At 33.5% G+C, this 243793-nt stretch overlaps 3 protein-coding genes and 1 pseudogene across 28 annotated transcripts; 1 reads left to right on the forward strand and 3 right to left on the reverse strand.

Annotated features, from left to right (window-relative positions):
* Positions 1–8086: 8086 nt before the first annotated feature.
* Positions 8087–51314, reverse strand: MACIR (macrophage immunometabolism regulator). Of its 5 annotated transcripts, XM_023495735.2 has the most exons (4): positions 50192–50294; positions 47714–47791; positions 40552–40641; positions 8087–10612 (listed from the first exon to the last, which is right to left on the reverse strand). In XM_023495735.2, exon 4 carries the CDS (start codon positions 10587–10589, stop codon positions 9966–9968), a length of 624 nt encoding a protein of 207 aa, XP_023351503.1. In that variant the 5' UTR covers positions 10590–10612; positions 40552–40641; positions 47714–47791; positions 50192–50294; the 3' UTR covers positions 8087–9965. The 5 variants fall into 5 exon arrangements, with proteins under 5 accessions (XP_023351503.1, XP_031824634.1, XP_031824649.1 ...); XM_031968774.1 differs by lacking the exons at positions 47714–47791; positions 50192–50294 and adding an exon at positions 51226–51314; XM_031968789.1 differs by lacking the exons at positions 47714–47791; positions 50192–50294 and adding an exon at positions 50303–50801.
* A 45981-nt stretch (positions 51315–97295) lies between these two features.
* On the reverse strand, positions 97296–197230 carry PPIP5K2 (diphosphoinositol pentakisphosphate kinase 2). Of its 18 annotated transcripts, XM_031968803.1 has the most exons (34): positions 197021–197083; positions 185262–185510; positions 184666–184732; positions 177639–178041; positions 176273–176468; positions 170588–170678; positions 167385–167470; positions 165265–165419; positions 164814–164915; positions 158306–158467; positions 156359–156480; positions 152520–152621; positions 148726–148812; positions 148028–148103; positions 147818–147927; positions 145175–145260; positions 143409–143534; positions 143136–143257; positions 142642–142824; positions 142053–142194; positions 138424–138647; positions 134099–134226; positions 131885–131999; positions 124593–124700; positions 124381–124497; positions 114484–114651; positions 112948–113064; positions 112020–112193; positions 110686–110752; positions 108938–109057; positions 107988–108050; positions 104545–104682; positions 102438–102560; positions 97296–99047 (listed from the first exon to the last, which is right to left on the reverse strand). In XM_031968803.1, the coding sequence occupies exons 4-34, from the start codon at positions 177786–177788 to the stop codon at positions 98965–98967; spliced, it is 3843 nt and encodes a 1280-aa protein (XP_031824663.1). In that variant the 5' UTR covers positions 177789–178041; positions 184666–184732; positions 185262–185510; positions 197021–197083; the 3' UTR covers positions 97296–98964. The 18 variants fall into 18 exon arrangements, 15 of the variants coding, with proteins under 15 accessions (XP_031824663.1, XP_031824666.1, XP_031824665.1 ...); XM_031968806.1 differs by lacking the exon at positions 184666–184732; XM_031968805.1 differs by lacking the exon at positions 185262–185510 and having other exon boundaries at positions 197021–197081.
* A 184-nt stretch (positions 197231–197414) lies between these two features.
* Positions 197415–236009, forward strand: GIN1 (gypsy retrotransposon integrase 1). Of its 5 annotated transcripts, none has more exons than XM_031968844.1 (8): positions 197415–197544; positions 210212–210357; positions 212831–213024; positions 227069–227374; positions 230128–230319; positions 230431–230610; positions 230798–231086; positions 235409–236009. In XM_031968844.1, the coding sequence occupies exons 2-8, from the start codon at positions 210219–210221 to the stop codon at positions 235699–235701; spliced, it is 1593 nt and encodes a 530-aa protein (XP_031824704.1). In that variant the 5' UTR covers positions 197415–197544; positions 210212–210218; the 3' UTR covers positions 235702–236009. The 5 variants fall into 5 exon arrangements, with proteins under 5 accessions (XP_031824704.1, XP_031824694.1, XP_031824720.1 ...); XM_031968834.1 differs by lacking the exon at positions 197415–197544 and adding an exon at positions 197602–197645; XM_031968860.1 differs by lacking the exon at positions 197415–197544 and adding an exon at positions 197663–198016.
* On the reverse strand, positions 220981–221109 carry LOC111719599 (annotated as a pseudogene).
* Positions 236010–243793: the final 7784 nt, after the last annotated feature.

The raw sequence follows: 243793 nt of genomic DNA on the forward strand, positions 1-243793 counted from the left end.
TGCTTAGTGGTCTCAATTCTTAGCTATTACTGAATAGCTCATTATGCTGACCACCTAGAACCAAAAAATCTTGACTTCTGTACTCCAAAGGGCAATTTTCTACCACAAAAATATCTAAGAATAAGATAGAAATCTGTCCAGGTTGGTGTAAGTATCAGAATTGATAGGATGTTTCCCAGTAGAAACCTCCACTCCCATGACCTACATCTTCACTCAACCTCACCACTGAAACTGCTTTCTACCATATCTTAATTGCTAAGTCAAATGTTCATCTTTCAGTTTTCATTCTATTTGTCATACTTGCATGTTTTAGCAGCATTATACACTTATTTTTATTAAATTGAACTGAATGACACTTGAGAATTTTCCAATTATGAATTAAAATTTTTAAGTTCTCTTTGAACATAACTATACATTTAATCTATATAAACTAATAAATGCAAATTCATTTTCCTAAGTAACTCCAACTCAAACAAGGCTTCATTTTCAAACAATTTTATGTCTTTATCAATCAATCAGTACCACTTATTAATCAAGGCACTTATTACAGATTTATTCTGTGCCAGGAACCATGCTGGATGCTGGAGACATAAAGACAAAAATGCCCTGCTGGAGTTTACATTCTATTGGAGGAATAATATGCACAAAAACAAACATGTATAAATATGCCTTTCTCAATACTGTTATTCCCTTTTCTTGGCATTTTAAATCATTACCTTGGCTGCAGTCTGTTAGTTTTGCAATGAAAGTGTGTATTCCCTTTCCAAGGTAAACTACCCAAATTTCTAAAGTTATAAAAATTTCAAATATGCTTGCTATCTTTTCTGAATTCAAAAATGGAAGAAACACTTCTTTGATATCATTTCCTGAAGCTTATTTATAGTTTCATTTGATATCTTTAGTATCTGTTCCTTTCTTGTACATCTTTTGACTAAGTAGTTTGCAGACTGATTGGGTATGGCATAAAATAGACATGATGGCCAAAGATGCATCCTCTTATCATAAAGATATTTTGCAGAGACCAGTTAAAGAGGGAGTCCCTATAGATGGTGAAGCCTTCCAATGCTTCTGTGTATGACACTATGCTAGTTGCATCATGTCCTGTAACACTGAACAAGATCAATAACCATTCAAGGTCATCCATACAAGAAAAACTAAGTGAATGAAGAATACCATTCTCCAGATATACCCACCAGATATAGAGCTCTCCCACCAATAGATGAAGAAAACAGGAACTAAAAGGATGTCCAGGAAGAGGACAAGGAGGAAGAGGAGAGAGCAGCAGCAGAGGGAGAAGAGAGAGAAAAGGGAAAAAGGAGTTTCACAGCTAGGTAGCACAATGAATAGACCATGCTAGGCCTGAAGTTAGAAAAATCTTGAATTTAAATCCAGCCTCAGGTACTTACTAACTATGTGATTCTGGGCAAGCCACTTAACCTTTATATATTTGTTTCCTCATCTATAAAATGGAGATAACATCACTTTCTTCTCAAGATGACTGTGGGGATAAATAGGATAATATTTGGGAAGCACTTTGTCCTTAGAGTTATATAAGTGCTAGCCATTAATACTATTAAACAGCCAACCTTTCAAGTTCACTCCACAAATCTAACCAGTGGCCAAGTCTTAATTCTACCTTAACAACATCTCTCAAATACCCTCCCCATCTCTCCACTCACATTTGTCACATCACTTGACTCATATCATTCCTCATTTGCTCTATCACAATAGCTTCCTAATTCTTATCCTTGTCTCCAGAACTAATCCTTCCTAATCCATTCTTCACATGGCTGCCAAATTTATATTCCTAAAGCATAGGTCTGACCACATCACTTCTGTGTTCAAGGTGTTCCTGGATATTAGACCATGTTTTACCTTTATATCCCATCCAGCTATCCACACAGGTCACCTTCCCATCTGCCTGCCTCATCTTCTACCTAACCCACTTTCCAACTCTCTTTCCCTGGCCATCACTACTTGACAATATATGCCGTCTTCCCTATTAGAATATAAGTTCCTCTTATCACTAGCACTTAGCACTTATCACCAGGGATAAAGAATAATGTTTTTCATGAATGAACAAAGTCCAGAATTCGACACAGGGAGAGCAGACTGAATTACCGTTGGAAAACTGCAAGCTCCTTTAATGACTGCATATCACAGGAAGAAATGACCACAATAAAGAGATCACAAATCCATATAAGGATTCGAGTATGCAAATATAAGCAACATAAAATGGAAAGGAAAGGAAAGGGGAATGAGAGACTAGGGAGGAGGGATAGAAAACACAACTTTCCTGTTTTAATATGAGTTTTTTGAGTAGCAAAACTATGAAATAGTTTGAATCATATCTGTGAATAATCCAAATTTTTCAAAAAAGAAAACCACAGATAGAATAAACCTGTGTTAAACATAACAAAACTAAGGAAAAAATAAGACTCTCAAAGATATGAGAAAGTGACAAAAATCTATTAATGAATCCAATTTTTAGCTCTAGAAGGTAAGAAATTTCTCTCAATACAATTCTTCAGTTTTGAAGGGAAATTTTTTTTAAGCAATACAAGTTTATTTTATGTACAAGTTATACCCCATGTATCATATATAAAAATTCCTTTTCCTAACCTCCCAATAAATACTGGAAAAATAAATTTAAAATGAACCTCTCGCTAATATATATAACACACATATTTATAATATATAGTATACATATATTTGTAATTTATATATAGAGAGGCATATATACACCTATATATGCACACACACACGCGTGTATAAAAATAAAACCTTACAATTGTCCTCTTTTCTTATGAAATTTCTAATTTTGTTCTAATTTTTCCATATGTGAACCTGAATTCTTGCAGCTTTTCAACTGAGTTCATGTAACCTCTTTGCTGTTACATACATCACAGTATGTCCAACACAGAAACAAGTAGGGATTGATATATTGTCTGAGTAATGTTTGCCCTTGCTTCTACCAATAGTATTGTATTAATCCTCTTTAAGTTCAATTTTGTTGTTGTTGTTGTTAAGCCTGGGATCATTCCTCTCTTCTTTTGCCAAGTTTCCTAACTAGTTTCTCCCAAGAATTTGAGAAAGCAGAGTTGGAAGGGATCTCAGAGGTCATAGAATTCAATATATATGCCATAGTATCTCGGTACAGACTCATGACCCTAAAAAAGGAGGGAAGGAGGGAGGGAAAAAAGGAGGGAGGAAAAAAGGGAAAGGAGGGAGGGAAAGAATGGAAGAAGGAAAGAAAAACCAGTACACTTTGATGTGCATCCAGACAATATCAGTTTTTTCTCTGGAGGCAGTTAGCATATTTCATCATGAGTTTTTTGAGACTGTCTTGGATCATTATATTATTGAGAATAGCTAAGTCATTCACAGTTCTTCACCATACATTATTGCTATTTCTGTGTATAATGTTCTAGCTCTGCTCACTTTACTTGGATTAGGTTATCTAAGTCTTTCCAGGCTTGTTTTTCTGAAATCATCTTGCTTGTCATTTCTTATAGCACAATAGTGTTCCATCACAATCATATACCACAATTTGTTCATCCATTCCCAATTCATGGGCATCCCCTCAATTTCCAATTTTTAAAAATTTAATCCAATCTCATTTAATGTTTAAATCTATATATTGGTACAAGGTAAGTAAAGCTTCTGAAATATTTTTAAATTCCACAGAAGTCTCATTAAGATAGGTATTATTATTATTACCTTCATTCGCAGATGAGGAAATTAATGTGAAGAGATTAAATGACTTGCTCAATTAGGATCTGAGGAAGGACTGGAACTCAGGTCTTCTTGACCAAGTCCAGCACATTCTATCATCATACGACTTAGCTGTCTGCAGTCATGTAAGATATGATCACAAGGAAAAATAAGCTTGCCATATCTTTGGACTTCACACAGAGTACCTATATTCAAGTTGCACTTCTCTAATCTAAAATCTTCTCCTCCCCTAAAGTTTTGTAATGCTTACTTATCTGGCAATGTTTACATATTATCACATATAATTGTTTATATATTCCTTATCTCAATTATTTTCACAAGTTTTCTTTTAAGGTAGGTAAAGTGTCATAAGTATGTTTGCACCTGAAGTACTTTGAATAATTTAGACTCTGTAAACACTCAATAAGTTTGATAATGATGGTTCTGACAAACTTGATTAACCCCATATTAGCCATTTGGCTATAAGAAGAGGGCTGTATGACTGCCCATTACTGTCACTTTTAAAGTTGTCTAACAGCTAAGCTTGGCATAAATTTTTCAAACCATATTTTAGTTATTTGCAGGTCAACTGCTCTAAGACACCAAAAATCCAATTTAGCCCTACTCAGCCAAACCTGAGAGTTTCTTATCTTTTTTTTTTTTTAAATAAAGAAATTTCCTAATGATTACAGGTTGCCCAAAAATTGAGTGATCTACCTCTGCCTCCAGAAGCAATAAGTTCCCTATGGAAGATCTTCAAAGGTTGGAATTGCCCAGATATTGTAGGGAATACTTACTTAAATTTACCATGTACCAGAACTGTGCTAAATGCTTTACAAATATTATCTCATTTGAATCTCACAACAATCCTGTGAGGTAGATAATAGAGTTGGATTAGATGGCCTCAGGCTTCTTCCAACCAAATTTCAATGATTCTTTCCCTAGTAGAAGCATAACACCACATAGGGAGACTCAAAGACTTCCCCAAAAATGTTGCCATATGAAAGTCTTACATTAGAAGTACATTACAAGTCTTACATTACAAAGGATTATTTTACTGGTGAATCAGGTTAAAAGTAAGAGCTATTGACCCAAATTATGCTCGCCCCCTCCTCCCCACATTGGCACTCTGAAGGTGCCCTTTCTCATCTCTCAAATGTAACTTAAAAAACAAGATTGCTACTAGTTTCCATAAAGGCAACTGTATCAAAGATCTTTCAGGGGAAAAAAACCTTAACAACATTGGTAACTTGAAATTTTTCACTTGATTTTGTGTCTTTTTTTTTTTTTTATAGTAATTGCTTCCAATTTTCTGATTAGTTAGTTTTTCTTTGTACTACTCCATCAAATGAACTTCAAACAATCTCCGAATCAGGTGGGACAAAAATCAGTTTTCAGACTTTTCTATTAAAAGCATCAAATTATACCTTACTTTGTCATTTCCATTGGGTTAAATATGTATTTAATGTCTGGTATCTAGTCAGGACAGAGAAGAATCCTAGGATCTCCTACCACTCAAGATTTAGAATTAAATTAAATTTCTTGATAAATTTTCTGAAATTTTCTAATTAGAACAAAAATCCTTTAGTTTTTCTCTAGAGTACAATATTTAAAGTACATTAGATATAAAACTTGAAAGTTTCATTAGGTATTGATAGCCTCCAATTCTGCTTTTATGATTGAGTGTATTACATTTCTCAAACACTATCCATCATTGATTTTCATTTGCCAATGTCAAGCTGTTTTCTTTGAAAAACATTTTACTTAATATTTATCCTCCTCAGCTACAGGAATTATAAAGCAATATATTTATCCACCTATTTTTTTCAACCAATTTACATAGTAGCATCATATTTTTATATTTTCCTCATTATAATCTCCTATCATCTGAATACATACCACTTTTAATCATATGGTCACATCCCCCACTTTGATATCTCCTTTTACAAGTCTTAACAGATTAAACAAGTACCACACATTTATGGAGACAGGCTTTGGATTCAAGAATTAACAGAACCAATAAGAAAAAGACCAGAAACATGACCAAAACCTGGTTCTCAGTTATTTGTATCTACTCTATTTTAGGTTGTCTTCTGATTATGTATAGCTCTGGATGTACAAGAGTTGAGACCAGCGAAGGAACAGAAGTCAAGAGATGAAATTTAATTGGGGCAAGGGCAGAGATGCCCTAATTATCTCTGAAACATTCTTCCACTATATTACACAATATTCATGACCCTATCATAGAGATAGGTAACATGATAGGACTGCACCTATTATTTCACTGGTATAAGGAAATTCACTCCACCTACCAATTTATAATCTGGGAAAACAATTTAAAAGATCAAAAGATTAAGTGACTTGCCCTATGATTACATAGCACTTTTTTCTGGCTTCCAAGCTAACTCAAGATTCACTTGAGACAAAGAAAAAGTCAAAAAAGAAAAAATCATAGGAGAAAAATTAAAGGGAACATGACAGCAAGAAAGAGAGTTGAAAAATAATTGTTACTTTTAAATAATGAAAGATGATTTAATAAATAGTTGAAAATTTTTAACTGTGTTTGTGATCCAAAAATAAAATTTCTTGATCAGACTAATAAAGCAGATATTATAACATTTCCCATATTACCACCCTTTTTGGCTTTTCCACTGAGCTTTCAAAAATACATCTCTAGAGCGCATACAAAATGATTGGCTAAGATGATAAAAAAATTTTTTTAAAAAGGACATTGATAGAGGATTGAAGAGGATAAGGGAAAACTAATACATTACAGGTGGAATTGTGAATAGAGAACGATTTGGAACTATACCACTGCTAGGTCTGTATCCCAAAAAGATTTTTTTTTTTTAAGTGGGGGAAGGAAGAAAAAAAGCTGTCTGTACAAAAATAATTATAGTGGCTCTCTTTGCAGTGGGGTAAAGAATTGGAAATTGAGGGAATGCCATCAATTAGGAAATATCTGAAAAAATTGTGGCATATAATTATCACAGAGTATTATTACTATGAGCAATGACAAGCAGGATGATTTCAGAAAAACCTGGGAAGAGTTATAAAAACTTATACAAAGCGAAGTAAGCAAAACAAGAACATTGTACAAAGAAACAGCAAAATTACATGGTAAAGAATTCTGAGTGACTTAGTTGTTCTAGGACTTATAATAAAAAATGCTATCCACATTCAGAGAAAGAATTGATATTGTCTGAATACAGACTGAAGCATATTATTTTTCACTTCCTTCCTACTCTTCTTATGCAAAATGATTAACATGGAAATGTTTTATATGATTACATCTATATAACCTATATCAAAATGTTTACTGTTTCAAGGAAGGAAAAGAAAGAAAGATGGGATTTAGAATTCAAAACTTTAAAAAATGTTAAAAATAATTTTTATTTGTAATTGAAGAAAAAAAATTTTTTTAATTTTAAATTAGATCTTTAGAGCCCATTGTCAAAAAGGAATTTATCTTGTTGTTTTCAAGACCCTTTTATACTATTAAAAATTACTGAGGACCTCCTAAAGAGCTTTTTTATGTGAGTTATAGTGATATGTACTGTATTAGAAAATAAAATATCTTGGTATTATTATGAAAATGCTTTTGACTTCAAAGATCCCTTTCCTGAAAGGATATAAAGAACTTCTGATGAGCAAACTACACACTTTTCAATTCACAGAAGCAGCAAGAGTGTTGCCTAGGACTCTGAGGTTAAATGGCCTGCATAAGGTTACAAAGCTAGTGTGTCTCAAAGTAATATTAGAACCCAAGTGCTTCTAACTGCAAGACTCATGCTCTATCTACTATGTCTCAATGCCTTTGTCTTCCAGGAAGGGACCATTATTATTATTCATTATCTCTACTTGAAATGAAAAATATCATGAATTATAACTACTTATAATGAATAATAATAAACACTAAAATATTTAGACATGAATAATAATAATTACTATTAAAACATTTGGAAAGCATCACAAGAATAGTAACTACATAAATATAAAGAATTCTGATTTTAGATTTAGAAGAAATGAGACAAGAAAGTAATTGAGGGAAATCAACATTTTGTAGATGCCATTACATACACACACACACACTACACATTTTAGACATGTATTTATGTGCACATAAATATATATTTTAGTGAAATATAATGATAGATTAAAATAATAGCAAATAGAGTTAGATGGGGAAGTAGAGATACCAACAAGCTTTACATAGATGAGATTTTGCTCTTTAATAGATGTAATGTATACTGAAACTAATTTTTTTAAACAAAGTTGGGCATCAAAAATTAAAATTTCTTTGTGATATAATCTCTAAGAGTATGCTTGATCTATTTCTAATAATTCACATTTAAAATACTACACAACAATGCATGTTTGCATTACCCTTTTATTTCATAACCAGAAACAATACAGTTCCATAGGGTAAATCATTAATAAATAATGGTTGTTTAATCATTAAACATAAAACCCCACCTCTCTTTGGCATCTGACAGTATTCTATTTCTTGTCAAACTAATGACGGTATAGATATATAGTTTATCTTGGAGATTATTCTTTAATGCAATAAGTTTAAAAAAGGTGCAATTTACTTGAAAATGTACAAAAGCTGAAAATATTTCCAGCAAAACAACTCTGATCAAATCAGCAGGATGTAGGCAAACTATTTCAAAGCTCTTTACTGTAGCTAACTACAGCGGAGGTATAATAAAAATGAGTGAAAAACATTCCTAGTGTATATTTTATAGCACATGCTCAACTCCAGAGCTTACTACTCAGTCTGGTTAAAAAATGGCTGCAATTGCACCAGGAATGAGCAATTCATCAATTAAAAGATGTCCCTATTTCATAAACAAAGTTCCTAACCATGAAATCATTCACCAGCCTTCCAAAATAAAATGTTAAATGCTGCCAGAAATGCCACTTCAGTAATAAATTGCACCTTTAAGAGACTGCCCCCCTCCCGCAAAAAAATAAAATAAAATAGGAACTTTTACAAAACAAGGTTAAGTTACATACATTTTCAAAATATATTCAAGCCCAGTTTGAATAGTATTTGTTATTAATGTTTGGACATTATTTCTTCAGCCACAAATTGAACCAGTGCATTTGACATAAATTATTAGCTAATCCAGGATTAACCCATTAAGACTGCAGAAGCATTTTATGCCTTCAAACTAATCTTATAAGCTAGGTTTTCAATAAAAATGTCTGTGCTATGCACAGCTAAAACTGAAATTATTTTAATGCCATGCTGAAATATATCACTTCAATATTAATTTAAATATTCAGTATTAGAAATCATGACTTCATTTCTAAAAGTTTCACTCTTTTAAGAATCAGATGCAGTCAGTATCATAACTATAATCCACAATCAAAAACAAAAACAAAAAACCAAACCAAATCTTGTACCTCATAATGTTTCAGGTGAATTTCAATTCTGAATTTAGAAGTAAAAAGAAATTATTCAACTTTTGAAACCTCATACCGTAAACTTCCTGGAGAAGTCTACCCTCATAAATGGTAAAATAAATATCTTGTATCTCAAATTTAATTTTATTAAGATATACTTTAAAGAAATATTTTACAACAATAGGGAAGATCAATAAATTTCCAAGAGGAAATTTCTAAAAATTGTTCAATAACATTATTGAAGCAAGTGAACAAAGATTTTCTTGTCCATCTGAAATGTTATTTTTTCCAGTGCAAAATCAGTTATAAAACATTAAACTGAATTTTTAAAAATAAAAAATGGTCCAATACAGCAATAGTCAGGTTCTCAATTTCAAAAACATATCATTACCATACATATATCTATATATCATAATAAAATACAGAAAGAAATTAAGAAGTTATTGAGTACTTATCTGATATAAATTTCCAGTATGTCATACCAAGTTAACAACAACTAGGCAGATTCCATCTCCAAGCTGCATGTCAAATCATCATAAAGACTTTATGTTTATCTATTGAAGTCTGTTTTTGCTACCTATAGTTATGCCTACCAATCAAAGTCATTCTGATTTTCCTAGAGATCATTTGTTCTAGAATAACTTTCCTCCCAAACACCTGTAAATTTTGCTTCCATTTTCAAAATTTTATTCAAATTTTGTTGTTATAGTTGTTGTTGTTGTTGTTGTTCCAAGAACACTTAGCTGATTAACCTCCTATGATGCTGGAGATTCATTTCTAGGATTTTTGCAGCCAAGTGAAACCAACCCAGAATTGGCTTACCCTCCCATAAAAGCAATTCATGTGTTGTTTCTAGCAAACATACGGTCCCCTCGGAGGGTCAGATGCTGAAGTTGATACTGCAGTACTTCAGTGTCAGCAGGTTCCTTGATGTTCATTTTATCTAGATTGAGGTAGTCCAGTGACTTTGAATGAGCCCTTTTACCTTTGAGAAGACAAAGAGGTAAAGGGCCATGAAGAGCCTTGTAAGGTTCAAAAGGTAAAGCCTTAGTGCACTTATCTCCTGAGCTGGGCATTCGTCTTCGCCTCCTTCCATTAACAGCAGGAATTTCATATGGCTGGTAGTACCTACTTCTGGTTTTGTATAAACGAGAGGAACGTGCAAGTCCTGTTTCAAGCTGTTTGGAACGCAAGGTAGGCATGGATTCCCCCTTATTCTCTTCACTTCCTGAGCACTTTTGGGCTAACTTTAAGAGCTCCTCACCAGTTGTGAAGCCAACCAAGTAGTTAGAATCCATATGAAGGATCTGATAACCTGACACGGTCCGTCTCATTGGTGAGCAGGGAGTGCTAGAGCACCGAGGCTTTTCTGTTTCAGCTTTTCCTGGGGAACTCACCTCCGACACGGGTAAAGGAAGGGTAGATAGGGTAGTTCTGGAGTCTCCATTAATGTCTACTTCCATTTTAAGTACCAGCCTGCACAGCCCTATAAATAAAACAGACATAGATTAGAAAATAGAGCATTGAAAAATTTTAGCTAAGCTGGATCATTTTGAGAAACCTGAAATAACACTTGACAGAAACACAATCAATACTCCTGTGACAGATTTCATCCTTCATTTTGTAAAATATCTCAGATCAGGTATAAAGTTGCTACTACATTTCTGCCTTCAAGAACTTATCAATCAAGTGAAACTAAGTTCTGAAGTGCTTCTAAAATATTTAGTTCTGAAGTACAACAAAGAAGAAAATATATATTTTTACCAATTCACAGAAAGTAAAGTTGTTAGGGCAGCATTCAACATCCAGGAAATTATTATTAATAGTTAACATTTCTACCACTCAAGTACTAAAAATAGCTAACATTTATATAAAACTATGTGCCAGACACTGTACTAAATGTTTTAATTATTATCCCATTTGATCCTTATAACAACCTGGGAAGTAGGTGCTATTATTCCCCTCATTTTGCAGATGAATATATTGATGCAAATAAAGGTGAAGTGATTTGTTCAGGATCACACAGACTGAATCCAAATTCCAAGCCTGGTGCTCTATTCACTGCATTATCTAACTTTCCCAAACTAAGACATAACCAAACAAAATTTCAGAAAGATATCAAACTGCATTCCTTGAAAACATGCAATTTCAGATTCTCAAGAACCTGATTTTTTTAAAGAATGTTTTATGGTGCTCTGTCTTAACAGCACAACTATTTCTGGAGGTAAAACTTTACCATCCCTTCAGATTAAAAACTCTTTTTTTTAAATAAAGAGAAAAGTTACACATAAACAAAATGGCCACATCTAAACATGTATGAACAACATACTGCCCCAAAAGCCCCTCTATCACCCCCGTTGTAAGGAGAAAGAAATGTTGTTTTATTATGGTCTCCTGAACCATCACTGGTTTTTTAATTACGTAGAATTCAGCTTTCTTTTTATACATCTGTTTAAAATATAGATCCAGCTATTGACATCAACCATCATTTCCGGTTAGTTATTTATTTGGCAAGAATAGTCCATCTATGTCCAAAAAGGATCTGAGGCAGATAATTTCTAATTGTGCTTATGAGGAGAAAAATAATTAATTACCATCTCTTTAATCTTTAAATTTAGTTCTACAACACTTAATCCCTTCCCTAACCACAAAACACATAAATCTACAAATCTCCTTTTTCTATATCCTCAATGAGTTATACAAATACTTTTGTATTTTAATATTATGTTAAAGTATTTATTATGTACTTGTTTGCAAAGAATAAACTGACAGTACACATAATAAATATGTTCTTGAATTACTGAAGTTCATTGTAGAAAATGATACTTGAGCTACATCAAGGTAGAAATGAAAAGGGAAAGACTGGGAAATGCACAGAAATCTGAAATAAAGTATCTTATGTGAGAGACAGAAAGAAAGCCAGTTTGCTTGATTCAAAGAGTGTTGGAAGGTAAGTAATGTCTAATGTGCCTGGAAAGACAGGCTGAAGACAGGTTATTCAGGCTTTTAAAAGACAAACAGAGGAATTTCTATTTTATCCTAGAGGAACTGGAAACCACAAGGTCAGATCTGAGCTTAAGAAAAATTTCTTAAGCAGCTGTGTGTAAGATGGACTGAGATACTTGAGATAAGGTGACCAATTAGGGAACTGTTACAATATAACATAAAAGATGATGTTAAAGATAACATAAAAGATGATGAAGAGCTGAACTAAAGTGATAGTTTTATGACCGGACAGGAAAAAGTCACATGTAAGAAATGGATATATGGGGATAATAATATAATATAAATAATATAATATAATGGATAAATGAATATATAAATAAATATATAAATGGATATATGAATTTGAGACTAACATTTACAGCATAAATTTTCTCTGATCTTCAATATTCAACTATCCTTCTAGAAATCATGGGTTTATGGATTCAGGACTGCAAACACTTTAGAGAAGAGAACATTAAGCCCAACTAGGTGATCTGCTATTTGCCTTTGTTAAATCATTTTACCTCAATGGGCCTCATTTCCCTTATTTGTAGAATAAGAACATCTTCCAAATATAATCCTCTATCCATTATACTATACTATAGCAATTTGTGAAGTACAAATTTACCACAGAAACTTCATCTGGGGAAATTGCCAAACAAATTATGGCATACAAATAAATATATTATGCTGAAAGAAATATTATATTCAGAGAAACATAGGGATATTTGTGTGAAGTGAGCATAACCAGGAGAACAATTTACACAATGATCAAAAAAACGTAAAGGAAAACAACTCTAAAAGACTTTGGAAATCTGATCAATGACCAGCTATGACTGGTCTGATGATGAAGATTGATGCTAAAACAGGCTTCCCATTTCTTTGCAGAGAGGTAACAGACTTGAGATTCAGACTTGATAATTTATTTTTGCTTGACAGTACATATTTGCTAAAGGGCGGGTGAAAAAGTGATAATGCCCATAAAAGTAGTAAGGGGAGCATCAATGCAACAGTTTCTAAAACAAATAGAGGGAATATCAGAAGGAGACACAGGCAAGCAAAGAAGTTCTGTTACTGCCATATTACAAAGCAAAGTATATAACACAAATTTAGTTTCATATACAATCCCTTTTCATTCCTATATACTGAAATAATCTAAGTAATAAAAATAAATGAAAAGAAACTTATGCTTTTAGGTATTCTGAAGAATTTTTTTCATAAATTTCTCAACTATGTTTCAGTAATTTCCTCATTAATCTTGTTCCTAAATAAGAATATCAAATACACTAAATTCCTATCTATATCAATAATTCAAATTTGAAAGTAAAGATGATCAGAATTCTTCTTTCCTATACATTTTTTTTATTTCTTTATAGGAGGGAAAGCAATAGGTATCAGGTTAGTACAGATTTATACCAATTTTCTACTATTATTATATCTAAAATCTGATACAATTATAACTAGTATTTATAAAAAATAACAACTTCTGACCAAGATAGACTGTCATCTGAACAAGAGATTCAAACAACATCCTGAATAATTTTAGCATGTTCTATGATATATTAAATCTTTGAAAATTTATATTTACTGTATATGACAATTCCCAGTTACCCAGATTCTCATTTAACCAGAATGTACCATTTAACAACATTCTGAATAGAACCACACTTATTTGGTACTCCTCAGTTTTAAAATACACATTTTAACACAATTTTGAAGATAATGAATGTGTTATTATCCTCATTTTGTAGAGGAAGAAGCAGAAGCAAAAGTGATTTGTCCAAGATCACACAGTGTATATATGGTGTACCTTAAGCCTCAAATTCATGTCTTCTAACTCTAAATCTAACATTACTATTGAAGGTAAACAGAACTCTATGTCAATTTTTTTTTAAAGCAGCATCCACCTGTTTCTAATGGCATTTTACTGGTATATCACTGGTATAGTGTGGATAATATAATATGCTGGTATATAAACTTGAAGATGCCTGGTTCTATTGAATCCATTAATTATCACCAAAGTTTTATGAACTAAAACACATTAGAAAATGATGTTTTCACCATTACATTGAATTCCCAATCCCTATATTTATGCCCACATGCATTTTTGATTTCCTTCACAAGCTAATTGTACAATATTTCAGAGTCTGATTCTTTTTGTACAGCAAAATAACGTTTTGCTCATGTATACTTATTGTGTATCTAATTTATATTTTAATGTACTTAACATCTACTGGTCATCCTGCCATCTGGGGGAGGGGGTCGGGGGGTAAGAGGTGAAAAATTGAAACAAGAGGTTTGGCAATTGTTAATGCTGTAAAGTTACCCATGCATATATCCTGTAAATAAAAGGCTATTAAAAAAAAAAGAAAGAAAGAAAGAAAATGATGTTTTCCTTGTCCTCACCCAGGGAAGAATTTCATTGAAACTGTCCTTGCTAAATTGCAAATCTATTAAAAGATCATAAATTCAGACTTTGCCCATTCAGAATTTCAAGATTTAGACAATGTAAAATGTTATTTTATTTTTGCATTTTCTATAAGGGAATTTAATTTAAAAGCTTCCCTGACCTATTTTTGGGAAAACAAAATTCTAACTATAATTATTTGTCCATTTAGGCAAATATTTTTGCTAAGTTAATTTCTGTACATAGTCTATAATTTAACAGTCCTGCTTGTGTCTCAGCTAAAGCCCTATCTTCTACAAGAAGTATTTTCAGATTCCCCTTAATTCTTGTGCTTTCCCTCTGTTAATGATGTCCAAATTATCCTTTACATCACTTGTTTATACATAATTGTCTTCATGATTACTTTTCCATTAGATTGTGACCTCTTTGGGAGCAAGAGCTATGTTTGTATCCCTAGTGTTTAGCACCATGTCTAGCACATAGCAGACATTTAATGAATACTGACCAACAGAATGATATTCTGACTGAAAGATCAAAAATTATTAATAACAAGAAATTGATATTTCTAGTCATATGAAAAGGTGCTCCAAATCGCTACTGATCAGAGAAATGCAAAGGAAAACAACTCTGAGATACCACTACACACCTGTCAGATTGGCTAAGAAGAGAGGAAAAGATAATGATGAATGTTGGAGGGGATGTGGGAAAACAGGGACACTAATACATTATTGGTGGAATTATGAATGGATCCAACCATTCTGCAGAGCAGTTTGGAACTATGCCCAAAAAGTTATCAAACTGTGCATACCCTTTGATCCAGCAGTGTTACTACTGGGCTTATATCCCAAAGAAATCTTAAAGGAGGGAAAGGGACCCACATGGGCAAAAATGTGGCAACCCTCTTTGTAGTGAGTGGCAAGAAACTGGAAACTGAGTGGATGCCCATCAATTGAGGAATGGCTGAATAAATTATGGTACATGAATATTATGGAATATTATTGTTCTGTGAGAAATGATCAACAGGATGATTTCAGAAAGGTCTGGAGAGACTTATATAAACTGATGCTGAATGAAATGAGCAGAACCAGGAAATCATTATACATGGCAACAACAAGACTACACGATGATCAATTCTAATGGATGTGGCTCTCTTCAACAATGAGAAGATTAAGACCAGTTCCAATTATTTGTAATGAAGAGAGCCATTTACACCCAGAGAGAGGACTGTGGGAACTGAGTATGGACCACAACATAGCATCACTCTGTTGTTGTTTGCTTGCAGTTTTGTATTCCTTCTCAGGTTTTTTTTTTCTTTCTGAATCTGATTTTTCTTGTGCAGCAAGATAACTGTATGGATATGTATACATATATTGGATTTAACATATATTTTAACATGTAATGGATTACCTGACATCTAGAGGAGGGGATGGGGGGAAGGAAGGGAAAATTTGGAACAGAAGATTTTTCAAGGGTCAGTATTGAAAAATTAACCCAAGCATATGTTTTGTAAATAAAAAGCTATAATAATAAATTAAACGATCAATTTAAAAAAATAACAAGAAGCTGAAAAAGATAAGTAGGAAGACAGTTAAAAAAAAAAAACCACCTAGCTACCATAAATAAGTTATTAGGCCTGAATAAACTGTATCCCAAGGTTTTTAAAATAAAAAAGTTTATGAATGTGAAAAGTTATGGAGAATGGGAGGGGTGACTCAGCATTAAAGAAACAGGAATTCAATTTAAAAGATTTTCATTTTCATTTCATCATTTTCAAAAGGAAATGATAACTGCTAAGAGGTAATGTGATTTTATCAAGAATAAATCACTCCAAGCTAACTCTAATTTCCCCTTTTTGACAGATTTACTAAACAGGTAGATCAGGGGAATACTGTAGACAATGTAAAATGCTTTTCTGAAATCTCACATTAAGTATCTCATTTTATTCATGAAAATAAGATGGAGAGACATGGGCTATATGGCCAATTAGGGAGAATCAGAAATAGTTATAAGATCAGATCCAATGTCAATCCAAAGGTTTTTCTAGTGAAGTGTCCTAGAACTCTATATTTGGCCTTATGTTATTTATTTACTATTTTTATCAATGACTTGGATGAAAGCATAAATGTCATGCTTATCAAAAGTGCAAATAACACAAAGCTAAGAGGAAAAGAGACAACCAGGATACTTCTACTATCTACAACATAGTACTAAAGAGATGATTACACAATTTTATGAATACTATAAATTAGAGATAAGTTGAAATTAAAAAGAGAAAAACATTAAGTCTAAAATGTATGTTCAAAAAAATCAGCCTTATAAGTACAAAATGGGAAGAAGGGGGCATATTTAGACAATAATTCCTATGGAAAAGACCAGGGAGTTTTAGTAAACTACTGTATGTATATAATGAGTCAAATGTAACATAAGTCAACATTATAACATGATAGCCAAAGGGAAAAAAATGTGATTCATTCTACATTAAAAGTAACATGTCCACAATGGGAAAATTATTATCCTATTCTGTCTCTGTTGGAACACATATGGTGTGTTAGGTTCAATTAAGTACCATGTTTTAGGAAGAACATGGATATGATTCAGAAGATGACAATTAGGATGGAATTTAAGGAAAATAAAGAGACTGAACTATATAAGGATTAGTTAAGGAATGAAGCTTTAGAGGAACGTGACAGATATCTCCAAGTATCTGAAAACATCACATAAAAGATGCATTAGAACAAGAGGTAGAAGCTGCGGAACGAAGGATTCTGTTTTAACAAAGGCAATCTTCATAACAATTAGTACTTGAAAATAACAGGCTGCTAGTAAAGTTGTCTCTCCTACTCATCCCTCCTCCTGCTTCCCTAAGAAATTTCTAAGGCTGAATGCTCTTTGCATGAATGATATAGAGGTTTGTCCTATTCAATATAAGTTTGACTAGAAAGATATTTCATTGCAGGCTAATTCACCCCAAATAGTAAATTTGTATTGTAGAAACAAGAATTTGCAATTAAAGAAGGTAAGTTAAGAGACATGACTTACAGGCTACTGAAGACAGTTCTCATGTGACCATGATTCTGAGTTAAGATGCATTCTCTTCAAATTAAAACTAGTTTTAATCTTTTAAACTTCCTCAAATAACTTCTTAAGAATTGGAGCACATACAATAAAAGCAAATGTTAACTGAACTGGACATTTTTCACATCCATAATAAAATTTCAAGTTGAACTATTTTACCATATTATTTATATACTTGCATATTCCGGTTTCCATTTTTAAAGTCCTAAGTGGAACTGAGAAGAAAGTAAATTTTAAAAATAAGTAGTTTTTGAGTAATGGCTACTGTCTTAGGTGATGTGAAACAATGAAGTATAAAATTCAGTTTATACTTTCAAGGAAGTAAAAATCTACTTGAGGAAACAAAACAAATATATAATAAGTTAAATATAAATAGAAAACTTAAATAACAGTTCACAACAACACGTGTCACAAGGCAATATATAATTAACTACAAATTGAATGGTTTAAACAATGAATGTTTGGGAGTTCAGGGGAGGAAGAGATCACTTCAGGATGATGTGGGTATTTATGGAGAAAAGATTATGGAGAAATAGATTTTAAGCTGGGTAGAAGTCAAGTAGGTGTAATGGGGGAGAACACCTAGGACAAAGGCAAATATGCAAAAGTAAAAATGTAGAAAAATACAAGGAGTTTGGGGGGAAATAAATCAATCATTTTGACTGAAATGTGTGTTTCAGGTAGAAGAATAAATGGAAATTATATTGAAAAGCTAAGCAGACATGAACATGAAGAGCCTTGAATGTCAAGTTAAGAAATCCAGACTTTATCTAATTGTCATAGGGAACTACCAAAGGTTTTATGGACAGGAAAGAGACATGATAAGAATGGTTTAAAATTTGAGGAAGATTAACCTGGTAGCAACATGTAGTCGGAACTAAAGGAAAAGACAATGTAAGCAGAGAACCCAGTTAAGAATATATTAAAAGTCATAAAGGCATAAATCAATAAGGTACTTATGGTAGGGAAATGAAAAAAAATTTCTATAGGACTTGATAACTGGATTAAGATGAGAGCAATAGACAAAGATGACTTTACAGTTCTGAGTCAAGTACACCTAAGGACATTTAAATGGAAATACCCAGCAGACACTGATTTGATTGAGCTCCCTCCAAGAGAGAAGAATATATAATACACAATGGACCTGAGAAATGATGCATGAATTTGGAACACTTGTTCTTCCTTTTTCTCCAGTGGTTTCTCCGTGACAAAGATTTAGACCATTACGACGACTCTGGCACAGAATGGTAGGCAACTGCCAATAGCTTTGGCTTCCACACAGAATCAAGATGCCAATCACATCATCAGGATCCTTTTATATCTTCTGTACTGTCACTGCATTAAATGGACACTGAACTAAGTCCCAAATCAAAGAAGAGAAAAATTAAAGAAAATATTGGGGCTAGACTACAGGAGATGTGGGTATTTATGTAGAAAAGATTATAGAAAATTTGGAAATTTCAGAGTTCCTTTAATGGTTCCAAACTTCTCCCTGATATGAATGCCACTGTTTTAATACCACTGGGGTAGGATGTGGCTGCAATTTATAGAGAACAATAGATTTTGAAGAATTAGGAGTGAAACTATGAGTAAATAGTGTGGCACATGGTGCTTGTAAATAGGCTTTAACAATTACCAAGTAGAGTATGCTAAAGAACTCCATAGTAAGGAGGTTGCCAAAAAATCTGTGCTTACAAACAAAAATTAGTTTGTCAGGAACAAAAAGAATAGTGATGAATGTACATAAACTACATGTACCTTAAGGCCATCCTTTTTTTTTTTTTTTAATTTAATAGCCTTTTATTTACAGGATTTATACATGGATAACTTTACAGCATTAACAATTGCCAAACCTCTTGTTCCAATTTTTCACCTCTTACCCCCCCCCACCCCCTCCCCTAGATGGCAGGATGACCAGTAGATGTTAAATATATTAGAATATAACTTAGATACACAATAAGTATACATGACCAAAACATTATTTTGCTGTACAAAAAGAATCAGACTCTGAATTATTGTACAATTAGCTTGTGAAGGAAATCAAAAATGCAGGTGTGCATAAATATAGGGATTGGGGATTTAATGTAATGGTTTTTAGTCATCTCCCAGAGTTATTTTTCTGGGCATAGCTAGCTCAGTTCATTACTGCTCCATTAGAAATGATTTGGTTGATCTCAGTTGGAGGATGGCCTGATCCATCAGAACTGGTCATCATCTAGTATTGTTGTTGAAGTATATAATGATCCCCTGGTCCTGCTCGTTTCACTCAGCATCAGTTCGTAAGTCTCTCCAGGCCTTCTGAAATCATCCTGTTGGTCATTTCTTACAGAACAGTAATATTCCATAATTTTCATATACCACAATTTATTCAGCCATTCTCCAACTGATGGACATCCATTCAGTTTCCAGTTTCTAGCCACTACAAAAAGGGCTGCCGCAAACATTCGTGCACATACAGGTCCCTTTCCCTTCTTTATAATCTCTTTGGGATATAATCCCAGTAGTAACAATGCTGGATAAGGCCATCCTTAATGAGAGTATCAGTAGAGAAAGGACAGATTTTTGCAAATATTATTCTGTAAGAGTCCACATCTTTATCACATAATTGATTACAAGATATAGAAAATACAAGATTCTGCTGTGCTTATTATTTGTTAACTATTAAAGAAAATTTGAGCAAAATGTTGCCTTAGAGGCCCTCTTCCAACAAGAGGTATGCATTTATCATGTATACATGAGTGGCTCCTTATTACTTGCAAAGCATCCCTCAAATCCAATATCTTGTTTCTACTCATCCAACCAATATGTCAGCTCAGGTCCTCACCAGCTCTTGTCTAGAATATGTCAATAGCTTCTTAATTGTTATCTGTGCCTCAAATCTCTCAGCACTTTAATACATTTTCCACACTACTGGCAAAGTGATTTTTTTTGGCTTAAGTTTAGAACTGACTTTGTCACTCACCCTTCTCAATAAACACCAGTGTCTCCCTCACAAATCAATAAATATATCTGATTACCTTTAAATGGTCTTCCTAACCTAGACACAACCTATCTTTACAGCTTTACAGGATATGACAGCCTTCTAGCATCTTTCATGCAATCCGACAAAATTGGTCTTTACTCTGTTCCTCTTATCCAGCACTCTAACACTGTGCCTTTGTACTAGCCATTTCCTATGACCTCAATATATCTTTTCCTACCTTCATTTCAGAACATCCTTCTCTTCCCTCTAGATGAAGCTCAAGCATCTCCTTCTACATGAAGACTTTTCTGGTCCCCCAAATGTCATATTTACTCTATATATATTCAGATATGTCATTGTTGTCTTGCCCATTAGAATAGAAGATCCTTGGGAGTATGAAAGTGGCCTTTGCTCTAATAGTTTGGCAATATGGTTGCTCACAAAACAGTTGATTGGGGATGAGAGTGAAATAGCCTTAGCAGTAATAGGTTTGCTCTGTTCTATTAAAAAAAATAATTTATTTCTTTTGTGGGATGTTCTTGGATGCTCACCATGTCAAGGGCCTTACAATTCTTTTCTCAAAGAATGTATTTGTAATATAAAGGCATGAAGTTTCTTTGTAATTTTAGTGATCCCTCCAGTATGCCAACCTCCCTTCCTCCTAATACCATCCATACCTTCAGGATGATTTCCTCATGCAACAACTACTCTAGGTTCAAAGTACTTCATAAGTCCACAATCCTAAAAGTACAGCTCCAGAGTTCCCAAAGAGAAGTAAATTACATTTACTCCAGTCAATCCTCACACAATTAATTCAAAGCAAAGGCATTTAAAGAAATGGCATTACAAAAAAGAGTGAAGACAAAGAATTTCCTCTCTAAAAATCCTGGGTGTACTTTCTTCAATTACATGCAAAAAGAAATATTATTCCTATTTAGCAATAACAAAATCAAGAAGGAAATACTCGAAAGGGAAATTTCATTCAAAAATAACAACCTTGCATGGGAGTCAGTTCATCCCCCCCAAAAAAAGAAAGAAAGAAAGCTCAAACAAATAAAAATATAAGGCATTCTTTAAAAAAAAATTAATTACAGAATAGTCACTGAACATTAATGTGAGTTATAGAGACTACTAAAGGAAAATTTTATAGAGCTAGGGGAAAAAAAGAATAACAAAATTAACTGGCATAAACAAAAGTTTTCAATCTTAAAAGAAATGATGAAAAAATGTAATAATGAAGGGAGACTAAACAGACTTCAAACTACATTACAAAGTCTTCATCATCAAAACCATTTGTATTAAATTTAAAAGAGAAAAGAAGATCTACAAAACAGAATAAATAAGGGTAATAAAAATAAGAAAGCTCAATGATTCAGTGTTCAACAAACTTACAAACAGAATAATTCTCTACTTGAACAAAAATTGTGAGAAAAATTTATCAAAAATTTATCAGAAATTAACTTTAGACCAATAGCTTACATCACATATCACAATAAGTTCAAAATGCATAAACCAACTACCTATAAAAGGTCACACCACTAAAAAAGTAGAAGAGAACCCAAATTAGGTACTTTTCACAGCTGCCAAAAGTGGCAAAGGGAATATCAGAAAAAAGAAAACATAATTTTAATTACATGAAATTTTAAAATTCTTACAGCTAAAATTTTAAAAAGTAAAACACTAATGGGAGGGGAATCTTTGTATAAAGTATTTCTGATATCCAATATATAGGTATAAATGACACAGATATATTAAGATCAAGAACTATTCTCTATTTCATAAGTTGTCAAAGAACAAGTTTTCCAAAAAAATTATAACGTATTCACAATCAAATATGCTCCAAATCATGAATAATAAAAGAAATACAAACCAAAACAACTCAGACCAAACATCTAACAAATTGGCAAAGCTGACAACACCCAGAAATAGTTAATGTTGGAGATACTTCAAAAAGACAATTACTAATATAATATTAATGAAGCTAGGAAATATCCCAAGTGGTCTGGAAAATAATTTAGAATGAGGTTAAGAAAACAGCAAAAATGTCCATATCCTTTAATACAAAGATCTCAATTATAGGCACCAGTCCCAGAATGATCAAAGACAGAAAAGAAATGTCTTCAGTATCTTTATGGCCACACTATATGAGGTAGAAAAGAACTGGGAATAAGTTAGATGCCCATCAATTAGGGAATAGCTAGACAAATGGCAGTATATGACTATAATGTAATCTTCCTTATTGTGTGAGAAATGAAGCATGGGAAGATTTAAATGAATTGATGTAGAGTGAAATAAGCAAGATCAAGAAAACAATACACATAATGATACCAGTAATGTCAATGGAAAGGAAAAAGAAAATTTGAATGCTTTATAATTTTGACCAAGTTTGGTCCTAGAAAACGTTAAGAAAATGAACGTCTCTCTCTTCTTTTCAGGCAAGACTATGTAACACTGTGTATATTATGAGATAATGTTGGTATGTTGGTTTTGCCCCAATTTTTCTCCTTTTTATACTTTGTTATGAGTAATAACACAATTGGGCAAGGGAAGGCAATGTAAAAACAAAATGTGGCACAAAAAAGGTTATGAAATAGCCTTTTTGTTCTTAGAAATCACTAACATTAATGTAGGAGATAATTATCATCAGTAAGAAACCTGGATAGAGTTCTTGTTACATGTTAAATTAAATATAAACTATTCTCTTGAATTATCTTAAAATGGGCTGCATATTGCTGCATATGTAATATTGATTAAGAGATCATGTTTTCTTCAACTAAAGAGAAAAGGAGGCTTACTTTATATATATATATCCTTCCCTATTCCCACTTTCAGAAACAGAAAAAACTAAAAAGAATTCCTACATTTCCCAGGGCTTGCCTTGATAAGTTACTTATAGTTGAGCTAATGTAAATCCAATAAAAACTGATGGTTAGAGATTTATTTTACAAGAAATCATACAATTACCAAGTCCTACTTTGATGCTTCATCATGACGTGGTAAATGATTCTGAGTTCTTGAACTCTTGAAGGCTCTGCCAGGAGTGCATAAAATGTGGCAGTTTTTACCATATCAGAAATGCTTTGAGTATGGTCCCAGAAACAGACCATGTCTATTTTCCAAGGATCAACTTAGCTAACTAAAAAACAGTATGTCCCCAGGAAGCTGGACACATCATAATGAATTTAATTGATCAATCAACAAGAAACACTTCACACAATCTTCAATCCTGCATGGCCCCTTTCCAATTCAGGAGCAAGAAAAGAGACAGAAAGTACTAATAATCACAGTTTTTAGATCATCAAAAAAACTTAAATTTAAGTAATTGCATTTTAAAAATTAGATCCTTGTCCACTAACAAATATAACAAACAAAATATATTGCTTGAGGGAACTAAATCGTGTCAACCTATAGTAATTCCCATTATAAATAAGATAAATAGAAATTGCAGTTAAATGGAAAGATGTTCTTAGAGGCAAAGAAAAGAGCTGAGAAAATGGATTTTACCATACACCCAAAGGTAACAAAAACAAAAACATTATATTAGGAAGATACTTGGTTATTACATATTGTATTAAGAAAGAAGGGTGTTTGCTAAAAAAGCTACCTGGGAAAAAAAAGTGGAAGTTACGCATCAAAATCAATTGCTAAAGATGAAGTACTAGAGAAACTCCCCAAAGAATTTAAAGAGACTTTTCAAATTTAATCAATATATATTCAGATACTTGGTGACACAAAGGTGTCACCTTTATATAAAGGTGAGGAAAAGTGAGGATGGGGAAAATATATGAGAAATCATGATTCAGAAAAAGGAATAAAAAGAGGTCCAAGTCCTATAGATTACACAGAAGACTCACACCTACCATATTAGCATGAATACTTTGTTTTAAAAAAAAATTCAGAGGTGCTAGAAATGATGAGCACCAAATAAACACTGCAAAAAAACCAAAGTAAGTTATATTTTTAACAGACAGGAAAAGACTTGCTACTGATGTAGGAGTTATTCTAGGGTTACTGGTTTCTGTACAGACAACTGACTTAGAGAACATAAGTAGTAAAATACAAAAAAAATTTATTTATATGTGTGTGTGTATTAATAAAAAAATATGATGCATAAAATTTAATCCTGAACTATTTAAACAAATAATTGGCATTCAAAACTGGAAAATGGACAATGAAGTGACATCAATAATAATTATAATAATCTTATCTACAAATTTAGCCAATGTAAATTAATTGCCACAACAAAGATACCAAAAAAGCTAGAAAAGAACATTAGTCAGCAAACATCAAAATACTTGCCAAAATGAGAAAGATAGCTGCCAATGGCAACACTAGGTCACAATACACAATATAAACTCATTTGTATAATCTTACAGAAGGAAAATGACAGACATTTATGAACAAAATCTTTTTGTAAAAAAAAAAAAAAAAAAAAAAAAAAACAAAGGAGAATAAGACTAGTTTAAAGAAACATTGACAAGGTATCCAATTTAGCAAACAAAGTCATTCAAAGGGCACTTAAGAATGAAAATGTACGGAGGGCAACAAACAAGAAAAAAGGAAAAGATTGGTAAAAAATCATTATAACTGCTTTCTCCATCAAGAAAAATGAAATCATTACACTGGAACCCTAATGTCACAGTAAGCACTATACTTATAGATGAAGTAGATACAGCACAAAAGAGAATCAAGACAGGAAAAGTAGACAGATTGAGAGGCTAATATACAAGGTATCTGAAGAAGGAAAAGATATCAAAGATGTGAGGGGGAAAAAATATCAGATCTTATTAACACAGAGAAAAGGTGACCAAAGAAATATCAGTAATAACCAACTTACATGCCTTCAAGCTAATCTATACAAAATCTTTATAGGAATTATTCATGTCAGTTGAGAATAGCTTTTATGAAGGGAACAAGTTAACAATGGACTACACCTTTATTATCTCACAATTAAATGAAAGACAATTATGCAAGATTCCATGAAAGAGATAACAAAAATAGCCCTTTTCAACAACCCTAGCATCATAAACATCCAACAAGGCCTAAATCAGGGAGAGATATGTTCATCAAAGATGTTCCCAACTGTGATGGAGGATATCAGCTCAGTATTCCAGCTAAAGAAGAATTGATAGTGAAGTCTTGCAGATGATCTAGTTTGTGGATAATACTGTCCTTATTGCACCAAACCCCAGAATAGTGCTTGACCTCCTGGAAGAAATCTATAATCTATCAAGGATTTCATCACTTACAAAGAAAAGATCAAGAGAAGGAATATCTATTTCCCAGAGCATATTCATCAGAATATATATCTGGAAAACACAATAAAATTATATAATAAGATAATAAAAAGGATGAACAAGAAGAGGAAAGCAAGATGTACTACTTTCAAGTTACTGGAAAAGATCCTAGTTTCCCATGAAAGAATGTAAATAAAAATGCTTTATTTTTGCATAATTTTAGATGGGAAAAAGCTTTGAAGTGAAACAAGGAATGTATGTCTATTTCCTTATACTCTTTTTTTTTTTAATAAGTACCAAAAATGGCTTCTAATTCATCATAGTCCTTAAATTCCTAGGTCTGATCTATATCTATCTCCATGATATTGACCCAGTCACAAATTCATAAAGCTTCAATCTAAATATCCTCCTACTACAGCACAGCCTGAACTTGGGCAGATAGGGAAAGTCCTCTGGTAGATCCAGATTAAATGACAACTAACTTTGATCTTTGACCTCAGGGCCTCAGGAGATTCCCTCCTAAATATAAGATCAAAACCTCACCTTCAGATTACTGGCTATTGTGAATTTCAAAGACATGAGTCCTAAGTATTAAGGTGACCAACAGGAATCAATACAAGGCCCTAAACCAGAAACAATTAGGATAGGGTGAACGTGACCTAAACTGGAAGTGCTCTAAAGTGTACTAGCAGCTGCACTCCTGACTATTTGAGACCAGGCCAATTTTAATGCAACCTAAAACTTTATCCCAATAAATGTGACTTTAGATATGTAAAGTTTATTTTTGAGTTTACATGTGGCAGCCAGGTAGTACAGTGAATAATTCATAGTCAGGAAGACCTGAAATCAAGCCTTACCTTAGACATTAATTATCAGTCACTTTTCTTCATCTGTAAAATGGGAATTATATAAGAACCCATCTCACATAAGATACATATTTCTTGCAAACTAAAATTCTTTATAGCTGCTAGTTATTATTAGTATCATTATTTAGCTTTCTTGTACAGCCATCAACTTACATAAAAGTCAATTATAGATTACCTGTTACTAAAATAAGGAAGATTAATAACAAGCTCTACTTGTAGAACCCAACTCAAAAATTTGCCTAAATTTTTAATTTTCTGAGTAAATTTTGAGTAATATTCTGAATGTTGTTAAAAATATGGATACTTTTAAGTACCACCAGAATCTATGGATAGGATACATAACAATAATCTAAAAAAAAAAGAGCTCCTCTTCCATTTTTTTTCAAGCACTAAATTCTGCTGTCAATTGTACATATAAATTTAATACATCGTTGTTAAAAACTTTAATTAAGACATAGATCTAGCTACCATCCCACCTCTTTACACCCCACTCCCCAAAATGGGAGAAATTATACAAACAGGAAAAGGGAATTCCATTTTTTAATAGTTTTTAATATGATCTCATCAAAGAAAGAAACAATGCCTTATGTCATGTTTAAACAAAAAGTCAAGGAAGAAGAACATTGGGAGTAATTTAAGTTATGTAAAAGCTGAAAATGCCAATAAAACTTTATTTTTAATAAATAAAATAATTTTTAAAATTTAAAGTAAGCCCCTCTATTCCTATTGCACCCCAGATTTTATCAGGTCAAAGAAGCTGCTTATCCTGGAAAGTCACATTAGCATTACTCTCCACCTGCTATGTAATATGTGTGTGTGTGTGCGCCCATGCACAAAATGGCTACAAATAGCTGAAGAAAGAAAGAAAGATGCAAAGGAGAAACAGAAAGATATACTCAACTGAATGCAGAATTTCAAAGAATAACAAGGAGAGAGAAGGTTTTCTTACAGGAACAAAGGGAAGAAATAGAAGAAAACAGTGAGATGAGAAAGACAAGGGATCTCTTCAAGAAAATTAGATATGTCAAGGGAAACTTTCATGCAAAAATGAACATGATAAAGGATAAAAATGGTAGAGATTTAATAGAAGCAAAAGAGATTAAGAGGTGGAAAGAATATACAGAAAAACTATACAAGAAAGATCTTAATGTCAGCAGCAACCATGAGGATATGGTAACTGATCTAGAACCAAACATCCTGGAGAATGAATGAGGTCAAGAGGATTTAGAAAGCATTACTAACAATAAAGTTAGAAGAGATGATAGAATTCCAACTAAACTCCTTAAAACCCTAAAAAGTGATGCTGTTAAAGTGCTGCACTTAATATGCCAGCAAATTTGGAAAACATAACAATGATCACTAGATTGGAAAAGATCAATTTATGTCCCAATACTAAAGAAGGGGCATGCTGAGATATATTCAAATTATGGAACAATTAACACTCATTTCACATGCCAGCAATTATGCTTAAGACTCTACAAGCTAGGTTTCAGCAGTGGGTGAACCAAGAATTACCAGAAAAGCAGGCTGGTTTCAAAGCGGCAAAGGAACTAGAGACCAAATTGCTAACATTCATTAGACTATGGAGAAACCAAGGGAGTTCCAGAAAAATATCTACTTCTGCTTCACTGACTACTCTACAGCCTTTGACCATGTGGATCATAACAAAATCTGGCAAATCATCAAAGAAATGGGAGCAACAAATCATTTTACTTGTCCTCTAGAAATCTGTATGTAAGCCAAGAAGCAACAGTTAGAATCAAACATAGAACAACTAATTGGTTTAAGATTGGAAAAGGAGTATGACAAAGTTATATTGTCACTTTATTTGTTTGTTTATGTTTTGTTTTGTTTTGTTTTTCTGAGTTAATTGGGATTAAGTAACTTGCCCAGGGTCACACAGTTAGGAAATATTAAATGTCTGAGATCACATTTGAACTCAGGTCCTCCTGACCAACTATAGAGCTGGTGCTCTATAAACTATACCACCTAGCTTTCCCTGTCATCGTATTTATTTAACTAATATGCAGAATACATCTTGAGGAACGTCAGGCTGAATGAAATCAAAACCTAGAATTATAAAGTTGTCAGGAGATATAACAACAATCTCACATATGCAGAGGATAACATTCTGATGACAGAATATGATGAATTAAGAAGCCTCTTGATAAGGGTAAAAGAAGAGAGTGAAAAAGCTGGTCAGAAACATCAAAAAAACTAAGATCCTAAGATCTAGTCCCTTCATTTCCTGGCAAATAGAGGAAGAAGAAAAGAAAGCAGTGTCAGATTTTATATTCTTAAGCTCAAAGATCACTGCAGATTGTCATCTACAGTCATGAAATTGGAAAAAAAAAAAAAACTTGCTTCTTGGAAGGAAATCTGTGGCAAATTTGGACAATATACTAAAAAGCAGAGCTATCACCTTACTGAGAAAGTTCCATACAGTTAAAACTATAGTTTTTCCAGTAGCAATGCATGGTTGTGAGAATTGTAAGGAACTGTAAGGAAAGCTGAATGCCACAAAATTGATGTTTTGTAATTGTTGTATTACAGAAGACTCTGAAAGACCCTTTGACAATAAAGAGATTGAATCATTCAACATTTAAAGAAAAGAATTTGGGGTATCCACAGGAAGGTCAAACACTGAAGCGGAAGCTTAGATACTTTCACCATATGATGAAAAGATGGAATTCATTGAAAAAGACCCTAATGTTGGGAAAGATTGAAGGCAAAAGGGAAAGAGAAAGTGAGATAGATAGATAGATAATATCATGAAAATAATAAACATGAATTTGGACAGACTTTGAGAGAGAGTAAAAGACAAAAGGGCCTGATGTGCTATGTCCATGGGATCAGAGTCAAATATGAATGAACAACTCAACAACTATAAAGAATGAGACACAAACGAACAACTCAACAATTATCCACACATATAAGTGTGTATACAAACACACACACACACAAATTCTCGGTTCCTCCTAGAACCTTCATTTAAGTAAGGTGTACCAGAGGCCAGACAAGTCTCATTTTTCTCCAGACTTGACAATGAACTTTTTCTGGACCCTAGTTTCCATCATCAACCTTCCCAACATTTCAGTTTTCTTTTAAATATTACCTTTCCCCATTAGGAGGCAAGCACCTTTAGGTCAGGGTCTCTCTTTACTTCTGTTTGTATTTACTTAGTGCTTAGCACAGTGCCTGGCACATAACAAGCCTTTTATAAAGGTCTGTTGAGCATATGAATAAACATTTTCATTCAGATTTTGGCATCTCTATGTAAAACAACTTAAATTGTTCCAATTATAGCAATTATAAATTGTAGAACCATATGTGTTAGGCCCAGCACAATCAAGAGGCAATGATCAGGATGTGTGTGGAATGAATACACCTTAATGCATAGTCACAAATGCTCATGTGTCCTATGTTTGTGACACAAACAGCAATACTTTGAAAATATACCCTGCATGCATGATGAAAATGGAAATATGTTTCGAAGAATTGCATGTTCAACCTATATTGGATAGTTTGCTGTATTGGGGGGGAAAGGGAGGAGGGAGAGAATTTGAAAGACAAGATGTTGCAAAAGTAAATGTTGAAAACTTTCTTTGCATGTATTTGGAAAAATAAATTACTATTTGAATTTTTTTTAAAAAGAAAGAAAACTGCTTCAATGAGATCTAAAAATCATCCATATGTTTAACACCTATTACAAGACATTTCTTGATAGGCACAAATAAACCACCTTTTCCCATCATACATGTTAATGAATTTAACTCCAGAATTTTTTTTTAAATTGTTTCATGTCCATTGACATGTTTTTGCCCCCAAAGTAAAAATATATCAAGTAGACAGAACATAAAAAAGCATGGTATGAGTTTAGAATAAGGAATAACTGAGAACAAGTCATTAAGATGTCATCAAATGCCCTTTAAAACAAAATTAATGTTTCCCATGAATTAATATGTTAAATAGGTATCAATCATATGTCTTCCCTTCTCAATGGGTTGGAGAGAGGCAGGGAAGAGGGAAATTGAAAATCTAACATTAAAAAAAAATAAATAAATCTATTTAAAGGAAGCATTTAGCCTAGAATCAGTTTGCTCAGGCCCTAGGGATTACAGGACTGAATGGTCAGGCTAGAAAGAGATAATCAAGGGATAATCAAGCCCAGAAAAGGTGAAGTGATTTACTCAAGGTTACCTAGGTAATTAGTGGTAGAAATAGAAATAGAACTTAGGTTTATTAACTCTGAGGCAGCTAGGTGCCTTGGAAGAGAGAATGCTGGGCCTCGAGTCAGGAAGGCTCATCTTTCTTAGTTCAAATCTGATCTTTTTAATGTGTGACCCTAGACAAATCACATAACCCTATATGCCTGTTTCCTCATTTATAAAGTAAGCTGGAGAAAGAAATGATAAACCACTCTAATATCTTTACTGAGAAAACCCTAAAATGTGATCATAAAGAGTCAGATATGCTTGAAAATAATTAAACAACTGCTAAATTCTAGATTAAGATTTTTCGATTTTTCTGTGGTAACTTGTCCCTCAAAGAGCAATTAAAATTGATCCCTTCAAGTATTGAAACATTTTTTATTTTAAGCATTTATAGAAATATATCTAAAATGGATTATGCACCTCCCTCTCTTCTTAAGTAGAGCATAATGCACAACTTAACATTCTGCCAACTTGATGTTTTCCTTATGAATAACAGTTCCAATACTGACCCTAATATCAGGGAGATGATGCCATGACATGAAAATGAATTGAATTTAAGTGAGGGAGGACAATGCAGGATCATCTCCCTCACTTCTTCCTCCAGAATCCTCTGAGACCAGTGGCCAGGTACAGATACACGATAACTGGAGATGGCCTTGGATACAATAGGAGACCTTGGTCTTTTTATGTTATGGTCTTTAACAGGTCTTAGTTTGACACTGAAGCCACACCCATTCAGTGATAAAGTCTAGGTAGCAATTGCAGCAAAGAATGGCCTCTTTCACCTCTCGGGGTTTTCTGGCTACATTTCTTTCTTAGGGCATGTCTAAAACACATCACACTGAGTCTCCCACTGATTGACCCAGGGCAAGTCCCCAATTGATCATAGTTGGGAATCTAATATATTCAGAGTGAGTGTAAATAGAAAACACTTCCGTTTTGGCCAGAAACCTTGAGGATCTTTCAAGACAGATTTTACAAGCATTTAGTAAACACCTATTGTACAACAAGCAGCATCATGCTAGAGGATGGATGCTGAAGATTATATAAAGATAAGAAACGAAACAACCCCTACTCTCAAGGATCTTATATCCTAACAGAGGAGGCATACAGAAAGTAAATAAAAGATAATTAGGGAGGAATGGAAGTAACAGCAGATGATGTCAAGATTCTTGTAGAAGGTTGTGCTTAAACTGTATCTTAAAGGAAGTAAAAGATCCTTTGAGTCAGAAGTTAGGAGATGGCTTGCAAGCAAGAAGAATGATCTATGTGAAGGAATGGAGATGACCCATGAGGAACTGGGAGAGAAGGCAAGTTTGGTCACACAGTTGAGTGCAGAAAAGGAGTGTGTAGAAAGACAAATTTATGTAATCAGAAAATACTGAATTTGGAATCAGAACACTTATGTTTGAATCATAGTTGTACTACTATCTTTATAACTTTCAGCAAGAATCTCTTTGCCATAGTTTATCAAATAAGAGGATGTACTAGATGACTACTAAGTTCCTCCAATTCTAAAATCTATGACCCTATGATCCTATTTGATTTTAGAAGCAACTGGGAGCATCGAAATTTACTGAATCAGGAAGTTACAGTCAGATATGCACCTAAGAAAAATATTTCGGCAACAGCGGTGCAGAGGATGAATATGAGTGGTGAAAGAATTGTGGCAGGAGGCCAATTAGGAGACCATTGTAATGATGGATAAAATGTTAAGAGGAAGCATGGGACAGGTGTTCTAGGGAATGGGAACAGCAAGATCTAACAACTGATTGGCTATATGAGGGGAGTAATTAAGGACAGCAGTGACTCATGAACCAGGCAGAATAGAAGAATGGGTAGGGCTTTTGACAGAAAAAAAGACACGATTTGGAAGAAAAGACAAGTTCCATTTTACACTTTTAAAGTTTGTGATGTTTCCAGCATACTCCTTGTGAAATGCTCAATAAACAGCTGGTAATGTGATGCCAGGGTTAAGGGGAGAGATTGGGGCTGAACACATATATCTTAGAAACACATGCAGAAGAAAACAAACCAGATCACCAAGAGAAAGAAACAAAGGGTACAAAGAGATCATGGGATTGCAGATTTAGAACTAGAAAGGACTTTCCAAATCATTAACACTAACCCTCTCATTTTTTTCCATTTTTAATTTGTGGGATAAAACAAGCATTTCCATAACATAGTGTTTTTTTTAAAAAGTTTACTGCATATGAAACTGCAAATCTTCTATGTACAAACCATTGTTCCTTTAAAATATATAATAAAGCTATCATATAATTTTTTTCATTTGATTTTCCTTCCTTCCCTTCCTCTCCCCCACAGAGATGGTTATCATTAGACACAAATAGAGTGTGTGTGTGTGTGTGCATACATGTGCGTGTGTAAAATTATTCTACTCAGACTTCTATTTATCAGCTTTTTCTTTGGATACAAAGAATGCTTTCTTCATACATCCTTACTATATACAATGTTCCCTTGACTCTGCTCATTTCACTCTTTTTTTTATGCAAGTCTTTCCATGTTTTTCCAAGATCACAGAGCTTATCATTTCTTAAAGCATAGTATTCCATCACAATTATATACCACAACTTGTCATTCTCCAATTTTGGGGCATCCCTGCAATTTCCATTTTTTGCCACCACAAAGAGAGCTGCTGTAAATATTTTAGAATACATAGATTCTTTTACTTTTTACTTAGTCATCTTTAGAAATAGACATAGCAATGGTATTGCTGAGTCAAAAGATATAGACAGTTTAATAACTCTTTGGGCATAATTCCAGACTGTTTTCCAAAATTGGAAGATCAGTTCACAATTCTACTAACAATGGATTAGTAGTGTCCCAATTTTTCCACATCTCCTCCCTTATTTGTCACTTTTTCATTCAATCATTTTGACCAATCTGGTAGATGTTACCTCCAGGTTGTTTTAAGTTATATTTTTCTAATCAGTAATGATTTAGAGAATTTTTTGATGACTACAAATTGTTTTGATTTCTTCATTGGAAAATGCCTGTTGATATGCTTCCACCATTTACCAATTAGGGAAAGGCATATTCTTATAGATTTGAAAAGTCTGTAAGTGAGATGAGACTTTTTTCTGAGAAGCTATCAAATTCTTTCCCCAATTTTCTGCTTTCTTTCTGATCTTGGATCCTAATTACTAACCCTGCCTTTTTTGCATTACTTGACACATAATAAATTCTACTCCAACTCTCCATTTTAACTCTCATTCTTAAATGTATTTCTTGTAAACAACATATTGTTGGATTCTGATATTTAATCCATTCTGCTATTTCTGTTTTATAGGTGAATTTATTCCATTCTCATTCAAAGTTATAATGACTATTTGTAAATTTCCCTCAATCTCACCCTCTAACTTCTCCCCTTATCCTAAAAGTGCTTACCCTGTCCCCAGTTTTCTTACTTCTCTACAAGTTCAGGAGACTTCCACACCCCCTCCAGATATGCACAGTTTTTCCTCTTCAACCCAGATGAGAATAAGATTCCAACATTACCAGCCCTCCATCCCCACCTGCTCTCTATACTAGTTCTTCATTTCATGCCCCATTTTTATGAGAGAATTGAGCCTTTTTACCTTTTCCTACCCAATTTTATTGTTTAGAATCAATCCATATTACACAATTCAACTCTAACCTTTCTTTCAAACTATCTTAGTAATGATGGCAGTTTAAAATAACATTCATAAAATGAGTGGATGCCCATCAGTTGGAGAATGGCTGAATAAATTGTGGTATATGAATATTATGGAATTTTATTGTTCTGTAAGAAATGACCAACAGGAAGATTTCAGAAAGGCCTGGAGAGTCTTACATGAGCTGATGCTGAGTGAAACAAGCAGGGCCAAGAGATCATTATATACTTCAACAACAATACTATATGATGACCAATTCTGATGGACTTGGCCATCCTCAGCCGAGCATTTCAGAGTCTGATTCTTTTTGTACAGCAAAATAACGGTTTGGTCATGTATACTTATTGTGTATCTAATTTATATTTTAATATATTTAACATCTACTGGTCATCCTGCCATCTGGGGGAGGGGGTGAGGGTTAGGCATATTTGAACTCAGGTCTTCCTGACCCTAAGTCCAGTGCTCTGTTTCACTATACCACCCAAAATAGAAGAAAGCCCAAGACAAAGCATAGGAGAATGTCTATATTTAGAGGGTAGGATATGGATGATGAACCAAGAAGGGAAAAGTGAAAAGAGTGGTCAATGAACTAGGAGGGAGTAATGTCTCACAAAAACTCAGAGAGAAAGAGAGTATTCTACAAGAAGAGGATGAGTCAACAATGTCAACCAAGCAGGTGGCTTAAGAAAGTGAGGACTCCAAAACTTCATTTAAAAAAGTTCAGCTCAAACATTTCCTTATTTCCTTATTTCCTATTCAACTTTGAGACTTCTTGAATTAGTCACCCACTGATTTTTTCTTCTTTTCGTGTTGTCTTGCTCTATTAGGTTATAAACTTCTTATGGCAAGGACTGGGTTTTTTTGTTTGTTTGTTTGTTTAAAGCATTTCTATCCCCAGCATTTGACACAGTCCCTGGCACATAGCAGGTATGCAACAAACATTGAATGACTAACAGAACTGAGAATAGACCATCAGATTTGGCAGTTAAAAGATAACTTTGGAAAAAATAGTTTCAGGTGATTGATGAGGTAGGAACCCAAACTGGGTTGAAGAATAAGAGAAAAAGGAAATGAAGACAGCAATGGTAAACAAATCACATGTTATTCCCTTCATGCTATCCCAGCCCACCACCTGCTAGTGTGAATCCTCTATGGGCTAAGAAATCAAACTTGTTGGAAGTGGTAATGAAGAAAGAAAAGGAGGTCTCTGAACCAAGACCTGAGGGGTTTCACCTGCAAAACAAATAAAAGGCTTTACAGCAGCTAAGTAGGTTATTCAAAAGCCTTTTTAACTTCTATATTTATAGGATTATGAAATTTAAGCCTAAAAGGGATCATCCACGTTATCCAGTCTCAATCCCTTCACTTTGTAGATGATAAAAATGAAACCCATGAGATGAGACAACAACCTAAGAAAGTCCAGGGTTGTACAGATATTAAGCAGCAGAACCAGGACAGAAACCCAGGTTCCCTAAATTCCTTCTGAGTGAGTTTTGGTCCATGTCTTATGGCAGCACTGCACCTGTTACTGATCAGTCTATAGGCAAACCAAACCTCATCTCCACATCATAACAAGCTTCTTCTCATCTAGCCATTACATCAGGATACCAAAGCCTAGCCAGCATGGCCATCTGCCTTCTGCTTTGCCATCCATCTCTCACTTACAAAAGTAGAGTCCCTCAGAAATTATGAGTCCTCCAGAAATTATGGAGGTAGGTTTACACAGCATCACTTCCACCACAAGAAATGAATCCACTAAGCTTTTAGTCTTGCAAGAGGCAGAGTTTCCCTGGCTTAATCAGAAAGTACATTTAATCTCAAATAAACCTTTATTCTATCAGCACAAGAAGACCAGGCAAGGAGGCCATCTTGCCAGTACTATACCTCCCACCCCCCATCACATACACACACACTTTCTACTTCTTACTCAGAAAAAAATAAAATAAAATGTGCCCTTACTACTATAAAGGACATGATAATCTAATGCCCTGTGGCTTCACTTTAAATCCTTGTGATTCTAGACTTCAGGCTTCTAAAACAAGTTCTTTTCCCTCAATCACATTCCACACTCCCTCATCTATGACCATGGTGGCCTCAGCCCTCTAAAGTTCCTAACCAAGACAGCTCTCAACTTTCATTATTCTTATGGAACCTTCATTCTATTTTTAACTAACATATTAGACTTCTTCCTCTCACATTCCTTCTATCTCCTACTAATCACAGAAACCTAGCTTCCTGAAGATATCACAGCCCAAGTTCCCTTTTCTGAAACAGGTGTACTTTCTCTCATATCCTGATGCTGGGGTCAAGAGGAGGAATGGGAACACTTCCAGGTTCAGGTCTTAGGTTCTTAGAGTTATTATTTATCAAAACATGTTAAGTCATTTCTCATCAGTCTTCCTTAATCTGAATTCCTTCCCACTGTTAATTATCTCTAATTTATCCTATATGTAACTTGTTTGTACCTAAGTGTTTGCATGTTATCTCTTCCATTAAACTATGAAATCCTGGAGAATACAGATTGTCTTTTGTCCTTTCTATTTCTAGTACTTACACATTATTTGGTATATAGTAGATGCTTAATAAATGCTTGCTGACTAAATGACAGACTATCCTTACGCATTAACAGACTCTAATTTGCTTGTTCTCAATACAGAATCCACACAAAGATTCTTGCTTTCCAGGTCTCTCAATCCCTACAATCTGCAGTAGTATTTGACACTTATTTACTTCACTCCATTTCAGCTATACTGAGATGGCCAAACTCTTGATTTCATTATCACCCAGAGATGCTCTATCTCTATAAGCAAAACTCTGAAATCTTTAGTCAATATCCTATCTTTTCAGTTCTCACACCATCAAATCTTGACCTTTAGTAATCAGTTCAATTGCATGTTCTTTGATCCTTGACTCTCTTGATCCATTATCCCATCACTGGTCATACCTATTCAACCCAATCTTTACACTATTCGAAATCATCTACCTTCTCTTCCCTGTTCAAATACTATTAAATCCTTCTAGGGAGTCACAATGCCATTTTGACTTAAGGCCACTATAAAAATTAATCTGAAACCTCACCGCTGCATGCTAATCCACTGATGTCCCCACAGATCTTCTCTTCTCAACAACTTATACTACCACCTCCAAAAGGACCTTATCTCATACTTTACTAAAATAATTTGAGGTTATACATCCTGACCTCATTCTCTTTCCCAGTTCCATACTTCAAATTACCTCAGTTTCATCCCCTAGTCCTTTCCATCTTTATTCCAATCTCAGAGGATGAAATAGTCCTTACCTTCCACAAAACTAACTCTTTAATGGTGCCCTTGCTTCCTTTCCCATTCATACCCTTTAGCAAACTGCCCTCATTCAACCATTCTTTCTCTCTCCCCAATTTTCTACTCCATTTATCTACTAGTTCCTTCCTTGCTACCTTCAAAGATGCCAAGATCTCCCGCATTTTTAAGGAACCTTAACTTGATCCAAGCATTTCATCAACCTATCATATTCTATCTTACCTGCCTTTTACAGCCAAACTTCTAGAAACTGTCCTCTATACTTTTTGCCTTCACTTTCCCATATTTCACTCACTTTGAAATATAGTTTCTATTTCCACCACTTTTTTTATATTACTGTCTCCCAAGATCAGTTATGATCTCTTTATTGCTATTTTTTTAAAAAAGGAAAAGGAAAAGGAAAGGAAAGGAGGCAAGAGAAGAGATGTGCTTTTTCCTTGTTTTCCTCCATAATTGTCCTCGTTTCCTATATATTTAATAACATTAATCAGCCTTTCCCTTTTGGGATTTTCTCTCTTTTCTCGGTTTTAATAAAACTGAACTGTCATGATTCTCTTTCATCCTGTCTGGTCCTTCAAGGTGTCCACTGGAAGATTATAATGCATCTCCCATCCTTATGTATATCACAGAGTTCTGTTTTGGAGCCTTCTCTTTCTATATGATGAGATTATCATTTCCCATGGATTCCACTATAATCCCCATGCAGATGGCTCCCAAAACAATCTACCTAGCCCTCACCCCCCTTTTAAACTCCAAATCCCCATCTCCAACTACTTAAAGACACATCTATCCAGGTATTCCACAGGTATCTCAAACTCATTATTTTCAAAAGAGAAGTCACCTTTCCCTTATCCTCCTAACATCAAGTGCTTCTAGTCACCTCAGGTTTATAACCTGGGAGTTTTCTTTGATTCTTCAATCTCGCTCATCTTCCAAATTCAATCAGTTCTCAAGTTTTGTCGATTGTATCTCTTTAACAACTCTTGCACTCACACCCTTCTCTGTACTCATACAACACCCACCTTATTTCAGAACCTCAACACTTTTCATCCACACTATAATGACTTAACTGTTCTCCCATTCTGGGGAGTCCCCTGTTCAATCTATTCTCCATAGCACTATCAAATTGATATCCCTAAAGCAAATATCTGACTGTCACTCTCCTGATCATTTCAGTTCCCTATTGCCTTTAAGATAAAATATAAACTCTTCTATCTGGCACTTAAAATCCATTACATTAAGGCTCCAGGTTATCTTTCCAGATTGATTGTACATTGTTCCCTTCACAAATACATTTTCCCCAACCAAAGCAGTCTTAATGTGCCCCCTACATTACATTCCATCTCTTATCTATGTGTCTTTGCATAGATCTCTCCTCAATTCCTAAAATGTTTTCCCTCCTTATTTCTACTTTTTTGGAACTCCTGTCTTTCTTCCAGCCACAGACCAAGTGCTACCTCTTTTGAGACCACAGGCTTTTAGCAACATTACCCTTCCCAGTCTTAATTCTCCCCCACCCCACCCCCCGCTTAAAAATGACCCTTTTTGTATATGCTTTGTATTAACTTCTGTGTGATCTTCTTGTTTCACCTCCATTACTTTAGAATGTAAATTACTTTAGCACAAAAAACAAACTAACTTTTTTATTTGTATCTCCCAAAACTAGCACACTACCTGGTACATAGAAGGCACTCAACAAATACTTATTGATATTGAGTTTCAGAAACCCGAAATTCACAGAAGTCTGGTTTGGGAATTGGATGGAAAAAGTAGGTATTCCAATATAATGTCACAAATACCAAAGTCAATCAAGGAAGATTTAATAAGGATGCTTTCCATTTGCAATTGCTTTCTTGTCCTTTTTTAAAATGAAATTTTACTCCTTTATCTTCTTGATACTTTATGAAAAATTATGTTAAGCTATATCTGTCTTAAGTAGCTTTTATATCTTGTTCCTCTTTATCATTCTGCTGCTAAATAATTGGGCAGTGTTTTTTTACTAAGCTGCTCTGCTCAAGGATTATGACAACAACTCTAAGTGGTTCTAAACAGTGACCTGCAAAATTCAGGTCAAGAGAAATACTTCAATAAACAGTATGATATAATGTAAAGAGACTAATAATTCTGCACAGGTTCACTTTAGTTGTGTTCATATAGACACACTAACAACATGATGGAAAGAGTACAGGAATGTATTATATTTTTAATGTTTTAAATCATGATGAAAGGGACTTCTAAATCCTAATACATGTATAAGTGACTGAGAATGATGACCCTTTTAGTCATCTATTTACCTTGGGATTTTATTTAATCTTTCGACATGTCATTATTTAAAATTAGTATTTCCACAAAACTATTTCACAAAACTTTGACTGGGAAACTAATGGGTAATTTTTTTTTTATCCCCTTGAAAAAGGTTTAAGCTCAAAAACAGCCACAATATCATTAATTGCTGTACTCTGAAATATGGTTCCACAAGACACTAGCTACTTTAAAGACACAAAAATAGTACACATCAAAATTACAGAGTGAAAAAATTTAAAGCAAACTAGTTACAATATTATAATTATAAGCATTTAATACATTAAAAAACTCCAGAATACTGTATTATGGCATATCTGCAATAGTGTCACATTTTAGTTTTATTTTTAATTATGATATCTCAGAATATATGATAGAACTATGTTTTTGCTCAAGCACTTAAAAGGTAAAAATATGACTCACCAGACTAAATCCCAGCAGATGTCACGGTACAGTTTCCAGTGAGTCCCAAGGGAGCACAGGCATACTAATTTTCTTTCTATTCTCCAGATCCTGAACATAAAATATAAAAATAAACCGTTAATTTAAACTCCCCAAAAATTCTAAGTTACAATTTGCAAAGCCACACACAATCTGTAAATGTAAAACAAAATAACAGGACTATAACATATCAAGAGAGGGTACAAATTATAGAGGTTTTAGCATCCAAGTCATTCAATTACAAAAGTTTTGAGTTCGTTGAACTAAAGGAAAACACAAAAGTTTTAAAGTGCTAGTTTTTGTGCACTATTTAAAAAAAAATCCTGGTGGAGATTCAGAAAGGCTAACTAGTCTAAATAAAAGGATAAGAGTTCAAATCTGGAGATTAATTGCTGGCTATAATATCCTGATCCTTCTGTGAATTCATACAATTATCTTTTCTGTATCTCTCCCCCTTACCAGTGAAATGTAAGCAATTATAATGCCCTTCAGGAGATTATTATGAGGAATAAACAATGATTGTCAAACACTTGGGAAATAAGGAGAAAAGTTTTAATTTTTTAAAACAATAAGAGCACTGGCTGTTTTCTACCATCTCTACATATAAGTGTGTGTGTGTGTGTGTGTGTGTGTGTGTGTGTGTAGATAGGTAGGTGGGTAGTATCATCTCTTAGAACAATTTAAGATTCAGCAAAACTCCCCAAAGTGCATTTCTACCCACATATGATTTCATTGTTATGTTTTTAAGGAACAAGGAAAAGGAGAAAAAAAAACAATTATATCTTTGGACTTGGATATGATAGGATTGAGGAAAGAGAGAAATTAAGGACGACTCTAAGTTTATAAACCACTGTGGCTGCGAGGATGATGGTACTCTAAATAAAAATTGAAAAGCATGGAGGATGGGTTTGTGGGAAAGGTAATGAGTTGTATGGACATATTGAGTTTCAAGTGTTTGTTGAACATTCTGAGGGAAATTTAATTTTTCTTAACAATAATAGCTTTTTATTTTTCAAAATACATGCAAAGATAAGTTTTAAACATTCACCCCTGCAAAATCTTGTGTTTTTTTCCTTGCCCCCCCCCCACTTCCCCCTTCCCTTGACAGCAAGCAATCCAATACAGATTAAACATGGGCAATTCTTCGAAACAGAGCAAATTTAATTTTAATATAATCACACACACCATCTATTTATTCATCCCTAACCATCAGTCTTAAACCTCCAACTGCTTAACTTAAATCTCAATCTGGATGTCCCATAGACATCTCAAATTCAAGTCCAAAACAGAATTCATTGTCTCCCCCACAAATATATCATCTCTTCTTCCTAACTTTCTAATTAGTATTGAGAGAGACCATAATCTTTAGTCACTTAGGTTCAAATACTATGTGTCATTCTCATATTGTACTTTGCTATACTTATACTATAGTCTGCCAAGTCCTATTGATTGATTCTATAATGGCAGCTAGGTGACACAGTGGATAGAATAGGCTTAGAGTCATCTTCATAAAGTCATATCTGGCCTGAGACACTTACTGTCTAAGTAACCATAGGCAAATCACTTATTCCTTTTTGTCTCAATTCCTCAACTCAACTGATATCTTTACAATATCATTCATAGATGTCCCCTTCTTTCCATTTATATAGTCACCACCATGGCCCTCATGATCTCACACCTATACTACTGCAGTAGGCTGCTGCTTGATTTCCCTGCCTAGAGTCTATCAAACATTCAGCTGCCAAAATTAACTTTCTAAAACATAGATCTGATCATATCACCCCAACACAATAAACTCCAGTGCTCCGTTTAGTGATAAGATACAATATAAAGGCTGATTATTTTTTTTAACATCTCCCAAATTCCCAGCCCCTGCATAGCTTCACAATTTGACTCCCTCTTATTTCTCCAGTCTTTTTACAATTTGAATACCTTCCTCACCTCCCTGTTGTTCACAGAATACTCCATCTCTCAACTTATAGCCTTTCTCCATGCCTGGAAATGCTCTCCCTCCTTGTCTTTACTTCCTTCAACCCACAGCTTAAATATTCCTTTCTTCAAGAGGCCTTTTCCAATCCCCTTTTCTAATCCCTCCCCTCTGAAATGACTCCCAATTAAACTGCATATATTTTCTATTTACATAGTAGTTTTCTTGTGGTTTCCTCCATTAGAACTTAAGTTTCTTGAGAGCAGGGACAGCATTTTTACCTTTCTTGGTAATGTCAGCAGTTAACACAGTGTCTAGCCATAATAGGCACTCATATTGTTGCTCTGACTTGACTTTAGCAACAATCAGTGGCACTTAGGCACTTCATATCATGAGACCTAACATAAGAGATATAAACACAATAATATAACAGACAGGAGGGAGAGAAGAAGAAACAGAAGGAGGGAGGGAGAGAGAAAGGGAAGAAAGGAAGGAAGGAGAGAGGCAGGGAGGGAGAGAGAGATAAGGAGCACCAGATATTCTTAATTGTTTCCTTGTATGTGGACCAAGAAGCAACAGTTAGACTGGCTAAAGGTTGGAAAAGTATGACAAGGTTATTATATTACCACTTTATTTATAACTTATGTGCAAAGTCCATCATGAGAAATGCCAAAGTTAGAATAAAGATTGTCACGAGAAATATCAAGAATCTCAGATAAGCAAAAGATATCACTATGATGGCAGAAAGTGAAGAGGAATTAAGAAGCCTCTTGAAGGTGAAAGAGGAGAGTAGAAAAGCTGGTTTGAGGTTTAGCATCAAAAAAACTAAAGTCCTGGCAACTGGTCCCATTACTTCCTGGCAAACAGAGGGAGAAGTGCAAGCAATATCAGATTTTATATTCTTGGGCTCAAAGATCACTGTAAACAGTGACTTCAGTAATGAGATTAAAAGGTACTTGCTCCTCAGAAGGTAAACTATGGCATATATGAACTAAAAAGCAGAGACATAATCTTACTGACAAAAGTCCATATAGTCAACCACAGAATCAACACTTTGGAATCATAGTGCTGAAGAAGACTGAAAGACACTGATAGCAAGGAAATTGAATCAGCTAATACTTAAAGAAATTAATTCAGGCTATCAAAAGTTCAAATACTGAAGCTGAAGCTTAGATACTTTGACCATATAATAAGATAGTATTTATTGGAAAAGATCTTGATGTTGGGAAAGATTGAAGACAAAAGAAAAAAGGGATAGCAAAAGATGAGATGGATAAATAATATCATGAAAACAATAAACATGAACTTGGACAGACTTTGAGAGATAATGAACGACAAAAGGGTCTGACATGCTATGTCCATGGAATCATAAAGAGCTGGATAGAACTAAACAACAATGATTAAGAGAAGTTAAATATTAAAACTAAACTATTAAAATTAAAATATTTTTAAAAATATATATATATATATATAAGAAGGAAAGCTCATTCTATCTAGTTGGAAGAAAAAAAGGTCAGTGAAAGTTTTATGGAGATGACATTTAAGTAGATCCCAAAGAATGATCTGGGCTTCATTCAATAGGTAGAGATGGCAGCCAAGGGCTGTCATGGCCCCTGTATCACAGAAGTAGAAAAGGGCAAAGTATGCTTGACAAGTGGCATTTTGTTTACAGCATATGCACAAAGTAATGTCATTTACTCTCTTATGTTTCCTCATGTGCAAAGTAAAAAAAAAGGTTGCACCAGTTGGGCTCTGACTTATAGCCTTTTGATACTGTGACTTTGAAACCCCCACTACTTTACAAAATCAGAATATTCTATTTGCTTCCTGGCTTCCTCCAACACTTAATTCAAATCCTTCTTTTTCCAAGTGGCTTTTAATGCCAAGCCCTCCGTACAGCAGGACCAACATACTTCCTCAACCTCATCTCTCTGTCTCCTCTCCTATACTTTATGGGTCATCAAGATTTTTACTTAGAAGACTCTCCCTGACTACAATTTTCAATCACTAAAATCCTTTGCATCCTAGAATGCCCAGCTCTTCCATGTAGATGACACTTAGCTATTTCCTGCCCAACCACCTGTGAGGTTAGCCTCTTCAGAACTCTAACAGTAATCTGTACCTATCTTAAAATTCTAATTAGTGAAAACATTTATCTTTTCTAGTAGACTATAATAAGTTCCTTGAGGGCAAGAATAAAGTCTTGTTTATCCTGATTACTGTTCACATCTAACACACTGGCATATACATAAAAGCTGCATAATAAGTACTGAATGACTCTTAATTTTATAACAGAAACTTCTCCGTATTAAATCACAAATATTCATGAATGGAGAGATCATAAGCCCTTTGGATATATAGAGACTAGATAAACAGATATGTACACACAAACAACATATATATGCATGCATACATACATGCATACATATACATATATGTTTTTGTAAGTATGCCTTGTTTTATGCAATAGTCGTTTTTAACAAAATATCAGATTCAGGGAGCTCCATATTTTGAAAGTGCTCCATTTTTTTCTTCTAAGTATGGAAGTATATAGAATACTAGTCATTAGTTGGAAAGACTGAATTCAAATCTGGCCTCTGAAATTTACTTGCTATGGTAGTAAATAACTAGACCCTTGCCTGTCTCAGTTTCTTCATCTGTAAAATGAGGATTAAAAACAACGCCTAGTTCACAGGGTTGTTATAAGGATCAAATGAAATAATATCTATAAAACATTTTGCAAACCTTAAAACACTAAGTAAATCTAGCTATTATTAGCATTCTAAAATGGTATTTATCTATATAATATCTAAGGTTCCTCCTATCTCTGGAAAAAAGAAGGCATTATTCAGAATTCTTTTATAAAGAGAATACATATTCTGAAATGGTCAAATGGAAAAGTATTTGTTCCTGCTATATTCCAGTAACTGTGCTAAGCATCTGAGATCAAGCGCAAAGAACAAAACTTTATTTTCTTTTTTCAAGAAGCTTACATTCTATATGTATAGGAGAGCTGTGGTATAATGACTTTTTCCTAGTATTTAAATTTAAGTAATAATCATAAAATTTAGTGACTGTTTCTTGAACTTAGATTTCCAAATATCAAGTCATCTTATCATTGAACACAATTATGATACATCATGGTATTAAATCAACCAAATGAAACACAAATATTTAATTAATGGGTCTCATATTACCTTAGTATATACTTTGCATATTTCTGCAGATTACAAACTCCTGGAAAGAGGGGAGCACATCATAAATGTATTTGTACTAATTATCACTTTATTCCAAATTATAGCATAAATCAAAAACCAAATTAGGAAAAAGAAAAATCAAGAAACTCTAATCACTATGCTGCTCTAGAAGTTCCATGTAGTCCTTAACCCAATTCCCTGTTCAGTCTTATAAGTATGATCTATATAATTTGTGTATTTCTAGGATTAGAATTTTAAATTGTGATTACAAAACAGATTACAAAGTTGTATCTATTACTAAAAAAAAAATTACTAAAAAATTTAATTATTTTGAACTATCAGAAGCTTATTTTATCAATATTAAGAAGACTACTCAAAATAGTGAAGAGTATTCAAAATAGTTAAAAAGACTATAATAAAATATTTAATATTCAACTCATTTCTTGACCTATTATCATAATTTGAGGAAGGGAAGAAGACAAGGGGGGAGGCCCTATAAACCAAAGATATATGGCAACAGAAGGAATGGTCAGTAATTTCATGGTAAATAAACCATAGTAACAGATTATACCTATTGTTCACTCACCCAGATTAAAATAGAACACAGCATCAAAGAGAACACAACAAGGTGAAACCAAGGGAGCACTCTATATTTTGTCGCCATCTTTTTTTCATTTATGATATGACTCATTATTCTGTGTAACTGAATGCTGAGTAATATGTCATTACACAGCTATTTTTAAAAAGATCACATTTCACATTACTGAAAATACCACAGGAGAGTACAAGAATGAACATTCTCCAAGAGTGACTTTCTAAAAGTAGGTAAAGGTAAATAGATAAAGGTACACCATAAAGTCTTGATCAGAGATGGCATGATGGACAGATAAGACGGGAAAACCCAAGTTCAGATTGAGCCACAGACACTAACTAGTTGTGTGACCCTGGGCAAGACAGAATCTAAACTATAAAATGGTGATAATAATAGTACCTGCTTTCCAGGTTGCTGTACAGATCAAGTGAGACAATTTCTTTAAAGTACCTGACACTGAGTAGGCATTTTATAAATACTGATTTCCTTCCTTCCTGTTAATAACTACTGAAAGTGAATGTGATAAAAACAAGTAAAGTATGTTATATTAACAAGTAAAAAACATCTGACATCAAAAAAAGAAAATTTCATGATTATAGGATCATAGACAGAATTGGGAGGAAACCCTAAAGTTATCTAGTCCAAGCCCCTCATTTTTCAGATGAATAAACTAAGGTACAATGTGACTTGACCAAAATAACACAAGTAGTAAGTGGAAGAGTCATAATTTGATTCCAGGCCTCCTGACTTCAAATCCAACACCTTTTCTTTCCACTAATTCCCATTTCAAAGACTCTTGAACAATAAAGCTTTTATAATCACCACTCTTAACTTAGAAATTAACATTTATGACCCCAAAATAGATACTTAAGATGACCTGGAGTTGGGGGTAGAAACAGTACCTTAGGCATTAGGTAAAATAATGCAAAAAGAAAAAAGAAAGAAAAGACATAGCAAGAGAGGCAGATAAGATTTAATGCTTAGAACTATAAGAAATCATGCATAAACCATGTGGAAGCAGACATAAAACACTGTGACATTATCCTGGAAACTGCTAAGAATGGAAAATTCTAAAGATGGTGAAAAGCAACCAGACTCCTGAAAAAGGAATTTATCAACAACAGCACAGAAGGCAAAGGGGGTGGAACTGAAAAGGCAAACAAAGCCCATTAAGAAACAGGGGGGAAGTCTATAAAGACATACCTAAAGCTAGTCAAGGTACAAGCTCCCTAAGAAGATGCTATAGATATTACCCTGAAGAGAAGCCACATATATGTAGGTGAATAAAGCTAGTCAAGGTACAAGCTCCCTAAGAAGATGCTATAGATATTACCCTGAAGAGAAGCCACATATATGTAGGTGAAGATATAAAAGACAAAATTCAGACATCAATCCCTCCAAGATCATAGGATTACAAATATTACCTACCTCCTAAGGGCTTCCTAAGATCCAGGGTGTTAAATTGTGTTTTAAGACACAGAAGTTCAGGACCACCACCACCATCACCTCCCCATCCAAAAAAAAAAAAAAAAAAAAGATTATAGTACAGAGCCATTTAAAATTACAAACAGGAGAAAAAGTAAAAAGCATTCACTAAGAAATCAATAAGGATACATTAACAGAAAAGAGTACTCAAAATAGGCAAATACCCAACTCAACACACATGCCCTCAAAAGGATAAGATAATGAATTCTGTTACTATTTAAAGATTTATGAAAAGACAGAGTTTTTTAAAGTATAGAAACTGTGAGGCTAAGACACAAATTATAATTTAAGATCCAAAAAAATCTTTATTTCTTTTCATAAAAATTGATATTAGTATTTGTGAAGACTCAGAAGGCCTATGAGGTTAGTCAATATTTAAAAGTGAATTAAAGATGAATTCTAAAATAAGTGTAAAATAAATTCTAACGTTTTAAGTATTCTAAGATAGCTCTAAACAAGTTCTAAAATCAGTTCAGACTAATGAAAATTTTTATCAACTTGGAAAGCAAGTGAAAAATGGATCAAAATATCACCAACTAAGGTAATATTGTTGACAAAAACATTTGGCTCATTTTTTTTAAAATAACACACAAATGTCTTCATATATACATGGGTTGTTACTTTCAAATCACTATGCTCTATCAAATATAGCATGTTTCTAAGCCCAAAACATTAAACTTTTTAAACTTTAAAGATAAGCATTCAGTTTAATTAGAATAAAACTTTTCTGAAAATAATTTTGCATTCCATAAAAAATTAACTTCAAAACTCCTACTACTCAATCCATATTTAATGAGGCAAGACTAATTTATTATTCTAATACTATGTGAATGTCTATTATTAAGAAAATGCATTTTTAATCATTTTAATGAGTCTGGTATTCAATTATTTTGATACTTTGAACAAATAATACTTTGATATCAAACTAAGAAAGTTATTTGACATCAAGCTTCTTAAAATGATTTAAAGGGCAACATTGTTTCATTCAATATTTTTCAATGCTGCTGAAACTACAAACTAGGTTACCAATGTTGCTTTTAGTATTGATGAAATCATCCTTGTTTAGAAAAAGAAATTTAGTTCTGCTACAAACATGACTGACAATAATTGGAAATACAGGTCTATCTGAAGTTTTGTTTGTTTGGCAACAAATCTGTTCTGAAGGACAACTAATTATCAAACAAAATGTTATACTGATTATCAAATAAAAAGAACAGAGTCTGCTACACTTTAAAAAAAAAATCTGCTCAAGATTTTCCTCACTAGTGTTTTGCTGTCATTTTAGTTTACAGCATATAAATCAAAAAGGAAAAAAATTGCTTCAAATTGTGTATATAAGTAAAAGAGCTTAATTACAGTAGCTACACTAAATTCCCGCGTCTGAAAATGAAAAATAAGTCACAAACCAGCATGCATAAAAATACTAGATAAAACGTACTTTCATTTAAGAAAACAAATACCTACATATTTTTACTCTTGGGTTTTTATATCCCTAAAATATTTGTTCTTCCCATCTAATCTTAACAAATGAAAACTACCTCAGTTCACATTTAATTTTGTTTTCTTCAAAAGATATTTTAACATGTTCAGTTTCATAAAATACTGTGAAACCTAAAATATGCTACATCCAGTCTACTTTCATAACCACAACCCCAAAATTAATCCAGTATAATGTTTTTTTTAGGGGGCAGGGGGATTGCTAACAATACATAAATCGGTAAAAATAATAATAATAATAATAATAATAATGAGAATAAACTTCTGGAATAGGAAGTGTCCTCTCTTCAGTCTATCTCTGAGCTTTATAGGCAAATTCTAAAACAACAGACATCAACAAATCCCACAGCATATGGCAGGTCGATATGTGTGTGTGCCTGTGTATATGCTCGAGTGTGTGTATGGGGGAGGAGGGGAAAGAATGTAAAACTTAGGCTTGCTGCAGTGCCACGAATGCTTGGCAGGCTGTCCTTTCGACTAAGATAAAATAGCTTCAATAGGTGCTGTTATAAATGCCATCTCAGGGATTCTTCCTTCTTCCTCGCAAATGACTGAAAAGTTACCAGCCCCTATCCTTCCTTATGTACCTTTAACCACTCCTCAGTGGCACATTAAAAAGAAAGGGTGAAAAAAGCATTAAGTCATCGAGGCTGAAAGAGAATACTGGGGCTTCGCGCAAGCTGGGATGGGAAAGATTCTGGAAAATGTTGGCTGAGGAGAGGGCAGGGAGAGCCTTAGAGGGGGATTCCCTCGCCGACCTGCTACCCTGTCTGTCTCTGTCTGTCTCTCCCGCCCTCCATCCCGACGGGGATATTTAGGTTCTATCACCAGAGAGTTCCACAGCTGCAACAATAGCGACAGTAACATACGCGGTCCACGTCCCTTCGGCCTTCCGCCGTCTCTTCCAAGTCCTTTTTTCCTCACCTTCCAAGGTAAGTCCAGAAGGGACAGGGAGAGATGCCAGCCTCTCTCTGGCACTTTCACTTCTGGCTCGAGGGCGCTCCCACCCACAATCACCCACACACACACACACACCCCGGCAGGCGGAGGTTAAGGAAGCAGGTCACGGCCCATCCCGTCCTCCTCCCCGCGCCCAAACAGGGCAAGAGGGCCGGATGGCAGGAGCTCCGTCCCCGTGACGCCCAGATTTGCCGCGGAAGACGGTGAGGAGAGGAAAAGGGAGAGGGGAGGGGCAGGGCAAGATAAGGACAGGGAGACACCCACACACAAGTCACTATCTGTCACCCTTCCCCTCCCCCAGACTCTCCAGGGCAGGGACCAAGTGCAACCCGGGGGTAGCTGGGAAACGGAGCAGGAGGCAGCGCGGTCCCCCGGAAACACACTCTGCACACCCGGACACACCGGCGTGTGTGCGTGACCGTAAAAAGTGTGGCTGCACGCCTTTGCACGGCCCAAGACGTACACAAGCACAAACGCGTAGACCTCAAACGAGAGTGCCCAGGATTGGTAACGGTTCAAAAGCACCACTGCACACTCCCGGAGAACACACCCGGGCACATATACACACACACACACATTCTCTCTCACACACACCCCTCCAGCCCCACCCCAAGGCCGCCCATACTGTAATCTCCCCCTTACCGGAACAGCCCTGCCCTTATCCCCGCAGAACCAGGTCCCTATCCCCCGCGCGCCCACCCCGGAGCGGGCATAGGCTCTCTGGCCCCACCCCCAGACGCTGGCGCGCTCCCTGGCCGAAGCCGGTTCTCAGCCTCCCCGCGGGAGCAGGAGCGGCAGCGGCCCAGGATCCCTCCAAGCTGCAGTCCCGGGGACGCCGGGCCCAGGCCAGCCGCCGCCCAGGAGCGAGCGTCTGCGCTCGCGGGGGGAGATGCGCCGGAATCGCGGGGGCGCAGAGGGTCCCAGCACTGAGGCGAGCGTACCGCCTTTTTTGCAGTACAAAAGGCAGCTCCGAGCGCCATGATCTCTCCGTCCCCTACCTGGGTCCTGGAGCGCCACCGCCAGCAGCGCCCGCCTGGGGAGAGCAGGGCCTGGCCGGGGAAGCCGGGAGCTGGTACAGAAGTCCGAGCAGCGTGGCGAGCCTCCCCGGAGGAGCGGAGCCAAGCGGCAGCACCCGCCGCGACAGCGGCAGCAGTCCCGGGCTTGTCTCCGCCTCCTCCTCCGGCTGCGGAGGCACTGCCAGTCAGAGCCCAGAGCTCCGCCTTCTCGGGCCCAAAACAGAAGCGGGGTGGGGCCACCCAGCAGGGAAAGAGCGGGAGCCCGAGGAAGGGTGGAGCGCGAGGAAGGGTGGCACCCCCTGCCTGGTCCCAAACTGCGACTCCAGCCGCCTCATCCTCAGAGCCGCTGCCCCAAAGATAAACACTCTCCGTGCTCCTATCTCACCTTCCAGTTTTCCTCACTGTCAAGAATTCAAAGTTGGAAGGCACCTTAAAGCATCATACAGTACCAGACCCTCCTCCTACGGGCAACATGAGGAAACTGAGCTCAGAATGAAGGGATTAGTCCAAGGTGACGTCAAATCAACAAGCACTTATTAAGCGCCTCCAGTTTGCCAGACTTTGTGCTAAACACCGGGAATGTGCAGAAAGGCAAAAGATAAACCCTGCACTTAAGGAGCTCACTATTTGAAGGAAATAACAACATGCAGAAAGCAATATGGACAAATCAAGAAGAAATAAGCAAGAAAGGGAAAATAATAGCATTCAAGGAGATAGAAAATATGTTTTCCCTTAAAAAGTGGGGTTTTATTCGGGTCTTGAAGGAACCTAGAAAAACCAGGAGACAGAGGTGGGGAGGGAGAAAATTCTAGAAATGAGGGAGGAGAAACTGGTAGTACCTGGTTGATTGGAATGTGAACTTCTTGAGGACAGGGACCAAGAAATCCATGAAAGAAGAAAAAAAAAACAATAGCACCCCTTTCCATTGACAATGGTGAAATGACAGGGTGTAAAAGGTGTTAAGCATGGTTTTTATATGTTATCAAAATAAAATAACCACTACATAAGCTTTTTTCCCCATTAGTTTGTGTAAGAATTTGCCTTCTTACAAGAAATCACTATTTGACAAAAAATGTGAAAACTGGACAACAGTTTGACAGAAACTCTGTGTAGACCAACATCCCACACCATATTCTGAAGTAAAATCAAAATGGCACATAAAGAGTGATTATCATAAGTATGGAGTACTTTACCTGTCAGATCTATAACTAAGAAGGATTTATGATCAAAAGAGATAGAGAATATTGTTGTCATTTACGTCTAACTCTTTATGACCCCATTTGGGGATTTCTTGGCAAAAATAGTGGAGTAGTTTACCATTTCCTTTTCCAGTTTATTTTACAGATAAGGAAATTGAGGCACATATTCCCCAGGGTCACACAGCTAGGAAATATCTGAGTCTAGATTTGAATTTAGAAAGATGAATCTTCCTGACTCAGTACCGGGCACTCTGTTGACTGTACCACCTACCTGCCTTGAAGGCAATGTGGGATATAAAATGGACAATTATGATTCCTTAAATGTAAAAGTTTTTTGGAGGGGAAATGTAGGAAATCAAGAAGCTGGGGGAAAGATTTTACAGCAAGTCTCTCTGATAAAAGCCTCATTTCTCAAATATATAAAAAACTGAATCAAACTTATAAGAATGGGAGTCAATTGATAAATAGTCAAAGGATATGAACAGTTTTCAGAAAAAGAAATCAAAACTATCTATGGTCATTAAAAATGTCCTGAATCATTGTTGATTAGAGAAATGCAAATTAAAACAACTCTAAGGTAAAGTCTAAACTCACACCTATCAAATTAGCTAATAGTATAGAATAATAATAGAATAGAAAAGAAAAATAGCAAATGTTGGGGTGCATGTGGAAATAATGGGGCACCAATTCACTATCAGTGGAGTTGCAAAATGGTCCAACCATTCTAGAGAACAATTTGGAACTATGTCCAAAGGACTATAAATTGTATGTATTCTTTGGCCCAACAATATTACTACTGAGTCTGTACCCCAGAGAGATCACAGGAAAAAGATCTACATGTACAAAAAATACTCATAGAAGCTTTTTATGATGGCAAAAAAATTGGAAGTTGAAAAAATGCCCATCAAATGGGGAATGGCTAACCATGTTGTAGTATAAAATTGTGATGGAGTTGGGAATTCAAAAATATTTTTTTAAGAGTGTTAACATTTTTTGTATACATTTAATTGAGAAAAAATAAAATAAAAATAACTTTATAAAAGGAATATGTTCCTTTAAAATTATGAAAAGATGAATGTCATGGGAGCAAAGACAGAGACAACAAAATGTAGTCAAATCCCTTTCAGGTATAAATACCATATTTAGAAGGGATTCTGAAGCTTTTTATTAATTCAGTTGTATATGAAAAGACCAGCAGAGAAAATGAACTTGTGCAAGGTATAAAGTGTCTCAGTATTTTTGTCCTCCCAAATTTTTTTCAATAAGACCCAGTGGGAATCAAGAAAATATAACTGGATTATTACTAATGATTGCACTAAATCTCTCCCTGAGAAAATCCAGCTTTGAACTAGGAAATATTTACACAGAAGAGGAAGGCCCCCTTCTTAAAAGATAATCAATTTCAAAACAGAGGTACTGAGTAAACAGGATTAGACAGGCATCAGCTAGGCTAAAGACCTCTACTCTTTCCAAAAGTCATTTAACTAATACCCCAAATGAAAGAATACAAAGAACATCCAGCTCAACCTATAGCTAGAGATATTGGAGGCTGGAGATTGCACTGGTTCATCAAAGAACAAGTCCAGGAAGTCCAACTGGTTGAGCTGTCTGGCAGAAATGCAGCACTCTATGAATAACCAACCCAGCTCAGCTACTGCCCCACCATGCCAGAAGGCCAATGGCATTCTATGCCAATGGCATATCAACTTATTCAGCTTAGATGCCACAGCCTGTGGGAAGATGGCTATCTTTTCTATCTAAAGCAGATCAGTTGTTATATCACCAATACCAATACCACATACCACAGTGATCCTGAGGATTCTCTAAAGGGAGAAATGACATTTGAGGTCTTCTTCTTGAATTCTGATGTCATACACCTTGCCCAAAGTGTACAACAAGAATTTATTAAGCACTTATATGCCAGTAACTATGCTAAGTGCTGATGATACAATAGAAAGAAAGGCAAAAAAACTTTCATCAAGAAGCTCACATTCCAATTGTGATTGTAATTCCAATGTAATTGAAGGGAGGAGAGAAAAAAGAACAGACAAAGATCAAAAGTACAAAGGTAGTAAGATATATATGTGTGTGTACATATGTGTGTGTCACACACACACACCTGTGGACAAAGTGTACAACATTGGGAGAGGGAAGCAAACGACTGGGTATAAACAAGATAAATACAGGGCAATCTGAGAGGTTAAGCACTAGTATTGAAGAGGACAAAGAAAAGTCTTTTCCAGAATATTGGATTTGAGTAAACCCTTGAAGAAAGCTGGGGAAAGCATGAAACAAAGACATCTCAGGTATAGGAAATGGCCAGTGAAAAGGTATTGGGTCAGTATGTGTAATGTTAAGGCCAAGGAACAGCAAGGAGTCCAGTGTTGCTGGATAATAAAAAGCAGAGAGAGGGAAATTAGGAAGGAGTCAGATTGTGAAGGGATTTAAAAGTCAAATAGAGGATTTTATATTTGATCTTCGAGGTAATAGGAAGCCACTGGAGTCTATTAAGAGCAGTGAAGAGATGACATAGTCAAACCTAAACTTTATAAAATTCACTTTTGGTGACTGACTAGAGAATGCCTGAAAGGGGAGGAAACTTGCAACAGGGAGACCAATCAACAAACTCATATAATAGTCCAAGTGTAAGGTGATGAAAGCATGGATTAGAGTGGTGGCTATGTCAGAGGAAAGAAGGGGAAATATTTAAGAAATATCATGAAGGTAGAATCAATAGAATAGCAATAGATTGTCTATGTGGAATCAGTGGGAATGAAGAGTCAACCATAAATTCCAACCTTTGGTGACAGGAAAAATGGTAGACTTTCAATAATAATAGACAGGATTAGAAGAGAAAAGAGTTTGAGAGAAACATAATAAATTCAGTTTTTGACATGTTAATTTTCAGATGTTTACAGGATATCTAGTTCAAGATAGAAAATAAACAATTAGAAAGGTAGGAGTGAAGAGCAAAATAGAAGTAGTTGTTTAATTCTCCCTACTCTTGACTCACTTCTCAATCCTTTGCAATCTGACTTCAGATCTCTTCATTTCATACTAAAACTGCCCTCTTCAAAGTTACTAATAATATTTAAATTGCTAAATCTGCCTATTTTTTTCCCTAATCTTTATCCTTCTTGATCCCTCTGCAGCATTTGACATTGTGGACTACATTCTTTCCTCTAAATTTTCATTACATTGCTCTTTTTGGTTCTATTTCTGTGGTTCCATATTGGTCAGTTTTACTATCACACAGTCAACTAGTATTTATTAAGCACTTACTATATGCCAGGTGCTCTATTAAACTCTAAGGCTACAAAGGAAGACAAAAAAACTGAATCACCATCAATTTCTAGACCATCATCAATCATTCCATAAAAACTTATTAAGTGCTCACTTATGCTTTAGGAACCGTGCAGAAACATAGAACTCCATGATTATGGTGTACCCCAAATAATGGTGTACATAAATGGTGTACTCTATTATATTCTTTTTTTTACATTCCTTTACTTATTGACTTCTTCAGCAATCAAAGATTTAATTATTATTCGCCAAGGTTCACTGGAAACTCTTTACTCTCCTTAAGCTATATAACCAATCATTTGCCAAGTCTTGCTCATTCTATCTTAACAATATCCCTTATATCTGTTATCTTTTCCCCACAGACCTTCATCACCTCTTGCCTGAACTTTTCAATAGCCTTGTCATTGGTCTTAGCCTTGTTATTCCATTCTCCTTCATCCTCCATATTGTTGACAAAGTGATTTTCATATAGTACACATCACTCTCCCACTCAACTTTAATATTAACTTAATGCTCTATTGCTTCAAGGAATGTAAATTCCTCTGTTTGACATTTAAAGTTCTTTATAATCTATTCCCAATTTATCTAAACTTATCATTCATTATTCCTGCTCTTGAATTCTACAATCTATGCAAATTAGTATTTTGTTCTCCATACACAACACTCCATCTCCTAGCTCCATGTGTTTACACTGGGCTGTACTCCATGCATGAAATCTACTCTTTCCTTAAATCACATTCTACAATGCTCTATTTCAGAACTAAGCTCAAGGACCATCTTTTACATCAAATCTTTATTATCTTCTGCTAATACTAAAATTATCTTCTATTTATCTAACAGAAATAGTGGCAGGCTTTTAATAAATAGTGTGTAGGGTAGGTGAAAACTTGATGGAATTAGTAACAAACAGTCAATGTAATGTGAGCAGCGCATTTTCTTCCCAGTTCTCCTTTAGTACCGAGGTTTTCTATTTGGTAAATTCCCCTTTAAATATACCAAAGGAAGAATAAAAGGAAATGACAGACGTCAGAGTCCACTGCCTCAAAAGTCCATCTCCCACTCACTTGCAACACCTTCCTCCATAGGGATTTCTAGTTCCCATTTTATGTGTAACTGTTGTACCAGTTATGAATCATTCTAACATTGGTGAGCTATAAAACATATATCTATAAAATCTCTTTTGTTGCTGTAAGCCCCCAACTGCAAAAATCCTTGTAATTAAAAAAATCTCTCTCTCTCTCTCTCTCTCTCTCTCTCTCTCTCTCAAAATATACATCTATATGTATATGTAATATGAATGTATAATCTACTACTATTACTATTCATCTCTGTAGAGGGCTGCAGATAATGAGGGAACTCTGAGTGAGGCATAAGACCCTTCCAGGGTTCCTCAAACTTTTTAAATAGAGGGCCAGTTCACTGTCCCTCAGACTGTTGGAGGGCCGGACTATAGTAAAAACAAAAACTCTGTTTTGTGGGCCTTTAAATAAAGAAACTTTATAGCCCTGGGTGAGGGGGATAATCGTCCTCAACTGCTGCATCTGGCCCATGGGCCGTAGTTTGAGGACCCCTGCTTCAGACCAAGGAAACCTGCTAATTGATTAAAAGTGACTAGTATATTAACTCCAGGTTGCCTATTTCATTGGACTTGTATTCTACAGAGTTCACTATATTCAGAAAGCCACAAGTTTTGTCCAGGTTCTTTAACATGTCTTTGCTATAGATTTCCAGTCATTAGGGTTAAAATTTCATACACCAAATTCTCTAATAACATGTAGAACCATAAAGAGTGCAACCTTTTTCAGATCTTTGCTCATTTCCAGATTAAAAGGAGTATATCTTCTCCTGGCTTGACCTGAAGAGTCAAACTCTTCAATCACAGGATATGCATCTATTCTGTTTTTTTTTTTTTTTAATTCTCTCCCATATTTTTTCCCTTTTGCTCTGATTTTTCTCTCCCACATGATTCATAAAGCAATGTGTGTTAAAAATAAATAATCCCCCACAAATGATAGAATACATGTGCACTCCAGAAACACTGACATATACAAACATACACTTAATATATACCCTCTATACACATGCCACAGACACTTCTTACACATACACCATAAATACAGACATAAGATAAAATGAGGAGCCAAACCAGATATTTTTAGCAGATTTCCTCTGGGCTGAGGGGTCTTATATCTCACTCAGAGTTCCCCCACTATCTGCAGCCCTCTTCTTCTCTCATGACCTACGTTTAACCTCCAATGACATACACAAAAATCAGCCCTGCGGTGAACATAAAAATTATTTTAGTAAAACTAATGCCTTTCAAAACAAATAGGAAAACAGAAAGCAAGCCAACTTTCAAAGAAAAAGAGGCTCAGAATTCTAGAATGATGCAAGAATCAGAATGATGCAAGGGATAGGAGAGCTGGACATCACCAGTTCCCTTATTAGCAAGTGGAATGTCTCCAGATAGTGTACATCTACTCTTTATGGCTTCTGCATAGCTCAGCTATAATCTTTCTCTTAGCATTTTTTTGGCATTCTCTCTCCTGCCAGTTTTGCTTGTGGTTTTAGTGCCTGCCTTTGGCCGCCTATTTTGGCAGCAGTTTCAGTTCCAGCTCACTGTGGCAGTGGCAGAGTAGGGTGACCTATTCTCTCTCACAGCCTATCTCTTGCTGACTATTACACCATATGATACAGCTGCCTCTTAAGAGAATTCTGTTCTCCTTCCTGTTCTCCCTTAGGAATGAATGGATCTAACCTATCAATAAAACTTAATAAGATTCTACAGAGATTCAAGAAAATAAACAACAGGAATTCCTTTCTGCCAGTGGATAACAATAACCAGCATCTTATTACATACATATGTGAGTGTATGTATACGTATATATGTATGTTTATCTATATGTAACACATATTATAAATACATAAAAACTTCTATAGTGCATTTTATTTGTCTTTGTTCCCCCAGCATGTAGCATAGTACCTGGAACACAGTAGACACTTAGTGCACTATTGATGACTGATTGATTAGTTTTGTAAGATAATTCATGAAGAGGAAGCTATCATGAGAACAGGGGGGAAAAATCACAGTTGTTATTATTCCAAAAAAGATGAATAAAAAATCAATAAATGCCAATCCATCTGCTTACTTTCTCAGTTTTATAATATACTCTGGAAAGAGAGCTATGTACATATCCAGATTATCTTTTATATAAGATAGAACCAGATAAAATTCAGCTAAAAAGGAAATGTTCTTTTGCAAAACTCAAAGACATCACCAAAATACTTTTCTAAGCCTATGATCTCCTATATAACTCCCATATATTGAGACAGACCTACTCAAAACAAAAACAACAAAACCAAATAAAAATATTTTAATGGAATCCCCACGTGGCATGGCATAGATCATGGTCAATAAGCCTATAGATCCTATAGGCTTAAGAAAATTGGCATATGAGCCAATATGATTGGCTTTACTTTTATGATATGGCTTTACAATATAATGGGTAATTTTTAGCAGTGACAGTTGCAAAACCTTTTGTTCCAATTTTTCCCCTCCTTCCCCCCACCCCCTCGCCCAGATGGCAAGTAGACAAATACATGTTAAATATGTTAAAGTATATGTTAAATATAATATATGTATACATGTCCATACAGTTATTTTGCTGCACAAGAGAAATTGGACTTTGAAATAGTGTACAAGTAACCTGTGAAGGAAATTAAAAATGCAGGTGGATAAAAATAGAGGGATTGGGAATTCTATGTAGTGGTTCACACTCATTTCCCTGAGTTCCTTCACTGTGGTTATAGCTGGTTCAATTCATTACTGCTCTATTGGAATTGATTTGGTTCATCTCATTACTGAAGATGGCCAAGTCCATTAGACTTGATCATCATATAGTATTGTTGTTGAAGTATATAATGATCTCCTGGTCCTGCTCGTTTCACTCAGTCTCTCCAGGCCTTTCTGAAATCATCCTGCTGGTCATTTCTTACAGAACAATAATATTCCATAACATTCATATACCACAATTTATTCAGCCATTCTTCAATTGATGGGCATCCACTCAGTTTCCAGTTTCTGGCCACTGCAAAGAGGGCTCCACAAACATTCTTGAACATACAGGTCCCTTTCCCTTCTTTAGTATCTCTTTGGACTATAATCCCAGTAGAAACAATGCTGGATCAAAGGGTATGCACAGTTTGATAACTTTTTGAGCATAGTTCCAAATCGCTCTCCAGAATGGCTGGATGTATTCACAATTCCACCAACAATGTATCAGTGTCCCAGTTTTCCCACCTTGCCTCCAACATTCTGCCTTATCTTTCCCTGTCATTCAAGCCAATCTGACAGGTGTGTAGTGGTATCTCAGTGTTGTCTTAATTTGCATTTCTCTGATTAATAGTGACTTGGAGCACCTTTTCATATGGCTAGATATAGTTTCAATTTCTTCATCTGAAAATTGCCTGTTCATATCCTTTGACCATTTATCAATTGGAGAATGGCTTGATTTCTTATAAATTAGAGTCAATTCTCTCTATATTTTGGAAATGAGGCCTTTATCAGAACCTTTGACTGTAAAAATGTTTCCCCAGTTTATTGCTTCCCTTCTAATCTTGTCTGCATTAGTTCTGTTTGTACAAAACTTTTCAATTTGATATAATCAAAATTTTCTATTTTATGATCAATAATGATTTCTAATTCTTCTTTGGTCATAAATTCTTTCCTCCTCCACAGGTCTGAGAGATAAACCATCCTATGTTCTTCTAATTTATTTATAATCTCATTCTTTATGCCCAGGTCATGAACCCATTTTGACCTTATCTTGGTGTATGGTGTCAAGTGTGGGTCAATGCCTAGTTTCTCCCATACTAATTTCCAGTTTTCCCAGCAATTTTTGTCAAACAGTAAATTCTTATCCCAAAATCTGGGGTCTTTGGGTTTGTCAAACACTAGATTATTAAAGTTATTGACTATTTTGTCCTTTAAACCTAATCTATTCCACTGATCAACTAGTTTATTTCTTTTGGCTTACTTTCTTAGGCCTATGGGAAAGCTTACTGACCACCAAGGGAGTGTGATAGTTTGCCTACCTACCAGGTACAAAGTAAAAATAGAGGGCATATTTTATAGTTGGGAGTACTGGTTAAGAAGCCTAGTCCTTACATACTTAGCTGTTTGACTTCAGACAAAACACTTAACCTTTTCCAGGCCTTGGGATCATCATCTGTAAAATACATAATTTGACTTAATTTCTAAGACGAAAAGCTCTAAAATCTATAATCCTATGATACAGTGACCTTTTAAAGGTTTCCCTGATGAATCCATAGGAAATTTTTTTTAGTGAATCTCCCCTAAGTTCCACTACATAAGTCTCATGACTTCAAATGATTGGGCAAGAAAGAAACTTTTGCTTGAAAGTTTTAATTTAGAGTTGATATATTGCTCAGAATTCAGAATTATTTAATTCAATAAAATTTATTGACTACTATGTGCAAGCAGAGTGATAATTATGATAAAAAAGTATTCAGAATGTTCATCTCATTGAGCCAGAAATCCCATTCTACTTCATGTAGGTCAAATAATGACAGAGAGGTTATAACATACATACACATATACATATGTATATGTATTTGTTTATGTGCTTGTATGTATATATATATATCCCAATACAATCATAATAACTTAGTAGTAATAGTAGTAGCAACAGCAGCAGCAACAAAGAAATAGAAACAAAATAAGGGTGAAGAGAAAAGGAAGAGAGTAAGTACTTAAATAGCACTTTTCATGTGCCATACACTGTGCTGTGTTAAGATGGCTTAACAAATATTCTCTTAATTGAACCTCACAATAATGCTGAGAGGTAGGTGCATTATTATCCCTATTTTAAAATTGAGAAAACTGAATTTAAGAATTTAAGTGATTTGCTCAGTCACACAGCTTAAGGAAAGTTTTGATTTCAGGTTTTTCTGACTCCAGATCTAGAGCTATACCACTGCCCCATCAAATGCCTATTGAGGGATCCAGACAAAACAATAGAGTTTTGTTTTTTTTTTTTTTTAAATAAAATTTTTCTTGAGACAATTAAATTTTTTTAAATCTATGGATTTATATATCTTGATCATATTCTGCTACTCCACTACTACCACACCTGTTCCTATGTTCTATATTTATATTATATAGACAAACAACTTTTGTAGCTATATAGTGAATATAACATAGTAAAGTCATGGGGAAAAAAAATTTCTGTGCTATTACATAAGTGCTCCACTGATGAGCACTTATGAAAACATAGGTTTTCTAAAATTGCCTGTGTTGAACAGCCAGGCTGAATTTGACTTTTGCCTTTCTTGCTTAAATAGCTACTTTGCAAGCTCAGGACATTTCTCACTTTGTTCCTCTCTCCAGTTCCCAATACAATCTCATCTCTAAAAGTCTCAGTTTCAAGGGGTAAATGCCCACATCTGTAACTCTTTTCTATGCACCCTACACTCAATACAATGGTAAATAGTCCCTCTCAAAGGCAAAATAAATGAAAAGGGAGCTTGCCTTCCCTTCCTTCTAATTCATGGTTTCTGGGGGGAGTGTCTCCAATATAGTCCACATTTTTCCAGTGAGGAAGGGAAGAAAAACATGGTGATAATCATCAGTGCTCTTTGTTCCTTCTTCTTTTGCACATACTACTGTCTCCTTGGGTCCTGGGATAAGTGATAATTTAGGGTAGATAAGAGGACATAACATGAGCACTTGTTATGTGTAAAATAGAGATAATTATATCTGCCTTACTTCACAGGGCTGTTGTGAAGGAAGAGCTTTATAAACCTTAAAGTGCTATATAAATGTAAGCTATTTTTATCTCTAATGGATACCACCCTCTCCCCACACTGACACTGCCTTTTCTGTGTGCTCCACACCCAAATCTGGCAGCCCTATATTAGTATACACTTGGCAAGCTTAGAATGTTTGTATTGCTACCTTTTGCTAAAAGGATATATGTAATGCCTAATGTAAAATTATGTTGTAATGGAAAGAGCCCAGCGTTTAGAATCAGAAAGTTTGAGTTCAAGTCTCCATCTAATTACTAGATGTATATGACATTGGCCAAGCAGTTTTTCTACTTCTCCATTTGTAAAACGAGGGGGGTTGTACTGGATCCTTTCCAAATTTAAAAGGAGATTGTTGCAATATGCTAGGCATAAAAAGATAAAAGACCCAAATTTTGCCAGTAGAAATGGGAAGCAAAAGAGAATTTTCAAACATCATAAAGGAGGAACTGAATCAACAAGACTTTATAATTGTCTGTATGTGGTGAGTGAGGAGGAAACAAATTAAAAATAGCTTCCTAAATTGGACGATGGACATGTGATATCTAGGATGTTGGGGAAGTTTAGAAAGGAAACTAACTTGAAAGGGTGGGTCACATTACAATAGATTCCATTTTTAACATAAAATTTAGATGCAAGCAAGATTTTAACAGTAAAATTGAATCAGATTCTATTTATTACATGCCCAGATGGATTTTTATTTTTTTAGAATTATAAGAGAGTATTTCTTAGTAGACTAGAGTTCTGGGTTTAGAGTCAGAAAGACCTGAAATAAGCCTCTAACATAGCAAGTGTTAAATATCCAAGTCTCAATTTACTCATCTAAAAAATGGGAATAATTCTGCCTATAGAACCAATCTCACAGAGTTGTTATAAATTTCAAATAAAATAATATATATTCAAATAAATAGCTTTGTGAACTTTAAAGTGCTATATAAATTTCAGTTATTACTGTTCTCATCTTTTGCAATGGAATTCAGATAGAAACAATTTTGGGACAAAGTACATTTCTACTGTTATTGAATATTCAAAAGATTATTCCACCAATAGAAGAAATAACTGATTTCTATAATTGAATAAAAGCACGAGTACACAAGTTCATTTTCTTATGAGTTCACAAAAAAAAAAAAACCACCAACTTGTATGGTTATAGTAGCAGAGAGGATGACAGGAATGATTTTTTTTTTTTTTAATTTTTGTATCCCCAGAGCCTGACATGTAATAGATACTTAATAAACAGCTATAGATTAATGATGATTAATCTAGTGCTTTTGTGATTTTGATTTCTTCTACTTAATTCTTTACATATTGAAAACAGTTCCACACAGCTTAAAGGTTATGAATATTTAGTATGAAAAATATATTTTAAATGTCTTTAAGTTTTTATGTATAAGTACTTTTATTTGGGTGATTGTGAACAATTAATTCTGACAATTGTGACAATCTAATTCTGGTATAGTTTGTTTTGAGTTATCCAGTATATTTTGAAGTGGGTATTTATAGTGTAGGAATTTGTAATGTCAGATCATAAAGAGAAAATTTTTCGTGTATAATTCTAGCTTCCAGATCACATTTTGTATAGTACTTAGCAGATATTAAATTTTTGGTTCCTGAAGTAACATGAAGTAACATTTTTACCATTTCTTTTCTAATCTTCATAATCACTAAATCAGAACTTTAAAAAAGTATTCCTTTTTAATTTCCAATGGAAAGTCAGTCCTGAATTGCCATCACAAATAATCCCTTCCATTTCCATAAACAAATTTGCACTATTCAATTATTTGTTTCTTTATGGTTGTTGTAGTCACTGAATTCATGATGATATTGCTAGATTTTTTGATTCTTCTCTATGTTATAGGCTTTATCCAAAAGTAGACAACTTTTGCTTAGACTCAACAAATTTAAGGGCAAGAATCTGTTATCAGCTTTTAATATGTTCTATGATAGGGTGTCTGTTCTAAAAGCATCTGTAGGCTGCTGATCTATTTAATCAGATATTCTAAGAATTTAAATTAATCTTTTTGCTCTTCCTTTTATCAAGGAAACATTCATCTTTCTATGTTGTCTTAGAGTCATTGACCCAGTGTTTCAATAATAGTGTTCAGTCACTTGTATCTTTTGGCATTATTAGCATTAAGAGAAAATAGTTTTCTATCTGAATTCTCAAATATAATAGTAGGATGATATCTGAACTTGTTTTTGATCTCACACCCTTGTCAGTAAAAAGTTTTAGAGAACAGCACAAGTATATACTTATACTATTATTCTGATTATGTACCTTGCGAAGTTTACAAAAAATAGAGATTTTTAAAGGATGAAAGGTAGAATAATATTTAATCCTAGAGTTGATAAGGAGTGACTAGAGTTTATTAAGTATGGGACTGATGTGGTCAGACTTATGCTTTATGAAAATCACTTTGATAGTTAATTAGAAAATGGGTGAGTATAAGGAGAGCATTAAGGTATCAAGACCAGCTAGGATGTACTGCAGAACAGGTGAGGAGTGATGAAGGCCTGAACTAGGGTAGTGGGAGGCAGCTAGATGGTGCAGTGGATAGAGTATCAGCTCTGGAATCAGAAGGAGCTAAGTTCAAATCCGAATTTAGATTCATAATACTAACTAGCTGTGGGCAAGTCACTTAACCCCAATTACTTCATGCATACACACACACACACACACACACACACACACACACCAAAAAAAAAAAAAAATTCTGAACTAGGTCTTGTGATAGAGAAGATAAAAAAGATGTGAAAGGAAGAACCTATCCCATTTAGCAATTGTCTATATGTATATGGATGAGGAAAAATAAGGAGTCAGAGATGATACTGAGGTTGTAAAAAAAAAAAAAAACATATAACTAGAAGGATGATGATGTTATCCTTAACAGTAATAGAAAAGTTTGGAAAACAGATAGTTTGGTTTGTGTCTTGGTAGGAAGATAGTTAATCCACAATCCGTAATCTATCATATACTTCCCTGAGGAAGCAATACCCAAATCAAAAGAAGAGAAGTTGGGAATTTGCATAGGTTAAGGAGGGGAAGTAGTGGAAAAATGAGCAAGGGTAAGACTAAGTATGCCCCCACAATTCCCTTTTGAACTAGGGTAATATGTGGCCTGCCTTCCCAAAGTCCAAATGGTTGATTACATACCCTTTGGGATTAGGCCACAGCACCCAGAAGGTAACACCCTACTCCCAGTTTGGATTCCACTACTCTAATGTTCTCACTATACTTGGGTCTATTTTGTAAATCTGTAGCACATAGTCACATATGCCCAACAGAGTCAAAGCTATGTGATAATAAACAATGGAAGTATAACTGTTATAATACTTTTGACAAACTTGTCTTATAATTATCTAGTGTATAAACTGATCTTTATAATTCCACTGGGACTTTGGGGACATATCACTTATTCTCCTTAGCCAATATATTTTTTTCTTCTAAATATTTATACTTTATTTTTCTTTAATTCTTTAGTTCTTTAGTGTTAAAAGATGTGAATTCTTACTTTCCCTTCACCACTATTTCTTAGCTTCTTCTTTCAATACTGTTAAAATGCCACTTCTTCCAAGAAGACTTTTTGGTTCCCTTCCCCTTGAGCCTTCCCCTATTCTGGTTCTATCATGTAACTAAGTATTCATCTATGTAACTGAGGAAAAAGGCTCGAATATTTTCATGAGTTTCCTCATTAGTAGGAAAACTGATTTTATGATGCATACCAGAATTTTAAGAAAGACATTTTTCTTTCCTTCCTTCCTTCTTTCCTTCCTTCCTTCCTTCCTTCCTTCCTTCCTTCCTTCCTTCCTTCCTTCCTTCCTTCCTTCCTTCCTTCCTTCCTTCCTTCTTTCCTTCCTTCCTTCTTTGCTTCCTTCTTTCCTTCCTTCCTTCTTTCCTTCTTTGCTTCCTTCTTTCCTTCCTTCCTTCCTTCCTTTCTTCCTTCTAGCCTTACTTTTTTCTTTCTAGATTTCAAGAGGACAAAGTCATACTCTCTTCAGGTTAAGTCTGGGGACAGGGAGAAAGGGTTTTTGGAAAGCATATAGGTAGAACAAAGCCAGCTCCTTGACATGTATCTGATCTCCAGCTTGCTTCCCTGAAGACTTCAGAAAATATTCTGTTGGATGTAATCTGGTCTCTCTTTCTTGGTCAAACTGAGGTAACTCATTCCCAGTAAGAAACTTCATTCATTCTGTATATTGTCTAATGTATTTTGATCTATATCACTTCTCTGATTTCTATTTGTTATCTGATATTCTTTTGTGTAATTAGAATTTGGTGGGAAGCAGTCAGCTATGGATTTCTCTTCCTCTTTAAAGGATAGCAACAAGAAGAATGTCTTGAAACTAAAGGGAGGAAATATCTTTCCTAAACTAGCAATATTTAAATGGATCAACTAGATAAAATTCTTTCTTTTTAAACCCTTCTTTGCAAGCTATAAGACACTTCTATAGGCAACTAGATGGCATAGTGCAGCGTTCTATACTTGGAGTCAAGGTTGTTGGCCAGTTAGGTAGTACAGTAGACAGAGTTTCTGGTCTGAAGTCAGACTCTTTCTGAATTGGAATCTTGCCTGAGATACTTCTGAGTTATGTGACCCTGAACAAGTCATTTAACCCTGTTTGCCTCAGTTCCTCATCTGAAAAATGAACCAGAGAAGGAAATGGTAAACAACTCCAGAATCTTTGCCAAGAAAACCCAAAATAGAGTCAGACACACAGAGTCAGACATAACTTAAACATCAACAACAAAAAAACAAGGTTATTGTAAAGATAAAATAAGATACTTGTAAAGTGCCATGCATATCTTAAAGCATTATATAAATACTAGCTATTAATATTATTATATTATACAATGTATTAGATATGAAAATATTAATTGCAGATACTGATTAAAGTCTCCTTAATTAAATTATTAAAAATTGTCATATTATTTGTCCAGATATATTAAGTCTCAGTTAGTAATCTAGATTAATTCTTTCTTTGTCTTTTCTTTATCATTTGTAATAAATACTCTTTCTAAAAGGCACTATACTTTCCAGCTCCTCACAGATCCTTCACAAAATTCCCTATAAGATTTTTTATAACATCACAATTAAAATAGTTGCTACAAAGAAGAAATGTTTTTTCTCACTTCCTATGTTCTTATTGCACATATTCCTCATAGAACCTCATGTATCACACATAAGATTCCTATTAAGAAATCTAGGTAAAATACTGAGAAGGAATACAAATCCATAACTATTACTCACAAACATGCAAGTATTTGGTTCCTCTATCCTTCAGTCTCATAGGAAAGCAAGAGTTAGTACTGTGGACATATGGTAGAATGCATGTCCCAGTTGAGAGTCCAAAACTGTATGTTTCTGTCCCTATTTCTGATTGCTGTTGCTGGACAAATTTAGAGGGAACAAGTGGGAGGAGGGCCTTAGAGCCTTTAATCAGCAAGCAGCTGGACTGAAACTCCCCTTATCAACCACAACTGCATTATGATTAAGATATTTTGCTAAATGATTATGATTAGAAGAGTCTTAAAGATCTTGCTTGATTGAAGCCTGGCTTATACTAGTTTCTGGGTACATAGAAATATTCCAGTACATAAATGGGCCAATTAGTCATCAAATGTGGACTCACTTCTGTCAAATAGGAACTAGCAATAGGCTAATCCTTTCAACTCCATATAGAGAAGCACTTCATTTTCAAACATTTGTCAATTATCTTCAAGCTGCCAACAAAAAAACTAGTTTTTTTAAAAAATTCTAAGAGATAGCCATATTCTCTATATTCTGTGAACTAGATATTCAAAAATAAGATTTACTATAGTTATATGGTTATAACTTTTAAAATTGTTGTCTTGTTATAATTGATTTGTTAATTTTTGCTGTCAATTTTTTTTTAAAAAGATGCTTTTAAAATTTCAGTCTACATACACCTGTCTCCTTTTCACAATCACTTGAGATATTAGTGTTATTTATTATATTTTGTTATTAAGCCTAATTATAGTTTGAATTAGTAAATGATTTTTCAATCAACTCAAAATTTTCAATTTTACTTCAAATTTTAGTAGTTCATTTATTTTCTTATGTCACTTAAGTATGCTTAAGATTAAAGTTTTGGGAATTTGGTGTTTGTGTGTGTGTGTGTGTGTGTGTGTGTTATTGCCCTGCACTCTAAGGTAATACATTGTTTTATAACTTGGAAGTAAAGGTACCTTTGAGAAAAAGCAGCATGAATCACTCATCCGTAAGCTGTGAAATGATTGAAGTTTTGATACTGCTATTGTACTTGTGCATAAAGCAATAATCATGTCTTCATTTCATTCATGTAATTTCATGGTTTGCCTACTTTAGTGGTCTGTGCCATCTCCTGACACATTTCCAACAGGTAGGAAGTTAGTATTTCTGAGTTGTTCCCATGCAAAGTTATAGTTCTTATAGAACCAGACCATGAAGAAACACACCCTTTATTACATTGTTCTCTAGGCCAACTTTTCATAATTATAGATTAAAGTAGCACCAGCTGGCAACCCTATCCTACTCTTTCTATTTCTTTGATTCATAGGAACAATTTCATTACATTGGCCAGTGTGTAAACCAATCAGTGGTATCAGTAGAGCCCAAATTTCAAATATTTTAGAGCTCCTGCATGACTTTGCAGCTTTTATTGTAATCTCAGAGCATGAAAAATCCCTCCTGTACAGTATTCTGTCTGATATTCCCATACTTTTTAATTGTCCCTCCCTCCACCATGTTATAGTCAATGTGTTGGAATGTGAAAGTATTAGGAAGTATATAGGAGTGTTTAAAGTAGAAGGTATATAGGAGTGTTTAAAGTCCCTCTAGCCCAATCACATATATGTGTATGTTTATATATGTATATATGTATGTATGTGTGTTTGTGTATGTATAAAATGTACATAGATATGGTTGTGATGAGGTTGTGATGCTGACAGGGCCAGAATTACTATCTGAAAGACTAGCTACTCCTGGAGGCAAAATGGAAAAAGTACTAACAAGATCATTTCAGCCTTTTGTTCTTAAGTGGGCCTTTTATTTTTATTACAGTTCCATCCCAGGTAGTATTTTCTGTTAAATCTAGTTACTGTATCCAATCAGAAAGTCAAATTGTTATGTCAAATCCCAGTTATAATTTCCCTATAAAAGATCTTGTTCATACTGTATGTAGATCTTCCCTAACTTGTCTATGAATTTAGTCAGCCAGTCAATGGTGTACTCCTTATAGCTAACACCTTTTTAGGGCTAGCTTGCCAGTCAATGACATACCCCCTCAAGGTGTCTTTCCCCTAGTTATAGCTAACTCTATTTGGGGGTTATTCTGCTTGCTAAACATTATAATAATTAATGTCTATTAGGTCCCTAACTCCTTTTTAGGGTTAGCCCTATAATTTCCCCACTTATCACCCTTTAATAGCTTCCTCCTGGTTAATTGTGATTTCCACTAGAGAACTTTTCTTTCCCCTTATTAATTGCTAAAACCCCATCTCCTTGCTAACTTCTCTTGGAACTTAGCCTACTCTTAGACATATAATGACGTTTTGCCCTTTGATTTGGAGTATGTCTAAACGTAGAAATTCTTTTGAGATAACTCCTGACCCAATCTCAATATACTTTTGGGTATCACCCCATATTCCATCATTTCAGTGGGTAATTCCATCATTTTTGTGAGCAATCTATAGAATTATATTTCCATATAGGGACAAAGATTCAAGGCCCTGTCAGCTGATTTAGTTCAGCTGACTTAATTAGTTGTATAAAACAAGATACTGAGGCATGGAACTGATAAATTGATAAAATAAAAAAATGAGAAGTGGGTGAAAGTTAATTACAAGCACTGAGTGTGCATGCTTAATGAGTTTATTAATATGAACTTTTCTCCAGAAAAGTTACATCAATTTTAAACATGGGCTTGTATGATGAGGGAGGAACATTTCAAGAAGGAACATGCAATGGAGACCAAAAAAATTGTTAATTTTTTATCTACAGCTAATGAGTCTATTGGGGAGGTACTTTATGCTCTGGGGACAAGAAATAAAAAGCTCATTCTTATATCTATTAGGGCAGATCTTCTCAAGATCTGCCTCTTGGATGATTGCTCCTTTCTTGTAAGAACCATAAATAAACAAACTTACTTCATATACTTCTGAGTTCTTTTTTATCTTTGCAGCCAATTTCTAACAATTTTGGTGGCCTGGTATAGGGAGACTGGTTATATCCTGTAACCTCAACATTTGTACATGTGGATATGTAACCTCATTAATGTGCGCATTTCCCTAAACAATTGGAAAAATATTTTTTGTTCGTGGCTAGGCCGAGCTAATATAATAAAAATGACAGTTCTGCCTAAATTAGTCTATTTGTTCAGTGCCATGCCAAACTGTCAAAACATTATTTTATAGAACTAGAAAAAATAATAACAAAATTCATCTAGAAAAACAAAAGGTCAAGAATATCAAGGGAATAATTGAAAATATAAAATACAAAGGATGGTGGTTAAGCAATACCAAACCTAAAATTATATTATAAAGCAGCAGTCATCAAAACCCTTTATTACTAGTTAAGAAACAGAGTAGTGGATCAGGGGAATGGATTAGATATACATGACATAATAATCAAGGCTTATAGCAATCTAGTATTTGATATATTCCCAAACTCTAGCTTCTAGAATAAAAACCACTATGTGACAAAAATTGCTGGGAAAAGTGGAAAATAATATGTCAGAAAATTGGCACAGACCTACATCTCACACACCATACCAAAATAAAGTCAAAATGGAAATATGATTTGGGCATAAAGGATATTACCACAAACAAATTAGAAGAACAAGGGATAATTTATCTATCAGATCTTTGATGAAGGGAGGAATTTATGACTAAAGAAGAATTAGATAACATTATGAAAGACAAAAAAAAGGATAACTTTGATTACATTAAATTAAAATTTTTTTTACACAAACAAAACCAACGAACAGAAACAAGATTAAAAGGGAAGTAAAAAGCTGGAAAAAAATCTTTGCAGACAATATTTCTGAAAAGGTCTCATTTCTAAAATATATAAAGAACTGTGTCAAATTTGTAAGAATCCAAGTAATTTCCCAACTGATAAATGGCCAAAGGATATGAAGAGAAAATTTTCATATGAAGAAATTAAAGTCATTTGCAATTATATGAAAAAATGCTCTAAATCACTATTGATTAAAGAAATGCAAAATGTGAGGAACCACCTCACAACTTTCAGATTGGTTAAGATGACAGGAAAAGATAATGATAAAGGTTGGAGGGGATGTGGCAAACCTGGTACAGTAATGCATTGTTGGTGGAATTGTGAAATGATCCAACCATTCTGGAGAGCAATTTGGAACTATGCCCAAAAAGCTATAAAACTCTGCATACCCTTTGACCCAGTAGTGCCATTACTGGATCTGTATCTCAAGAAAACTAAATAAGGGGAGAGGACTCACATGTGCACAAATGTTTGTAGCACCTCTTTTTGTGGTAGCAAAGAATTGGAAAATGAATAGATGCTCCTCAATTGGGAAATGGCTGAACAAGTGTGAATTTCTTAAATATTTACCCAATATTCTGATATCATTCTACTGGGGATATATGCTTTTGATTATCAATTTGTGGCTATTAGAATTATTTTTTGAATTTATTTTGATTATGACAAATCATTATGCCTAATAATTCTTTATTTTGAACTTAAATACCAAAAAGGAGCATTTCTACATGCACATCAGAAGTCAAACATAAGAGGATCCCATAAAATTTCATTTTATATTGCTTTAAAAAAAACCCATAAAAAAAGAAGAGGATTCTAGGAAGAGAGGAGGGTAGCTCAGAAAATTCCAAATTCTAGAGATTTCCCCCACAAACAACACAAAATTGTACCTCAGGATGAATGTAGAATTTAAAAATATATAGGAATTGGGGTGGAATAGTCCTCCTGGGACAATTGGAGAAGAAGATCTAAAAAAGACACCAGGACAGAGCTTTGATCCAGGAGAAGTATAAAAGCATTTCATGTAGTTCCACTAAAATAGCAAATGATGAACCCTAGGGTAAATTGTGTTGGGAGGTAGCCTCAGTCCTAGCCACAGGAATTTTTACCTCCTAGACAGTGTGGGGCTTCTGAGTAAGGAAGATTGAGAGAACCTCTGCTGATAAGGAACACTAGGCCTAGCTATGCTGCCCACATGTGCACTGAATGAGAAGGAACTAGAATATATTCTGCTAGAGGAGAGAACTGAAGAAGGACCTGGGCCAGAGGTACCATTTCCCCCACCCAGCAATGACAGACCCAATTCTGGGAATCCAAAATATACATCCTGTGAAGGAGGTGTTGGAGGCATAAATTTTGGATAAGATCAGTGAGAGAATTTGCTTTGCTTGACTTTGTATATTTGTAATAGATTTTTTCTTTTTCTTTTTTGTCCAGGTGTGTGTGTGTATGTGTGTGTGTGTGTGTGTGTGTGTGTGTGTGTGTGTGTGTGTGGAAAAATCACAACTTTTTGCTTGCTTCAGTTTTCTCATCAAGAGTAATAATGTACCTATTTCCCAGGTTTTTTTGAGGACCAAATGAGATGATGATTGTAGAAAACTTAGCAGTCAGTCTGAGGACACCGGATGCAAAAAAAATCTTCTACAAATTTTAAAAAAAGTGACCAGGCAAAGGAACAAAAATTTAACTATAGAAAGTTATTATGGGAATAGGGAAGCCTGGAGTTCATCTTCAGAGGAGGATACTGAAGTAAAAAAAAAAAAAAATCCTTTCTTACCTTAAAGAGAAAATGTTTTATGTTCACTGGCCCAAAAGAATTCACAGAAGAAAAAGATTTTTAAATGAGAAAGATTGAGAAAAAACTAAAATAAAATTTAAAAATTAAAAACAATTCAAGAAAAACAAGATTATGAAAATAAAGTCAACCAACTACAAAAGGAAATCTAGAATCTTAAGGAAGAAAATAACTCCTTCAAAACTAGAAGAGTTCAAAGGGAAGCTAGTGAAGTTATGAGACTAAGCAATACTAAAAGGAAATAGAAAGAATGAAAAAAATAGAAGAGACTGAGACATCGCATAAGAAAAACAATATATCTGGAGAAATGATCAAGAAGAGAAAACAAAGATTAGTAGAATTAACTGAAAGCTACAATCAAAAATAGAATAATTCAAGAAAATTATTCTAAAGTGTTAGAACAAGAAGAAGTAGAAATAGAAAAAAAAATCATTAATTACCACCTAAAAGAGATCCTATGAGGAAAGCCTATAGGAATATTATAGCCAAATGCTGAAACTCCCAGATCAAGGAGAAAATATTATGAGCAACAAGAAAAAACTATTTAAATATTGCAGAGCCACAATTAGAAATGCGTAAGACCTAGGAGAGACTACAGTAAAAGATTTCAAGTCTTGGGACATTAAATATTGAAAAACAAAAAACTAGGATTGCAGTCAAAAATGTCATATCCAGCCAAGTTAAGCATAATCTTGAATGAAAAAAAATTAATGAATTGCCAGACATTCAGGATTTTCATGCATAAAGACCTGACCTTAATAGAAAATATGACCAAAAAGATACAAGAGATATATGAGGTAAACATCAAAGAGTAGTTACAAGGGACTCAATAAGGACAAATCATTGAGGTTTTATACATGGAAATGTAAAGCATATGTAGTAAAATTGTCATTATTGCTTGAGTAGTTCTAAAGAAAGATTGGACAGGGCTGATCATGATGTGATTCTAAAAAGCAAAGCTGTGTAAGAAAGGGTAAGAAGAATAATTAGGTTATACAAATGAGACGTAAGGGCAAGGAACTGACACAGGAATTAGACTGGAATCCTATTGACATCAGCAATTGATTCAAGAGGGAACAGCACCTATATATCTAGAAGAATATAAAATATTTTAAATTTATAAAGAAATAAAAAGGGGAGGGAATGTGATAAGGAGAAAGGGTCTGTGGATAAACAGGAATGTGATAAAGGAAGAGAGGGAAAGGACCGAGGAGGGATCTTTGGAGATTTAAGTAATGGCAAAGTCATGGGTAGAAGTAAAGCAGAGTAGTCAGTAGGGAATAAGGAATACACATAATTTTTTAAGGAATACACATAATAAGAAATAAGAACATAATAAGAACAATAGTAATGAACAGGAATAGAATTTATTAGAAAAAAAGCAAGGGTAGTATCACTGATCTAAACAAACAAAGCTAAAATAGACTTAATTAAAAGAGAAAAATGGGCAACTATATGTCATATTAAACAATATTGTTTTAGATTATTTAAAATAAAATTAATATAAAGTTGGAATATTTCTGTGGCACAGGAAATGATGAGTTGGCATGATTTAGAAAAATATGGGAAGATCTGAATCTATCAGAGAAAGAGAGAATAAACAAATATAATATGGCTTTACATAGATGTATATGAATGCACATGTACATATATATGCATATATATGCACATATATGTGCATGTATTATAGATATCTATGTGTAAATGTGTGTGTGTATAATATAGGTAACATTTATTATATATACATTCCATTAATTGTGGCCTTATGGGAAGAATGAAAGGAGAATAAAAAATAAAGTAAAAAGTGCACAGCAGAAAACAAAACGTATAAGGAAGTCCCTGTCTGGGATTGCTATATCTTGAACCAAAGAACTCATTTCCCTTCTAACTCACTCTGTGTTTTATTCCATCTCCATACTAGCCTTGCCCCAGTGCAGTTAGCTTCCTTTCACTTCACCTTATTCTTGCTTCCCTACTCCCTTTAATGTTTTTTAAAAATTAAATTTATCTTTTGTTGTATTTTAAGTTCTGAAGTGTCGTCCTTCTTCTCTCCTCATTCTGCATTAAAAAGGCTACCATTTAACATATATGTATGCATAGTATATGTGTATATATGTGTATATGAATGTGTATATGTATATATGTGTATTGTGTAAACCATCCTATGCAAAGCTCTATTTTCCTATTTATCAGTTCTTTCTCTGGAAGTGGAAAGCATCTTCCTTCATGGGCCTTTTGTAGATAACTTGAATATTTATAATAATTATGAACATATATATATGAATATAGTTATTCTTTGAACAATAGTGCTGTTATTGTGTACAAAGTTCTCTTGGGTCTGCTCATTTCACTCTTCATTATTTCATTCATGTCTTTCTTTTTTTTTTCTAAAATAAACCTGCTCATCATTTTTTACAGCACAGTTGTATTCCATCACAATTATATACCAAAAAACTTGTTTACTTATTCTCCAATTGGTAAATTGATGGGCATCCCCTTAATTTCAAAGAAAATAGTTCTTTTCTATCACAAAAAAAGCTGCTATAAATATTTTAGAATATTTAGGTTCTTTTCTTTTTTTTGGATCATGATATCTCAAAGTTGTTTTAATTTGCATTTCTCTGATCAATAATGTTTTAGAACATTTTTTTTTGTATGACTATATAAAACTTTGGCTTCTTTATTCAAAAACTGCCTGTTCATATCCTTTGACATTAATCAATTGGAGAATGACATATATTTTTTTGTTGTTGTTGTTTTGTTTTGTTGAGGCAATTGGGGTTATGTGATTTGCCCAGGATCACACAGCTAGGAAGTGTTAGGTGTCTAAGATTAGATTTGAACTCGGGTTCTCCTGATTTCAGGACTGGTACTCTATTCATTGTACCAAATAGCTGCCCTGAATGATTCATATTCTTACAAATTTGACAAAGTTCTCTAGATATTTGAAATAGGAGACTTTTATCTGAGAAAGTCTGTGTTCCTTCTAATCTTGGCCACATTTTTACAAAACCTTTTTTAAACTAAATGTAATCAAAATTATCCATTTTACATCTTACAGTTCTTTTTATCTCTTAGTTTTCATGAATCCTTTTCCTATCTTTAAGTACAATGGATATTATGTTGCATGTTTTTTTCTAATTTACTTATGATATCCTTTTTTATTTCTAGGTCATGTATCCATTTTGAGTTTATCTTTGTAAATGATGAAACAAATCATCCTATCCTTAGTCTCCACCAGATTGTTTTCTAGTTTCTCTATGATTTTTTGCCAAACAGTAAATTCTTTTCCTAAAAGCTTAAATCTTTATCTTTGCTAAATATAAGGTTACTAAAATCATTTATTATTATTTATTGCATGTCTACTCTGTCCCACTGATCCACCTTTCTATTTATTAGTCAGTACCAGATAGTTTTGATAATTAACACTTTACAATACATTTTAACATTTGGTATTGCTAAATCTCCTTTCTTTTGCATTTTTACAAAGTATGTCCTTAGATATTCTTAACCTTTTCTTCTTCCAAATCAATTTTGTCATAACTTTCTCTAAGTCAATAAAATATTTTTTTGATAACTTAATTGGGAATGGCATTGGAAAAAGTAGATTGGGTAAAATTATTATTTTTATTATATTGGCTCTGCTCACTTATGAACAATTAATATTTCTCCAATTATTTAAATATGACCTTGTATAAAATGTGTTTTATAATTATGTTTGTGTAATTCTTGGGTTTGTTTTGTCAGTAATACTCCCAGATATTTTATGCTGTCTAAAGTTGTAGTGTTCTCTTCTTTTCTAAAGATATAATCATTCTCTGGGAGCAGATTTCTTGGGGGGGCTTCTAGAGGCACCTTTAGGTTCAGTTCAAAGTAATAATCACGTCAAATGCAGCCAAAAGCTAAAGTTCAGATCGTTTATTGTCTCTTCCAAAATAGCCTGGTTAGTTTTCTTAGAGGCCCATCTCCCTCCTTGGTTCCAAGAGCTCTTGCAGCTTGTCCTTTGTCTCTTCCAGCTTCAGCTTCAGCCTCCAGCTCCCTTTGAATCTCCAGTTCTGAATCTTCTCCTGACTGAATTCTGGCTCTGTCAGTCTCCCGAACTGACTTACTTCTGACTGAGGCTCTAAGAGCTTCTTATCTATGATCTCTTAAAGGTGTGAACCCAAAGGTTGACTTCTCCTCTGAGAGAGTGGGATTGTGGGAGGTATAACTTGTGAATCTCCTGAACTTGTGAGCTCTAATGTGTGAACTCTCAAAGGTATAAACTTAAGTACATAAGCATTGTTTCTATCAATTACAGTAAGTTAACACTTTGTAAGGATTCTAACATAGTTATTTTATTATTATACTCTTATTATCTATTCTTGCGGGGTTTTGTTGGTGATATGTAGAAATGCTGATAATTTATGTGGGTTTATTTTATATCTCACTACTTTGCTAAAACTATTGTTTCAACTTACTTCTTAGTTGAATATCTAGGATTTTCCAAATTATCTCATATATTATCTGCAAAAAAGAGAGTTTTATTATCTCATTATCCATTTTGATTCTTTCAATTTCTGTTTCTTCTCTTAGTGCTATTTTTAGCATTTCTTATACACTATTAAAAATATCAATGATAATGGGTATCCTTGTTTCACTCCTCAACTTTTTGGAAAGACTATTAACTTGCCTTCATTACAAATAATGCTTTCTGATACTTTAACATTTTAAGGAAAAATCTCTTTATATTTATATTTTAAAGTATTTTTGATAGAAAGAGTATTGAATTTTATCAAAAGTCTTTTCTATATCCATTAATATAATCATATGATTTTTGTTATTTTGTTATTGTTATTATATAAACTATTCCTACCTCTAATGTTTTCTCTTGTTAGAATATTTGCTACTCAAGAAAAGAGACAATCCTGCTTTGTTTTTTGTTTAGACTTAATCAAGTGTTAAAGACAGAGATTAAACTTAAAAGTGTATGGGAATATATTCTCTCATTCCTCACCTCCCAGCCCTATTGTTAAACATTGATTAGCATACCCCTATAATGCTTCATAAACATTGCTTTAGTTCAGCAAGAACAGGTAGAAGATGATGAAGTCATCATCAGACTGGTGATTTCAAGATGATGATGATGATGATGATGATGATATCATAATAAGTATCAATTGTGTTTTTATAGAGTTAAATAATCATTTAAATAAGTAATTAGGTTTTTTTGCACATCAATTATTTCATCACATAATCTTTTCATTAATTCATTAAGGGAAATTATTTCATTTATTAATGACTATTAATGAGATTAATCTACTCAATTAATTTTTGTTTTCCTTATATTAATTAAACTTTGATTTTTTATTTTAATCTTTTTTTATGCAAAGTTATTCCCTTAACATATATGACATGAGCCTATTGGTGACTACATTATTGCTCCTGCTAGACAGTAAATTATATGCTATATGTATTCCAGATTTGATATTTTATCTGAATTTAAAGTAAAATCTGTTTTGTTTTATTTTTAAGGATTAGCTCAGTTTTCCCATGTGTAAAATGACTGTGTGATTTATAATACCTCTTACAATTCTATGATCAAAACCATAGTCATCTTTTGAGAAGTCTACTTTTAGAATCTTATTTCATTGTGTAAAGTCAAAATCCTTAAACTGGGTCATGACAGTATTAAAATAGTTTTGTTTTGTAGTGCTTGTAGATTCTCATTCTTTTGGGGGAATAGCTACTGCTAGATCTTCATATCTTCCTTTGTTCAACGTTCTTTATCATTCTGGGAATGTACCTATATTTTCTGTCCCAGAAACAGCAGGAATTTTTTAGTTTGTTGTTTGATCAAGACCTAATTCTTCAGCTACCTAACGTTTAATGGCATTAATTTCAGTTTCAGTAAAGCAGATTTCTTTTCACATTGGCTTACCTCTGAAGTAGCTAGGAATTACAGTGGATAGAATGCTGATTCTTAAGACAAGTAGACTTAAATTCAAATACAGCTTCAAATACTTGCTAGCTGCAAGCCTTTGTCAACTTATTTAACTTGTACCTGCTTCAGCTCCTTCATCTATAAAACAGTGATAAGTACTGCCACCCCAGGCAGTCATGAGGCTCAAATAAGATAGTATTTGTAAAGTGCTAACTATTATTACCATGCCTACATACTTTTCTTGGTTTAATCTTGATATCAGTCTGAAATATTTGATATTAAAATGATAATTTATTTTTGCCCATAGGAGCACCATGACATAGTTTGGAATCAGAAAGACCCAGTATCAAATCTTGCTTCTTAGACGCCAGCTAATTATTTAAAAGGTAGCAGTGGATAGAGTGCTGGGCCTGTACTCAGTAAGACATGAGTTCAATGTGACTTTAGAAACTTACTAGCTATGTGACATTAGGCAAAATACTTAACTGTTGTTTGTCTCAGTTTCCTCAACTATAAAATGAGGATAATAAAAGCACCTACCTTGAAGGGTTGTTGTGAAAAGCAAATGAGATATTTGTAAATCACTTAGCACAGAGTGCCTGACATAGTGGGTTCTATATAAATCCTTATTCCCTTCTCTTCTATTAGCTGAGCAAATTACTGAGCTTCCCCCCACCCTCAAGTAACCCACCAGAACTCAGCTAACTAAATTATAGTCAGACCAGAGTCACAGTTCCTTTCAGTATATTTTTGCCTAGAGAATGTCATCTTTTTTTAAAAAATTGAATGGGACTTCAGTTTTGTAACATATTGGATTCTTATTAAAAGAATATTTTCATATTCTTTAGGAATGACCCAATTTTTCAGCAAAAAAGTAACTAAAACTAATCAGATTTTTTTTTTATTGGATCTATGATTTCAGTAGCATGAGACCTATTAAGGGAACTTCTATCAATGAAAGTTGACACTTGGAATTTATCACATTAGAAAGCTGTCAGAAGAATGAAAGTTTAAACAACAGTATTTCCCCCCCCCCAAAAAAAAATTACATGTAAGGATATTCATTTCTGTAAGATTTGGAGTTCCAAATTTTTTCTTCCTCCCCTCTTCTCAAGACAGCAAGCAATCTGATATAGGTAAAACTTGTACAATCCTAGAAGACAATTCTTGCTTTCTCCTATCATTTGTTCTATAATTCTCATAAATTTATTATTTGATATATCCTGTTTTTTACATTATCTTTATTTCCAAATATATATCTTCCCATCTTCTCTGCAAAAAAATCATCCCTTGAAGCAAAAATGAAAAAAAAAATAATGAAAAGGGAGGTGGGGAAGGTTTGTTTAGCAAAATCAACCAACATATCAGTTGAGTCTGATATTCTAAATAGAGTTTTATACTCATAGTCTTCCTCCTTTGCAAAAGGAAGTTATATATTCTCATATCTTCACAGACACACTTGGTAATTATAATTGCATAGTGTTCAACTAGGGATTTTATTTTTAGTTTTTAAATTTTTTTTTATTTTACAATCTAATAATCATTATGTATATTGTTTTCCTTGCCCTGATTATTATATACTGCTTCTTTTCATATATGTTTTCATGCTTCTGTGTATTTTCCATATTCATCATTTCCATCACATTCATGTGCTTTAATTTATTTGGTTGCTCAATCAAGAGAACACATACCTTATTTCTAGTCCTTTTCTACCACAAAATGATCTGCTAAAAATATTTTGGTATGTATAAGAATTTGCTTTCTCTATCTGATGTCCTTGGAGTACATACCTGGCAGTGAAAAATCTCAGGCAAAAGGGTAGAGAAATTTTAGTCAGTTGCTTATTAAAACTAAATCACTTTCCAAAATATTTGAATCAATTTGTAGTAGTGTGTCTTATTTTCTGTAAGTACTCCAATATTGTCTATTCTTATTATTCCTATTTTTTTGCCTATTTGCTAACTATGAGGTAAAACCTCAGTCGTCAGTGAGTTAACTAACATTTATTTAATGTCTACTATGTGCCAAGCATTGTGCTTGAGTGCTGGAGAAACAAAGAAAGGCAATTGTTCTCAGTGTACTTACAATCAAATAGGGGAGAAAATATACATACTGCTATGCATGAACAAGGTATATACAGAATGAATTGGAGGAAGACAATAGGGGAAGGCACTAAGATTAAGAATGACTGGGGGAAATTTCTTGCGAAAGGTAAGAATTTAGCTGAAACTTTAATTAACTTAAATTTCTTTAATCATTAGTGATTTGGAGACATCTTTCATTAAGTAATTTTCTTTTGAAACTTATACAATGTCATAGATTTTTCCCCCCCTGGAGAGTCAGTTGTTAAACATTTACCAGTACATACTTGGCTCTATCTAGTCTATGGGGATGTCTGGGTTTTATGACCTTCAAGATGGAGGACTAAACATTTTCCATGGTCTCCTCCTCCAACTTTTTTTTTCCAGTTCTATGGAGATTCTGACTCCAGAATTTATAAATTTGCCCTAATCATGACAGGTAGCTGGATTGCCAAAGTCCTTTAAGAATCATAAGCTTGGTAGGGGACATATCCCTGTAGCACCAAAGCTCTGAACTGTCTGTGGTGGGCCAAAGAACATAGGATACAGACATAGGATACCAGGATATGGCATTGTGTGTGTGTGTGTTAAAGATAGTACTGTAGCTCAATCCACTAAGCCTGAGGAAAGGAAATGGGATGCCCGAGAAGTTAAGGTGCTTGGGCCTTGAGCCCAAGTGGAAGTTAGGGACTTGGAACTGTGCCTTATAGAAATCAAGCCAAATTATTTTCCTCAGAGTCTGAAGTGGTACATGAAGTTAAAGAGAAGTAGATTTTGCTAGTATGTTTGTAAATTTGTAATTATATTTTCTCAGGTAACTACTTCTATGTAAAAGTTGATCTGATTGTTAGGATGGCTGGGATGCCCGTGATTCACCTCTGTGGGAGATAATTTTCTCAAACATTCATTCCCTTTGAGAAAGAAAGTTTGATGCAAAATTAACCATTAGCCCTAGTACATAATAATATGAAGTATTTAAAGATGTGTTTAGGTGCTTGAATGTTTACAGAGTACATTTTTTTTCAATCATTCTATAAAATAGTACAAATATTATAGGAAAAAAGTTTAGAAAAGATGAATGACATGAACATGGTTGCACAGATACTAAGCGTGAATTAAAAGCTGTCAGTATTTATTAAGTGTCTATGAGGTACCAGGAACTGTGGTTTACCCTAAGGAGAAAGAAGATTGTAAATAGCCTGTCCTCTGAAGAATTCAGTGTAATTGGGAGACAACTTGCAAACAATTATGTACAAACAAAATGTATACAGGATAAATTGGAGATAATCAACAAAAGGAAGGCATTAAAGGAGATTGAAAAAGTCTTCTTGTAGAAGCTTTTAAGTAAAGAAGTGAGAGAGAGAGAGAGAGAGAGAGAGAGAGAGAGAGAGAGAGAGAGAGAATTCAAAGTTTGAGGGATAACCTGTAAAAATGCTCTAAATCAAGAAATAAGAGTCTTCTATCCAGAAGGTTTTTCAAGTGAATTCTACCAAATATTCAGAAAACCATTCCAATGTATAAAAATTGTTTCCAAAACTAGGAAAAGAACAAATCATATAAATGCCTTCCATGGTGCAAATACCATCTTGATATCCTAAAACAGCAAGAGACAAAGCAAACTGTTTATAGACTAAAATATGTAAAGAATATTGAGGCAAAAATATTAAACAAAACATTAGAACATAAAATAAAACCACAAAAATCATGTTTTCAATATACAACCAACAAAATCCATAAGAGAAATTGCATTCAAAAGAACTACAGAATATATAAAATATTTGAAAGTCTACCTACCAAGACATATAGAAACCATATAAATCTAACTATAAAATACTCTTTACAGAAATAAAAATGTAAGTAATTGGAGAAAGAATATTTGTGCTTGATCATGATAATAATAAAAATGACAATATTATCTAAATTATTTAATCATCAAAACTTGAGTCTGGTTTTAAAAAGCAAAGAGATCAACCAGTAGAGTTGATTAGATACCCAATATACAGAAGAAAATAAACAGGGGAGCAATTTTCCAAAAGTTTAAAGATCCTAGTTTCTGGGGTCATTAATACTAATAATTATAGTAATAATAACTAACAACTAATAAATAACTAAAAAATAAAAAATTCTGGGGAAATTGTAAAGTGGTCAGAAAAAATCTAGGTATAAATCAACATTTTCCATTGTATACTAAGATAAATATACCAAATAGACATAACTTGGACATTAGAAATAATAAACATCTTAGAAAAGCAAGAGAAAAAATTACCTTTCAGATTTCTACCTAAGGTAAAAGATCATTACCAAATTTAAGAGGATTACAGAAGATAATATAGACAATTTTGATAATATAAAATTTAAAAGTTTGGCAAAACAAAATTAATGTAGTTAAAATTACCTGTTGAGAAACAGGTAACTAAAGGATCTTTTGCAGAATGTTATTCTGATAAAGATTTCATATCTCACACATATAAGGAACTCAATCAAATATCTTGAAATGACAGCCCTTCATTAATAGATAATGATCAGAGGATATGAAGAGACAATTCCCAAAGAAAAAAATATTCAAATTAATTACAAACATAAAAAAGCTCCACATCACAAATAATTTTAAAAAAAGATATATTAAACAATCTTAGAGCTCCAGCTAAGGCATATCAAATTGACAAAGACAAAAAAGAAAAACTATAAGTCATATAATTATAAATAAAAACAAGTTTTAAAATTATAATTGACAGATGTTGGAGCTATAAATTTCTCCAACTTTTCTGGAAAGCAAATTGGAACTATACCTTTAAAAGGATTTAAACTGAGCATATCTTTTGACCTAGTAATGTCATTAGTTTTTTTTTTTTTTTTTTTTTAGGGTCTCCCTATCTTGCTTAGTGACCACTTATGGTCATTATTACACTACTAATCAATGTTTCCAATCTGTGTCAATTTGTCCCTCCTTAATCAACCTGATTGATGCTAGACTGAATGTGCCCATTGCAGGTCAGAATTTCTTAGCTCAAACAGAATCCTCCATCTTTTGCTTGTTGGAATGCAAGATAAGTAAGTTTAGGGGACTATATTACTTGCCAGCAATATCACTAGTAAGCTTATACCCCCAAAGAGATTTTTTAAAAGGGGATAAAATCTATCCATAAAAAATATTTATACTAGTTTTATTTGTTATATAAAACTGGAAATTTAGAAGATGCTTATCAGGAAATGGCTAAACAAGTTGTGGTATGTATATAGATGTAATTGAATATTATCATACCATCAGAAATAGATTCTGAGAAACCTGGAAAGATGTCTATACACTAATGCAAAATGAAGTGATCAGAAATAAGAGAACTATAAAATAATAACATTATAAAGAAAAATCAATTCCCGAAAGACTTAAGAAATTTAATAAATAAAATTACCAACCACAACTCCAAAGAATAAATGATGAATCATGCTATTTATCACTTGAGAGAAATGATGGTTTCAAAGTGCAGAATGAGACACACATTTCTAGCCAACATGGCCAATATGAGAACTTGTTTTATTTAACTATGTATGTTTGTACAATAATTTTCTTTGTTCTTTTTTAATTTAGAGTGGGAATTCAGGGCTAATAACATTACTGTCACACAAAGAAAGAAAAAAGAAAAAAATAGAGGTGATCAAACATTTAAGAAAATGCACCAAAATTAACAGAAGGAAGTTTTGAAGCAAACACAGATGATCAGGACAGCTTTGAAAGTGACATTGAATTTATTATATTTTTTAAAAGAAAAGTAAATTATAACTAAAAAATTCATAACTGCATGGATAATTCTCATCTGATCTACTTTACATATGATAATCCTCATTTTATTTGGTATTTGCTAATCAAGAAAATCAGTATGAGATCTAGTTGGTCCACTTCCATTGCAAATTATTTGTACATCTAAGTACAAATTTGTACATTATATTGTACAACCTTTATTCAGTCTTGAGCAAGAGTTATGCAAATCACAGCTCACTATATCTCTATTCAACCTGGATATTATCAACTCATGAATCACCATAATAAATCCTTTTCATTTATGGTTATAGAATGTACCTTAGAAATACATTTGAATTGAAATAAAAATAGTTTATGTAAATATTTTTTGTTTTTTTCTAGGCATGGGAAATTTGCTTAATGTTTTATCTGAAAAGTATTGGTTATCAGTTTTCAATTCTCTTTACATTTTAGAATCAGTGTTGAAGAATGAAGAGTACTTTATCTAGTTAGCATACCAGAATTATGCTTTTCCTAAAAATACTACTAGTAAGGAAATTCAACTCAATTTAGCAAATATTTCTTTGTACCTATTATGTACAAGGTATTGTGCTAAGCCTTAGGGACATGAAAGTAAAGATCATGGTCCTAGTTTTGGCTCTAGATAGATTGTAATTAAGGGAAAAACAGTTCTAGACAATTATGAGTCAAAAGAATCTAAACATCAACTTCTGCTGGATGTGGAAGAATCAGGAGAGATTTCATTGGAGGTGGCACCTGAACTTGGCCTTGAAGAGCAACTAGGATTTGGCAGATAGTAATGTGAAAGGAATATATATTGTAAGGCATGGAGACTGTATGGGGAGCATATAAGAATGATATCAAATAATTATAAATTCAAGAAACTTCAGTTCACCATAGTCCATTTTGTTAGGACAAATCTGTACAGGTTTCATACAAAGAAATAGAGAGAAAGACTAGAAAAGTAAATTGGCGCCAAATTCTGGAGAGTCTAGAATGTCAGCATAGGGCGTTTGTGCTTTGTCCAAGAGGCAGTGGGAAAGTCATGGTTTGTGAGCAGAATTAAAACTATTTATTAGGAAGATTATTTTGCTGTGAAAGAAATAAAAGAAAGATTGAAAGAAAGAACACTAGCCAGAGGCTACAGTAGGCAGGCATGTCAAGGCATAATAGTAGTTACAAATTGTGACAGGAGGGGATAGATGAAGCAATTATTTATTTCAACAAGGCTCAAAACAGGCATGACCTCCATAAAAGCCTTTCCTAATCCCTATTCTTGTCCTTAAATTGTTAATGTCCTAATCGCAAATTATTCTGTATTTATTTATATGTGTACAGGTTATATCCTGCCCAATATAAAATAAGATCCTTAAAGGATAAGAATTGTTTTGTTTTTTCTTATCTCTGTTGTATAGCATAAGGCATATAGTAGATTCTTTGAAATCTGTTTATTTAAACTAAAATATCGATAAGACCTATTAATTATTGATTCATTCAGATAGGGCTATGATACAAATTCAATGTATTCAATATGCTCAATATATTCAATATGATACAAATTCAATATATTTTAGTAGGGACATTTTCTTTCTAGCAACATAACAAAAGCATTAATTACATCATTTTGTCATATAAAGTTTCAGCTAGGTCTTTAGGGAATATTTCATCTCGAGAAATATATAGAACTGAAAACCCTGTGACTCTGCTATGGATTACACTTGTACTTCTGATTGAAAGACAGAAACACGGAGTTTAAAAACTACATTTTCCCTAAAGAATTTTAGCCCTGTCTCTCCATCTTTAAAAATACATATATATATCACTAAGTATGTTGTCTGTCAATGCTAATTAAAGTATCATGAGAAAATGGAAACAATTCAAAAGGCTCTGGCAGATTGAAAAATGGCCAAATTATGGAGAAATGAGATATTAGCTATGCCTGTATCTTCCACCATATTTCTTTTCCCTACACTACACACCTTTTACATTTTAGGTCAAGGGGAAGAGAAGAAGCATTTATATAGATCCTACTAATTGCCAGTCACTGAACTAAATGCTTTTATTTATTTATTCATTCATTTATCTATCATCTATCTATCTATTTATTCATCTATCTTTTTGTTGCTGAGGCAATTGGGGTTAAGTGAAAGTAAAGCTAACAGGGTCCAAGGAAAGAGATAAGAAATAAATGTTTAAATTTTATCAGCTGGCTGTATTTGAGGTGATTATTACTCTGAACTGAAACTAAGGCTGCCTCCAGAAAACCTCCCCAAGAAACCTGCTCCCAAAGAACCATTATATTTTTAAAAAAGAAGACAGAAACGTCCCAAGGCTTGCTAGGAACAATGGGATTTGTAATCTGAAGAAAGTAGCATTCTTCACTTCTCCATCCCTTCTCTCCTCTTTTAGTATTTGAACATTGAATGACTGAGATAGACTGGATTACACTTCTCCTGGGAAACTTGAAATTCAGTTGATAGCAAAGCAGGGCAGTGGAGTTGGGAAGCAGAATGTTGGCAAGAGACCCATGGACTATTGTGGCAACTAGAATTGTGAAGTATCAACTGAAGTTAATAAGCAGTTTGTTTTGGTCTCTCACTTCTTTTTGGAATTTCTTCTAACTGTATTGACTTGGAAGTTTGAGTGTCTACATGAGGAAATATTTAGGAAGGTTTCTATCTATTTCTAAATCTCTAAATCTAAATTTCTAAACCTACCTCCAAATGCTTGTTCATTACTGTCTGCTTGTAATTTGTTTCCTTACTATGTTCTGTACTTCTTATATTGATTTTGTTCTCTTTCCACATAAATTTATTCTAAGAAATGTGTATTTCCAACATTATACATACTTTGTATACAGAAAATAATCAGGAAAAGCTTTCACTATTTGAGTATGGAAAATTTCCTTTCTAGCTCAGTGGCTAGGTGCCACCTAGAGGTAAGATAAATTATTTTATGTAGACACTAATTCCATAAACTTTATAACAGATAAAGTTATAACTTTAAGCTAAACATAGAGTTGCTTTTCTGCCTCTAAGAGTGATAAACCTATTTGTAATACAAGTATAGATAAATAAATTCCCAACACCAAGGACAGGAAAAAAGAATGGTACCTTGGTTCCTTAGACAAAACAATATCCATTCAAACAAGGAGGGTAAGAAAGAACCCTGTTGTCCATTTGACTAGTTCCAGTTGGGTCTCCTGGGGGGCATCTCTAATCACAGAGATTGTTTGTTCTTACTTCTTAAAGAGGACCATGGTATCAGGGAAGTGATGCCATGATATACAAGTGAATTGGATGTAAGTGAGGGACGGCTGTGCAAGGTCACCAGTCTACTTTCTCCTCCGGAGCCCTCTGATACAATGGCCAGATATAGATCAGGACAGCTAAAATAGTCCCAGATTCAGTGGGAGACCTTGGCCTTTTTAAGTTGAGATTTAGCAGATCCCAATTTAAGTAAGAATTGTTTGGCCCCTAATTGATTCAGAGTGAATTTGTAAAGAGCAATTCTTTTGATTTTGACCAGAAACCCTAAGAGTCTTTCCCTCTCAGTTTGATTTTTTTTGACTAGGTAAAAGAGGCCATTCTTCCTCATTTCTTAACCTACCCCAACCCAAGATCTCTTGGACATCATTTCTTGGACATGCTATTTCTTGATCATATTTTTTGGCCCTTGAATCAAGTTCTATCAACCAATGGGATTCTGTATTGTTTGAATACAGCCCCTTTAAAGTGTTCAAGTATCAAATCTGGCATCAAACCTTATAAAATTAAGGCCCTGGAAGAAGGGGGCATTTCAGATCTTGAGTAAGATCCATTTCATTAAAGGAGACGATGGATACTATAATAAAATGCCATTGGCTTACAGCTCTTTCTCAATGTTTTTTCTTCTGGATTGGGGAATTATAATCCTCACAGTCACATGTCACAAGGAAGCTCCCACTAACTCAGTGAATTTCAGAAATAATAAACGTTCTTTAGACATTCTGCAACTAGAAACAGATGTGAATGTATTCTAGGTCTTTGAGAATTGTTTCCTGGAAATGATAAACATTATAAATTGTAGTTTGTTCAATTTACAAAATTTTATATTTTGTTCTGGTAAGCTCACATTGTCTCTAAACTCTGTTCATTGGGAGATTGCATAAGAACTATGATGAAATAAGATGTTTGGGAATCTTTACATAGTACTTGTTCAGTTGTTTTAGTTATGTCAAACTTTGGCAAAGATACTGAAGTAGTTTGCCATTTTCTTCTCCAGCTTATTTTATAGGATGAGGCAACTCATCAACTGAGGCAACCAGAGTTAAGTGATATGTCCATGGTCACAAAGCTAGTAAGTGTCTGAGGCCAGAGTTGAACTCAGGAAGAGGAGCCTTCTTTACTCCAGGCCTAGTGCACTATCTAGCTGCCCAGGACATAGCATTTAGGAAGCAACTAAGAGTGGAAGGCACTGAGGAAAATACTTCATATAATAAGATTTGACCATCTTCAGGATCCTGAAGAACTTTTCAGAATTGGACAAGTAGATAATTTTACCAAGTGCTCAGTTATTTACTGCCATCAAAGACGGCTGCATGAAATTAAAAAAAGAAATACCTTCCTCACTCAGTTTGGGACTATGAACTATAACTTTCTCTCTGGGACTTTCATAGTAGACACTTAATCAATGCTTGTTGACTTAACATTTAGTGAGGGGTAAATGGGGGTTCTAAAAGAGTTGGCTTTGAGGATCCTCTTCTACTTTTAACAAAAAAGCTGCCTCTTCACACATGGCAGCTCTAGCATATGTAAAGGATTAAATAAGTCTCTGATCTTCTATTCTGTTTTTTTTGTTTTGTTTTGTTTTGTTTTTTTGTTATTATCGTTCTTATTGTTCTCTTATTTCTCTGAGTCTGAGTAATGTCCAGCATGAGATGAGCAGTTTTTGGAGTTGAGTGCTTGTTCAAGTCTAGGGGAACAAAAGCAGCATTTTTTCTAGGTCAGTGTTAGGTCCCAGCATGAGAGGGCACTGGCAGCATCTACTGCAGCACTCTACCCCAACAGAGGTGTAGTGGTAGGTATTGGGACACAGGCAAGGACATTGTACCTAATTGAATTAATGGTTTATAATTACTAAATATCCTATACATGCTATTGATAAGTCATTTTCCTTTTGTTAACTGTTGGATCAACTATAGGGAATAGAGTGTGTTCAGGGAAGACTAGTATCTCTGGTGGGAGGAGTCTTTTCCACCTCTGATGTCTATCTGATTGACAATTCTCACCTGTGGCTCTAAGAAGCTGCAGTCTGGACAGTGGCTGTTTTGGCAGATGAGCTAAACCAGATCAACAGCAAGTGAGCGCCACAAACCAATCAATAAGTTAGGGGGGTGTCTAGCCCAAGCCTGCGAAGAATGGGCAGATGAGAACAATTTGTTTCAATAGCTACGAAAGTGCAGGTGCAGGGGAGTCCTTAGAGCTTGTTTAGACATCAAAGACACCAAGGTCATCCAGTGCATCCTGAGCCATTACCAGTCATCTTGACTTTTGTCTTGCCACTGGACTTCAATTACTTTGATCAATTACATCTCCCTTAAATGAAAATGTTATGCAAAAAACATCACTAATGCTATTTTTCCATTTTTACCTACCCCAAAGTCCTGTGGTGACAGGGACATGATGAAACAACAGGTGTGGATACACTAGGACTGTATTCACAACCCTGCACACAGGTGGCCAGGACCATTGGGTCATCTTCACACTGAATTGAAGCAGCAGTAGGATTTAGGTGCCCCATAGGTGTCTGAGCAATATTTTGTAAGGACCACACCACTCATCTCCTAGCATGAGGGAAGGAATTAGAAAAGGCGCTTTAAAAATTATCTGCTTCATCCTACCCTGGCTCACTTGCTGCATCAGGCAGGGATTCTCTCTCTCACACACACACACACACAGACACACAAAATGTACAAAAATTTCTGCAAAGATGATTCCATTCACCATTAGTGCATGGAATGTGGGCATGTTTATGTACTACATGAAATATAGTTGATCTGAAAGATGAACTGCTTTTGTGTAAGAAAACTCAGCTGGCACTGCATCCAAACAGCAATTCTTAGTAAAACAAAACTGGCAAATAAAGACCAGCTTACTAAAGCCAGAACCAGATACACATTTTTCTGGAGGAGTTGCAGCGAAGAGTTCCTCTGGTAGGTTTTGCAATCAAAATCAATCTAGTTTATAAGCTTGTGTGTCTACTAAAAGGAGTGAATGGACAGATTCATGACAATGCTGCATCTTGCAAGACAGTGCCATGTCACAATCACCAGGGTGTATGCTCTCACTATGACAAAACCTGATCAAGTCAAAGAAAAATTTTATGAAGACCTGGAGACTCTTATCATGAATGTACCAAAAGAAGACAAGCTTATAATTCTGGGTGAATTTAAAACCAGAGTAGGCAAAGATTATCCAATATGACAAAGAGTCTTTGGGAGGAATGGTGTTGGAAACAACAGCAATGGTTACTTACTACTGAAGACTTGTGCATTTCATTACCTTTTATATCCAAAATTGTCTTCCATTTACCTAAACACACAAAACTACATGAATGCACCCTCACAGCAAACATTGGCATTTAACACACTGTCACTGTGAGGCAAAAAGGACACGAAAGTGATGGAGACAGTGTGTGGGGCAAAGTGCTGGAACAATCACAGAAATCCTCTCTAAGCTAATCATTTGTTTTCAACAAGAGTGGTGGCCCTAAGGCAAGATGACTACCAGAAGATTTATTAGCAACAGATTAAAGCCTTTCTCCAAATATGAGTAGTGCATTTCTAAATTGGAGGGAAAACTGAGCAATGGTTGGCAATAATGGAGCAAAAAGAATGGGTGGAATTCAGAGACTATCAGCACCAAATTTGCTCATCTGGGCCAGAACACTCTCAAACATCAAGATTGGTTTGACAAAATGATGGCAAAATTCAGAAGCTGCAAAACAAAAAATGAGAGCTCCACAGGGTTTACCAGTAGGATAGCTCCTCCAAATCTAAGAAGGCAGCATTTAACTTCAAAATTAATGTGCAAATGTCTCTACAGGGTCTTTATCCCAAAGAGACCATAAAAAAGGGGACAGAACCTACAAATACAAAAATGTTTCCAGCTGCTCTTTTTTGTACTGGCTTGAAACTGGAAAATGAGTGGATGTCTATTAGTTGTGGAATGGCTAAATAAGTTATAGAATAAGAATGTAATGGAATATTATTGTTCTATAAGAAATGACCAGCAGGATGATCTTCAGAAAGGCTGGAAAGACTTGCATGATTTGAAGTTAAGTCAAGTGAGTAGAACCAAGAGAACATTGTACACAGCAACAAGAAGATTATATGATGAGCAACTATGATGAATTTGTCTCTTTTCAACAATGAAATGATTCAGGTCATTTCCAATAGACTTGTGATGGAGAGAGCCATCTGCGTCCAAAAGAGGAAGAGGGGGACTAAATGTGGATCACAACATAGTATTTTCACCTTTTTTGTTGTTTGCTTTTTTTTCCCCATTTTTTTCCCTTTTTGATCTGATTTTTTTTTGTGCAGCATAATAAATGTGTTAATATGTTTAGAAGAATTGCACATGTTTAACCTATATTGAATTACTTGCTATCTAGGGGAGGAGGATGAGGGGAAGAGAGGGAGAAAAATTCACAGTTTTGCAAAGGTGAATGTTGAAACCTATCTTTGCATGTATTTTGAAAATAAAAAGCTATTAACTTAATTTCTTCATCTGAAAATTGCCTGTTCATATCCTTTGACCACTTATCAATTGGAGAATGGCTTGAATTCTTAATAAGATCTTTCTCAGAACCCTTGAATGTAAATTTTTTTTTCCCAGTTAACTGCTTCCTTTCTAATCTTGTCTGCATTGGTTTTGTTTGTACAAAAACTTTTTAAGTTAATATAATCAAAATTATCCATTTTGTATTCAATAATATATTCCAGTTCTTCTTTGGCCACAAATTCCTTCCTTCCCCACAGATGAGAGATTAACTATCCTTTATTATTTTAATTTGCTTATAATGTTATCATGTCTAAATCATGAATCCATTTCAACTTTATTTTGGTATAGAGTGTTAAATGTGGGTCAATGCCTAGTTTCTGCCATACTAATTTCCAATTTTCCCAATAGTTTTTGTTAAATAGCGAGTTCTTATTCCAAAAGCTGGGGTCTTCGGGTTTGACAAATCATTTTAAAATTAAGTTCAAATTTTACAAATAAGGCTGCAGGAAATTAGGGAAAGAATAAATGAAGACAGAATTAAACAAGAACTAAAAAAAAAATAGGAAAAATTTAAGTATATTATAATATATTAAAAAATTTAAGTATAATAGAGGGTATTCAAATTACAAAATAGCAAATTAAAATGAGCATGTGCTTTATGAAAGTATAAATCACCAAATTTTGGGGGAAGGAGGGAACAGCAGAACATGCAAGTTGAGAACAAATAAAATTTTATTTATGAAATAAAAACAAAATATAAACGAAATTCTTATCAATTGTCAGCTTTCAAAATCAAAATGGTGCTCTGGAATCTTTACTAAATGATACTTTAGATTAGATTAAGAAAAAGCAAAATAAATTAATTTGATTTTTGAATGATTTTTTTAATATAGAGAAAAAGCTATGAGCCCTTCAGAGAAGTACAATCTCCATTAGATATTTTTAATAGTGCAATTCCTGCTAATTCTGTATGAAGTCAAAATTATTTTAATAAAAATAGAAACTTTAAATCAAGAAATTAAATTATAAATAAAATGATCTAATTGGAATCATTGTCATACATACATATATATGATACAAATGTATATACATATGTATATGTAAGTAGGTATTAAAGCATGAGAACATTGATGATACTGGGCCCTGAAATTTTAAATCTAGTCAGTTAGTAAGTAGCCTTTGTGGAAGCTGAGATTTTAAAACTGAACTATATTTCATTTAGGTGAATTCAAAGTTAAATTAGTATAATAAAGATTTCTATTAACTTACAACCATAAGGAAATTAGCTCCTCTTTTAGTGAACAAATATAAATTGAAACAAGGAAATCTACAGTTTTGGAAACTTATCAAAACTTTGTAAAAAGAGGCAATTAGAACTCAGGATCATTCACAATGAACAACTACCAAAATGGAAGTTTCCTTTGAGAAAATTGTTCAATGTTTCCTTTAGAATAAATAATTTTTAAAAAGAAAGAAAAAGAGTAATAACTTCCTTTAGTAAGAGAAGTTGCAGAGACTTTCAGGTAGCAATATTTGTGATACTGATGCAGGTATGGTCCCTTTAAGAACTGATTATTCCTTTCTTTCTGATTCCCATCCCCTCCTAGTTGATGGATCATCAATCCAGTACCTTTTGATTTACAAATCCGGGTCCCTTTGAATTCCAATAGAAGATCTGGGCCTGTCCCAGCCCCACCCGGATCTGAGCCAACTTGGGACTCCACCCACAGGTCCCTTTAGCTAAATCTCTCATTATAAAAGAGTTAAGCTGGAATCCTCTCTTTGCCTAGGTTCCAAACATGCCAGCCTTATGTCTGGCATGCCAGGGCCCTCTGTCCACGGGAATCCTGTTTCCAGTGGAATCCTTCACCTGTTTCCTTAACTATACTTTACCATTACTTCCAAACCCCATAATAAACCTCTTTTATCAATCTAGCTTTTTGGGCCTGTAAATTCTTTTATAGGGAACTCTTGTGCCGCCACTAGACCTCATTTAACTCTGTATCCTTGTGCCTAATCCAAAGGAGCTGCAGGAGAGCTCTATTTGACTCCCTGTACCCCCAACCTGCCAGTAGACCTCAATTAAAGCCTAATTTCATTTAGGTCCCCCATCTAGACCTCATCAATACTCCTGTGCCTTAGTTGGGTCTTTGGTCATTCAGATCATTGCCAAGTGGATTTATCATGAAAACATGGATATTATGCTTTTCCAGCATAAAAGAGGTTTAACTTTGAGGAGATAATTTGATTTCTTCTCCAATGTCATTCTGCTTACTGAAATCTGTGACATCCTACAATGAGGAACCTGTGCTGAGTTGTTTTGGGCTGTAGCCAATTCTAACTGCTCCAAAATTCTTAAATAACTTGGTATGAACTATGCATTTGCAACCTCTCAGGAACAAAATAGGATGACAGAATTGCAGTTAGTTGTTTTCGTTTAATAAAACTGTGTAAAGTAAATTTCAGCAGAGTAAAAACAAAAATCAAGTCTGCATGATTAGAAATTAAAGATTAGAGGAATCAGAAAAAGAACTTTTGGTCCTGTTGGAAAAGATTTAGGAATTTTTAAAGCAATGCTCTCATGATTAATAGTTACTGTGTATTTCCCTTCCCAATCAATAGTGTTCAACTTTCTAAAGGGGTAACATTTTGAAAGGGTAGACGATCTGTTTGGCCTAAGAGAACAGAACCAGAAGTTAACTTGCAGAGATGAGTTTAAGATCAATTGTAAGGAAACACTTCCTAACAAAGGAAGCTATCCTTATGGACTTCAAACTGGATCTAAAGGCCTGGGGGGTGGGGGGGGGGGGGGGGGGGGGGGGGGGGGGGGGGGGGGGGGGGGGAGAGAAAGTGAGGCATGTGATCCTGCACAGCTCTCCCTAATTTAAATTCAATTCATTTTCAAATCAGGATACCACCTCCTAGATACATGGTCCTCTTTGAAAAAGGACAAACAACAATCCATAAGCAATTGCAGGTCTTAAGTAAAGTTGTTATAATCATGTCAGGTATAATAGGGAATTTCTTTTTGAGTATAGATTGGATTAAATGGCCACTGTGAGCCCTTCAAATTCTAAAATTCTCATGCTAAACTATTCTTTGCAGTTTGGGAGATCAGTTAAACTATAATTAAAACCCTAGAATATCAGAGCAGAAAGGGATTTCAAGAGAGTATTTAGTCCTCACTTTGCAAATGAAGAACCTGAGGTTATTTATTGTAGGAGTAAAAATTAGATTAAGATTGCAGCTAATACTGGGTGACTAGGTAGCCACTGTCCAGCTGCAATCATACTGTTGTTTCAGTTGTGTCTGACTCTTCATGACTCCATTTGGGATATTTTTGACAAAAGTACTAAGTGATTTGCCATTTCCTTCTCCAACTCATTTTATAGATGAGTTAACTGAGGCAGAGTCAGGTGTCTCAGTTAGGGACACAGAGGTAATATTTGGGATTTGAGCTCAGGAAGATTAGTACTCCCGACTACATGCCTGGTGCTCCATCCATTAGGCCACCTAACTTCCTGGAAGCTGTGATTACACAATTCTCTTAATTTCACTGAGCTCAATTTCCTCATCTGTAAATTGACTAGGTAGGACTAAATGATTTCTTAATGGTCCTTTTAGCCCTAAAAAAATGAGAGAAAATGTGGCTTGTAGATTTTCTGGTAGTATTTGAAGAAAACCAAGAAATAAAAACTTGAAAAATAAAATATAGGGACCATAAAAAAAAGTCAAATATCTACAAACAACTAGGACATTTTGAAGAAAAATTTTATGCTTGATTTTAGAGCTAAGATTCTTCTGAATAAGCCCTTCTAGGCCTAAAAGGTCCATAAATTTAAGGCCAGAAGAGAACTAGTCCAATCTTCTCATTTTATAGATAAGAAAAGATCCAAAGTTCTGATCATGGTCAATGAAGCTAGTGCTCACTAATTGCAAACTCAGTGCTCTTTCTGTATCACAGCCCTTAGAACTAATTACAAAATCTACCTATAGAAATGATGTATATTTTATTTTAGATTAGTATAAAAGATCTGGTTGGCTGGTAAGCACATTAAAATTTTATTACTTGTAGTAATACCTAGTAGAATAATTTACCAGTGTTTTTCTTCATCTATTTTGTGGCAAGAAATATACTCTGATATGTGTACAATGGTATGTATGGTGGTAAAATATATGATTTAGTCCTTATTTTAAAATTCCAAGATTTTTAACATTATTTATAAATGAAAGGAATTGTAAAGTTAAAAGTAATGGAGCAATAAATATACAATGTTATTCTTTCCCTTAAATTGGAGTTTAAGTTTTAGACTTTAGAGCTGAAAGTTAAAAAAAAAAAAGTGGAGAAGCTGTAACACCACCCAAGATTTAAGTAATACTCAGATACTAGCCACCAAAATTGCCATTTTTATTAAGCTCAGCAACTATTTTAAAATGAAGATTTTAATGGAATGATAAGCACATTTAAAATACAGGAAATTTAACAAATACATTCAAATGCTTATTACATTATACATTTACATTCATGTGAAATGTATGAAGTCATATCTGTGTATCCTTTGTATTTGGTACCTTTACATAACCAGCACTTACTATGCCTATTTTCTAAATACCATCTTATATATGATCATTTGATAATTAGTACAGTTTCCCTTCTGAGATAGAATAAATTCTGTCCATACTCAAAAAAATTTAGTTATCCTTAAATGTTTATTTTAAGTTAATGTTCTACCAAGAGAAGTTATTTAATTTGTTAATACATGGATTTCTTGGTATCAGGCTGTCTTGTTTGGTTTATGGTCTTAAGTGGCTCATAATAAATGAGGCTACAAAAAGAATGAGTGGTTGATAATTCTATCATGTCATAGATGAAATCACAACACACAATGATCTCAGATAATTATGCTAAAGTCTGATAATTTTAAAATGTTAAGTTTGTCATTTTACAATGAGATGACTTAAAAAAAAATTACAGAAATGGTGAAAGTGGTACAAACATTACTAACCTAAGACATTTGTTAGGTTTTTAAGTCTGAACAGTTCTAACATCCAATTATTCTAATGACATTGCTCGATTTGAGGACAAAATTCCTTAACTTGAAAAGAATCATCATTATCATTTAAGAATAAGTATATTTTATTTAAAATATTTACTATTGCAAAATTTGTAAAGTTACTCTTGAAAAAAATTTAACCCAAAGAAATGCTTTCTTCCCAATACATGAAAACAAGCAAGTTTCTGTTGAACAAAAGCACTCCTTATAAGAAAATATATGTATAAGAAATTTTTCTACAATGTAATTTTTATATTTTTTGTATAAGGGCATATTAATTCCAATTACGCAAATTTAATTCTCAAATAATGTTGAATTTAAACTTAACTGCATACACATTAAAAAAAAAAGAACGAAAGCATGGACAGAAGAAATTTCCCCCTTCAGTAATACTCAAGATGTCTAAATATTGCAGCATTAAATGATCACTTTAACAGCAACCTCAATAATATAAAATATAACTTAAATGATCAATGAGATCTTTCTGGAAATGTATTTAAATAAACAATCTTCTCAGGCTGCCGTTTCAACCTAAAAAAGGTTTTCAACACCAATTTGTAATCCTCTGAAAATAGAGGACTGCATAATGGCAATAATATCATATTGTAGAATGACATTATCAGAGTCACTACAATATATACCAGTGGAGCTTTTTCCACCACTTTTCTTTCGCCAGCACAGGTACACAGTAAACATCAGACACTCAAAAAAAAAAAAAAAAAAAAAATTGTATAGCTTTTTTAATATACAAAATTACAACTGACCAAACATCCAGGACACCTCTCTCTTAATTATTTAAAGACAGTAACTAAAGACCCTTTTACTTGAATATATGCAAAGTGTACAGCAGCTCTGAAAACACTTAAATGGATACATGGTGTACAACAAGAAACTTAAAATGATTGGGTTTCAGAAGTAAAGGTTCATTGTGTTTTTCCCACCCCCAATAAGTTTAATTTTTTTCTGGGGGGAGAAAGAGGGCACCTGGTTCCAGTTTCAAAAAGATTTCATTCTTTCTTCTCAGATGTTTTTTTATCTTCAGTTGTATCTTCTGTTTTGTTATCTGGAGTCTTTCTAGATGCACTAATGTCTACATAGAAAAAAAAAGGTAATTGTATAGTTTTTTTTTTTTTTAACAAGATTCTAAGTCACAACAGTATTTTTTAGCAAAAAAAAGAAAAGAAAAAGCCTATATATATAAAACATAAATATTTATATAAAAATAAAAAATAAATATTTTAAATATATATATTTAAATGAAAGCAGAAATACATGTTGGAATAAATTTGGAAATATTTAGGTAATACTATTTACATTTTACTTCTTTGTGGTCATCATTATAGTGCTTAAAACTTAAGATATCAGGGCACACAACAATATAATTGAATTCATAAAATAACATAATAATAGGAAGAACTCTAATTCATAAAATTCAAGAAGCATTAATTAACAATCTTATATGTACTACATATCAGAAACAATGATAAAAACAAACCCTGCAACTCAAGGAAGTTGCTACTTTAAAAGAAAGGAAGAGAACAATGTGTACACAGATAAAATGCAAAATGTATATTAAAAAGTAATTCTAATTTGGATTGAGTGTATCAATAATAACTGAAGATGGTAAACGGAAATCAGTAAATAGCTTTTGCAGATCATAGGATCAACTAACTTTAAGGCCAATATGATTTTTTGGATTCTTGATTATGGAAATCTAAGATTAATTAGTCCCACAGATACAGACCATAAGAGCATCATAGTGTAAAGGCAAAAGCAGTTGGTCAAAGTATTTTTTGTCACTAGGCCATCTATAAAAAACAAGGATGTCATCATACTTCATAATAAAACATTTCTTTTTGATTAAGATAGAACCACGTACAGGGAAAAGTTAAAGGGTACAAAAGAAAAATGTCTTCATGGTTAGGATCACAGAATGAGTTCATTTTAGATTTCTAGTGTATTATGGAAAAAGTTAAGAACCACACCATATATATATATATATATATATTTGTATGTTGAACAAAGCAGCTAACTCAGCTATAGTCTGGGTAGAAAAACTTTTACAGTAAGCATGTATTTGTGGCAAAAATTTAGCAGTCTTTCCTTTTGCTATGTGGCTTTCACTGGGAAGGTATTGTCCTAGAGTAAAGATAATCTGTTACTTCAAAGTTTACAATCAATTTGCCCTGATTCTCAGATAGCATTTGCTTCTTTTAGACAAAAATATTAAACACATCTTTTACAATAATCCAAGTCCAACTTTATATCTTTTACTAGATCAGCATTCTTAAACTACACTCAACAGAATTCTGATGTTCTGTGAATTAGGGTTTCCTAGAAATTTTTGATCTAGTGTTATATTTTCCTCTAAAATATTAAGTGAAAACCAGTATAGCATGGTGGATAGTGGGCTACCCTGAATGCAAGAAGTTCCTAGGTTTAAATCCTGTCTGTGACAAATAGTTAAGTCATGTAACACTTCAATGTCCCTAGAAACTTTCAAATCATAATTATGGAAGAATTGCATATCTACCTATCTATCATCCATCCATCTACTTGGTACCTACCTATAACTATGCAGTTCTATTGACGTGGTATACTGTTGTAATATGATCTGATCAGATCATATTGGGGTAATATTTAAGTGTTAAGAAAGGCACTGATAAACTGGACAAAAGAGAGGATGAAGGACCTGGGATCATACAATATGAGGATTAGTCTGGGTAAATTTAGATCACAGAAGAGACAGTTTATGGAGGGAATATGGAACTATGGAGCTATAATAATAACTATTAAGCATCAAAAAGGCTGTCGCAAAAAAAAAAAAAGGGATTATACTTGTTCTATTTGTTCCCAGAGAGCAGAGATACAAAGGTAGAAGTTGTAGAGAGACAAATTTAGACCTGAAAGTAAAAAACTTCTTAATAATTAAATTTAGAAGTCTATAAGAGAAATGGGTTTCTTTAGATGGTAATAGGTAGGTTTCCTTTCACTGGAGATCTTAAGTAAAAGCTAAATGATCCCTTATTATACACCAGATAGGAGATCAATATTTATCAGTTATATTATTCAGGTATTTCAGGTATTAATTGGACTCTAAGGCCTAATAAGATCTCTTCAAACTCTGAAGTTCTGTGGTCTTTGGATATGAGAGGGAAAAGTAAAAGTAAATACCTCAAGACCATAAAATCTTGGTAAATAGAATATAACCAACAATCCTGAGTTTTTAGCAAGGTCCATTACAATCTGTGGGAAGATAGAAATGAAAAACAAAACAAAACAAACAAAACAACCCACTTGTCCTTGAAGGATTTATGTAATAAATCTTTGAATTTGGATTTTATTAGATAGGAAATGGATAGACACAAGGTTTTTGCTTGGGGAAGTAGCATGATCTGAATAATGGTTTAGGAAGTTTAATCTGATTACAGTATATAAGTTGGATAAGAAATGGGAATTATTTCACAACAGTCCTGGCAGAAGATAATAAAAAACTAATTCTGAATGGTGATAGGAACAGGAAGTGAAGGGCTAATTTAAGAGAAATGTTGGGAAAGGGATGTCATAGTGGTCAAAGAGAGTTTCTATGTCTTGAGTCAAGAACAAAGACAGCCTGCAGGACTTGGTTTGAAGTGGGGAAGGTGATATTTGGTTTTAGAGACTGTTAAATTTGAGGTGACAATAAGGTACCGAAATGTCAAGGAGAAAGAAATAAAAGAATGCATCTCAAGAAAGAAGTTAGCATTAGAGACAGAATAGAAATATGACAGAGAGCTCATCTATATTTCCACAGCTTTAAACAGAGAAAATTTATAGAATAATAGAAGACCACCAATAAAACCAAGGGAATACCCACATTTAGGAGATTAAAGATGGAAGAACTGACAAAAGACAAGTGCAATGGAATAAAGCAGTAGAAAAAAATATAGGTTCACAGAAATAAAAGGATAAAGTTTTGAGAAGAATGGTCTGCAATACTGAATGGAAAGAACTCAAGGAAAATGAGTAGTAATAAAAGGCCACTGACTTTATTGATATTTGCCTATTACATCATGACAGCAATGTTTCTAACTTTGGAAAGTATAACAGTATAAACAATGCAGAACTTAATTATTTCCAGATGATAAAAGATGGGTTCCCAGGCTGATTGTTTAAGCTGGTTTGGAAGGAAAGGAAAAGTTTTGTTCTGTAAAAAAGGGTTTTTTTTTTTTGTCCCAGCATGAATTTCCATGGAAAAAGACTGGGAAAGGCAAAAAAAAAAAAAAAAGGTCAAAGTAGCAGCAAATAAAGAAACAACACAAATAGACAAATAATAACTTTTTGGTTTAGGTTCACTATTATAAATTGATAAGCTATGAGAATTATGCTACAAATAAGCTTTATATTTTAGGACACTAATTTAAAAATAGAATGCGCATAAAATTAAAATTTTATTTTTGTCATTTATTTATAAAAAACAAAAAAAGAAGTACACACATACCTTCTTTGTTTCCTTTAGAAGACTTTATGGTGTAAGATGGCGTTGGGAGGATCTTTGTAGGTGTGTAGGTATTTAAAGATATTTTTCTTCTTGGAGGTGGAGTTGAATCACAAAGCTGAGAACCTGGAAGTAAAAAAACATATTTTAAAAATTAACTTTAAAATTTTTTACCTTTGCATTTTGGGAAACTTTACTTTCCATATTCAATGACTTACTTATGTATATACATTCTAACAATTAAACTAATTCTAAGCTCTATTAAACAAATAAATGTGTCATAATGGAAATTTTAAATAAAAATTCATTCTTTTATAAATAACAAGTATTTTAATTCATAATCTGTAGGGGGAAAATTCCTAATAATTTTTTTCCATTTCTTTTTAGAAACTGAGATGTTGAACCTTAGTTTTAAGACCTGAGTTCTTCAAACCTTAAGAAGTATTTATAACTGTTGATTTTTCTTTTAAAACATTATGCTCTCTCTAGATTCATTTCAATCAATAATTTCCTCTTATAAACCATAAATGTGCAGAGAAGAGTTAAATCTATGCTTATTCACACACTGGTAGGAATTATTTTAATAAAATCATCATTGAATCCCTAAGATTGCTTTCTGATCTCAATTTTTAGCCGAAATCAGCCTTGTTGGGGGAATAAGGAGCTGTGATATAGGGGTAGAACAGGTTGAAGAAAAGGTTATTTAGAAACAGTCCAGGTACTCTGTAAATGAGTTATGAAAATTATGTATAATGGATAGAGTACCAAAGGTAAACTATATCTACTGCAATTTTACCTGGGATACTATTGATGGCAGTCACTCAGCATGGCACCAAAAATTAATTTGTGCCCTGACTATGATATTCATGTTCTATATTGCCAATTTACATCTTAGATGAATATAGTTTTCATTGGCAACAAAACTTACTAGAAAAAAAGCTAAGGAACAAAAATTTTTATAAAAGAATACAATCTTAATGTGTACCACTTCCTTGACCATATTTCTTCACTTTCTCTATCTCCGATTATCTCTTGGCTATTCACATATTTCATCTCTTAAATGGGGAAAAAAAAAGGATACCGAATCATTAAAGATCTGACATTTTATTTCTATTTTATTTCCTTAGTAAAATGCACACAGTTTTTCTTTAGCCTTATTATTAATATTCTGAGATTCTATTTTAATATAATTTTCTTGATTAAGGCTTAAGTAAACAGCTAAATTGGAACTAGTAAAACACTTTTAATTTAACTTAACCAGTTAGCTTTTTCATTAACACTTAGTATGTGTATGTGTGTATGAAAGAGTAGTATACTATCTAAATGAAAAAATATACACAAAAGGTATTTCAATTGTAATAACATTTTATTCCTGTTTACTTTAAAGAGAGATGTACTCCCAAGTTAGATTTATAAAATAAACTGGGATGAGTCAAGTTGCTATCTTTCTACCCTTTTCTTCCTCTATAAATATTATTTCATAGGATTAAAGATTTAGAATTAGGAGTGTTTAGAGGTCATTTAGTCTATCTTCCTTCATGAAAGAATTATTCTATCTACAAAAAGGTTCAATATCTTGTCCAAAGTCAGATGGAGTTAATTTGTTTTAATTAAGGTCAGATCCATTAATATCAGAGCAATAAAAAATCTACCTAGACCGATACCTTTTCCACTAAACTTATGTTTTAATGCTGAAAGATCAAGTACAAACATTTCCATAGTGCTGCTGCTGCTAAGAATAGCATCTCATACTCCTTCTCTTGTTTATTTAAAGAAATATATGACTTAACTAATCTCTTTTCTTATATAACCTAAGCTTTTGGGCATGATGTTTCCAGATACCTCCATCCACTTGTTTGATTTTCCCAAAATGGTATATTTCCCAATATGCTACATATGCTCAGTAGAAAGAAAAATATTTTGAAGTTTTTTTAATTGTGGGAAAATAAATATGTCCTTAAGAGTGGCTATCAAAATGAAAAGGCTTATTTTATACCACTATGAAAATCTTTTTTTTTTATAAAATGATTTAGTATCTCAGTTTATTTTCAGATTATCTTCTATTTTTAACCCAATTTTAATTAATAGTGATAATAACAAATTTTCATACAAGAAGGAGTTGTCATTCTTCTTTCATTTGATGGAAATGCAATGGAAGCAAGAAAGTCATCCACCTGCTTTAAAGATAAGGCGTTGTGAAGAGTTTCTAGAGGGCAGATAGATGGCACCATGGAATATAATTCAAAGCCTGAAATAGAAAAACAAAAAATATTGATGGATGCAAGAGAAATCATGAGTGAGAAGGAAAAAAGACTGCTGCATAGAAACAAAAGGAATTTACATTTTAAATGTAAACATATGAGATCTCTGAAGTCATGACATCAGATGCTATGCAGGATGGAGTTAGAATAAAATGTGTCAAAGATTCTATTTTATATGTAATTTCAAAGTACAGCATTCACAGGATCCTTTATATATTGATTTTCATTCTACATTTTGATAAATTTGTAAAATGGAGGGAAAAAAATTAAACTAAAGGAGAGGAAGAAAGACTTCATCTGAGATACAAATTTCATTTTATACCCCCTTTCCAGCTGAAATGCACAGATGAGTCACTTAAATTCAAACTATTTTGTGTTCCTGATAATAGCAGTTAGGAGTACAAACTGATTTAGGAACAGTTAGGAGTAAAAACTCATGGAGAACAATTTAGCCAGGTATGCTATGGTCAAAAATACCCTCTTAAATTGTAATACTCCACACCAATATTGTTAATATTCATTCACTTACAGAAGATTTAAATTCAAGAACACAATTTTCACCTACCTTATAGAATTAATGAAATCATTTCTGTCACTATAAATTATCATCAGTTGTACCCAAATTTAACATAAAATACAATTACATTCTCATTTAGTAGCATATGCACAAAATTACAAATAGTTGGTCAAATCAGTATGCAGATAATTATTAATGCTATCCATAAAAAACCAAAACATTTTAAAAACACCAGGCATATTTCTTACTATGTTATATTTCCAAAATTGCCACTTAAAGTTTATCCAACTGAATGACTTTTAAAACTGCTTCCATATTGTCATACAACAAATTTTTTCCTGTGTCGAATACATTTTATTATATAAAAGAACCCTCCCTTCTCTTCAAAGACAACAGTTTGCCTTACTTAAAAAATAGTAAGAAATGAAATATGTAATCTCTAATTAAAAAGCAACTGTCTGGTAACACAAACACTATTTACTACTAGATACAACAGTTATGTTTTGCTTTAGTAAAGTTTTGAACTAATCTAAGCTTATTACATTTTGACCAAAGAAATATGAGTTGAATTTAGTTCAGAAATTCCATGGCTGTTATTCAAGTAGCTCTATTTAGAACCAATATGTACTTAAGTACTTAAGTACATAAGCAGTATAAAACAGTATAGCAGTTTGATCTTCATGTGCAAAACAAGATAGCATATCAAAACATCCCAACCATCTTTATCACAACACTACGTAAAAACTTCCACTCTAAACATTTAAGTATATTGATATGGCACAAATATTACTACTTGAAAAATACAAAGATTCATGCAAGCAAGCGCAAACCCTTTCTTTGCATTAAAAATGTTCATCACAACTTCACAAACTTGTTTTTTTTTTTTTAAATTACATTTACCTATCATATTTTATAAAAAGTAAATGCTAATATATTCAGGATGCTTTTTATTCAGCTTTCCTTTCTCTTTCCATTTTTTTAATGGACAACGAAAGGGTTAATGAAAAATTTAAAAACCACCCTGCTATCATATTTAGAAGCTACAAAACCATACCCCTGAAGCCTTGTAATTCCAGAGAAAATAGACCACAACCTATAGAGGTGTGTATTCTGCACTGAGGCCGAGAAAATAAGATAAAGCACTGCCAGAAGATACTTGTTTCATCATGTTCTTGAACTAAATATGAAGGGAGGAATAAGTCCATGAAATGAGTTAAAGGAGAAAACATGAAAGTTAAAGGAGATAAATGTGATAAGAGAGTCAAATAAAATCCACAAGACAGATACATGACAGAAAAAAAATCTGAAAAGAGCAGGAAATCTTGAACACCCAAAAGCTAAACTTATAGGAGTTCAAAGGAATGCATATTAACACGCATTAGATCATGAATGGTGGGAAACTTATTTAGGTTAAGAATTTTTAAGAAGTCTAATATGGGAGATTACAATGATTTTTGACCTCCATTTGCTTCAAGAACACTATACTAAGTCCAGTCTACAGAGGTTTTCCTGGGCACACATACACACACATACTTCTCTAGTCTTGCTGTAGAGCAAGAATTAAAAAACAAACAAAACTATCTTAACCTTGTGAAGTCTCAGAACTCTGCATCTTGTTTTTCTGTTAATTCTTTTAAAAAGCTCATCTACAGGAATCTTCTTCGGGAGTTGAAGTTGTGTCAAATAAGGCACTATTTCTCCAAAAACTGGTATTTAAACAGCTACAATGGAGGAAAAATGTGAAATTTTAAAGCCAAATTTTCATATGTTGAGTTTAACTTCTTATTCCGCCATCAAAGGCCTTCAAGTAATGGCACTACATCATTTACAAAGGAATTTGAGGACTATAAAGAAAAAAAACAAAAACAAAAACTTGTATCCAAATCCACCCATTTGATTCAGCCACCTGTGAGCCTTGATTTCCAGTGGAAAAAAGAAAAGTTCTAGATCAAAATCCCTCCATTTTGAGGCATTTTGGCTCAGCCTTAAAAAAAATTTTTGCTTTAAGAGGGAATAAGGCTTTTTAGTTTATTTAAAAATTTTACTTTTATCAAGAGACCCCCCCTCTAAGCTTCAACTGTTACAAAGTAGTGGTGTACAAAAGGATGTTGCTATTCAAAAGCAGCCCAGCACATACCACATTAATTCCAGCAAGATGAAGGAATTCTGGGTGACACGGGGATGTGACTGTGAAAGCCCTACCCCAAGGATGCATAACATCACATAGTGATAAAGTCTGAATTTCCTAGTTGCCTGAACTTCACCACAGACAGAAAATGGTGAATTTTGTACACTTATAATCTGATATATATATATAATATTTGATTAAATATATCAATGGAAATATCTTTGTCACCAGAAAAAAGGATCAGGGAAAAGGTATTTTAAAGGACATTAAAACTATTAAGAATTAAGAATAATTAAGTATAATTAACTCAAGATTATTAAAAAAAGATATAGTTGGATTATTTAGTACTGGAAATAGAAAAGGAATTTCCAGTGTGGACTTAGAATTAAATTGATCTTCAACATTGGCAACTGGAATTAATTTTTGTTTTAAAATTTCCCAAATGATATTATCTTTATGTAAATTAAAAGTGAGGAAGGGAGCTACACAGTATTGTTTTTAGATATATAACAAGTTAGAACTGTGTGCTGGTTGGAGTTAAAGGACAGATGAATGATACTGTAGAACCCACATTTGAAAATAAAATTTAAAAAAAAAAAATGGATGAAGCAAGGGAATATCTTTTAAAATAAAAAAAAAAAACGTACCATTGGTTGGGTGTCGAGCAAATGAGATAGAAAACCTTTTAACAGCAGAACCACGTGTGGCGTCTAAGAAAGAGAAAAACAGGTACCTGAAATTCACAACAGCTACCAAAAGAGGGACATTTAAAAAAAAAGAGGGACAAAAGATGAGAAGGTTAGAATCAAGTGACATGCAGAAGGGATCATGAAAGAGGGATATAGGCCAAAATACTGGTTAAAAGAATTAAACTGGTTTGCTAAAAACTGCAAGGCATTTAATGAAGTGTATGAAAGAAGGAGAAGCAAGATGAGCAGGTGATTTTGGTATATACAAAATTGTACTGCCTAAAGTAAATTTTTGTGGAGTGTAAGAACAAGTGTTTAATGTAGCTAATTAAACCCGAGGATTAAAAACTCTATGTGCCCCTTTGAGCTTCCAACTCCTTACATTACAAAAAGAACAAGCCTCTATGCACTTCAAAGACCCTCTAAAAATGTATACACATATAAAAAAAAGCAAGAAGTTTTCTAATGAGGAATAAAAGAATTTTCAACCAATGCTGTCAATATTTTAAAACATTAACAGCTTGACACTTCTTTTTATTTCTTATACATATTTTTACCACAATTTTGTTCAAAATCAATAAGAATTTAAAGGGTGGGGGGAAAGAAGCTTCAGTTACCATAGAAAAATTTCTCTTCCTTACACCATTTTCCTCTTACAAAAAGAAATACATAAAAACTTATATGTCAACAAACTCCAAGATACATTAAATATAAACCTGAAGTCAGTAACTACAATATACTCTGTCAAACCCGGATCCAAGCTGTGCATAGTGAAGAGAGTTTGAGCTCATACAATTAGGCAGAGAGGGTCACTGGCCTAAGGCTTGTCACTGAGGAATACTGTGTGCTCATGGGTGTGTGCGTGGGTGCACATTTATATCTGTGCGTGCGTGCGTGTCTGCACATACCATCTATGCAGCCAGAAGAGGTCAGCTTTTTACGATGAGTACGAGCATAATCCTGTAGGTTAGGTGCACTTGAAGAACCCCCGAGCACTGAGGTGCTAAACAGGCTCGCACAGTGAGACCCTGATGGGAGTTAGAGAAAATACATACAGCAACCGGTGTTCTTCCATTCATATTGGGGTGCATGCAACATGCAATTAACATGGCTCAGGTTCACGATATGCTTGTAATGGCTTCGTGGAATAATTATTTTAATTTACTGTTTCTAGATATCACTATCCTTTAACACACATACAATAAGAAGTTAATAAGGGGACTTAAACCTGCCTTTCCAGGCAAAAATGGTTTATATTTGGTTTTATACAAAACCTAAAACATATTTTTTTTTAAATTAAGAAATTAACAGCCTAGGTTACTATAGAAATTTTTTTTTTCAAATCAATATTTTGAACAATTCTCAAAAACTTTTTATTTGTGTTATGATCAAGTTTCTATTAGTAAATTATATAGTACAGCATTTTATAAAGTGATAGGTCTTATTCTATAAAAGGTACTTCAGACTATGAGAGAAACAACTAAATATTTTCTCTAAATCTCTAGATAAAATTCCACTTATTTTTATTAAACTATAAAATCAAGGCTAAACTAATAGTTGTAGAGATAAAGAGTTACTTTTGTGATTTTATTATACGTGTGTTAAGAATACTGATAAAATCATTTGGGATTTCTACTATTAAATAAATAAGCCCTTTGTAAAAAAAAAAAAAAAAAAAATCACCTAATAATACACATTACTAGCATATATGATGAATCACAGCCAGAATACATTGTGCCTGGTTTGTGGCAAATCTTTGTACCCAAGCAAATCCTTCACCACTGCATCTACCAGTTTCCACCAGTGCTATCATGTTGCATCAATTAAGAAAAAGAAGATGATATAAATTTCTAGCAAGCTACTGTGTGAAAATTAAAATCTGTCATCATTTGAATTTATTTGAATAGAAAGATAGAAACATAAAATTACTACAAATATGTAGATATAATACAACAGTTCAGACCCTTTATACAGAGAGCGCAGTACAGATACACTTGAACTTACATGAATTTTATCTTATCTTAAAGCTACATAGGTAAAAACTCATTATAGCAAACACCATATCACTTCATATAGTTTATCAACCATATGAATTTAAAAAGCTAGTGTTTACAATTTTATCACACAGAATAAGGATTTTTCCATTGTTACTTAGCATGTATATAAGAAAATTATTTAGTGATAATGTTTTACAGATGAACAAAAAGGTTTGAACTTTGTAACCATCAAGTTTTCTTAGAAGTTGAAAAAAAAATCCAGGTATCAAAAGTTAATTTTTTTCTAAAGAGGCTTTATGTAAAGTAGAGGAGAAAATTTTAGTTTCAGAATACCATCTAAATCCAACTGGATGCTATCTTTCAATGGTCTAAATAGTGGGCTATTAGTTGTGGCAATTCAATTTATATTGTTTAATCTATAGGAATTATAAGAAAATGAATTATTTATCCTCAGTCACTTTATCAAAATGTGGTTTGTAAATTTGTGTTAGCAAAATACTGAGTAATTCATTATTCTTGAATGAATATGTACAAAAGTATAATAAAGTAAGCATAGCATTTGGTCATGCTTTCACAACTTAAAAAAAATTTACATGTGTGCAAAACAGTGTATATTATTAGGTTTATTAAAGGAATAACATTTCCAGCAACCAACATACCTACTGCATTCTGCTTCTGGTCCACAGTCCTTGGTTTTCTCATAAAATTAGTATTTTCTGAAACAACCTGGATAAGTAAAGCAAATAAATGAGGCAAGATAGAACTATGAAAAAGTCAAATGTCCATTATACTTGATACAGCAGCCTGTTCCAGACAGACAAGGGTTAATAAGCATGATAAATATTAGTAGAAATACATAAAACATGAAAGATCATGCAAGATCCCCTTCTGAAGGGAGTCCATTTCACATGAGATCCTTGCAATGAGGTGGTGCGAAGCAGGCATTCAGAATGAGGGCATGTATGAACCAAGACAGATGAAAAGAAATCATTTATAGATAATATAATTATTTTTTTGGTTTGTTTAAAAAGAAACCAAATGCCCACTCTTAACAGCTCCTGTACTGGAAAGGGGTGGGAGGAAAACAACAACAAAAAAGGGGAAAGACAATCCCAATTTGAGGTCACCATACAGTTACTGTTCCATGCATGGGCTTTATCAGAGTAACCTTTACATAGACACAGCCTTAATGGATACCATAATCCCTTTTTTTAATAATTAACTTCAAATTCCAAATGGAAATTGCTAAAATTCTTGGAGCAGTCATAAATAATAGCACATCTTCCATTGTAAAAAACAAAAACAAAAGCCTCCACAATATTTTGAATTTCAACAACCAAAAAACCCATCTGGATTTACTTTATGTAACACCAAAAATACTGTTGAGGTATCCAATTTTTTTCTTACTTGGGGATGGGGGAAGGTTCAAAATATTGTACAATTCAATGGAAGTAGTACTATTAATAATAATAATAATAAAAACCCTCTAATATTCCTTGTTAGAAACCTCCATATAAAGGAGTTTGTGAGGGAGAGAATGATTAATGCTAGAATTTGTCTCCTGCATAGTTAATTTTGGGTCACTGAGAATCTGTTATACATAAAACTCTTAATTCCCCAAATTCTAAATAGCATCTTTTTTTTTCAATTATGGGAAAAAATTAAATTTACCTACCACCAAATTAAGTATTTTTAAAAGTCTTAAAGGACAACTAAGCCATGATTCATTAGTCAAGCTAAAATTCCAAATATTTAGCATTTTAAAATAAAGCAAATCTTGGAAATTTAAAATAGACAAAATGCTGTGAAACAACACAGTTGTTTTCTTTCCCTCAAAAGTTCTTAGAAATCACAAGCATTTAAAAATGTGCAAATCAAATTCAAACAGAAGAATTTTATTTCAATAGAAAACACAAGGGATTAGATGTCCTCAAAGACAGTTATTTGTTGCTCTGAATGCGTAAAAATGTTTAATGAAGTAAAGTTTAGAAACCTGTTGCCATGAGCCAAAAATACTGGATGTGAATGCCAGTGATTGAGGGGAGACAGGGGAAGAGGTGATTTGTTCCCCTGATCTGCGTCTTCGACGCCCAGTACCCACACCACTGGTATAATGCAGCCAGGTACCAGTACCCTCTGGGCTAGACACACTCAGGGGGCTCTCTTCCTGGAAGTGAGAAAGGGGGCAAAACAAAACAAAAGAAAAAAAAAACAGCAAAGCATGCACAGTTAGATACAATAGAGTCAAATGATCAGAAAGAAAAAAAAATACAGTTTGTCTATACTTTTTCATTCATTTTTCTAAAACTATTAAACAGTAACTATGACATCAAAGTATTTCAGTTTTTAATTTGATAGCTCAACAGAAATATGACCATTAATTCATCTTTTTAGGTCTAATATTTTTACAATTTTTGATAAAGAACTATCAAATACATACAAAGTTCTAATTGAGCAAAAAAAGTAGAAATCATTTATTTCATACATATTATACTGCTTAATAGTTTTCCCCTCCCTCTCCAAACAGGATAAAACTTCCCAATTTCTATTTAGTAGATTGTTTTTACAATTTAAATTTCCATTTATTTTTATTCAAGAGGCTTTGTGCTCTACAGGATGGATTTTTCAACCCAAAGCCCTAATGAACTGCTAAGGAGTGAAGTGATTTCAAAATATGAAAAGTATTGTCTGCCAAACGTTAAGAAAAAGAAAAAGGAAAAAAAAGAAGAAAAAAAAGGGGTCTTAACAGAATAAAATGGAACAAAACTGCACTTGTTTATACTTTCAAGCTATCTACTTTTCTACCCCCTCCAAAGACTAGTTTGACGAGTTCAGTAGGTAAAACATGCAGCAAACATTCCCATTTTACATGTTTGCATGTTCAGGTTTCAGACAGTGAGGACAGAGTAAAATCTACTTGCACCAAATGAAGAGAATAGTCTGTTTCTCTGAGTGTCTTTAGGAAGTACAAACTTCTGATTTCCATGGAGGTGGTGGGCGCTGGAAAAAGTCTTCACTGTTTTACTTGAATAGTCTACCTTATGGAAGTAAAAGTTTAGCATGGCATAGAAATATCTCTTGAAAACAACTATTTAAGCATTTTATAGAACATAAGGTTTACAAATGTGCTTTCCAAATTTTGAAAAATTAACTAGGGCAGTGATTTTGTCAAAGACTTTTTGCAAATATAGATCAGACACAAAATGAATTTTCATCGATGCATTTGCTATAGTAGTATTCTGAACTATTTAGAGTACAGAGGAGGTTTTACTATGGTCTTAAATGTGTTAAAGAATATGAACAATGGAAAGCTACTCTGCTCAACATATCAAAATCACTGCCCCCACACAAAAAATATAGTTAGGCTATATTACCATATGTTACTTCCCAAGTATTTTGAAATGAAGTAGCCTTATCCAGTCTAAACTTCTTATTTCTTAATTAAATATAATAGCACAAATAAAAAAACATGGTCAAGGAAATAATATCTGGCATATATTTCCTTAAAACTTCCATTACCAAAATAGATTCATTGATCAGAAAAGAAACGAGTATAGATACATGTCAAATTCAAAGGCTAATGGAAATACTGTTTTGAGCATCATTTAAAATGAAATTGAATATATTTTCTCCCCAGCTATTACTACCCACAATTTATATATTGATTATTCTAATTCCTATATTTTTTTAAAAATTTAATAGAAGAATTTCTTCATAGCCTTGAACTTTTATCAAAAAATTACCAACATCACTACTTATATTATACTTATGCAAATATTCCATAACAAAGTAATTTTCTTGTACAGGTATATAAACATGTCATAAGTATTATAATGATCCTCAAAACAACTTAACTCTTTTCAAATATTCCAAAATACCTTTACTACTGGGTATAAGGAAGTTACTAAGATATCTATTAATCTTAAACATCAATTACTTCAATTTAATTGAGTTAGGAAAATTCATAAAAGTTGAAGCTTTGTATTCATTAAGGCAAGCTATTAATTTGGTTTTCCTTACCTTAAACTGCTATCATTCAAATTAGTTGCTGCTGAAGCAATTTTACTAATTCCTTCCCAAACCCAACCTAAAACCCCACCTGTTTCATCAAGTTTAAAAAACAAACAAACAAAAAAAAAAAACCTTATACCACAGTAGTCTCCAGTGATAATGAAGAGAGACAGAAAATTTGGAAGGTCTTAGCAAAGATTTATCTTGGTAGCTTTAAATATATTCTGTTATAAAACTCAAAACATAAAGTTCAGAGACCTAAATTTTATAAATGCCTCCATTATTTTTATTTTTACTGATTTCTTTAAAAAATAGACAGTTTTCATCCAGAAGTTCCACTAAGTCCCCAAGTCAAGTAAACTTAAGCTGTATTTTCTTTTCTATTTTTTTTTTAAACTAAAGTTAAGTTTCTTTTAGGGAAAACATGCTGTAACATGTATACTTACTTCACCTGCCTTCCTAGCTCGTGGAAGAGAAGATTTTTTGTGTATGTGAATTGGATCTGATACCATGGGTTTGAAAATCACTACAGCTCTATCAGGTTCATCCCTTTTACATCTATGTGCCTCATCATCACATTCACATTTTCTGGAGAGTTTCCTTTTGTCTTCATTCTGCAGGTGGAGAGTATTATAAATTTTTTAAATACTTAAAACATTTTTATTTCTAGTGGCAAAAACCATACAAACCACACATAAAATAGATACATTCAATTCAACAAATATTATTTAAGACATGTGCCCAACACTGGAAAATATGAAGCAATACAGAAGATTATTTTCTGAACTTAAAAAACATTTTGAGAAGAGATCAGACTCAAACATATGGAATAATCAAAGACATTATAAAATATTATGCGATAAATGCTTATTTAAGTGCCAAAATGAACAATGGAAAAGACAGACTATAAAAATGAAAATAAGTGTAGAACAAGTAAGGGAATAAATAAAACATTTATATAGTACCTTCATGCCATGTATAGTGCTAAGCATTTTAAAAATTCATTTGATCCTCACAACAATTCTGGGAAGTAGGTATTATTATCCTCATTTTACAACTGAGGAGACTAAGGCGAACAGAAGTTAAGTGACTTGTCCAGAATCACTCAGCTAGGCAGTATCTAAGGTTTGGATTTAAACTGAGATCTTGCAGACCCAGTGTTCTATCCACTGTGCCACCAGCTGCCTTGAAGAACAGAATGAGATGATTTAAAGTTATCAATTTATCTTCTTCCTGTAGGATTTTTTTTTGGAAGGGTGAACTTCAGTAATTATAAAAATTTTTCACAGCTAAAGGACCCCACAAACCAATGAAATCATGAATATAGTGAAATATTAAATTAGTAGAATGTGTACCTAACACTCATTTTTCATGTCTGTGTATTACAGTTTTAGACAATAAACTGGCATTCCTTCACAGTTCTTATTTGTGTTATTACAATTACTTAAGAAATGAGAAGTTTAGAATGGCTAGGACTACTTCATTTCAGGTAAGTACAAAGAGTTTCTGATTTCCATGTCCCTGGTTGTTCACAATATTTACTGGTTCTTAGCACTGAAGACTGTGAACATTATTTTATTATTAAATAATTGAGCAATTACTTTTAAGAATTACTTTTATGTCATGTTAAATATTTAATTCTCTAAGGTATGCAAGAGAATTTTGAAATTTTCCATCACCCATTATTTTTGTGGAAATCAGCAAGATTTTTCTCTACTTTCCTCATCCCCCAAATCAGAGCAGCTAATAAAAGTTCCTGACTTTTCTTGGTGATAACTTATATTATTAGGAATAATAATAGAGGAGAAGGCAACAAAAGGAAATTTCATCTTGGATCTTATTCTTGATAACAAGGAGGAACTGGTAGCTGGGATTAAATTATGGAAATTCTGAGATGAAGTGACTACCATTAGGACTTGGAAGAATGACAGGTAGAATTCCATAGAATTAAATGCTTCAGAGGAAATCAATTGAGGAGGAATGGGAGACTCCTGAGAGGAAGAAAATTGGAATTTTCCTAGAAAAAATCAGTGTGGGCTACACAGGGAATTCACTATTGAAATTAGATTTTTAAAAGAAACAGAGAAGATGGAATTAAGTCAAAGTAATACAGAATGAATCAAAAATTTTAGTTCCATTTTTATATATTAACAGTTTAGAAGAGCACTAAGACTTTTTTTTGGTGGTGGTGGGGAACATCTGTATAAAATGTGGTATGTGCCTATAAGAATTCTATCGTACAATATTATTTTAAGAACAATTTTGAGCAGCTAAGTCATTAGTTAATGACAAATTAACTACAAAGGACATGTGAAGGAAGATGCATCCAGAGAAAGAACTGAAATAGAAGTATATATAAAATGATTTTTCAAGAGGGATGGAGTAGGAAAGAAAAAAAAAAGAAAAATACAATAATTTTATTTCATATTTAAAAGGAAAAGTTGTTCATAACAGATTTGCATTTTCATGTGTAATCATCTTTTTTATTACGTACTATTTTAGGGAAATGCTTGTTTTATTCAATACATTAAAAATAAAATAAAATAAATTTTTAAGAAGAGGTATTGGGGGAAAAAAGGAGGCTTAACAATGGATAGGGAGTTTGCTGCAAATGGATTGAGGTATAAGCAACAACAACAACAAAAAAATGTGCTAAGTCAGCCACTTTTACAAAGTATAGCAATCTCTGTCTAGCCAGATATCCTTATGAATGGTCTTTTAGACATGGGGAAAAAAGATAAGGCAGCATAAATCTCAACTTCTCATTAGATGTGTACCCATCTAAATACTTTTACCTTTACATGGAAGTTGATTACTCCTGTTTATAAATGCAGAGTAAAGTTTGAAATCTGTGCTGGCACTTCAACTACTAGATGCTTTCATGTAGTAATAATGATCTGATTTCCTGAGCTTGCCTGATTAACTAGAAATATATGAAACAGGGTTTTTTCTTAAAAATCTGGTAACCCGATTTCAGAAAGGCCTGGAGAGACTTACACGAACTGATGCTAAGTGAAATGAGCAGGACCAGGAGATCATTATATACTTCAACAACAATACTAGATGATGACCAGTCCTGATGGATCAGGCCATCCTCAGCAACGAGATCAACCAAATCATTTCTAATGGAGCAGTAATGAACTGAACTAGCTATACCCAGAAAAAGAACTCTGGGAGATGACTAAAAACCACTACATTGAATTCCCAGTCCCTATATTTATGCACACCTGCATCTTTGATTTCCTTCACAAGCTAATTGTACAATAATTCAGAGTCTGATTCTTTTTGTACAGCAAAATAATGTTGTGGTCATGTATACTTATTGTGTATCTAAGTTATATTTTAATATATTTAACATCTACTGGTCATCCTGCCATTTAGGGGAGGGGGTGGGGGGGGTGGGGTAAGAGGTGAAAAATTGGAACAAGAGGTTTGGCAATTGTTAATGCTGTAAAGTTACCCATGTATATATATCCTGTAAATTAAAGGCTATTAAAAAAAAAAAAAAAAAAAAAAAAAAAAAATCTGGTAACCCATGAAGGAATCACTCATTGATGTAACTATCATTGGGTGAGCCCATCATTAGACTGCAATTGTCAATCAAACTTTTGTCTAATGGCCAGAATGGACTTTAAAGTAGACTCTCTCAGCAGTCAGCTATAAAGCAGTTGGAGAATTAAATTCCTCACACTTAGGAAGGATTAAGAGAAACAGGACCTAAACCTAAAATTGATTCTCTCTTATTTGTGTATGAAGATACAAGGAGTCACATGAAGAAAAGGGGCAGTGGTGAGTAGCTGGTCTTGCCCAACACTAGGTCACCAAGGGATAGAAAGGCAAGAAATGCTGATATCATTATAGATTTGGGACAGAGTAAGCCTCCTGCTGATTTCTGATTAGGAAGGAAAATCTGCCACTTCAAATGGGAATGCTGCAAACTCCAAAGGTAAACCTCAGAACAAACTACACTGTACACAGATAATTGTGGAAAACAAATCTGACCAGATGAATATGAGACTTTTGATTTGCATCAGCTGCAAAAACTAAAAAACAAACTAAGAACTAAATTAGAAGATCTAGACAATAGGCAAAATAGATTTTTGGTAATGCTGGAAGAGACTTTCATTCCCTCTGAGACTGTCCTTTATGTCCATATAATTTGTATTTCTCGGAAACAAAGATCATGGCACTCTTAAGAAGCACTTTAGTAAGAAAAAAAAAATTAGAAGAGAAGTGATCTAGGACTTGAAAAGGAGATTTAGAAAACCAAAGAGGAGTTTAGGTAGTGTTTTCACTGTAAAAAGAAGGAGCACTTTAAGAGTTTGCAGGAAATTGGAAAAGAACAAGGTCTCTGGCAGAGATAGACCATCTTTCAGATTATCAATAAGGGGCCCCCAAGAATTAGCAGCCATGTGGATTACCACTTCCCTTTGTTCTTGCCCACCAACTTACCACTGATTGTATTTTGTTTTGAAATCTGGAATCTGTTTGCACTGAGTGTGAATAAGAGATTTGAAAATAAAGATTTGGGGCAGGTAGATGGTGCAGTGAATAGAGTACCACCCCTGAAGTCAGGAGGACCTGAGTTCAAATCTGATCTCACACACTTAACAATTCCTAGCTGTGTGACCCAGGGCAAGTCACTTAACCTCAACTACCTCAGGAAAAAAAAAAAGAAAGAAAATAAAGATTTTGGGGTTTAGGAAGGTTTGAGGGAAGTTTTAGTCTTGTTGAGACTTTTGATATGAATAAGAAATTATAATATGGGAAATATAGTGATATATTTGCAATATGGAATTATTTAAGGACTGCATACCAAAAATCTATTTTTAAAGGACTATAAGAAGCGTATATTTTAGTTTAGTGTAGACCTGAGAACTGCTATCGATGGGTATCTATCCCTGGGAAAAAGTTGAGGGAATGACCTTGGCAGAGCTGAAAACAGAATCATCATTCATTTTCCCCATCTCTTTATAACAGGAACGTTTCCTACCTAATTAATCTTAAGCCTAGTTATGCTATTCTGTAAACAGTGTGGAACTTGGTGGATGAATAGCTATTCAAATCTTAACTATGATTCTTATCTGAACTCAAGTGGTACTAAGGTCGCTTTATCTTATACTTTTGTCATTCTGTGCCCTTAGGCTTATTTAGGCTTGGAGAAACAGTCTTGAGGATGCTGTTAAAAACATGTCTCTCCTCTTTTAAACAGCAAATTTCTCTAACCATGGCTGGTAAAAATAATTGGTTTTTAATATAACAAATGTTGTTGTGACATTCCAGCACCTCTGAATTGCTATGATGGGATGCAAGTAAAAGATACTTCATTGTGTGGCTTATTTTGATTTTCTTCCCACACCTCTGCTGTTTATAAGGTTAGCTCCATAAGGTCTGAAGTGATTTTCACCACATGAACTAGTTTTTGGAAGGTCAATATGTTAACCTAAATGATGCTATGTCATAGCACTAGCAGGCCTTAGCAGTATTAATCCATAAATTACCAAAAACCTGAAGATGGTTGAGGAAATACCTTCACAAAACCTGCCCTGATTATTGCCTAGATGGTTAAGAGATGCGTAAGTGTTTGCCAGACTCTTGAAAATCATGGATGCTGCCAAGGAAATTGACATCCTAAGGCTATATTGAATTTCTTTATTCACCCTATTGTAATATTGTTTGTTTTATTAGTTCTGTAAGTGTTATGAGGCTGATTTCTATTCTGCAAGCTGCTTATAATTTCTGCTTGGACTGATACCGATTTGTGAATTGTTTAAAAAATTGAGACCATCATTAGACTCAAGTGAGGTATGTGAGAGTCTTTGGACCTTTGTTGAGCCTGTAAAAAGGATTCCTTGTCCTTGGTCATACACAGGAACTATATGCCAGAAACATATGGGAACTGAGGCGCTTGTACTGCAAGTTTGCCAGTCATGGTTTGTCCCCAATATTTATGCAGAAGCCCATCATGTGATCTCTAGTTACATTTCTTATAAACAATTTTAATTCAGAAAACTGTGACCAAAGGGTAGAGAAAGTAGGTTGCTATTACCATTTGAATACCTATAGACTGACTTTATTGAATTACCAAAGTTTATGATCTATATATATGATTTGGTATGCAAAGACCAACTGACCCATTAGGTAGAGGTTTTTTTCAGTGATATATACCACAGCATACCTAGTAGCAAGGACATACATAGATCAAGAACAAAATATTAAGATTTAGTCTGCTATTACTATTGTGATAAGAGCCATATTTTACTGCAGAAATAACCAAGCAGGGGGTGGAGGGTGGGAGGGAAAAATCAGAACAGAAGTGAGTGCAAGGGATAATGTTGTAAAAAAAAAATTACCCTGGCATGGATTCTGTCAATAAAAAGTTACTATAATAAAATAAATAAAAATAAAAATAAAAATAAAAAAAAAGAAAGAAAGAAATAACCAAGCAGCTCTCTAAGTGTTTTGGGATAATTCTGTGTTTATATACCTCTTACCATCCATAATTATCAGGGAGGAGTAGCCAGACAGAAAAAGTTAAGACCTTTTGGGGAAAACTATGCCAAGAAAACAGTTGAAATGGCCTTAATTCCCTTTCACAGATCTGGAAGGAGCCAGCTTTATCAGAAACTATCTCTCAAAGAGATGCATCCATTCAAGCCAGGTAATTATGTGTGGCTCCTCTAATTCTGAAAGATACTTAATATCCAGCTGTCTTGGAATGAAACTGAGCAGATCCTGCTGAGCAGTCACACTGCCACCAAGGCTGTCAAGTGGATGATCTGTCATGATTTGACCTCAGCTCAGCAGAGCATGCAACCTGAACAATCCTTGGCCCGTTAGGTTAAAAAAGGAGAACTCCACTACTAATCAGTGGTTATTGGCCACCTACTTATTTAATTTAACCTTCTAATTAGAACCTTATCCCTCAACTGTAATCTATCATGCATTTGTTTTTTACATTTTCTGCCCTGCTTTGCACACTTGGGATTGGGGAAATAGACACCAAAATACCAGTCAGTCACACCTTTAATTCAACTAATCATTGGATAGGTACCCATAATCCTTTAAACTTGGAGAAAGAGATACCCATGGTGGGACTGGGGCAGGATGGCCAGGACTTGTATGACTATTTGTTTGCTAAAATACGGGAAACTATAAGCACAAAGCTACTGTACTACTATAGAGTGGAAGCAGAATTCCTCAACATCCTTTATATTAGACTGGAAGAAAATTAATAACATCTCCACATGGTCACCCTTCTAATGACTATACTATACTCTAAGGCTGCCCCTTCTGTAGTATGAATAGATAGGACAAATGGCCAGATAAGAAGGCAGACAGGATGTAATGATACCATATGCCCACATAGGAACATGATGATCCCAAGAACCAGGGATATGTAAATAATGTTTTATTCCCATGGAACAAAGCCTACAAGGCTTTTAGCACAGCCCCTTTAGGATTTCTTTTTTCTTTTTTTCTGTGCAGTAATAAAGCATACAATTGGCTTCCCCCAACTTGATAGGAATACTGAGGGACAGGCTTGTTTCTTTCTGGCCACTGGGCTACATCTGCCCTAACTAGAAACACACACAAGCATGCATGCAGGCATCCAGGTATCAGCATTTATCCCCTTTAACAGGAGAACATGAGTGTACCTATACAGGGCCACATGCAGCCTAGGCCTCCTAAAAAGAATGAACAGAATTTCGCAGGTCTTTGTCAGAGATCATAAGTGCTGTGGGGAACTAAGTGCTGTGGCTCACACAATCAGAGCTGTGCCCTTACAAAACAGGCTATCAGTAGTCTTTCTCCAGGCAAAAAGGGAAGTGGTATTCTTGGCTTCTTGACAACTTTGACGGCATTCATTCCTACTTGGACTCAAAATTCAGAGGACCTGAAATAAGATCCAGGTAGATAGGAGGGAGTATAGTCTCCCTGAGAGAAGCTAACATTGTGGTTAATCAATTTTTCATGGCAGAAATATTTGTTTGCATGTTTTCTATTAGTCTTTATATGGATCCTTTGCTATGTTTGTTTACAGTGTCTCCCTTGATGTAAGGAACTAATGCCAAGATCTACCCCCAAATTACAAGCAGCCAAGATTAAGAGATGTTGTTGAAGATATAAGAGCAATATAGAACTGATATTTGGTGCTACGCTTTGAGTATGGTTAGCACCAAAGGGTGAATATACAAAGTCAGTCACTTGTGCATTCTGAGTGATCTCATGTTTAAAATTTTTAGACTCTGAGTACTGTCCAGCCAGTCTGCAGGAGATGGCAGTCCAGTAACACTCTAGCACCTCTGCATGTAGACAGGGAGGAGACGCTGAGGTGATACAAATCTCATCTGATGTGTTCTAATCATCATACTTTGCCTTCATATGGAAATTCTTTAATTCTGTCTATAAAAGCAGCCTGTAGTTTGAAATCTCTGCCAACAATACTCTGCTTGCTGCCTTGGTGTGCTGATATATTCCTTTGTCTTATTTCCAGATCTTGCCTTACTGACAAAACTAAAGCCTGAAAAGGATTTTCTTTTAACAAAAGAAAGAAAAAAAAAACTTACTCAGGTATTTTCCCAGCAAAAAAGGATAACTTTTATACTGTGAATGACAGAACAAGAATGACCAACAGGATAAGCAAGGATACCTAATGAATTAAATGAATTACAAAAGAGTCTGCAGAGTATGGGCAAGTGAAATTGACTTCAACTCATGGGAAATTTTTAGAACTGATGCTGATGGTTGCTGGAACATCTAAATAAGGAAATAATCATAATGAAAAATCAGCTTGGCTTTGTCAAGAAAAGGTCATGCCATGGAGGAAGTAGGGGAGCGGGGGGCAGGAAAAGAGTGGATGGGATGATTAATCTCAGGGATGAAAGGAGTATGAATATGTTTTACATATGTAGATTTTTAGCAAAGGTTTTCATATAGTATCTATACTAATGTTAAGAAGAGAAATGAAATAGATGATAATATATTCAGATGAACCAGAATTTGTTGGATGGAAACAGTCAAAAGAATAAATACAGCAGGAGGTCCCCAGTGAACAATCTATGCTTAGTCCTGTTCTCTTTGATTTGGATAAGGCATAGATGGCATTCTCATCAACCAAGCAAAGGACATGAAGTTGAAAAGGACAGCTTAAATATTGGAGTCAAACTCTTTTTCATAAGCTAACAATATCGATTGAATCTAAAAAGAAATTTAATAGAGCACAGGCCCTGGAATCAGGAGGACCTGAGTTCAAATCCAGACCTCAGACACTTAACACTTACTAGCTGTGTGATCCTGGGCAAGTCACTTAACTCCAATTGCCTCACAAAAAATAAAAGAAAAAAGAGAAATTGAGTTAAAGAATGGTGGGGGGGAGGGGAGAGAATGAACCACGTAGGGATAGATAAGCCTTAATGGCTCAAAATGCCTATGGCAGAGATTTAAAAAAAAAAAAAAATCTTTCAAATTCTCCAAGAAATAAATAGGAATAACGCTTGATAGGGGCAATATTTCAAGCCTTGAAAGACCTAAATTAATCCTTCTAAAGTCATCAAAGTAACATGTGATACACTATTTAGAATACAGGATACTGCTTTCAAAACTCATTTTCAGAATTTTCCATACTCAAGAATAATTTCATTGTATTTAAATAATTTATTTTTATTCATTGATCTTCATTTAGTGGTCAAAATCAAATATTTAAGTTTCTTTTGTTTGTCCAGGTCTATCATTTTATTAGCACAGGGAGGAAAACTTCCTTTAGTTAATGTAATTTTAAACATTAATCATTTCTTGTTTATTTAAAATTCTGAAAAATTATCCAACAACTATAAACTGGCAATGACTATCCTACAACTGGTAATTTTATGCAAGGCCATGAATTCTGGAAAACCTGGGATTATAGTCTACCTGTGACACATTCTGATTTAATGATTCCTCTGAGGCATCTAACTCTTTTGCCCCCAGGTTACATTTTTTGAGACTATCTTTTGATATGCATAGCATGGGAGAAAGAATATATAAATCCTACTAAGCTAAACCATCCTATTGATCAGATTAAAAATCTACAGTTTTCAATTCTGTGAAATATTCAATGACAAGTTTTCAAAATACATGGGATAGCAGACCAAATTTTTTTTTAAACAAACTGTATATCAACTATAAACCTAGTACATCAAGGAAAAATATTGAATAGATGTTGAATCTTAGAAAGTGTTTTTACTCTTCATAAAGTGTGCCAGCTCAAACCAAACTTTTAAAAGTAATTTATAAAAATTAAGAATAGATTTGGAACAACTATAATAAAATCTTGTACATGTAAAGGATTTCAAAATACTTACCTCTCTTGAAGCAGGTCTATAACCATATCCAGATGGTAAATTTTTATCTTCTTCACAGCCTTTGGCTCCTGGGCTAAAGTGCAATTCAACATGAAAACGTTCTTCAGAAGACAGATCCTGAGAAAGGTGAGAAAACATTCTCTCTCAAAATGAAGGATTCAGGGTTATTTATTTTTGAAAAGATACAGAATAAAATAATCAAATTAAGTTACCTTGTTTGGATCCTCATAGAGCATGATAACAATTTGAGTCATGTAATTGAGTTCATTGACAACATTTAGATAATCCATAGCACGCTTCCACTGATCATCTTTTGATTCCTAAATAGAAGTTATATGTTATAACACTTCTAGCTTATTACAAGTTTTAAAAAGTCATTTTATTTTTCTGTATTCTTTTCTTAATTCTATGAGATCAAATGGAGAGAACATGAATTATCATTATAAAAGCCCACAATTTTTTAGTATAACTCACTATAATGTCACAAACAATAGATATATAACCTTATTTAAGTTTATGTAAAATATGAAAATCATCATAGTTTAGTGTATAGAACATTGGACTTTGGATCTGAAAGACAATGCTGTCTCTGACATTTACTACTAGTAGGACAATGGGCAATTCACCTCTATATGCTTTAGCCCTTTTCTAGGATTCATCTAAATCTTAAACTAATTTGTATTGGGATCTGAGAGTTCCTCTGCCATTAAAAATGACATTTTTTTTTGCATACTGATGTCCATAAAACATACATGTAATATTAAACAGGTCAATTAAACAAATATATATATATATAAAACATATGAAAAATTATCCAACAGCTATAACAATTGCTACCACAATTAGTAATCTTATGTATTAGGACACACCCACAGCCACACAACATAAATATATATATATATAAATAATCTTTTTTAAAAAAAGGTAATATGCTAATTATGTAAGATCTAAAGACAGAGAAGGTCCTATTATGACTGAAAAATATCACATCATCTAATGTAGTACTATACACCCCAAATACAAGTAAGTGCTGAGCTTTTTTGGGGAAGAAGGCTCTAAATTCATCCTTTTGAGGAATGCAAAGTATATAAATTCTTCCTACCTAAGGCAGATTAACAACTCATTTACATTTTATCATCTTAAAAAGTTTTCTAGGGTAGAGAGAAGATAGTGGAGAGTAGACAGGGCTTTGTCTGAGACCTTCCTAGCTTCCTTCAAGATCAACAATAGATCAAGTCTCTGAACAGATTCTGGAGTGACAGAACCCACTAACATTTGGAATGTAATAATTATCCAGCATAAGATAAGGACTTCAAGAAAGGTCTGTCTCAATTGGGCAGGGGGAAGTATAGTCCAGTTGGTGTGGTACAAGGAGACCCAGAGCAGATTGGCCCAGAGCAGGGAAGTTAGTTAAAAATATAGTAGCACTGGCTACTCTGTCCTGATGTTCAGAAGGTGCAGGCAGTTTGAAACCTCTGTTGCTTTGTACAGGAAGCTTGGGACAATCTTCCCTGTGCCCTAGGAGGAGATCTCATCCTTTATATATTAAAGGATTCTATTAAAAATAATAGAAAGCTACTGCAGTGACAGGGAAGTACAGAATAATCCCAGAAGATACCACAAAATACCTCCATGTAAAGTCACAAAGGGATATATGAACTGGTCTCAAGCTCAAAAGGCTCTTCTGGAAAACTTCAAAAAGAATCTTAAAATAAAGTTAGAAGAAAAATCGGGGAAAGAAATTAGAACTTTGCAGAAGAATTTGGAAAAGGAAACAGAAACTGACTGAAGAAAACAACTCCTTAAAAAATGCATTTGGTAAAATGGAAAAAGAAAACATATTGAAGAAAAAAAATTCTTAAAAAATAGATGTGGCAAAACGGAAAAAGACAGCAACTTCTTTAAAAATCAAATTGGTAAAATCCAGTGAACAAAACAACTTTAAAAGTACAACTAGCCAAATGCAAAAGGAGGTAAAATAACTAAAGAAAACAATTCACTAAAAATTAGAATTGGACAAGTAGAAGTGAATGACTCAATGAGACATCAAGAATCAAACAAAACCAAAATTAAAAAAAAAAAAAAAAAAGAAAAGGAAAAAAATAGAAGAAAATACAAAATACCTCATTGGAAAAACAATTGATCTGGAAAACAGATCCAAGAGGGACAAGCTAAGAATTATGAACTACCTGAAAGCCATGATGAAAAAAAAAAAAAAGAGCTTGGACAACATCTTTCAATAAATCATCAAGGAAAATTGCCCCGATATCCTAGAACCAGAGGGCAAAATAATCATTGAAAGAACCCACGTGAGACCTTAAAATGATAACTCCAAGGAATATTATAGCTAAATCCAAAATTAACAGACCAAGGAGAAAAGATCTAGCAATCAGAAAGAACCAATTCAAATATCAAAGAATATGATATTCCAGAAGGCAAAGGAGTTTGGATTGCCACGAAGAATCAACCACTCAGCAAAACTAAATATTATCTTTTAGGGAAAAATATGGACATTCAAGGAAATAAGGGATTTTCAATCATTTTTGTTGAAAAAAACCAGAGATGAATAGAGAATTTCTTTCTTTCTTTCTTTTTTTTTTTTTTTTTTTAAATTTTAATAGCCTTTTATTTACAGGTTATATGTATGGGTAACTTTACAGCATTGACAATTGCCAAACCTCTTGTTCCAATTTTTCCCCTCCTTCCCCTCACCTCCCCCAGATGGCAGGATGACCAGTAGATGTTAAATATATTAAAATATAAATTAGATACACAATAAGTGCTGTACAAAAAGAATCGGACTCTGAAATATTGTACAATTAGCCTGTGAAGGACATCAAAAATGCAGGTGGGCAAAAATATAGGGATTAGGAATTCAATGTAATGGTTTTTAGTCATCTCCCAGAGTTTTTTCGCTGAGTGTAACTGGTTCAGTTCATTACTGCTCCATTAGAACTGATTTGGTTCATCTCATTGCTGAGGATGGCCAGTTCCATCAGAATTAGTTATCATATAGTATTGTTGTTGAAGTATATAATGATCTCCTGGCCCTACTCGTATGAATAGAGAATTTCATCTTCAAATATAAGACTCAAGAGAAGCATTAAGAAAGTAAAAAGGGAAGAAAAAAATGTTTTTTAAGGGTTAAAATGTTTACATCCCTACATAAGAAGTTGATATGTGTAACTCTTGAGAACTGTATCTTAGTCACGGTTATACTTAGAGGGTGTAGGTAAAAATTGACTTTAATATGACAATATAAAAAAGAAAGGGGTAAAAAAGGTATTGTACTGAGAGAAGAGGAAAGGGGAGGTAAAAATAGAGTAAATAACATCATAGGAAGAGGCACAAAAGACATTTCAGTTGAGGGAAAGAACAAAAAGGGGATGAACATTGTTTGAACCTTAATTTCACTGGATTTGGCTCAAAGAGAGAATATTAGACATAATTTGTTTGGTATAGAGATTTGTGTCACCCTATAGGGGGAAAGGGAGAGGAAATGGGATGGATAACAGAAAGGCAGGCAGAAGTAGAATGGAAAAGAGTAAGAAGGGGGAGGAGCTGAAAAAAGGGAAAGGAGACTGAGGGAGGTAGTGGTAAGAAGCAAAACACTGGTAAGGCAGCAAAGAGGAAAAGGAAAGAGAAAAGCATAACATGAAAAAAATAAGATGGAGAGAAATAGAGAATTAGCAATTTTAACTGTGAATGTGAAAGAGATGAACTTTTCCATATAATGGAAGTGGAAAGCAGAACTGGGTTAAAAGACAGAATCCTACACTATATTGTTTACAAGAAACACATATGAAGCAAAGAGATTCATACAGAATAAAGATAAAAGGCTGGAGCAGAATCTATTATGCTTCAGCTGAAGTTAAAAAAAAAAAAAACAAGGACAGCAATTCTGAGCTCAAATCAAGCAAAAGCAAAAGCAAAAGCAAAAATAGATCTAACTAAAAGACATAAGGAAGGAAACTACATCTTGCTAAAGGATATCATAGATAATGAAGTAATAGCAATTCTAAACACATATGCACCAAGTGGCATAGCACCTAAATTCCTAGTGGAGAAGTTACATGAGTTGCAAGAAGAAACAGACAGCAAAACTGTACTAGTGTGGGAATCTCAACTTTCCTCTATCAGAATTAGATAAATCTAAACACAAAATTAACAAGAAATTAGTTAAGGAGTTGAACAGCATTTAAGAAAAATTAGGTATGACAGACCTTTGGAGAAAATTGAATAGAGTCAGAAAAGAATAAACTTTTTTTTTCTCATCAGTACATGGAAACTACACAAAAACTGATCATGTATTATTAAGGCATAAAAATCTCACAATCAAATGCAGAATAATAAAAATAGCAAATACATCCTTTTCAGATCAAGATGCAATAGAAATTACATGCAATTAATTAGAAATTCAATAATCTAATCCTAAAGAATGAGTGAATGAAACAACAAACCATAGAACAATTGATAATTTCATCCAAGAGCCAACATACCACAATTTATGGGACTGCCAAAGCAATTCTTAGGGGAAATTTTATATCTCTAGATGCTTACACAAATAAAATAAAAAGAAGATCAGTGAATTGGGCATACAACTAAAAAAGCTAGAAAAAAAAATTAAAGCCCCAATTAAATACTAAATTTGAAATTCTTAAAGGAAAAGGAGAGATTAATAAAATCGAGAGGAAACTAATAAACAAAACTAAGAGTTGATTTTATGAAAAACCCAACAAAATAAAAATAAAGCTTTGGTTAGTATGATTAGAAAAAGGAAACAAGAAAACCAAATTACTATCATCAGAAATGAAAAGGATGAACTTACCACCAATGAAGAAGAAATTAAAGCAATAATTAGGAACTTTTTTGCCCAATTGTATGCTAATAAATCTAATAATTTAAGTGAAATAGATAAATACTTACAAAAATAGAGAATGCCCAGATTAACAAATGAGGAAATAAATTACTTAAATAGTCCCATTAAAAAAAAATTGAAAAAGCTATTAATGAACTTCCTAAAAAAAAATCTCCAGGGCCATATATAATGTTCTTATTAGTTTTCTGGAGGTCTTGGGACCAGTCTTCTTTCCACAGATTAATCACTACAAGAATAGCCAGGGATAAAGTCCAAATCCTTTATTATCTCCTTAGAAGTCTTGTCTCCTTGCCTGGGGATTTGGCTAGCATTCTTGAGGCCCTTCACAGGCCTTGTTCTCAGTAGGGGGGGGAGGGGAGGGGAGCGGAGCAGGAGAACAGGCCAGCCACCAGATGGAATGAATCTCTCTAAGTCTGAGGGCTTGTGCTTCAGCATCCAGCCACCATGAAGGTGGGATGATGGAATGAATCTGTCTCTCAGTCCTTGCTGGCTGTTATATATTCTATTATAATTACATTATCATAGGTGTGAATCTTGTAGAACTATATTAAGTACATGTACAGAACTAGAGAACTATTAATCACTATGCTAAACTAGATAACCATTGTCTTTATCAATTCCACTGATTTAGCACCTTGTAAGAATCCTTGTTTTAAGTACAGAGTTCTGGCGCATAACAGCTGATACCTAAACCAGGGAGGGTCAAAACTGAGAAAGAAAACATAGATCAATTTTCCTAATTAATATTGATGCAAAAATCTTTTTTTTTTTTTTTTTTTTTTGACTAAGGCAGTTGGGGTTAAGTGACTTGCCCAGGGTCACACTGCTAGGAAATGTTAAGTGATTTGAACTCAAATCCTCCTCACTTCAGGGCTGGAGCTCTATCCACTGTGCCACCCAGCTCCCTCAATGCAAAAATCTTAAAATAAAATATAACAAAGAGATTACAGCCGCTTATCTCCAGGTTAATACACTATGACCAAGTAGGGTTTCTACCAGGAATACAAGGCTGGTTCAATATCAAGAAAACTATCAACATAATTGACCATATCAATAACCAAACTAATAGAAATTGTATGATTTTATCAACTGATACAGAAAAAAGCATTGGACAAAATATAACACCTATTCCTATTAAAAACACCATAGGAATAATTGAAATTTTCCTTAAAATAATAAGTAGTATCTATCTAAAATCATCAGCAAGCATTATATGTAATGGAGATAAACTAGAAGCATTCCCAATAAGATTAGGCATGAAACAAGTTTGCCCACTATCATTATGACTATTCAATATTGTACTAGAAATGTTAGCTTTAGCAATAAAAAAAAAAAAAGAAATTAAAGGAATAAAGAGTAAGTAATGAGGAACAAAATTAAAGAATCCTAGAGTATCCACTAATTTCCTTAATTTAAAAGAAGTTAAATCAAAGTGATTTAGCTATGGTGATATTGTTGTTAGAGCTAAAATTTGAATATATATATATGTATGTTCTTATAATCCTCATAATCCAGTACTTTTTCTGTGATGCCATACTGTTAATGAACTCATATATATGTAAAAATTTTGTATATAGGAATAAGTATCAGTTCTATTATTTTATTCCTTTAGGGAATTTCTAGATGACATTCTATTAATTCAGGTTAACCTTTCCTCTACAATACATTTTTCTAGTGGGTTAGATCAGGATTCCTTAAACTTTTTCCACTCATGATTCCTTTTCACCCAAGAAATTTTTGCATAACACTAAGATATCTATATAAAAATAAAAAGTTACTGATAACAAATCATAATTTTGCAATCCCCATATTAAATTACAAGATCCCTTATGGGATCATGAATCATAATTTAAGAAGCTTGGGACTAGAGCACTTAAGAAGGATGACTTCCCCAGAGTCACAGCTAATTTGTAGGATTTGAACTCAAATTTTCTTGGTTTCAAGACCACCTCTTCAGACACTATACCATGATTCACGATCAATTATACATATGTACAGATTTGTGCATATACATATAAAGAAAATATATAATGTAACTTATACATGTATATTTTTATAAAATTATTTGGAAAAAAAAAAAAAAAAACTTCTGCTATAAGCTTATTTTGGAGCTTTGGAAGAATTTTGTTTTCTTAGTCCAAAGTATGATATACTATGTGTCTCATTTTCAAGAAAATCTAAAATAGTATCATAGATTTAGAGCTGGAAGGAATCTTTGAGATCATTAAGTTTAATTCTTTTATTTTGCCAATGAGGATACTAAAGTTCAAAGAGGTTAAAATAATTCCCCCAAGATCCCATTGGTAGCAAATGCAAAGTTGATATTTAAAATCCATGGTTATAAAAACAGAAAAATTAGGCATTATTTATTCATTTTCTAAAAGGATTAATTAGTTTCCCCCCTAAAATTCTGACATTTTATCTATCTTCTCTGTTTTTAGGAGATTATAGGTAAATTTTAGGTGGGAAAGAATGAGAGTGATTCAGCAGATGGGAGATATTCCAGGGGTCAGCACATGAAAAATATCCTTCACTGGTTCACATATCAAAATAAACTGATTTAACATCAAGTTCCGAGCATTACTTTTGTAAAACAGAATGAAACGTACTAGTAATTAAACTTACATCACATAAGGCACCATAACGAAGGATAGATAGTAGAGAATGTACATGACTTTCACTGGTGAAATATAATCTAGTACGAACATGACGTTCAGGGGACATGACACCTCTGGAATACCTACAGTAAGAAGCAGACAGTGTTTTAAAGTTTTAAAGACATAATCTATTTTATAAAAGACAAAAACAGGATTTTATGAGAAATATTATTTTAAAAAATATTACAAAAGCCATGATAACTGACATCATACCAATCATAGTTATATGACTTTGTCAAAGATATTTTTTGTAGCCCAAATCTTCATTCTAGGAAGCAAGAATCAAAACCGAATCTAATCACAAATGGAGTAGAATGCAATTTTAAAAGTATTATTATTTTACTTTGATATGTTAGAAAAGAGCTAAGTAGGATTATCACCAGTTAAGGTTTATCAGACAATTGCTAGGGTTCATGAAATAAAAGTGCTTTGACCCCAAAGGAAAACCCCAGACACATATTGTTTATGGGAAGCTGGGTGTTGTTGTTTGGCTTTCATTCTCAATGAGGACCATGATATCAGTGAGGTGATGCCATGACACGCAAATGATTGGACCTGTCCTCAACAGGTCTCAGATGACTGAAACTGCACCCATTCAGTGATTACAGCTAGGTGGCAACAGAGATAAAGAATCTTCTCTTAGCTGAAATTTGATACTCTCCAATTTCTAGGTTTTCATGATATTCTGTACGTAGTTCTCCTCCTACCCATCATACCATTCCATCTCAAGTCTTTTTTGCTCTATCTTTATTTAGGTTACACAGGCTAACTATGTAGATTGTACCCTTGTTCAGTCTCTACAATGACCCTTTTCTTCCTTTATGGTAATTCACTTATTTATCTTATGAGCTCCCATGAATTCAGTTATTATGTATTTGTCCAACCTTAACCTCTCCACCTATATTGCTTCTTCTCTCCTCTATTTCTGCTATTGTTCTGGTGCAGGCTCTTATTAGCTCATACCTGGATAGTGTCCCTGCCTCAAGTCTCTTCCCACTCATTCTTCAATCACTTGTCAAACTGAGTTTCCTGGAGTGCAAATATGATCATATCACTTCACTCTATTTAATGAATTTTAATGACTCCCTGGTTTCCATTAACTGTCCCTCTTGCACCCCAATTCATGTCTGGAATCTCTCTGGTTTCCTTCAACCATCAGCTAAAAGTCCATGTTCTGAAAGAAACTTTTCCCAATCTCTTTTAAAGTTAGTGTTTTCTCTGTGTTGATTATCCCCACTTTATTCTGTATATATTTTTTCTACATGTATTCTGTACATTTTATTTCTTGTATTATTTAAAACAAGGTTTTTTGTTTTGTTTTGTTTTTAGCTGCTGAAGCAATTGAGGTTAAGTGGCTTGCCCAGGGTCACACAGCTAGGAAGTATTAGGTGCCTGAGGTCAAATTTGAACTCAGGTCCTCTTGATTTCAGGGCTGGTGCTCCATGCACTGCGCAACATTTACCTGTCCACAAATAATATTTTTTAAAGACAAAAGGAAGAGAAAAAATCAGCACAACCAAACAATACATCAAAAAACTCAAAAAAAAAAGTGTAATCAATAATACCTTCCACAAAAGGGTGACTTGAGGGTATCCCCTCATATCTCTTATTTTGTATATATATTTTGTTTGTAGATAGTTGTACATTCTCTTAACCACCAGACTATAAACTCCTTGACTCTTCATATCTCTACTGCTTATCACAGTGCCTGAGAGGTACTAAGTACTTAAGGCTAGATGGCAATTAAGATAAAGAATCTTCTCTTAGCTGAAATTTGATACTCTTTAATTTCTAGGTTTTCATGACATTATTCTGTACCCAGTTCTCTTCTTACCCATCACACTACTCCATCTCAAGTCTTTTTTGCTCTATCTTTATTCAATAGGTACTAGTTCTATTATTTTGCCAAAGTTCTTCAGGAGTGAGCCAAAAAATAATTTTAGTTGACTATGTAATGCTTTACAATTTAGTACTTCTTAATCCTCCAATATAGCAAATAACAGTTTATTTTATATATTGTAGTAATTCTGGAAACTTTAGATCGGGATAGTTTCTATATGAATTATTCAGATATTTTTACATTTATCCTAGTAGTTAAATTAGAGTTAATGAGGTTTGTACATAACACACACACACACACACACACACACACACACACACAAACTTTAAAAATATCCCTTACAGAGGATGGAGCTTATTTACAGTGTCATCATCTTGTGTTCTCTGAAGATCTGATCGGATTTTCTTAACTAGAGGAGTACAATAGCCTTTGGCAATCTCCAGTTTTTCAACTTTAGATATGCCATATTCCTGAAGAGAAAGATAACAGTAATAGAAATATGAGGTTTCAAACATCACTAAGAAAAATATTGATGACAAAAAATATATATTATAAGGAAGATTAATTGTTAATGGATGGGTATGACCATTCCTAATTTAAATTTATGTACCTATAAATATTGTCTAAATTATTTAGTATAATTTCTATTTAACAAAATATAAATAACATTTATGCATAAACATTGACTTTAAAGAATATTAAAAGTATCATGCAACTTGACAGCATTTTTTAAATTGATCTATGGGAACTAGGAGAAATAAAATGGTGAATCAACGATGATCATCCATGCATCTTCATTTAAATGTACAATTTGTTTCATTTCATATTACTTTTTTCTACAAGTACCTGTTTCCTAAATTTAAATGCAAACCTAAATATTGTTTCTTTAAACAAAGTCATATAAGCAAGATAAATAATCTAAAACTGCATGGAAAATTTTTTTCAAGAACCTTCTTAACATAAACGTAATTAATTCTGCCATTTGTTTATTCAAATTCTAAAAAATGTCTCCAATCTAAGCATTTTAATTTTTAAAAATGTTAAATTCTTGTACTTGAGAAGATCAAAGCAGTATAGAGATTAGAAGGTAAAATAACATTCAAAAAGATCAATACTGTCAGGATTATTTGAGAAGACAAAATTAATAGAAAGCATATTGATAGGAAAGGCAGCATATGAGTTAAGCGTGGAAGAAAGCTAGGGATTCTAAAAGGCAATCAGTAGCAAGGGGGAAGGGTAAATCAGGCACAGCTTGAACAAAAGCAGATAGGAAACATAATACCAAATTCAAGAAGCAGCATACAGGAGCAGTATACAGGACAATCTGGTCGGACTGTATGATTATGTGAATTGATGTGATATAAACCTTGTAAGATAAATTGGATCCAGGCCATGAAAGGCTTTAAAGTCAAGGAATTATATTTTATCTTGGAGACAGAAAGAATCACTGAAATTTCTTGAGCAGGGAAACCATTTAGGTTTTAGTGAGACTATCTTGATAGTTGAATGAAAGAAGGATAGAAGAAGGAGAAAAGCTGGAGGCATAATTGGGAAACTATTTCAATAGCTTAGGCATGAGAACCTGAACCAGAATTATGGCCATATGGATGGAGAGAAGAGACTCCATTTAGTGAATGAAAAGATAAAAATATCATGAGTCAATTATCCTAGTGGTATTTTTGTCCATCTTACAAATTTATTAAGTATGTGCTTTGTTGTGAAGATAAAATTAACAAAATTTAGCAACTGATCTGATGAGGGATTGAGAAAGAGAATTGGAGATGATGAAGGTTTTTAAAGAAGGGTTGCCTAGAAAATTGGTGGTACTTCTGGCAAAGAGGGGTTGCTTAAAGAAATAATATATCAAAATCTATTTTAGACACGGTGAAGTCAAATAAATAGTTTGCTTAAGTCATACTGGGGCTTTGTAAAGAGCCTGAGGGTAGGTAAACAGAAATGGGAATCATCTGAATAGATGCAATAATTGAACCAATGGCATTTTTTCAAATCTCTCTCCACCTTCTCTCCACCACTTGATAACATAGGTAGTGGTGGGGTTTTTTTTGTGCTTCTTTGTTGAAGAGGACCATGATATCAGGAAGGTGATGCCATGACATGTAAATAAACTGGATTTAAGTGAAGGAGGGCTGTGCAAGGTTACCTAATCACTTTCCCCTTCAGTCATCTGGACCCAATGTAAGATATAGATTTTTAACTGGAAATTCTTTTTCTGAACACTCTTTCGGATGGTTTTATGATACTGTCCTCTTTCTGTTTAGTTCTATCTGCCTAATGATTTTGTGTTCTCCTTTATGAAATATTCATTTGTGTAGATCCTCCACAGCTCTATCCTAGGTACCTCTTCTCTCTATAACATTTCTTTTGTGGATCTCATTAGTTGCCATTGATCTATGATGTGAGGTTCAGTACCAAAAGTTGAGGTTTTGGTCATGTGAAGAATTCACAATGGCCATTTTCTCTGGCAAAAGGTAGATTTATTTAGGGGAATAGATTACAGATAAAATAAAGGGATACAATTAGACACTGGGAATGGTTAATATGAAACAGAGTTGGGAGAGCATATGAAAGACATGTTTCTTAGTGAAACTTACATTAACTCCTTAGAAAGGAACTTAGCCCATGTCCTTCTTTTATTAATGGCTAAAACTCCATTCTGGAAGTTAGCTTACTCTTTGTCTCTTGATTTGGAGAAGGTCTAAGGTGATAAATGCTTTTGAGGCACTTGCAACATTGGCCAAAACCCCAATATATATTTTTGGATCCAACCCCTACTCCCCAACATTTGCTAGCCTATATAGGGAAAGTCTTAGAACTTCAATATATGTTTTTGCACCACATCATTAAGTTAACATTATGCCATCCTTCAGGATCAGTGGTTCTATTTTCTGTCCCCTTTCACAATTTTCCTTTTGAGACCCAAAAGATTAAGGGAGAGTATGTTTAGACAAAAAAGCAGGCCAAAAGAGGAAAAGCAATGGTTGGCTTTGAGTGGGAAAAGATACAAAGACTTGAAACAAAGAAAGTTATCACCAAGTAAATAGCCAAAAACATTTTTCATTTGCATTACAGATTTGCAGGAATCAAAAGCAAACAAAGGTGGAAAGTATATTCTCCCTTTTGACTTTCTAAGATGTAAAGTTTAGGTTTCCTAGGAAAATGTGCAAGACCATAATTTGTAAAGTTAATTTAGAATTTGAAACAGAAAGATGTAATCAGGTAAGAGAATACAGACATAATAAAATTATTCCATCTGTCCCAAAACAGAGTGTAGACAGATGAATAATTTGATGGAATACTCAAAATTAATTCAAAAAATGTTTAAAAATTTAATAAGAATGTTATTAAGGAGTGGACCAATGTGAATCTGTGTACTGGTATAGTCACACTTCTAATATTAAAACGAGATGACAAAAATTAAGTTTTAACAAGGAAGCTCAAAAAAAGTTAAAATTACTACACCATGACCACAAAGCTGCTGATTTTAGCATGCTGATGTCAGTCAAGATTTGCACTATTAATGCAGGTTTCAGTTACATGAGGTTACGTGAGTTACAAGAACACACACATATATCTGAATTCTTCTTTAATAAGAATCTTTTGTTACTGTGTTGTGAGAAATAGCAAAAAGAATGGATTCAGAAAAACATGGGAAAACCTAGGCAAACCCAAAAGAACAATTCTTTGCAAGATGTAAAAATGTTGATGAAGGCAAATAACCAACTATAATTCTAAAAAGCACTGATAAAGCATGCTATCCACTTCCTGATAAAATGGTGATGGACATGAAAATGGATAGATGCCCATCAATTGGGGAATGGCCAAATAAGTTGTGGTATGTGAACATAATGGAAGATTATTGTTCTATTAAAAAAAAAAAAAAAAGGCCGATTTTAAAAAGACCTGGAAAGATTTCCATGAATTAATGCCGAGTGAAACAAGAAGAATCAGGAAAACATTGTACATAGCAATAGCAAGACTGTGTTATGATCAACTGTGACAGACTTGGTTCTTCTCAGCAGTTCAGTGAACCAAGGCAATCCCAATAAACTTTAGATGAAAAAAGAGAGAAATTTTGAAACTGAATGTAAATCTACACATGCTTATGTTCACTTTTTTTCTTGTTTTGTTCCTGTGGATTTTTTTCTTTTGTTCTGAGTTTTCTCTCCCAACAAGATTCATAAGGAAATATGTAAATTTTTAAAAATTTACATATATAACAAAAAAGGTTTATTTTTATATGTAACTGGGGAAAATATATATATTTTTAAAGACACTCCTTTGTTTAACAAAATAAATAGGCACTGGGCACAAAGTAGAAACTTGGCTAATTGAGTGCTGTAATATAGAGCTCATTAATCACTATGCTTACTAATTTTGTATTACTTCTCTTCTAAAAATAACTTTTTTTTTTTTTTACTTATTCATGCTATTTATATAACAAAACAAAAACATTTAGAATTAAAGTAAAAGCTGTCACATAGTTATTATTTTCAAGGTATAGCTAAAATCTTATAGTATCTTCATCATTTTAACAATTATGGTACTGAATATAGAAACATTTAATTAAACTGAAAAAACCTATCTAATAAAATGCCACCCATTAATCAATCATTGCAAAAAAGTGATTGTTATATTTTAGTACTTACCTGAGGGATAACAATATCTGCTAATGCCTTTGAAAGCCTATACAAATCCATTGTATTTTCTAATTTTAAGGAGCCATTATGCTGTACATCATATTTTATACAATCATATATGTCAGGAATTTTACTGATGTCATATTTGTCATTCTTTGTTTTAAAGTCCTTTTCCAACTTGGACCATCGACGTAGCATTAGTTCTAATGTTTCACTATGATAAAGTTGAATGTCTAAAACAAGAAAATAAATTATCAAACAATATTTCAATAATGCAAAGTTTGGACTTCAGAGACCATTCACTAACCATACATTAGGCAGTACAGTAGATATTAAAGCTGGAGTATGTCAGACTTGAGGTCAAATTTGGCCCTAATTACTTAGAAGCTATGTAATTCAGCATTTATTTAAAACTTATACAATGTAGAAAAAGAAGAGAAAGAAAGAAAAATTGTCATGTGCACAGCAAAACATAAAAAGAGGATTCAAAATATATAAAAAATTTCCATTTTAGGAAAATGTATACAAGAACACACACAACATAATAATAGAACACATTCTGTCCATCTTTTCTTAGCTTCATTGTATGTTTTCTTTTGTTCTCTGCTGTGTTAAGTCTATTGTACATATGCAACATTTTTACTCTATTCTTTTTTTTTCCCTTCCCCTCCATCCCCAAGCAGGCTACAGTTAAGCACATACATATACACACACAGAGACACAGACATAGGTATCTATAATCATATAGAAATACATTCATTTACATCTATGTAAGGTTACATCACACTTATATGTCGTATTTCTCAGAAGATGAATAACATCATTCTTATGTCCAAGTCTTTCCATACTTTTTAAATTCACCAACTCAACATTTCCCATACTACAGCAATATTCAAACTTATACTATTTAGACTAAAACAATATTAATATGGCTGACATATTATGTAGATTTCTCTCTTTTGGTTGAATTTTTTAAGTTAGACTTTGTCTGAGATCAATGATTACTACTCCTAAGTGTTTTTTCTAATAAATTCTACTCCTGATCATTATTACTGCATTTGTGTATCTTGTTTTGTATTTCTGCTTATTCTAATTTTTTCCTATCCACTAGCTTGCCTTGTTATTACTTAACCTCACCCACCACTCAGGATCCTTCCCTTATCCTCTCCACTCACTCTACCTCCCCTCCCTCTTTTATAATTAATCTATATACCTTATTTCAGTCCTGTTAATCTACACATCCTTCTAAATCTTATCTTATTCCCTCCTCCTCTTATTTCTTCATAAATTTGGGATCTTCAGACCAATATATGTATATGTGTATGTATGTATTACTCCCTCTTTAACCCATTTCTTCAGAACTACCAGCCCTCTTAGCCTAATTTCTCTACATCAGTTCTTGCTTTCATTCCTCATTCATGTAACATAATTACTATTTTTAGTTTTTCCAAAACAACTTTGCTTTTTAGAATCAAATCATATTGAGCTCTCTACCCCAATCTTTCTTCTGAAATGCCCAATTATTAATGACAATCTTAGACATACAGTTTACACTTCCATGTATAAAATGTAAACAGGTGTATTCCATGATTTCCTTGAAATTAGTCTTTGACGTTACACCTGATATTTCTCTTGGATCTTTTATATCAAATTTTCTATTAAGTTCAGGTTTTTCTTGGAAGAAAATCCTGAAAGTTTAGCAATTCATATTTTTAAATATCCTTTCTTTTTTTTTTTTTTTTTTTTCATTCGGGATTAGATTTAATGTTGCTGTATAGTATTTTCAGCTGCAACCCTAGTAATTTTGATCTTCGATACATATCATTCCAAAATCTTTGGTCTTTTTTTTTTGTAGCCACTGACAGGTCTTGTTTGATTCTAATTGTGGCTCCAGTGTATTTGAATTTTGTTGTTGTTTGTAAAATTTCCTCTTTGATCTGGGGGCTTAAAAATTTAACAATGGTGTTCCTATAGATTTTCGTTGTAGGATCTCTTTCAAATCATACTGATGACTGGTGGATTTTTTTCTATTTTTACTTTCCCTTCCTGATCTAATCTTTCAGAACAATTTTCTTTAATTATTTCTTCTATGACAGTAATAAGATTTATTTTTGGTCACAGGCATTCAGGTAGTCCAATTATTCTTATTTTTTTTCTTCTTGATCTGTTTTTTTTCTTATGAGATGTCTCATTCTCTTCTATTTTTTAATTCTTTATATTTTATTATTTATTGTTCTTTTATAACTTCACTGACTTCCCCTTGCCCAATTCTAATTTTCAAAAAAGTCATTTTCTTCTTTAAGATTCAAGATTTCCTTTTCTAGTTTGCTGATCTATCTTTTCACAATCTTATTTTTAAAAAAATCCTCAATTTCTCTTATTTGATTTTTAAGGTTTTTTTGTTTTATTTTTTTTTTTTTTTCAGTTCTTCTATGAATTCTTTTGGGGGTAGGTATTATTTACCATTATTCTTTGGTGTAGGAGAGGCTTTTTTTTTTTTTTTTAAACTTTAGAGTCTTATCTCAGAAGATTCCCCATTTCCATAAAAACTTTCTATAGCAGGATTTCTTCTGCTTTGACTGCCTCCTTCTTCTCTTTTTAAATATGAGCTTGTTAGTGCAATCACCTCTACTCCTGGGTTGCAGGATTGGTGCCTCTGGTCTCTGTTACTCCTACAATTTTCTCCTCTGGCCTAGCACCTGAAACCAAATATCCTGCCCTCCTGACAAGAATTCCTGCTCCACCACTTCTGCATTCACCAGGTGCCGGTTCCTTCTTGCTCAGAGCCATGTCTCAGCAGCACAGCTGGGCCTAGCATTACTTATCAGCAGAGATTCTCTCAATGTTCCCCGCTTTCCCACAGTCTGGGAAGTAAAACTTAATGTGGCTGAAGCTGAAAGTTATCTCTCAACTCAGCTAATCCCAGGTTTACTACTTACTGTTTTATCGGAGCTAGTTAGAAGGTGTTTACACTTCACGTTGGCCAAACTTTCAACTTGGTATCTTTCCTTGAATGTTCTCTGACTGTCCCAGGAGAACCACTGTTCTGCTGTAACTTTGTTTTTAACTACTTTAAGTACACTCTGAGGCTCAGTTCTTTGTTTTGTTTATGGAGGAAATTTGGAGAGGCTGGAATTTTCTGATCTACTTCTCCATCTTCTCGAATCCTCCTAATCTCTCATTGTTTTTCATGAAAAATTAAGGGCCAGAGAGAGCACACAAATTATAAATACAGGTCACAATTAAAATATGTATCTTTTGACCACAGTGCTCTTATATAGTTGTACCATGCTGTTCTTTCCTAATATTATTTATGATAAAACTAAGATCAAATGAAGTTATTTGCCCATGGACAAATAGTTAGGTGACGGAGTTATGATGGGACTAGCAGCTAAATTTTTTAGTTTTCAGTCAAGTATTCTTAAAAAAAAAAAATCAAACTCAATTTGGCTGTATTTCTTGTTACATAAATTTTATGATACACAATGCAATTTGTTTTAGAAGGATTGCAAACGTGTAAATTATTAAAGTTAAGTATGTCTGTTGCACCAAATTAATATAGGCATATAAAAGTTATATGATAGATACATGTTTTAAGTCCAAAGACCAATACAAAAATTTTGAAACACATCTTTTACCTGACGACTTGGGATCTTCCATTCTTTGTCTGATTTGAGAAGTCAAACTTTGAATCAAAGAGTAAACTTTATCACAAGTCTTCACAGGATTTTTAATTAATTGCATTGATTTGATAACAGAAATGCTCCCAGATGGATTAAGCTGCAGAAAGACATTGTTTTTATAGTTAGTCGTGCCTAAATAAGCATTTGCTAAAAAAAAAAAAAAACATGCAAAAAATTATCAACACAACTGACAAAAATTCATATGATAAAGATTAAATAAAGGTATATGAAGTATACTAAACTTCCACAGCCATACTAATCTCTGATGTTGAATTAAAAGTACAGCAACATGGATAGAATGTCTATATAAAAATTACAGAGGAAGGAGTCAATGACGGCACTTCCTCAACTCAGTTTCTAAGGCTTTAAATACAATTCATTCCATTTTATCCACACCTATTCAATTTCTAACATTTTTATCTTTTAGAAAGCATCTTTTCCAGTTACCCATTCTTGAATCTTCCCAGTTTATAATAATCTTGATCAATGGAATGCACTAAAATGGGGGGAAGGGAAAAGGAAGAAACACATCACAATGTCTCACCTTTTCATAGTCTTCAGGAGTAAAATCTCTATCTTTTTGAAGTATTTCATGAAGTCTTGCTTTCACACGATGCTGGCAACTACTTAGGGAATCACTATCACTATCCAAAAGTCCATTCATATTTGCACTTTTTACCATCTGGACAAGAATGGGGGTAAGCTCACCTTCTAAAGCCAAAAGTCCCTAAACATAGTAAATCAAACACAGACATAAAAATAATATACAAAGGAATAGAAAGAGCAATAACATTTATTTTCATCTTCTAAATTATTTCTGTGAAATAAAAACTAAATACTTTATAGAGGAGACGATTCGGTTATTAAAAAAATTGATCACCACCTAAGTTTTCTGGTTTAAAGTTTTGAGTATTGACAATTCTAAGATATTCACATGAATACTCATTTAATATATGTATATATATATCAGGTCAAAGACATTTAAAATATTCACTGTTTTAGGCAGGAAATAATTTTTTTGAAAAAAATTCATGATACCTTTGCAAAAGCTGCTGCAGTCATTTGGACTCGTCCCTCATCAGAAGCATAAATTTTGAGGTCATGTCGGTACGTACTGTGTAATCTAAGTAAACCACAACCAGGAAACCCTGCATAGTCACCTAAAAACAGATTTCAATCATTTCAGTTACATTTTTTCCTAATAATTTTTGTAGTTTTGTAAACATAATTTTAACCACTATTAATGAATTTAAAGAAAAGATAATAAATAGTCTTTAAAAGAAAAGATCATGAAAATACTTTGATAACTACCTTGTCCTCCAGGATACATACACCTGAAAGCTCTTCCAAGTTCTTCTGCTTGGACCCTTCCTGCAGGAGTTAATTCTCCTCCCCATTTCAGAACCAAAAGTAAAGATGGCTCTTCTCTTCGATTGTCTTAAAAATACCAAGAAACATATATATTTATATATGTGTGTGTGTGTGCATATATATGCATATATTTTTTAAAAATTGGATTCAAATTGTTTTCTTAGCCAAACTCCTTCATGGATACACAGATTCCAAGGTCTATTATCTACCTATTGTTCTATAATGGAATTCCTTCCTGGAAAGGGCAGGACCTTTCTATAATAAATGATGTGATATTCTAGCAACAAATTATTTGTAAAGTTCTAAGATAGTAGATTAAGAAAAAAGTCTAACGATTAATGAACCTAATGAAACAAGAAAATACATATGATATACCCCCCAATCCTACATTCTGGGTTAGTTAACACACACAAAATTTCAATTCTCATAAAGAAATGACCTTTTAAAAATTGAGTAAAAAAATACTACACTTCAAAGTTACAATCACCTTGGAATATTATATACCTATTCCAATAATGTTGACATTACTCAAAACATTTTCTGTATGTGTTTTTGAAGTTTATAAGCCATTAAAGAAAACAGGTGGTTTTTTTTTTTTAAGTACATTTCATTTTTTGACCAAAAGGAGTTATTATACCTGCTTACTAACCTCTTATTTATTAGACATGGCAGCATCTGACCCTTAGGTATTTCTGCAAATCAAATGCCCCCAAACCAAAGAGCTTTCAGCAATAGACAAGACTCTCCCTTTCACACAGAACTTTGGAATTTAAAACAACATGTTGTTTTTACAAACAATCCTATGAAAAAGATAGAATGTGCCTAACATCTGGAATAATGGAAATGCTTTTAGACTATAATTTATTGCTTCCAAAGGAGAACATTCTTTTGAGTCTCTAAGTTTTAGCACATATGCAGAAATATCTGTTGCAACAACTCATGCATATGTTCCTAATCACATCAATCTGTTCTTTCTGACATTTCATCTTGTGTATTCAATTTTCTCATTCCTCTGTTAAAAGAGGTGACATATCTTTTTTGAGGGAGAAAGAAGTAGAATTTCTATAGTTATTGATAGAATTAAAGGGAGTTGGGGGGTGAAGGTCTTGGTACACAATCAACCAGAAATGTCAGAGGATAAATGACCTTTAGTTCATAAAATGACTAAAAGTGGCAAAAAGGCAATCCACCTTATGTGTGTGTGCATTCATCTTTAGGATAGCATCCTTTTAGTTACTAACGCTGAAGTCATTCACAAGACTTTCCTAAGGTAAGCAATGTTGACTAATCTTGTATAAATATTTAGATCCTCTACATATAAAATTTTACTTATGTACATATAACATAATGTGTATTTTATATGTATATATGTAAATAAAACTATATACAATCTATGTACATACATACACATGTACAACTGTACAGGTTTTTAAAGGGTAACTAGGGTTTTCAAGGCCTATGATTTTACTGATGATCAGGTATGGAAACACTATCCTCCCATGAAGTTAGAGAACTTCCCTATTACTTGTAGTTCTTAGAGCATTGTCTAGCGCATTATTAAATTAAGAAACTTGCCTGTGGTCACAGAGTTAGTATGCATCAGAGGCAGAACTTGAACCTAGGTGTTCCTAATTCCATAGCTAGTGTGTTAGCCACTCTGATGAGCTGCCTCGAGACAAAAATGCTATATATTAATAATGTCATACCTTCTTCCTCACTAGAGGTTTTTGGACAACCATGAGGGAGATATGTCAACTGGACCTTACGATTTATTCCAGAAAAATGGCCATACCTGAAAAATGAAAAGAGCGTATTTAGATATAGCTGTTGGAAAGCCTAAAATACACATATACAACTTTGATATACCTCAATGTTATAAAAATTAAAAAATGATCAATAATAACTGAACTGGCAAAATTGCTAGGATGTAGACTTAACCCTACCACTGTCCTCTCTCCAAGCAAATGAACAAAAAAAATTATGAAACCAGTTTGCTTAAAGCCACTACAAATTTGTGCTCACCAAATGAATCCTCTCAGCTACAAGACAATTCTTGCCTTCTTAATCTTCTTAAGATTACTGTCTTCTAATCTTTTTAAGATTACTGAATGTATTACGTTCTCTGTATACTTATTAGATAAAAGGTCTTTGAAAAAAGATTTATACATTTCATTCTTTGTATTCCCATCATGCTGAAAGAGGTTTTGCATGTGATAGCCATTTTAAAAAATGTTTGTTGGATAAGAAAGTAAAAAAGAAACTATGAAGCTGGACTCCTGTCACAGTTAAATACTGTCACATTCTGTGACAATCAAGGCTGAATACAGTGCTTAGGATACTACGTACTTACTTAAACAAAACGCTAAAGGTCATTAGATCAAATAAAGATCAATAAGTTGAATGTGATTAATAGTGATTTTTATCTTACAACAGCACAAAAAGTAAACCAGAAAATCTGAATGTAATAACAAAGTGGGTTCTGATCAGCAAAACTAGAAAAGGCTAACTTCCCAGCATGATCAGAAAACAGCCTTGAAATGATGAGGAGTAGCAGTGAACTCATAACAGCACTCAGATTAGGCCACCTCAAGACCAAAGATTTGGAGGTCATTAATATTCTGTCTTGAGATACCAGAGAAGGTGCTGAAGAATCAGTGCTTTAAAGCTCTAAGATCTAAAAGGGTTGACATCTGGGAGGTGGAGGTAATTTCAGGAATCTAAGGGAGTCAGTTCCAGACAAGGCAGGGTTATTAACCCACCTGAAAACATAAAAAGGAGATGAACCTGCCCCTGGCACAAAATTCCAATTCAAGAATTCAGCTCTAGCTAGAGATGAATAAAGCAAAGTAAATACCAAGCAGAATGAAAATTATAGAATATCAGAGATTCCCCACAATAGATGGAAAATAACTCCATAACAATTACAAGTAGAGACTCAAAGGGAAAATAATGTATTTTCCACAAGGACTACAATGAATTTGTAGATGAAAGAAAAAATGAAATGAAATGACCTTATATCATTAAAAAGCATATCAAAATGAAGATTTAATGAACGATTTTATGCTTTAATTTATTCAGTATTTGAGTTAAGTAAAGTCTTTCTGCTAACTGTATTGGATTGATCAACTCAGGAAATTCATGGTGTAATGTAAAGAATTTGGAGTCAGAGGATTTGGGTTTGAATCTAGGCTCTGTCACTTACTACACTAACCTTAAACAAATAACTTCTTTCTGGACCTCAGTTTCTTTTTCAGTACAATGATGTGTTTGGACTAGCTGACTTTTCAAAGTCCTTCCAGCTCTGTGCATCTCCTTTGATCCAGCAGTGTTTCTACTAGGATTATATCCCAAAAAGATTCTTAAGAAGGGAAAGGGACCTGTATGTGCAAGAATGTTTGTGGCAGCCCTTTTAGTAGTGGCTAGAAACTAGAAACTGAATGGATACCTATCAATTGGAAAATGGCTGAATAAATTATGGTATAATGAATGCTATGGAATATTATCGTTCTGTAAGAAATGACCAATAGGAAGATTTCAGAAAGGCTTGGAGAGACTTACATGAACTGATGTTAAGTGAAATGGGCAGAACCAGGAAATCATTATACACAGCAACAAGACTATAAGGTGATCAATTCTGAAGGACGTGGCTCTCTTCAACAATGAGATGATTCAAATTAGTTCCACTTGTGCAGTGATGAAGAGAGCCATCAATACCCAGAGAGAGAACCATGGGAACATAATATGGAACACAACATAGCATTCTCACTCTCTCTGTTATTATTTGCTTGCATTTTATTTCCTTTCTCAGTTTTTCTTTTTCTTCCTTCTTGATCTGATTTTTCTTGTGCAACAAGATAACTGTTTAAATATGTATACATATATTGGATCTAACATGTATTTCAACATATTTAACATGTTTTGGACTACTTGCCAGCTAGGGGAGGGGTGATGGTAAAGAGGGGAAAATTTGGAACAAAAGATTATGCAAGGGTCAATGTTAGAAAAATTACCTATGCATATGCTTTGTAAATAAAAAGCTTTAATATACAAAAAAAAGGTCCCCCTAGCTTTATGCCTTTGATTCAGTGAATTTAATAATCATATTCTCTATTCCATAACAAAAAGCTCACAGATCAGTTCCTATATCAATTTCTTATAGAAACTAAGACTACTAATGAAGAAGTATTTGTATTGCAACGCACCAATATTTTTTTCAACAGGAAAACTATTTTCTCATCACACACACACACACACACACACACACACACGGATAGGCTTGAGAAAAATTCTCTGAAACGCGTAGGGACTGCTAAAAAGCTTATAGCCTAGTTCTATCTAAAGATACTTACATCTCCAATACAGTTTTCAATTGTTCAAGTTTTGATTTACTTTCTTCAATTTCAGAATCATTATTTTGTCCCAGTTCTATTAAAAGTTGTCGAGCAATATCCAACACTTCCTACAAAATAAATTAAGACACATGAATATTGATTTACGTAGCAGTTGTCATACACATTAGAAGACCAGAAAAAAAAAAAAAAAAGGTCAAAACAACTTGCCTGTAACTGTTTTGGCTTTTTCAGTTTTAATTTCCCAGTTTTATATCCATCACAGTTTTCAAAAAGATCAAAAAATCTTAAGAGAAGGCAAAGAATATTATTAGTTGAAAAACAACTCTTTTTATTTGATAAAATGTATGCCCCCTTTAACACTTATCAAATTAATATTCAAGAAAATACTTTTAAATTATTCTTCCATGATGGAAATCAAATGTTTTATAATATGGAATATACAGACAATCCCTAAATAGTCTCTATTCTGAGGTTATTACATTAAAAAAAAAAAAAAAAAAAAAAAAAAAAAGACTGTTTAACAATTCTACTTGGATGCTCAGGTTTTCATATTTTATCTCCCAGAACAAATTGCAGAAACTTCTACATCTGCTTTATTCTATTTTGCAGAACACTGAAGACAATAAGAAAGAAAGGAGTAAGTGCAACAGTATTGCAAACAACAACAACAAAGCTAAGGAAAGATTATTTCTTAATCACTTGTGAATATTTTCCTTTTTTCACCTCCACTTTTCTGGTAAAGACACAGTTTTAAATAGATGTTTTTACAGATTAGAAAGTTTTAAAAATAAACTGTAAAAATCTGTAGGAAGGAAAAATCAAATCAACAAAGCAAACTAAATAAGACCTAAATATTAATTATTCTCTTAAAGAGTCCTGAGTCTGGAAAATTAGTTACAACTTACTTTTGGTGTCTCACTTCCATTTTCATTTTCTGCTTTGGTGTTCGATCCCCATGACGTATAACTGCTATAACACACCGAAGTTCCATCCTGAAAGAGAAAAATTTGTACTGTTTCATGAATCTAAAATTTACAAAATTTTAGGTTTAAACAAGTTGTAGACATATATTTAAAGCTATCAAATGTTAAAGTCAGAGATGATCCCTAACAAATTTGAAAAAAATATTACTTAACAATGAGACATTAAGTTATATGAGTACTTCTATACTCCTAATGAAGTGATTTCTCAAGAAGAGGATGAACTTCACTTGTATTTTGAAGTATAAAAAAAAAGAAAATCAGGATACAAGAAGACCCTGGATCACAATGAAATTTATTAAATGAAGTTACAATGTATAAGGACAAAGAAAAGTTACATTTGAGAGCTTGCAATTTTACCTGAGTAATAATAAAAAAGTTGAAAAAGTTTTTCAAATGGCTTAAGCCAAATTTTAAAAATCGGATTGTTGTTCTAGTCTGAGCCTGCTATAATTTCACAGCCAATATACTCAACACATTCATGCCCAATACACTCTACTACAACATAAACAAATACATACTATTAGAGCCCACATAGGCTGTGCTAGTACAGCAAGTCTTGGAAGTCACTGAATTAGCAGAAATAATAGCTGCTTCTAGAGTTTTCAGGCCACAGATAGGGGATTCACCAACTAGTTGGAAGGAGTTAGGGTCATAGTCCTGGGGAGTAGTTCCAGGATGAAGAAAAGCACTAGCATACCAGAGCTTGAAGCCTTAGTAGAAGGACCCTCAGGGCAGTTCCAGGGCAGAAATGAGTGTTTGTGATTACTCACAGACCAAGAGAGGCCAAGAGAGTAGTAAAAACATTTCTCCTTAATATCATATCACCTTGGAAGAACTGAGAACTTACAGATCCCTAGAATTATCCCTGAAAATAGCTGTACAAAACCTCTGAAACTTGAGATAGTGTACCCTCTAACCTAGAAGAAAGCCCTACCTTAACAAACAAAGCAAAGAGTTCAAAATTAAGAAATAGGCTGGGAAAATAAGCAAACAACAGAAAAAAGTTTGACCATAAAAAGATACTATGGTGACAGGGAAGATAAAAACACAAACTCAGAAGATCACAAAGCCAAGCATCCTACATCCAAAACTGCCCAGAAAAATATGAATGGATCACAGACCATGAAAGAGTTCAAAAAGAATTTTGAAAATCATATCAGAGTAGAGGAAAAAATTGGGAAGAAAAATGAGAGTGATGAAAGAAAATCAATAGCTTAGTAAAGGAGACACCAAAAAATACAGAAGAGAATAGCACCTTAAAAAACAGAGTACTCCAAATGGTAAAGAAGGTATAAAAAGCCAATGAGAAGAAGAATGTCTTAAAAATTAGAATTGACCACGGGAAAAGAGGTTAAAAAAAAAATCACCAAAGAAAAAAACTCCTTAAAAAAGTAGAATATGCTAGCTGTGTGACCCTAGGCAAGTCACTTAACCCCAATTACCTCAGTGGGGAGAAAAGTAGAATTGGCCAAATAGAAAGAGTTGCAAAAGCTCACTGAAGAAAATGATTCTTTAAAAATTAGAACTAAGCAAATAGAAGTTAAGGACTTTATATGAAATCAATAAAACAAGATCAAAAGATTGAAAGCATAGAAGACAAAGGGAAATATTTCACTGGAAAAACAACTGACTTCAAAAATCAATCCAGGAGAGATAGTTTACAAGTTGTTGGACTACTGAAAGCCATGATAAAAAAAAAAAAAAAAAAAAAAAAAAGTCTAGACATCATCTTTCAAGAAATTATCAAGGAAAACTGTCTTGATAGATTAGAGCCAGAAGGTAAAGCAAATTGAAAGAATCCACCAATCACCTCCTGAAAAAAATACTATAATGAAAACTCCCTAGAATATAACAGTCTAATTCCAGAGCTCCCAAGTAAGGGAGAAAATATTGTAAGCAGCCAGAAAGAAACAATTTAAGTACCATAGAGCCACAGTCAGGATAGCATAAGATTTAGCATCTTCTACACTAAAGACAGAGATGGCTTGGAATATGATATTCTGGAGGGCAAAGGAGCTAGAATTACAAATAAGAATCACCTACTCCAGTAAAATAGTTTAATGCTTCAGGGGAAAAATAGACATTTAATGAAATAAAGGATCTTCAAGCATTCTTGAAAAAACCAGACCTGAATAGAATATATGACTTTCAAATTCAAGATTTAAGAAAAGCATAAAAAGGTAAACAGAAAAAGGAAATCATAAGAGACTTAATAATACTCCTACATGGAGATGATATTTGTAACTCATAAGAACTTTCTAAGTCTAAGAGCAGTTAGAAGGAATATATAAAGATAGAGGGGGATAGATATTAATTGGATATGAAGGAATAATTATTTTAAAAATGGAATTAAAGGGTAAGAGAGGAAAGTACCGAGAGGAAGGGAATGGGAAGGATAGAACAGGGCAAATTATCTCACATAAAAGAAGCAAGAAAAAGCTTTTCTAGTGGAACAGAAGAGGGGAGTTGAGGGGAACTGAATGAATAGAGGAAGGCGTTAAGGGAGGTGGATTACAGCTTAGCAAAAATAATTGTGAAAAAACATTGAATCAAGTTTCTTTGATAAAGGCCTCATTTCTCAAATATATAGAAAATGGAGTCAAATTTATAAAGAGCCATTTCCCAACTGTTAAGTGATCAAAAGATAGATGAAATAATCAAAGCCATCTTTATGGATAAAAAAAAAAAAAAAAACAAAAAACTAATTCACTACTGATTGGAGAAATGCAAATTCAAACAATTCTGAGATATTACCTCATACCTATTAGATTGGCTAAAAAGATAGAAAAGGAAAACAACAAATGTTGGAGGGGATATGGGAAAAATAAGACATTAATGCATCTTTGGTGGAGTTGTACACTGATTCAATCACTCTATAGAGTGGTTGGAACTATTTGGAATAATTCAAACTTGGAACAATTCTAATTTGGAATTTTGACCTATATCCAAAGGACTATAAAATCATGCATGCCCTTGGACTAATAGGTCCATATCTCAACAAAGATAAAAAACAAAAAGGAAAAGGACCTATATGTACAAAAATATTTATAGGAGCTCTTTTCTGGGGACAAAGAATTGGAAACAGAGGAGTTGGCCTTCAAATGGGAAATTAGCTGAATTTTGGTATGTGATTATTATGGAATATTATGATGCTATAAGAAATGATTAGCAGAAAATTCTCAGAAAAACCTGAAAACTTACTGCTGTAAAGAGAAGTGCGCTGTGCACAAAGTAACAGCAATATTGTAAGATGATCAACTGTGAGAGACTTAGTTAGCTCTTTTCAGCAATATAATGATCCAAAACAATTCTGAAGGGCTTTTGATGAAAAATGTTACCTGACCCCAAAGAACGAACTGATAATGTCTGAATACAGATTGAAGCATACTTTTTTTTTAAACTTTATTTTTCTTGAGGGTGTTTTTTTTCCTTATGTTTTCTTCTACAACATGACTAATATGGAAAAGTTTCTTATAATCACACATGTATAACCTTTCCTGCCTTCTCCAAGGTGGGGAAGGGTAATGGGGAGGGAAAAAGGGAGAGAATTTGGAATTTTTAGAAGAATGTTAAAAGTTGTAATGGAAAAAATAAAATATTAAATCATTTTTTTTTTTTTTTTAAATCAGAGGGTAACTACTGCTTTTAACTTTAAATACTTCATTTTCGCTGTGACAGTTCAAACAAATGCTGAGGAGATATAAATGAAAACTTACATAGTCCCAGATGTTGTGGGTACAATTGGGATATCTTCAGCTTCTAATGGTATTGACCAGGGGATCTGAAACTGTGGAGCAAGCTCTCGCATTATAATGTTGCTTAAAAAAAAAAAAAAAAAAAAAAAAAACAGACAAAATAAGACAATATATTTAGATCTCAAAATTGGATTTAGAACAGTATAAAAATATCAAGATTCTAAAGATTCTCATGAGGATGCCACTTACGGAAAGTCTTCAAAATTTGAGAAATTGGCTCCACAAAATCTTGTTTCTTAGATACATAATTTAAAAACTAACAATTTAAAATGTCTACTGAAAATCCAGGGAGATTTCTGAAAGGCAGTTGGAGATATGAGAATGGAGAAACCACTACATCTAAGCTACCAAGAACTTACACTTGCTATACTGTATAAACATTTGATATGTTATAAGGAGGTTTGTGGGACTGGGGTAGAAGGAAGTAAGAGAATGCCTTTTTTATCTTTGCATTTTATATTGCATGTGCTTACTCATTTGCAAAATAAATGTTTATAAAATCAATAGATATTTAATTAAAATTATCTGATTCTTTGTCATGACTTTTTGTGACTACATATTTTTGAGCACTAGCAAATACTTGAAAATTATATTTTATAAATATGATAAGATTCAACAGCTTGATATCAAAGATGAACTTAACTAATTTTATCTGTTGTGATTAAATACATATTTAACCTATAAATAAGAAGCAGCATGGATAGAAGACTGGCCTAAGAGCCAGGAAGAAAGGGTTCAAGTTCTAGCTCTGAAATCCACTGCTTATATAACTATGGGTAAGTCACAATCTCTCAGGCATCCAAATCATTATTGCATTAGTGAGAGGGCATTTTCCATTAATTAGTTAATTTGACAAGCATTTATAAGATGTCTATTTTCCTTTCAGTCACCCTACTGAGTGTTTTTGTTGTTGTTCACTTTGAAATCAATTGTGATACACAGGCGAACGGCAAAAGATTGCCCAGCATGTCAGTATATCATAGCATATGTACATCAAAGAAGGCATCAAGCTCTATGAACAAAGAATTGCAATAACTCAAAAAGAAAAAACAAAACAAAACATGAGATGTGAGATGTTCAAATTTAAATTAAGTTCAAAATTAAATTAATTTCAAATTTCTATTTTTCCACTTCATGTTCATATAAACTCTTTGTGCCTACCTATGGTAAGAGACTTCTGAGTTTGTATTGGTCTGAACAATCACAGTCAGACACATTGTACCTTGACTTCAACAATGTGATGTCACTCTGGTCCTCTTTAAGCATGAAGGATAATAATCAAATAACCAAAGAGTGTTAGGAATTTAAAGTTGAAAATGAAACTGCTATCTTCAAGTAGCCTATATTCTAGTGGGGTAGGGAGTGGAGCTTAAGGAGAAAGGCAAAAGAGCCAGAAAGAGTAGAGCAAAACATAAAGATGGACAAGAAAATATACCCAAAGTAATTTTTGAAGGGAAGGTCCTAGTAACTAGAAGAATTAGGTCAGGCTTCATAAAGAAGTTGACCTTTGAGATCTTGAAGGAAGGTATTCTATGAAGCAAAGGGGGAAAGAGCACTCCCGTTTCAGATAAGGAGACTTTAGGACTGATTATCAAGATCATCTTCAGAAAGATAACTGAACTTATGAAGGCTCACTAAATGAGATCATTAAGTGAGAGAGTATAAACCAAAAAGGGAATATACAAGGCAAATTTTCGGAAGATACTCAATTAGTGAGAATTATATGGCTCTAAAGTATCACTTAAGAAAAATGAAGAATGGTCAGGATAACTAAGAATAGTGTCACATAAAAAACAGAGAGAACTTAGGAGAAAAAAAATGTCCAATAACGTCAAATGCTATGGACTTTAAGGACTGAAAAAGTGTCATTCTATCTGTAGAGAGATTAACTCATTCAGTTAAATGACGTCAAAAGCTAAATTTAAGAGAGTTTAAAAGACTAATAAGAGTGAAGTACAGACAGTTGTTTTGAAGGAGTTTAGTTGAGAAGAAAAGAAATGGCAACAGCCAGTCCAGATGGGAAGTGATGAACACTTGAATTAAGGTGTTAATCAGGCGTAGAAATATGGGTGAACAGAAAAGATATGGAGCTGGAATCAACAAAATATGGCAACTGATTAAATGTCTCAGAAGGAGAAGGGAAGAACAGTTAATATTGCAAGGCAGCTAAACTGGATCTAGTAGGAACAATATTTGTCAGTGTCCCTGCAGAAGGCTAAAATTTTGGGTTTTTTCCCCTAAAAGGTAAGGAAACTTTCTGAGAACTGACTGGTCCATAAGGTTATAGTCAATGGTGTAGCAACCTAATTACCTAAGGATACTGAAAAGAGTAACATGTAAGGACTCTGTAATTTTTATAGTTGATTCTAGAGCCAAGAGAATCACTATACCCCTAAGCTTCTGAGAAGATAGCTCCCTCTATGGAGATGAGGGGGGTTGCATATACCTGAACCCAATGCTGTAACATTTTCATATTGTTAAACAAATCTTTTATTAACTAATAAATGTTCCATGGGATACAGTAAATGACATAGTGGATAAGAGTATAGGAGCTGGGCTCAAAAGACTCCTGAGTTCAAATCCTGCTTGAGACATTGAATAGCTGTGTGACCATAAGCAAATTACTTAATCCTGCAATTTGTCTCATCTGTAAAATGAGCCGGAGAATAAAATAACAAACCACTCCTATATCTTCATCAAGAAAATCCCAATGGGGTCATGAAAAGTTGACTACAAATAAAAAACAACTAAATAATAATTAAGTTCCCTGAATCTCCAAGTCTCAAACTTAAACTACTATCCTAGCTTGGAAGTAGGTCAAATTAATAGAAAAGATGATAGTGCCTAAGACAGAAATAAGGAATTCAGTAGAGGTGACGAAGGATTAAGGGAAAAGATAAGATTTGTTTTGGATATGCTGAGTTTAAGATACTTAAGGGACAGTCCAGTGGGGAAGTCTAATAGGCAGCTGGTAATGCACTGGAGTGGCATTCAGGAGAGAAATGAAAGTTGGATATGGTTATCTGAAATTCATTTGAACAGATCAGAGCTGAATCCATGGAAGTTGATGAGATTATAAAGAAAAAACAGAAGTGGATCCAGGACAGAGCTAAGGTAAGCTTTAGGTGGTATTAAAAGAATCATAGTTTAAAAAAAAAAAAAAAAAAAGAATCATAGTTTACAGGATTTAAGTGATATTCTTTCTGTAAATATAAGTGGCAAGATAAGAATGAGAAATACCAGTCAAACAGGTAGAAAACATCAAGAAGGAACAGTGACATGAAAACTGAGGGAAGAATAAGTCATCCTTAGAAAGGAGAAGTCAATAATGTTAAATGTTCTGGAGAGGTCAAGAAGAATGGGGGGGGAGGGGGGAAACGTTGCATATTTTAAAAAATAGGTAATTGGTGATTTGGGAGAGAGCAGTTTTAATTTGAGTGGTAAGAATAGCCAGAATGCAAAGTGTTGAGAAGTTCCTAGCAGAGTGTTCTTCATGTGGTAGATACTTAAATTTTATTTAATTGAATAAAAGATTTTAAAGAATCAAATAAAATGAAATGTATTTCAGATTAAATCTATGCTACGTAACTGAAATTTCATTATTAAAGAAGCCCTTCTAAATCTGGTAGTATCTCAAGAGTAATTATTATGAAGATTAATTTTAATTGTAAAGCATGCCAAAAGCCATTCTTCTTGTCCAAGTTTTCTAGTTCTTACCTAACTGAATAAATGGTAGTATATTGTAATATTAGCTATGTTTGAGGGGGGAAGGGATGAATGAAAATACAACACAATCTTACCCAAGTATTTTTGCACAGTCATCATAATATTTCATAGAATTCTTCACAAAACTGAAGCCATTGACATCACAGACATAGGATTGTCCATTGGCACGTAACAAATCAAAGCCACAAACCGTTTGCTATTAAAATTAAATTTAAAACTGAGCTCAAATGTTACAATTCTAATAATAAACAGAAACATTTTCATTAATAGTAGTCTACCTTCATTTCTGTAAGTACAAAGTCTTGTGACAATATAACAAGTAGTGAATGCTCAATGTACATAATAAAATTAGCTACTTGACATTTCAGGGGAAAAATTCTTATTTGTAATTTAGATAAGCTGAAGTGGTATTATCCATGACTGACTTTTTTACTCTTTGATAATTCTTGTACACTAATGGATACAGAACAATGAACCTTAAAGCTATTTTGAGCTAGCAAAGTCCACCAAAAAAAGTTACTTAAGAAATATTTTAAAAATTTTAGTGAAAGTTTTCTGCCTTTTTTTTGGACATAATGGAGCTCTTTTTGACCAAAGTCAAAAATCACGAGCTTTTAATCATTATCTAAAAAGATGGAATTTTCAGAGTAACAAATCTGAGAATGAGAAATGTTTTATGGAATCTCAAAGCTGGAAGAGGCTTCAAAAGCTACTACAACACCTCACTACCTACTAAATCCTTCCATTCCTCTTTAAATGGGGTTAAATCACTATCAAATGTTTTATGTTAAACTGCAAAATTATCTTTTAGTGTTTTCTAGTTTAGTAGGTAGGGATAAGCAGAAAAAATCTAATATACTTGTCTTACATGAAAGCCCCTTAAAACACTTGAAGGTGGCTAATCATGTTTTTCCCCCATTTCATTCCATCATTTCTTCTTTAGAATAGATATTCTCAAATCCTTTAACCAATCTTCAAATGAAATGATCCTCTAGATCTTTCAACAACCTGGCTGCCTGCTGGTCAATGACATAAAGAGTTAATGGAATTTTAAAATTAGGAGAGACAAGTCTAAACTGTAGCTGAAGATGACTACCCAATTAGAGGTCTATCCAGGTTTTGCTTAGACCTCCAAGGAGGAGAAACTCACTATCTTTTCAGGCAGCTTGTTCAACTATAAAAATTTCTAATTGTGAGGATGTTTTGTTTTTGTTTTTTTTCCTGTATCATCCCTAACTCTGCCTTTTTGAAAATTCTGCTTATTGCTCAAGGTTCTGCCCTTTGAAGCTAAATAGAATTACAATCTCTCTTCCAGATGGCAGTTCTTAAAATATTTGAAGACAGCTATAAGGTTGCCCTTGAGTCTGATCTTCCATAAGCTAAATACCCTCAGTCTCTTCATTGAATCTTCATATGGCTCTCAAGAATTCCATCCAAGCAGAAATTAACACTGGATGTGATCATATGTCATAATAACCTCTGAACAACTGAAGTAGATAGAAAAGCATGAGTTCATTCTGAGGGGAAGAATTTCCTGCTCTTCTACATTACAGGCTCAAGTTTCATCTAAGTTTGGCATACTTTTAATCAGTTTTTTTTTTTAATAAAAAAAAACCAGGCATATTTATATAACACTACTATAGTTTGTCCTCAGCAAAACAAATGTAACATTGTTACTGGAATGACAAAATGAAAATTTTCAAATCCTTATAATTAGGCTAATTTATTGCTTGGCAAATAAAGGTTTTAGCTCAAATCCTACTTGAAGCACCATAAATACTGAATAAGAGGGATCCAAATTAATAAGTTTTCAATGAAAAATAGAAGAGGTAAAGAAATTGGCAACATTCCAAAGAGCTTTTGAAATAATAACAATCATACTAACCAAAGGTGAAGCATATATTTTCCAATGTGTTATCATTTATAACTCCAAATACTCATTCCCAATTAAAAATTATTACAGCAAAATACTTCACAAACTGAAGTTCTATATATTTTTAAAATCCTTTATTTCATTTTACCTTAAATGCAAGGCAGACTTTCCAAGCAATTAATTTCTCTCTAGCATTAAGGATAACAGGATATCTGACTTCCTTTCCTTCACTATCCCGTTCTACTTTGCCATCAAGTGCAGGGGATTTCCGTGCTTCAGCATGAGCATAATCTGGACCTACTGTGTATACCTTTAGAAAATATTAAGAAAGTCAGTGGATAGCAAATGTATGGAAACAAACAATAGAACAGCTGTTCTTATACAACAGACATGTTTTTGAAAAATTATATGTGAATCAAATTTTATTATAAATGAATCAGGGAAGCCATAGTAATAGTAAAAGAAGTAAAATATTAAGTAACTTTAATTACAATCTCTGGATTACACACCAAGACTTCCTAAATAAACATACAAATGGCTAAATATACAAATGTAAGGACAGAAATCCAGATTTTCTCTCTTTTCCCTCCTATTTTCCCTTCTGATAGGTTAGTCTTTGGGAGAAGAGGAAATTAACTTGCACATTTTTCTTCCTCTCTTCATTCCACTCATGGCTAATCAGCCAAGTGGAGAAAAATTCCTATATCGCTATCCAATAACCTAACCTCAAACCTGGAATATCCTTTGCTAGGTTTTTTCTTTCTTTCTTTTTTTTTAATAAACTAAATTCTTTACTCTAAGTTCTTATGGAAAATACTGACAGGATCTATGGACTCCTGGGTTTCGCATGCTGCTTCTGACTTTAACTATCTATGTGACTAGGAATAAATCTTTTACCTTTGTGACCCTCAATTATTCTACATGAAAAAAGGAAATTATAGGATTACATAATTTCAAATATGTAAGGGACTCCCTTGGTCATCAATTTCAATTGCTATAACATACCCAATAAATCATGATGTTTTTACACAAAGATCTCAAGAGAGAGGTCACTCAGTACATCTGGAGGCAGCTCGATTTATGGATAGCTTTAATTGTTGAGTTTTTTTTTTTTTTTTAAACATTAAGCCCAAATCTGCTTTTTTTGCTTACCATGTCTATATTTGCCCTAAAGAGTCACTCAGAATAAGTTCAATTCCTCTTCCACATGAGAGCCTTTAAAGTATTTGAAGACAGTTGTCATGTTCTATTCCCACAGATAGGATTTCTACATCTTTCAGTTGGTTCATCAAATGGCATGAACTCAAAAGTCATTATTTTACTATTTGGCAGTAACACAAAATACTGGGAAAATGTATGGATCAGGAAATTTGTTGATTGTGTCTAAAGTCAAGTTACCTCAGTTTATTGTTAACTATAAAAAACAGTGCCTTGCAGAAATATGACAATTCATTGTATTAGAAATATAGTTTAAAAATATGAATTCTTTGATTTTCTTGTGCAAATTTCATTGTGAAGCTGATATAACTTTTTAAAACTCTTTAGAAATATAAAAGACTAATAGCTTGAAGTTGATTAGGTTTGAGATTTAATTTTAATTAAGAACTAGAAATTATGAAAGAGAAAGATTCAATCACCACCCATTATACCACACTGCCTAACTTTTTAGCTGCAAGTGAAATGAAGCAAGTAGCTGTGATCATCCATCTTTTCAAGATGGTTTGTAAGGAGACTAAAGGATTTAGCCTGGAGAAAGAAGACCACACCCTCTCAGCATTTAGCCCAACTCTAGGGAGTTTTTCTGTCTGGACGGAAAATCAGTTATCTAGAATGTCTTACTTCAGCACACTTTAATTAACCTGATGATAACAGGAGTGAATTCCAACTGGGAATACTTTATGTGTATATACTAGTATTAGTAATGTAAAATTAGATACATATTGACACTGTGAAACTTTGTAACACTGAAGTAAATAGGAAAACAAATTGTAATTTAGATACTGTTAGGTTATAAATTCAGTTGTTAAAGAGTTGTCTAAAAGTTATTAACTATCTTTGTTAAGAGTATTTTATTTCATTCAGATTATAATAGGAGGAAAAATAGGGGCAGCTAGGTAGCACAGTGAATACAGCACCAGCCCTGAAGTCAGGAGGACTTGATTTCAAATGTGGTCTCAGACACTTAACACTGCCTAGCTGTGTGACCCTGGGCAAGTCACTTAACTGTAATTGCCTCAGGCAAAAAAAAAAAAAATTAAAGAGAGGGGGATATTCTTTGATGTTTTATCTGATAAGAGGTTTGACAAGGTATAAGTAAAATAATGTTTAAATCTGAGGACTACAAGGGTAAAATAAAAAGAGCTATCCATGCCTAGTTAGAATGAGAAAGTTTACAGATCAGCTTATATTTAGGGAGTAAAGTCCATTTAAATCTTTTATAATGATTTTCTGTCTAAGGTAATGTGGAGATATATTCAACTGAATCAAGGTCACCTGATTAAAAATGGGTTCTGTTTCATGTTTCAAATGCATAATTGTCCAACTAGTCAGTAATTCATTGAGGAAATTGTATGTCTCAGTGAATCAAAGGGAGGGAATAAGATAAATTAATTTTTAAAACTATACAATTTGTTTATTAATAATAATATGTAATATTCCCTTCTCTGTGAAAAGGTTAGTTTGCTAAAGAATGCTAGAAGCATTCCATTTCTGCTAAAGGTATCTGGCCAGGATCTCCCCAACTGGGAAAACAGATTTCTGTTTAGAGTATAAACAGAATTTAGTCTGTGTGAGTTCTTTACCTAGCAGAAAGAACTCCTATACTTGTTTCTCTTCATTTGTGTTTAGGACTCATAAAAGAGAAAGTAAACCAGAAGAGTTCTGTGAAGATTGCGTATTTTAAAATCAGCCGGAGTCAGAAATTCAGGTTAGGGGAAAATCGTCAGTCTTTATTCTCAGTGAAGAAAGATCAGAGGTGGAAGAGAATGGGCAATAGCAATGTGTGTAGCTGAGTCAAGAAGCTAGCTAGACCAGCAGCCACACGACCAACAGCTAAGAGTATGGAACCCAGGCCAATCTCTCCCAGCTTCTATTCCTGTCTCTCTCTCTGCCTCCACCCACCAAAATCGTCATTTCCTATACACAACACATCAGGACTTGCACAGAGTGGGCAGGGACCATTCTTTATCCAATCATGTATATTAATAGAGTATAGCCCAATTACTATTTAGCCTCACTTGCTTGGGACCTCAGTGCATCAACTCAAGCTTCAGCCCATTACAGAGTTCTTCACCCTCTTCATCAGGGTGCCCATATTGATAAAGGAAACTCAAAATTCATGACCAGGAGATAAATAATTTTGATTACACTAAATTAAAAAAGTTTTGCACAAAGACATATAACTAAGATTAGAAGGAAAGCAGAAAGCGGGGGGAAAATTTTTATAGCAAGTATTTCTGATAAAGGCCTCCTTAAGTCATTCCCCAAATGACAAATGGTCAAAGGATATAAACAGGCAGTTTTCAGATAAAGAAATTAAAGCTACCTATAGTCATATGAAAAAATGCTCTAAATCACTATTGATTAGAGAAATGCAAATTAAAACAATTCTGAAGAACCACTTCATACCTATTCAAATTGGCTAATATGACAAAAGTAAATTGATAAATGTTGGAAATGATTCAGGAAAACTGGAACACTAATACACTATTGGTGAAGTTGTGAACTGGTCCAACCACTTTGGAGAATAATTTGGACCTATACCCAAAGGGAAATAAAACTATGCACACTCTATGATCCAGCAATACATCTTCTAGATCTGTACCCAAAAAATATCATAAAAAATGGGAAAAAACCCAACATGTAAAAAATGTTTATAGCAGCTCTTTTTGTACTAGCAATGAAGTAGAAATCAAAGGGATACCCATCAACTGGGGAATGGCTGCACAAACTATGGCATATGAACGTAATGGAATACTACTGGGCTAGAAGAAATGAAGAACAGGTAGACTTTTAAAAAACCTGGAAAGACTTACATGAGTTGATGCTGAGTGAAGTGAGCAGAATCAGGAGAACACTGTATACAATAATAACAGCAACATTATATTGATGATCAAGTTTGATAGAATTTACTCTTCTCAGTGATAAAGGAACTAAGACAATTCTAAAATACTCATGATGGAAAATGCTATTCCCATCAAGAGAAAAGAACTATGGAATTTGAATGCAGATTTTCACTTTTTTTTTTCCTTTCTTGTGTTTTTCCTGTTTGTTCTGATTCTTCTTTTTCAACATGACTAATGTGGAAATATGTTTATTGATTGTACATGGAAAATCTATAACAGATTGCTTGCTGTTTTAGGAAGGGGGGAGGGAGAAAAAATGGAAATCAAAATCTCATGAAAGTAAATGTCAAAAACTAATAAATATTATTATGAAACAAACAAAAAAATTCAAAAACTCTCAGCTGACCTTCCTCCCTCAATGATGTGCTAATTGAGTGGGACCAGATGCTTCCAATCCACCTGCTTATTAAATGTCCACTAATCAAGGTTTGGTTCACTTGTCAGGGGAGTTCCCTATCAGAAGGTACACACCCAAAATTTAAGATGATTCTGTTCCCCTTAGCATTTCTGGTTACTGAAACCACTGGATCAGCAATTTATTAATGGCTAGCTCAGCTAATAAATTAATTATTAATACCTGGAAATTCTGTCTCTACACATGGTATCCTTAGCTAATGATGTAGTTCTTTAATGTCTATAAACATTCTTATTTTTTAAAACATGCCTATCCTCAAGACCAACCTCTTAATATGACTATTTCTGATAGCTAATATCTTATGTCTTGTTTCCTTCATAATCAAACTTGAAAAAGCTGTCAATATAAACCTAGTACCTATACTTCTCCCATTCTTCTAAATTGTTTACACTCTAGCTTCCAAATCCATCAATTAACTGAAATTATTCTCTTCAAAGTTACCAGTGATCTCTTAATGGTAAATAAGGAGCTTTAATTAAAGAGCTACAATTAAGAGATCTTAGTGGGATCTTCTTGATCTTCATTCTTCCTGACCTCTCTATGCCATTTAGTATCACAGAACTCCTTCTAGAAAATCCCCTTCTTTTTAGGATTTTGTTTTTACAACTGTTTGTTTGTTTTTTCCCCTCAATCCCCTTTACTGAATTTTCATTCAGATCATGTTCACTTACTTTGGGTATCCTTTAATGGTTTGTCCTGGATCTTCTCTTCTCTCTCTACATTGTTTTGATGATGGCTTCAATTTTCATCCCTATGTTAATGACTGACAGATTTATAAATCAAGTCCTACTCTCCTAAGCTATAGTCTTGAATCATGCATTGCTTCTTAGACATTTTGAGCTGGATATCCTATAGACACCACAAACTCAATATGTCTTCCCAGGCCTAGAATGCTCTTACTCTTCTTATCTTCTAATTTCCCTCAAGAGTCACAGCTCAAATGCCATCTTCTGTAGGAGGCCTTTTCCTGATCCCAATACTTTACACAAAAGATGTACTTATAGAGTCTCCAAGCTGAAAATACGAATTCATTTTCTTCAAAGAAACATTGTCATACAGATTAGTTGTCTTTTATCCATTAGCATAGTATTATATCAGTTACAGTACAAGTTTTTGTGGATTACACCAATAACTAATATACTAATAACACTGTTTCCATGTTGATATATTTGATATATTCCATTGTTGATATATATCATAATTAAGATACCAGGAATAAGCAAACCCTTAACTTGTTCTAAGGGAAAATGTATTTTCATGTAGAAAAGTGAGAAATCTCTACATGAAAATTCCTTTTTAAAAAACAAATTGTCAGAGACTACTATTTGTTTCAAAAAAAATAATTATTTGATTTAGAAAGACACTTAAAACAAACATTTAAAATATAATTTAATTTCAATTCAATTTACCTTATCAGGTAAAATTAAGGGCTCCTAAAATTTGTTTTGATATTAGATTTAATATATGTAATTAAGTTTTCATGATGTAAAAGATGTAAAATGTGAAAGTTTATATCATCTGTTTACTTTTAAAATCCCACAACAACATTACCCATCTGAAAGGGTAGTGATGAATACAAGATATAAAATAAGATACACATTTTTGGATATGGCAAATGTATGAATTTGTTTTGCTTCACTTGTCTATTTCACTTATCACACAAGCAGTGTGGTGAATGTTTTTTAAATTGGAGGAGAAGATAGTTAAAAGGAAGGATTAAAGTTCTTTAAAGCATTTTTTTAAAAAATTGTACTAAAAAGAACTGAAGGAAATTCAGAAAGAAACAAATAAGCCAAACAATTATTTGTAACATGCTGAATTTATAATATACTTTAAAAACATGCTAAATAGAAATTTGTATTTCTCCTTTTTCTGCTCTACTTTTTATATAAAATTTTTTTCTATTCAATTAAATTCAGAATTCTTAGAAAAAGCTAGAACATTGAAAAATATACTTTGTAAACATATTTAATCCTTAAGAAACATGTTAGATTAATGTAACTGAATGTTCACATATTTCCTATAGTGGCTAATTTATGAGATTACAGACTAAATCCTAAAGTACTTAGATACATCAAAGTACAATATTAACCCATCTTTCTATCTTTCATTCTTACCTTGACATCAGTGCCATCTGTAGGCATGAACTCCTCATAAATGTATGAGCCTGTTTTTCTCACGCTGCTTTCTGGAGAGTAAACACTACTTCTGCTTCCAATCTAAAACAAAAAATTTCTATGAACTACACATATTTCTGAAAGAGTGCTTTCCATTTTTCCTAGTGCAATGTTCTTTTTCTTCCTACAATTCTTTTAAAAAGCTTTTTCAAGTATCAATATTTGGCAGATAAAAGTAATTTAATTTAATAAATTTAAATATTACCCAAGTTTTATAAGAATAATTTATTAAGCTATTAATTGTATGAGTTTCTAAAAGAACTAATCTTATTAAAAGTTTGTCTTACAATTTTATTTCATAGCATAGAATTCCAATGGACCACTTTAAAAATACATGATAGTTTTGAATCTAAACTCAAAAAACATTTGTCAACTATAATATCAATCTTACCTTCCTAAAGAGCCTTTGGCTTCCCCCTCCAGCAGATGTTGGATAATAAATGTAAACATTGTGATCCTCAGCACTGAGGGGTTTTTCTACAAATGGCTTTTGGAAAACTTCTCCATTTACTTCTACATGATCTTCCCCTTCAATTAGATTGCATTCTGTAATATCAATGACAAAATAAGGATACTTTACATTTTAATATGATATTTTTACACACATGACTTCATTTAATACTCAGAACCATTCGGGGAGGTCAAATAATCAATGATGCTCATTTTATAGAAAAGGAAAATGAAACTCAAAGAAATTATGTGACTTGCCTAAGGTCACCAAGAGAATAGATAAAATAGAGATAATATTAAAACCTCAGATGAATCCAAATGCAGTGCTCTTCAGCATATTACTTATTAATAACACACATGTGGGCTTACCAAAAAATAATAACAACAACAACAAAAAAAAACCTTACCTGTATAGATTCCACAGAACTGAAATTGAGTTATTCAAAGTTTTCAAATTGACATAATAAAATATTGAATTGCTAGACTTAACAACAGGTCATGAGCAAAATAGCAGGTTATGTACATATTAGAGAACATTATAAATTTAAAATGGAGTAGCCACTGGTGGTCTAGAAAAGAAGCAGTTATTGATTTGCTCTTTTCAGCTAAAGTTAGTTTTGCGTGCAGAAATATATAATACATCTTAATGATGCAATAGTGTCATCAGAAAATATGACTTTTTTTGTCCAAATAGATTTGGATACAGTTGTTCTGAATAAGAATAGAGAACATCTGGCCCATGAAATCATTTGTGAAGGCAACCATAGATGATGATAAGCTAAAAATAAGCCATAACAACCTCCCACTGAGTTCTACAAGTTGATAATTTTGTATGGCTGCAAATGTCATAAATATCCAAATTACCCTTGGCAAGAAAAAGGTTCCCTACCTCTGCTCCAAATATAAATGCAAATCTCAGGAAATGGCTCCCTTTTGACACATACAAGGGATTGTTAATCTTTGATATCAAACAAAATTACTATTTTTAAATTAGTTAGAAAAATTTTTAAAAATACACACAATGCCATTTTCCCCTCCTAAAAGCCTATCAACTAAGAACCTAAGAGGTATTGAGTTCTCTAAATGACTGAAACAATGTAGTGTGACAAAATCCCAAGTACAACAAAGTATCTCAAAACAAAACATAAGAAAAAAAGTTTTTATTATATTAAGAGACTATAAAACTTCTAAGTGGATATTTTTACTATGTGACATCTGGCCTTTTTTTTTTTTTTTTGCATTCTTCTTTGTCATCTATTTCACGTTTTATACCAAATAGACACTGGAAAAACATTCAGTTAAGCTTAATTTTAAATTCTGCAGTTGGCTTTCATCTTCAGACTGGAGTTAGCTCCAATTAAGTCATCAAAAATATTAATTATAAACATGAACATGGTATGCAAAGTATACCAGATAATAGTTTTTATCCAATCAGATATTACCTGAAAGCATGTGTATGTTATTGTTAACTCTATAAAATCAAAGGTTGTTTTAACAGTCCTCTGTTTTAAAGTTTTAGAAGGGAATTCAAATAATATGTGGAATTTAATTAGTGGAATGAAATAAATAGGTAGAATTCTTAATGAAGGATAGTGTAAATAACCAAGTTGCAAATAAGTCACAAAATATTCTTTGAGGGAATGACAAGTCTGTTAGTTAAGAGAACACTTTGGTAAATCTTCAACCTGTCAAGTGGAACAGAAAATAGTTGTGATTTACAGGCATTGCTTTATGGGGGAATTTTGTGCTTAGTAGGAGACTTAAAGCACTGTGAAAGGCCCCTGTTCCTAGGGCAGGACTAACTGTTGCTACCATTATAAACAACTGAAAGTCCACGATGATCATCATCTAGTGTCTTTCTTGAGCACCATCATATCTTCAAGTCTGTTTTGGGGATGGAAATGGAAAATTAATCAAATTTACTAATTTCCCCAAAGTCAAAAAACTATTTGAGACAAGCATTAAGTCTCATTAAAATGGCTGAATTCTCCTGTGACCACATTAAACTGATTGGCATGGTGTATATTAGGGGATAACTCGTTCATGACAAAATTCTCTTACCTTGGGGATTATTTGGATCGCGGTTTAAAATCGCATAACGAGGAAGTAAAATACCTTCAGCTTGAAGAATACTATAAACTTCTCTCCTAAGGAAAAAGGAAAAATATTTTTATACCTCAATAAGTCCATCAGTAGTAAGAATAACACTTTGGCTTAATGGAGAAATTATCAGTAAGCCATCTTTTCCTAAAATTTTGATAAATATGCACCATGATTGATATCATTAGTTTGGAGAAACAGTACTTTCAGACAGTTAAGTTTTAACATCTTAAAAGCTAAAGGAAGTAAAAAAGAAAAGCAGGATTTTGGTAAAATGATAAAGGGTATCAAAGTACAATTTTAGTCAATCAAAATCAACTAATTAAAATTTATGATCTCATGTTGACACTAAAATACACAATTTAATAATTTTTAAAATACAGGTTTATTATTAAAAATATTTACATGTTTAATTTCTAGTGTACTGAGGAAAACTGCAAAACAATAGTTCCCTTCTTGCCTTTCTTGGAAGAGATACTAGAATGGATTTATCATTTCCTTCTGTAGCCTACTTTACAGATGAGGAATCAAGGTAACTAGGGCTAAGTGACTTGCCCACAGTCACATAGATATTAAGTGTCTAAAGACAGATCTGAACTCAGGTTCTCCTGATTCCAGGGCTGATGCTTTATCTCCTATGCCACCCAGCTGCCTTCTAAGAAGGGATCTTGAGTTCATTTAGTCCAACCCCCTTATTTTGAAAACTGATCCAATAGGCATAGTAAGTTATCTAAAGTCACACAGAATAGTAAGTAGCACAAATGAAATTAACCCAAAACCTGTGACTGCAAAATCAATATACTTCTCTTCAGAAAAGACCTCATGAACCATTTAGTCTGTTCTTATTTTACAAATGAGGAAAATAATGCTCATTGCTTCTATAATGGAGATCACAGAAAACTTCAAAATTATCACAGAAGTAGAACCTCCAAGTCACAAGGGGCCTTAGAGAACATCAACTCCAACCCTGACCTGAAGCCTAATCACCTTATACAGGATTTCTGAGACTGTCATCAAATGCCTGCTTTTGATGATCAACACATTCTCAGCTCTCTCAGTGGTCTCTTCCTTCTGATAAGAGTACTTCACGAAGATGGAACAATACACTTCTGTAAAGCCCTTGATGAGCTCCTAATTTTCCAGGTTCATTTTCTATTAGTAGCTCTACTTGGTTTCAACACATAAAGATCATAGCTCCTATACTGGATGATCCCTAGAGACTCTCCCATTTTCCAGTTTTGTTATATATAGTATCTTCCCCCATTAGATTATGAGCACCCTGAGGGAATAAACTACCTTTCTTTTTCCTATTTGTAAATCTAAGGCTTAATATACTGTCTGACACAAAGTAGATCTTTAATAAATATTTACTGAAATGAATTGCTTGAAGATGATTTGTGACATGGAACTCATTATCTACAATACAGACTATTCTACTTCCAGGTAGCTCTTATCCTTACAAACTTTTTTCCTCTGGTAATGAGAGGTTAAATGTGTTTCTATATGTACTCTATATATTCCATCCTTTGGGGATAAGCATAAAAGACACTTCAAGTATTCCCTGAATCTTATGTTCTCCAGGCTAAAGTTCCTTAATTTCTTAAATGACTAGCATAGATTCTAGTTCCCTCTTGAACATTTCTTATAAGGAATGGCTTTCAGAGAGTAGCAAGTATGAAAAGATACAACAGGAAATGTGGGGAACATAAAAAAAAAAAAAAAAACCCCAACCCAAAGGATACCAACAAAAACTTACTTTCAAATAAAGGGGATATAATCTAGTTATTAAAAATCATTTTTAAAAAATCACTAGAAGAGAAATCAATTGGGTATTATTCACAGCAATGGCTAAGGGGATGAATTTTTAACCAAAGACATAGAGGCATTCACAAATGATAAAACAGATTATTTTGATTACAAGAAATTGAAAAGGCTTTGAATAAAATTAATGCAACACAAGAAAAGTACTCATCTTTTATGTTAGCTGCATTAATTTTAATCATTAAGGGGAAAAAACTGTCATATACCTATGATGAGAGATATATATCTAATTATATCACAAACTAAAAGAAGACCCAAAGTTATCTTCAATAGATAAGTGGTCAAAATAAATAGACAAACCGTTCTCAAAAGAGCAGTGGTACACTATTTAAAACCATAAAAAGAATGTATCAGTTAGCTAATAATAAGAGAAAGAAAAATTATAACAACTCAGTGTTTCCTCTCATACTAAGCAACAGAAGAGAGGGAGCCTTATGAAGTTTGGAGAGTTGAACAGGTCTGAAAGAGCTGCTATACAGAGTGGGATAGTGAACTGATAAGGGAGATATACCAGGACTAACTAGCAGTAGTGAGAACTCAATTGAGGTAAATTTGAAGTAAAATCTGTGATCTCCTTTAAGACTCAGGTTAAGTAACACCATTCACATAAGGTTTTTCCTGGCCCTCACAGCTGATAATGATTCCCTTTAAACTCTCCTTCCGCATTTCTTGTAAATGTTTTCTATACACCTGTAGAAATATCTTGTCTTCCATATTATAATATAAACTAAAGGGAATTTTTATCTTTCTATTCCTAGTGTATAGCACAGTTCTTCATACATGAAAGATGTTTAATCGTCAGCTGATTAATAGCACTCTTATAGATCCTCCTTAATTTTTTTTTGAAAATGGAAAACTTTCCATTTTAGAGGTTCTAAATTCTCTCTTCATATACTTATTATAATTTCAATCATTTAGTAGTTTTTTTCCTACCCTATTATGTATCATATACTTGTTAAGTCTTTTTCTTATTCCTTTTTTTCTTAAATTACCTTAAGATTTGACTTCAAACTCAGTATTGTTTTCTATTGAGTTTTTTCCTAACTCCAAACTTATTAATCACTTCTTACCTGCCATATGCCAAGATTCCAAGTCAGACTTTTAATACCAGCTTCTCTTTTGTATCCTACTTTGTAGAATGGTGCCTATCAGGAGCAACTTTTTGCAGAATGATCCTGGCAAAGTAATTCTAAACTCCCAGGTATTCTTCTCTTTACTTAGAAACCCACAATTGATGTTCCTAAATTTTCTCCATATCCCACTGTCATTACCTATTCACTTAAACAAAAGTAAACTTAATCAGTCTTTTAATTGTACAAAAATGATTTAATCACATTACTTACCTGTCTTGTATACGATATTGCATATTCAAGTCATTGATCACAAATGGATTCCTGAGTTTTGCATAGGCAACTGCTTTATCAAGTGGAAATCCTAAGATTTTTAAAGAACATGGTAGTAATAAATAAAATTATTAACAAAACTAACACAAATTTCTATTTTAAAAGACATATAAGACCTTATATGTGATCTTTAATTTACTGTAAAAAAAATTCATATCTATAACTGAATCTAATGACTACTTTTATTTGTGAAACCTATAAAGTTTGAGATTTAGTTTTTTTTTTTTTATTTCAACAAAAGATTTACCTTTCATCTAGCAAAAATGACTAAGGATTAAAAAAAACTTCACCATGTGCACATATATACATGTACATGTTTACAGTGTGTTTATATATGCATGTATATATGCATGTGTATAACTTATACAAGCACAAATATACAATGGTGAGATTCTGAAATATATAGAAATAGACTAAGACATGGTGAAGTAATTAGGAGATACAATGAATAGAATGCTGGGAAAACCTGAATTCAAATATAACCTTAGACCTTAAGCAAATTGCTTAACCTCTGATGGCCTCAGTCTCCTCAAATGTCCAATGCAGATAATAATAACATTTAAACAACTGCAGTGAGAACCAAATGAGATAACATTTCATAAAACACTTAACAGTGCGTAGCATGTGTTAAGCACTTAAAAGCTTATTTCCTTGGGACTATGCTTTAGTACAATGACACATCAATGCTGCACCATATATAATATAAAAATAAAATAAAATTCCTCCTGTCTGGTGTTATAATTTAACAACTAAACGAGCAAAAGATGGTATAATGGACAGGCATAGTTGTAAGAGGCTCAAATAGATTGTAAGCTCCACGTCTTGGCTTTGTATTTCTAGCACAGTATTTATATACACTAATGCTTAATATATTTTGTCTAAAGAGAACATAAGGATGAAAAATAATGGGAAATTGTATTCTGGATCTTATTCTCATAAGTAAAAACTAATTGTTAAGGTGGAAATTATAAGACCCTTGGAGGAAAGCAACAACAGGTTCCTAGAATTTGTGATAAAAAGAAAAGAATATCTCATCATAACCTAATATGCACTGTAGATTTATGAAAAGTAGATCTCAAAAGCTTCAGAGGAAAGACAGGTAAAAATCAATAGTTTAAGACACTTGGGGAAGGAAAAATCACCCAATGAATAATGGGAGATGATTAAGAAAGAAATTGTAAAAACATAAAAGTAATATGGGATTTTTCTAGATACAGATATAGAGAAGACTTACCTACCAACTTAAAAGCATAAAAAAGAAAAATGAAAAGAAAAATATATCCACAGAAAATAGAAGTGAGATCAGGTAATAGAAATTACCCTAAGAGTGTGGCACAGTACTATAAAAATTCAGTCATGAAGGCCAAATCTCAGAATGAGTTGAGGGTAGCAGGGGTAACAAAAGACAACAAACGAAAAAGAATTTTGTTAGTTATATTAGGAGAAAAAAAAAAGATACCAAGGGAAAAAAAAAAAGGAAAAGGATTTTTACTTGGAGTGGATGAAATGATAACTGACAAAGAATCCAAAGCAGCTCAACTTTTATTTTATTTCTCTGAAAAGAAGAAAGTATTTTATGCTGGACATCACAGAATAAAAACTATTAAAGAGCAAATCGATACCAAAGCTATACAAGAAGATATCATGGGGGCATTCAAATGACCTCAATTCAAGTGACCAGACTCCTATGGACTATGTTTTTGTATACTATGGCAGACCAATCACTGTCAAATAATACATGACAGATTGTAAAGCACAGGAGAGGTACTACAAAGATTTAAGAAAGCAAATACTATCCCAACATTTGAAAAAAAAGAAGAGAACAATGTTCACAAACTATAGATAATCTTGACTTCAATTTCTGAGAAATTTCTAGAAAGCAATCATCTAGATGGGTTAGTAGTAATTACAAAGAGGCACTATCAAGGGAGACTAGACAAAACAGAATAGGAAGAAGTAGTATAATGTAGTACTTTCCCAAGATCCAGAAAATATAGCACCAATGAGTCAACTGAGAAATCCAATTAAAATAATCAAATTGCAGTGAATCACTTTTCCCATTCTATGTCTGCATATAGAGATATCTGTGGACCCTGTGGATGGAATCTACTAAGAATTGTGCATGCAGAGCATTCCAGCATAGGAGCTATAATCAAGGGCCTACTTGTGGCTATGACTAGAAAGCAAGAAAGGGGTTTCATCCTATGTTAAAAGTAGGAACAAGTATAGACTGAGAAAAATCAGCAACTCGAAATTAAAGACCTAGTTAAGGAACTGTCACGAGTCTTAGATTCCATATTGAACAAGGAGAAAGTACTGAAGTAAGCAGCAGTTATGTGGCTCTGAACTCTGGGGTGGAGCTCAAACCAGTTCAAAAGAGAATCTGTAGTTCTCAATGAACCCACAGAGTCTTCCACCTGGGTGACAGCACTTGAATCCGGTATCAGACAACTGGAGCTATGTCCCAGACACATTCAAAATCAGACAAAGACAACTATCCAAAGACAAATTCAAGTCAGAAATTTTTAGAGCTCAGACTAAGAGGGTACTGATCAGAGTTTGCCCTGAATCAGACTGCTTTCAGTATAATAAGAGAAGTTGCTTGCAAGTCTCTAGTTGATTCAGAGACCCTGAGAAAACACAATAACCAATACCTCCAAAAGGCAGTTGCAAGATTCAAGAGGACACAAAATAGGCACAAATATGGCACAGTCAAACCCTCCAACATTTCCTTGAGCTTGGCCTTAACATAAAAGCCAAAGTTAAGAAATAACGCTTGAAGAATAAGTAAATCAATCAATCAATCATAAAATGATTGTGATCACAGAAGTACATAAGCCCTGAAGGAGAGAATGACTCCAAAACTTCTACAAGAAAATCCTCATAGAAAAACACAATTTAGACACAAGTGCAACTAGAATTCCTGGAAGAAATAAAGAGAAAAAAAGTATTTTACAAATTAAATGAGAGAAATAGAGGAAGGATATAAAACTAAATAAACAAGAGAAATCACATTTTATCTAAGCAACAGACTCCTTGAAAATTAATATGGGCCCAGTTGGAGTTAATGACTTCATGAGACAGTAAGAAAAATTAAAACAAAGTTAAAAGATTTTTTAAAAAGATAAAAATATGAGCTCACTCACATAAACAACTGACCTGGAAAATAGATGAAGAGAAAAAAGAATAATTGGATTAGCTAAAAGACATATTTTAAGAACTCATAAAACTGTTCAGATCTGTTGGATAAAAAAGACAAAGAATTTACTGATTATCTCCTGAAAGAGATCCCAAAACAAAAACATAACCAAAATTCAGAGATTTCAGGACAAGGAAAAAATATCATAAAAAGTGGTCAGAAATAAGAAAAGTGGTCAGAAATAATTAAAAGTATAGTCTGACATTCTCCCAAACCTATTCCACCAAGATCCCAAAAATATTGCATACTGAGTCAACTGGGAAATCTAATAAAAAAACAAATCACAAGTCATAAAATGAAAGATAGCAAAATAAAATAGAAATCAGAATGAACAATATATTGTTTATAAGAAGCACACTTAAAAACATAAAGATTAATATGATTAAAAAATAAGGGGCTGAAGCTAAATTTAGGCCTTAGCTGAAGTACTGAAAGTTGGTGTGCCTTGATGAAAAAAAAAAATCATGTAAGACTAACAATTTCTTTTCTTCATAGGCTTACTAAACTTGTATAGTATACCAAGATCTTACCAAATCTTTTGACACGTGTGTGTGTGTGTGTGTGTATATGTGTGTGTGTGTGTAATAATCTTAGTACTATTTTTTTTGTGGAGAAGTGATTAGTCAACAATTCAATTAAATGGAATGAGAATTGGCCAGATGGCCAGATTCAGAATTCTTCTTAATAGTTTAATGTCAGCGTGGCTGGAGGTCTCCATGGGAGTATCCCAAAGATTTGGTTTTGATATAGTGTCATTTGACATTTTAATCACTGATGTGGATAAAGGCAAGAATAGTATGCTTATCAAATTCTTGGATGAAGCAAAGCTGTTAAAGTAGACAATAGATCTTGACAAGCTAGAGTTTTGGGCTCAATTAGCATAAATCTACAGAAAAACATCTATTTCACTAGCAGAAGACTAGAGGGTTTTATCTAGCTCACATATGTTCAAAAAATGTCCGATCATTTATGTGGATTGAAAGCTTGATATAACTGAGCTGTGAGACCTAGTAAAAAAAAAAAAAAAAAAAAAAAAAAAAAAAAAAAAAAAAGAGGCAGCAGCAGCTAATGTAAAGGGGGGAAGAATTGAGAGGCCTAACTTCAAGAAACAGAGATGATTAATACCACTATATTTCGCCCCGTCAGACTTCATCTGAAGAATTGTTGCTTATTTCTGAATGCCACTTTTTAGGAAGGGCATTAATAAACTGGAGAATATCCAGAAGATAAAGGGTTTTGAATGAGGATAAATGGAAAGAATTGGACATATTTAGTCACAAGAAAATATGAGCTGGGAAGCGTATCATAATAGTTGTCTTCAAATATTTGAGGGGCTACTTTACTGAGGAGGATTTAGACTTATTATATACACTTCCAAGGGGTAGGATCAGAAACAATGGGTGGAAGCTACAAAGGGGGTCTTTTAGGTAAAAGGTCAGGAAAAACTTCCTAACAGTGAGAGCTACCTAAAAACCTTAAGTAAGGATGGGCTCCAACTCTCAAATTCTGGGATTCTATAAAATACAGTTATTAAGGATGAATGCTTTAAGATATAATAAAAGCCAAACTTCAGTTTCACCGTACAGTTCATATAGACAGAGCCCTGTGAAATATACAGAGGATATCGTATTCTCTGGGGTTACTGGATGAAAAGATGATATATCTTACAAAGTCCTGAAAGATCTTGAATTAACATATAAATCTACACATGTCAATGGCAAGTATATTCCCTCCAGAAATTACTTGGCATACATTTTCAGATTTACTTTTAGTAAATGAGATATTTGCTTCCAAAAGAATGTAAACTCCAGAAGGACACAGACTTTCATTTTTGTTTTAGTATTCGTAATTCCTAATACAGTGCTTGTCACATAATAGGTACTCAGTGAATGGCTGTTGCCTTCAAAGTATATGTTATTCAAGTTGCAACAGAGAAGCTTCCAAGATTTGTATAATGAATAAATGACATTACCAGAAGGAGTCAGAAGGAAACTGAGTACTTTCAGGGACCGAAATAGTCTTTTCATCACTGCTGCTCATTCAAGAAAAGTGAGAGAAAAGAGAAAAATAGTTTTGAAGTGAATAAATGGCTAAGAAAATAGTCTCAGAATGTCTGATATTATTTAGCCATTTAATTTCTCTGAGTCTCAGTTTCCTCACCTGCACAAAGCGGGTGGAGATGGGGGTGGAAGTGAGGGGGAGAGCAGGGAGATTGCTGAGTATAAAATAGAAATGTTTTCCGTTTTAGGAGTTAGTCATTTCTAACATAAATACTGACTAATTGCTTTTTGGGGGGAAGGAATAGCTTTAACTGTTCAATTAGGCTACTGATATTCAAAAGTGAGAGCTTAAATTCTCATTTAATATTATTTCAGACTCAAATATTACAAAAATACAGGTATTTCATACAATGTAAGAAGTATTACCTTTAGAATGGAAAGAAATAAGACAGTCACATAGTGGCCAGTTGTCTACTGGTTCATTCAAAATAACATCCTCTTCAAATATTACTACTGTGATGTATTTAAACAAGGAGACACGTTCAAGTATTTCCTTCATTGGTTTTGATTTGGACTTTTTTGCCATGGAACATATTCCAACCACAATCTGCCTTTCTGGTGGCTAAAAAACAATGCAAAAGGCGATTAAAATTAAAATCTCCATGCATACTGAAAGAAATTCCAAAGTAATACATTAATCAATGGGAAGCATTTTATAAAAATCAATTCTTGTCTATACATAGGTACTTACTAAAAACAAGTTGATGATTTCATTTTAGTTTTAGTATATAGCACACGATATATATCTTAATCCACTAGTATAGTGCAATTTTTATAAGTTGTCATGGCACTCAATTCCTAAATTTTAGAGAAACCCTATGGTTCCAGTAAGAATAAATATATAAATATCTTGAAAGAATTATTCCTTCTAGTTTTGACAGAAGACTCACTTGCTAATAGTAATTCATTTTTCAGACTTTGCTTGTCACACGATTCACTCTCTAACTATATAAGTTTGAGCAGACCATAGGTTATATTAATGGCTAATTTCCTGTCAGTTTCTTTGTAGCTATTAGAAATGAAGAAGTCCACTAAAGCAGTTGATGTCCTACTTTTTTCTACTTCGTGATTTTTGGGGAAAAGATTGGATAAATACTAGCTTAGAGAAGGAAATGAGTATTTTTTAAGTTTACAGAGCTGATTTTTAAAGGTATCAATGGTCTAAAAAGTGAAAAACAATACAACAGTATTTATAAATAATAATTTGCTCTTGTTGCTGTTCAGTTGTTTCATGTTTCAGTTATGTCCAACTCTTTGTGACTATTTCACTTTTGCTTTTATATTCCTAGTACTGAGCACACATATGATAGGTAATTGGTAAATGAAGCCTAATATATGCAAACGTGCCTATTTAAAAATCAAGACATCTGCAGTCAATTTTCTTGGGATTTCTAGACCCTCCTTCCATTACAAATACAAGTAAAACTGGCTTTCCAATTCTAATGATTAAAGACAACAGATCAAATCACTAATTAGCTATTTTAGATGAGCTACTTTTACTGAGAAAAACAACAGTTTTATTTTTAAACTGTTCAAAATATTTATTTTATCCCACCTAGAAAGGTACAAAAGACAAATGCTGAATTTAAGCTCGTTATTTGCTTAAAATCCTTAAAGGGGGAGCAGTAAAGAGTTCAGAATAGCTGGGCAAAATAGAAAGTATTGAAAAATTTCTAGGAAAAATTTAATTGTCAGGTTCCCCCCCCCCAAAAAAAAATACACAAAAACTTACAGAATCATCCTCTTCTTCTTCTTCATCTGCATGTCCATAGAAATGCTGAAAACCTCCAGGTTTGGCAGGATCTCCTAGCTCATCTGTTTCTCCCTCTTCAGTCCCAACAAAGAATCTAGGGATGTTATTTACTAGTTCAGGGATAGACATGGTCAGAAAAACTAAATGATCTACATATGAACAGTAATTAAGTAAACAGTCTCAGAGTAGCACATTCTCCCAATAGCTGGGTGACACAAAGATCCTTTGCAGCTTGTTTCTGCTTACACAATCACTTGAAATTCCGATAAGAAAGTCAGCAGCCAAGTTGCTCTTTTGTTCCCAGATAGCAAGTCTTCATTGTTGACTCACTTTCAAAAACACAAAATCAAGGTTTCCCTGAGTTTGAAGTGTGTTCTTTTACCTAAGAAATAAATGAGAATAGAAATAAAAGATTTGTAATGTTTAGTTCCAGAAAAAGCTACGACAGTGATGCTTATGTTTGAACAGATACATGTAAGTATATAAAATAAGCTCACTGCAAAATTTCCAATTCCTTTACTTTTAAAAATAAGAAATAAACATTTTCTCTACTAATAAAATGAAGTTTTACCTTTAATAAGGTAAATATACAAACTCTAATTCCTTAATAGGAGCAACAAGGTCATACAGTAAATAGAATACTGGGTCTGAAGTTAGAAAGACCTGAATTAAATCTGACCTCAAGACACTTACTAGTTATGTGATCCTCAAAAAATTATTTAATCTCTGCCTCAGTTTCTCCAAGTATAAAATGGGGATAGTAACAGTACCATAGAGTTATTGTGAGAATCAAATGAAATATTTGTTAAAAGCACTTAGCCAGGTAAATATTTATTTCCTTCTCCCTTTCCCCCCATAAATTTTACCAAATTTCCTTGAATTCATTTTATTTATTTCTTCTTACTATAATCTTCCATTATTTATAATTAGTGTAGCCAATTCCCAATGACAGAAAATATTTACTTTTAATCTTTTTCTGAAAAAAATTTAATTAATAACTTAAGTCTTTACCTCATTGTCAAAACCAGAAAATATCTCTCACTCCCAGTCAGAAATTAACCTTCTCTTATAAGAAATAATATAGGTTACTGACAATGGGTAAAAGCATATACAATATTTTGCTCTTATATGGTTTTATCTTTCTCCTAAGAAAAGAGGATTGTCTATGGACAAGTGCCATTATTGGTTTTGCAGTTAGTCAGAGTTTGGTTTCTTTTATTGATCTTTTCACTTCTGTATCCATTTATCCCATTTTAATTCAGTTCATGCAAATCTTCCCATGTTTCTCTAAATTTTTTATATTCCTCATTTCTTACTACACAAAAATATTCTGTTACATCTATGGAATCACAGAATTAGAGCAATTCCAGGCTGAAATAGAGGAAAGCCATTCCTCCCGTAGTTTACATTCAATATTGGAGTGAAATGAGAAAATTGTATTTTTGCCTGTCAGTCAAGGAAAAGAAATTTTACTTAGCCGTAGACAGGAGAAAGATAGTCACCAAGACAACCTATCTTGATATGATTCCACAGAGGGAGGCTCCTTTGCCTGAATTGCCCATCAATAATATACCAGTCAAGTTCAAAGTCCCTGGAGCTGAAATGTCTACTTTACATTCAAGCAATTAGGAAGTAATATCAAAAGCCTGAGCCTTCAGTCCTTTGTATCAATTAAGTCTAGAAAATGATTTCAATAACATTTAAAGAAAACTAGTCCAATTCACAAAAGAGCAGGGATTAGAATACTGTTCCTAACATAAGAGATGAAGGAGAGTGTATAGGTCATTTAGTTCAGTCCTTTCACTTTACATAAGGATTGAGGCCAAGAAAGAAAAAGAGACTTGATTAAGGTCATAAAAGTCATCAGCACAGCTGGAATTCAAACCTATGTTATGAATTGAAAGCAAACATTCTTTCTATCACATTCATTGCTGTATGCTAGACCTACATATAGTTAATTTGCAGTATTTCATTAAATTCAGTATTAAGACTGCAGATTATCATTGCTTTCCCAGATTATTCAATTTATGTTCTCAAAGAAAGGTAGTGATCTTATACTTTTAAGATGCTTCCAACACTAATATTTTTTCTCTAAATTCCTTCATCTATAAGTTAATATTAGTAAAAATTGCCTTACTGTCTTAAATTCACTACTATGTAAGAAAAAGAAATATATAAAAGCAGCATAATACATGGAAAGAATAGCTTTGGTTCATGACTCCCAACTTCACACACAAAAACGTGTGTGCATGCATGTTATACACAAATATATAATGTAACATAAACATATAAATAAAATAAAACTTTTCATAGATTACTTTCCAGCATCCCTGCTGAGAAAATGGGATCATTACAGAAGTGAAGTTTGTTTTTACTTTACTTAAAGTGAAAACATAGCAGAAAAAGAGAAATATAGAAAAATAAATAAATGGCAACTTAAAATAGAACTAAAGGATGATTAATACTTATATTCTAAAAGGGTACAAGAAATCTTTGTTTATTAAGCATTTCACTGTTTTGAAGGCTCAAAAAGAAAAAAGACAAGCATGGGACCTGGCTATGGATTGATGCAGTTTAGTTTTAAGAGAGTAAAGAAAAGGGAGAGGGGAAAAGGAATACACATCATTTATTTATTTATTTATTTAATAGCCTTTTATTTACAGGTTATATGCATGGGTAACTTTACAGCATTAACAATTGCTAAACCGAAAAGGAATACACATTAAAAAAGAAACAAGAAAAAAGAATCTTACTAATCAAAACTGAGGCATGTCAAAAAGTAAAGAACATGGAAATGGAAGCAAGGAAAATAATAATTCCTTAAATCACCTGCTAAGACACAAACATGTCTCTTTTTAAAACTTATTTTTCCCAATTACATATAAAAATAATTTTAACATCTGTTTTTTTTTTTTTTTTTTTTTTAATTTTACGCTCCAGGGCAGCTAGGTGGCACAGTGGTTGTTAGAGCACCAGCCCTGAAGTCAGGAGGACCTAAGTTCAAATCTGATTTCAGACACTTAACACTTCCTACCTATGTGACTCTGGGCAAGTCACTTAACCCCAATTACCCCAGCAAAATAAATAAATAAATAGATAAATAAAAATAAAAATAAAACTTTAAGCTCTAAATTCCTTCCCCCTCCCTTTCTTTTTACCTTCTCCAAGATGGGAAGCAATTTGATAGACTATGCATGTCAACCATGCAAAACATTTCCATATTAGTCATGCTATGAAAGAAAACACAGACAAAAAGAAAAGAAACAAATAAGGGGGGAAATAGTATGCATTCAGATTCAATCAGTTGATTTTTCATCCTAAGTCCTTTGAAACTATCTTCAATTATTGTATTGTTGAAAATTACTTAAACCACTCACAGTTGACCATTGTATATTATTAGACAGACATGTCTTATTTGAATACAACAAAGCACTCTTTATAGAATCAAAGAAAGGTCTGGAGAGATATTTGAGAGATATCAATTAGTTATGGGTGAATGTGCCAATATACTAAAAATGGGATTTCCAGTTTAATACTAAAACTTTCATAGGCTGTTTTATAGAACAAAAAACAAAAACAATTCACTTCCAGTACTGACTTCTTTTATAGTAAGAAAAGATTAAGAATAGCAAGTAGAAATGAAAAGGAAAAGTGGGAAAGGTGGTCTAACAGTACCACGTCTCAAACTATTAAATGTGTAGTAATCATTAAAAGGCAATAATCATTAAAACCATTTGGCACTGGTTATAAAAATGAAATTTCAAAAATAATTGATCCATGAAACAGATTAGGTATCAAAGATCAAAGCAAATGAACGCCTGAAAAATTTAATAATTCAAGTTACTGAAGTATATAAAAAAATAATTACAAAATCTGCTGGAAATGATGAAAAGCAGTGGGGCAAGAATTAAGATTATAGAAGCATTTCATACCATATACTTCACGAAAGACCAAATGGATACATAACCTAGATTTTTAAAAAGTTAAAAAATAATTAGAAGAGTAGGAAAGGAGGTGCTTTTCACAATTGTGTATAGAAGAATTGACCAAACAGAAGATATAAATGACTATAGGAAATAAAATGAACAACTTAGGTAAATTAAAATAGAAAAATAAAAATTATCACATTTAATAGGAAAAAAATTTGCAGTTTCTCTGATAAAGGTCTAATAACAAAGCTATAGTAGGAAGTGATATAGATTTAAAAGAACATGGGTGGTTCCCAAATAAATAACTGGTCAAAGAATATAATAGGAATAATATAAATAGGAAGTTTTCAAAAGAGTAAGGCAAATTATCAATGAACTCTATGAAAAAATGAAGTTAGAATTGTTAACTTGGGTGGCAGGGAATCTTTGCAGAAATTTGATAAAGTTTTGGCAACCAACATGCCTGTGATACAAATATATAATAAGAACAATAGTCCAAATAAAAGTAGCCAGTCAATAAGATATTTTTAAAAGAAGAAATGTAAGGTATCATTGACTATATGAAAAAATATGATGAACTCCTACTAATAGGAGAATTTCAAATTAATCAACTACATTCATTTGACTGGCAAAGATGACGAAAGGACTGTCAAGAATGAAATAAGAATAAGAGGCATTATAATATAATAGAAAGCAAATTGACCTTGGGGTTACAAGATACAGTTTCACACTTCTCCTCTGACATTTACAATGTAATCTTGCACAAGTTCCCTAGCAGTCTTAGGCTTCAGTTTCTTTGCCTATTAAAAAAAATAAGGTTGTATTATATAGTCTCAGTTCCCTTCATGATCTACAACTATGATTTTATGAATGTACTGCTAAGAGTTCAGAAAGAGATATTAAAGAAGGAGATTGTCTTACTACCATATCATATTTAACACACACTTTTAAAACAAATCACACAACAGAATTATTTGGTTTTACATACAATTCTTTTTTTCCCCCTATATACTGAAATCTTTAGGGTACCTGATGACTGAGTTCATAACTAAAAAAAAAAAAAAAAAAAAAAAAAAAGAACAACAATCATATCTAACAGTCTTTTCAGTGTCCAAGGATTACTTCTACTAGTGACTTTTATTCTGTAATCTCTAGTCCAAAGGTCATTCACTTTGGAAAATAGGAGTAGACTAAGAATTAAATCATATCAGTTATTACCTCATCCAGCCTAGCAGTTTTCATATCTTTTTTTTTTTTATTTCTTCTCTTTTCTTTGATAGTTTAAAACCAATTTTTCTCGTCCTTGGCTTTCATTTCCAGTCTGAATTTATTTTGAACTTTAGCTTTTTAAAGAAATGAAATTTGTTTTTATATTCATTCTCTTTTCCTTTATCTCACTTTCATCATCTTTACAGAGTTTTTAAATATATAAATTGGGAGACAAATTCCCTAAGCACCCACAGGAGCAATTCTGCTTTTTCTCCCCAATAGAATTATATTTTTGAGTCTGCTCTTCCAAAATATAGGATACAAATCGCTTTTCCTGGTTTTCATTTTTTCTATAACTAACTCAGTATAATAAACATTGCTTTTCCTAAGGCTTCTAACATTTCAATCTCAGCAATCAGTTCTTCCTTATTAGCAAGAACTCAGATGCAGAATACAATTTAACTATGTTTGTTCCTTCATCTTTGGAATGATGAATCATCAAGGCAAGTCAAAGCGAATAAAAGAGTTGGCTGATTTTTGGGAAAGGGCACTCTAATATACTCCGGATAACTGAAGTTTCCCATCTTTGCAATCACCAACTTCTATCCCAGATTTTGTTACTAGAATTAATCTATTCCCTTTTTGGAAGAATGTAAAATATCCCTATGATAACAATCTACTATTTCTATTTTCACTGATCTTCATCCAAATGGTTTCTCACAGGTTCTTGGACCGGCTCTAATCATATATTTTTTTTAATTTTTAAAGCTTTTTATTTTCAAAACTTATGCACGGATAATTTTTCAACACTGACTCTTGCATAGCCTTGTTTCAGATTTTCCCCTCCTTTCCCCCACCCCTCCCTTGCTTGCCCTAGATGGCAAGCAATCCAATATTTGTTATATATGTTAAAATATATGTTCAATCCAATATTTGTTATACATGTTAAAATATATGCAAAAATATCTAATAATATCTTAATATTAAGATTTAAGGTTATAGGTTTTACAAGTAGTTTCTTTCTCAGATTTTGTCTCTTGCGAACATATGGTTGTTACAACTTTTTTTCTTTATACACTGTAGCTATTCTCTAGGGTATGTTTCTTTAGATACAGGCAGTTTTATTTACAGCCCATCCTTTTCAGTTATAATTACAAAGTTTCTTTCACATTATCTCCTGAATACATAAATCATCCTTGCTAAAATGTAAAAAGGGTAGTGGCAGCTCCACCAAATATAATTACAAATTTCACTAAGCTTTAGGTTATTATCTGAAGACAATTACTCCTCAAACTAATAATGACTTCATAGTGAGGCTTCCACAAGGGTCAGGGAAATACTTTTTAGACGGGGCATTTTTAGCATCACCTTTTATCATACCATGTGGGTAGCCTCCACTAGCATAATTTCTGTTATAAGAATATGAGAATAAGAATATTAGAAATAAAAAACAAAATGCAGACAGCATAATATCTCTACTTGTATTTGGTTCATCACTCTTCTGGCTGTTCCTGGAGGAAGGAATTTATCCAATCCTTCACTCTGGTGTAATCAAGTTAGAGGAGGGAGTGCAATTCAGCAGAAAAATGGGCTAGATTTTAAGAATCCAAAAACCAAGGTTCAAATCCTGAATCTAAACTTCACTGTCTGATTTTGAGTTTAAATTTAAATTCTCTGGACTTCAGTTTCCTTGTCTACAAAGTAAAGGCAATAGATTATAAGATCTCATCCAGCTTTAAGTCATTAAACTCTCTGATAAAGCTGAGATATTCCCAGAACTCCTTGATTCTTACTATTTTGAAAAGAAGGCTGCAAGCAGAGTATAGTAGCTAAGTGTTAAGTATGTCTTCAAGAAAACTTATACTTACTTCTACTTGAGTTATTTAGTAGCTATGAGATTCTGTGCAAGTCACTTAACTTTTGATCCTCAGTTACCTATATGTAAAAACAGGGACAATATTAGCACTTGTCTCACAGGTTTGATTTGAATCAAATGGTAAGTGTATTGCAAACCTTATATTGAAAAGTGTTATATAAATGTTTTTATGACTTCTTATATATAACTGATATACTGTATATTTTCTCAATGGGTAGAGGACACCTGGGAGGGAGAGAAATTGGTTTAATTTTTAAGATTTTTTTATAGTTAGTTTTTTGGCTTCTTAATTTTTTTCTACTTATTTTACTAGTTGTATCTGTTTATTTCTCCTTCTTTATATCACAAACACTCTAATCTAGGCTCTCGTTGATTTCATATGAACTGCCCCAACAGCCTTCTGACTGTTCCCTGGCATCCTTCTCTAATCCATCCTCCATATAAGTACCTAAGTGATAATCCTAAAGGACAGATTGAACTGTGTCAGTTCCCCACTCAAAATGCTCCAATGTATCCCATCATCCTTAGAATAAAATACAGAATCATTTATTTGGTGTATATAACCTTCATAATCTGACTCTGGCCTACCTTTCCAAAAACAAATTCCCTTGTGTGCATGCATGCTACATTCCAGTCAAATGATTCTAGTTGATATTCTTCAAGGTCTGTAGTAAAACATGTTTTCATGCCTTAGTTCAGACTTCCATGTTTGGAACACATTTCTTTCTTGTCTCCATTTTTTTTTTTTAAATAAGTGGAAGACTTTTTAGAAGTGAGAGCTCTAGCTTCATTCAAAGTTCAAATCAAATACAAATATTTTCTTCATGAGTCAAAAGGCTAGAAAAAAATAAAAATGAAAGAAATATAGATCTGAAAAACAAAACTTAGAGCATTGCTTTTAAAGACCAACAAAGCTGACCAAATCATTAACTAACATGATAAAGAAAAAGCTAAGAAAATAAATGACCAAATTTTTTTTTTAAAAAGTCCCTTTCCCCCTCATTAACTGACAATCATACATATATTAGTTACAGTAATGAGAAAAAAATACAAACATGGGCAAAAAGGAAATAAAATGTTTACAACTTGCAAATAGTATAATTATCTATATATCAGAAAATATCAAAATTCATTTGGAAGAACAAAAAGGCTTAGAAAGTCAAAGTAAATAATGAGAAAAAATACAAATCAATAGTGTTTATTATTAAATTTCATTATGCAGTATAGTAACCAAAACTATATGATACTGGTTAAATAATAAAGGAAGTATGACAAAGTAAACAGAGAACTGATCATAGAGCCAGAAGACCTGGGTTCAAGTCTTATCTGTGAGCAAAAAAATAAATAACTCTCAGTGCCCCAGCCAATTTCCTTACATCCCTAAATCATGGAACATATTCCAAACTGCATTAAATGAAGTGTTTCCTTATATGAATATTTCTTATACCAATGAAATCACAAGGCCACTCTCTAAAATTACCAAGTCAATTTCTTTATTATCTAAAAATAATAGAGAAGTAGAGCAATGGAACATATTAGATCCAATAAAAATAGTAGTTTGGTGTTAGATAAATCCAAGAATATATATATTACTCAGTGAAGTACTGCTTGTCTGACAAGAATAAGTGAGAAAATTAAAAATCAATTGGGTAGAATTATACCATTTGCCACAGTATCTCCAAAAAGATGCATGTCAAAATAAAAAATGTCATCTCATTTACAAAATAACAAAGCAAAACATTAAAGGAGAACTAAATTAGGTTCCTTCTATAATTATGGCTTGGGAGAGAATTCTTAATCCAATACAGGACATAGAAGATAAAATACACAATTTTAACTCCAAAAAGTTGTAAAGTTTGCAAACAAATAAAAACTGATAACAAAAAGGAAAAAATTTGTTATTAAGCACTATGTGTGAAGGACTAAAGATTCAAATAGAAAAGGTAAGACAGTCTTTGTTTTCAAGGTGCTCATAATTTAATCACTGAAAATACTTCAGAAAAGTTCAACTTCAGGGCAGAGAGAATAACTGAGAAGTCTTAAAAGTGCAATGGTAGGACTGACAGCAATAACTAGGCAGTTATAAGGTTACATCATTATATCAGATAACTCGGAGTCAAAAGTACAGAGAGGAAGGGCATGTGGTAAGGCCTGATAGTTCTCCCATTTCACAGAAAATAATAGAACTGATGACTCCCATCTTATCTGAGGAGTCTAAGAAGGTAAGCACCTAGGAAGGATGCTAAGTAGTCAGAGGTAGTGGCAGAGGAGGAAGACAGTCATCTTCCCATGACTGTGGTACTTCTCATTTCTCAGATTTCCCAGGTTGGATTCTGGGTGGTTTGAGGTTGGTAATTAGTAGAGGAGGGGAAAATATTTGCATCAAATACCACAGATAAGAATCTGATGTCCGCAACATAGAGAAGACTGACACATATATATCAAGAGTAATTCTTCGTTGGATAAAGTTATCAAAGAATGTGAACAATATATTTTTGAAAGAAAAATTACAAATTATAAGTGACTTCATGAAGCCATGCCCCAAAAAACTAAAAAAAGAAAAAAAAATGAATACCTTCCACTTTGTAAATTGGCAGATTAAAGATAGTAATAGCCAATATTGTGATTGTGCCAAGAAAAATGAAATACTAAAGATGTGTTAATTAGAAGAACATGCAATAAAAGAAAGCAAATAAATTACAATAAAACAATAATGAATATGAAACCCTTAATAGCTTACAAACCTCTAAACAAATATTGAAAGCTAAATGAAAGTGAACCAAAGTTCACCTTCAACTAGTGAAATAATTTTGTAAAATACAAAAAAAGCACTTTTTTTTCCAGAATTCCAGAGATTCTGGAAATTCCAGAGTAGCTCAAAAAAGAAAATGAATCTGATAGAGAAGAAATTAGGAAGGAAGAAATCATAATTTATGACTTAATGAAGAAACGAAAAACTCAAATTAGAAGAGAGAAAAAATTAAATCCACAATGGAGATTTTCACCAAAGAATATCGATTATATCGACTTATTTTCTCTGTTTTTAATTGAGAAGGACGGAAAGGTAAAGGTAATGGAAGGATCATTGTAACATTTTTTTAAAAAGTATGAAAGAGAACAAGAAAATTCAGAAAGAAGCACAATCAGGACACTTTTGAAAGCAAGGTTTAATGTATAGAATATTATCTACATTGAATAAAAACAAAATGCCATAAAGATTTATGATTTTCGATAGAATCTTCTCTGTCTTATGAATGTTTAAATTTTTCAATAGTTTGCTCACATCACCATTTTCTCCCTTTATCTGTTATATTTATCCAACTCAAAAAAAAAAAAAAAAAAAAAGAACATTAAAGTATCCATCACTGCAAGTCATATCTTTTTTTGTAGTTTGGTTCATTTCTCCTTTGTGACTAAATGCCATTGAGGTATATCTTTTCTCTCCAAGTCATCTTCCACACAGAAGCCAAATTGATATTTTTAAAGCACTGGTTTAGGCCCTCCCCGGCTTAAGAAGTGTCAGTACAGGTGGGACCAAGATGATGGAGAACAACTAACAACCTTGCCCTCCAAACAACTTCAAAATGCTTCAAATCAAATTTTGAAGCAGCAAAGTCAATAAAAGTTCAGAGCAAGATAATTTTTTCCAACCTAAGACAATTCAGGAGGTCAGCAGAGGAGAAGTTTGTGAAACTGGTGAAGGGTCTGGCCCAGATCATGGCAGAAGCACCAATAGTAGACCTTCAAAATGGCTGCTATAGCAAGAGCAGAGTCTGGAGCTATCAGTTAGAGATAATAAGAATGTCAGAAAACTGGTCAAAAAGAGATCACAAGGGACCCTCTGTTAGTACTAGGTACAGCTGGTGCTGAATGGCAATTTAATTGCCCATATGCAGTTCTGATCATAGTTCCAGAGGAGAGAGGAGCTTATGTGGTTAGGTCACAAAGAGGGATCCTCCTGGTCACAGTTCCAAGATAGGAAAGAGTAAAAAGCTTGCAGTTGAAGGAAAACAACAGTGCTGATCATAGCTCCGCAGCAAAAGGAGAACAAATGATTGTAGAAGTGGCCAGGGGTCCTTCCTAGGTTAAACACTAGAGGGCAAACCAGGAGAACAATGACTGTACCTTTCCCCAGCCAAATGACTTGGAAGCACTGAAAGCTTGTAGCCTCCCAAAATTAGCTCTAAAGATAACAGCATGAAAAAATATGATATTTGACACAGTGCCTCCCCACCCCTAAGTGAGCAGAGCCCAACTTTAACATAAAGTTCAAAGTCAGGAAATAGGCTAGATAAAATGAGCCAGAAAAAACTTGACTATAAAAAAGCAGAAGTCCAGAAAAATGAACATAAAAATAGCTACAATCAAAGCCTCAAAGAAAAATGCAAACTAGACTCAAGTCCAACAAGATTATATGGAAGAGTTAAAAAAAGAAGTAAGACTATTACATGAAGAAACTGGAAACGGAAATGAAAATTATGGAAGAAAATTCCAAAAAGAGAGTTAACAGCCTGGTATATGGAATGGAGAGATAAAGAACTTACAGTAATGTGTGAATTCTTTTTTTTTTTTCATTATTCCTGTGTTTCCCTATGACCTGCATAAGTACAATATGTGTAGGCTTTTATTTACTTAAACCTTAGTTAGTTATAGGCATATTTACTTAACCTAAGTTAGTGACAGTTATCAGTGTTTGATATTAATTGATATTTAGTCTATTAGTTTGACCACTGCATTATCTAAAGCCTGAAGGCCTAAGCCAGAAACCTTCCATTCCAATCTCTTCTAATAGCAACAACTAAAAAGTTGTTTACTTTACACACACACCTTTCTCTTACTTGTGATATCTTGTAACAAAATCTATAAAAACTGTGTGTATTCACTGACTCTTTAGCCCTCCTGTTGTGAATACTTTCACTTCCCTTACCTCACAGCTGGACTGCCCACCTCTCATGAGATGCTATAATAAACAATCTTTCTGCTTTCTACTTGAGTGATCTGAGTAGTCATTTTGGGTAGGGGTCTTTCACATCCCACACACTGGTATAACACAAAGACACAAATACTGAAGAAAACAATACCTTTCAAAAAAATCCAAAATTTACTTAATAATAAAAGAGGTATAAAAATTAACTGAAGAAGATAACTCCTTAAAAAAGACAGAATAGATCAAATGGAAAAGCAAGTACAAAAATCTACTAATGAAATTGTTGTTGTTGAGTCATTTCAGTCATATCTGGTTCTTTGTGAATCCATTTGGGATTTTCTTGGCAAATACACAGTAGTGGTTTGCTATTTCCTTCTCTAATTCATTTTACATTTAAGGAACTGAGGCAAACAGGATTAAGTGATTTGCCTTGGCTCAGACAGTTATTAAGTGTATAAAGATGAGTCTTCCTGACCTCAGACCCAGCATTCTATCTACTACATGATTGATTGTATCATGTACAATTGGCAGAATTGGCCAAGTAGGGGGAAAAGGTACAAAAGTTCACTGAAAAGAACAATTCCTTAAAAATTAAATTTGGAGAAGTGGAAGCTAGTGATTCTATAAGACATTAAGAAACAACCAAAGTATTTTATAAGAATAAAAAAAAAAACAAAAAAAAAAAAAACAGAAAATTGGAAGGAAAAAAAACTGATCTGGGAAATCAATCAAAAAAAAAAAAAAAAAGATAACACAAGAATTATTGGAATACTTGAAAATCATCAGAAAAGCCAAAACATCATTTTTTTTTTTTATTATGAAGGGAAACTACCCTGATATTTTAGATCTAAAGGGCAAAATAAAAATTGAAAGAATCTCCCCATCACCTCCCGAAAAAGATGCCTAAATGAAAATCCCCAAGGGTATTACAAACAAATGCCAGAATTCCAGGTCAAGGAGAAACTATTGCAAACAGCCAAAAATAAATATTTCAATTGTTGTGAAGCCACAGTTATGATGACACAAGATTTAGCACCTTCTATGTTAAAGGAATGAAGGGCTTGGAATGATATCCTGGAAGGCAAAAGAGGTAGGATTACAACGAAGAATAACCTATTTAGCAATACTAAGTAAATCCTTCAGGGGAAAGATGGATACTTAACAAAATAGAGAAATTTCAAGCATTCCTGAAGTGGAAATCTTGTAACAAGACTCAAAATAATCATAATGGATTAAATAAAATTGATGATACACGCAACTCCTATAAATGCTATAGTTATTAGGATAGTCAAGAGTTGTCTATATGGAAAGAGGGAATGAGTGTGAATTATGTTGATGTTAATCTCAAAAAAAAAGAAAAGAAGAATGAAGGGATGAGAATGAGGGATACACTGGGAGAAGAGGGAAGGTAAAGATAAAATGGGCAAAAATTTTTCACACTGAAAAGGTCATGTGAGGGAGAGCATTTACAGTAGAGGCCAGAATGTGTTGCTAGGCAAAGCTTGAACCTTATTTTCATTGTAATTGGTTCAGATACCCTCTTTCTGTGTGTCTCTCACAAGCAAGGTGGCTCCAGAAAAACATGGTAACACATATGAATTGAGGCAAAGTGAAGTGAGAAGAACTAGGAGGTTAAATTCACACAGAAACAATATTGTAATGATGATCAATTGTGAAAGACTTGACTATCCTGACAAAAGCAATGATCCAAGAAAATTTCAAAGGACTCATGATGAAATAAATGCTATCTACTTCCAGAGAGAGAAGTGATAAACTGAGTACACATTGAAATATAATTTTATCATTTTATTTTCTATTGCTTTTTTGTGTGTGAGATATGGTTGATATGGAAATATGTTTTACATGATTTCACATGATCAAGTGTTATATTGCTTGGTTTTTCAGTGGGTGGAGAAAGGTCAGTAATGAGAGTTTAGAACCCAAAATTTAAAAAGAATGTTAAAAATTTTTAAAAAACAGTATTTTTAAAGAAGCTTCTGTACATTCTACTTCCTAGAGCAAAAAAATCTAAACCCATTCTTTTGGCATTTAAAGCTCCTCACAATCTGGTTCCAGTCCATCTTTCTAATACATGGCTACTTACTGGTCCATTTCACACACACTGCATTTCCAACTAAACTTGGTCACCTGATTAACCCCATAATTTGTCTTCCATCTCCTCTCTCTGTGTTTTTGCGGAGGATTATTGGATCAATGCCATTCTAGACATCCTTCACGCCTTTAATAAACTCAGACTTCTCTTCTGATTCTTGGAATTCCAAGCTTTCTTCTAAGCTCATGATGCTTCATAAAAGAGATCGTTCCTGATTCTATTTGTTCTCATGGACTTTAGCCATCAAATTATTTCATATTTATGAATATTTTGTTTATATCTTGTCTTGTTCTGTTTGCAATGTAAGCTCTTTTGAGGACAAGGACTGCTTAGTTTTGTCTCTGTGTTCCTAAATGCTAACATATAAGATGTATAATGTGTTTTGAATAGTATCTTAATTTCAAAAAGATGAAAGAAAAGTCAATGGTCAAAAAAGAATTTTAGAAGGATTAAGGCAGAAGGAGAAATCGATGGATGAAAGTTTATAGTTAAAAGTAATTTAGAGTTCTAAATTATAGAGGTGTAACATTTATTGGTTATGAGATCAAAAGTGCTACAAATCTATAAGTGAAAAGTAGAATAAAAAGAATATCTGAACTTGAAGAGGCTAATAAATAGGACGGCAAGGTATTTTACAGGAGAGACATCAATATCAATATCAATCAAAATTACAGAAGTAATAGTTGTTTTACTGAAAAACAAATCAGATACCGAACACCTTGAAAAAGACAAGGTTTTTATTTCTCCTTCTACAAGGAGAATAACCTGATGTCCTCTAGATAAATGCTACTAAAATCTGTACATTTTAAATATAGCTTCTATCTTCAGAGGAAGAGAGGCTACTTAGTGACAGTGGCAAGAGAAGGGTCTGGAAGTGAAAGTGAGAGGAAAAGAATATTATTCCCCTTTCTGACCTACCTAAGAAACAATGCACCTAGTAATAAAAGAGGATAGTCAGGGATACAGTATCATCTAGAAGAAATCATGGAAAGAGATTTAATTAAAGAGCTGTTGATAATAAGAGTTTAAGAGGGCATAATAGAAAGGGAAAGCAAGAGAACAAATATATGAGAGGATTAATGCTAAGGCAGATGGGATGAGGGGCCTAGGAGAAATAAAAGAGAAGGGAGTTTTCTTCTTGGTAATTAAGGGAAAAAAACTAATTCAAAAAGGTTTAGAAAGGAAGAGGTTCAAGGAATTATCTGAGCACTTGTTCGAGATGTTATAAAAGGAATTACTGCTTAGATTAACAAATGACATTATTTTTAAATATTTTTATGTTATTTTAATTTCATTGCTTTAATTTTCCAACTTAATCATTTTATAATGTATGCAATATTAAAATAGGAGTAGATATATCTAGTTTACATGTAAACATGAAGTCCCTTTCAGTTCTACATATATGGCCTATGATACTAATCAAAATGCTATATATTTAAAACCTTGGGGATTCTTGGTCTTCTGGATTCAGTCACTCATTACACAAATATTTAATTAGCCATCAAATGAATGCATTGTGCTAAATACTGATTAAGAATCCTCTTTCTCCTCACAAAAACAAAGCAAAACAACACAACAACAACAAATCTTTATGGTTTCATTGACCTTTTCTAAACTAAAATTAAGAAATGGAAATAATAAAGATTTATTATTTCTTTTATTGGTAGAATGGGACAGAATCTGTCTTTAAAATCTAGAATATATATTAGTGAAGTGGAGCTAAGATAATTATCTAACTCTAATGAGATTATAATTAGACCTAGGAATTCCCAAAGCCAAGTAAAAGGGCAGTTATATTCCTACCATACAAAATTAAAACTCTGAATGAATTTCCCACAAAACCATTGTTATAAAAAGTGGAAAAGTTCCACAATTCTGCAACATTTTGTGTTTAATCGGCTTCCAGAGGCTGGTGAGGGTACCTAATTTGCAACATTATTTCTATGGGGAAATACATTAAGAATTCCCAGTAAATGACCCAATCACACTGGGGAGCAATTTGGAACTACAACCAAAAGGCTATCAAACTGTGCATATACTTTGATCCAGCTGTGTCTCTACTGGGTCTGTACCTCAAAAGAGATCATAAAAAAGGGAAAAGGACCCATGTGAACAAAAATGTAGCAGTACTTTTTGTAGTGGCAAGGAAATGGAAAATGAATGGATGCCCATCATTTGGGGAATGGCTGAATAAGTTATGGTGTATGAATGTAAAGGAATATTATTGTTCTGTAAGAAACAATCAACAAGATGATTTCAGAAAGGTCTGGAGCAGGGGTCCTCAAACTACAGCCCGCGGGCCAGATGCAGCAGCTGAGGACGTTTATCCCCCTCACTCAGGGCTATGAAGTTTCTTTATTTAAAGGCCCACAAAACAAAGTTTTTGTTTTTACTATAGTCCAGCCCTCCAACAGTGTGAGGGACAGTGAACTGGCCCCCTATTTAAAAAGTTTGAGGACCCCTGGGGAGAGATTTACATGAACTGTGATGCTAAGTGAAGTGAGTAGAACCAAAAGAACATTACAACAATGACGTTTTGTGATGATCAACTGAGATGGACTTGGCTCTTTTCAATCATGAGATGATTTGAGTCAATTCCAATATACTTGTGGAGAGGGCTATCTGCATCCAGAGAGGGGATTATGGGACATATGGATCATAATATAAGACACTCACTTTTTCTTGTTTGCTTGCTTGGTTTTTTTTTTCTTTCTTGGTTTTTTTTTTTCCTTTTTGAGCTGATTTTTCTTGTACAGAATTATAAATGTGGAAATATGTTTAGAGGAATTGCACATGTTTAACCTATACTGGATTGCTTGCTGTTTGGGGGGGAGGGAGAAAAGTTTGGAACACAGGGTTTTGCAGAGGTAGATGTTAAATATTATCTCTGCATGTGTTGAAAAATAAAATATATATATTATTATATTAAAAAAAAGAATTCCTAGTAAAACAAACTCCCATTCCCAAATTTTTGCAATATACTGTGGATAAACTTTGCTGTCTTTAAAGCCATAATGTCATAGTACCCGGTACAAAGTAGGTGTTTAATAAATTGCTTATTGAATTGAGGTTTCTTGGTAACCATTCTTAAGGGTTTAAAAATTGTGAAATTGTGCCCAATTCACATTTATTTTAAACATTTAGCTTCTTTCATTTCAGATGTCCCCTCAAAATTTCTCTATATTATATATCTCTGATATCTCCTCTTCCTTATTTACTTATACTTTGCCACCACCCTAATCTAGGTCCTAACACCATCATTTGTTGCCTGAAACTAATACCATCTACCTACTTTGAAAGGCTCTTGTAAAGAAAAAATTTTGCAAATTTTAAAGTGCCACATAAATTTAAGTTTATTACAACAGCTTCTTACCTGTTTTACTTCCAAATTAATTTAATCTCTTCCTCCCCTTTTTTGTTGCTTAGTCATTTTTCAGTCTTGTCAACTTTTCATGATCCCATTTGAGGTTTTCTTAGCAAAGATATGAGAGTGGTTTGCCATTTTCTTCTCCAGCTCATCTTTATAGATGAGGAACTGAGACAAATAAGGTTTGAGTGACTTGCCCATGGTCACATAGCTAGAAACTGCTCAAAACCATATTTGAATTAAACCCCTCTCCTTCCACTGGTGTCACCTAGCTACTACTCCTTCCCTTCCCCTACTTAACTACAAATAATCTTGTCCCCAAACCTTCAATATATCTCCATTACACAATTTCACCCAATCTATCTTTTTTCATATTCTAAACTCAGGTTAAGTTGGACTATTAATCTTCCTGCCCTTTGTACATTGGGATACTTTGTCCCTTAATACCAGGTATAAATGCATCAGTCTCTCCTCATTTCTGCCTTTCAGAATCCTAATCTCTTCATGTTATTTTCTCTGACATTCATAGGTAAAAGCAATTCTCTTATGAGACATTTTCCTATAACACTTTGTATAATCTTTATCTATGAACATTCCGTCATACTCCAGATCATCATAGAATATAAGCTTCTTTAGGGAAGGAATAGTATCATTAAAAAAAAAACAAAAAACTTAATCTTTAATTTCTAGCAGTACCTGTCACAAACAAGGGTCCTAAAAATGTGTTTTTAAAAAAATATATTACAATATTAATTTCAGAGCCTCTCTATAATTTGACTTAGTGAGAATTAGCAAAATCATATTTATTTGTAAGGTTCTGCTTCTATATTTTGCGTAAAAAAAAAAGTTGCCTAAGTTTAGCAAACAGCAAGCCTAACCTACAACCAAGTTCCTTCAAGAATACTTCACTTAAGGAATTTTAAGTTTAAAAAAATAGAAAAAAAAAAAAATCAGTACTATAAAGCAGTTGGTGTTAGTAATTGTAATATAAGAATATAGATGTTCAAAAAATGCTTGTTGAGTTGGAGTGTCTTGGCACTCACTCTTATGAGCTCGAAAAGTTTTATCTTGTTTAATTCACACTTATTCCTTTATGAACACTTAATTTCTTTCATTTTTCACCTTGGTTGTTCCCTCCAAACTGTGTCTTGAGCTCTTTTTTTCTCCAAACTCTACATTCTTATCTTCCCTTGGAAGACTCGTCCATTTCTTCAGAATCAATGATTCCCTCTTCGAAAATGCAGGCTCACAGTACCGCAGGCCAAAACAGCTAAGTGAAGCAAACCTCCCCATTGTGGCACTTTGGTCATCTATAAAGCAGGCTCCCACCTCTAGGGACATTCTCCCCTTCCTACATTCAATAGCTACCTGTAGAAGGCCTGGGGAGGGGATCGGAAGTACCCCCTACTAAGATGACAGGAACTGGCTTCCTATCCCCTCACCACAAAGACTCAAGGTTAGATCAATTATTCATTTCAGAACACGGCGGCCATTACCTACAGAACATTAAGGTGCGACCTTCCTCTTCCCCAGTCACCAAGTCCTAGGAAGACCTGAATCCGCAGCAAGGGCAGCACCTGATCTGACTCGCCCCAAGCTGCAGGTGCAGAATCAACGTCCTTCCAACAGACCCTTTTCCTCCCCACTCAAGCAGAAACACCCACAAGGTCTCAAAAGTGGGGAAGGGGTAAAAAAGTAAGGAAAGAGAAGGGGTGGTGGGAAGTCCAGTCTCTCCACCCGCCCCAGGGGAAGCTGCAGAGACAACAAGAGCGAGGGGGATGAAACGCGGCTTCTGGAAGGAAGAGGAAGGAGAAAGGAGCGGAGGGGAGGGCTCGGAGGTCACCCTCCCCCACAGCAACCTCACCCCCAGTCCAGCGCCGGAGGAAGGCATGGCCGGCAGCCCCGCCCCCGTCGCCAGCTCCCATCCCCTAGCCCCTCACCTGCCCAGGGGGCTGCAGTCGTCTCGCGCTCGAGAGTTGGCGGCGGCCGGTCCCATCCAGGTGGCTGATTATTGCCCCCACTTCCCGGCCCCGCGGCGGATTCACGTGTCCTCAGGTGCAGCCTACCGCCCGGCTTTAGTAGCCCTCGACAACCATGGGAGCAGCGACCGCCGCCCACTTCCCCTTCGTTGGTCCCGCTCTTTCCCGCCCCCCACCCCCCTCCCCAGCCCTGGAGGCTAGTCTTCCTAGGAAATTGCGCCGGGCGGGACTACTTCCGGCAGAAGTCCATCCTACCTGCTAGTCCCTCACCCTCTCCTCCCAGAGATCCACACTAACCGTTGCTCCTCCTCCTCACCGCGTAGAGCACCACCCTCTTACCCGGAAGCCTCACTTCCGGCAGCGCCAGATAAGTCCCAGAACTGAGGGGAGACTTAACTGAGGTTTGGGGCGGTTTTTATGTTTGTTTGTTTTTCCGATTGAAGCGCCCCTTCCGGCTAGTAATTCTTCTCTCTCCTCTGGGTCAGGTGGGTTGTAGTTTGCACCTCCTGCGGATTCGGTTGACTGGTGGGCGGGTTGCGGCGATGGTAGTTTGGAGGTGGCGACAATCTTCACACGGCTGCTGCTGGTAAAGAGCATGTGATAGGGGTCTTTTCTGTGCATTCTGTTCAAAAGACTATCAGGAAAAGACCTCGGGCAGTTTGTTCGTTTTGCAGATGGGGAAGTAGGCTCATAGGAAGGGAGAAATGAGGGAAACGAGGCCAAGCTGTGGCCGTAGGTGTCCGAAACAGAATTTGCAAATGAGACTCTTACAATCGGAGGGATCAGGAGTGCAATGAGTGCCCGCGAAGGAGAGGTTGAGTCTACAAAGTTTGTTATCGAAATGTCTCCAGCCCTAAAGGCCTGATTCTTGTTGGCGACTTAGACTTAAGTGTTTAGTCAAATTTTCTTCGCCTAGTGCAGAGAGGTGGACGGGACCGGAGACCAGAGGCATTCTGGGTAATGTAGTTTCTCTAAGCCGAGCAGGCTAGTCCGGGAAGGTTCGTTGCTGTGAGGATTAATAACCTTGATAGATTTGTGCAGGCTTTTTGAAGTCCTTTGCCCATTCCTTTATTCCCTTAAGTGTTAGCATCTAAGAACCAAAGTTGTTCAAGCTCAATAAGAGATGACTGAGATTTGGAGGAGGGAGAAAAGCAATGTTAATTGTTCTGTAGTTTTTTATAATAATAAATAATGATCCAGGTAATTTTAATTGAATAGTTTTTTTTTTTTTAAGTGGCTCTTTCTGGACCAAAAGAGCAAGATGATTTTCAGAATAGAAATCGGCATTTTATCAATAATAACTTAGGCAAGTTTTGATAATGTGAAATCCCTATAACAAACATATTCATTAATCAGCAAGAGGAGGCAAGGTCCTCTTCCATTCTTGGAATATTATCAAAGGACTGCTCCCTGCCTGATGTACTGTGGAAACACAAAGGCAAACACTTGAGATTGTCATGCTATACCTCTCTTCCCCAAGAAATTTATTTTCATGTGCAAAGCTAGATAAGGACTAGGTTATACTAAGGAGTACCTACTTCGTTGGGAAGATTTGGTAAGACTACTCAGAGGAATTGTTAGTAGTATATCTACGTATGTATGCAGAGACTGAGGAAAAGGAAATATATGAAAGAATGATTATTTACATAAAGTAGTACATATCCACTATATTAGTGGTGGAAGTGAACCAGAACCAGAAAGTACCACTTGTATTCAATGCAGAAAGTTTCCCCTATTTTAGAATCTTAGAATACCTAAGTGTATTTGGTGTGAGTTCACAGATGATCTAAATTACACTAGTGTTGTCAAAAAAGATGTTAAGTACTGTCTTCTGTCCTGATGGGATGGATGTGACTAGAAGAAAAAAAAAATTTTTTTTTTTTTTTTTACAAAATTATGCTTTTTGGAGGTAGGCACTGAAAAAAAATTTAGGGTGTACTTGAAGCAAAATTGATATCACCTATGAAATTTTTTATAAGTTATATGTCTTTTAACACTGGCATGTGAACAGGACCATTTCAGTTGATATTTAATATTCAAAGAAGCATAGTATATACACTTCAACTTAAGAGTTAAATTTAGCAGTAGAATTGAGCAATTTGGACTCAAATATTTGTTGATGTTGTATGTTGTGTACTGTCTAAGATATATGTACTACCTTTCTCTTTTCCTACTTTTTTGAAACAAAAGTGCCAGGGTTTCTTTTTAGTAAAGATTATTTAGAGATCATCAATTGTGGCTTAGTGGATAAAATGGTGGCCTTGCAGTCTAAGAGATGGTGGATTCAAATACAATTTTGTCATTTATTATTAGTCACTTCTTTGTACCTGAGGACAGTTAATGCCTTAGAATTTTACTAATTCTTGGATGATTTGTTCTTTGCATTCCAAATCAGGGGAAAGAGTGCTGATGAAATCACTGAAGCTCTGTATTTTTATCTAAAGATTATATGCCAGATAAATATTAAATTGTTAATGTAGACCTAAAAGACTTGAGTAACTCAAAAACACTATTGCCATACTTGCTAATCGATAGTATGTGTATATCTATGCATTTTTGTTAATAATTGAGCTTATATTTTGAGCAAAAGATAAATGATTTCATTGATTGGGGTCAACTTAGCACAACTTCTGTCACATAGTAGGTGCTATGCAAATGGTTGTTCCCCTTTGCCCTTTGTGTTTAGAACTATTTTTTATCTTCATTTTGATTATTAATGGCAATCAGCAAATTTTGGCATTAAAATCCCCTAATCACCTCCTACTGTGATTTACACGTTAATTATCTGAGACCTTCCTCTTCTTCCTCCTGTTCTACAGTGTACTTGCTACATAGATATTAGTGAGGAACAACAGTCTGAGCTCTTAGTTCCTTGAGCCAAGTGATGAGAATTATCCCAAAAGCTTTTAAGAAAAAGATGGGGGAGAGGAGGAAGGAGGGTTAAGATACTGTGGTTGCATTTTAATGCAACCTTAAGGAGGTTGCATTTTAATGTTGTCTGACTCTTCCTGATACTGTGGACCATTATGTCAATATTGTCCATGGGGTTTTATTGGCAGAGATTCTACAATAGCTTGCCATTTCCTTCTCCAGTGGATTATAACAAAGAAAAATTAAGTGATTCCTCCAGGTCAAGCTGTAAGTTAAGTGTCTCAGACTAGATTTGATCTCAGGTCTTCCTGATTCCAGATCCAGTGATCTATCCATTGAACCATCTTTATATATTATATTACATTATATTATATAGTGGGATGGATTAAGTAGAGTTCTAGGGGCAATATGTTGTCACCCCCTTTTCAGTAGCACTTTTGATATTGCTGTGATTCTTTTTACCATTCCAAGAAATGAAAAGTTGTAAGATGAAGGTTATGCATTCTGGGTAGATGATTAGATTCCTCAGTAGATCTGATTTCTCGATTGAGTGTGATGGAACTAAATGAGCAGTAGGTTGAAGGAGTTGCATTTGTATCCACTAATCAGGATTTCAGGTAGCTAGATGGCTAGGCTGGGAATTAGAAAGATCTGAGTTCAAACTTCAACTTCAAACTCTTAACTGGCTGTGTGACTCTCTGCTTGTCATTTAACCCTATTTGCCCCAGTTTCCTCATCGGTAAAATAAGCCAGAAAAGGAAATATAGTGTGGTTTGGAATGTGTAAATATAGGTTATAGGGTCTGTTTGAGTTGCAATTCTTTTACTTGAATTCAAGTCAGTAAGCATTTATTAAGCATGTATTTTGTGCCAGGCACTATGCTAAGAGGGATTTTTAAAAATCCTTTTTCCTTAGGGAGCTCACAGTCTAAGTTGTTAATTATGTAGGTTTGAGAATTTCTTCAGCTTTCAAGTCTCAGTTTATTCATCTGTAGAAGATAGTAAAATGGAAGGAAGAAAGAGATTTGGATGAGATTATTTCTCATATCCTTTCCAGCTCTAGCATTCTATTATTCTGGATACTTTTTTTTTTTATTATGGCTTATTTAATTTTAAGTTGCTTTTTTGCATCAATTTAAGGAAGTGTGTGAAGAATTAGACACAACTCAGAGGAGATGCATCTATTTTCAGATATGAATGAAAAATTTAAGGGATAAAAGGAAAGCTGAGGAACTTTTTAATATCTTCAGTGTTAGGTTTTCATAGTATGACTTAATTGTTTTCTTTGAAGCTCTATGAATTATGATCTCAAAATGAAATATATTTTCCATTTTTATATTTCAGTACTCCAGTTATTTGAGGCAGCTAGGTGGCACAGTGCATAGAGTGCCAGGCCTGGAGTCAGGAATATTCACCTCCCTGAGTTCAAATCTGGCGTCAACACTTATTAGAAGTGTGAATCTGGACAAGCCACCAAATCCTGTTTGCCTCAGTGAGCTGGAGAAGGAAAGGGCAAACCACTCCAGTATCTTTGCTAAGAAAACTCCCCAAAATGGGTGATGAAGAGTCAACATAACTGAAATGATGGTACAACAACAACTCCATTTCTTTTAATTACCTTAAGGTACTTATTTAGAAAAATGCTTTGAAAATAATGTATTGAAAATCACAGGTTATCTATATGACACGTGGTTTCATTCAAATTTTTAAAATTCTACCTTAGAAAGGAACATTTACTCCTTTTGCTTGGAAATATTATATTTTATCTAATTTGTTCAGTGAAATAGAAATCTAGGCTTAATTTCCTAATTTGTACAATTGGAGAAGGGAGGATGGAAAAGAAATTGTACTACTTTCTCTAAATTCTGTGGTTTTTGAGATTATGTGACACCTGACTTTTTGAAGGATACTAACATAATGCAATTTTGCTTTTTAATGATATGTTTTTGGCAAGACTTTTCTTCTAAAGTGGAAAATAGGTTCAGTTAACTTTTATGTTAGAAAAACTTAATACATAGTTATATAACTTATTGAAAGCAGTAATTATCTTTTATATGTTTTGTAAATTATCTTGCATGTTATTTAATTTATGAAATTCACTTTTCAAATAGCAAATTTTAAAAAGACCACCCTAATCTCTTCAGGTAGAGATTAGAAACTAGGTGGAAAATTTTTGTGACTAGCCTGTTTATTACAGAATTTAAATATAATCATTTAGATTTAAAAGTTTATTCAATTCAAAAATTAAATAGCTAATATTACAAAGCATTGCATCCCAAAGAGAAGTACTGCCAAAAGCGTAGGCCTTTGCCTTCAAATGAGCAGGTAATTTTTTTTTCCAGTGTCACTACATCATCTCTTTTAAATGAGGATTTGTCTTGTATAGCAGTTTTCAGATTTTTTGTGGTGTGAAACCTCTGACTTTAAAGAACTTTGAAATAGCAATTCCAACAAAAGTTGTTTGAATTGATTATTTCATTAATGCTAGTGGCAAAAATATTGTAAGCTTTAAAAAAATGTATATTGATATGAAGATACTTCTATGCTCATCAAAATGTTCAGTTTTATGTGGTTATTTTTTAGAATACCATCTAATAAATGATAAGACAATTGTGTCATGTACATTTGTGCATTTAGTACAGTGCATGTATTAAGGCACTTAATACATGTTTAGTAATTTTTACCTTTGAAATTACATTGTTAAAGTACTAAATAATATTTAGTACTTTAAGTTTTTTAGTACTAAAGTTACTAAACACCAAAATATATTCTCAAATCTTTATTCCATATCCAACAATGTTACAGATAATTTGTTTAGTTGAAAAGAATGTGACTTTTCCTTCTAATTCATTATGTATTTATTAAATATCTACTTTGTGTCAGACATTGTGTTAAATGTTAGGGAATAAAAAAGTAAAAAAAAAAAACGAACAATTCTTTTCTTACATTCTCCAAGGATTATAATCAGGAGTAGGTGTTAAGAAAATAGTTTACCTTCTAAAATGTTTCATAATTTTCATCTTTCACTTTTAATTACATAATTTAGTATGTGGGGAGATTGTTTCAGTTCATACCATTAACAGTTCTGCTTTAAAAAAAAAAAAATTGAACCAAGGAAGCTCAGTAACAAAAAGAAAGGTCTTACATGTGTGAAACTATTGTTGAACTTTTTATGGTAGCAAAGAATTGGAAACAAAATAGATATCCATTGTTGGTGGTAAAAATGATTGTGGTATGTGAAAGTAATATTAGCAACTAGATGATGCAATTAGAGTACTGGCCCTGGAGTTATGAGGATCTAGAGTTCAAATGTGGTCTCAGACATTTAACTTGTCCTAGCTGTGTGACCTTAGGCAAGTCACTGAACCCCAATAGTTTCCAAAAGAGGAGAGGGGGGGGGAGAAAATTACTGTGCTATTTTAAAAAAAACAAAAAAGCCTGTTGAATATGGAAAAAAGATTTGAGAACTAAGACAAAGTGAAGTTAGCTGAACCAGGACTACAACAATCTAAGTGAAAAGAATACCAAGACAATCAGAAAGTTTGGCCTTAGAGGAGAAATAGGAAAAGGTAGTTTTCCTCTACTTCTTTCAAAAGTGTGCGCTTTAGAAAGGTGGCTGGGGTGAGGAGTGGAAAGTGAATGTACAGTACTGCATATAAGTGAGCCCATTTTTTAATGTCTTAGTTTTGCAGAACTTTTTTTTTTTCTTCCTCCTTATTCTTAGGAGATGGCTTTCTTGGAGGGGATAGAGGAAAGGATTCGGTGAGAAAAGTAAATATAAAAAACAAATTATATTAATAATATTTTGTTTTTATCTTTTTAAAAGGCAGTTAAGAAATACTTGGCAACACATGTTAAAATTGAAGCCTTGTGCAAAAGATTTGCCTGACTCTTGAGTAAGGGTAATATAAAATCATGAAATATTCCACAGTTTTAGAACAAGTTCAGAAAGATACAGATAAGCAGGACAGTTTGGAAACTACAATGTTAAAGTTATATACTTTAAAAACAAGCAGTATGTAGTATAAATTCATTGTTTTGTAAATTCTCTTTTTCTGTCATTTGTATTTAGAAATGATTATTTGAATGTTTGTCAAATTCATAACAATTTAAGAAAAAACTTTTTAGACAGAATGAGGCGCATGAGAATATTGATCCTTCACCAACAACCTAATATGATTCTAAAAATGCACCAAATGAATAAAGGCAAAAACAGTTCCCAGTAAGTTTCTCTACCACGCAAGACTTCCAGGACCTTTGGAAGTCCTGAATAGGAAAAGGGATAGTAAAAATCAGCATAGTCTAACAGGCAAAAACCTTGTTGAGAGTTAAAGTACGACAGAGCCACCATTGAGGTCTTTCAAGACTTGGCACATGCCACTTCAAAAAGAAGGGCCCTTACAAAAGGTGAAAGAGGCTTAAAATGAAGAAAAACCTATCTATCCAAAATAATTATAACCAAACACTGCGGGGGAAAAAAGAATCCTTAGTGAAATAGGGGGTTTCTGAGAATTCTGGAGATTTGAATAGACATATTGAAATGAAAAAACAGGAGTCATGAGAAACATTGGAAACATTCAGTTGAAAGGAGTTATACAAATCATCAGCTTCACTCTCTCTTCCAGAATCATTGAAGTTGAGTGGCAAGATTAAAGTCAAGACAACTAATAATGCCCCAAGTTATTGTGGATGATCTTGATATCTTCATGTCTGAAAAAACTCTTAAGAAATCCACAATACCTGCTTTGACTTTTTAAAAACTAGCACTGTCCACATAAGAATGGAAACCAAAAAAAGAAAATGCATAGTTTTGCTCAACCACACACTATATATCCCCAATCAATGATTAGATATTATATACATAGATTGTAATATAGATACATCTATATTGTATATATATAAGTTTTTTTTCCATTTTGCTCCCCCCCCATGAATATAAATAAGCTCCTTGAGGACAAAGACTGATTCAAAATCACAACAAAAATTTAGAGTTAGAAGAGCCCTCAGAGACCATCTAGTCAAAGGAATACCCAAAAGGAATTTCTACTATACAATACCTGAAAAATGAACTTCTACTCTTGTTTCAAAGCCTTTTTTGAGGGAGCCTAATCAATTATTGACTCATACCTAGCACCTATATACCAAGATAAGGTCAAAATGGGTTCATGATTTAGACATAATGAATGATGTTATAAGCAAATTAGAAGAACAAAGAAAAGTTTACCTCTCAGATCTATGGAGAAAGAAGGAATTTGTGGCCAAAGAACTGAAGTACATTATTGAATACAAAATGGATAATTTTGATTATATTAAGTTAAAAAGTTTTTGTATAAACAAAACCAATGCAGATAAGATTAAAAAGGAAACAATGAACTAGGGGAAAGTTTTTACATTCAAGGGTTCTGATAAAGCCCTCATTTCTAAAATATGTAGAGAATTGACTCAAAATTATAAGAATTCAAGCCATTCTCTAATCCATAAATAGTCAAAGGATATGAACAGTTTTCAGGTAAAGAAATTGAAACCATTTCTAGTCATAGAAAAAGGTAATCTAAATCACTGTTGATCAGAGAATTGCAAATTAAGACAATTCTGAGGTACCAAGCTGCATACCTTTCTGATTGGCTAAGGTGACAGGAAAAGATAATGATAAATGTTGGAGGGGATATGGGAAAACTGGGACACTAATACATTGTTGGTGGAGTTGTGAACTGATTCAACCATTCTGGAGAACAATTTGGCTATGCATAGCCTTTGATGTAGCAGTGTTGCTACTGGGCTTGTATCCCAAAGAGATCATAAAGGAGGGAAAGGGACTCACGTGAGCAAAAATGTTTGTGGCAGCCCTTTTTGTAGTGACAAGAAACTGGAAACTAAATGGGGATGCCTATCATTTGGAGAATGGCTGAATAAGTTATGATATATGAATGTTACAGAATATTGTTGTTCTATGAGAAACTCCAGCTGGTAGTCCTAGTAATTTGTTAATTTTTCCATTCTGGAGATTTTAACTCTCCTATAGTTACTGACTTAGAATGCATGGAAGATTTCTTAGTGCATCTCAGGAATATTTTAATTTCTTGGGTAAAGGGGTCCTACATACTCAAAATAAATACAAGGTGATTTTAGGGAGAACGGACTAGTAGCTGAGAGAATCAGGAAGAATTTTATGTAGAAGATGACATTTGAACTTAGTTTTGAGGAAAACAAGAAGGGGAAGTGTTGGAATCTTTACAAACTGTTAAGCCATTGGAGTTGATTTGATCTTAGAAGAAGATATTTTGGGCCAGAACTTGAAACTAGGTACTAAGTACAACCGATGGAAACAATGCTTGTGTTCACACCTTTAGAGAGCTCATAAGTATCTAAGTACTCAATGGAGTTCACATGTTTGGGAGATTTCAGAGAGCATGCTGGGAGGTATCCCACAATCCCACTCTCAGAGAAGTAGCATAAATACAGTTCCAGTGAGCCACTCAAGGGAGTTTTGGGAGGAACATCGACTGGGTTCGGAGACAAAGCACTCTGGAAGAAAGCCCACAAGCCCTATCTTCGAGACAAGAGAGATTCATCCTATCTTCTACCTTGGTGCTGGCTGGAGGCTGAAGAAATCAGAGGCAGAAGCCAAGAACAAAGCTGCAAGATCTCTTGGTGCCAGGCAGAGAGTTAGGCCTCAACTAACAGGGCTATTTTGGAAGGAGAAATAAACGTTTGCATTTTTACCAGCTGACTGCATTTTGGAGTAATTATTTATTTCAGCTGAAACTAAGGCTGCCTCCAGAAAACCTTCACAGGGAAGTACATTCCAAGCATAGGAGACAGTACCAGTACCAATATGAAAATGAGATGAAGTATCATATCTGAAAAGTATCAAGAAAGTCACTCTAGCCAGGCCACAATTTACAGTAAAAGTATGTAGGAGTCAATTTGTATAGGATTTTAAAAGCCAAAGAAAGGAGTCTTTTTTGATTCTGAAAGTAATAGGCAACCAATGGAATATTTTGAATAGAAGGAATGACATAATTACATCTTAAATTTAGCAAAAATCACTTTTACATCTGAGGATGGCTTGGTATGAAGAGAGACAAATCAGGAAGACCAGGTTAGAGTGTATTATATTGATCCAAATGATGCAGGTTGTGGTCCCTTAAAGAAATTAGATTGATTTATTCCTTTCTGATTCCCAACCCCAGAATATCAATTCAGGAAGCTAGGACCTTTGATTCAAAAATCCTGGGCAAAAGCACCCCTTTGAATTCCAATAGAAGATCCGGGCCTGTCCCAGCCCCCACCCAGATCTGAGCCAACTTGGGCTGTCCCAGCCCCAATTCTAGTGATTTGCTCAGGTTTCCCAACCCCCACCAAGCAAACTCTGCCCCCACTGAAATCCAGGGAGGAGCCAACTTGGGACTCCACCCACAGGCCCCTTTAGCTAAATCTCTCCTTATAAAAGAGTCAAGCTGGAGTCCTCTCTTTGCAGAGGGTCAAAACATGCTAGCACCATGCCTGGCACCCCAAGGACCCTCTATCCACTGGAACCCTGTTTCCGGTGCCCTCCTCTCTCTACCTTCACCTATTTCCTTAACTATACTTTAATCTTGCTTCCAAACCCCATAATAAACCTCTTTTATCAATCTAGTTTTTCGGGCCTGTAAATTCCTTTACAGTGGACTCTCGTGCCGCTACTAGACCTCATTTAACTCTCCACCCTTGCGCCGAATCCAAAGGGGTTACAGGGGAGCTCTATTTGACTCCCCGTACCCCTAAGCAGCCTCTAGGCCTCAATTAAAACCTAATTTCATTTAGGTACCCCAAAGCTAGACCTCATCACAAACAATAGGTGACAATTGTCTGACCTAGGGTGATGTTCATGTATGTAGAGAGAAAGGGATACGAGAGACTTTGTAAGCAAAAATAATAAGATTTGAAATTGGTTGGTTATGTAGGGTAAGAAACTGAATAGTCAAGGATAATTTAAAGTTAATTGTATACTTTGGTAATTGGAAAAATCATGTTGCTTCAATAGAAAGGGGATTGTTCAGAACAGAGGTATGTTTTGCAGAACAGATAAAGTTTTGTTTTAGAAGGGTTTTGCATTCTTAAAAAAGCATTAGGTTAAAAATTAGAGACCTGGGTTTTATTCCCAGCTGTGTTACTTGGGCTTGTTACTTGGGCATGTCACTTTACCATCCTGGGACTCAATTTCTTCATCTGTAAAATGGGACTAAATTCTAAAATTAGATATCATTTTGATTCTCAGAATCACAATCCATTATGTTACCTTCCCCAACTGTCTTTTAAATTTAAAATAATTAAAATTAATTTAATTCTGAGAAGTTAAAAGAAGTTTGTAATACATCTGGAAATGATTCGAAGTCTCCTAAAAAGTAATAACACCAAGATTGAAATTATTTTATAAAACCATCTATTTATTTCACTTATCTGACTATATAATCTCTTTGGATCATTTCAAGGTAGCTGTAAAATTAGGTTAGTATCCCTATTAGGGATTGCCAATGAGAGAGGGAGGGAAAGAAGGAGGAAGAGAGAGACAAAGAGACAGACAGACAGAGAGAGAGATGAGTGAGGAAGGGGAGGTGAGAGAGACAAAGAGACAGAAAAAGAAATGTTATAGGAGAGCCTGGGAAAGTGTTAGTTTATTGTCAAATGTTAGTAGCACTTCAGTCTACTGAGGAGGAAATTTAATCAATATATCTCACCTTGAGGGCCATTGCCAGCAAGGACTGTATCAAGTTTCTCAGTTTCTTTCTAACAGTCCTGACAGTTTCAGTAGGCTTTTTTCGAAATCCTTCCTAGGAATTTTTAAGTGGTCAGAAGAGACAGTCATAACTACTTTTAGTATTCCAAAAGTGAAAGATAAAGTGTAACCATTTTTAAATGTTATATTTTTAAGTTGTGTATGACATTAAATAACTACTCAGAATCCTCTTTGTTCTGCTAGAGTAGTTTGTTTCTTAAAATAATAATGAAAACTGATATGTGTCTGAGTATGTGTGAGTATGTATGTATTTTTTTTTGGTGTGTGTATATATATATATATATATATATATATATATACATACACACACACACACATATGTGGAGTGGGATCTGTGTGGTCTGCGGGTGGATATGAACATATATATCTATGCTGAATGTAGCCTGTTTGGGGGAGGTGATGGGGATAAAGGGAGGAAAAAGAATAAAGTAAAAATGGCATAGCAGAGAACAAAAGAATAGAAAAGATGAACATTAATGAATATTAAAGAAATAATGAATTTCTTCTATTATTATATATTCTCTCTTGAAATGAAAATTTATTGTTACATATTTTGAATTCTCCCTGATATTCTGCTGGACAGAGGAAAAAAAAAATTAATTTTCCTTTTCTGTTTTTCTCTTCTCATTTTTCTTATTTTGTATTTGGTTCAATGAATAGTTTTTTTTTTTAATAATTAAATCTGATATGTATTAGACCCTTAAAGTTTGGAAAATTGTGTATATGAGTATATATACACATATACATAAACATATTTCATAGCAAATAGGTGGCACAGTCAATATAATCTTGGGCAGCGTTAGAAAGACTCACTTTTCTGAGTTCAAATCTGCCTCATACATTTACTAGCTTACCCTGGGCAAATAACATATCCCTATTTGCCTTAGTTTCCTCTTTGACAAAATGAGCTGGAAAAGAAAATAGCAAACCACACCAGTATCTTTGCCAAGAATACCCGAATGTTGCTATGAAGAGTTGGACACAAGTGAGAACAACAAAACAACAATAACAGTTTTTGCAGATGAGAAAATTACAATTTAAAGAGGTTGAGATATATTTATAATTGGCATAGGTAATGAAGTATGAGATATTGGGTTTAAATATAGATTTCTTTTGACTTCAAATTTTCCGTCTTTTATGCTATACTGTCTCATATTTCTTATAATATAGAAAAAAATGGGGGTGGGGAGAGTCAGTTCCTTATATAAATCAAAGCCCCCATATAATTATGTTCATCAAGTATGGATAATCAGATATCTTAATTATCATATGGATTATCTAAAGGTATTTTTCCAAATTGTTACTTTAAACAATCTCTTTGTATTCAAATAAATTTACTGAAGTCATTTTTAAACTATAAATACAAAAAATCTTTTAAAGAGTCTGTTCAAGATCACATAAAGATTGCAAACCTCTTTTAGTGACATTTTAGGACAGAAGCAAGTCTGGGATGGAGAGTTAATAATAATCAGATTAACAATATCTGTAATATTTTTGTCTCAGTTTAAGAATGGTCCGTAGTGGCAAAAATGGTGGTCTTCATTTAAAGCAGATTGCGTATTACAAGCGAACAGGTGAATATCATCCAACTACATTGCCAAGTGAGAGAAGTGGAATAAGGAGAGCAGCAAAAAAATTTGAATTCAAAGGTAAAGTAGATATCTAAAATTTGTTTCCTCCAAATTTTACTTTTGGGAGTACCTTAGGAACTCAGAATTTCTGATCAATATTACTTAGACCAGAAAAAAAGGTTTTTATTTTGACTCTATTGTTTTAAGTAATGTCTGTGTATTTCCCATTCCTTTTCCTTCAACTTCTTCATTCTCTAGCAATAAGTGCTCAAAGCTCCATTGCAATATAATAAGTTAGTGTTGGCATTTCCATATTGTAAGTACTTAGAGAAGTCTGTTTGGGGCCACTAATGATTCTTCTAAGGTGAGTTTAATTTAACCATTTATATATATATATATATACATACATACATGCTGCTATTAAGATGACCAACATTAAACAAATTTCATTTAAAGAATCATGTATTGTTCCTGTGGATCTTTCTTTCTGCTCTCCAACTATACAAACATGTCAGGCACTGATAATGTATATCCCTAGAGTTGCTGTAGCAACATAGAGATAAGCCAGAACACTGGCTTTATAGTAAAGAAAAGCTGGGGGTCAAGTCCTGTTTCCAAACATTTCTGGTCTTTCTGCCCTTGGGCAAGTCACAACCATAAAACATATACTGAGAGACAATTCTTTTAAGCTTATAAATTGCAAAGTGGATCTATATTTCATTGTCTCAGGGAGTTTCCTTTTTGAGGAGTTCCCTATTATCATTGAAATAATAGACCTCTTGAGTCCAAAAAGGGAACCCAAGGGATCAAATAACTTAGAAAAAAAACAGCCCTAGATCATTTCCGAAAAATGAAATGTACTTTTTCTTTGCTTCTCTACTATGCTTCTCTTCAGATAGACAGATGGATATGTTAAGCAATTATAGTTCAGTAGCTCTCCCTAAGCCAAAATTAATACTATTTTAGCAATAGTTTGCAAGTTTTACTCAAGGATATAGAAATAGGGATTCCTCTAATCATCTCAAGGCCATTTTTACACCTTTATCTCTGGGCCTACTCTTTCTAATAATTCCTCAATTCATATACAGTTACATAAACCATATATGAAATAGAGAACAAGAATGTTTTATTTATAAATAAATATAATTTGTCTGAGCTTAGTTATAGTGAAGGCTGGTAGTATATCTTGGATTACATGTACGTAGACATAAGATATATGTACCATCCACTTCTAGTGATTACATTGATAAAAAAATAAACATAATTATTTCTATTTCCCGGTAGATTTCCTGGGATCTTTCATCCTCCTTCAAATAAATTCCTCCCTTCTCTCTTCCAGAATGACTTCTATAAAATTGATTACACAAACAGTGAAATGTTCTTGGAAGTAGGAAATGAATGTAGGGGAGCAAGCTTACTTTTTTACAATCTAAGAGTTAACAAGCATTTATTAAGCAATTGTGCCATGATATTATTATGCTAATTTCTAGGACTACAAAGACAAAAGACAATACCTTCTCTCAAAGAGCTCAGAGACTAATAAAAGAGAGGATATGGAAATATAGATATATATACAGGAAAAATTGGAAAGAATCTCAGAGGGGAGGCACTGAGATTAAAGAGAATTGAGAAAGGCTTCATAACGACAATAATAGCATTCATATGGTGCTTTATAGTTTGCAAAGTACTTTACAGACATTGCAATTTATTCTAAGAACAATACTTGAGAGGTGATATAATTGTCCACATTTTACAATTGAGGAAGCTGAAGCAGATGGAAGTTAAATGATTTTCCTGGGATCATACAGCTAGTAAGTGTATGAAACCAATTTTGAATTCGGATCTTCCTGACTCCAAATCCAGTGCTCTGCCTGCTATATCACCTAGCTGCCTTATGGAAGGGGAGAGTTAGTCAGGAGGTGGCGATGAAGGAGGAGAGAGTTTCTGGCATGGCAGACAGCCAATAAAAATACTTGGAATTAGAAGATAGAAGATAGAGATATTTTCTAAGCCTTTCTCTGATTGCTTACCTCTTCTTTTAGTTTGAGTTATCTTACCAAAGTTGTTCTAAGACTGAATTTATTTATTTTATTTGAACTTAGCTGAAGTCATTGCAGAGCTGGTTTTATTTGAAGAACACTTTTAAAAAACACTTAGTATTTTTTAAAATTTAGAATCATATTTCTCATGGTTTCAAAAATCATGTAACTCAATGTAGCATAGAAACCATTTTTATAGACACTCAGTCTTTATGGTTGATGAAAAACAATAATTCTATTTAAGCCACTACAAAATGTGTAACTTAGATTACATGTCATTTAAAAAAAATTTTTTTTCAGTCATTTGGCATATATAACAACTGAGAACCTTTTAAATTTATCTTGAAAATAATTTCATAAATATTCCTGTACTTTGAAGGTGAAAGGTTTGTAAAAACTATGTGGGACTTAAATGAATAGGTAAAATTTTAAGCTAAATTTCACAGAATAAAGGAAGCATGTAAATCTCAAAAAAAAAAAAATAACATTCAATATTTTATTATTTCTTCTAGAGAAAAAGCTATTCTATATTGGAAAGGACAAAAAACAAAATCGTTTAGTAATTATCTCAGAAGAAGAGAAGAACAAAGTCCTAAGAGAATGCCATGAAAACAACACTGGAGCTCATCATGGCATATCCAGAACCCTTACTCTAGTAGAATCTGGTTACTATTGGACATCTGTGACCAATGATGTCAAACAGTGGGTATGCATTAATCTCTGAGGAAAGACATTAGCAATGCAAAGAAACTGGGAGAGGGTTCTTATAAAAGCTGGGATTTGAGCTAAAAGAAAGAGGTGAAAGTGAAAGGGAGAAAATTCCAGCTATGAAGGACAGTTAGTAAAAAAGCAGAGTCAGGAGATAGAGTGCCTATGAGAAAGAACAGCACAAAGTCCATTGATCATGTGGAGGGTAATAAAGAATAAGAAGACTGGAAAGATAAGAAAAAGCCAGTTAAAATTGTAATATTAAAAGGTGATTTTTGTTTCTTTTATAGAATTCTCCAGTGCAGCGTGTTTTTTTTTTTTTTGGGGGGGGGGGTGGGATTGGAGTCAGAGGAATGGATATATTTGGAACTCATAGAAGTATTTTGAATGACATTAATTATGGGCAAAAATCAAGCTAACAAAAAAATTTTTTAAACTGTAAAATATTACATAGAAAACACTATTTTGGTCTAGCTTTTCATAAGTTTTGTGATGACAGAGATTACATGAGGTTAGAATTCATTGTATCTCAGGTCCATTATCTCTGTGAACTTTGGAGGTCCAACTGTCATTTATAGATAGCACTTCCTTTATTGAAAATGTGTTGCTAACTTTTTTTCCTACCAGTAAGGGACAAAGATAGTAATGGAAATTCAAAAGGGAATTTGGAAAGCTATATCACCATTTGGAAAGTAAACTAATGAAACATTTTTAAATCTTTCTCATTGGTAGTCCTTCTTCCACTGATAGAGATTACAATCCATTGACTCCTTATCCAATGCAATTCTTGTCCAAAGCTTCTCATGGACCCTCTATTAAGAATTCTTGTGATGGGCCAGAAGCTTTCCTCTGGGACTTAAATAGTTGATGACTGTAAGTGCTTGGTCCCTCAGTTGGAGAATAGCTGAATAAGTAGTGGTATATTTTTTTTCTATGTCTATTTGTTCTGCCTGCCTCTTCCTACTGGTCTTTTTTTTCCTTGGCTGATAACTTTTATGTTACTTATTCATGAATCATCATTGCATAGCACTACATCGGTATCTTGCAGCTATTGTACACATCACTGTGGCTTCCTGAAGTTTTGCTTGATAGAAAGTATAGCTCTTTGTGATTTATAACCACCAGGAGAATATTGATCTTTTTTTTCTATTGGGTCTTTGTGTCTGGGTGCAACTTAGGATCCTTGATATCACAGCACATAATGCAGTATATTGTATTCTTCCCTTCCTTTTCAGTTCTTGGCTTAGCTCATCATCCATCATCACACTCTATGCATTATCTATACATTGATGAACTAATTCAATGTACTTTTCTTTCATGTTCACTTGAAAAAATTGGGCAGCATTCCTTTTCCATACTTTTTCTTACTATGCTTTTTGTTTTGTTTTTTTTTTAAAGCAGCTATAGTTCTTGTTTAGAATTCCTTACAGTTTTCTGAGACTTGATATTATAAGCATAGAGATCATCCCTAAAGATGAGCATCTAATGAAGCCTAATATACATAGAGAATGTTTCTTTGATTTGGGGTGCTCCACAATTCATTCTCTATGATGAATGCCTTTGATAAGCATATCTTCCTAATTTGTATCTTGTTTTAATATTGATAAACTGTATATTATGCAATGAAATTGACACTCTGGTTTTATGTATCAAGTAATCTTCTATGATATCAATTTAACATATTCTTGGGAAATCAAAGAATCTGAATTCAAGTCCTGCTTTCAGTATTTATTGTTATGTGACCTCAGGCAAGTCCTTCTCGTAGTCCAGCTATTTCTGTATTGATAAAGTAACGGTCTTGGACCACATAGCCTATGAAATCCTTTCAACTTCTGTGATCTCTCTAATGTGTGGTAATGTCTTATTGATAGAAAAAGTTTAATTTTGTTGTTATTTTGTTGAGTCAAATATACTTTTGCAATAATAATAACAATAATAATACCACTAATATAGGACTTTAAAGTTTGTGAAGCACTGTACATGTCTATCTATCTAGATATATATATTCAGTCTTACTTAATTCTTACAACAACCTGGGAGTTAGGTGTTATTATCCCTATTTTACAAATGAAGAAACTGAGGCAGAGAGAATTTAATTGAGTTGGCTAGGGTCACATAGTTAATGTCTGTCAGGATTTTAACTTAGATCTTCTTGATTCCAAAGTTAGGACTCTACTATGCTACTCTACTGCAGCACCTAAAAATAGTTATAAAACATAGTCTATGAAAGCATATCATTTTCTTTCTCATAGTTTCATTGTGTCTATCTCCACAAAGGTGACCAAAGTAAGTTATATGTGTCAGAAGTTACTGATGTCTTCTCTCTTTCCTTTATTTGGTAAGAGTGTCGCCTAGTTTTTCCTGTTCTTTTTCAGTCTATTCTCCTTTTGTCAATAACTTGAAATTTCATTTCTTCATTTTTTGATTGCTTGAGATTTCCTTCTATTTTTTTAATCAATACTTTTTATTTTTAAAATGTATACACGGATAATTTCAATATTCACCCTTACAAAATCTTGTGTTCTAAATTTTTTTCTTCCTTTGTCCCCATCCCTTCCCCAGACGGCAAATAATCCAATATATCTTAAACATGTACAATTCTTCTATACGTATTTCTTTCTTTTCTTTCTTTTCTTTCTTTTCTTTCTTTTTTTCTTTTTTTTTTTTTTTTCTGAGGCAATTGGGGTTAAGTGACTTGCCCAGGATTCACACAGCTAGGAAGTGTTAAGTGTCTGAAGCCAGATTTGAACTCAGGTTTTTGACTTCAGGGCTGGTGATCTATCTACTCTACCACCTAGTTGACCCTCTGCTATACATATTTCCACAAATATCATGCTGTACAAGAAAAATCAGATCCAAAAGGAAAAAAAATAGAAAGAAAACAAAATGCAAGAAAACAATAACAAAAAGAACAAAAATATGTTGTGATCCACTACTCTCTTCATCATAACTGGCCTGAATATCTCAATGTTGAAGAGAGCCATGTCTTCCCACATTCCCTCCAACATTTGTCATTATTTTTTCCTGTCATCTTAGCCAATCTGAGAGGTGTGTAGTGTTGTCTTAATTTGCATTTTTGTGATCAATAGTGATTTAGAGCACCTTTACATATGATTAGAAATTGTTTCAATTTCTTCATCTAAAAATTGGCTGTTCATATCTTTGACCATTTATCAGTTAGAGACTGGCTTGAATTCTTATAAATTTGAGTCAGTTCTCTATGTTTTAGAAATGAGGCTTTTATCAGAACCTTTGAATTTACATTTTTTTCCCAGTTTATTGCTTCCCTTCTAATCTTGTTTGCATTGATTTTGCTTATTCAAAAACTTTTTAACTTAATATAATCAGAATTATCCATTTTGTATTCAATAAATATGTAAATCATTTCTGGATTGTTTATTTATGGACCTTAAATTAGCTTACCAGTGCCATGGATATAATTTGATTTAATTGGGTCCTAAACCAATTTTATGCAGATTTAATTTTCCTTCTATTTCTTCTCCCTGTTTTATGAGGTGATCCAAAACTTCCTTCTGCTGCCTTACCTAATACTTTAAAATTAAGTTTGTATATTAAATCACTATTGCTTTTAGCTGTTTTATCTTTCCAGCTAGCAAGGTTCTGTCTGTCTGAGTTCATTCTGTGTCTTCATTGAGGCAATTATTTTATATCCATTTGACCTCTCTTAGAAATAGTGATTCTCTGAATTCATGTATTTTATTTTTTTCCCACTAGTTTATTGAAATGAATCAAGTTGTAGCTGCTTTTAATTGTACACAGTGTATTTCTATTGTTATTCTTATAATAAGTACTAATTCTGATATAGAACTGGACTTGGAATCAGGAAGATTCATCTTCATATGTTCAAATCCAGCCTCAGGTATTTATTACCTGTGTGATGCTGGGCAAGTGATTTAAACTGTTTGCCTCAGTTCTTCATCTTCATCATATAATGAGCTGAAGAAGGAAATGGCAAACCACTCCAGTATCTCTGCCAAGAAAACCCCAAATGGGAGAGTTGGATATGACTGAATGATAAAAACAAATTTTCAGTTTTATAATTGAACAATGACAGTTCATTTGAAAAGGTTTCTTTTTTTTTCTTTTTCTTATTATTTTTTAAATTTTATTTTTAATTTTTTTAATAACTTTTTATCGACAGAACCCATGCCAGGGTAATTTTTTACAACATTATCCCTTGCACTCACTTCTGTTCCGATTTTTCGCCTCCCTCCCTCCACCCCCTCCCCCAGATGGCAAGCAGTCCTATATATGTTAAATAGGTTACAGTATATCCTAGATACAATATATGTGTGCAGAACCAAACAGTTCTCTTATTGCACAGGGAGAATTGGATTCAGAAGGTATAAATAACCCGGGAAGAAAAACAAAAATGCAAGCAGTTTATATTCATTTCCCAGTGTTCTTTCTTTGGGTGTAGCTGCTTCCGTCCATCATTGAACAATTGAAACTGAATTAAGTCTCTTGGTCGAAGAAATCTACTTCCATCAGAATACGTCCTCATACACTATTGTTGAGATATAATGATCTCCTGGTTCTACTCATTTCACTTAGCATCAGTTCATGTAAGTCTTGCCAATCCTCTCTGTATTCATCTTGCTGGTCATTTTTTACAGAACAATAATATTCCATAATATTCATATACCACAATTTACCCAACCATTCTCCAATTGCTAGGCATCCATTCATTTTCCAGTTTCTGGCCACTATAAACAGGGCTGCCACAAACATTTTGGCACATACAGGTCCCTTTCCCTTCTTTAGTATCTCTTTGGGGTATAAGCCCAGTAGAAACACTGCTGGATCAAAGAGTATGCACAGTTTAACAACTTTCTTGAGCATAGTTCCAAATTGCTCTCCAGAATGGCTGGATGTGTTCACAATTCCACCAACAATGTATTAGTGTCCCTGTTTTCCCACATCCCCTCCAACATTCCGTGTTATCTTTCCCTGTCATTCTAGCCAATCTGACAGGTGTGTAGTGGTATCTCAGAGTTGTCTTAATTTGCATTTGAAAAGGTTTCTTATTCCAAACAACAGCTCTCTCCTGGGCTCTAAGAAATAGTTTCTTTTCTTTTTTTTTTAAAGTGATGTTGCTTTGTTTTTAAGATCCATTGCCTTACCCAACTCTTGGTCTTCGATTTCCTTTTGAAGAAAATATTAATGGTATAGATGCTCTGAGTAATCTAAAAGTCCTTAGACTCTTTAATTTTTTAAAATCCTGAACCATGTAATATATATTTTGCTTTATTGATACCTTTTGTTTTTACTATGACTTGGTATCAACCACATCTGATAGTATATATCATCTTTTAAATTCAAAGTATCCTATCTCTGTCAAGAGAAAGGAGCTGTGTTTCATCATTTCTCTGGGACAAAGATTGATCCTTATAATTGACTAGAATTCAGCAACTTTTAAAAACCATTTAATTTACATTATTTTAGTCATTGGGTATGTTGTTCTCCTGATTCCACTATGCCTTAATTCTGACAAATTTTTCCATATTTTTATGAAGTCTTCATATTTACAGTTTCTTACGGTGCTATAGCATTTCATGATACTCTTATGCTATAATTTGTACTCAGTTGATGGGAATCTATTTCATTTTTAATTTTTCATAGCATCATAGATTTAGAACTGTGAAGACCGCGTATTTTAAAATCAGCCGGAGTCAGGAATTCAGGTTAGGGGAAAATCGTCGGTCTTTATTCTCAGTGAAGAAAGATTGGAGGTGGAAGAGAATCGGTGATAGCAATGTGTGTAGCTGAGTCAAGAAGCTAGCTAGACCAGCAGCCACACAACCAGCACCTAGGAGTATGGAACCCATGCTCAATCTCTCCCCGCCTCTCTTCCTGTCTCTCTGCCTCCACCCACCAAAATCGTCATTTCCTATATAACACATCAGGACTTGCACAGAGAGTGGGCAGGGGCCATTCTTTATCCAATCATGTATATTAATAGAGTATGGTCCAATTACTATTTAGCCTCATGTGCTTGGGACCTCAGTGCATCAACTCAAGCCTCAGCCCATTACATAGAACAAGAATGGATCTTAGATAACATCTAGTCTAACCTCATTTTGCAAATGAAACTGACTCCAAATCTAGTTATTTTCCCACTAGACCAGGCCACTATATTCCCTCTTTTGTCACCAAAAAAAGTGTTCCAGTCTATGTTTTTTGGTTTCTTCCCCTAACTTTCCAGTGAAGTCATGGAATGTCAAGGCATATAACCATGTAGTTTGTTGTATCTTGGCAGATTCTTCACAGAATTTCTCTATTTTTATGTACTAGACATTGACAAATAAGCCACTGTTATATTCATGGTGGTCTTCTTTGCTGTCATGGACATTTGAACTCTAAATAATCAATGAAACGATATTGTTGCTTCCAAGTGTTGATGTATTTCTCCATGGAAAAACTCTGACCTCTCCTTCCGTTTACCTTGAGTTTTTGTGTCTTCTACTTTCTTCCAGAGATAATATCAGTATTGATCTGTAACATTACATTAACCCAAAGTGGGTTAAGTCCTTTGTCATTAGATAAAGATTTCATGTTCAATGTATTTAGACTGACTTAAAATTACTGCATTCTTAGTGTCCTTGGCCCTTTTTCACTATCTCTAATCCTTATCATTATAGTAGGGGGTCATGTTAGATTTCGAAAAACTTTTTTTAATCATCATGTATTTAGTAAGCATTTCATTAAATTGCCAAGCATTTTCTAAAGCTCACACTGTTCTGGGCACTGGGGATAAAAAATGAAATGAAACCATTTAGCTGCTAAAGTGATTTCCTTAAAAGTTCAGATCTGATCATAAAACCCTCTTACTCAATAAACTCCGGTGGCTTCCTGTTGCCTCAGAAGCAAATATAAAATATTGTGGCATTCAAAGCACTTTATAACCTGGTCCCTCCTACTTTTCCAGTTTTTTTTAACACCTTATTCCCTGAGATGTAACTTTTGATCCAGCGACATTAGCTTTCTGGCTGTTCTACCAATTATATACTCCATCTCTTGGCTCTGTCAGTCCCCCATGTTAGGAGGACTTTCCCTTTTCCTCTTTGATTACTGACCTCTCTGTCTTCCTTTAAGTCCCCATTAAAATTCTGTCTTAGGTCACTTTGGCTTTGTAATCGGCTTTCTTTTTGTTACTCTATGCCTTGTCTTCAACTGCCTTGAGGGTTGGAAGCCACCTTCTATATTCTAAGCTATAGGAAACATCTTGAGGCTTGTGCAGGCATCTTTCAAGGAAGACCTGCTCTATTAATAATAAATAATAATATTTAATGGCCTTATTTTCTAAGTAGCCAAGTAGGCAAAGGAAAGTAGAGGAAAGCTTTGCAATCTTATACATTTCCCCCCACTGTGTGCAGTTTGAACCTGTAGTGCTAGCTTCATACCGGGAATGTTCATCCTTCTTGTCTCAGCCATTATACTTCTTTTCCTGGCTTCCTTTAAGTCCCAACTAAAATGCCTTTTCTTCAGGAAGCCTTTCTTGATCCCTCTTAATTCCATTGTTACTCTGTTAATTATTATGTCCTATAAATATTTTTATGTATGTATTTATTTGGTTATCTTCCCTATTAGACTGTGAAGTTCTTGGGTAGGGACTGTTTTGCCTCCTTTTGTACCTCCAACACTTAGCACAGTACCTGGGAAATAGTAGGCCCTTAATAAATAATTAATGATTGAAGTGGTTGTTCTAATTCTGCTCCTCCTTTTCTTGTGATCCAAAATGCCTGACTATAACTTGGTATCCATTGCAATTACAGTATTACTAGGAATAACTGAAACAGCAGACTTTTAGAATATCTTAAGTATCTTAAGATGACTGAATATTTTACATTTATGATTTTCCATTCTGGAACTTCTGTTAAGAGTTTGGCAGAAGATAGAATGTGATGGTGAAGAGAAGGAACCAAGATATCCTATTGTCCTTAATATTAGAGAAGTTAGTTAGTTGCTTGTAAAGTCATCTTTTTCCTTTTTATTTTTTTAACAGCAATAATTGCACCTCAGATAAACCTCATTGGTTACAATATTACTACTGCACAAAGCTGGAAAGTTTTCTTTTAAGATAAAAATGACAATTGAGTATTTAAAACATATAAGTCCAGTTTGTAAAAAATTTGGATATAGCACATTTGAATTAAGGAAAGTATTGGGGATTATAAGCATAACAAAATTTTAACATTATTTATTTCATGAAGTATTTCCCAGTCAAATGTAAAAAAATTTTAACACTCATTGTTGTTGTTGTTGTTTTTTTTAATTTTGAGTTCCAAATTCTCTCCTTCCTCTCACTTTACTCCCCTTTAGAAGGCAAGTAATTTTCTATCAACTATACATGTGAAGTTATATGAAACATATTTCCATATTAGCCATTTTGCAAAAGAAAAAACAAAATACCCAAGAAAAATAAAGTTTAAAAAAATATGCTTTGATCTGAATTCAGAGTTCATTAATTCTCTCCCAAGAGTTGAATAGCATTTTTATCATGGGTCCTTTGGAATTGTCTTGGATCACTGTCTTGATCAGACTAGCTAAGTCTTTCATATTTGAATACCATTAAATATTGAAGTTATTAGATAGATTGTTCTGATTCTATAAACTTCACTTTGTATTGATTTATAGAAGTCTTCCCAGGTTTTTCTGAAATCATCTTGAGAAAATATGAAGTGATGCAAAGTGAAGTAAGCAGAACCAGGAATACATTGTACACAATAACAGCAGTATTGTACTATGATTAACTGTGAATGACTTGGCTATTCACAAAAATGTTAAAAAATGTTTCCCAGAGAAAGAATTGGAATCTGAATACAAATTGAAGCATTTTTTAACTTGTTTTTTTTTTTATGTTTTTTTTTTATATAACACCATTATTATGGAAGTATGTTTTGCATGTTTGTACATGTTTAATCTCTATTAATTTGCTAGCCTTCTCATGAGTGGGCATTGGAAGGGAGGAAGAGAGAATTTGGAACTTAAACTTATTTAATATGAATTTGGGCAGGGGGGAAAGGATTAAGACAAACTATTTAAAATTAATTTAATTTAATTAATTTAAAGTTAATTAATTTAAAATTAAGACAGACTATTGGTATTTGATCATGTAATACAGATAAATAGAAAATTCTTCCATACAGAATGCATTCAGGGTTTTTCTTTTTTCCTTTCATTTCTTTTCATTTTCTAAAGTGAACATTCCAGAAGATAATTGCAGTTACCCTTTTTTACACCTTTGGAGAATATGAAAATGTAAAAGTTTTATACAAAGATTAGTTGGAAAGAGGGGAGGAGGTATGTAGTCTGGAAAATGAAAACTTCAGTGTAAGAGGAGATAGAGAAGCTATTTCCAATTTTTAAAAGACTTTTCTTTTGGAGAATAGGGATATGAATTTTTCTGCTTGGTTCCAGAGAGCAGATCTCTATAAGGACTTCCTTTATTTGGGTGTATACATTCTGATGTTACTTCCTGTTTTAGTCTTTGGGTCTACTTAATGTTTCACGTTTTGAATTTCTGTGCTGTTTTTGGTAAATGTTGATGGCTTTCAATAATTTTTGCTGCTTATCAAAAAATAATTCAGTCTTTTCTATTTTTAATCTTTCACTATTCCCCTATACAATTGATTTCACCCACTAATTTATTCAGTGTTTCTTGAACCTTCTTTTGATACTCTACCTGTGTACTCTTGCTAATCCTGTTTCATCTGCCAGTAATCAATATTCTTTCTTCTAATTGCTATCTTTCCTTCAAGGCCCATTTTAGATCCTATCATTCTACGTAATCTATTCTAATCATTCCATACTGAACTGATTTTTCCCTCTTCTCAGGCTTTATAAGATTGATAGATAGATAGATAAACAGACAGACTGATAAGATAGATAGATTTAGCGCTTTTTTCATTCTGAATTTATCAAATTACCCAGAACATTTCTATATACATCTCATTGCATAAAAAGAGGATTCTACATGAAACTATGAATCACTACTTCCATACGTACTTAATTTTAATTTTATTCAAACTCATTAAATTTATTCAATTGATGAAAATCTTATCTTCCCTCCCTCTCTTTTCTCTTTCCCCTTTGAAAAAGAAAGAAGGAACAGATTCTTGGATTTTATTTTATTTTATCGTGAGGCACTTTTGGTTAAGTGACTTACCCAAGATCACACAGCTAATGTGATTTCTTACAGGGAAAATTTTTCTTATTTTCTTAACAGGTTTTTTTGTGTCACTTTTTTCATCTGGGTTTGCATCTTGAACATCCCTGTCACCATAATGATTTTCTGGGGGAATTGTTATTTTGTTTGTTTTTACATTCTTCAAACCTTAATTCCTGATTTTAGATTTTGTGTAAGGGTCAGGCTCTGCACGATTCTTCAGGGAATTGCCAAGCCATACTTGGCCCTGTTTTGTATTCTTTTAGGATCCCATTACTTCTTTCTCAGGACATTCAGTATTATGTTTTTCATTACATTCATATAAGGAAAGGTAGGCAGCTTTAATTACTGCCAAAATGGTCTGATCCAAAGCAAAATCTGAGCCCTGCAAGTTCCTGATATGATTTTTACTCTTATCAAAAGAACTCTGGGCCTGTCCTGGTTGGAGCTTCTGTATTTAACCACCATTAGCCTGTTGATACTGTTTCCCAGTGTCAGAATGAAAGAGCTGCAGATTCTTATATTTAGACTAGAACAAAGTCTAAATATAAGAATCTGCTTTGCCTCCCAGGTTTGGAGATGCACAGATGCTACTCAGTACCTGTTTGATTGCTACTCAGTTACCTGTTTGTTGCTTGAGGCCCAGTCTGTGACCTGTGACAGTCCCTTGCCCTAGGCTTTCCATGTCCCACCTTCATGTCCCCTCCTCAGTATACACTGGATATGTATAGACAGTCACAGGCAGTAAGCAAAAAAAACGGCCAGTTTGTAGCAGTTCTTATTTCCTCCACAAAATTAAGCTTTATGTGCCAGATGTGGGACCTCTTTTTGCCATGAAGCCCAGCAGCAGCTAGACTCTAGTTCATTCCTCTATTGAAGTACTCTACAAAGCACATTCCTAGCTAGACCATATCCCTTTGTTAACAAGTTTATATCTAGCTCCCTACTGAACTGGACTGTACAAAGTACTTCTAGATCTGGACTGATAATTTTTTTAGATCTTTGTGGGAGAGAACCTGGCTGCATTGCTTTCTTCTACTCAGTACCTTGCCTCATCTCTAATGCTGCTTGATTCTTAAAAAATATGTTTAAAAAAATTCTACATATTACTTTAAAAATTGTTTTCCTTGTTTATGTTTCCTTTGAAACTACCTTATATTGTGTACATTTAAAAAATTGTTTCAGTGGCCTCTTTTTGGAGGGGGGGAAAGTATCACTAACACTTTTTTCTCTAATATCTATCTCTCCCAGTTATTAAGAAAATTTGTTTTCTTGAGTTGCTATATTTTCCAGAAATGAATCCCCTAATAGTGTTTTTTTATGATTGAACACGATTAAACTCTTTGTCATTGAATCCAAATCAGCTATAATTCTGGCTCTAACCAACCTAACCTGAACTGATAAAATGTTTTTGTAGCTTGGACTCTTGTAGAAAAGCCAACCATCATATTTTCATAGTCTAGCAATTCCCAAGGGAAAAGAATGCTGCTTTTACCATCCTACTTATTCATGTTCCCCTTCCCTTTTCTCCACTTTCCTCCTTCCCTATAGGAGGGAATTAGTCCTTTTCCCTTTCCTACTGCTTTCTTCCTCCTTCCATGTCATTCCCATTTGGGAGGGGATTGCCTGAAACTTTTCCCCATCTGAACTTCCTGGTATAAAGGAGTTTCCACTTAAATGTGCCTTTCTCTTGTAATAAATTATTACCCATATCTCATGGAGTTTTAATTATTGGTTAACAATTTAAATGAGAGAAAGAAAGGGGGAGGGGAAAAAGTATTGTAACACCCTTAGTCAAGTGAAACAGATCCACATAGTGGTCATGTCCAAAATTATACATCTCTGTACCTTGTGTCTGTCTGTTATTTGCTTCATCATAGGTCCTCCAGAGATTTGATTTGTTTTTGGATTGATTTTGACTGGAATTAAGTCTTCAGCAGTTTTTTTTTTTTTTTCTTTATAATATTGTTTCCCTTATATAAGTTATTCTCATTCCACTGACTTTATTTGAATCAGTGCATGTTGCTCAGGATTCTCTGAAATAGCCATTTTTCCAGTTGTACAGATCAATAATATTTCATTACATTCATATAAGGAAAGGTAGGCAGCACAGTATATAAAGAGTTCCAGGACTGGAGGCAGACTCATCTTCCTGAGTTCAAATTTGGTCTCAGACTTTTTAATAGCTTGTGTGACCCTGGTTGAGTCATTTAACCCTGTTTGCCTGAGTTTCTTTATCTGTAAAATGAGCTGGAGAAGAAAATAGTAAACCTGTCTAGTATCTTGACTAAGAAGATCTCAAAAGGGGTCACAAAGAGGAGGACACAATTGACAAATGATTTGGCAACAACACATTTATATATTTGTTCAGACATTCCCAATTACCTAAAGCACCTCCTTAGATTCTGATTCTTTTCTTCCCCCATCCATGACACTTTTAATTACCCATCTGGGTCAAGAAAACTTATTTTATATGTGACTACTATTCCCTTAATTCCTGCCCTCCGTGTCCTTTTCTTTCTCTGTTGAGTTTAACTCTGTATTAAACCCTCCTTTATCCATTTAAGATACAAGTGTAAGTCATCTTGATTTTCATTCCCCTCATCTCTTCTTCCATGTTTGCATATTCTTTTTCTTGCAAATCTCAGTTATTAAAAAAAATAGCAAAATTTCAAACTTTTCTTTTTCTTCTTTCTATACAAGTGCTTTTTCCCTCCCTTGTTTTTTTACTCGTCAGAGTTTCAGAAGGGACCAATCCATCCCTGGAAATTCTTCTTCTTTTTTTTTTTTAATTTGTTTTTAATACCTTTTCAAGACAATAAAGATTTGAAAGGATACATGTTTCTTTTCTCCCTTTTAGAATATTAATACTAGATCATCATATAGAGCTTGCCACTTCCTCAAATAATTTCCTGTTTTAGGTTTCTTTGGACTCTTGTGTTCATGCATCAAACATGCTACTTAGTTCGTCTTTTATTCAGAAGTGTTTAAAGGTTTTCTGTTTTTCTAAAATTCCATTAAAGTAGTCCCCAGTAGGTTTATATTCAGGTTTAGAAGGTAATTTATTTTGGAGTGTGCGCAGTCTATCTCTTTTACCTTTTGTAACATTGAATCCCAAGATCTTCATTCTTTTGACCTTTATTTTATACCCTCTGATTCTAAAAGTTCTGTTCAGTTTTCTTGTATGGTTTCTTTAAATATATAGTCAGACCTTTTAAAAAATTACGGTTTTCAGGGAGCCCAATGATTTCTAAAATATTAGTCTTGTTATACTATGCAGGTCAGTTTTAAAAAATACTTATATGTAAATATTATATATATATATATATATATATATATATATATATATATATATATACACACACACACACATACACATATTAGATCAGATATTTTATATTTTCTTCTATTTAGTTAGTCTTTTGATTTTGTTCTAACAGTTATTCCTGTCTGTGGCACTATTGATTTTTTTTTAATCTGTTCTAGTTTTCATGGATTCCATTTTTAGGTTTCCCATTTTCTTCTAAACTATTTAGAAATTTCCTTATAGTTCAGAGCTTTTATTTAAATTTTTATCTCTTGCCTAATTTTTCCTAGATATTCATGTAGTTCTTTTGCTCACAAGGAATGAACTTTCATTGACCATTTACTCTGTCTCTTACTTCTATTGCACTTAAATCTATAAAAAAATGTCAAAAACTATGTCTTTAAAAAATAAGAGGATAGGTTAAAATGTTTAATTAAAATGAAATTTATGTTCCATTCTAGAAAAATATTAGTATGATTTTAAATAGTTATAATAATTTTTCTATATTTGCTCACCTTTACTTTTTATAATTATTCTTTATTTTAGGTATATTCTTGTCAGCATTGTCAAGTGGCGAAAAACTCAACTGTCTTAACGCGCAGATATCAGCCTCTTAAAGTGGAAGAACCATGGAGTGTTGTTACTGTAGATTTGATGGGACCTTTTCTTTCTAGCAACAGAAGCCATATGTATGCCATAATTATTACCGATTTGTTCACAAAATGGATTGTGATTTTACCTCTTCGTGATGTTTCTGCATCTGAAATTTCTAAAGCAATTATTAGTATATTTTTCTTATATGGTCCCCCTCAGAAAATAGTGATGGATCAAGGAGATGAATTTATTCATCAGGTAAAAGAAGCTACTTCTCAAATCCAGGGAAGATACTATAGCCCCCTGTCAGAATATAAGCCTTCAAAGGCACAAGGATGAAGTTACATTCCATGTCCTTGGTATATATAATGCTGTACATCTGGTAGGCTCTCAACCAGTATTTATAGATAGTGCTTTACAGTTTACAAAGTAGCTTCACCTATATTGATCATTGTTTGATCCTTGCTAAAACCTTGTGGAGTATATTATTAATTTTATTCTACAGATGAGGAAACTGAGTCAGAGATGTGTTTAGTATTGTATGTAGTCATACATACAGTAATTGGTAGAGTCAGGGTTTGTACTCAGGTTTCCTTAATTCTCCAACCTTTCCAATACAGTTACACTGCTTGTTTGATTTTTTAAACAGAGTGATTAAGCAGTAAAGAAGTTACAAATGTTAAAAAAAAATAGTATGACCTTGAGAACACATAATTCATTGCAATGTTATAAGCATCAAAAATATGATAATTTCCTTCATGCATGTACTTTGATTTAACAAAACCACTACTAAGCATTAATACCAAAAGAGATTACAAAAAAAAAAAAAAAAAAACCTATTATGTATAAAAGGTATTCTTCCCAGTTCTCAGGGCAAAAAAAATTAGAAATTGAGGGGATGCCCATCAATTGGGGAATGGTTCAATAAAGTGTGATATGTGTTTGTGATGGATTATTATTGTTCCATGGGAAATGTCGAGCAGGGTGCTCTGCGAAAAAAAACAACTGGAAAGTTCCATGAACTCAAGCAAAGTGCAATGTACTGTATACAAAGAAATGGCATTGTTCTGGGATGACCAGTTTAAAAGACTTCGCTATTCTCAATAGTATAATCACTCATGACTACTCTGAAGGAGTTTTGAAAAAACCTTTCTATACCCAGAGAAGAAACTAACTGAATATAGATTGAAGCATTCTCTCTTTCTCTCTCTCTTTTTTTTAAACTTAATTTTTCTTGAGGGTTTTTAATTTTCATTAGGGCAGGAGATCTATGTTTTCTTTCACAACTAGACTTTTATGGAAATGTTTTATAAAACTTCAAAGTGGTTTCTTAATTGTGGATGGGGATAATAAAGAGAACTTAAAATTCAAAAATTTTATGAACAAATGTTTAAAAAAATTCATTTTGAATGTAACTGGGGGGAAAATATTAAATAAATAGAATCAAGAAGGAAAAAAATGCTAATTTCCAATGACAACAACATGGATTTTCCATTTAGAGTTTTTTGGTTTCCTTATTTAACAACTCATTAAGTTTATTTAGACTTAGGTTTGGTGTAAATTAGTGTGAATCAATACATTATCTTTGTATGGATTTCAGAATTATTTAATTTTCTAAGGTCAGCCCTTTCTAAAGTCTTCTAAGAGAAATTACAACTAACACAGGGAAGAAATTAGAGTTATCTAATAAACTTTTAAATTAAGAGAAAACAGACCAAATTTTTATCTCAATTTTTTACTACTTCATTTTTTTATATATGTTACATTGCCTCCCATCATTGCAAACTTTCCATTCTTTCTGCTCTTGGATTTTCAGTACCAACCTCTTTATTCTTTTTGCTCATTCTATTTGATTGCAAGAACCCAATGAAATTCTGTAATAAAAACTTATGACATAGTTTCCCATAAAAAACAAGTAAAAATGAGATAGAGAAGCAGAGTATATGGTATTTAAGAAGCCTTGATCTTCACTGAGCTCCTATAAGACAGGGTTCTTATTTTGAAGTCTATGAATTTGGGTTAAAAAATGATAACCAAATTTTAGTATAATTGGTTTCCTTTAAAATATAGTGCTTTTTGGTTTATACACTTAAACACATTCTGATAAGGGGTTTAAAAGCTTCACTAGACTTCCCAAAAGTAATTCATCCCACAAAAATATTATTAAAACCCATCTTTTAAGGCATTCTTGATTTCTTTTAAGCACATGATTTGATGCTTTTTTTTTTATTATTATTATATATATGTCTAATTTCTTCTACCAGGAAGCTGATAAAGATTTCTTTTCCCGCTCTATGTGAAGTTCTAATACTAGGAAGCTGATAAAGATTTCTTTTCCCACTCTAGACTATCCCTCTGCTCAACGCCAAAGTGTTCTTTTTAAAGCACAGACCTTCCCATGTCACCTTCTTACTCAATAACCACCATTTACTCCCTTTCACCTTTAGTATCAAATATAAAATCCTCTTTTTTGGTTCTTAAAGCCCTTCATAACCTGGCACCTTCCTACCTTTCCAGTTTTTTATACCTTACCTGCATTGTATTCTACATTCCAGTGACACTGATTTTCTTGCTGCTCTTTGAATAAGGCACTCCATTTCTCAATCTATGTTACTTCACTGGTTGTTCTGAGTCCCAGATTTTCTCCCCTTTTTTCTCCAATTACTGCTTTTGCTATCTTCCTTCAACTCTCAACTAAAATTCCACCTTCAGTAAATAGCAGTCCCTCTCGATGAAAAAGGCTTCCTTCTGAGTTTACCTCCAATTTTGTATGTACATAATTGTATGTCTTTCCCATTAGATTGTGAGCTAATTCAGGGCAAGGACTGTCTTTTGCCTTTCCTTGTATCATCAGTACTTAGAACAGTGTTTGGCACATAATAATCTAATAAATGCTTATTGACTTTATTACATAGACATTTTCAAGGGAAAGAACATGGTAAAGAATTATATTGAAAGCTGTAATTGGCAAAAGAAATGTGCAAAAAATAATATTTTGTTTTATTTTTCAGATTAATGGAGAACTCTTTGGACTTTTTGGTACAAAGCAAATGGTCAGTTTCTATCCATCTCAACCAGATGATGCAAATGAAAGAACTGCAAACACAATTAAAATTTTTCTTTCAAAATACTGCCTCGACCACCCAAATGATTGGGATGACCATCTACTAGCTATTTCTTATGCCTTCAATTTGACTCATTTGGTATGTACTTTTTGTTTCTTTGGTTAGAGTTTTTTAATTGATTATGTTTGGTTTGATATCTGAGGCATTTCATACCAGATTTGAATGATTGTTTTTTTCCCCTTGAAATAGGAACCTTCAAAAAATACACCATACTTCCAAATGTTTAATCGAAATCCAGAAGAACTTGGAGCTTCAGATGTGTTTCATAAAGGAGAAGGTAGTGATAGCATATGCATGTTTGCCAAAATTTTACGTGCAGTTAAAGACGCTGATAAAATAATGGTGGACAAGACAACATCATCATGCCAAGTAATTCTCATTAAAATTACTTACCAATTAAATGACTATTTTTAAAATGCCCATCGTTTATCTAGCTTACCACTAAAGCAAATTCTGACCTTTTTTCATTTGGGCAATATGCCCATTACTTGTCAAAAAAGTGCTTTGATCTTTCAATAAATATGTTTCTTGTTTTTTTCTTCTTTAACAAATGCAGTTGGATAATCCCATTCATGATGAAACACAAAGTAAAAACAAAATTATCATTAAAAAGAGACCAAAGCAACAGAATCCATTTCACCTTAAAGTTGGACATGAAGTTCTACGACAAAGGAAAAATTGGTGGAAGAATGGACGTTTTCATTCAGAATGGGTTGGTCCTTGTGTCATAGACTACATTACAGAAAAGGGATGTGCTGTCCTAAGAGACAACACAGGTACCAGACTTAAGAGACCCATCAAAATGTCACACCTTAAACCTTATATAAGAGATTCTGGTGAACAAGGTAAATCTCAGTAATTATTTTACTCAGTTGTTTTTTGTTTGTTTTTTTTTAATTAAAAAACAAGAAAGATAAATTTTTTTAAATTTTGTTTCAGTTTGTACTTAGCTTCTATCAATTCTTTCTCTGGAGGTGAATAGTATTTTTTGTTATAAATAGTTCATAATTGTTTTGGATCATTGTAATGCTTAGAATAGTTAAGTCATTCACAGGTGATCTTTGTACAGGATTGCTATTATTACCTACATAGTCTCATGATTCTGTTTACTTCACTTTGCATCAGTTCAAATGAGTCTTCCTAGACTTTCTGAAGTTTTTCTGAAATCATTCTGCTTATCATTTCTTACAGTATATTAGTATTCTATCACAATTACGTATCACAGCTTGTTTACCCATTCCCAATCAATGAATATTCCCTCAATTTCCAATTCTTTGCCATCACAAGAAGAGCTGCTATAAATATTTTTGTACATACAGTTTTTCCTATAAGGTCACATTTATATCTTCCTTTCAAAAAAAAAATACTTCTTAGTCTGATTTTAAAAGGATTGGATTTTAAGCAAACAAAAGGTCATTGAATAATCATCCCCTTTAAAAAAAAAAAATGACTATAATTCCACTGAACAAGTATCCAAGAACTCTGTGACTGTATGATTATGGTTGTCTGTTTGCATCTATTATGATTACTCTGCAGTATTCAGATTTTAAAACCATATCAGAGGTTCATTATCTGAGGTAAATCTGCTTTTTCTTTTTTGGCCTCCAGAAAATATTCTTTCCTTATAGCAAAAATGTTAATTGTACAATATCTTCTGATCTACATTGGTACAGGAAGTTTTCTAATGATAAATTCCTTCTACTAATGAAATCTGGTTTAAAAATTCTTTTTTATTTGTATCTCTTTAAAATATATTATTAAGTTTGCTATTTTCATGCTTTTCTGTAGTTCTCTGCTGTTAACATAACTTTTCTTCATTATTGACATTTGCTTATCACCCTTTTTTTTATAATATTATGTGTTTGTGAAATAGGTTTGTGAATTAGGCAAAAACAAAATGACATCCAAAACTCAAACTTCAGTCATGCTGAAGAAAATAATTTTTGTTACTTTCTTATTTATTATCTCTTTTTTGCCTGTGCCCCCTCTCCCTCCATAGAAGCATATGATCTTTCTATCCTTAAACCTTTATTTACTCTGTCTTCCCATTCAAACTTTTCTCTTATGTCTTTATTATTGCTAGATTAATTTTTTTTTGAATAATCTATATTTGCTGACTTCTCCCTCACTTATTTCTCAGCTTCTTTTGATCTGGATTCTGATCTATCACTTACTAAATTGATGTTTCTCTAATTACCAACAATCTCTGAATTGATCAATCTAAGGACATTGTCCTCTTCTGGTTGTCTTTTATATTAGATTTTTTTTGTTGCATCTTCATCCATTTACCTTATTTTCTCCTTAGCCTAGGTGTTCCTAGCGACCTTTTCTTTCCCTACACTGTTTCTTTGGTGTGATATTTTGTTTTCTTAGATTGAATGTCATTTCTATGTCTAGATGACTTCTAATTTTTATATATATATAACCCAAACTCTTCAACTCTAGTCTTGCAAGCATCATGAATTACCTGATATCTCCTATGGATAAATTAGCAGCATGTCAAACTCAATTTACCTCAAATAAAACTTATTTCACATTAAACTTTCATCAAACTTCTCTGTTTATATTGCAGGAAACACTATTTGCCCAGTCATCCCAATTAGTGATCTTAGTAGCATCTTTGACTTTCTTCTGTGCCTTTCTCCTAGCCAATTGAATGTCAAATCTTATTAATTTTATTTTTGCAACTTTGTTGCATTTACCCCTTTTGTTTCTATTCTCACAACCACTACTTTAATTCATCATATTTTGTCTAAACTACTACAATATTCTCTTAATTTTTTCCCCCTTAATTGGCCTCTCCATCCCAGTCTATCAAAAGATTACCAAAATAATCTTCCTAGGATGTTACCCCCTTCTTCAGTGGGTTCCCATTATCTCTAGAATAAAATGTACTCAATCTACAATCTAAAATCTTCTTCTACCTTTCTACTCAACCTTATTTTATATAGTACTGTCCTTCCTAAACTCTGTGTTCCATCCAAATAATTAATATTGATGTTAATATTAAATAATAATAAATATTAATATCTTTTCCCCAAATTAAGCATTCCACATTCAGCTTAGGTGCTCCTAGTCCATGAATCCTTTCTCAATATCCTCTAACCTCAAGTTGATAAGGTCTTCTCTCTCCAGTTTACCCTCCATCATACTTATTTTTTCAGTCACTCATGAGTTCTTGAGAGCTATTTTGTTTTTGTCTTCATATCTCTACTGCCTAACACAATGCCAAATATTCAGTGCTTAATAAATGTTTGTTGAAATTCATGTCACCTCTCTGGAGCTCCATTATCAACACATGAGGGTTTGGACTACTATTCTTCAAACTTTCTTCTTACTGAACATCTCTGCATCTATGATTATTACATTAGTATGGAAAATGTAACTAAATTAAAAGAAAAAACAGGAAAAATACTTCAAAAACTTTGGTAATATGTACATAAATGAAAAGAATAATTACTTATTAAGAGCATAGAATAAACTTTTTTCCAAGGTTGGAAATAGGCAAAATAGAAAGGGCTTTGGAAGATGTAATTCAGAATAATTAAAACAATTGACAGTAGTCTAAATTTCCAAAATGTCAAATATCCTGTTGATAGTGGTTTTTTCTGTATGTTCCATGGATGCCCGCATGTAGCACAGTATTTATTGGCACTGTGTTTTTCATTTTTTGATAGCTATGAAGTAGCTATTTAGTAGTCAGCCAGCCTATCTTACACTTTGCAAATGAGTCTGTCTGCTTGTCTTCTTTTATGTGGGCCATAAAACACTTTTCTTGAAGTATACTAAACACTAAACAATTACAAAAAATAAAGTTTTCTAAGGCCATTGTATTTTCCACCATTAATTCAAACATGATCTTCATTAAAGTGTCTCTAACAATAACAAGTAAATTCACTTCACTTTTTAAAAAATAATGTTACATATAGTTGCATGTAAATTTTTAAATTCATTTAAAAAATAAATGTTGTTTTTACATGCAATTGGGAAAAATACAAAATTATTTTTTAAAAAGTGAAGTCAATTTATTTCATGTAGAATTTTTCATTGTGATAATCATTATTTGTATAAAATTTTCTAAGTCAGTCCTGTGGAGTTCTATTACATATTTTATTTGTTTTAAAACATTTTTCCCCAGTTTAATTGCTTTAAGTACTATAAAATTGATCATTTTCTGCTTCCAAGAAGGAAATTTGTTAAATTAGATGTTAAGTACTTCAGATGTCCATTCAGATGTCAATATTCCAGAATACCAGTCTGGATACTAGAAAATAGAATTTTTATGTCATGAATTTAGGTCTTTAATAATCTGAAGAATTTTAAACTTTATTAAAGAGTTCAACCAGGATTGTTAAAATGCCTTTTAAAATTTCATTAATTTATCTATTTGTGCTTCCAGAAGTATGTTGAAAAAAGAAGTACATATATATATATACACACATATGTATATGTATATATATATACTTTTAAAACTCAACCTGTGATCATATTGGTTCAGGTAACTCCTAGGGAGGAAGCTCCACCTTCCAGTTTAGATCTGCATCTTTTCTGCAAATTAAATACAAAGAGAGTTGCCTAAAGTCACTGTGATATTAACTTAGATTGATACAGCCAGTTTGTATTAAAGATAGGATTTGAATTCAGGGCTTCCTGACCATTTGGCTGACTGTATTTATGACACAATGCTACCTCCCAGAAGACTAATTCGAGGAGCATAATTTCCAAACATTATGTTATGGAAGGGAAAAATAAAATACAGAAACCATAAACTTTCTGGTAATCTGATAGGATTTTTTTTTTTAATAAGAACTTTTTTTCACATTTATTTAGTATTTTATTTTTCCCTGGTTATATTTAAACAATTTCTTTTTTACATTTGCTTTTAAAGCTTTGAGTTTCAGATGCTCTCCCTTATCCCTACTCCAACCTCCATTAAGAAAACACATGTCAAGAAAATCTTACTCTTAAAAAACTTCTCATTCTTTCATAGGTGTGAACTATCATAATTGCTAAATACTAGTTTCTTCATATACCTATTCATTAGATATTTAGGAAAAGGAAATTTCTATTTAGATTGGTATTCTTATTTAATTCTTATTTTGCTTATAGTTATAATTGATTGCCTTTCTGAAAGATAAACTCATGATTTTTTTGTTCTTTGTTTTAGATAACCATTATCATTTGCATGATTCAATAGTGGCTGATCATGACTATGTTGGTTTACCTGAAATTCCAATTGCATCATACCAGCCAGAAATTCTTGTAGAAGATGCAACTATTTGTGCAGCAGATGACAAATTACTTGTACCAAGCAAGGATCATGGACTATCAGAAAGCAAAAATTCTAAAATTTCTCAACTATTTGAAGATCATGGCATTCAACCTGTCAACTTAAATCTTGAAAAACAGACTTTTAGTCTGTTGGATTCTTCAAACCAAGGCCTTGATTATTTAAATTAGATAAATTCAAGCAGCGTTTGCTTAGAATTCATAACTCTTTTATAATGCTTTGACTACATTAGACAAAAAAAAGATGTTAACATTAAATCCTGAAATGGTTTAAGCTATTTATTTAGTAAAATATGTATATATGTAATGTGTGTGTGCACATGTGTATGTATATACACATATAAAACACATAATTACACTATATATAAAAATGATAAATGTATTTAAGGTAAATATTATGAAAAATGTATTTTTCCCAAAAGAAGTAGAGGGTGTGTGTTTAAAACCCCTTCACTTTAATAAAAGAAAATTAAATTCTAGCTTAATGTTTACTGTTTTTCATTCTGATTTTTTTCATGAAATATTGTTTTTCAAAATGTAGCAGATTGTACTGTATTACCTAGAATTGAATTTTTAAAATACTGAAATGAATTTTTATACTATGTGAGATTAATATAATGTTGGAGAAAACAATTGAGGTGTATGTCAAATGGAATCTTATATTAGGTACATCAACATTTTAGGATAACATCAGAAATAAAAAAATATCTTTTCATTTAGAATATTATTTTCGGGAGCCAAGATGGCGGAGAAGGTACACACAATTTTCTAAGCTCCTCTCATCCCCTCAAAACCAACTATTTAATTCAGCCTCAAAAATAGCACTTGACTGCTAAAATTCATGAAGGGTAGAATAGAAGCACACAATTTACCAGTGGAAGATAATCTGGAAGATCGCGGGGAAAGGTTTGTCCTGAGGGACCAGGAACAGACCAGCACAGGCAGGGAGAGACTAGCGTCCTGAGCAGACCAGGGGCAGGGGTGATCTCTGTTGCTAGAGAAGATATAGAGATGACTCTGCTATAGGCTTACTGCTCTGCCTTGATTACAAAGCAGTAAACTGGCAGAGAAAGCCTAAAACAGAGGGTACTCACCTAACAAGATCCGGCTGTCATCACTTAAACCCGGAAGTGACTCAGGCAGACTGAAACGAAGCCCTGCAGCCACACCCTGCAGTTCGGGGCTTTTGTGGGGGCAGTTACAAACCCACACGGCAGGGGGGCACAGCCTGGACAATAAACCAAAATCAGCACGGTGGGGGGCTTGGCCTGGGGCAATAGAACTTCCCCAGCAGACTGTGCTTCCCAGGGCAGAGATACTTCTGGTCTCTGCAAGTCCATTCACTGCTCAGCTGCTAATACCCACAGCCCTAGGACAGGATTTGGCTTGGGATAGCGAAACTCTCACTGCTCAGCATCTAGCCCCAGGGCAGTTGTTAACCCGCACAGCAGGGGTTCTTTGCAGGGCACTTTCCCAGCTCAGCCCCGCAGGCCTGAGTTACTTCTGGTGGGGAACTCTTTCTTACAGGAATTTACTGAACTGATGCTAAGTGAAATGAATTGTAACATATTTAACATGTATAGGAGTGCTTGCCATCTGGGGGAGGGGGTGGAGGGAGGGAGAGAAAAAGTCGGAACAGAAGTGAGTGCAAGGGATAATGTAAAAAATTACCCTGGCATGGGTTCTGTCAATGAAAAGTTATAATTATGAAAAAAAAGAATATTACTTTCTAAAAGAGATAGATGAACTTTAATTAACTTGATCCATTATTTATATACTCTATATGTTGTGGGGGTTTTTGTTTTTGGCAAAGCAATTGGAGTTAAGTGACTTGCCCATATATGAGTCATATAACTACTAAGTGTTAAATGTCTGAGGCTGGATTTGAACTTGGATCCTCCTAATTTCAAGCCCTGTGCTCAATCCACCACAGCATCTAGCTGCTCTTGTATATATAATTTGACAGGCATACACACATATACACATATAAATGTACATATATGCATGTATATATGTAGATGTGCATTGTGTATTTGCACATGTATAAATACATTATATATATTCATATGTGTATGCATTTGGATATGTGTGTAAATATATATATATATATATATATATACACACACACACATACACAGAGACTTTTGAGACACCCTGCATATACACACATACTTAATATATATATATATATATATATATATATATATATATATATGTATACACACACACAGACTCACATGCATATTTCACTTGTAATCCCTTTCAGAAGAGTCAAATGATACCTGTCATGAGGGAATTTTTTTTTTAATTCAGATAATGTTCTGGTGCCAAACACTATTTCTCTATAATCAAAAGCTGTTTTCTTCCTCAAGAACCCATTTTAAGACACTATTTTCCTGCTAGTGCTATGTGGTGACAACATAAAATATGTCATGAAACACAATGATATCAGAAGAATTACGATTTCAACTGACCAAAAAGATAATGGAAAGTTTTATAGGCTGAAGGATATCAGTGGTGATGTTATTAGAAGTATAAAAGACATCTTTAAAGATGAGCCAGTCATATAATCTCAAAATATGAGCTAGCAGGGCCCTCAAAATCCCTTTTCCATTCTTCAATGAGGAATCTTCGTATGACATCTACAAGTGGTCATCAAGTCTCTACTTAACTAAACTCTGGTAAGAGAGTTCACCATGGCAGCACTTTTTGTGGTAGCAACACACTGGGAACAATGTAATTGCCTACCAATTAGGAAATGGCTAAGCAAAATGTGGTACATGAAAGTAATGGAATATTACCAAGCTTTAAAAAATCTGATGCATCCGAAGATTTATGAACTCATGCTAAATAAGTAGAATCAGAAAATCATCACACATGATGATTAATATAAATGAAAAGGATAACTAAGAATAATCAAAAGTGGGGTGAAATTATAATTGCTAAACTTAGTTCCAATAAAAGATAATAGGACACTTCATTCCCTTTTATAAAAGAGATAATGGAATACTTGATATAACATCAGTGTTAGTATGCTATTTAGTGTTATGAAATTTTTTTTCTTTATCTTTTGAAATTCTGCATTAGAAAGGATGGCTCTCTGGGAAGATTAAGGTAAGGAGAACAATGGGAAATGTGAGTAAAAACAAAATATATTAATAAAATTTTATTTGAAAATAAAGATTTAGGAAGGATTGGTGAATTTTAATCTGTATCATTTGAGGGATTACCCATTTTAGTAGTGTTGTTATTAGGAGTATATGTGTTTATCTTGGTATTAGTAAAAAAAAATTCTTATAACTTCTGCACTAAATGCTGAAGAATGCAAATTGATAAGAATGTTGACCCAGATGCATTGTAATATTCTCAAATGCCTAAAAAAGACTATGTTATTTTCAGTATACTGTTTATCCTTATCAGAAATTAAAAAGACCTTTAGGAAAATTTTCAACAAAAGTTGAAGTGATGCCCTTTCTAATTATTTCTTTTTGCCTTTAAGTGCCTTAAAAATTATTTTTCCATATTCCAAATTGAGTCACAAGGTGGCAGTATTAAATCATGAAAAGTGACTTTGCTAAGCATGAAATGTGCTAGTTTTTCCAAAACTAGAAATATGGTGGGTTTTGACCATGTTCATTAATTTATTTTTTTTCTAAATGACCTTTATCCCAAATTTTAATTTACAACTAATATTCAAGGTCTTCTAGAACACTTTGGATTACTCATTTGCACATATTATATTCTTCATATTTATTGGTATAACTACCTAACATCACTTCATGATATATAGATTATTCTTGAAGACAAGGATTTTTGCATTTTTGTATCCTCAATGCATAATATATAGCTTTACCCAACAGATATTTTTAAAGTACTTATTTAGTTATAGAAAATATATCTTTAGGACTTCATTTTATTCAATTTTACTTTCATCATTTATATATTTTTAAAAATTTAGAAATAAAAGAGAATCATCTATTTGGAAAGATGTCTGACCTATATCTCCTAAAATATTTGGCAGTGCAAGAACCCAATACAAATCACATTTGGATCAGTGGTGAGTTTCTTCCCAGGCTAACATTTTTTAAAACAAGATATTGTGTGTATATAAGAGCAAGTACAAAAAGGAAAAGCAATACATGTGTGTAGTGGGACGGAAATGAAAATGATTATAATATTCTGAATCCTGGTCTTGTATTTGGACTTTAATGATTCCTGAACCAAAAAAAAAAAAAAAAAAAAAAAAAAAAAATCATCCTTTCAGTTGAGAAACAACTGGGAAGTATAGTATTAGGAAATCCCAGGAACAAAAGTCCCTTTACTAATGCAGATTTGTATCTTCTTTGAAATTTCCATTCATTCATCAATTGCCTTTTAAACCTGGTACCTAGTTGAGTGACTACTGACAGACTAAAGCACTAAAAGGCTAGATTAGATGACTTGCCCAAGGCCACACACCTAATCTCAAAGTCAGAAGTTGAATCCAGGTTGTCCTAGTTTAAATCCTCTACCCCACAGTGCCTTTTTATGAGAGGAAATAAAAGGGGGAGTGAGCCAAATTAGTTTTATATATATATATATATATAATGTAAATAAATTAAAAGGCTCATCTTCCAGGAAGTAAAATAATTTGTTTATTTATTGAAATAACTCTGCATTATTAAAATTAGATTTGCCCTCTACACAATAAGATCAAGAAGAAAATGACAGGAAACAAATCACATAATTTAATATGAATGGCCTGAATTCTCCCATTAAGAGAAAAAGTTACAGAACAGATCAAAAAAAATCAAAAGCATTAAGTCAATCATTAATTCTCTAATAATTTTTAAGATTTGTACTTGGGGATTGGGATAAAAAACCGTTTAAAAAAATTTTACTTGCAAGGAGCTTGTATTCTTCCAGTAGAATACAACTTGTATGAACTAACCATGTATCAGATGTGGTAGCTATATCTATATGTTGTCTGAGCAAGTTGTTTTCCTTATAATGTATTAAAACCATCCTTGAAACTTCAACTGACTCAGGAAACTGTTGACATTACTCACTGGTGACCTGAGTATAAATAGCCACAAGGAGCTCTAGATCCTTTCTTATCTCTGACTGGTAGACCAACATAGGCAGGGAAGTTGTGCTCAGCTGAATCAATACAAGGAATCCTCATTATATAGCCTACTGAATATGTTTTCTCTGATATAGTTGAGGATATCTCATTTTGTTAATTATTGGATGACCACAAATGTCTCATTTTGTTTTAATATCAGACCCCAATTGAAGACTGAACTGAGTCATGTCAATCTCAAAACAAGAAGTAAATACATGTAAAATAATTTCAAGAGGGAGAGAATGCTAATTACTGAGGAAAATCAGAAAATGCTTCATGTAGAAGTTGACATTGCAACTGTGTTTTGAAAAAAGATACTATGAAATGAAGGGGGACATTTCAGATAGCTGAGACCAGTTGTGCAAAGGAACAAGAGCAAGAGTTAGCATATTACATACATTGCTTGTGAGGAAGTACTTTGAAATTGGATTTGAAAAATTAGTAGAGCCTAAATTGTTGAGGACTTTTCCTATCAGCTGAGGATTTTGTATGTTACCCTACAGGCAATAGAGAGCTTTTGAAGATTTTTTAATAGAAAGCTGACATAGTGGTGGTAATGGTGGCAGTAGTATATGTGAGCATGAAAATGTGTTTCTGTGTGTTAATAAAATGGGTCTCATCATTTATATATTTTAAAAATATTTTAGTATCATTTTGTTTTTTAAAATGGTAATCATTTGCCAATAGCATTCTGTGCCCTATCCCAAACATCTGATAATCATGTAATAATTGTGATATGGGGTTATTATTATCTGATGTTATAGTTGTAATTGATAGGCCTTGAACATGAAATCCTATTAGGGAGGCCAAAGTCACTTAGGCTAAGTTGTCCTCATGACAATCAATAACAGACAGCTGGTATTTTTCCACTACTCTAAGTCATTATGAGTGTATATAGAGTTTCAACTCCTGAGTGGATGAGGTTCTCTGCTTCCTTCCTTACTGTGTATTATCTAACCCATATCGGAATCCCCATTACCTACCAGAACTTTCACACAATTTCTGGTTCCACTCAATTCTGCTGGAATAAGATAAGGAATCATGGAGAATTTCCTTACTACATGTAAGTCAAATTTAGAATGTCCTCTCCTACATTTGGTTCTGATTGTCCCAACCAAGCCCACCTTTATCATATAAGATGTCTCTCTCAGATCTTACTCTGAGCATGGAGTCCCACTGAAATTTTACCACCGTAAACTCCCTTGTGTAAGTAATCCTTGCGCCTGCATAGCTCAATCTCTCTAAGTTGTCATATAATGTGTGTGTATTTGTTGTTTTTAGTTTTTGCCTGCTTGCTGCACCTCATATTAATAAGGCTCATACTTATTATACTAGCTTCCCACTTTTTGTAAACCCTTCAAACCAGATCCTTGTTCTAACAAGAGCCAAATTAGAGCAAATAGACCTCAATTTTCAGTGGCAATAACTTCAACATCCTGATTTGTTATATCAGTAATCTGCACATTTGTGGGCTACACTGAAGACTTCTTTTTGCTTCAATTTCATGGTATTTTCTAGTGAAGTAAGCAGAAAAATATCACCATGCAAATGACTATAATAATGCAAATGAAAACAATATTTAAGGACATCAATAAATTGATTGAGGAAATTTATTGCAAAGAATTATTTTTAAATGTTTCATGACATTTTGATATCACAGTAATTTTTGATTTACACTTACCAGTGTATTTATATATTAATTACCAGTATTATATATATATATATATATTAAATAAAATTTATATATTTTATATATATATATACCAGTGTAATATATAAAATCCTGCAGGAAGAGATAGAAAGAGAAATCCTATGTAAAATAACTGTCAATAGTATAAAGTGTTTGGGAATCTATTTGCCAAGGGAAAGCCAGGAACTATGTGAACAAAACTACAAAACACTTTTCACATAAATAAAGTTAGATCTAATCATTTGGAAAATACCAAGAGCTTGTGGGTTGGCCAAGCAAATATAATAAAAATGACAATACTACCTAAATTAATCTACTTAGTATCATACTAATGAAATTCCCAAGAAATTATTTTACAGCTCTAGAAAAAAACAATAACAAAGTTCATCTGGAAGAACATAAATTCTCAAGAATTTCAAGGGAATTAATGAAAAAAATGCCAATGAAGGTGGCTCAGCTGTGCTAGACCTAAAACTATATTATGAAGCAGCACTCATCAAAACCATTTGGTATTGGCTAAGAAATAGAATAGTCAGTGAAATAGGTTAGGTTAATAGGCAAAATAGTCAATAACTATAGCAATCTAAAGTTTGACAAACCCAAAGGCCCCAGCTTTGGAGATAAGAACTCATTATTTGACAAAAACTTGTGACAAAATTGGAAATTAGTATGGCAGAAACTAGCTATTGATCCACATCTAACACTGTATATCAAGATAAGGTAGAAATGGGTTCATGATTTAGACATAAAGAGTGACATTACAAGCAAATTAGAAGAACATAGGATAGTTTGCCTCTCAAATCTGTGGAGAAGGAATTTGTTATCAAAGAAGAACTGGAATTCCTTACTGAGTACCAAATTGACAATTTTGGTTATATTAAGTTAAAAAGGTTTCGTGCAAACAAAATTAATATAGACAAGATTAGATGGGAAACTTCTAAACTGGGAAAACATTTTTACATTGAAGGGTTCTGATAAAGGCCTCATTTTAAAAATTTATTTAAAAAATGATTCAAATTTATAAGAATTCAAGCCATTCTTCAATTGATAAATATCCAAAGGATATTAACAATTTTCAGATGAAGAAATTGAAGCCATTTCTAGTCATATAAAAAAGTGCTCTAAATTTCTATTAATCAGAGAAATGCAAATTAAGACAACTCTGAGATAGTATTACATACCCTTCAGATTGGAAGATGACAGGAAAAGGACAAGATTATCAGTCAGCAATTTATCGAGAAGTGGTCTCCAGAATTTGGTTATCACTGACCAATAGATTATCTATTTGACAGTCAGGAATGAACTGAGGAGTGGTCTATTCACAATCGTCTCAGGAGTTTGATCTGTGGGACTATTCTGAGTCCAGAAGCTATCTGACTGAAACAGACATTGTCAGAACAATAGCACTCCTAAGTTGGGTGTGGGAGGGGGCAAAGCCAAAGGACTTTGGAATCAGATTGCCAGAACAG

Source organism: Sarcophilus harrisii, chromosome 1 (genome assembly GCF_902635505.1).
Source record: "Sarcophilus harrisii chromosome 1, mSarHar1.11, whole genome shotgun sequence".
In the NCBI taxonomy this organism is placed as follows: domain Eukaryota; kingdom Metazoa; phylum Chordata; class Mammalia; order Dasyuromorphia; family Dasyuridae; genus Sarcophilus; species Sarcophilus harrisii.

What these genes read in the sequence shown, in the direction of transcription:
- MACIR (XM_031968774.1), bottom strand. Translation starts at nt 10,589, where the DNA reads ATGGAAGTAGACATTAATGGAGACTCCAGAACTACCCTATCTACCCTT.
- PPIP5K2 (XM_031968795.1), bottom strand. Translation starts at nt 177,788, where the DNA reads ATGTCTATCCCTGAACTAGTAAATAACATCCCTAGATTCTTTGTTGGG. An exon ending in ATGGAAGTGAGACACCAAAA is followed by an intron (nt 148,104 to 148,725) that starts GTAAGTTGTAAC and finishes CCTTCTCTTAAG; the next exon opens with ATTTTTTGATCTTTTTGAAA. An exon ending in TATGTATCCTGGAGGACAAG is followed by an intron (nt 143,258 to 143,408) that starts GTAGTTATCAAA and finishes ATCTGTTTTTAG; the next exon opens with GTGACTATGCAGGGTTTCCT.
- GIN1 (XM_031968834.1), top strand. Translation starts at nt 197,602, where the DNA reads ATGGTAGTTTGGAGGTGGCGACAATCTTCACACGGCTGCTGCTG. An exon ending in AAAAAAATTTGAATTCAAAG is followed by an intron (nt 210,358 to 212,830) that starts GTAAAGTAGATA and finishes TATTTCTTCTAG; the next exon opens with AGAAAAAGCTATTCTATATT. An exon ending in AGACAACATCATCATGCCAA is followed by an intron (nt 230,611 to 230,797) that starts GTAATTCTCATT and finishes TAACAAATGCAG; the next exon opens with TTGGATAATCCCATTCATGA.